At 38.2% G+C, this 206,370-nt stretch overlaps 4 protein-coding genes, 2 long non-coding RNA genes and 1 pseudogene across 22 annotated transcripts; 5 read left to right on the forward strand and 2 right to left on the reverse strand.

The window, feature by feature from the left end:
* The first annotated feature begins 762 nt into the window (after positions 1 to 762).
* On the forward strand, positions 763 to 28,525 carry LOC309668114 (guanylate-binding protein 3-like). Its single transcript, XM_082477459.1, has 11 exons — positions 763 to 10,525; positions 13,938 to 14,133; positions 17,341 to 17,468; positions 19,940 to 20,049; positions 20,254 to 20,450; positions 21,857 to 22,102; positions 22,984 to 23,264; positions 24,503 to 24,715; positions 26,590 to 26,692; positions 27,020 to 27,213; positions 28,166 to 28,525. The coding sequence occupies exons 2-11, from the start codon at positions 13,944 to 13,946 to the stop codon at positions 28,403 to 28,405; spliced, it is 1,902 nt and encodes a 633-aa protein (XP_082333585.1). The 5' UTR covers positions 763 to 10,525; positions 13,938 to 13,943; the 3' UTR covers positions 28,406 to 28,525.
* Positions 28,526 to 30,481: 1,956 nt separating this feature from the next.
* On the reverse strand, positions 30,482 to 94,673 carry LOC309636551. Its single transcript, XR_014250069.1, has 5 exons — positions 94,503 to 94,673; positions 93,395 to 93,437; positions 46,450 to 46,551; positions 37,773 to 46,133; positions 30,482 to 37,474 (listed from the first exon to the last, which is right to left on the reverse strand). It is a non-coding gene; the product is annotated as an uncharacterized lncRNA (long non-coding RNA).
* LOC309636461 (guanylate-binding protein 2-like) lies at positions 48,673 to 68,145 on the reverse strand (annotated as a pseudogene). The gene is made up of 4 exons (XR_014268751.1): positions 68,126 to 68,145; positions 54,233 to 54,287; positions 53,206 to 53,395; positions 48,673 to 50,766 (listed from the first exon to the last, which is right to left on the reverse strand). The product of XR_014268751.1 is annotated as a guanylate-binding protein 2-like (transcript).
* Positions 62,106 to 74,564, forward strand: LOC309668159 (guanylate-binding protein 1-like). Its single transcript, XM_082477558.1, has 11 exons — positions 62,106 to 64,058; positions 65,965 to 66,164; positions 66,687 to 66,814; positions 67,708 to 67,817; positions 68,082 to 68,278; positions 68,883 to 69,125; positions 69,988 to 70,268; positions 70,908 to 71,120; positions 71,754 to 71,856; positions 72,101 to 72,294; positions 73,382 to 74,564. Exons 2-11 carry the CDS (start codon positions 65,975 to 65,977, stop codon positions 73,496 to 73,498), a joined length of 1,776 nt encoding a protein of 591 aa, XP_082333684.1. The 5' UTR covers positions 62,106 to 64,058; positions 65,965 to 65,974; the 3' UTR covers positions 73,499 to 74,564.
* Positions 94,674 to 94,750: 77 nt separating the features above from the next.
* KYAT3 (kynurenine aminotransferase 3) lies at positions 94,751 to 148,228 on the forward strand. 16 transcript variants are annotated; one of them, XM_082477744.1, is made up of 16 exons: positions 94,751 to 94,839; positions 100,670 to 100,749; positions 100,854 to 101,078; positions 102,019 to 102,118; positions 117,354 to 117,412; positions 118,006 to 118,150; positions 118,794 to 118,943; positions 122,785 to 122,871; positions 123,660 to 123,785; positions 123,882 to 124,002; positions 129,880 to 129,956; positions 131,268 to 131,357; positions 135,366 to 135,552; positions 140,168 to 140,244; positions 140,668 to 140,754; positions 147,858 to 148,228. In XM_082477744.1, exons 4-16 carry the CDS (start codon positions 102,020 to 102,022, stop codon positions 147,918 to 147,920), a joined length of 1,368 nt encoding a protein of 455 aa, XP_082333870.1. In that variant the 5' UTR covers positions 94,751 to 94,839; positions 100,670 to 100,749; positions 100,854 to 101,078; position 102,019; the 3' UTR covers positions 147,921 to 148,228. The 16 variants fall into 16 exon arrangements, 15 of the variants coding, with proteins under 15 accessions (XP_082333870.1, XP_082333869.1, XP_082333863.1 ...); XM_082477743.1 differs by having other exon boundaries at positions 100,896 to 101,078; XM_082477742.1 differs by lacking the exon at positions 94,751 to 94,839 and adding an exon at positions 94,948 to 95,155.
* Positions 135,565 to 138,491, forward strand: LOC309636627. Its single transcript, XR_014250108.1, has 2 exons — positions 135,565 to 135,934; positions 135,975 to 138,491. It is a non-coding gene; the product is annotated as an uncharacterized lncRNA (long non-coding RNA).
* A 15,706-nt stretch (positions 148,229 to 163,934) lies between the features above and the next one.
* GTF2B (general transcription factor IIB) lies at positions 163,935 to 189,057 on the forward strand. The gene is made up of 7 exons (XM_082478145.1): positions 163,935 to 164,078; positions 168,112 to 168,218; positions 182,485 to 182,618; positions 184,588 to 184,734; positions 184,860 to 184,989; positions 186,172 to 186,453; positions 188,635 to 189,057. Exons 1-7 carry the CDS (start codon positions 164,062 to 164,064, stop codon positions 188,766 to 188,768), a joined length of 951 nt encoding a protein of 316 aa, XP_082334271.1. The 5' UTR covers positions 163,935 to 164,061; the 3' UTR covers positions 188,769 to 189,057.
* Positions 189,058 to 206,370: the final 17,313 nt, after the last annotated feature.

The raw sequence follows: 206,370 nt of genomic DNA on the forward strand, positions 1-206,370 counted from the left end.
TAAAAAAAATGAAATGTAGAATAGGTGTTATGGACTGAACTGTGTCCCTCCCCTGAAAATTCATATGCTGAAGCCCTAACCCCCAATGTCACTCCCGTTGGAAATAAGGCCTTTAGGGAGATAAGGTTAAATAAGGTCATAGCCTAGGGCTGCAGTCTGACAGGGGTAGTGTCCTTATAAGAGAAAAAGAGAGCCTGAAGCCCTCTCTTTCTCTCTCTCTCTCTCTCTCTCTCTCTCAATCTCTCAGCAGACCCAGAAGAAAGGTTATATGAAGACACAGCAAGAAAACAACCATCTTCAAGCCAGGAAGAGAGACCCCATCAGAAACCAACTCTGACAGCACCTTGATCTTGGGCTTCTAGCCTCCAGAATTGTGAGAAATAGATGTCTTTGTTGGTTAAGCCAACCAGTATGTGAAACTTTGCTATGGTAACTCAAGCAGACTAATACATAAGATACAAACAATAAATGCTGGAGAGGGTGTGGAGAAAAGGGAACCCTCATGCATTGTTGGTGGGGAGTGTAAATTGATACAGCCACTATGGAAAACAGTATGGAGGTTCCTTAAAAAACTAAAAATAGAGCTACCATGTGACCCAGCAGTCCCACTACTGGGCATATACTCAGAGAAAACCATAATTCAAAAAGATGCTTGCACCCCAATGTTCATTGCAGCACTATTTACAATAGCCAGGACATGGAAGCAACTTAAATGTCCATTAACAGAAGAATGGATAAAGAAGATGTGGTACATATATAAAAAGGAACGAAACTGGGTCATTTGTAGAGACGTGGATGGACCTAGGGACTGTCAGACAGAGTGAAGTAAGTCAGAAAGAAAAACAAATATCGTGTATTGACGCATATATGTGGAATCTAGAAAAATGGTATAGATCATCCTATTTGCAAAGCAGAAATAATGACACAGACATAGAGAACAAATGTATGGATACCAAGGGGGAAAGAGAGGGTGAGAGGAATTGGGAGATTGAGATTGACACATATACACTATTGATACTATATATAAAATAGATAACAAATGACTGCATACCGTATAGCACAGGGAACTCTACTTAAGGCACTGTGGTGAACTCAATGGGAAGGAAGCCCAAAAGGGAGGGGATATAGGTATATGTATGGCTGATTCATTTTGCTGTACAATAGAAACTAACACAACGTTGTAAAGCAGCTATACTCCAATAAAATTAATTTATAAAAAAAGATAAGCAGGAAATTTGGTTACTTCATACATAAAAATTGTGAGGTTCAATTGTCCCTGGAACTAATTTTGGTTCCCTGATAATAACTGGATTTTCTTGGTCAGAGAAAAAGCAGCTGACTCTGAACTTTAGTCCTATTTCAAAGTAGCCTTGCTCTACTTTTACTTTTAATTTCACTTATATTAATAGGAAATAAAGTTTCCAGTATTTTTCCAAAATGGACACCAGAATTTTACATTCATAAACAAGGTGAAGATAAAATTTAAATCTTATCATTTACAAAAATTAATCAGAGAGACTGAGATAGTTAGAGAAGGCAGGAGGAGAGAATTCTTGAGTCCTTGCCCAACTTGTCTCAATTCAGAGTTGAATATGGTCCCACGTTCTATTTACACACTGACTGGTCATTTTAGGATCTAAGCCTTTATTCCTGATAGCTTGGATAATACTCTAATTTTAGAGCAGACTTTAAATTGTCCAGTGACCCCTTATAAGAAATCAAATGCTATTTGCTGGCAAAGAAAGATGAGTAATGGCCATACCATTACTGTGAGGTGAGTGTAAATTCCCACTTCAGCCTCTCTGGATGCCTTGGATGGAGGGGTTCCTTGTTACTGCTGGGTGGGGGTGGGTCCCATTAGTCCTCCACTGATAACAACTTGTCTATAAAGTGTGGTAGTGCCTAGTTACTTTGACCCACGTGCCCGCCCCTGACTCCAGTGGGAGATGATCTATTTACTACCAGGTGGTGGTGGCGTTGCCTCTTCTGATACCATGCCAGTGAAGAGAGGAAGGCCAACTTGTTACTATGCAGTATTTATTTCTCCTTCATTTTGAAGAATAATTTCAGTAGATACAGAACTCTAATTTGGTGCTGCTTTTTCTTTCAAGATTTTAAATATTTCACTCCATTCTCCTCTTTCTTGTGTGCTTTCAAGCAAGAAGAAAAGTCAGAAAAGTCTGATGTAATTCTTACCTAGTGCCTCTATGAGCAACGCATTCTATCCCTCTGGCTCCTCTGGCTCCTTTCAAGATTTTCTCTTTGTCTTTCATTTTCTGCAATTTGAATACGATGTGCTTTTCAACTTGAGAAGTTTCTACTGACACACCTCCAAACTCACTGAGTCCTTCCCAACCATGTCCAGTCTATTGATAAACCCAACAAAGTCATTGTTCATTATGTCACCATGTTTTTGGTTCCTAGTATTTCCTTATGATTCTGAGAGTTTCCACTTCTCTCCTTATATTACTCATTTGTTCTTTCATGTTATCCTCTTTTTCCATCAGAGCTCTTAACATATTAATCATAGTTATTTTAAATTTCTTGTCTGACAATTCCAAAATTTCTGCCATGTCTGAGTCTGGTTCCGATACTTGATTCGTCTCCTTAGACTATGTTTTTTGCCTCGTAATTTTTTCTTGAAAGCTGGTGTGATTTAATGGGTTTAAAGGAACTGAGGTAAATATGCCTTTAGTGTGAGGTTTTATGTTATCTGTCTAGAGGTTAGGTTGTGTTTACCACTTGTTGTGGGTGTGGTGTCAGGAACTAAAATTTCCTTACTGTTTTTGTTTTTGTCTCCCTGTTGTCTTTTGGTTTCCCTAGAGAACTTTTCTACTACCATCTAAATGTGTATGTCTCCCCAAAATTCATACGTTGACAACCTAATGCTCAATGTGCTGGTTTTTGGAGGTGAGGCCTTTGGGAAGTGATTAGTTCATGAATGCGGAACAATCATGAATGAGTTTAATGCCCTTATAATGAGGCCCAAGAGAACTCCCTTGCTCTGGTAGTTATATTTTTAGTCTTCTGAGGAACTTTCATACTCTTTTCCATAGTGGCTGCATCAATTCCCATTCCCACCAACAGTGTACAAGGGTTCGAAAGCTATACTTTAAAAGTTTTTATTTTGCATTCACTTCAAAAACATTGTGACTGTGTAAATAATTCTGGTGGACATTTTTCATTCAATACTTTAGAGATGTTATTCCACTTTCCCTTAGCTTATATAATTTCTAGCAATGTTTGTTTCCAATCCTAGTTTTTGTTCCTCTGTAATATTTCTTTTTTTTTCACCAGTTGTTTCAAGATTTTCTCTTTATGCTTGGTTTTTATTGCTAGTCTGTGAGGTGCATGGCCATATTTATCTTATATTTGTTTTCCTTAGGGTTCTATGAGCTTTTGATCTGCCATTTTTTGTCTTTTATTAATTTTGGAAAATTCTGGGACATTTTCTCCTCAAACATTTTTTTCTGCTTCTTTCTTTACTTCTTCTACTTTTATTTTTTTCAATTATGTGCACAATAAACCTCTTGGCATTGTCCTGTGAGGTGTCTTCAGCTATTGAACACTCAGTTATAATTTTTTTTCTCTTTATTTCTGTGTTTCCATGTGGTTAATTTTTATCAATCTATCTCAGTTTCTTTAATTCTTTCCACCAATTTGTCCACATCTTTTCTGTTAATTCCATTAAAATAAGTCTTGATCACTGATACTGTGCTTTACTCTTATAGGATTTCCACTTAACTCTATTAATAGTGTCCATTCTTTAAAAAATTTTACATATGTTCATGTGTGTTATTCACCTTTCCACTGGATCCTTCAACATAATAATAATAGCGATTTCAAAGGCCCTGTCTGATTGTTTCAACATTAGGTTTATCCCTGATTTTGGTTCTGCTCCTTGTCTTATCTCATTATAATGCATAGTTTTAACTGGTATTTTTTTTTGTTTGTTTTGTTTTTTGCTTGACTCCATATTTATTGTATGCTTGGCATTGTAAAAGAAATTGGATATCGAGATAATAATATCTATGTTTGAAAAATGGCACACCTCTTTTTCAGTTAGGATGATTGTGGGGGGCATTGATTCCATGTAGTAATTCATCTGCTCTGGGTATTGTTGTTGCTATATCTACATCAAGTACACTACAAGCTTCACACTCCTCCAGTGGAATTCTACCATTACGCTGTTTGTAGTGGAAGGCCTGAAGCACCAAAAGATTTTCTTAGTATTCCTGTTCCACCCTCAACTTTTAGCAGACCCTGCATACTTGTCTTGTAAGCAGTCTCTCTCTATGCTCTTGACATATTCCAGTGGTAGACTACTGTTTTTGTTTTTTGGTTTTGTTTTTGTTTTGTTTGTTTGTTTGTTTACTCAATGCAAGGCTTTGTTGAATGCCTGCATACTCCTAGGTTCTCCAGGTATTCCTGCTGCACCTCAAACCTCGAAAACCCAGTCAGCCTCCCCAACCAAGGGTATCCATATCTCCTGCCCTACATCTACTATTTCTTATGAACACCTGACGGAGGTCAGTGGAAATTTTTTATGAGTATGTGTGGATTCCTCTCATGCCAAGGTTTCTCAGGGATTCTAGCCCTCATTAAATCTTCAAGAAATCCATTAAAATTTTATTAATTTATTCTAATCTCTATAATCAGATAAAGGTTAAAAAAGTTTATGTGGCTTCTCTTCTCAAAGGAGATTGCGACCCTTTGGAATTCAGTTTATCTTCTTGCCTTGTGACCTCACCTGTGATAGATTTTAAAAACCATGATTTTATAGATTATTTGGTCCTTTCTTGTTTTTCAGATTGGAGCAATATTATCTTGAGGCACTTGCATTCTTAGCAATTTGGAACATGGATCTCATTTCTCTTGATTAGTCATTCTAGCTTTACCAGTTTTATAAAGAAACAACATTTTGGATGCTTTGATTCTCTTATTGTATATTGGTTTTCTATTTCATTAAGTGTGCTTTCATTTTTATTTTGGTTTCTTCTACTTTCTCTGCATTTGTATCACTTGTAGAGATTGATATTTAGCTTGTTTTCTACTTTAATTCTTTACTAGCTCATGGCTTTAAGGCTATGAATTTCACTGATATTAGTGATTTAACTGCATCCTGAAGGTTTGATATATAGTATTATCAGTATTGCTCATTTAAAAATATTTTATGTTTTTCAAAATAAAATTTTCTTTGACCTATAGGTTATTTAGAATTATAATTTTTAATTTATATATATAAGACTCTCCAGTTATCTTTTTGTCATTGTTTTTTAACATTGCATTATTGTAAATTGGTAAACTCTGCTTGACTTTAATTCTTTAAGTTGAAAAAATATGTTTTATACAGTGTTTGATCACAGTTATTAACATACAAAATATCCATTTGTTCAATTTATTAATTATCCCCTTCAAATCTTCAATATGATTACTGATTTTGTGTGTTTGTTCTATCAATTAATCACAGAGGTGGGATAAGTGTGTCCTTAAACTTGTGATCTTGCCTATTCTTTTAGTTCTGCCCATTTCCTCTTAATTTATTGGAAGCTATATTATAAGGTACATAAAAATATAACAATATTATGTCTTTCTGTAAAACTGAAACTTTCATCAATTTTCTGTATGACTACAGACAGGCTCTTTTGCCCTTAAAGTCTATTTTTATATGCTGCTATATATTACATGCACACACTATAATATGTTTTCATGTAACACTTGTAAATACTTTTGTTTTTATATTATACTAAATTTTTTGTTTTCTATAATATTTTTTTATTATTTGTATAGTGTACAAATCCCCTTTCTTTATGTTTAACCTTTCCATAGGCTTATATTTTAGATGTGTCTCATAAATAACATATGCTTTAATTGATATTATGTACTTAGTATGCATTATACCTGTTGCATTAATTTCATTTCTATTTACTACATTACTGCTTCATTTGGTTTTGTATGTTATATTGTTTTACACTTTCCTTGTGTTCCCCCTATTATGTATTTCTTTTTCTCTCATCTCTATCTTCTTTCAGATAGACTGAATATATTTTATTCCTCCATTTGTCTTCTATTTGTTTCGAAGTTGTTAATTGAATTGAGTCTATTGTTTAACTCAGAAATTAAAACATGCATTCCTAACATATCATGATTTAAAATCATCAATGCCTTTATTCTGCTTCCAAAGAAAACAAGGTCTGCAAAGCTGCATGTATGCCCTTAGGACTTGTATGTTATTACTTTAGCCAAAATATTCCTCCCTGCTCCCATAATGTGGCAGTAATCCCACCTCTTCATGATGATCAAAGCCAATTATCATGATAAACTACTAGTATGTTTACTATTTCCTGTGCCTGCTGCTCTATTGGCACAAGATGCCCAGAGAAAACAGGCAGCAGCTATAGCTTTAGGTTTAGTGGTGCCCTTAGTGTGTCCCCTGGAGGAAACATACCCTCTCTAGGAACCAGGACCTCTAGAACCACAAGCCTAGATTTGCAAGGTCAAGGAGCACAAATTCCCCCAAAGAAGTCACAATGAATGATACTGAGGGCCATTGGCCTCCAAACCCATGTATTATGCCTATTGGGTACACAGCACCCTGTAATGACTTTGGGCTTAAGTTATTTACCACATCCAGACAATGGTGCCCATCCTCTCAGAGTCATGGTCAAACTGGACTCTTAACTGCCTCTATAAGAGTGTTCCACAGCTCTACTAGGAAAACAAATTCTGAATTAATTGTGCGATTTGTGGTACAACAAGTGTAACTCATGTCACATGATTTTAAGCTCATTCTGTATTGTGTAAGTGGCCAAACTCATCCCCAGGAATTGAAAAAAAGCTCGTCTTGGGAGGGATGTGTTGACGTCCTGCTATGGTCTTAGTCAGCACAGAAAAGGAGCCAGCTGAAAAGCTACAGCTTTAAAAAGAGATTTACACGTTTTCTTCCAAATGTGGCTTCATTAGCAAGCAGACTTTCCTTTGTTTTCTTATCATTATAGCGTACTGGGTATATGCAAAGGGCACAAAATAGGGAGTAGAATTCAGCTGAGTATATTGAAGAGTTGGGAATGCTTTGAAAGAGAGAAAGTTTGTGCCTAACCAGAGTAGCTCCTTGTCAAGTAACGGCTGCAGTTTCTATTCCCCTCACATCCAAGTAAGAACCAAGACAAAAGAAGGTAGCAGTTTAATTGATAGACATCTAACCACTTCTCATGCAGGAATTAGGTGGGCCAGTATTATATAGTTTAAGATTTGCACTTTACTCCTACAATTGTGATATGACTATTAGGCTCCAATATTCTTAAAAAGTAGTGGAGGTGAGTGAGAAGGTAAATACTCCTGGTGAAGTATGTGTAAATCCAAAAAAATTAGAGGAACGGACAACATTGAATGAGACCTCCATTACAGTGGATGAACGCACAGACACTTGGGGCTTTCAGTTTGTATTAGATCCTGCTTTCTCTTTTCAGGTAGCTCTAATGGACACCTTCCCCCCAACCCCTACCCAACAGTATTAAAGTCTGTGAACTTTGATCATGTGAACTCTCTGACACTCCAAAAATAATAAAAGGAAACATTAAACCAGAAATAACTTTTTTCCTTTTATAAATGGGATCTAAAGAGAGTTTAGCTTGAACACTATCAGTTCAGCAGTGAAACCTGACACCCTAGTGACAAATTAAACATTCCTCAACATTAAATTGACCATCCCTGACAAGTGTTGGAGATGTGTAAAGGAGGTATACACATACATATGTCTTCACCACACCAAACCAGATGCAGAAAACTGGAATTTCAGTATTCCCTTTACCTCATGTTCCAGATACACTAAGGCTGAATTTCCTCAGGTGATACACTTCCACTCCAGCTTGTGAGTAAATTGACATATTTATTATAGCCAAATAAGCATCAAGGTCTACTGCCTTACATTTTGTATAGTCCTGAATGCCTATTCTTTTATCTTGTTTATTTCTGTTCTCTGCAATATCCAAGGTGCTTTTAGTTTTGCCTTGTTTTTACAAACATTTTGTCACAGTGGCTACTCTCTCCAATTCTAGACTCCCCAAGCCTAAGAATCATATCCCCAAAGGACTATTTTTCCTTTGTACCGACGTTTTCCTCACCTGATGAACTGCACTCATATTTCTGAACTGAAAGCGCTTCAAGTTTGAGCTGTTTAGAACTCTGGTCCATCCACAGCTGTGGTCTTTCACTAAACTCTGAGTAGCAGTATGTGAAAATGAGACTCTTCCTCTCAGAATTTTCACTAGACCCAAAGCTGAGTACACTAAGTGACAAATAAGCACAATTTCTAAAACAAGATGCTAGACCACTTTTTCTGGAGTTAAATTAATAGAAACTGAAGAAAACTTCATTTCAGTTAAATCAAGTCTCATTGACTGCCTTCAGTTTAGGAACCCATTTTAATCATTCTTCCTTTTCCAATATTATTGGATTTTTCCTGAAGCAATTACAACCATGGAAGCTGGAAGTGAGACTCCAAATGTATTCTACCCCTTTGTAAGTAATGATATATATCATGTTTCAGAACCAAACATACCTAAGTGGCCTTACAGTCTTCATCTTGAAACACACATCTTTATACCCTCATTGATAACAACAAAAAGTTAATGAAAACAGAAGACAGGAGATCAAGAGAGTCAGAAGAAGACCAAGAGTGATACAGAAAAAGAGAGAAATGTCTTGGATCCAGGTAACTGAGAAAGGATTAACTTTATCTGGCCTTAGGTCATGTGCTCAATCTCCCCCTAAATCAATCTCGGTGGCTCAGGAATTATGGGGTCACGGTAATTTTTCCAGCTTGGGTTCAAGTCTTGAATCTGCCAAGTTTCAACTCAGGAGTCTAGAAAAATCTGTCAATATTGTGCATATACTTTTAGAATTATAACATGCTTTGCACCTTCAAATATGGTATCATTCTATTTTACAGAATAAGCTTAGGGCAATCTGGCTAAGGATTATTATACTTTTCTAGCTGCTTTTGAAGCTAGATAAGTCTGCATATGGAATATGTGTCAAAGCACTTGCTCTTGGGGAGTCTTGGCCATAGAACTTTGAGACTATACTCTCCCTGTCCTTGCTTTCCCTCACTACAGTCTGAAATACAGGTGTGGTAGTGAAACCCTGCTCCATAGGGTTAAAAACCGGTAACAGAAACTGGTGACTAACAGAAATTCTTGAGCTCATCTTACAGAACAGCAGATAAGGGAACAGATCGAAAATCCCTCCTCTTGTAATACAACAAAACTGGCTGAAACAAGGTGAAACCAATATGGCTGATCAGAGTCTGCACAGAATATACTTGCTTGTCCCATAGGTGAATTTTGTCATCACAGCCCCAAATTCTCCGACCTGTTTCAAACCAAATCTCCCTGAATTTGCACAGGCGTCCCATGAAGAAGCATGCAACTCAGATAAGCCTGCACAGAACTCCAATTACCTCACCTTTTCCCCACCTCCGATCACCTTTCCCCAAGGTCTAAGACCACCTTGCTTCTTTGTCCCCTAAATATTCCAACCACCTCTCCTTCTGGGAGGCAGACCTGAGACTTGTTCTCCTGCCTCTTCACTGGGTTGCCTCACAAATAAAATTTTTCTCTGTTGCAAACCTCAGCGTCTCAGTGTTTTGGCTTGCAGCCCCTCGAGCAAAAGAACCTTGTTCCCTAACAGCAGCAGTCAAGTTTTTAACCTGTAGGTAAGTACAATGCCTTAAAGGATACAGAACAGGATGGAAGGAATCTGAATTAACTCTCAACCCCCAAATTTGCATCCACCCTCAAATTATAAACAGTCCTCCCCCCAACCCCCAACCCCTAAATCTGGATGCACCCTAGTAAAAGAAAGGAAAAGAAAAGAAGAGAAAAGAAAAGCTGTAACAAAATAATAGTGAGTATGTCTGGGCTATAAAATCATGGATTTTATACACACACGTATTTTTCTTGCTAAGGAAAAAAAACCACCGCGGTAAAAAAAAAACAAAAAAACCCCCGCTGTTTTAAAAAGGAAAGAGAAAGGAAATGAACAAATGAAACACTTTTCAAGTGAAGAAAAATTAATATAGAAACCCCTTCTCTCACAAAGACGCCCCTGAGAGACAGGCTGTTGAACTCTCTCATCCTACCATTACTTGGGCCACGTTCACCATGGGGTCAAGGGCACCTAAGCCACCTGTGGAGAAGGGACAAAGTTGGGTTTACCCAGCCAGGTGTGGAGGAACCCCTCCCTGTCTCCCTGTCTTTCCCCGACTTCATTCGGGTTCCTGCTTCCATTAAAAGAAGGAAAAGAAAAAAAAAGCCGTGTCCTTATGATGTCCTTTCGATTTCGGTTTTGTTTCTCATAAACCCGACCCATAACGGGATGGCTTTTGATAATCGGCTGGCTTTTCAGCTTCTAAATAAGAGTCGGTTTCCGGAGGAGCCAGATGCAGAAGGAGCTAGACGCAGGAGGAGCCCTAGGGGCGAGCCGGAGCAGCTAACTTGACCCCGGCCGGCCGCAACCGCGCCACGTAAGTTTGCTGCTAATCTTTATACCTTCCAAGCACATTTCCGTTAAATAACAACAATAAATCCCCCCGCGCAGGTTCCACACTGCAGGAGGGGAGGCCGCGGACGCCTGCGCGGCGCGGAGGGTGTGCGGCCCGGCGGGCGCGTTGCTTGGGTAGCGCAGCGTTTCCTTTTGGATCCGGGGCGGCTGCCAGGCGTGTCGCCGGGATTGCACTCTCCTCCTCGAGCATCTACGCAGGACTGCAGCAAGAAGCCCTGCATGGGAGAGGGAGGAGTGCATGCTATATCTTCTGAGGAAAGGGGGCTGAAGTCCTTTTCAGAATTGAAGGCCCAAACCCCCGGCCCCTTGCAGGGGCGCTGGGTGCGGTCTCTTCCTCTAGCCCCCTCCTCCCCTCCTCGGACACATCCTGACTGCGCCTCGCTGGGCACTGGAGAAACAGGGAAAAGATGGTCCTTGACATAGAGACAATTTAAATCCTAAATTGACCCTGCATTATTTTTGACTTAACATTTGATTTTCCGAATACTACAGAACTGTATTATACGGAATAATTCAATCTCACTCTCACTAAAAAAAACTATTAATAATAACTGTTAAGGTCTAATCATGTTTGTTTATCATACATTGTTTTTCATGTGTGGCCCAAACATTAATTGCATCAGAATAATTTCTGGTACTTGCTGAAAATACAGGGATTGGGGTATGTTAACTATTCTCCTGAACAGTAACCTTTGGAAACTGTTGATTGCCTTCTGCCATCTAGTAGCACTATTCTTTTCCACTTGTTTAGTTTTGAAGTTAAAAGCTTCTGGTTTTGGTACCTCAGTATACTTTGAATTAAAAAAGAATCTTTGTAGACACATTGACTTACACAAAGCTTTATCAGTATTCAATCTAAGAAATAAGCTCTACAATTTCTCTTGCTTACAGCTATTCAGCTTAAAAATAAAACAGTTATTTTACCAGCAAAAGTGAGTTTATTTGGGAATAGCAGAGGAATTGCAACTTGGGACAAGCAAGCTATAGAAAAAGCCACAGGCAAGTCCAACAAAGAAGAACCTTATTTTATAGAGAAAAGGAAGGGGCTGGGAAGGGTGGTTTGTAAAGAAAAGTCAGAGTTCAGGGTGATGACAGATTCTCATTGACTGAGTTGCCGGGTAGTCAATTCTTGTAGGAGATGCAATGTACACCTTTTCCTATAGGGGACTGTCGTTGATGACTCCTTCCTGTTGAAGATTTTTCCCCTGTGGTCTGTAATTGACAATTCTTCTTGTAACTGACCTCCAGGCAGTAGTTCTGCATGAGAGCTCCCCCTTCTGGCCTGCCGACTCCATGTGAGTGAGGTTTCCTTGTGATGGGGATGGGTTGGGGGCACGGCGCGAGCTTGTGGGATCTTAGTTCCCTGACCAGGGATGGAACCAGCGCCCTCCTCAGTGAGAGCTCGGAGTCTCAACCCCTGGACCACCAGGGAATTCCCCAGGTTTCCCTTTATTAATTTTCACATAACACAGCAGTAAAAGGTCATGTTTTACTCCCCCATCTCTGCTCCCAATCCACTATAGAAAAAGAAAAGAAATTGTACAGAGGAAGGCTGTTAAATAAATTCATGTTTTTCTCTAATAAAAAGGTTTTAGATACAGTACCTTATATTTCTTGGCAATTTGCAGCTTACAGAATTCATTGACACATTATAACGCAATGTCTAATTGCTGATTATTGAAATAGTACATGAATCCAGGAAATTTTTTTTTCCATAATTGATAGCCTATCTGTTACCAGCTATACAGTAATGAATCAGGCAAGAATTGTTGCTTTACCTATAAACTGATAAGAAAATGCAGGCTGTGGAGGTAACTTCCTTTTTCAAGGTCTCAACAGACAATAAGTGACTTAAACCCTTGGGTTTGAACCCTGGCAGCCGGACTCCAGAACCTGTACTTTGACATCCCAGGGCAGCTCTGAGTTCCTCCAGCCTGACTCCTCCTTCTCAGCTGTTATCACTGGTCCTCCCCTACCTGCTCATCTTCCTCATGGGCTGTGTCCTCCCACTTGCTTGCAACCAGGGAAGGAAGTGTCACTGTTTCAGGCCAAAGCTAATCCTCCACTTTCATTCAGAAATTACCCTCTCTGTCTTCAGAGACACTTAATTTTAAAACAATACTTATATAGGATTTACTATGTACCAGCATAATTTTAAGAGCATTGTAAGCATTATGAGATATTTAACCCTCCTAATGACCCTAATGACAGACTGAATTTTACTTTTAGGGTTACCATTTTACAGAAGAGAAATCTGAGGCACAGAGAAATTAATCTTTCCAGTCGTCACACAGCTAGTAAAGTATGGGCACATGTGGATGTTGCTTAGTATTGTCTGAGAAAATAAAGGGACAGTTAAAACTCTCTGACTGCTGTCTGTCTCTTGAGATCATGAGACACCCAATCATTGTGACGAAATCATTTAAAGTAGAGCCTGGCCCAGATGTGAGACTGTGACATAGGTAGGCAGACCTTAAAACACCCTGGTTGCTTGCCTCTCTTCCCTGTCAGCTTAAATAATAAGAAATGTCCTGTAATTTCAGTTAATAAATTAATTCTTGCATGCACAACTTTATTAGGTACCTTTAAGGTCTGTCCTATTGTGTTTGAGGGAGAGCTACATTCTTTGTGTCTCCTTTCTCTCGCACTAACTCCTCTTCCAGCCTGCTCCCAATGATTCAGTGCATCTGTCCTCATCAAGGTTACCAATCACATTCATTTTTCCTTTGTTGGCAAGTTTTTCCCTGATTCAACTCTATGTGAGTTCAACCCCCAACACTCTAAACACCATTCCCTCTCATTTCCTTCTGATCATTTACTATCCTCTGATATACATACATGTATTTTGCTTTTCCACTTTCTATATTATCTGTCTTCTCCACTAGAATAGATCTCCATGAAGCAGGGATTTGTACCCATTTTGTTCACTCTTTGATACTGAGCCCCTAGAACAATCTCCAGCACATGGTAGGTTCTCAATAAATATTTGTGCAATTAATGAGTGACCCAATCATTCTGGAACTCCAGAAATCGTCTCTGGTCACTCCTCATCTCCTTCATGTCCCATTCTGCCTCTACGTACCCCCAAAATGTTAGTGTTCTCATGGCTCCATCATCAATGCTTTGTTTTCTCATTCTATTTGCTGTATGCATCACATGGATAAGGTTACTTTAGGGTTCATGTAAGGATCAATAAGATGATGTACATAATGTATCTGTATAGACCTTGGCACATTAGGCTAAATACTCACCTTTTAGAAGCATACAAAACATAGAAAATTGATGTATAAGTTCCACATGCAGAAGCCTGATGTGCATCGTGAGAGATAACTTGTGGATCTTGTGTTTTACTGAGTCGTTCCTCTGGGTTACAGCTTCCCATGGAGTCTGGATCCACCATAATGGACCCCATCTGTCTGGTGGAAAACCAGAACAATCAGCTGACAGTAAATCCAAAAGCACTGAAGATTCTTGACCAGATTTCTCAGCCTGTGGTGGTGGTGGCCATTGCAGGGCTGTATCGGACGGGAAAATCCTTCCTGATGAACCGCCTGGCAGGGCAGAACCACGGTGAGTGTCGTTCAGTGTTGTTCAGGACCATTTGCTTGGAAGCAGTGATAACACAGGCTGTGGACCATCCTCCTCTAGTGTCATGTTAAGAAAGAGCCTAACCCCTCCCGCTGAAGAAAACTTCTAATTCTCACCACCAAATTTATAACTTCAAACCCGTCTCCCCACAATGTTCAGTAATTTTGTCCAGTAATCAAGTGTTCCCAACCCCATGGAAACATCCACCTCATTCGTCCTGGTCCCATCCACTGTCATCTGCTCAGGGGCTCATCTTCAACAGTTTTTCCCTTCCTTCCTCCTTCCTCACTTTGGCTTTAAACCAAAGTCATTCCAAGCAGCACACAAATATTGTTCAACATGTCTTATTTTCAAAAAGGGATGGAAGGAAGAACAGACAGTAAAATCCCTATATCCCATATCTCAGTGGGGCTACCATGCATTCTTTTTGGCTTAATTTCACAGCAAAACTTTGATAAACTGCACCCCTTCTCTTTCTCTAACTAGTCTTTTGTAATACGTGAACTCTAAAACATATGGAAGAGTGCATAAAAATATATATACATGTAATCAAGTTGATCAATATGAAATGATCATCTGTTCAATCACCGCCCAGATCAAAAAATAAAACATCACCAATACCCAAAAGCCCAAATCACACCCTCTCACACCCTCACTAGAGCTCACCAATGTTTTGATTTTCATGGTGCATTCTTTCCCTCTTCCTATTTAAACATGGTTTTACAATCTATGTAAACATTTCTTAAAAATAGCTTAAAGTTTATAGAGGGAATTTCATTCTGATATTCACTGGGATCTTGCTTCATATTCTCAATAAGAAGTTTGTGAGGTTCATCTAGTTTGTCATATGTGTCTGCAATTATTTTCACTCTTTTGTACTTTGCAGCTGACAGAGGATACCACAATTTATTCATCCATTTGTTGCTGATGAACAACAAATGGTGTTCTCATGATTATTCTTCCATCTATATCCTGGTGCACGTGTACACTAACTTCCTTATGTTAGACCCAGAAGTGGAATTGCTGAATCAACAAGTATTTATGTCTTCAGCCTTTCTAGATAATATCAAACCTTTTAAGCTTTTTAAACCTTTTAAGCTTTATCAAACCTTTTAAAGCCTTTTATGCTTTATGTCAGTTTATATGCTTATTAGCAGTAATTTAGAATTATCCACATCCTTACAAAATTTTGGTAAAAACACTTCTTAACTTTTGCTGATCTGGTGTCTGTGTAGTTGCATGTTATTTGCCTCACTACAGATAAGCTTAAGCACCTTATCACATATTTGCTATTTGCATTTCCTATTGCAAAAGGGGTTTTTTTTCCTACCAAGTTGCCTGACTTGTTTCTTATTGATTTTTAGGACAATCCGCCTATGTCCTGTTGGGCAGTTCTAAGAAGACCACACACCATTTCTTTCTTAATGCCTTCCTCTGTGGCCCAGCAGCTCAGCACAATTAGGGAGTAGAACCTCAGTCCACTAAACTCTAAGGATCCTTGGGAATATCTCATTGTCTCTCTCCCTCAAACTATCTCTGTCTCTGTATCTCTCTCTCCCCCATCTCTCTTTTTTCTTCCTTTCTCCCTCTCTCTTTTTTGCTTTGCAATCTCTTATTGGCTTCAAACAAAACATTTTATGTTTGTCTTTCTTTGAGAGGAACTTGATCACCAATCAGGGGAGGACACTTTTCCTTGACAGCCTAAATTAATAAATAAGTCATTTTTGGAGGGATTAAAGATTGGAGAACTCTAAGAAAAAGATACATACAAGGAGTTTCAACAACAATCTTGTTTTTCTACTTGAGATTACATCAGGTAACAAGGAGGTGATTTCCCTTACTGAGGAAATACCTAACCTGGTTTTGTTTTAAAACACCTGAATTGTGACTCACCACCCCAGTCATATCACAGGAAGAACAAAAACAAACAAACAAACAAACAAAATTAACACCCAAAGTCGGCTAGCAGAACCAAGTCACTACTCTTTCTCCTTGTGATGACTTCTTTGTCTGTTCTTTACCTCACATAACTTGCACTGATGAACTCCAGTTACACCTTGTCTTTTCTACCTGGGGAAGTTCAGATTTTTCTGTATTAATCAGCAAGCAGTCAAATACCATCACGATGTAGAAGAGTGCAGATCATCTCAGGTCTTATACCTTCTCTGAGCAGAACGTACAGGATGTGGCAATGGAGGGGCCTGAGCCATGCTGAACAATGCTCCCCTAGGTATTTCATCATATCCATTTCCATTCTCAGTTAAAGGGAGCATTGGCATATGGCATATGGTCAATATCTTGGACTGTTGGACGAGATACATTACCTGCAGCTTCCAAAGCATATATCTCATATCCTCTTCCCCTGTGGGCTTAAGCCTTTGGAAAGAAAAGCAAGCAATTCTCACAGGTCTTTTCTGCTTTCCCTTCTATTATATCACCACATGAGTCAGTGAACAAAGAATTCATCATTTTTTGAAGAGGAGAACAGAAATGAGGACAATACAAGGAGGAAGTGAGGAAAAAAAAACTAAAAAAGCTGATCTATCAGTCCATGTCCTGAAAGGACACAGATAACCCATTTAAAGGATAACTGAAGATGTTTAACGGAGGCACAATTACAAGGGCACAAGCAGGGCAAAGGGAACCAATGAAGGTACAGAGTAGCCAGAGAGTGGCAGGAACAATGGCCAGGTAGCCTTTATAACTCCTGTAGTGTGAAGAGGCAATGTGTAGATTCCAGAATGTGGCAGAGACCAGAGTTACTGGTTGGAGCTAAATGAAAGGAGATGTGACCAAAGTAGAGGAACAGAGACACTTGGGCCACTGTGGCTCACCAGGGTGGACGCCAGGGGAACAGGAGGCTGACTTCTGATCTCCTGCTGGTACCTCTCACTGGCAGAAGTCCATCAGAAAGTGGAGGAGAAATATAGAAAGGTTATTAGAGCTAACATTATTTCTGAACTGTGACACAGTTTGAGCCATTAATATGAGGAGGTGAATAGGGGACACAAAGTGCTTCTTGAGAAGGTTCTGACTGTGTACAGAGGTTGGATTTTCTGTACTTGTTGAAATGGAAGCACCTTCCTCTGAGATAGGCACTCACCTTCAGACAAGTTTACCCAAAGTAACCACTGGGCAGCCTGGACTATCTGCTCTTACTGTGTGCTGCTTTCTCCTCTTTCTTTGCAGGTTTCTGTCTGGGCTCCACAGTGAGGTCTGAAACTAAGGGCATCTGGATGTGGTGTGTGCCCCACCCCTCCAAGGAGAGCCACACCCTGGTCCTTCTGGACACCGAGGGCCTGGGTGATGTGGAAAAGGTAAGGCGGGGAATCCTCTATGCTCTTTTTTTTTTTTTTTTTTTTTTAAAGAATTTCACTTATTTATTTATTTATTTATGGCTGTGTTGGGTCTTCGTTTCTGTGCGAGGGCTTTCTCCAGTTGCGGCAAGTGGGGGCCACTCTTCATCGCGGTGCGCGGGCCTCTCCCTACTGTGGCCTCTCTTGTTGCGGAGCACAGGCTCCAGACGCACAGGCTCAGTAGTTGTGGCTCACGGGCCTAGCTGCTCCGGGGCATGGGGGATCTTCCCAGACCAGGGCTCGAACCCGTGTCCACTGCATTGGCAGGCAGATTCTCAACCACTGCGCCACCAGGGAAGCCCCAACCCTCTATGCTCTTGATACTCCACTTACACCTCAATTTCCCACCTCAATTCAACTTTTATAACATGTTCCTATAAACTGCAAATCCAATTATGAATAATGAGGCTAAATTCTCTTACCTTGAATTTATTGTTTAGTAAGATCAATACTTTCGTTATTGGGGATAGATCGCCTTATTTTTTTATTTTATTTTATTTATTTATTTATTTTTATTTATTTATGGCTGTGTTGGGTCTTCGTTTCTGCGCGAGGGCTTTCTCTAGTTGTGGCAAGTGGGGGCCACTCTTCATCGCGGTGCGCAGGCCTCTCACTATCGCGGCCTCTCTTGTTGCGGAGCACAGGCTCCAGACGCGCAGGCTCAGCCATTGTGGCTCACGGGCCCAGTTGCTCCGCGGCATGTGGGATCTTCCCAGACCAGGGCTCGAACCCGTGTCCCCTGCATTGGCAGGCAGATTCTCAACCACTGTGCCACCAGGGAAGCCCGATCGCCTTATTTTTAACACTGGGGTGAAAGATACAAGTTAACAAATATTTATTGGGCATCTGAATTCCAGGGCTTTTCTATCACAGTGAGTGAGGTATGGGCCCAGAGCTGAGTTGGGAAGATAAGAAATATGCAGTCTTATCAGTACAGGGAGCCATGGACAAAAAAAGTGAGACCTTACCCCAGTTGTTCAGGTTCAGGAAGACATCCTGGTGGAAGCTATAATCCATGGAATCCACTGGCTCTACAGGTTAAGGTATATGGGGTTAGAGGTAGGAATCATGAAAATATGTTTTCAGTGAATAAACTATTTTTAAAATCTCCAGAAAAGCTTCCACTATACCAGGAACATTTTATTCTGAGTTTCGGGGCTCTGAAGATGAATCCTTCAATGAATTCTATAAAAAAAATGAGCTAGACCCACCATAAAAATGTAAATGGGATAATATTAGGTATTTTGTCTTCACAGTGTTACTTGCAATCAGTCTTTTCTCCTTATTTATATTAATCTGCATCTAAATTAAAGTAGTAGCAGTGAATCTTTGGCTTTCATCACTGCAGGCAAGGGTTGGGGCATGAATTAAGAAATTGTGAATTTAAAAATCCAGATTTAAAGTATTCAGTAATTACCTCAGTGTCAGCCCAAGATGGTCTACTGATTCCTACTAGATTTTAGTTTGTATAATCTTCTTGTTTTTATCTAACTGCATTTGTCAAGGAACTAAAGCACACCATATTGCAAACTGATAGAGCAGAACTACTTGCTGTCCTTACTACATGTAGTGTATTTTGGTAGTATATATAATCTATTCCAAAGTCACTCATGACTTGTCCTGAATCTCATTTTCAGCCTCATCGTCTATTACCACATGGGTAACCACTACTTCAGTCAAATAAAGTAACCTTGTAATACCTCTATATGACCACACTTTCTGGCAATTGTGATCGGCTTCTGTGGGTCCTTCTACCTACATGATCCCCAAAGCTCCACAAATCCACATTCTGTCAATTCTTTAAAGCCCAGCTATTTTCATCTTAATGCCATCGTATCACTGTCAGGCATAATCACTTCTTGCTCTGAATGCACAGAGTACTTTTTCTGTTTTTTTGGAATTGCCTCTTTGTCTTTTACATGATAATATTTGGTTCCATGCCTGGCGGTTTATCATCTTGAATGTATTTATAGGTTCCCAGGTATATCTGCCCCTCCATCTCTCTAGGGCAGGGACTCTCATATGAAACTCTATATCCACACAAGCAGATGCAGTATCTGCTGTTTTCTAAATGCACAATGAATAGATGATGAATTTAATTGAATAGCACTAGTCCCTAATATAGCCCATGATCAAGAAAAAAAGTGCAAAGGAATCATGGCCCACTTATTACTGCATAACTTCTGTGTTCCAGGCACTGTATTAAACAGTTGACACATTTCACGTCGCTCACTTCTGTTAACAGCTAATGAAACTGAGGCCCTGAGAGGTGTCAGTGTCAACACCAGAAAGGTTTGCGTTTAGCACTGTCTTGAAAATTTATGTTATTTGCCTTACTGTTGAGTTACAGGACAGCTGTTATAGTCAATGAACAACTGAATGAGAGAATGAGGAGGAGCGTCCTCAGTCCCCTGCTGCAATGTGCTTTCTAGGGTGACTCCAGGAATGACTCGTGGATCTTTGCCCTGGCCGTGCTTCTGAGCAGCATCTTTGTCTACAACAGCATGAACACCATCAACCACCAGGCCCTGGAGCAGCTGCAGTATCCTTCCAGGAACTGAACCACCATGTTTCATTGAGTTTATGGGAATAGCAACTGACATTGTTTCTTCTTTCCCATGACTCCTTTCTCGTGGCTTATGAGAAGGGAAAATGGGGCAAATGGGAATGTTGATAAAACTTGTTCTGGGGTGAGATCTGGAAATTGTGTTGGAGGGCACTTCTCATTCCTTAGCTAAGATCCCAGCTACGTGACTGAACTAACAGAGCTAATCAGGACAACATCCTCTGCCAGCTCTGATGAAGTACAGGACTCAGCCGAGTTTGTGAGTTTCTTTCCAGACTTTGTTTGGGCTGTACGGGATTTCATGCTGGAGCTGGAGTTAGATGGATACCCCATCACTGAAGATGAGTATCTGGAGAATGCCTTGAAGTTGATTCCAGGTATCACAGCAGGGCCAGGGTGGTGGAAGGTTCAGTAGGAGGTGGGGTCAACAGAGGTCTGACATTCAGCACTTGATGTCAATCTTGATTTGGGGTTGGATTGAGGCCATGCTAACGTGCTTGGTGAATGGCAGGTGGGTGTGGCTTCAGTCATTATTGTTACTGGGAAAACCTCAGTGACCAGAGCTTAAACTCACAGAGGAAATTTATAATCCAATATTAGACCAAATGATTTTAGAAAAATGGACACCATGGGAAAAAAAGGCTCACATACTTATATTACATATTAAGTCTAAGTGCTTCTCCTTTCCTATTTGAGAAATATAATCCATCAAATTGGAAACACAGAATCACAAGATAAACAAAAGAACTAATTTTTTTTTTTTTTAAGAACTAATTTTTGAAATACCTTTAACACAGTGTATCTTACCAGCATACGTAGCTACATCCTTCATATTGATAGATAGGCTATTTATACAATAAAGAGTTCAGAAAAAAAAGCATTGCAATGTCCTTCCAGTAAGACTGTCAGATCCTTAATATGTTCTTCCTCATAGTATCACACTCTTCATTCTAGAACCTAACACCACATATGTCATGTTAATATAATAAATTAGTTACTCAGATTATTATAGCAGAGAGGATAATGGGTGGTACCTAGAAGCAATATTCATTTTTTAATTTAATCATTTATTCATTGTTTCAATAAATATTTGTTGAACTACTGATATATGCCCAGAATCCCTTTGTATGATAGTCACGTCCAATGTAAAATGATGCAGAGGATGGATGAGGTCTCCTAGTTTCATTTAGGCTAATCTTACCATGAGATGGTGTACGCTAAAGTAATCTCCAAACATATTTATAGTATGTGTACGTTTTTACTCTGATATATAAATCTTCTCTTTACTGTCCTGAGTATCATTTGTCTTCCACGGGTTATTTTCTCAGCAATATCATAAATATCTTTGTGTCTACCATTACATTACTGACATTACATTACATTACATGCCATTTCTGACATAGGGACTATAATGTCAGAAAAATATTTCTGACAATTTCTTGGATGAATCTATCATTCAAGAAACATCTAATAAATAGTCGATCCACTGCCCGCCATGGAAGGGTAAGGAAAATAATCAGTAGTTTCTTCACTTGGAATGGATTCCTCCCCTGCCTCCTCAGAAGTACTTCCTTCACTCTTAGCTCTGTACAAAAATAAGGCGGGGGGGGGTGGATTTTCCATGTCCTGAATAGATTAGCATAAGGTTGATTTGCGTGATTCAATAATAGGAGATACACAGGCACAGTAGTTACAGTGATGCAAAGATCCACAGAAATGAAAGTCCTCAGCCCCCTCACCTGAAGGCTGTTCTTCAGTGATTGCTCTCTTTCCACTCCTGCAGGCAAGAATTCCAAAATCCGAAATTCCAACATGCCCAGAGAATGTATCAGGAAGTTTTTTCCAAAAAGAAAGTGCTTTGTCTTTGACCGGCCTACAAGTGACAAAAAATTATTACTCCATATTGAGGAAGTGCCAGATAACCAACTGGATGAGAATTTCCAGAAGCAATCAAAAAATTTCTGCTCATATATCTTTACCCATGCAAAGTCCAAGACCCTAAGAGAAGGAATCACTGTCACAGGGGGAAGTGAGTCTCCTTTGCTACAGCATGTCTCTCTGTGGTTCAGTGTGTGTGATGAAGTTGTGATTGCACTCTGGGTTTGTCAGCAATTGTGATTTCTTCTCTGTGTAACTTGGAAAGATGTATGTTCATGCAACACATGTAAATGCATGTTTCTTCATTAAAAGAAGCCTATGTAAGGCTACCAAATCTCATGAAAGTATTACACTAATGATGTAAGTTAAAAATTGAAATCTTCATGGTGATGAGGTGTCTGACGGGATAAGTGTTTCGAGTGAGGATATGCAAGATATTTTGTGAATTTACATGAATCGGAAAATAAATAGTAGTCCATGAATCCATGTAAGCTCATTGAGAGTCTGAGAAACAAATGTAAATACAATCTTATGTACAGGGCTGGCTTCACGGACATGCAACCTGGACAGTCACAGTGTAATGTGCTGAGATGGGCCCTGCTTGGTTTAATGTTGGTGTCACTGTCCTGAAATTCTTGATGACATTTTCATCAAGACATTTTCATTTACAAATAGTGCCCACAAGTAATGTAATTTACTTACAGGTTTATTTTATAAAAATGGGAAAAGTGTTCTGGGAGACCCTTGAGCATATCGTTTGAAATCATTCGGCTAATATTGTAATGGGATGAATTTGAGAACCATAAAAGGTAGAGTGAATAGGAGACACAGTGATGTTATTATAAAGAAGTGGATTCATAGAACAAAAAGGAGGAGGCTACAAGAATGAAGAAAATGAGGAGAAGAATCGATAGAAGAAAAGAAAACTTCAAATTCAATAAAATGTTAGTGATTTTTAGAATGCTAATCTCTAAAGCTATTAAAACAGGTGAGAATTCTCTCTCCATTTCATAAATATCATGTCTCATTCAGGGCTGGGGACTCTGGTGGTGGCCTACATAGATGCCATCAACAGTGGAGGAGTTCCTTGTTTGGAGAACGCAGTGATAACTCTGGCCGAGCGTGAGAACTCAGCAGCTGTGCAGAAGGCAGCCGACCACTACAGTGAGCAGATGGCCCAGCGACTGAGGCTCCCCACGGACACGCTCCAGGAGCTTCTGGAGGTGCACGCAGCCTGTGAGATGGAAGCCATTGCAATCTTCTTAGGGCACTCCTTCAAGGATGACAAGCAGACGTTCCAGAAGAAGCTGGTGGTAATGTGCCCTAGAATATATCCTTCCTGATTCCTTTCTTCTGGAATGATACCTAGACTCCCCCTTTTGACACCATGGTTCATGTGCTTCTCATCATATAAGGAGTTTAGATTCTAGTGAGTGATAGGGCTCTACAGGCTACAGTCCATCTCTTTTCTAAAAGTTGGGCTTTTAGTTTCTGTTGTGGCAAAACAAATTACACTGTGCTTAGCAGCTTGAAACAACACACATCTATTAGCTTATAGTTCTTCAGGTCAGATACCAGCCCAGGGTCTATGGGTATTCTGCTCCGTGTACCATAGCTGAAAACAAGGTTCAAGTGGCCTTGGTACTCACATGGAGGCTCTGGGGAACCCCCCTCCATCTTCAATCCAGCAGTGGTGCACTGTTTCCTTCTTCTGTTTCTAATCTCTCCGACTACCTCTTCTGCCACCAACTGGAGAAAACATCTTTTAAGGGGCTTGTGATTAGGTAAGGCCCACCTAGGTAATCTCCATTTCTTAGAGTCAACCTGTTCCATGTAATATAATCTAAACACAGAATAATTGTTCATCATCTTCACAAGTCTAGGAACTATGCGGAGTGTGGACACCAGCAGAGAGAACTCTTGGAGATCATAATTCTGCTTACCATTGGCACCTTCACTGAAAGTTTGACTTTCAGTCTCCCTTGACCATCCTATAATTTACAAAGATCTTTTAGTACATACAGAGTAAAACCAGCTCAATTGTAATTTATAAGTACAAGCAAAAAATTTCTGTTCCTATAATTTCACACACTCAAATCCTCAATGAAACAAGAATTCAAAAAGAGTTCAAAACTCTGTTCAGTGTATACTTAATTCATTAGTAGGAAGTTGATTTGCTATGTACATATTTTTATCCATAGCACCCAAGTTTGAAGAGGAAACCCTACTTCCATTCATAATTGTACTTTCATTGTTCATTGTCGATGGATGGATCACTATTAATGCTACTACTGTTAAAGTAGTAGTTTGCCTCTGCCAACCCCATCATTGCACAGATGTTGAGACTGAGCCCAGGGGATTTAAGGGACTTCATACAAATCACACAAAGAGTTTGTCAGAACTGGAACTAAAACTAGACTCCTGACTCCACATCTATTATTCTGTGTCTCATGTACCTGATGCTGTCAGACTACTTCTTCCAAGAGGATCACAGTTGGACCTTCCCTCTAACAGCTTCTTTCTATTGGATTTCCCCATATTTCCCTGGCAGGACATCATGGAGAAAAAGAAGGATGTTTTCATGATCCAAAATGAAGAGGCCTCTGTCAAAAATTGTCAGGCTGAGCTTAAGAAGCTTTCAGAATCCTTGATGAAAAGTATTTCAGGAGGAACTTTCTTTGTCCCTGGAGGACACAGTCTCTACTTAGAAGCAAGGAGCAAGTTTGAACAGGACTATAAACTGGTTCCCAGGAAAGGAGTTAAGGTGAGGAGTAATGGGAGTGGGAAAGAACAGAAGATTGGAGTCAGAGGGTCTTTGTTGGTTCATTTGGTTGCCAGGTCCTGCTTTGTGCAGAGGCTGCTGGTCACAAGGAGGCTGACTGTGGAACCCCGGGGGGTTCTGGGTCTAGTGCTGCATTTCTGGTGAGCAGAGTAAGTGTCCAGGAGACCCCAGGACTGTTGCCTGCCCACTGGTGGGTGAGGCCAGGTCCTAGGGCTAGTGCCAGATTTCTGGAGGACAGAGCCAGATCCTGGAGTCCGGTTGCAGGGCCCAGGAGTCCCAGAGCATGTGTTGGATCACTGTTGGGTACAGCCAGTTGGGCTGCTGGATCTGGGGTGTCTTGAAGCTTCTGTTGGCCTCATGTTGGTCCAGGCCTGAGCCCAGCTGGTCCCAAGGCAGGATATAGCCTGCTAGTGGGTGGGCTGGCCCTGCAGACGGCGAAACTGAGGTTTTATTGCAACTGGTATCTTCCCCCTGGTGTGTAGAGTTGGGTCCCAGGGTCTCTGGCTAAAGGGCCCTGGGGGTTTCTGGTCTAGTGCCTGTGCCCTGGTGAGTGAGACCAGGTCCCTGGCCCTCCGCTGGGCAAAGCCATGTCCAGAGGCGATGGTGGGCTCAGGAGGTCTGCTGGTGGGTGCGGCTCTGTCCATGCCCAGTTAGTTGCTTAGTCTGAAGCATCCCAGCACTGGCGCCTGCAGACCACTGGACCAGGGCAGGGCTGGGTCTTGGGGCTAATAAGCTAGGGGGAATATTCCAAAATGGCGAATGCCAGCACCAATGTCCATGTGGTAGAAGGAGCTCCCAAAAATGGCTGCTGCCAGTGTCTATGTCTCTGGGGTGAGCTGCAGTTGCCTCCTGCCTCTCTAGGAGACTCTCCAGGGTCAGCAGGTAGGTCTGACCCAGGCTCCTGTCAAATGACTGCTTCTTCTCTGGGTCCCGGAGCATGTGAGATTTAGAGTGCACCCTTTGAGGGTGAAGACTTTATTTCCCCAGGCCCTCTGGGACTCCCGAAAGTTAACCCCACTGACTTTCAAAGCCAAATGCTCTGGAGGATTGTCTTCCTGGTGCTGGATCCCTGGCTGTGGCACCCAGTATGGAGCTCGGACCTCTCACTTCTCTGGGAGAACCTCTGAGGTTGTAATCATTTTCTTGATTGTGAATAACCCACCCGGGGGTATGGAATTTGACTATATTGAGACTCCACCCCTCCTACCCATCTCACTGTGGTTCCTTCTTTATATCTTCAGCTGTAGGAGACCTTTTCTGATAGGTTCCATCTTTTTCACCAATGGTTGTTCTGCAAATAGTTGTGACTTCAGTGTGCCTGTGAGAAGAGGAGAGCTCAGGATCTTTCTGCTCTACCATATTGCCGAGATAATCAATTTAGCCCTCAAAAAAATGAATTAGGTACTGCTGTCATCTCCACTATAAAACTGAGAAATATGAGGTGTGGAAAAGTTACTAAGTTGCCTAAGATCACACAGTCATCAAGTGGTAGTGTTGATAGGGCAAATGTAATGTCTTGGCAGTCACTCAAAACTCAGAATAAAGCTTAGGAAAGCTTCCTGGAAGAGGAGATAGAAGCTACAAGTTGAAGTATCCATAAATGAAATCGTAATAAAGAAAGAGTAGATGAGCATTAGTCGGAAGAAAAACAATGTGCAGATATAGGAGTCGCACAAAATGGAGGGTGGATGTTTGCAGAATTGCACATAATTCTGGGGTCTGTAACCATTTGGGGATCCTACAAAGGATGGAGAACTTAAAGGGTCCAATCTGTAGGTTTATTGAACAATAATTTCCTCAGCAAGACACTACATCTTTGCTGCCTGACAAGTCTTTGCTCCTTGTTGTGTCCTCAGGCAAATGAGGTCTTCCAGAGCTTCCTGCAGTCCCAGGCAGGAGTAGAGGAAGCCATCCTGAAGGCAGACAAAGCCCTCACTGATGGGGACAAGGCCATGGCAGGTACAGGCGAGGGCTGAGCTCACAAAGGGAAAGGTGGCTCTTGTGCTTCCCTTTGGCAGGTGTGAAAACAAACACTTCCTGACACGGGAGCTTCCTCTTCTTCTGTGGAACCTCTCTGCTGCATGTGACAATAACCAGGGGGGTTTGGGTTGCATGTACATCCAATCAGTGCCTTTGCATCACATGCTGAAGCGTGTTTTCTGATGTGGTAGTAAGAATATTCAGATTCCTTCCCACCATTTTAAAGTCATTTTATCTCTGAGCTAAGGAGGTGACAGCTCGGCGTAACTGTTATGTTCTTCCCTCTTTAAAACTCTTGTGAAACAGTTGAGTGTGCCAAGAAGCATGCAGCTGAGAGGGAACAGCAGCTGCTAAGAGAGAAACAGAATGAAGAGGAGCAAAAAATGGCGGCACAAGAGAGAAGCTTCAAGGAAAATATGACCCAGCTGGAAGAGAAGATGGATAGGGAAAGAGAAAACCTTCTAAGAGAGCAGGAAGCAATGCTGAAGCACAAGCTGAAGGTAAGTCTGGATGGGCCTGGGCAAGGCCTGATGGACAAAACGTTAGCCTCTCAGGAATAAAGGAACAGAAATTTGACCTTAAGTCAGATCCCAGAGGGAAATCCAAAGACATGTGATTCTCTGTAACGTCAAAGAGATGTGGATCGTGCTGAAGACTTACCTCTGTAAGACTCAGCACCTTGTGTAGTGTTAGGGTTTGGAGCACCTTGTGTAGTGTTAGGGTTTGGAGCACCTTGTGTAGTGTTAGGGTTTGGAGCACCTTGTGTAGTGTTAGGGTTTGGAGCGTACAAATAACATGGCCCAGGTTCCTGGACTGCTGTTTGTGGTGATGATAGGGTAGCATTTGCCCCCAAGGAACAGGACCTCAGTCCTAGAGTCCTTAGGATTTTGGTACAGCCATCAGAGACCTGGAATAGTTCCATCTACTCTTGAAAGTATCAGATTGTGCCTGGTATGAACTACTGGATTCTGAAAGCTCTAAAATTTGCTGCATTCATTTCCAGGTCTGCCTGATTCATTTTAAATACCTAGAGTAAATGCATTCTTTGTCCCAACCTGGAGTTTGATAGACAGTGTCCTAAGGAGTCAGCAGTGCCATTTTTGTGACATATGTGTGGTCATCCTCCCTCAATGAAACTGACAAATATTTAGAATTCACCTACATTCCCTCCCAAAGTGCATTATTAGGGCTGGAACACAGTCCTGGGGTAGTTTTCAGGCCTGACCTAGGCCCATCTTTTCTGTGCCCAGGGAGATGGTGTTGAGGGAACATGGGAAGCTCTAAACCCTGGATGCTCTCACTACCCAGGTCCAAACATTTGCAAATATTAGACAAATGTCAAAAAGCATCTAAGGTATTATAGACATAGACACACATACTTACCTGCTGTAGTTGTTTGATACAAAATCTTGATTTGGGCTATTTTCAAAAGGGACTCTCTCCTTTTTACAGATGCAAGAAGAACTACTTACAGAAGGATTTAAAAAGGAAGCTGAAGAGTTAAATAAAGAGATAGATCAACTAAAAGAAGACATTGAAATGACTAAAAATAATACGTCCATAAAGATTTCAGAGGTCCTTGATATGGCTAGCATGGCATTAGTTGCAGTACTACCTGGGGGGTATAAAGTACTTGGTATGGGAGTGAAACTTCTCAGTGATGCTATGAAAAGGGCTGAGAATCCCTATTAAGTATATCTTGAAAGGCTTCTTATGTTTTAATAGTGTAACACTGTAGCTCATTTTTTAAATATGTTGTCACGACAGTTTTGTTGAAGAGGAGTTTAAAAATAAAAACTGATTACCAAAGAATTACCAAAGTGATTACCAGGGCCTGAAATGCAAAAAAACAAACAATTCTGAGAATTAGTTAATTTAAAGAAATGGAAAACAAGTTGGAGGATAATGATTAATTATAGAAAAGTGTTAAGAAAAGCAAAAAAACAAATGGTAAGAGGAAGAACACTCGCAATCTATGATACAGTCATGGAGATCAATTCATTAAGTTATAAGGAGCCCTTATAAATCAGTGAGGAAAGAGCAACAAACACAATTTTTTAAATGTGCAAAAATATACCAAGAGAATAAATGTGTTTAACTTTACTGATTATAAATGATGTACAAGGTAAAATTAGGAGGTACCTGTGTCACCTCTCAGATGGGCCAGGAAGTACAGTTTGGACAGGGCACTAGCTAGCAAGAGTTCCAGGAATTTGGCAGTCTCTGATATTTGCTAGGGAGAGTGCAAACTGATGCAAATATATACCAAAAATTTAAATGCAAATACTGCTGATACAGAAGTCCACATTTAGGAATTTATCTTACAGATTTATTTACCCAAGTTGAAAATGGCTTATGTAGTAGTATATTTGTTGAAGGATTGTTGTAATTCCAGAAGACTGGAAACAACTTTCAAGTCTCTCTGTCACATACTGGTGAAGTAAATCCTGAGACACACTTACAAAGGAATACTCTACAGTCACTGAAATGGAAAGGGAAACTCTTATTTGTGCTAACATGAGAAAATCTCAAGATGCAGAAAGTGTGTATAGTTGTATTACCAATTTAAAAAAATAATGAGTATATGCATATATTATCATCTATCTTTGGAAAATACAAAAGAAATTGGTATCCTTGAACACAACAGGAATGGACCTGCATATTTGAGGTAAGACATGAGAGGATAACTAACTTTGCATGACACATTCTTCTGTGCCTTTTATATTTTGTATGAATTCTTGCTTATTGAAACATAAATAAATACAGTTATTAAAATTAAAATCAGAAATAATAATACATGGAATGGAAAAGTGCCCATGACAGGGTGAAAGGTTTTTTTTTACATTTATTTTATTATTTATTTATTTTGCCTGCACCAGGTCTTAGTTGCAGCATGCAGGATATTTATTTATTTTTGGCTGTGTTGGGTCTTCGTTGCCGCGCGCGAGCTTTCTCTAGTTGTGGTGAGTGGGGACTACTCTTAGTTGTGGTGTGTGTGCTTCTCATTGCGGTGGCTTCTCTTGTTGCGGAGCACGGGCTCTAGGCGCACAGGCTTCAGTAGTTGTGGCACATGGGCTCAGTAGTTTTGGCTCCAAGGCTCTAGAGTGCAGGCTCAGTAGTTGTGGTACACGGGCTTAGTTGCTCCTGGGCATGTGGGATCTTCGCAGACCGGGGCTTGAACCAGTGTCCCCTGCATTGGCAGGTGGATTCTTAAGCACTGTGCCACAAGGGAAGTCCCAGGATGAAAGTATTAAACACTACTAGAAATAACATGCCAGCTCAACAGGAAAAATCTACTTATTACAGCCAGAAACAAAAAGTATAAGATGTGCATCCTAATTTTCTTGTCATTTGGGGCTCTTGGTAAGGCCTGGAAATTCTAGTCCCTAATTTATTTGCAGATAAAACGTCCCCTGGGATGTTGGCTAAAATGTTCTCTAAATACTCAGGTTTATAAAGATGGTGATTTCAAAGGAAAATTTCTCTTCAAGTTCAACTCAGCATTTTAGGAATTCTTCTCAGTTGTCTAATGCTTAACCCTTGTACTTAGAATAAACTGCTTCTAATTCCACAATTGGACAAATTCTCTTGATTCAGGGATATTGCACACAGGACACAGACTTCACTACACACCCTGGCTTCCTCCCCCTGTACCCCTTATTTGCTAACATCTGTTACTCCTTAACGGTCTCCGATTTCCTGATTTCCTGAGACTGGGTGTGGTATCCCTCCTCTGTGCTGCCATTGTACCATGTTTCCCTCCGACCACAGGACTTTTTAGATAACTGAAATGACCGATTTACATTCTGTTTCCCCTACCACATGATGATCTCATCTACTTGATGATCCTCACTGTGTATTTAGCTCCCACCACAAAACCCACCACACAAGCCCCAGGTGTTCAAACAATGCATGTGAATAAATACATGAGCTTCCACCCATCAGGGCCCCAAATTGCCATTTCTTTACTCTGTTAACTGCTGCCTAGTGTTCTTAAGATGAAGTGCACAGTTTTAGGAACTAGTACTGAAAGGCGTCGGGAAGAAAGCGCATGCACGCCTGTCTGAACCTGCTGCTCTTCTCTGTGAGAGATGGACACTCCATGTGCTCTGAGTTCCTTGAGTTTTTCTCCCAGGAAACTTAGCCAGCAATGAAGCCACCACCTTTGGCTCACAGAACAAGGATATTGTTTAAAATAGTAAAGAAAGAGCCAGTAATTGGCAAAGCTCTCATTGTCACCACAATTGTCACCTGTTCAAGGAGCTTCCGTTGAAATAAACCTATGCTTTTGGTACGAGGATCAATTTCTCAATGAACATGACACCCACAGGCTGACAGACTGTGGAATCTATAGGATGGCTCTGCTTTCGTAAGGGTTGTGAGTTTATGCTCAGTTGCCATTTCTCTGATCAAAGCCACTGGAATAAGTCCTGCAGCTGGTCCAGTCCCCAAAGGCCCTCTGGTGTCACCGAAGGAATGCCCTGAATACCGAATGTCTGGATGGTCTGGAAAAGGGGGTGAGGGGGCAGTGATGAGTTCTGCTTCCCCATCAAATCTCCCCAACACACATGACATGACAAGCAATGTAAATAAGAAACAGGCACACAAGTTGGTGCCATGAAGTGATCATGGTTTAGAGAAAGGAAGGGATCAGGAGTGAGGGAAAGGACAATTATAGCAGAGTGAAAGGAATCTTCACTACTTTGATGTTCAGTCATAAGTGGGCATCTGTTGGAATGAAGTTATACACATCTCAAGATAAGGCTCCAGGTGAAAGGTGTCTTCCATACTTGATAATTAATAAATAATTGTTAAATTACTGAGGGAATCAAAGATCTATACAAGCACTTGTTCAACAATTTTGTAGGAAGGCAGCATCACAACCATTCTTTCACACAGTATTTTGGAGCAGGAAGAAGTGAGCTACTCTGGACATTTCTACTTTCCTTTCCCCTTCTCCTCAAATTTGTGTATAGCCTGTCTCACAAGTGCTCTCTCACCAGTTAGCTGGGTATTGTATAGTCCTCACAGAATGTATTTATTAAGGAGATTCTTCAGTGTTACAGATGGGTTACAGGAACTCATTAGAAATGCAAAAAAAAATAGAAGAGACTTCTCTTCAAGAATACAGGAAGTAGCTTCTTAAGGAAGCAAGACTGACAAGGCAGTGTCAGGTGGTCTCCTTTGGTCTCTTCGGGCTTAGGTTAAATTCTGCTCGTTGTGTACATTGAGTGTAACACAGGCAAGAACATTTAAACAACCAGTCTGCAGCCTCGGGAAGTCCTTCTGTTTGAAGCCAAGGCACAGTCCATGGTGGATGCCGCGAGCAGCTGTGGCAGGTCCTCTGGGCTTGAAGTTCTATCAGGGCCTGGGTCCTCTCTGGAGTGGGGAGAAGCAGGGCAGCAGGAGCAAACCCAGGAACATGCACACTTGGCAGGAGCCACTGCCCCTGCCCTACCTTATGTCCTGTTCATACAAGGGGGTTGGGACCTGTTCAATTCTCTCTTTTAAGCCACACTGACTTCATTATTATTATTGACTGTTATGCCGGCTAGCAAACTCTTTTTGTTAATTCAGAAAAGAAGACATCCTGTACAAAAATCACCTTATCTTAAGACGTTTTATTCTAGATTTGGTAAATTCACATTCTATAAACCACCCTATGGGTATAAATTGGAGTCAGCATGTAAAACTACACAGCACACTTATATTTCTGAAATATTTTAATGTTAATTACCACATGGAAAAAAGTAATTATTTCCAGTTCCAAGCTGCTATTGTCTTGAATCTTTGTCTCCTACTTGGTCACTAGAATAAAACACCTTTATTGTACCCTCCAACTTCATCAATTGCCTCTGGTTTCCCTGGTTTCTGTCCAAACCAAGAGGACTAGTAAAATCTCTCATTGTGGTCACATTTCCTATGTAACCTACTTGATTAAGATAATTCATCTGTGCACATTGAACACTATATATGATCGACTTTGTACAGTGTCATTGCTTAGTAAATACTCATCTAATAAATGAATGAAAGATGGATTTCAATACCAAACACCTAGCAGAAATTTTTTCTTGAAGCAAAAGATTTTTGTTTTTCAAAAGATAAGTAATTTACCACTGTGTATGTGTTCTATGACTATAAAATAATTCAAAATCATTTTAAAAATTCACTAGTCACAGAAAGAATAAAAATAGTAAACTAAAATCCCAACCATGAGCTAGATGCTGTTACTAATGAAACATATAATGATCAAGGTTTTTTTATTAGCTTATAAATTTTTTCATAAATAGAATAATTTTGTACCTATTATGAATTGAATTATTCACAACCAACATGCCAAAATTTATCTATAGACAATAACTTTGGTCATCTGGAAATGTATGTGCACTGTAGCCAGGAAATTCATTCTTGCGTATTATCGGTGAATTAAAAGTCTTAACAAAGAAAATCCTCTCCATAACAATATAAATAGAAGGAAATTTGTTATATTATTGAATAAGCAGTACCTAGTACATACATATAGGTAGATTGAAATGACTAGAAAGAATAAAATAATGTTACTTATATATGCAAGCATATAGAATCCTTTTACATTGCACAATTTTTAGCCAGTATAAAACATGTTTTCTTAGAATCAATTGTATCCTGTTTTCCCATAAGTAGACTGGACAACACAGTTTGCTCTTATATGATGAACTTTTTGTACCTACCTTCATAGACTTCAATCTATGCTAACTTGGGAACTGAGGTATCCATTGTTTGGTTAATTGCCCTCACCATTGTTTGGTTAATTGCCCTCACCTAAAAGAATAATCTAACTCCTCTTATCTCCCTGAGAAGAAATGGTTACAGCCAGGATTGAGCGTAGGTTAAGCTCCCAAGGTGTCAGGCAGCCTGGAGCTCTAACTTTCTAGGTGTTCACACTTCAAGAAGGATGGAGCCCAAACACTTGGAGACCTCTCTGGGTTGTTAAGCTGCCAATGGTTTTAATTAGTTCCTGGGAAGTTTTATTGGCATTCAGAATTTTAGAGAAAGTAGATTGGTCCAGCAACTATGGAAAACAGTATGGAGTTTCCTCCAAAAACTGAAACTAGAACTACCATGTGACCCAGCTATCCCAATTCTGGGTATTTACCCAAAGAACACGAAAACACTAGTTCAAAATGATATATGCACCCCTATGATCTTTGCAGCATTATTTGCAATAGCCAAGATATGGAAACAACCTAAGTGCCTGTCAATGGATGAGTGGATAAAGAAGATGAATAGTTTATATATAAAATAAGTGCTACTCAGCCATAAAAAAGCATGAAATTCTGCCGTATGCAACAACAAGGATGGACCTTGGAGGTATTATGCTAAGTGAAATATCGATAGCTCAAACAGAAAAAGACAAATACCATACTATTTCACTCATATGTGGAATCTAAAAAAAGCAAATGAGCAAATAAAATAAAACAAAACACTCATACATACAGCAGACAATCTGTGGTTACCAGAGGGAAAGGGGGTCAGGGGTAAACAAAACTGGTGAGGGGGTCAACTGTAGGATGATGGATGGCAACTAGACTTGTGGTGGTGATCACTTTGTTGGGTATACAAATGTCAAATTATAATGCTGTACACATGAAAGTTATATTAAAAGAAGTGGGGAAAGGACTCTTGCCCAATTGTGTCCAAAGAAACACTCTAAAAAGGAGATGGGTAAATTGCCCTTTTTTCAGGTTACAAACATAAAGAATTCACCATTATTTACCTTTATGTCAGACACAGTTCACAAAAAGTTTTAATTGTCCCTAGAATAAATTTTTGTTTCCCTGATATAAAAAGCAGATTTTATTGTTCAGGAGAATAAGCAGCTAATCTCTTAGCATTAGTCTTATTTCAAGTAGTCCTGCCTGATTTTCATTTTCAATCTCACCTTCTTTAACCATAAATCGGGTTTCAAATTTTGTCCTGAAATTGACACCAGAACTTTACATTCTTGAAGAAAGGTGGGGATGAACTTTAGACCTTATTAACAAAATGTTAATCAGACAAAAGAAAGGAAAGGCAAAGAGAGAGACAGGCAGAATTCATGCATTCTTGCCCAATTTTTCTCAGATTAGAGTTGAATAGAGTCTTAAATTCTGTCAAAACAATGTCTTGTCATTTGAGGATCTGACATTATTTTCTTGAAAGCTTTGGCAAGAGATTAACTTTAGATCAGGTTGATATTGTCCAGTGACTAAAAAGAGTCTAAACTTTTGACCTGACTGTGACATAGAAGAAGCAGCAGTTCAGGGCATGTTTTAATTGTTCTCTGTTTTTGAGAAAAAGTATTGATAATTGGAGGCCTCAACTGGCCTTTCTATTAGTGTAAGTTTTCTCCCAAAAGATCTTTAAATTTTTAAATTAATACATGACAAAGGAACACAAAAATGCTCAGTTCAAAAGTGTACAATAGGTGAAATATCACAAAATGAACACATGCCAGTAATTATTACCCAGGTCAAAAATAAGAACACTCCCAAACGCAGTTTTCTTATACCCCTTTAAAACATTAACTCCTCACTTTAGCTTGTAGATAGTTACTACCTGACTTTTAACATCAGAGATCAGATTTTCTTGTTTGTGAACTTTACATAAATGGAATCAAACAATATGCATTCTACTGTGTCTGGTTCCTTTCACTCAACATTACCACTAGGAGATTCATTCATGTTGTTGGATATAACTGTAATTTTGTAATTTTCATACTGTAAGTCTTTTATAGGGATTATAAGGAGTTATAAGTTATACTGTGCAAATATACTACAATGTACTTATCTATTTACTGTTGGATAACAATTTGGCTATTTTCACTGTTGAAGTATTATAAATATTGATGATATGATCATTATATGTATCTCTTTGGTGTGCATGTGCATACATTTCTGATAGCAATATATTTAAGAGTGAAATGGCCAAGTCCTTGGGTGCTTATGTTAAACTTTAGCATTAATATATAATGCCAAACAGTTTTCCCAACTGGTGGACTCTACTGTCTGTTGCTGCATAACAAACACCCAAAACCTACTGGATTAAAGCAACAATTATTTTATTTCTCACAATGTTGTGAGTTGTGTGGGTAGTTCTTTACCTGGTCACATTCACATGGCTGGTGGGATCAGTTCTTACCACCTGGTATCACTCATGTGGCTGCATTCCACTAGCCAATCAGTAGGAGGTGGAGGACCCTGCATTGGCCTCATCCACATGTCTGTGGCCTTAGTGAGATGGCCTGAAGACTGGGACCTCTCTCTTCACATGGACTTTCATCATCAAGTCATCTAATCCATATTTTCTGAGTCAGCCATTGATTGATTCCCATTTTATCATGGTATGCTTCATGCTATAAAGTTGAACAGACTATCACCTTGTCCAACAAATCTTGTAGGCCTGTTGTAAGAGGAAATGGGTCCTGATCATAGGGGAAAAAATGGCTCTTTTACCGCTTTCCTCTGAAGAGTTGGGAAACTAAATAGGGGACAGGATTGGCATCCTTTTAGAAATAAGCCCTCAGTGTGAGCAGGTCAGAAATAATCAACTCTACACTGGAAGCAAATCATTCTTCATTATAGGGTAAGACTGAAAACCAGGGTGCTGTGTTTTGCATTTATTTGTATCTCAAAGAGCTGACAAATACTGGATCATGATCACCTCAAGTTATCAAGATCGAGACACTGAAATTAAAAACACACAGAAAAGACTACTAACAGAAGTCTTTCACTGTTTTTAGCTCTACAAAAGCATCAAAATTATCGAATCACCTAGCCCTGGTTAAAGATGCCATGCCTACAGTTGTGTAAATAAATACACTATGTAGACTAGATTCAGAGAAAAAAATAAACCATGATTCATCAGAGAATGTTTCATGATGGTAGCTTCATTACCTGAATGAATTTAAAGCAATATGCAAGCTAATACATATGGAAGTGATAAAGAATAAAATTTAAAAATGCGGAGAGATCAAAATCTGAAAACATGATTGAGTAAAAAATCAACAGAGTAAGAGTCAAACTGAGGTATCAGGCCTGGGTGAAAAACATGTGAATGCAGACACAGAGCAAAGATTAAGGACCAATGAGTTGGAAGACAAGATGGGCCTTGGCAGCTCCAGGGGACATCCTGTACGGTAAGAGGAGGAAGCCACTGGGGTGTCTGACTTCCTCCATCTGACCCAGACCCTGCCCAGGGACAGACTTAAGAGAAACCAGGACCAAGGCTGGGTTAGGACAGTGTATGTGTTTCAAAGTACAGAGATATATTTGACACATTTCTCCAGATGAAGACTACCTATTATTGGAATCTAAGGAAAAAAAAAAAAAAGTTCATGAAGAACCCAGTGGTAAGACGGGAATAAAGACACAGACCTACTAGAGAATGGACTTGAGGATATGAGGAAGGGGAAGGGTAAGCTGTGACAAAGTGAGAGAGTGGCATGGACATATATACACTACCAAACGTAAAATAGATAGCTAGTGGGAAGCAACCGCATAGCACAGGGAGATCAGCTCGGTGCTTTGTGACCACCTAGAGGGGTGGGATAGGGAGGGTGGGAGGGAGGGAGATGCAAGAAGGAAGAGATATGGGAACATATGTATATGTATAACTGATTCACTTTGTTATAAAGCAGAAACTAACACACCATTGTAAAGCAATTATACTCCAATAAAGATGTTAAAAAAAAAATCTAGAAACAATAAATGTCCCTCTTAAAAAAAGAAAACGAGGGCTTCCCTGGTGGCGCAGTGGGTGGGAATCTGCCTGCCAATGCAGGGGACACGGGTTCGATCCCTGGCCCGGGAAGATTCCCACATGCCGCGGAGCAACTAGGCCCGTGTGCCACAACTACTGAGCCTGCGCTCTAGAGCCCGTGCTCTGCAACAGGAGAGGCCACGACAGTGAGAAGCCTGTGCACCACTCGCTGCAACTAGAGAAAGCCCGCGCACAGAACAAAGACCCAACACCGCCAAAAATAAAAACAAATAAATAAATTTATAAAAAAAAAAAAAAGAAAAAGAAGACGAGTCTTGACTCCATTGATCTTTTCTAGTGCTGTTGTTTTTTTTTTTTTTTTTCTGATCTCTATTTCTTCTCTATTCTTTATATTTTCCACCTTCTACTGACCTTGAGCTTTGTTTGTTCTTCTTTTTCTAATTCCTTTAGGTGGTAGGTTAGGTTGTTTATTTGAAATTTTTCATGTTTCTTGAGGAAGACCTGTATCGCTATAAACTTCCCTCTCAGAAGTCCTTTTGTTGCATTTCATAGATTTTGGAAAGTTGTGTTTTCATTTTCATTTGTCTCAAAATATTTTCTGATTTCCTCCTTGATTTCTTCATTGCCTCATTGATTTTTCAGTAGTGTGTTGTTTAATGTCCACATGTTTAATCTTTTCACATTTTTCTCTATGTAATTGATATCTATGGGTTGGACAAAATATTTGTTTGGCTTTTTCTGTGAGATGGCTCTAGTAGCACTTAGTTGTCTTTAACTTCATTTGAAACAATTTTGTTAAATTGTATTGTGACAGCTGTCATATCAATGTTCATTTAAAAAAAGACATCAAAATTGGTGAATTTTTGTGTAGCCACTTTAATATTGAAGATGGAAGAAAAAAAGCAACATTTTTGGCATATTATGCTTTATTATTTCAAGAAAGGTAAAAACACAACTGAAATGCAAGAAAAGGTTTGTGCAGTATATGGAGAAGGTGCTGTGACTGATCGAATGTGTCAAAGGTGGCTTGTGAAGTTTTGTGCTGGAGATTTCTTGCTGGACAATGCTCCACCGTAGGGTAGACCAGTTGAGTTGATGGCAATCACATCAAAACAATAATTGAAAACAATCAACATTATACCACATGGGAGATAGCCGACATACTCAAAATACCCAAATCAAGCACTGAAAATCATTTGCACCAGCTTGGTTATGTGAATTGCTTTGATGTTTGGGTTTCCCATAAGTTAAGCGAAGAAAACGTTCTTGACCGTATTTCCTCATGAAATTATCTACTTAAATGTAATGAAAGTGTTCCGTGTTTAAAACAAATTGTGATGGGCGATGAAAAGTGGATATGTACACTAACGTGGAACAGAAGAGATCATGGGGCAAGCAAAATGGACCACCACCAACCACACCAAAGGCCGGTCTTCATCCAGAGAAGGTGATGTTGTGTATATGGTGGGATTGGAATGGAGTCCTCTATTATGAGCTCCTTCTGGAAAACCAAATGATTAATTCTAACAGATACTGCTCCCAATTAGACCAACTGAAAGCAGCACTCAATGAAAAGCATCCAGAATTAGTCAACAGAAAACGCATAATCTTCCATCAGGATAACACAAGACTGCATGTTTCTTTGATGACCAGGCAAAACCTGTTACAGCTTGGCTGTGAAGTTCTGATTCATCCACCATGTTCACCAAACATTGCACCTTTGGATTCCCATTTATTCTGGTCTTTACAAAATTTTCTTAATGCAAAAAATTTCAATTCCCTGGAAGACTGTAAAAGGCACCTGGAACAGTTCTTTGCTCAAAAAGGTAAAAAGTATTGGGAAGATTCAATTATGGAGTTGCCTGAAAAACAGCAGAAGGTAGTGGAATAAAAGGGTGAATACGTTGTTCAATAAAGTTCTTGGTGAAAATGAAAAATGTGTCTTTTATCTTTACTTAAAAACCAAAGGCACTTTTTGGCCCACCCAATAGTTTCATACCACTGTGGTTGGAAAAACTGCTTGATATAATTTCCATCCTCTTAAATTCGTTGAGACTTGTTTTGTGGTCTAGGATGTGATCTGTCCTGGAGAATTCCAGGTGCACTTGAAAAGAATGTGTATTCTATTTTTGGATTTAATGTCCAGTGAATATCTATTAAGTCCAATGGGTCTATGGTGTCATTTAAGACCACTGTTGCCTTATTGACTTTCTGTCTGGATGATTTGTCCATTGATATAAGTGGGGTGGTAAAGTTTCCTAATATTATTGTATTATTTTCAGTTTTTCCTTTTACATCTCTTAGTATTTGTTTTATATATTTAGGTGCTCCTGTATTGGGTGTATATATGTTAATGAGTATAATAGCCTCTTCTTGTTTTGATCCCTTTATCATTATATAATTCCCTTTCTGTCTTTTGCTATAGCCTTTGATATAAAGTCTATTCTGTCTGATATGAATATTGCTACCCCCACATTTTTGCCATTTCTGTTTCATGAAATATCTTTTTTCATCCTCTCCCTTTCAGTCTGTGTGTCTTTAACTCTGAAGTGAATGTCTTATAGGTAGCATATAGAAGAGTTTTATTTTTTTATCTAATCAACCACCCTATGTCTTTGGGTTGGAGCATTTAGTCTATTCATATTTAAATTTATTATTGGTAGATATGTATTTATTGCCATCTTGTTACTTGATTTCAGGGAGTTTTTGCAGTTCTCTGTTCATTTCTTCTTTTTGTTTCTTGCCTTTTGTGTTGATGTTTTTCTTTAGTAGTATGCTCTGTTCCTTTCATTTTAGTTTTTGTGTAACTACTATAGATTTTAAAATTGTGGTTACCATGGGATTCATATATGTTGACCTGTAACTGTATCTATTTGTTTTAAATTACTAGTCATTTAAGTTTACACACATTCTAAATCATCTACCTTTTTTACTCCCCTCCCCACATTTTGTTTTTGATTTCATATTTTACATCTTCATGTTTATCCTTTAAGTATTTATTGTAGTTATAGTTGCTCTTATAATTTTTTTATTTTTAATCTTTGTATTGAATTATTTAAGTGGTTGTTCCTCAGTCTTCACTATATATTTGCCTTTCTTAGTGGGATTTTTCATTTCCTGTTGATTCTTCTTTTCCACTTAGAGAAGATCCATCAACAATTTATTTTAGGGTAGGTTTAGTATTGATTAACTCTTTTAGTTTTTACAGTGAAGAGTGTTGCTTTCTCACTTCCTCGACAAGTTAAATAGTGTTAGGTACTTCAAAGATCCTATCGGAAGCTGACATCTGCTCCCTGGAGTATGGAAACACTAACATTGGTGCCCAACACATACCTAAAATCTTCTAATAGTTAAAGGTTGACCGGAGTAGTTTGCAGCAACAGAGAGAAGAGAGAGGGCTGCTGGGAGCAGCCTGCCCTTCTAGTGGTCAATTAAGCAGGCACATATGAGTTTTTATCCTGAGTGTACTGACTGGTGGGGAGGTGTCTCTGGACTTGGATGATCTTGAAATAAACCCTGCACAAGATCACAAGATGTCTAAATGGCAGGTGTTTGACTTCAATACAGAAAGAAGATTATATGAATGAATAAATCTCTAGAAGAGAGTATTTGAAGAAAGGAATCAAAAGTGGACCACAGGAGGAAACTGCCAATGGGAGGGCCCAAGAAGGGGATCAGCAAATAACTCAAATCATTTTTATAGGAAAAAGATCTAAGTCACATACACAAGGCAAAAAAGCCAGATTACTAGTGTATCATGTAAGATGATTTCCTTTTCCTTAATTCCCTGGACTTCAAGGTCACAACTTCAAGGTATTATAAACATGAGTTGGTGTGTCCAGGGGAAGGTAGAGCTGGGAAATGAGAAGGAAAAAGACATACTTCTCCTGTGCTGTGTGCTTACAAGGCTGATCAGACCTGGGTATGTAAGTGGGGTCTGAATGCGAGGTGAAAAAAAGAGGAGAAACTTTGAATCAAATTTGAGAGGGAGATTTTAAAATTTATATCAAGTTGAACTTTTTATTTACTTTGAAAAAAAGATTATTCATTAATCTGAGAGTGATTAATGAACTAACGGCAGGAAAGAATGCTCCAATAAAGTAGTTTAAATGGATACTTTTGAGACAGAATAAAGTTGTTTTCTGCTTACACAGAACTAGGTACAAAATGTTAACTGTTCAAATGTAAGAACAATATCTAATTTAAGGAGTAAAAATAAGATAAGCTTAAATACAAACAAAATAATATGTTAGATGCTATGTGTGGGGAGTAAGGTAGGTATTTGTTCTGTAGTACTTTTAAGGCTTTGTTAAGTATGACTGTTAAAAGATAAGAGTAACTGAAGAATGTTAACAAACTGAAGTGTATGACTTACAAAACAATAGAGGAAGAGTTAAAAAGAATATTGAGATATCATCGTAAAAATAATGAATGTTGTATGTGATGTACATGATACTATTGAGCTTTTATTATTATTATTATTTCTAACATGAGGTATATCTCCAGAGAGGTACCTAGAAGAATTGGTTGACTCTAACATGGATGGAAATTGCTCACATTATGAGACGCTAATCACCAAAGTGCAAGATAGACAACTCTCATTCCCAGACGTTCCAATGGGGAGGCATGTGATTTATATTCTGTCAAGCAGATACACCTATGTGAGACTGATATGGAGACATGAGCAACCCAATATGCAACTTGTTTACTGCAGATATGAAGGCAGAGGCATCCATACATTCAGAGCTGACATTGGTGGAGCTTCTGACATGAGACCATTATGCCAGGTGGTAATGGATGTGCTGTTTTCTCTTGAGATGTCTTCACTGTGTGGTTGGTATTGTTCTTGGCGAAACAGCAGTAGAGTTTGGCCACCCTGCCATCCTAGAGAATCTGTCTACTGCCCATCAGACTTAAAAATCAATTTCCTTTTTTATTTAAGTTACTGAGGCGATTCCATTTGTTGCAAAAAAGATCCTCGAACGTTACATGTGCTGAAACAATTTTGGTAGGTTAATATTTTTGTATTAATAAATTGTTTTTTACTTTTCCTATGTTTCTTGTCCTTCCATGCTAGACATTTTCCCTGAGTGGCTCCCAGGGTGTAATGTCACAGCAGAGGGGGAGAAAGAAAAAATGGAGTCAAGTTTTCGGTTTTGTTGGATTATAGTTATGATTCTCAGAGGAATGGAAGGGAATGTATTTTGAGCTAGAGTTCCATTTTTGTGATTGTAGAAATTATACTTGGAACTGTGGGAATAGGGTAAAACTAAGAAAAGAGGGGAAGAGAGAGATGTTGGGTGACCTGGAAATGAGACAGTAATTATCTAGAGGGATTTTATAGACAGACAAGTTGAACATCCATTCATAAATCTATTTTGCACAGGCGTAAGCACTTCCCTTAATAGTGTCCAGGAGTCCCATCAGTGACCACAGCAATGCAGCCTCCACCCAATGGAGAATTGTACACTGTCTGCACCCTGAAGTTAATTGTCCCACACCTCCCTTATTGGAAGTCGTCATGTGACCCAATGACCACTTGGCAGGAGTGATGCTTAACTGTGCTCCATGGTTTGTTCACTCCCATCAGATTTTTCCTGTGTACACAACACTCCAACTCTATCCCAGGTCCAAAGTAAACCCTTGAGTAAGAGCATGGAGCTGAGAAAATCTAGAAGGGTGGTGTATGAGTGGGGAAAATGTCTACCCTGAACAGAACCTGTCTGATATCGTTCCATTGTAAAATGCACCCCAATTTAAAGTCTCTCTAGAGTCAATATGCATGATTTAAAATATAGGATCCAGTTAGGGATCATACTAATCACTATAATTGAGGATGAATTGAAGTACTCTCTAGGTTAACACATTGCCTTCACATTTTGTTTCATCTTTGCAAACTTTATGGCTCAACAAAAATTCAAGTCTCATGTTTTTGAGTTTAGTTTAGTGGCAATTGTTTGACTTCTTGAAGTTGCTTGTTTAACTTTTTCCTAGCAGACAGGAGTGGGTTAGGAAATTACATTCCTTGGATTTTTAGAGAATGTTACATATTGGGAATGATTCTCTGTATCTCATCTGGATAGCATTAATCTCTTTAAGAAGTTTCCCACTCTCCTTCTTGAATCCTTGTTCAAGAAGACGTTCTTTTTCCTAAAAGGGAAAGTGGAGACTGTAGTCACACAACCTAAAACATTTCCCACATTTGCTAAATAATTTCCCCTGTCCATACCTACATTAATCCCTCATAAATTTTTGAAACTTGTTTTTGAAATCTCTTCCTCCCTTAACTTCCATTATATCACTCTTCCTTGAGTCTCCTATGCCTGTCAATAATTTTTCTGGGCTTGCTTTAGTTGCAGAAATGTTCTTCGCTTTATAGTTTCTAAAATATTAGTGACCCAGAATTAATTTTGTGGCCCTCTTCAGCCACAGGCAACACAGTCTTTCTGGAAAAACTCTTTTACCCCCTCAACTCTGATCTATGTAGTGTGGACTCTTAAATACACATCTAAGGTAAGGAGGTAAGGAAGATGGATGAAATCCAATAGGAAGGTTACTACATGATTCAGAATCACAGCAGATGTTTGATCAGGAAATTTAATAACAGTCTCCAAAATTTGGTGGCAGAGGTAATAGAAAACAGTTGACATCAAGTCTGCACTGGTCCTTACTGTATCTCTGGGAGGACAACCCAAATCAATATAGACTTGGAGTAGGGCATGGAGTACTAGCAGCCTGGGTATTTAATTATGTAGTTAATTGTGTAGATGGTCATGAAGCCTTCCTACTCATTAGGGTGCCTCCAGAGATAAAGTCACCAAGTATGGCAGAAACAGTCACTGTGGAATCCACTCAGTAGGTGAGACAGGCCAGATATTTTCCCACAAGGAAGGACTCAGATAAGTTACTTATCTCTCATGAAATTACAATTTCCTCTTTTGAAACATGACAATATAACATGTACCTGTAACATAACATGAGGATTTGATCACAGAATATCTGTAAAGTCACTGTGCAGTGCCTGGTAATGAATAGTTATGGTTTATTAGTAATTTAGTAATGAAGGGCTCCATGAGATTTGATCCTGCAAGTAAATAGCCTTTAGTAACCAGAGATGGTCAGGGGTAGAAGCAGTAAGAGAATGAAATGTCTACTAGTGTTTGGGCTAGAAAAGTTCTTAAATTAACCTAGTGCTCTAATTTCTAACAAGTGTTTTTTTTTTTTTTTTTATAATATCTTTACTGGAGTATAATTTCTTTACAATGTTGTGTTAGTTTCTGCTGTAAAACAAAGTAAATCAGTTGTATGTATACATATATCCCCATATCTCCTCCCTCTTGCGTCTCCCTCCCACCCTCCATATCCCACCCCTCTAGGTGGTCACAAAGCATCAAGCTGATCTCCTTGTGCTATGCAGCAGCTTCCCACTAGCCATCCATTTTACATTTGGTAGTGTATATATGTCAATGCTACTCTCTCACTTCATCCCAGCTTCCCCTTCACCCTGTGTCCTCAAGTCCGTTCTCTATGTCTGTGTCTTTATTCCTGCCCTGCCGCTAGGTTCATCAGTACCGTTTTTTAAGATTCCATATATATTCATTAGCATATGGTATTTGTTTTTCTCTTTCTGACTTACTTCACTCTGTATGACAGTCTCTAGATCCATCCACGTCTCTACAAATGACTCAATTTTTTTCCTTTTTATGGCTGAGTAATATTCCATTGTATATATGTGCCACATCTTCTTTATCCATTCATCTGTCCATGGACATTTAGGTTGCTTCCATGTCCTGGCTATTGTATATAGTGCTGCAATGAACATTGTGGTACATGAGTCTTTTTGAATTATGGTTTTTTCAGGGTATATGCCTAGTAGTGGGATTCCTGGATCAGAGGAAAACACAGGCAGAACACTCTATGACATAAATCACAGCAAGATCCTTTTTGACCTACCTCCTAGAGTAATGGAAATAAACAAATGGGATCTAATGAAACTTAAAAGCTTTTGCACAGCAAAGGAAACCATAAACAAGAAGAAAAGACAACCCTCAGAATGGGAGAAAATATTTGCAAACAAAACAACTGACAAAGGATTAATCTCCAAAATATACAAGCAGCTCATGCAGCTCAATATTAAAAAAACCAAACAACCCAATCCAAAAATGGGTGGAAGACCTAAATAGACACTTCTCCATAGCAGACATACAGATTGCCATCAAACACATGAAAAGATGCTCAACATCACTCATCAGAGAAATGCAACTCAAAACCACAATGAGGTATCACCTCATACCGGTCAGAATGGCCGTCATCAAAAAATCTACAAACAATAAATGCTGGTGAAGATGTGGAGAAAAGGGAACTCTCCTGCACTGTTGGTGAGAATGTAAATTGATACAGCCACTATGGAGAACAGTATGGACGTTCTTTCAAAAACTAAGCAGTGTTTTTGATTCAGCACAGAATGGAGATAACACAATCGAATACCTGAAATTTAAGCATTAGAACCCTCCCTTGCTCTGCCATTAACTGGGCCCTCTCCTCTTCCATTTTCTCAGCCAACTGTTTCATATGTTCATGACAACTCTTTTCTATTTCTTGCATTATCTGCCCATTCTTCTTTTACATTTCCTCCAAAATTTTGTTTGCAGCTTCTACAGATTCAGACTTCTCCACTCCACTGAAGAAGAAAAATAAGCAGAGAAATATGAGGATTAAATTGTTATAGCTTTGTTTTGCCGTTCACCCCTTTTTGCTTGTTTGTTTTATTCTTATTTCATATAGAAAACTTCTTTGGGTAATTTTTGCACTGAGTAATCAGAAGAGTAATCAGAAGACAGATTAACATAAATATTGGTTAAGAAAAGAATCCCCTAAAGCTATGATCTATACTTGATATTTTTTGCTCTATAGTAATATTCCAGGTGGACTACTGTGGCTAACATTAACATTTCTAGGGCTTTCCAGCTATCTAGAGTGTTTTCAGCTGTTCTCACCTTCAATCTCTTTTTCCTTTTTTGTAAGTGACTGATCAGTCTGTAGAAGTGCATAGCCACATCCTCCTTGGAATCCAAATATTTCTTCAGTATCTCTTCTGCCTATTGCTAACAGAGGAAATTAGAATTAGGAAATAGAAACTATGGGTCAAAGTAAAACCTAGCAGTATGTCTCTTAATTCAATTTCATTTTAGCACCCATTTTAGAATTTAAATACCATTTCAACCTAAACTGGCTTAAAACCCAATTCTGGATCCATCCTCAAATTTGCTTTATTCTCAGTCACCAAAATTTTAGTAATTTAATTAGTAAATCTTGTCTTCTAATTGTATGGGTTAAAAACCTTATGGTTATCCTTTATGTCTTTTTTTTCTCCCAAGTCCCAGGTACCATCATCAGCTAATGGTGTTTGCTCTGACTTCAAGATAAAACCAACCAGGGCCTATCAATTGTCACCTGTTCCTCCCGACAACCTGGTCCAAGACATCATCACTTCTTACCTGGACCATGACATTAGCTTCATAATTGGTCTCCCTACCTCCTTCCACTCTTGCTTCCCTATAGTCTGTTTTCCTCAGATCAGCTAGTGTTGTGTTATATTACTTTAAGAAAGATCACTTCACTTTGATGCACCAAATCCTCTGCTGATTTTCCAACTCTTCCCAAGTAAAATTGAAACGTCTCTCAGTGGCCTCCAGGATACTACTTTGTTTAGCATTTGGCCTCTGAGCATCTCTCTGACCTCACCTCCTGCCCCCTCTTCCCTTGCTCACTGCCCTCTTGCCACATTTCCTGGTATTCCTAGAACATAAACCAATTTATCCTTCTGGGATTTTCTGTTGTTTGAAATTTTCTTCTTCTAGATGCCCAGTTGGCTCACTCCTTGACTTCTTTGAGGATTCTTCTGAAACAGTACCTCACGAGAGAGGCCTACTCTAAAAACCTACATATAAAATAGTACCACATTTCCTTCCTCTCCTATGCCTGTACCCTACATTGTTTTTCTTCAGGGCACTTTTTGTCACTGTGATAGTGACTTCTGGAGTCACCAAATATTATTCTCCCCATTGCCTTAGAAACAGAACTCATTTTTTTCCACCAGGGCACATTGTGGACCATGATAAAATGTTGCATTTTCTAGTCAACCTCCTTGGTGGCTGAGGTGACCATACGATTAAAGTCTGGCCAATACCACTTACACAGAGGTGTTATATGGTACTTTTTGCAGAACACCTTAAAGACAGTTGACCCAGAGACATTTACTCTTCTGTTTTTCCCTTTTCTTTCCATCTATAATGTGGAAGTAATAGATGAAACTCTAGCAGACATCTTAGACCATAAACTGACCTTGAAGATGGAAGCTGGGCGCTAAAGTGCTGGAGCAGAACAAGGAAAGGGCCTGGGAACAGGATGATTGTGGAGTTGTCATGGCAGCCTGGACTCCCTCTGCCTTACTTCTTATATGTAAGAGAGAAAGAAACTTTTGCCGTTTTAGGCCACTCTTGTTTTGTTTTATTTTGTTTTGTTTTTGAGTAATATGTGCCCAAACTTAATTCTAACTGATATCACCTGAGTATACCAGCATAGAAGTATAGTTAAGAGCACAGAGTTGCTATAAGCATTTCCAGTCCAGCTGTACACTTATTACCTGTACATTCTCAGGTGAGTTATTTTACTTCTCTGTGTCTCAATTTTCTTATTAATAAAATGGGGATATTAACAATATGTATTTCCTGACGTTGTTATAAGGATTGAATGAGTTAAGCCCATTCATTTGTCTGAAACAAAATATGCTCTATATGTATTAGCTGTTATTATTATTAGTTTTTTCTGTAAGCTATAATTTGTTGATTGCTTGATGAATACTTTGAGAGAACTAGTTTGTTCTTATTTAATTGCCCTAACCCCAGAAATTTGATAATATCTGGCATATCATTAGGCCTGAATAGACAATAGTTGGATGATTGAATGACTAAATTATTGAATAAATTCTACAAACACTTTTGGGGGCTCCATCTGTGCTTCCAAGAAGGAATCTGCTATTCATCCCATGGTAGTCTCTCCTACTGAATAAATCAATGAATGGATCAATGAAAGGTAGAGGCACTGTTTACCAATCACATTTTGGTTGTTCCCACTGTAGTTTGAAAGAGTCACTTCAGCAAGGCCCAAGAAATGGTGTTCAGTAGGTAGTTTACCAGTATCCCCTTTCTGGGGGTCTGGTAGTACTTATTCTTTAGCTCTTGCTTCTTCCAAACAAAAAACCGATAACCTCCTGGTTTAGAAAATGTTCCTTGCTTCACATCTTCATATAGATGGCCAAAAGTATCCTGAAGTAAAGCCATGCAGTAATTTGAGGATGCTTTCATATTCTGCTTACAAAAGTCATCTTGGGGCTTCCCTGGTGGCGCAGTGGTTGAGAATCTGCCTGCTAATGCAGGGGACACGGGTTCGCGCCCTGGTCTGGGAAGATCCCATATGCCGCGGAGCAACTAGGCCCGTGAGCCACAACTACTGAGCCTGCGGTCTGGGGCCTGTGCTCCGCAACAAGAGAGGCCGCGATAGTGAGAGGCCCGCGCACCGCGATGAAGGGTGGCCCCCCGCTTGCGGCAACTAGAGAAAGCCCTCGCACAGAAACGAAGACCCAACATAGCAATCAATCAATCAATAAATAAATCTTTAAAAAAAAAAAAAGTCATCTTGCTTTGCTTCTAACCGTTCCTGTGAAGGGAAAAAAATTGCACAGATGGTACAGTAAGACATGACTAGGATGTTAACCACACATAAATTACTGGGAAATGCTTCTCCTGCAAAGATTGTGGTGTATAAACATAACACACCCCTCACAAAGCTGGGAGATTCTAGAATACCTCTAAACAGAGTGCTGGTTTAAAAACTACATCTGTGTGATTATCTGAAGCTTCTTTTCCATACTTCTCTTGCTTCAGAGAATGATTCTCAAAGCACAGACGCTGTTCCATATGAAACTTCTTTTTTCAAGTCTCTAATTTCAGAAATAGTTTAGAGCACAAATATCCAGTAGGACAGGCCTGCAGGGAGTTCCTGGTTTCACCACTTTGTGATTTAGTGACACTCAACCTTATTAAAATGAGGTTTCCTTGTTGGTAAAACAGGGGAAATTATATCTATGTCACAGATATCTTGTCAGGATTATACGTGGTGATGTAAAGTGCTAAGTTCAGCGACTTTTCCATAAATGTTCATTAATGTGTCAATGTCAGTGGTACATTTAAAATTATAATATTTTTGCATATTTTCTCAGTATAAGGTTAATGAAGGTAATGGAGATTTTACCCCAGGTATTTTCTGTATTACGAAAGTCTAATATAACATTTACCTACATTAAAACATTAAAGAGAACTTATACATTAAGCTTTTTCTTTAGTCTAGAAAAATGTCCATTGTCTACTGACCTTCACTATTTAGTTTCATTAAAATTCTGAATGCAGCAAGGTATGATTTGTAAAATCCTGCCCTACAAGCCAGGGAAGAGATGGTGAACCATCAAGTGATTGAGTATTTGTCATGCAACAATCCTTCCTTAATTTGGAAGGACTCATGTCTTCAAATAGCATTTTTATGATTGATTTCTCTTTCCTGGCTTTCTGAATGTTTTACTGTTGCCTTACATTAAACAAAATACATTTTTAGTGTTTCCAGAAAGAAGTGAATCCTCCCAGATTATTAGCAGGGAACATGAAAGTACTGTGTCTTTGACTAACTTTAAATGAAAAAAATAAAATAATCTCATATAAATACAGTTTTACAGTTTACTTGTTTGCTTAAAATATGGCATCCAGAGGGCGGAAATTAACAGAAGAAGATATTTGTAATCATCAGTCAGTCATTGTACCATAGTCTCTTGGAATAAGGTCAGGAGCAGTCTATTCTTTTAGTAAAGACTGCAAGCGAGTACACATAACTGAGTGCGGCTGTCTTTGAGTCTGGGAGGACTACTCAGATCAAGATATTTTTTCTGCCCCTCATGAACCAGAATAGCAAATATCTCATTTTAATTTATTCTGGAAAACTTGGTCCACATCTTTGAAAGAGTTAGTTCTTCATGAAGACTCCAATGGCCTCTTTCTCACTGGCCCTGTGCAGGTCCAGCAGCTCCTGGAGGGTTTCCGTGGGCAGCTGCAGCTTCTGGTCCATCTGCATTTCATAATGGGTAATGATGTTTTGCACTGCGACTGTGTTCTCGATCTCGGCCAATGCCAGGACTGCATTCTCCATGCAGGGCAGATCCCCACTGCTGATGGCATTGACAAAGGTCAGCACCAGGGTCTCTAGACCTAAGAAAGGGGATTTTAAGAAATAGTAGTTATCAGTTGTTGAGAGAGGAACAAACTGTATTCTATTTTTTTTAATTTTTTTTTTAAGTGAATGATGGTTTTTATTTATTTTTTATTTTTTTTTGCTGCGTTGGGTCTTCGTTGCTGTGCATGGCTTTCTCTAGTTGCGGTGAGTGGGGGCTACTCTACACTGCGGTGAGCAGGCTTCTCATTGTAGTGGCTTCTCTTGCTGCGGAGCATGGGCCCTAGAGCATGCAGGCTTCAGCAGTTACGGCGTGCAGGCTCTAGAGCACAGGCTCAGTAGTTGTGGCACATGGGCTTAGTTGCTACACAGCATGTGGGATCTTCCTGGACCAGGGATCGAACCCGTGTCCCCTGCATTGGCAGGCAGATTCTTAACCACTGCACCACCAGGGAAGTCCCAAAAATGTATTCTATTTAGTCTTGAGAATGTAAATTTAATTATTTTGAATCAACTGCTATAGTATTTTGTATGCTTTTCAAGTGTCACAAACAGTAGTTTTAAAGACTTTTTGAGAAAGAATTGTGATGGAATATTTTGTTAACCTCTTAGTTCAGAGGAGTTTAAAGCTGCTCTTTCTTTCTCCTTCCCTCAACCAAAAGGAAGATGTTGGAATGAATGGATTAGAATAAGGATATTTGGGTGACGAGATATTAGGTCTTGATCTTTTCTTAGCCTTCCTGTATCTCCCTTTTGTCTGCCTTCTTTCTATTTCCCTCCTAACTTCTAATTTATGAAAAAGGTCAAGGAGACAGTTTAGTGCACAAGTGTACAAGAGCACGTGTATGTGTGTGAGTGTATGCGTACATGTGGTGCAGGCCATTAGTCCTGTGTCTGGCCTAAATAACAGGGTCTTCCTAGATATTCTCTCATCAGAGCTCCATGCAATGTGACCATTTCATACAGCTTTGCCAGGGATTTGCTGGTTTTAGCATTGAAAATCTCACATATCAGGAAATTACAGCCTCAGGCAAACTGGAGTGGTTGGGTCACCCTACAACTATCAGTGTTGGGGACTCAATCCTGGGCCTTCTCTTTCTATAGTTTTAAGTACCACATATATTTTAATTTCCTGCTTTGGCTTGATTTTTAAGCTTTAGATTTGTGTATTTAAATATCTGGATGGTATTCCTTCTTGTACACATCAGAGGAAAATACTAAATAATCCAAAACTAAACACCTTCATCCACTCTGGAAAACAATTCTTCCTCCAGGTATTTCTCTTAGTAAATAACATCCGTTCAAGCAGTTGCTTAAGCTCAGAACCCTGGAGTCAGGCTTGACACTTCCGTTTAATTCCTTCCACACACCCATATGCCCTCCATCATCAAAACTTATGAATTTGACATTCAAAATATGTGTGGATTCTATCTATTTTGACAATCTCAGTTGCCACTGTCTTAGCCTAGCATAATCCCTATTTATTATTAAAATATTGCAAATATCATTCATCTTATTGTTTCATGTACATCCCTCCAAAACATTATCTACAAAATACTCAGAAGGATTGTTTTAAACATAAATTATATAACATTACCTCTGTGCCTATAATTCTTCAAGATCCTCTCACTGGGCTCAAACTCTAATCTCCTTGAAGTCATCCACTAGTCCTTTCAGGTATGGTTCCCTGCACACTTCTCCAACCATGACACCACTCTTATTCACTCTACTCTTGTTCAAATCACACTATCTTGCCTTTACATTCTTGACATTGCAGAGATCTTTTCTGTCTCAGGCCTTCTCACATGATATTATCTCTGTCTGAAAACTACTCTGACTGTTCTTCTGATTAACTCCTACCCATTTTTAAGTTCTCATGTTACATGTCACTTGCAGAGACAAATATTCTCTGCCTTCAAATGCAAATTTTCTCCCACCTGCCTACACCCCTTCCTTTCTCATAGCAGTGTATTATTTTGATTTATTGTACTTATCACTGCTTGTCATTATGGTTAAATAAATTGTTTAAATACCTTTTGCTCCCATCATGCTCGAATGAGGATTATGCCTAGTGGTTGGTGCATTGCAGGCACTCCTAATCAATTCACATATTTTTGAATTGATAAACAAGAGAATTGTGCTAAGGTTAACGGCAAAGCCTCACATACATGGTGTATTTGCCTTTTCCTGACTTTGTCAATCTATAGCTCTCCTGGAAGGAAATTTCATAAATAGGGAGCTGAGAAGGCTGGATTCTAGTTCTTTTCCTTTATTCACCTTGCTCATGTGAATATTAGATAACACTAGAAATAGTTTTAGTTCCCATGTAAAATTCACAATGTGATCCTTGTGGTATGTTTTCCTTGGCATCATTAGACTCTGTATTTGTCAGAAGTAACCCTCATGGTTCCCACTTCCATTGTCTACAATGGGCAATAGGAAAGTCCACGTAAGGAGGGGCAGTGAGAGGGACTCACAAGGCCCATTGACTGTGATGCCCCCTGAGAGAGTCTTGGCCTTGGAACGGCTGAGGATGTAGAAGCAGAAGTCTTCAAACTGTTCTCTGAATTCAGGGTTCATATCTTCCTCCTGTAGCTGCTCCAGGAGGGTGAGGTACTTCCTCTGAGCAGGGCGGTCAAAGATGAAGCACTTCTTCTCTGGGAAGAGCTTTTGGATACATAACTGAGGTTCATTAAAGTTTTTAGTTTTTTTATCAGTACCTGGAGGAATGAAAATTAGAGGTAGTACAACTTCAGGCTGATTGCTTCAAATATATGACCCTTCAACTTAGTAATTTGCACAAATCCTATATTAAGAGGTAAATATTAACTAATCATGGATCAGACCAAAAAATTAAATTAAATGAAATTTCTTTTCTTCTCCAAGAAGGAGGTAACTTAAAATTAGACCCAAATGATTCATCTAAAGAATGTTTCATTTCCTCTAACAGAACAGTCAGGATAACAAAGTTATGAAATTATAATTTTCAGCACCTACATAGAAATGGTCATTGTGATATTGTTTTCTCTTTTTATGTTAGCCAATCATCAGGCCCAGTAACCTTGCTTTAGCTTCAATGAAACTCCAGGTACTCATCAGCAGTGATGGGTTGTCCATTTGCTTCCAGCTCCAGGGTTAAATCTCTCAGAGTCCACACAAAGTCTGGAAAGAAGCTCACAAACTCAGCTGACTTTTGACCTCATGTTCACCAAGTGAGGATTTTGCCCTGATTCGATCTGTCAGTTTTGTCACATAACTGAGATGCTAACATAGGAAAACTGCAGAAAATGAGTAGCACCTTTTATGCTGTATTTTCTCCCATAGCTTATATAAAATAATTTTTCTTAATTAGTTTATTCATTCATTCATTCCACAAACATTTATTGAAAACTTACTATGGGAGACCTTCAAGATGGCAGAGGAGTAAGACATGGAGATCACCTTCCTCCACACAAATACATCAAAAAAAATCTACATGTGGAACAACTCCTACAGAACACTTACTGAATGCTGGCAGAAGACCTCAGACTTCCAAAAGGGCATTAAAATCCCCATGTACCTGGGTCGGGCAAAAGAAAAAAGAAAAAACAGAGAAAAAAGAATAGGGACGGACCTGTGCTTCTGGGAGGGACCTGTGAAGGAGGAAAAGTTTCCACATGCTAGGAAGCCCCTTCACTTGCGGGGACAGGGAGGGGGAAGCTTCAGAGCCACAGAGGAGAGTGCAGCAACAGGGGTGCAGAGGGCAAAGCGGAGAGATTCCCACACAGAGGATTGGTGCCAACCAGCATTCACCAGCCTGAGATGCTTGTCTGCTCACCCACCGGGGCGGGTGGGGGCTGGGAGCTGAGGCTTGGGCTTCAGAGGTCAGACCCCAAGATGACTGGGGTTGGCTGCATGAAGACAGCCTGAAGGGGGCTAGTGTGCCACAGTTAGCCAGGAGGGAGTCCAGGAAAAAGTCTGGACCTGCCGGAGAGGCAAGAGACCATTGTTTCAGGGTGCGCGAGAAGAGGGGCTTCCTGTTCTGTGTGCCCAAAGATGGCAGAGCAGCACCTAAGCAAGCTCCAGAGATGGGCACGAGCCGCGGCTATCATCTTGGACCCCAGAGACGGGCGTGGACCACTACCACTGCCACTGCTGCCACCAAGAATCCTGTGTGCAAGCACAGGTCACTATCCACACCTCCCCTCTTGGGAGCCTGTGCAGCCCGCCACTGCCAGGGTCCCGTGATCCAGGGCCAACTTCCCTGGGAGAACACACGGCATGCCTCAGGCTGTTGCAATGTCATGCTTGCCTCTTTCACTGCAGGCACACCCTGCATTCCAATTATGACTACCATACCCCTCCCTCTCCCCAGCCTGAGTGAGCAAGAGACACCTGATCAGCCGCTGCTTTAACGCCTTCCTGTCTGGGTGGGGAAAAGACGCCTGAGGGCAGCCTACATGCAGAGACGGGGCCAGAACCAAAGCTGAACCCTAGGAGCTGTGCAAACAAACAAGAGAAAGGGACATTTCTGCGTGCAGCCTCAGGAGCAGTGGATTAAATCCTGCAATCAGCTTGATAAATCCTGCATCTGTGAAATACCTGAATAGAAAATGAATGTTCCCAAAACTGAGGCAGTGGTCTCTAGGAGCAACTATAGACTTGGGGTTTGCTTTGTGTGTTTGATTTGTTTTTGGTGTTATGTTTATCTTAGTTTTTAGGGCTTGTTTTCATTGGTGGGTTTCTTTATTTCTTGGGTTGCTCTCTTCCTTTTTTTTTTCTTTTTCCTTTTGTGTGTGTGTGTGTGTGTGTGTGTGTGTGTGTGTGTATGTTTCTTTGCATGATTTTGTCTGTTTAGATTTCTTTTACCATTTTTCCTGGGGTTCTGTCTGTTCATTTCTTTCTTTTTTTTTTTTTATGAGTGTGTGTGTTTCTTTGTGTGATTTTGTTTGTTTAGTTTTGCTTTTACTATTTGTTTTGGGGTGCTGTCTATATTTTTCTTCTTCTTCTTTCTTTCTTTCTTTTCTTCCATGTCATGTGGCTGGCAGGGTCTTGGTGCTCCAGCCAGGTGTTGGGCCTGAGCCTCCAAGGTGGGAGAGCTAAGTTCAGGACATTGGACCACCAGAGACCTCCCAGCCCCACTTAATATCAATTGGCGAGAGCTCTCCCAGAGATCTCCATCTCAATGCTAAGACCCAGCTCCACCAAACAACCAGCCAAGCTCCAGTGCTGGACGTCCCATGCCAAACAACTAGCAAGACAGGAACACAAACTCACCCATTAGCAGAGAGGCTGCCTAAAATCATACTATGTTCACAGACACCTCAAAACACACAATCAGATGCAGCCCTGCCCACCAGAAAGACAAGATCCAGCTACACCCACCAAAACACAGGCAGCAGTCCCCCCCACCAGGAAGCTTACACAAGTCACTGAACCAACCTCACCCACTGGGGGCAGACACTAAAAACAACGGGAACTACAAACCCATAGCCTGCGAAAAGGAGACCCCAAACACAGTAAGTTAAACAAAATGAGAAGACAGAGAATTATGCAGCAGATGAAAAAGCAAGGTAAAAATCCACCAGACCAAACAAATGAAGAGGAAATAGGCAGTCTACCTGAAAAAGAATTCAGAGTAATGATAGTAAAGATGACCCAAAATCTCAGAAATAGAATGGAAAAAATACAAGAAACGTTTAACAAGGACCTAGAAGAACTAAAGAGCAAACAAAGAATGATGAACAACACAATAAATGAAATTAAAAATTCTCTAGAAGGAATCAATAGCAGAATAACTGAGACAGAAGAATGGTTAAGTAACCTGGAAGATAAAATAGTGAAAATAACTACCACAGAGCAGAATAAAGAAAAAAGAATGAAAAGAATTGAGGACAGTCTCAGAGACACCTGGGGCAACATTAAATGCACCAACATTCGGATTACAGGGGTCCCAGAATTAGAAGAGAAAAAGAAAGGGTCTAAGAAAATATTTGAAGGATTATAATTGAAAATTTCCCTAACATGGGAAAGGAAATAGTAAATCAAGCCCAGGAAGCACAGAGAGTATACAGGATAAATCCAAGGAGAAACATGCCAAGACACATATTAATCAAACTATCAAAAATTAAATACAAAGAAAAAATATTAAAAGCAGCAAGGGAAAAGCAACAAACAACACACAAGGGAATCCCCATAAGCTTAACAGCTGATCTTTCAGCAAAAACTCTGCAAGCCAGAAGGGAGTGGCAGGACATATTTAAAGTGATGAAAAGGAAAAATCTACAACCGAGATTACTCTACCCAGCAAGGATCTCATTCAGATTCGTTGGAGAAATTAAAACCTTTACAGACAAGCAAAAGTTAAGAGAATTCAGCATCACCAAACCAGCTTTACAACAAATGCTAAAGGAACTTCTCTAGGCAGGAAACACAAGAGAAGGAAAACACCTACAATAACAAATCCAAAACTATTAAGAAAATGGTAATAGGAACATACATATCGATAGTTACCTTAAATGTAAATGGATTAAATGTTCCAACCAAAAGACACAGACTCGCTGAATGGATACAAAAACAAGACCCGTATATATGCTGTCTACAAGAGACCCACTTCAGACCCAGGGACACATACAGACTGAAAGTGAGGGGATGGAAAAAGATATTCCATGCAAATGGAAATCAGAAGAAAGCTGGAGTAGCAATTCTCATATCAGACAAAATAGACTTTAAAATAAAGACTATTACAAGAGACAAAGAAGGACACTACATAATGATCAAGGGATCAATCCAAGAAGAAGATATAACAATTGTAAATATTTATGCACCCAACATAGGAGCACCTCAATACATAAGGCAAATGCTAACAGCCATAAAGGGGAAATCGACAGTAACACAGTAATAGTAGGGGACTTTGACACCTCACTTCCACCAATGGACAGATCATCCAAAATGAAAATAAATAAGGAAACACAAGCTTTAAATGGCACATTAGACAAGATGGACTTAATTGATATTTATAGGACATTCCATCCAAAAACAACAGAATAAACTTTCTTCTCAAGTGCACATGGAACATTCTCCAGGATAAATCATATCTTGGGTCACAAATAAAGCCTTGGTAAATTTAAGAAAATCGAAATTGTATCAAGTGTCCTTTCGACCACACACCCAAGAGACTAGATATTAATTACAGGAAAAAACTGTAAAAAAATACAAAAACATGGAGGCTAAACAATACGCTACTAAATAACCAAGAGATCACTGAAGAAATCAAAGAGGAAATCAAAAAATACCTAGAACCAAATGACAATGAAAACACGACGACCCAAAACCTATGGGATGCAGCAAAAACAGTTCTAAGAGGGAAGTTTATAGTCATACAGTCCTACCTCAAAAACAAGAAAATTCCAAATAAACAACCTAACCTTACCTCTTAAGCAATTAGAGAAAGAGGAACAAAAAACCCTCAAAGTTAGCAGAAGGAAAGAAATCAGATCAGAAATAAATGAAAAAGAAATGACGGAAATAATAGCAAAGATCAATAAAACTAAAAGTTGGTTCTCTGAGAAAATAAACAGAATTGATAAACCATTAGCCAGACTCATCAGGGATAAAAGGGAGAAGACTCAAATCAACAGATTTAGAAATGAAAAAGGAGAAATAACAACTGGCACAGCAGAAATACAAAGGATCATGAGAGACTACTACAAGCAACTCTATGCCAATAAAATGGACAGCCTGGAAGAAATGGACAAATTCTTAGAAAAGTACAACCGTCCAAGACTGAACCAGGAAGAAATAGAAAATATGAACAGACCAATCACAAGCACTGAAATTGAAATTGTGACTAAAAATCTCTCAACAAACAAAAGCCCAGGATCAGATGTCTATACTGGTGAATTCTATCAAACATTTAGAGAAGAGCTAACATCTATCCTTCTCAAAATCTTCCAAAATATAACAGAGGGAGGAACACTCCCAAACTCATTCTATGAGGCACCATCACCCTGATACCAAAACCAGACAAAGATGTCACAAAAAAAGAAAATTACAGACCAATATCACTGAACATAGATGCAAAATCCTCAACCAAAGACTAGCAAACAGAATACAACAGCACATTAAGAGGACCATGATCAATTGGGGTTTATCCCAGGAATGCAAGGATTCTTCAATATACACAAATCAATCAATGTGATACAACATATTAACAAATTGAAGCATAAAACCATATGATAATCTCAATAGATGCAGAAAAATCTTTTGACAAAATTCAACACCCATTTATGATAAAAACTCTCCAGAAAGTAGGCATAGAGCAAACCTACCTCAACATAATAAAGGCCATATATGACAAACCCACAGCAAACATCATTCTCAATGGTGAAAAACTGAAAGCATTTCCTCCAAGATCAGGAACAAGACAAGGGTGCCCACTCTCACCACTATTATTCAACATAGTCTTGGAAGTTTTAGCCACAGCAGTCAAAGAAGAAAAAGAAATAAAAGGAATCCAAATTCGAAAAGAAGAAGTAAAACTGTCACTGCTTGCAGATGACATGATACTATACATAGAGAATCCTAAAGATGCTGCCAGAAAACTACTAGAGCTATCAATGAATTTGGTAAAGTAGCAGGATACAAAATTAATGCCCAGAAATCTCTTGCATTCCTATACATTAACAATGAGAAATCAGAAAGAGAAATTAAGGAAACACTCCCATTTACCACTGCAACAAAAAGAATAAAATACCTAAGAATAAACCTATCTAAGGAGACAAAAGACCTGTATGCAGAAAACTATAAGACACTGATGAAATAAATTAAAGACAATACAAACAGAAGGAGAGATATACCATGTTCTTGGATTGGAAGATTCAACATTGTGAGAATGACTATACTACCCCAAAAAATCTACAGATTCAATGCAATCCCTATCAAAGTACCACCTGCACTTTTCACAGAACTAGAACAAAAAATTTCACAATTTGTATGGAAACACAAAAGACCCTAAATAGCCAAATCAATCTTGGGAAAGAAAAACGGAGCTGGCAGAATCAGGTTCCCTGACTTCAGACTATACTACAAAGCTACAGTAATCAAGACAGTATGGTACTGACACAAAAACAGAAATATAGATCAGTGGAACAGGATATAAAGCCTAGAGTTAAACCCACGCACATATGGTCAACTTATGTTTGACAAAGGAGGCAAGGATGTTCAATGGAGAAAAGACAGTCTCTTCAATAACTTGTGCTGAGAATACTGGACAGCTACATGTAAAAGAATGAAATTAGAACACTTCCTAACACCATACACAAAAACAAACTCAAAATGGATTAAATACCTAAATATAAGACCGAACACTATACAACTCTTAGAGGAAAACAGGCAGAACACTCTATGGCATACATCACAGCAAGATCCTTTTTGACTGACCTCCTAGAGAAATTGAAATGAAAACAAAAATAAACAAATGGGACCTATTGAAACTTAAAAGATTTTGCACAGCAAAGGACACCATAAACAACACTAAAAGACAAACTTCAAATGGTAGAAAATATTTGCAAAGGAAACAACTGACAAAGGATTCATCTCCAACATATATAAGCATGCCATTTAGCTCAATATCAAAAAAACAAACAACCCAATCCAAAAATGGGCAGAGGACCTAAATAGATATTTCTGCAAAGAAGATATACAGATTGCCAACAAACACGTGAAAGGATGCTCACCATCACTCATCATTAGAGAAATCCAAATCAAAACTACAATGAGGTATCACCTCACACCAGTTAGAATGGTCATCATCAGAAAATTTACAAGCAACAAATGCTGGAGATGGCTTGGAGAAAAGGGAACCCTCTTGCACTGTTTGTGGGAATGTAAATTGATAGAGCCACTATGCAGAACAGTATGGAGATTCCTTAAAAAACTAAAAATAGAATTACCATATGACCCAGCAATCCCACTACTGGGCATATACCCAGAGAAAACCATAATTCAAAAAGACACATGCACCCCAATGTTCACTGCAGCACTATTTACAATAGCCAGGTCATGGAAGCAACCTAAATGCCCATCAACAGATGAATGGATAAAGAAGATGTGGTATATTTATATAATGGAATATTAGCCATAAAAAGGAATGAAATTGGGTCATTTTTAGAGATGTGGATGGACCTAGAGTCTGTCATACAGAGTGAAGTAAGTCAAAAAGAGAAAAGTAATTATCGTATATTAACACATATATGTGGAATCTAGAAAAATGGTACAGATGAAACAGTTTGCAAGGCAGAGATAGAGACACAGATGTAGAGAACAAACGTGTGGACACCAAGGGGGGAAAGAGAGGGTGTGGGATGAGTTGGGAGATTGGGATTGACATATATACACTAATATGTATAAAACAGATAACTAGTAAGAACCTGCTGTATAAAAAATAAATTAATTAAAATTTAAAAAAATGTTAGCCTTAGAAAAGGAAAATCTTGTCACATGTTACAACATGGGTTAAGTATGAAGATGTTATTTTAAAAAAATAACCCAGTTAGAAAAAGATCAGTACCTTCTGATTCCACTTATATGAGGTATGTAAGGTAGTCAAACTCATAGAAACATAAAGTAGAATGCTGGTTGTCAAGGGCTAGGGTGAAAGGTTAAGGGGGAGTTGTTCAATGGGTACAGAGTTTCAGTTTTGCAGGATGAAGAAGCTCTGGAGATCTGTTCCACAATGATGGAATATAATTAACATGTAAGTATAGTTAATCTGTACACTTAAAATAGAATGGTAAAATTTATGTTGTTTTTTAACCACAATTAAAAAGGAAACATAATAATGTAAGAATATGCATAACAATTTGAACTGAAATATAGAAAACTGCACAATAATACTGAAAGACTAAAAAAGAGTTTTAAATAAATAAAGGAACAATCCATACTCCAAAGTGAAAGCAATTAACTAAAAATAGTATCTATGAGTCAGTTTCTCTTTCCTGTACCAATCAGGAAGGAGCTGGTTTCCTAACATCCAGTCAATTTCTGAGAAACTAAGTTTATACCTGCTTTTGCTTTCCATTGGCATGTGTTCAATAAAATAGTTGCAAGTTGGCTTTAATTGACATAAGAAAACCTTTTCTCATGAGAAAAAGTAGAGGAGAGCCAGAGGCTTTTAATTTATAAAATGACTAATCAGAATGTTAGTATAGTTAATAAGGCTACAGCACCAGAGTGTTTCAGTCCACTTTTGCAAATACAGAGCCATGGTGGGCAAAAGGGTGAAGGGGATTAAGAGGTACATACCTCTAGTTATATAATGCATAAACCACAGGGATGTAATATACAGCATAAGGAATATGGTCAGTGATATTTTAATAACTTTGTATAATATACAGCATAAGGAATATGGTCAGATGATATTTTAAAACTTTGTATGATATTTTAATAACTTTGTATGAGGACAGATGGTTACAGACTTATTGTGGTGATCATTTGATAATGTATGCACATGTCAAATTATTATGTAGTACACCTGACACTAATATAATATTGTATGTCAACTATATTTCAATTTAAAAGTTATTTTATAAAATGTAAGAAAAAACCAACATATCAATATTATATATACATAAAATATATAATTTTAAAAGTATAACTAAATTGACAAACAAAATACTTTACATAGGCATTTTACTATTTCTTCTACACTTCAAATTGGAAAAATGTGGGGTTACCTTCATATTTGGAGCCATTTTATATTTAGTCACACATAATATCCATTGAGTTTATACTCTCTTCCAAACTCTGTTTTAATTGCTGGAGACACACACATCTGTGAACACATGAGGTCCCTGTTTTTATGAACTTGAATTTCAGGTAGTCATAGGGAAAAGTAAAAAAAAATAAGCAAGGTGATGGGTTGGAGATTAACTTTCATGGAAGACCTCAGTGAGAAGATGCCATTTAGCTGAGACCAGTAGATTAAGAAGGAACCAATCTTGCCAAGATCAGGGGTAAGAAAGTTTCAGATGCAGAAAATTGCTGTACATAGATCGCTAAGGCAGGAAGAAACTAGGTGTGTTCCAGCAACTGAAAGACCAGATAAATCACATTTTTCAAAGCAAGTTAAAGTGCTACTTACTCAGAGATTTAAAAGATAATGGCAAAGAAGGAAAGAAAGGAGTGTACTTTATTTGTTAAATTTCAGACACTGGCTTCCAGGTGTGGAGAAATATGTTTATACTATGAGATCAGGAGAGAAACTTACAGATATCTCCCTTTCTCCTCACGTCCCTATTCCTTCCTTCAGAAACATTGTTCAGGGGGAGAAAAAACATAGTTTAAGGGTAAACAGAGTTTCAAATTTGCATCCCACCTCTATAACTTGCTTAATGAATCTGAACAGGAATATTATTTTACCCTCCCTCAAGCCTCCTGCAAGATGGAGACAATACCGCTTATTTTGCATGACTGTATTCAGGACTGAATTAGACATGTAACATGTGTACCTCTTAGAAAGCAATCAAGAAATAAAACTGTTACTTCTGCTATTCATTTAGCAAACATGGAAAGGCAGTATAACGAAGTGGCTTAACAAGAGGGTTTGGAATCAAGAATGATTCGGTTCAGATTATTTACAGTGCTGTGATTTGGGACAAGACATTAAATCTTTCTGTGCCTCAGTTTCTATAAAATGGTGGGGAAATGTTTGTTATGAGATATCAGTTATTTAACCCATGTAGAACGGACAGCACTGAGCCTGCAACACATGTGCAACACATGGAGACCCTTCCAGCCTGTGCACTGGGTATTAAGTTCCAGGGGCTGCATGTTCACGAATGTGTAAGATGTGTCCTTTTCCTCACTTACGGCATGCACAAATGAGGAGCCAGGTCCACTGTAAGTGTGTCCATTATTTAAAGAAATTAAACCTAAAAATATGCTTCCTCATTCTAGGTTTCCCAAACTGACCCCCAATCCCGGGATACATTCCATTATATTTAAGCATCTAATAGACACTTTTTTAAACACCAAATTGTTTCTAAGATGTCTTTCAAAAAAAATTAATGTGAAGGTTCTAGTTGAGAAGTAGTGTCAAACCCGTGTTCCCTCCAAAGAGGATAGCTTCCAAAAATTCCTTTTACAGTTATTGAGTCACTGTTCTGTTTTCAGTGCTTTCAGTTTCATATTACTCTAAATCTGTTACAGAGGTTGCTTCACTTCTTCTGTCTGGTCTCTACAGGCAATCAGGCAAGCCCCATGACATTGGATGGGTGAAATAAAAGTCGAACCATCTAGTGAGAGACAGAGAAGTTACAGAACCACTCCACCTAAACTGAGAAGAAAACAGGTAAGAACTCTACTTTTTCCTCAAAGCAGCTTTGTCTCCAGTGCTAAAGCAGCCTTGCTCTGGGAAAAGGAGCCCATGTTAAGATTAGTGCAGGGGTGGGAAGGGATTTTTAAGGGTTAGTTAGTTTTCTAAAAAATGACCAGCATTAAAATAGGCTGCAGCTGAGCCTAATGTGGGACACGAGGTCAGATGAAATCCTGGTGTTATCAGGTGGCAGCACATCCCTGGGTCATTACTGTGCTTGTGTAGAATTAGGCACCAGGGACATGGAGCTAAACTAAGATCTTGAAATGCATTAGGATTGTCTTTCTCTTTGCTGATGTTGTCTGTGTTGACTGGGGACACAATTAAATTACCATTGTCTTTGATACAACTTGCTCAATACTGATGTGACTGCAGCTAAGAAACTGAAAGGGCGACAAATATGTTATTTTCATGAGAAGGAAAGAATAGTAAATGAGATGCAGTGGAAACAGCTACATGACACTGTTAAAGACAAAGAAAATAACTGAAACCCAAAGTGAAAGATGTAGATTCATGAAAATACCATACTCTTCAGTCCTACATTTGAACTTTGTTTCAAAGTGGACTTCTTCTTCTAGAAATAGCACAAGTTCACTAGATCCAATTTCTTGGTGTCAACTCACTCCTTACCCCTTAGGAGCAGAATTCAGCCCCATTACTTTACTAAAAAGCTTCCTCTTTAAAGAATCTACTGTGGTGCAGCACTGAAGGCACCACCTTTGTTTACTTTGCCCTCTCTGTGCTCTCAAGAAGCTTTGATCTTGCCTTTTGGAAACTCTTCCTCTGAATTCCTTGGCTTGGCATTAGCTTATTCATCACCTACCTTGTCTGACACCTCTCTCTTCTTTTCAGCTTCCCCTCCCCTTTTCCATCCCCATCCCCTCCTCTTTACCCCTACTCCTCTTCCTACTCTTCCTTTTTCTACTTCTCCTCTACAAAATGGAAAAAAAGAAGAAAACAGAAAACCTGGAAGTGCATGGCTGGAAATATAGATATTTTCTTTCAACAACTTTCTTCTTTAGTTCTCCTGATCCGTCTCCTGAGCTTTTAATCTTTATTTCATTGTCTTTTGTTCCCTTACACACACACACACACACACACACACACATATACACACACACACGTACAAATACGATTTTTAGCAACATGCAGTATTTGCAGATGTGCACTTTACCCCCACTTAGTTGGAGGCTAATTTATTTTGAAGCTAATAAATTTTAAGTTTCAGAGCCCCTTGCTTCCACAAGCCCATACCAAGGGTCCCTAGCCATGTGTTTCACAAGGTCACATATTTTTATAAAATTTGCCAAAGTAAGTTCCACTTCTAGAATAGCAGTGTGAGAAGTTCTGTGGACCCTTATCCCAGTAAAAATAAGGATAACTAGTGAGAAAAAACACATTTCAAATCACTGGAAATTGTTCAGAGACATATATCAAGTGACGAACATTTATTCATGAAATTCTTTATTCATAGTAAGAATTAGTGAATAAATAAATAACTATTGCATTTCTCACACATAGCCAGGATGTACAACGAATCTCTCTGAATCTTATTCTATTTTACATTTAATGTCCAGTATAAATTTTTAAATGAAAGTCCAAAATAAAAGTTTTCCATGGTAAACTAAATGGAAGATTTTGTTCATGAGGGTGGTTGAATGTTGATAAATCACTGTCATATCAATATTTTTTAATGGACTACTTTGATAATACTTATGTAACTTTCTAAAATGTCTTTCCCTCATCTATCTCACTGTTGACACAAAACTAGGTCATGTTGGGGGATTTTATGATTCCTCCTTCTGAATGCAAAATAACCTTGTGAAAGCTCTTGATCTGCTTAGACCAGAAATTCTAATTCATCCCATCTCTTCCCCTGCAGACAAGGGAACATGGCCTCAGAGATCCACATGTCAGGCCCAGAGTGCCTCATCGAGAACACTAATGGGCGACTGTTGGTTAATCCGAGAGCTCTGAAGATCCTGTCTGCCATTCAGCAGCCCGTTGTTGTGGTGGCTATCGTGGGCCTCTACCGCACCGGCAAATCCTACCTGATGAACAAGCTGGCTGGGAAGAACAAGGGTGAGTGGCACTAGCAAAGCCCAGCCGAGTCCCTTCTGCCCACCCACACTCCCAGCGTGCAGAACAGTGATGTGAGGAGAGGAAGTTAGAGACCTGGGAGGAATACTGAAAGCTAACTTTCAATACGGTGATGGGCTTCTTACACTTACTCTGTGCTGGAAGATAAGAGTCAACTCTTTCTCACCACTTTGCCTTAATTTTTTCTTTAAAGTATAAATATGCCTTTCTGGAAGGAGTAAGGTAGTAATAAAGAAAATTAATGCAGATAATAATAAACAATAAAACATTTACTAAAATGTATGTGGATTAACATCAAGCTTATACTGATCTTTAAGGTAAAATAAATATTTCAGTTTGTACTGAATGTTCTAATTTCTCTCTTTTTCTGGTTGCAATTAAGATCAATACTGATTATGTTTTCATTTGTCTCTTTAAACCTTGATTTTGTTAACTATTATCTCAATTTCAAGATCCATCTGCTACTAAAACTCCACCCTTTCTTAACCCCATGCCCCCTTGCAGGTTTTTCTCTGGGCTCCACGGTACAATCTCACACGAAGGGCATCTGGATGTGGTGTGTGCCTCATCCCAAGAAGCCAGACCATACTCTAGTTCTGCTTGACACTGAGGGCCTGGGGGATGTGGAGAAGGTAAGGACTGAGGATTCAAATTTGGACTAAGCCCCTCATGTCTGAATATTCTCTACACTATTTAATTTTTCTTTAAATAAGACCTTGCACTTAACCACGTTTTTTCATTTCTGTTTACATGCCATGAGACCCAGTTTAGCAATGAGGGGTCAGGAAAATATTCATAAGGCAGAATCCTAGAAGAAGAGCCTAGTGGTCAGTTGACAGTATTCTAATTATTAAAAGGCTGTAAGCTAAGCCAGTTAACCCAGATGCATAAAGGGAATACAAATAAATTCAACATAATGAATCTTATCCTGCAAAGAACTTTAGTTAAGGATTTAGGTTCTGAAGTCCCATACCCTTGGCTTTAAATTTAAAGTCTGTCAGTAATTCAATGATCTTAGCAAATTATTTGATCTCTTTTAACCTCAGCTTTCTGATCTGTAAAACAGATGTAATAGATCTACATTTGCCTCATAGTATTGTTTTGAATACTTAAAAGATAAGTAATGGAAAGTGTTAGGTGCACAACAGTTGCTCAGTGAGATAGATACATGTATTATTACCCTTATATTAAGACAATTGTTCTGTAAAAATAAAGAGAAAAGTTTACATTTAAATTATATTTAAGGCCTTAGAATGCCCACAAGCAATGACTATTTGTTTGCAATTATCTACCAATGATTATAAGACGGTCTAGTGAGAATCAGGGTAAACCAAAAACACTAATCAGAAAACTATTCAAAGTTCAAGTCCTACTAACAATCATTTTTGCTTGGATTTGGTTTCCTCTTATAGGGTGTTAGTCTAAAAAAAACTCTAATTAAATCAGCATCCTTTTACTACTGCTGATCTGAAAAGTGCCATGAGAATGAAAAATAATCCTGGTCCAAATGTACTCTGATTTCCAGGGTGACAACCAGAATGACTCCTGGATCTTTGCCCTAGCAATACTCCTGAGCAGCACTTTTGTGTACAATAGTATGGGAACCATCAACCAGCAGGCCATGGACCAACTTCAGTATCCTTTTCAGGTTCAAACCAGCATCAAAGTCAGAGGTATTAATAAAACAGCTGCCTAACTGTGAGTCCTTGTGAATCAAGCACAAAAAGGGAAACATAAAAAATAATTCAAGGGCAGGGGGAAAATCCTACGTATCAATACCTACTGAAGAATTGATACTTGGGTTAAGAACAAAGGCGAAACAAGGGTTTTGTATATGTAACTAATATAGGGTGGTGGGCACTGTTCTTTTATGCCAGTTTTCCTTAATTTGCTGCTCAGCTATGTGACGGAGCTCACAGATAGAATCAGGGCAAAAGTCTCACCTGAAGTGGATGGGGTTGAGGATTCAGCTGACTTTGTGAGCTTCTTTCCAGACTTTGTATGGACACTGAGGGATTTCTCCCTAGACTTGGAGGCAGATGGACAATCCATCACAGCAGATGAGTACCTGGAGAGTTCACTCAAGCTTAAGAAAGGTAAAGGGAACTTAGAATTGGTAAATGGGATGACAAAACACTAAAAACTATCGTTCTTTAGTTTTCTATCAACAGTTTTCTTATATTTATAGTTTCTATTTCTTTTCGGGGTGATTACTAAAAATTAACACTTGTTTACTATCTGAATTAATAGATTTGATTTTATTTACTCCCTGTTTTAAGAACAGGTTTCATTTCTTTCACGTTTCCCTGTGCTGTGATTAGACTTACATTATATCCCTGCTTAGGGCTTGTGGTGCTGTAATTAACCAAAGAATATGGAGTAGAATAGGTAATTTTTTTGAAGAAAATAAATAAAAGCATGAACAGTGCACTAGTCTAGGGGTTGGCAAAGGATGGCTCACAGGCAAATAATGTCCAATCCAGCCTGCCAGCTGATTTTGTAAATAAGGTTTTATTGGAATAATGCTATGCCCATTCATTTATAGACTGTCTATGGCTGCTTTCATGCTACAGTAGTAGAATTGGGTACTTGGAAAAGAGACCATCTGGCTTGCAAAGCCTAAAATATTTACTGTTTGGCCCTTTACATAAAAAGTTTGCAAGCCCCTATATTAGGCAAATTCTTTTTATCTTCTTCCAGGTACCAGTCAAAAAGATAAAAATTTTAATCTGCCTCGACTCTGTATCCGGAAGTTCTTCCCAAAGAAGAAATGCTTTATCTTTGATCGGCCCACTAATAGGAAGAAACTGGGCCAGCTTGAGAAACTGTGTGATGATGAGCTGGACTCCGAATTTGTGCAACAAGCTGCAGTCTTCTGTTCCTACATCTTTAGAAATTCCAAAACTAAAACCCTTTCAGGAGGCATCAAGGTCAATGGACCTCGTGAGTCCTCTTCCCAGTCTTTACTCTCACTGTTAAGACTAAAAGACGGTGTAATAACATCCACCTAGCTTCGGCTTTGAAAAATGCACATCTACTGCTATTATTGTGTTAAGTTCTAGATGGCACCAACACTTCTAACAGGTTTTATTAGTCACATTTCTTAGGTGAGGAAAGATAGAAAAGGCCAAAGGAAAATAGCTCTAAAAGCTTAAAACTGTCCTAGTAAACTGGACCTGCCCTGTCCAATATGGTTGTCACTAGATAAGTGCAGCTATCTAAATTTAAATGTAAACTAATTAAAATTAAAGAAATTTAACATTCTGGTCACACAGCTGTGTCTCAAGGGCTCACACTCCACATGTCTAGTGGCTACCACACTGGACAGCACATATAGAATACTTCCATCATCACAGAAAGTTCTTCTGGACAATGCTCTGCTAGAATAAACAAAATGGAGGACTCCTTTTGATTTGTTCCACAAATATTAATCAAATGTTTCCCACGGACCTACCAGGGCTGATGATACAGACATAAATGAGAGAGATATGGTTTCTGTCCTAACAATGCTTGGGGGTGAAGTAAATGTACTCAATTAACACAGGCCTAGGCTGTCTAGAACAGAGGTTCTCAACCTTTGATGTGCATATGTACCACCTGAGGCTCTTGCCAAAGATGAGGGTCTAAGTCAGTTGAACTGGGGCAGAGGCTGAGAGTCTGCACTTTTAGCCAGTTTTCAGGTGATACTGAGGACACTGATGCTGTAAGGCAAATGGTTGGTAATAGACATCATCAGAATTGCATGGAATAGAAAGTTTCCTCACTCCTCCTACAATAAACATCATCATTTGTTCTCTATTTGTAGGTCTAGAGACCCTGGTGCAGACCTATGTCAATGCCATCAATAGCGGGGATCTGCCCTGCATGGAGAATGCAGTCCTGGCCTTGGCCGAGATCGAGAACGCAGCTGCAGTGAAAAAGGCCATTGCCCACTATGACCAGCAGATGGGCCAGAAGATGCAGCTGCCCACGGAAACCCTCCAGGAGCTGCTGGACCTGCACAGGACTATTGAGAAGGAGGCCATTGAAGTCTTCATGAGGAGGTCCTTGAAAGATATAGACCATTTATTTCAAAAGGAATTAGCGGTAATTTTTTTCTTAAGTTTATACAGATTAGGCTCTAGAAAATGAAATGGGTGCTTATTTTGAGAAAAGCAATTTTTACTAGACTTTTAAATGGTGACAAACACTATTTGTTATTATCATAAGAGGAAACAATTTTATCATGATATACTTTATTATGGTGCATTGAAACTTTTTTCTTTCATGAATAAACTAATATTCTTCCCTATAATTTCATTACGTACATATAAGTAACAATTAGAGCTTCTAATCAAATTACATGCTCATTGTTATCAGGCTGATTGGATATTTTGGCCAAAAGCAAAGAAAATTTTAGCCTTAGTTATCATGAGCAGGCTTATGCTGAACCACATTTATTGCATATGCAATCACTGGTCCAGTTTGAAAAGCAGGAGTTTATCTCCAAAGGTGTAGTATATAGCTAGTAATCTCTGCTCTGAAGGTCACCCCCATGGTGAAAGGGACCTTTGTAGAAAGTCAGGATCAGCAGGAAGGATATGGTGTTGCTGAGTGCCTGTAAGTTCTTCTAGGGGGTCACAGACCTTTTATATTCTTATTTTTTTGAGAAGACTTTCCAGAAATTCTGTGGTCAATTTAACATCTTTTCACTATTCTTTTTACTTCCTATTTTTTACATTAAAGGCCCAGCTAGACAAAAAGCGAGATGACTTTTGTAACAAGAATCTTAAAGCATCATCAGATCATTGCTCAGCTTTACTGAAGGATATTTTCAGTCCTCTAGAAGAAGGTGTGAAAGCGGGGATTTATTCTAAACCAGGAGGCTATCGCCTCTTCATTGAAAAGATACAAGAGCTGAAGAAAAAGTATCTTCAGGAGCCCAGGAAGGGAATACAGGTAACCAAAATTGATTGTGGGAAGCTGCTGACGTGTTCCTTGAAACAACATGACCAAGCATATTGCACACAGATGCGCAATTACAGGACCGACAGCATTCATGCTCTCATCTAATAAACACATACAGGGAGCCTGTTATACCAGATATATCCTATGTGCTCATCCAAAAGAGTGCACTCAATTAACAACTGAGTTACAAATTGGATTATCAGATGTATCCAAAATTTCAAATAATGTCATCATTTATCTCTCTGCATGGTCCTCCCCTCAACCTCACACTTCCCTCCCTCCATCCCTTTTTCTGATCTGCTTTCTCAATGATGGCTTCATTCTCCAACAAGTTCACCCCATATGAGACCACAGTACCAACAGCTCCAAAATTAGAGCCCTCAGTCTAAAAGAACAGAGAATCACTATTTATATCTATATCAATCCCTTATAAAGGATTCTGCTCAAGAAGCTGTCATGCTTGGCCAGCCTGGAGCATGTGCTCACCCCAGTGACAGGGAATCTTGACCACCAGGCATGCCAGGACCAAGAGGAGCAATTCCTAGAGGGAAAGATGGTGGGCAAATAGGAATAAGTGCTTACAGCCATTTCCTATTACTAACCCCATTTTTTTCTGGGTCCTAGGCTGAAGAAATTCTTCAGGAATATTTGAAGTCCAAGGAGTCTGTGAGTGGTGCAATTCTACAGACAGACCAGACTCTCTCAGAGAAGGAAAAGTTGATTGAAGGTGAGGAGCGAGTCAAGAGACTAGACAGCCTTGAAAGCGCTTAAAAGTTCTAATTAATTCGGCTGGGTGAACCTAGGATCCTTAAACTATAGCAAGATGAGAAAAGATGCCTCTTACTCACTAAAGTCATTTTTGAGTAGGGCATACACAGTCAGTAGCAACAGTGACAGGTTAAGTGTACATGGAAGAAAGAAGCAACATGGTCACCCACATTCATTTTTCTTTTTCCTTTTCCTCCTGACAGTGGAACGTGTGAAAGCTGAATCTGCACAGGCTGCAGCAAAAATGCTGGAGGAAATGCAAATAAAGAATCAGCAGATGATGGAACAGAAAGAAAAGAGTTATCAGGAACATGTGCAACAACTGACTAAGAAGATGGAGAGGGATAGGGCCCAGTTGCTGGAAGAGCAAGAGAGAACTCTCTCTCTCAAACTTCAGGTATTTAATTGCATCACCTTGAGGCTCCTGTTATTCTGTTTTCTCTCCACACTCCCTGTTCACAAACTTGGCATGGCAGTGAAAACATGAAGCCCAGAAAAGGACCTTGCTTGCCCACTTGTACTTTTCAATCCCTATCTGCCAGCCTGAACTGGCCCCTACAATGTCTGGTTGTTAAAAGATTTTATTTGCAGTTATGCCACACCCAGTCCATTATCACTATATCTGCCAATCATGGTAGCTATTATCTGCTAGACATTATAAAAATGTCTTATCCATATCTCTTGCTTAGTACTATACAAAGCAAGAGCTGCTATGTCCGTATTACTTAGGAGACGAAACAGAGGTTCAGACAAGACTAAATAATTTTTATAGGGCCACAATGCTTGGGAAGATATCTGAACAGTCTTCACCAGTTAGAGGAATCCATGAATTTTTCTTCTGTCACAGCTTTTAGCTCTAAGAGAACCTTCATAAGCAGAAGGACTCAACTCTCACACCATTGTGTCAGTCTATCACTCCTACCTGTTTTCTTTGTCCTGCTCCTAGTATGTGTTGAGTTGGGAATTATGTGCAGAAATCCAGTATGGTCTGTCTGGGGCCCTGATTCCCTTACCTGTATTTTGCTCCCCCTGCCACCAAGCTGTGGAAGCTTAGATCAAATTCCCTGATCTGAGATTCAGATACTGCATCAGATTTTGAAAATTCTTCATTTATTGTGTGTGTGTTGTGTGTGTGTGCATAAAAAAATCATAATGCATAGATAAGATCTGAAGCCAAACATTTCATTAAGATTGCCGACAAAGGTTGTGTACAATTAATGGAACAAAAAAATTAATACTGGTAATTTAGGTTCATCAACATATTGGGAGATATAAGTCCCAAATCTTTCTTGACTCAAGGAGACTCAGAAAAAGTAATCACAGAGCTAGAAGGCCCAAGAGAAAGTATAATGAAATTAATGGTAGAGAAAATTTCAAGAAGAAATTAAATATTTTTAAAAAAATCTATGAATGTGGAAACTAGATAGAAGTTAGGGATTTACTTAATGTGACACGTTATTCAGTCTCCATTTGTACTTTTTCAGGAACAGGCCCGACTACTACAGGAAGGATTCCAAGAAGAGAACAGACGACTTCATAATGAAATACAGAATCTCCAGAAGAAGATGAACAAACCAAGGCAGCAATGTTGCCTAAGCTAAAGAACTAAAAAATAGAGCTTTCCTGGTCACTCTTATCAGAGGCATTACTCAAGCAGTTTAAAATTAAGAAAAATGTCACCACACTTGATAATATTTAGATTTCACAGTTTTATTATACTAAATATTCGCAAAGACATGCAGTACTATAATTGAAATCATGTCCATCTTCCTCACAATATTGTAAACTGTGTAACAAGATGCATTTTACCTCTGTGCCAACCCAGGAGGTATCATAACCTGGTACCACCCAGGAGCTTCTTCTTCCAGATGACTATGAGTTAGACAAGTGGATACTGAGCAAAGTCTTAGGTTAAAGTCTTGGGACATAGTTGGTCATGGGTTTGGCCAAGTGCACCACAAGTTCCAATATCAGGGACAACCATTCTAGCTTCTTAGTGAAGACAGTATACAGTGTCCCATTGTTTCAAGACTGCATATTCTGTCAGCAATGATGTGATTCCTGGACACTGGGAATGGGCAATGCTTACTGGTGAATTCCAAGCTAAAGCAAATCACCTTATATAGTGATCTAGAAGCTCTACAGAATTTCCATAGGAAGATGGAAGAAACCATTAGCATGAGTATGAGTTGGATCATAAATAAATGGGCTAAAGAAGGAAACTTTCCCTTCTTGCTCAGTTCAACCAGATTATAACTTTAATGGGACTCTTTAGAACTTTAGGTAAGTGACCCTGGACTAAACATAGTAACATGATGACAATTATACATTGTGTGTTTGTAGCAATGTATAATTTGCAAAGATGAACTTGAAATGATGACTGATAATGTGTTAGAAAACTGAGCTAAATTAATTATTAGATCATTTATAACCCTAGAGTTTAGGCTATCTTTTCCCAATTCTTAAGAGTCATACTTGAAAGCCTGCTTATTTTCCCCCAAGAGAATATGGGTTGTTTTTTACTTTTTTTGACCAGTAAAGTAATGCTCTTGATATCACTTAGTATAGACTTTATCACAATTGTCAAAAGCCCTAGGTATGTGGTTGAAGTTTCTTAAAGCAATTGAGAATTATTTTCAATCTGGAAATAAATTATGCATCACTGAACTTTACATTTCTGATTTCTTAAAGTTTTTCACCAAAAAAATAAGGTTCTAGTTTATATAGCCAAGGTTGGCTAACTTTTCTGTACAAGATGGGATAGTAACTATTCATGGCTTTGTGAGTCGTATGGTCTCTGACTCAACTACTCAACTCTGCCATAAAGCAGCCATTGATGATACATAAATGGGTGGGCATGGCTATGTTCCCAGAATACACTGTTTTCAAAAACAGGTGGCACTCGGAAGCCATAGTTTGCAGACCCTTGCTTTATATAATAGAAACAGCTCTCAGAATGGAAGAAAATATTTGCAAACGAAGCAACTGACAAAAGATTAATCTCCAAAATATACAAGCAGCTCATGCAGCTCAATATCAAAAAAACAAACTACCCAATCCAAAAATGGGCAGAAGACCTAAATAGACATTTCTGCAAAGAAGATATACAGATGGCCTACAGACACATGAAAGGATGCTCAACATCACTAACCATTAGAGAAATGCAAATGAAAACCACAGTGAGGTATCACCTCACACCAGTCAGAATGGCCATCATCAAAAAATCTACAAACAAGAAATGCTGGAGAGGGTGTGGAGAAAAGGGAACCCTCCTGCAGTGTTGGTGGGAATGTAAATTGATACAGCCACTATGGAGAACAGTATGGAAATTCCTTAAAAAACTAAAAATAGAACCACCATATGACCCAGCAATCTCACTACTGGGCATTATACCCTGAGAAAACCATAATTCAAAAAGAGACATGTGCTACAATGCTCATTATTAATAGTTCATTATAAATAGTTCAAGGCACTATTTACAATAGCCAGGACATGGAAGCAACCTAAATGTCCATCAACAGATGAATGGATAAAGAAAATTTGCCATATATATATATATATATATATATATATATATATATATATATACATACACATACACAATGGAATATTACTCAGCCATAAAAAGGGATGAAACTGAGTCATTTGTAGTGAGGTGGATGGACCTAGAGTCTGTCATACAGAGTGAAGTTAGTCAGAAAGAGAAAAACAAATACCATATATTAATGCATATATATGGAATCTAGGAAAATGGTACTGATGAACCTAGTGGCAGGGCAGGAATAGAGATACAGATGTAGGTAATGGACTTGAGGACACATGGGGGGAAGGGGAGGCTGGAAGAAGTGAGAGAGTAACATTGACATGTATACACTACCATGTGTAAAATAGATAGCTAGTGGGAAGCTGCTGCATAGCACAGGAAGATCAGCTCAGTGCTTTGTGACGACCTAGATGGGTGGGATGGGGAGGGTGGGAGGGAGGGGATATATGTATACATATAGCTGATTCACTTTGTTATACAGCAGAAAATAACACAACATTTTAAAGCAATTATAATCCAATAAAGATGTAAATAAATAAATAAGTAAGATTTTAAAAGTACAATGAGATATCATTTCTTACCTATTAGATGGTTACTATTTTTTAAAAACCTGACAAGATTACAAGTGTTGGCAAGGATGTGGTGAAATTTTAACCCTCAAACACTGTTAGTAGGAATGTAAAATGGTGCATCAGCTATGGAGATAGTGTGGGCGTTCCTCACAAAAATTAAAAATAGAACTACTGTATGTTCCAACAATCCCACTTCTGGGTATATATGCAAAAGAGTTTAAATCAGGATCTCAAAGAGATATCTGCATTCTCACTTTCATTGTAGTATTATTCACAACAGCCAAGATATAGAAACAACCTAAGTGTCCATCAACAGATTATTGGATAAAGAAAATGTGATAGATACATACAAGGAATATTATTCAGCCTTAATTAGGAAGGAAAGTTTGCCATTTGCAACGTGAATAAACCTGGAGGACATTATGCTAAGTGAAATAAACCAGTTACAAAAGGACAAATACTTTATGACTTCACTTATATGAGGTATCTAAAATCATCAAACTCATAGAAACAGAGAATATAATAGTGGTAGGCAGGGAGTTGGGGAAGGGGTGAGAATGGGAACTTATTGTCCAAAGGGTATAAAGTTTCAGTTATGCTAGATGAATAAGTTCTTGAGATCTGCTGTGCAACATAATGCCTATAGTTAAAAGTATGCTATTGTGCATTTTAAATGTGTTAAGAGAGTAGAACACATTTTTAGTGTTCTTACGGCAAACAAAAAGGGAGGTGGGGGGAGGTTATGGGAGGTGTTGGAAATGTCAACTACCTGGATTGTAGAGATGGTATCATGTGTGTTTGCATATGTGCAAACTCATCAAATTTTACATTAAATGTATGTAGCTCTTTGTATGTCCATTATACCTCAATAAAACCATTTAAAAACTTTTGGAAAACAATTCTACAAGCCAGATGGTCCCTTATGAATGGTGAATTTTATCAAGCATTTAAAGAAAAAAATGACACCAAGTCAAAATGGAAGAGGAAAGATTTCCTGACTCATTCTACAAGGGAAGCATTATTCTGATACCACAATCAGACAAAAACAGTACAAAAAACAGAAAACTACAGACCATTATCCTCATGAAAATATATGCAAAAATCCTCAACAAAATATTAGCAAGTCAAATCCAGCAATATATAAACATAATGCATCTCGACCAAGTGGGGTTCCTTCTGTGAATGCAAGAGTAGTTAAAAAATCAATTAATGCAATTCGCCCTACTAAAAGTCTGAAGAAAGAAAACCACTTAATTATATAAATAGATGCAGAAAAACCTTGACAAAACACCTATCATGATAAAACTCCCAGCAAACTAGAGTAAAAATGAACTTCTTCAAGCTGATAAAAGGCATCTATAAAAAACCTATAGCTAACATCATATTTAATGATCAAAAACTGAGTGCTTGGCCCCTACTAAAGGAAAAAGCAAGGATGTCTGCTCTCACCAGTCTAGTTCAAAGTTATACTGAAAGTCTTAGCATAATATAGCAAGAAAAAGAAATAAAAGGCATATAGATCAGAAAGGATAAAATAAAATGTCCTTATTTTCAGACAACAAGATCATCCATATAGAAAGTCCCAGGAAATCTACCTCTTAGAACTAATAAGTGAGTTTAACAAGGTTGTAACCCACAAGATCAACACACAAAAATCTACCTTCAATTGTATTTCTATATACAAGCAATGAACCACAGTAGACCAAAACTGAACAATTAATACCATTTACAATAGCTACCAAAAATGAATACTTAAGGCGTAAACCTAACAAAACATGTATAAATGTTGAAAACCAATCTAAGGCCAAGAGATTATAGGATAGATTCCATCTCCCTAGTGGTTTTCACAATGACCCTTCCACTCTCTAAAGAGTAGAAGGTTTAAGATGCTTTTTCTAGAGTTAACCCTGACAAAAGCATGTGCCTAACATTGGTTAAGTTCAAATGAGCTTAACCAATGGGCTAGAAATACATCCATTGTTGCATTGGGCTTTTATTCAAACAGAAAGAGGAAAAAATATGGGCAGAAACTCAGAATGCCAAATAATTTGCCTATCATATACAAACACACATATCCCACTCTTCCCATCCACTGGGAGGTCCTTGACAGAGAGGCAGTCATAGAACACAAGACAGGCAAACTCACCCAGTTTTTATTGTGGAGATTTTTTTCCAACCTAACTCCAGAACGATCCCCCTATTAAGTTAAATGAGACTACCTGGAAATCAGGAATTGCTCAGACTAAAGGGATTCATCTATTCAAAAGATTTGTACTCTGCCAAGGACTGAGAAACACAGTTGAAGTCTCTCTCTTAAGGAGCTAACAGTCTAATGGTGAATACAGATATTAAACAGATAAATGCAGGAAGTTAAATACCCAGGAAACTGAGGGGAGAGGATTTCTATGATTTAGGAAGGAGTTGATCTAATCCACCTATACCAAGATATCTTGAGACGATGCCTTAATACGTCTTAACCATGTTTCCCCTTATCAATCAATTGGTAGGAAAAAAAATCCAAATTGGGAGGGAGAAATAGGAAGAGAGACAAACTGAGGAAACAAAGGGTCTATCACCTGGCCCCAAAACATAACATGATAATAGTGTATCATGCACTCAGCTTCTCTTTTTCAGGCGATTGGTGAAAGAAATGAAGAGAGCAATGAGCTCCATCTAGTGGCCAATACAAGTATTTTAATTTTTCTTCACAGTATTTTATCACTACCTGATATCACCTAAATTTGTTCATATTTATTGCCTGTCTCCCTCAGTAGAATATAAGCTCCACGTGGGCAGAAACATTCTCTGTTTTGTTCATCATGGAATCAGCAGGATCTAGAAGGCCGTCAGGCACATAGTAAACCCTCCATACAATAAGTATTTTTAAACACATGAATGACTATCTTATATACAGCATTTATCATCCCAACCTCATTCCTGATGCTTTTCCCTGAAAGTTTACCATTTGATTATCTAAAGTCATATTGAATGTTTCTAGAATTTGATAGTTATTTGTATTCTTGTACTATTTAGAAAGGCATCTTCTCCTTTCTCCCCACAAAGGATTTCGTCATTATCCCTTCTTTAGAGACCTAGAGAACCTGGTGTCAATTTATGTTCCTGCCACTGCTTTGGGGATCTACCTGGCATAAAGCATGCAGTACTGACTTTGGACCAGCAGCAGTGCCAAAAGGACACTGCACACCACAACAAATTGAGGGAGCAAAGGTCAGTAGCCATAGAGATCCTCCAGGAGCTGAGAACCTGCCTAGAGGGCTCTGAAAGCTGAAAAGCTCCAGTGTGAGCCACAAATTCCAGAGGTACGAATTCCAGAGGTAAAGTCAGAATGATAAAGGAACACAACACCTTCCTGAGAAGAGCAATTTCTACCAGGTTCTAAGGCAGTGATACTTACTTGTGTAGCAGCATTTTTTAACACACATTAGCCAGAAGCCACAACCTAATCCATGTTTTGGAGGGCATAGTACTTGTCAGTGTTTCCACAGCACAATTTTTATTGTTATATGTTACATAGGGAACCCATGTTTTGAATGAATTTTTTCTAACCAACTGATTTGTAAAGTCAAAATTCATTTTCTCTTTTAAAAAATTGTTCAAAGACTGTGAAGCCTTTCTCATATTGAGTAACCAATACTAACAGTTGAATTGGTATAAATCCAGCCAAATGTGTATGTGAAAAGATACACAGGCAGGCGAACAGATAGATAAATAGATACACAGTTACGCTGGGCAACCTTTCTGTGGGCAAATGAACAATTTCTACTACAGTTTTTGAAATATTTAAGCTAAGGTTTGTACAGCTATAATTACCTGGCTGAAAAGCATTAATTTACAGTAATAATACATATGCATACTCAAAATATTCCATTTTAAATAGCTACATGAGGCTGAAAACTAAACATAACTTTTTTTTTTATACAGCAGGTTCTTATTAGTTACCTATTTTATACATATTAGTGTATATATGTCAATCCCAATCTCCCAATTCATCCCACCACCACCACCCCCAGCCCCACTTTCCCCCCTTGGTGTCCATATGTTTGTTCTCTACATCTGTGTCTCTATTTCCACTTTGCAAACCAGTTCATCTGTGCCATTTTTCTACATTCCACATATATGTGTTACTATATGATATTTGTTTTTCTCTTTCTGACCTACTTCACTCTGTATGACAGTCTCTAGGTCCATCCACGTCTCTACAAAAGACTCAATTTTGTTCCTTTTTATGGCTGAGTAATATGCCATTGTATATAGGTACCACATCTTCTTTATCCATTCGTCTGTTGATGGGGATTTAGGTTGATTCCATGACCTGGCTATTGTAAATAGTGCTGCAATGAACATTGGGGTGCATGTGTCTTTTTGAATTATGGTTTTCTCAGGGTATATGCCCAGTAGTGGGATTGCTGGGTCATATGGTAATTCTACTTTTAGCTTTCTAAGGAAGCTCCATATTGTTCTCCATAGTAGCTGTATCAATTTACATTCCCACCAACAGTACAAGAGGGTTCCCCTTCCGCCAGACTCTCTCCAGCATTTGTTGTTTGTAGATTTTCTGATGATGACCATTCTAACTGGTGTGAGGCAATACCTCATTGTAGTTTTGATTTGCATTTCTCTAATAATTAGTGATGCTGAGCAGCTTTTCATGTGTCTCTTGGCCATATGTATGTCTTCTTTGGAGAGAAGTCTATTTAGGTCTTCTGCCCATTTTTTGATTGGATTTTTTTTTTAATATTGAGCTGCATGAGCTGTTTATATATTTGGGAGATTAATCCTTTGTCCATTGATTTGTTTCCAAATATTTTCTCCCATTCTGAGGGTTGTCTTTTCATTTTGTTTATAGTTTCCTTTGCTGTGCAAAAGCTTTTAAGTTTCATTAGGTCCCATTTGTTTATTTTTGTTTTCATTTCCATTACTCTAGGAGGTGGGTCAAAAACGATCTTGCTGTGATTTATGCCAAAGAGTGTTCTTCCTAAGTTTTCCTCTAAGAGTTTTATAGTGTCCGGTCTTATATTTAGGTCTTTAATCCATTTTGAGTTTATTTTTGTGTATGGTATTAGGGAGTGTTCGAATTTCATTCTTTTACATGTAGCAGTCCAGTTTTCCCAGCACCACTTATTGAAGACACTGTCTTTTCTCCATCGTATATCCTTGCCTCTTTGTCATAGATTAGTTGACCATAGGTGTGTGGGTTTATCTCTGGGCTTTCTATCCTGTTCCATTGATCTATATTTCTGTTTTTGTGCAAGTACCATGTTGTCTTTTTTTTTTTGTCAAATATGTTTATTTAATAATTCTTTTGTTTTTTTTAAACATCTTTATTGAAGTATAATTGCCTTACAATGGTGTGTTAGCTTCTGCTTTATAACAAAGTGAATCAGTTATACACATACAATATGTTCCCATATCTCTTCCCTCTTGCATCTCCCTCCCTCCCACCCTCCCCATCCCACCCCTCTAGGTGGTCACAAAGCACCGAGCTGATCTCCCTGTGCTATGTGGCTGCTTCCCACTAGCTATCTATTTTACATTTGGTAGTGTATATATGTCCATGACACTCTCTTACCCTGTCACATCTCACCCCTCCCCCTCCCCATATCCTCAAGTCCATTCTCTAGTAGGTCTGTGTCTTTATTCCCGTCTTGCCACTAGGTTCTTCATGGCCTTTTTTTTTTTTTTCCTTAGATTCCGTATATATGTGTTAGCATACTGTATTTGTTTTTCTCTTTCTGACTTACTTCACTCTGTATGACAAACTCTAACTCCATCCACCTCATTACAAATACCTCCATTTCATTTCTTTTTATGGCTGAGTAATATTCCATTGTATATATGTGCCACATCTTCTTTATCCATTCATCTGTTGATGGACATTTAGGTTGCTTCCATGTCCTGGCTATTGTAAATAGAGCTGCAATGAACATTTTGGTACATGACTCTTTTTGAACTATCGTTTTCTCAGGGTATATGCCCAGGAGTGGGATTGCTGGGTTGTATGGTAGTTCTATTTGTAGTTTTATAAGGAACCTCCATACTGTTCTCCATAGTGGCTGTATCAATTTACATTCCCACCAACAGTGCAAGAGTGTTCCCTTTCCTCCACACCCTCTCCAGCATTTATTGTTTCTAGATTTTTTGATGATGGCCATTCTGACCGGTGTGAGATGATATCTCATTGTAGTTTTGATTTGCATTTCTCTAATGATTAATGATGTTGAGCATTCTATCACGTGTCTGTTGGCAATCTGTATATCTTCTTTGGAGAAATGTCTATTTAGGTCTTCTGCCCATTTTTGGATTGGGTTGTTCGTTTTTTTGTTGTTGAGCTGCATGAGCTGCTTGTAAATCTTGGAGATTAATCCTTTGTCAGTTTCTTCATTTGCAAATATTTTCTCCCATTCTGATGGTTGTCTTTTGGTCTTGTTTATGGTTTCCTTTGCTGTGCAAAAGCTTTTAAGTTTCATTAGGCCCCATTTGTTTATTTGTGTTCTTATTTCCATTTCTCTGGGAGCTGGGTCAAAAAGAATCTTGCTGTGATGTATGTCATAGAGTGTTCTGCCTATGTTTTCCTCTAAGAGTTTGATAGTGTCTGCCCTTACACTTAGGTCTTTAATCCATTTTGAGTTTATTTTTGTGCATGGTGTCAGGGAGTGTTCTAATTTCATACTTTTACATGTATCTGTCCAATTTTCCCAGCACCACTTATTGAAGAGGCTGTCTTTTCTCCACTGTATATGCTTGCCTCCTTTATCAAAGATAAGGTGACCATATGTGCATGGGTTTACCTCTGGGCTTTCTATCCTGTTCCATTGATCTATATTTCTGTTTTTGTGCCAGTACCAAACTGTCTTGATTACTGTAGCTTTGTAATATAGTCTGAAGTCAGGGAGCCTGATTCCCCCAGCTCCATTTTTCCATCTCAAGATTGCTTTGGCTATTCGGGGTCTTTTGTGTTTCCATACAAATTGTGAAATTTTTTGTTCTAGTTCTGTGAAAAGTGCAGGTGGTACTTTGATAGGGATTGCATTGAATCTGTAGATTGCTTTGGGTAGTAGAGTCATTTTCACAATGTTGATTCTTCCAATCCAGGAACATGGTATATCTCTCCATCTATTTGTATCGTCTTTAATTTCTTTCATCAGTGTCTTATAATTTTCTGCATACAGGTCTTTTGTCTCCTTAGGTAGGTTTATTCCTAGATATTTTATTCTTTTTGTTGCAAGGGTAAACAGGAGTGTTTTCTTAATTTCACTTTCAGATTTTTCATCATTAGTGTATAGAAATGCAAGAGATTTCTGTGCATTAATTTTGTATCCTGCTACTTTACCAAATTCATTGATTAGCTCTAGGAGTTTTCTGGTAGCATCTTTAGGATTCTCTATGTATAGTATCATGTCATCTGCAAATAGTGACAGCTTTACTTCTTCTTTTCCGATTTGGATTCCTTTTATTTCTTTGTCTTCTCTGATTGCTGTGGCTAACACTTCCAAAACTATGTTGAATAATAGTGGTGAGAGTGGGCAACCTTGTCTTGTTCCTGATCTTAGTGGAAATGGTTTCAGTTTTTCACCACTGAGGACGATGTTGGCTGTGGGTTTGTCATATATGGCCTTTATTATGTTGAGGAAAGTTCCCTCTATGCCTACTTTCTGCAGGGCTTTTATCATAAATGGGTGTTGAATTTTGTCGAAAGCTTTCTCTGCATCTATTGAGATGATCATATGGTTTTTCTCCTTCAATTTCTTAATATGGCGTATCACATTGATTGATTTGTGTATATTGAAGAATCCTTGCATTCCTGGGATAAACCCCACTTGATCATGGTGTATGATCCTTTTAATGTGCTGTTGGATTCTGTTTGCTGGTATTTTGTTGAGGATTTTTGCATCCATGTTCTTCAGTGATATTGGCCTGTAGTTTTCTTTCTTTGTGACATCTTTGTCTGGTTTTGGTATCAGGGTGATGGTGGCCTCATAGAATGAGTTGTGGAGTGTTCCTCCCTCTGCAATATATTGGAAGAGTTTGAGAAGGATAGGTGTTAGCTCTTCTCTAAATGTTTGATAGAATTCGCCTGTGAAGCCATCTGGTCCTGGGCTTTTGTTTGTTGGAAGATTTTTAATCACAGTTTCAATTTCAGTGCTTGTGATTGGTCTGTTCATGTTTTCTATTTCTTCCTGGTTCAGTCTTGGCAGGTTGTGCATTTCTAAGAATCTGTCCATTTCTTCCAGGTTGTCCATTTTATTGGCATAGAGTTGCTTGTAGTAATCTCTCATGATCGTTTGTATTTCTGCAGTGTCAGTGGCTACTTCTCCTTTTTCATTTCTAATTCTATTGATTTGAGTCTTCTCCCTTTTTCTCTTGATGAGTCTGGCTAATGGTTTATCAATTTTGTTTATCTTCTCAAAGAACCAGCTTTTAGTTTCATTGATTTTTGCTATTGTTTCCTTCATTTCTTTTTCATTTATTTCTGACCTGATCTTTATGATTTCTTTCCTTCTGCTGGCTTTGGGGTTTTTTTGTTCTTCTTTCTCTAATTGCTTTAGGTGCAAGGTTAGGTTGTTTATTCGAGATGTTTCCTGTTTCTTGAGGTAGGCTTGTATTGCTATAAACTGCCCTCTTAGCACTGCTTTTGCTGCGTCCCATAGGTTTTGGGTGGTCATATCTCCATTGTCATTTGTTTCTAGGTATTTTTTGATTTCCCCTTTGATTTCTTCAGTGATCACTTCGTTATTAAGTAGTGTATTGTGTAGCCTCCATGTGTTTGTATTTTTTACAGATCTTTTCCTGTAATTGATATCTAGTCTCATAGCGTTGTGGTCGGAAAAGATACTTGATACGATTTCAATTTTCTTAAATTTACCAAGGCTTGATTTGTGACCCAAGATATGATCTATCCTGGAGAATGTTCCATGAGCACTTGAGAAGAAAGTGTATTCTGTTGTTTTTAGAATGTCCTATATGTATCAATTAAGTCCATCTTGTTTAATGTATCATTTAAAGCTTGTGTTTCCTTATTTATTTTCATTTTGGATGATCTGTCCATTGGTGAAAGTGGGGTGTTAAAGTCCCCTACTATGATTGTGTTACTGTCGATTTCCCCTTTTATGGCTGTTAGTATTTGCTTTATGTATTGAGGTGCTCCTATGTTGGGTGCATAAATATTTACAATTGTTATACCTTCCTCTTGGATCGATCGCTTGATCATTATATAGTGTCCTTCTTTGTCTCTTGTAATAGTCTTTATTTTAAAGTCTATTTTGTCTGATATGAGAATTGCTACTCCAGCTTTCTTTTGATTTCCATTTGCATGGAATATCTTTTTCCATCCCCTCACTTTCAGTTTGTATGTGTCTCTAGGTCTGAAGTGGGTCTCTTGTAGACAGCATATATATGGGTCTTGTTTTTGTATCCATTCAGCCAGCCTGTGTCTTTTGATGGGAGCATTTAATCCATTTACATTCAAGGTAATTATTGATATGTATGTTCCTATTCCCATTTTCTTAACTGTTTTGGGTTTGTTATTGTAGGTGTTTTCCTTCTCTTGTGTTTCTTGCCTAGAGAAGTTCCTTTAGCATTTGTTGTAAAGCTGGTTTGGTGGTGCTGAACTCTCTCAGCTTTTGCTTGTCTGTAAAGGTTTTAATTTCTCCATCACATCTGAATGAGATCCTTGCTGGGTAGGGTAATCTTGGTTGTAGGTTTTTCTCCTTCATCACTTTAAGTGTATCCTGGCACTCCCTTCTGGCTTGCAGAGTTTCTGCTGAAAGATCAGATGTTAACCTTATGGGGATTCCCTTGTGTGTTATTTGTTGTTTTTCCCTTGCTGCTTTTAATATGTTTTCCTTATATTTAATTTTTGACAGTTTGATTAATATGTGTCTTGGCGTGTTTCTCCTTGGATTTATCCTGTATGGGACTCTCTGTGCTTCCAGGACTTGATTAACTATTTCCGTTCCCATATTAGGGAAGTTTTCAACTATAATCTCTTCAAATATTTTCTCAGTCCCTTTCTTTTTCTCTTCTTCTTCTGGGACCCCTATAATTTGAATGTTGGTGCATTTAATGTTGTCCCAGAGGTCTCTGAGACTGTCCTCAGTTCTTTTCATTCTTTTTTCTTTATCCTGCTCTGCAGTAGTTATTTCCACCATTTTATCTTCCAGGTCACTTATCCTTTCTTCTGCCTCAGTTATTCTGCTATTGATCCCATCTAGAGTATTTTTAATTTCATTTATTGTGTTTTTCATCGTTGCTTGGTTCCTCTTTAGTTCTCCTACGTCCTTGTTAAATGTTTCTTGCATTTTGTCTATTCTATTTGCAAGATTTTGGATCATCCTTACTATCATTATTCTGAATTCTTTTTCAGGTAGACTACCTATTTCCTCTTCATTTGTTAAGTCTGGTGTGTTTTGACCCTGCTCCTTCATCTGCTATGTGTTTTTCTGTCGTCTCATTTTGCTTATCTTACTGTGTTTGGGGTCTCCTTTTCACAGGCTGCAGGTTCATAGTTCTCGTTGTTTTTGGTATCTGTCCCCAGTGGCTAAGGTTGGTTCAGTGGGTTGTGTAGGCTTCCTGGTGGAGGGAACTAGTGCCTGAGTTCTGGTGGATGAGGCTGGATCTTGTCTTTCTGGTGGGCACGTCCATGTCTGGTGGTGTATTTGGGGGTGTCTGTGGCCTTATTATGATTTTAGGCAGCCTCTCTGCTAATGGATGGGGCTATGTTCCTGTCTTGCTAGTTGTTTGGCATATGGTGTCCAGCACTGTAGCTTGCTCGTCGTTGAGTGAAGCTGGGTCTTGATGTTGAGATGGAGATCTCTGAGAGATTTTTGCTGTTTGGTATTACGTGGAGCTGGGAGGTCTCTTGTGGACCAGTGTCCTGAAGTTGGCTCTCCCACCTCAGAGGCACGGCCCTGATGCCTGGCTGGAGCACCAAGAGCCTTTCGTTCACACGGCTCAGAGTAAAAGGGAGAAAAAATAGAAAGAAAGAAAGAAAGAGGCTATAATATAGTGAAGTAAAATAAAGCTATTATAAAGCAAAGCTATACAGACAAAATCTCACCCAGAAGCATATACATATACACTCACAAAAAAAGGAAAAGGGGAAAAATTAATATATCCTGTTCCCAAACTCCACCTCCTGAATTTGGGATGATTCGTTGTCTATTCAGGTATTCAAAAGATGCAGGCACATCAAGTTGTTTGTGGAGTTTTAATCCGCTGCTTCTGAGGCTGCTGGGAGAGATTTCCCTTTCTCTTCTTTGTTCGCACAGCTCCCGGGGTTCAGCTTTGGATTTGGACCCGCCTCTGCGTGTAGGTTGCCTGAGGGCGTCTGTTCCCCGCCCAGACAGGACGGGGTTAAAGGAGCAGCTGCTTCGGGGGCTCTGGTTCACTCACGCCGCGGGGAGGGAGGGGTACAGAGGAGGCGGGTCGAGCCTGCGGCGGCAGAGGGCCAGCGTGACGTTGCACTAGCCTGAGGTGCGCAGTGTGTTCTCCCGGGGAAGTTGTCCCCGGATCACGGGACCCTGGCAGTGGCGGGCTGCACAGGCTACCAGGAGGGGTGGTGTGGAGAGTGACCTGTGCTCGCACACAGGCTTTTTGGAGGCGGCAGCAGCGGCCTTAGCATCTCACGCCCGTCTCTGGGGCCCGCGCTGATCGCCGCGGCTCACGCCCGTCTCTGGAGTTCTTTTAGGCGGCGCTCTGAATCCCCTCTCCTTGCGCGCCGAGAAACAAAGAGGCAAGAAAAAGTCTCTTGCCTCTTCGGCAGCTGCAGACTTTTTCCCGGTCTCCCTCCCAGCCAGCTGTGGTGTGCTAACCCCTTCAAGCTGTGTTCATGCCACCAACCCCAGTCCTCTCCCTGCGATCTGCCCGAAGCCCGAGCCTCAGCTCCCAGCCCCGCCCGCCCTGGCGGGGGAGCAGAGAAGCCTCTCGGGCTGGTGAGTGCTGCTCGGCACTGAGCCTCTGTGCGGGAGTCTCTCCGCTTTGCCCTCCGCACCCCTGTGGCTGTGCTCTCCTCCATGGCTCCGAAGCTTCCCCCCTCTGCCACCCGCAGTCTCTGCCCGTGGAGGGGCTTCCTAGTGCGTGGAAGTCTTTCCTCTTCCATGGCTCCCTCCCACTGGTGCAGGTCCCGTCCCTATTCTTTTGTCTCTGTTATTTCTTTTTTCTTTTGCCCTACCCAAGTACGGGGGGAGTTTCTTGCCTTTTGAGGGGTCTGACATTTTCTGCCAGCATTCAGTGGGTGTTCTGTAGGAGCAGTTCCACGTGTAGATGTATTTCTACTGTATCTGTGGGAAGGAAGGTGATCTCCGCGTCTTACTCTTCCGCCATCTTCTCTCCTCCCCTCTAGGTATTTTTTGATTTCCTCTTTGAATTCTTCAGTGATCTCTTGGTTATTTAGTAACTTATTGTTTAGCCTCCATGTGTTTGTGTTTTTTACATTTTTCTTCCCAGTAATTGATTTCTAATCTCATAGCGTTGTGGTCCAAAAAGACACTTGATATGATTCAATTTTCTTAAATTTACCAAGGCTTGATTTGTGACCCAAGATGTGATCTATTCTGGAGACTGTTCCGTGTGCACTTGAGAAGAAAGTGTAATCTGCTGTTTTCGGGTGGAATGTCCTATAAATATCAATTAAATCTATCTGGTCTATTATGTCATTTAAAGCTTGTGTTTCCTTATTAATTTTCTGTCTGTATGATCTGTCCATTGGTGTAAGTGAGGTGTTAAAGTCCCCCACTATTATTGTGTTACCGTCGATTTCCTCTTTTATAGCTGTTAGCAGTTGCCTTATGTACTAAGGTGCTATGTTGTGTGCATCTATATTTATGATTGTTATATATTCTTCTTGGATTGATCCCTTGATCATTATGTAGTGTCCTTCCTTGTATCTTGTAACATTCTTTATTTTAAAGTCTGTTTTATCTGATATGAGTATTGCTACTCCAGCTCTCTTTTGATTTCCATTTGCATGGAATATCTTTTTCCATCCCCTCACTTTCAGTCTGTATGTGGCCCTAGATCTTAAGTGGGTTTCTTGTAGACAGCATATATATGGGTCTTGTTTTTGTATCCATTCAACAAGCCTGTGTCTTTTGGTTGGAGCATTTAATCCATTCATGTTTAAGGTAATTATCAAGATGTATGTTCCTATTATCATTTTCTTAATTGTTATGGGTTTGTTTTTGTAGGTCCTTTTCTTCTCTTGTGTTTCCCACTTAGAGAAATTTTTTTAGCATTTGTTGTAGAGCTGGTTTGGTGGTGCTGAATTCTCTTAGCTTTTGCTTGTCTGTAAAGCTTTTGATTTCTCCATTGAATCTGAATGAGATCCTTGCTGGGTAGAGTAATCTTGGTTGTAGGTTCCTCCCTTTCATCATTTTATATATATTGTGCCACTCCCTTCTGGTTTGTAGAGTTTCTGCTGAGAAATCATCTGTTAACCTTATGGGGATTCCTTTGTATGATATTTGTCCTTTTTCCCTTGTTGCTTTCAATAATTTTTCTTTGTCTTTAATTTTTTGTCAGTTTGATAACTATGTGTCTTGGCGTGTTTCTCCTTGGGTTTATCCTCCCTGGGACTCTCTGTGCTTCCTGGACTTGGGTGGTTATTTCTTTTCCCATGTTAGAGAAGTTTTCAACTATAATCTCTTCAAATATTTTCTCGGGTCCTTTCTCTCTCTCCTGTCCTTCTGGATCCCTATTATGTGAATGTTGTTGTGTTTCATGTTGTTCCAGAGGTCTCTTAGGCTGTCTTCATTTCTTTTCATTCTTTTCTCTTTATTCTGTTCCACAGCAGTGAATTCCACCATTCCATCTTCTAGGTCACTTATCCATTCTTCTGCCTCAGTTATTCTGCTACTGATTCCTTCTAGTGTATTTTTCATTTCAGTTATTGTATTGTTCATTTCTGTGTGTTTGTTGTTTAATTTTTCTATGTGTTTGTTCTTCAATTCTTCTAGGTCTTTGTTAAACATTTCTTGCATCTTCTCGATCTTTGCCTCCATTCTTTTTCTGAGGTCCTGGGTCATCTTCACTATCATTATTCTGAATTCTTTTTCTGGAAGGTTGCCTATCTCCACTTCATTTAGTTGTTTTTCTGGGATTTTATCTTGTTCCTTCATCTGGTATATAGCCCTCTGCCTTTTCATTTTGTCTATCTTTCTGTGAATGCGATTTTCGTTCCACAGGCTGCAGAATTGTAGTTTTTCTTGTTTCTGCTGTCTGTCCTCTAAACATAACTCTTTTTGACAGATATAATCGTATATATTTGAAGTAGACAACACGGTAATTCCATATATATATACATTTTAGAATGATTACAAAGATCAAGATAATTAACACATACATCCCCTCACACAGTTAACATAGTTAACTCTTTTCTGTGTGTATATGTCTCTGTGTGTGTGTGTGTATGTTGAAAACACTTAAGATTTACTCTCAGCAACTTTCAAGAACATAACTATAGCAGGAGTGTCAGATGGAAAACGGTTTAGGAACTTACAGACCCAGACTTAATTGTCATTTTTTCCTGGAGCAGGTCCTTCCTAGTACTGCTTGAGTATTATGAGTAAAGGAAGAATGTAGTTCTACCTGCCTGACCCTTAATACCTACAAGGGACAGATGCTGCTTGAGAAGTGGCCTTATTATTCCAGATAATAAGGCATTGCTTATATCTTCCACTTTGTTCTCCTCTCTGCCATTCTATTGTCACCTGCAAGGTCCATGTAAAGTAAAGTGAGATGCCTTTGGTAAGCAAATGAGAGGAGTCAGTAAACCATCACAGCAGTACTATGACTGCATATCAGGAAACCTATACAAAAGATTTAAACAAAATTGAGGTTGATTTCTCTCTTATGTCAATACAGTAGGTCTGGAGCTAGAGTGGTAGCGTCATGATATCAGGGCTCAGGCTCCTTGTCTCCCATACTATTGTTCTACCATCTTCAACTTGAAGATTCTACCTGGTGGTGCAAGAGGGTGGTAGCCAACTTGTCTGTACTCAAACTGTCAGGGAAACCACAAACAGAGGGAGCAATAAGGGCATATGATCCTTCAAGACATTTCCTGGAAGCAGCACATACAGCCTCCACTTATATCCCATTGGCTAGAATTTAGTCATATGGCTCCCACCCAGCTAAAACAGAGACTGGAAATCCAGTCTTTATACCAAGCACTCATATACTCTGCTGAAATTTGGGGGTTGTATTGCTATAGAAGAAAAGAATACTAAATACTGCGGCATAACTAGCAGCCCCATCCTAAAGATTCTCTTTCCCTTTTTCTTAAGGAAAAATTGTATAGTACTTAGTAAGAACCAAGCACAGTTCTAAGGTTTTCTTTCTGTTTTTTTTTTTTTTGGTCTATGAAGTCATTTAATCCTTAAAATAGCACTATAAGTAAGGTTCTATTACACACATTTTACAGATAAGGAAATTGAAACACAGAGAAATGAAGTAACTTGCCCAAGTTTACACAGCTAGAAAATTGCAGAGTTGAGATCTGAACCAGACAGGTTGGCTTGCCAACTAAGCTATACTGCCTTCTCTCTGCTGTATTTCAGAATATTTTTAGCCCTCTGTATGAGAAAGTGGAAAAGACTTTAAAAGGGAGATACTGTCTTTTTATTCAGAAAACAAATGAGCACAAGATATAAGAAAAGCACAGCCTTTAGCTATTAATTCCAAGGAGTCACTTACATTTCTGTTTTAAAAGCCAACATGAGTATAAAGAATAACACAAAGCTTGGCATATGAACAAAGTATTTGAATGCCCAGCATTTGGTCTTCCAATCATTGAATGAATGTGCATGTAAACCAATAACAACAACAAGAGATGGCAAATCAAACATATTTATACTCTCTCTCTCTACTTAAACCACACTGAAATAACAGTGAGGGGGTTCTTTCAAGCCATAAGCCTGTGAGAAAAAGAACAAGGGGAAAGACAGTGACAACAAGTTTATAGACCTTAGAAAGCAAACAGGCAGGTAGAAACTGACAGCAGATTCAAAAAAGCTGCATCCCGGGCTTCCCTGGTGGCGCAGTGGTTGAGAATCTGCCTGCCAATGCAGGGGACACGGGTTCGAGCCCTGGTCTGGGAAGATCCCACATGCCGCGGAGCAACTAGGCCCGTGAGCCACAATTACTGAGCCTGCGCATCTGGAGCCTGTGCTCCGCAACAAGAGAGGCCGCGATAGTGAGAGGCCCGTGCACCGCGATGAAGTGGCCCCCACTTGCTGCAACTAGAGAAAGCCCTCGCACAGAAACGAAGACCCAACACAGCCATAAATAAATAAATAAATAAATTTATTAAAAAAAAAAAAAAAAAGCTGAATCCCAGATTCATCACAAAGAAAGCCAAAAAAGCAACTAGATCTACCTCCACAGAACTCTCCAAAGGTTCAGGACTAAAAACACGAGGGTCATTTAAAGGCCTTTCTAAGAAACAGCTAGATCCTCAGATCCACACTGCAAATTCACACATCCCCACCAAATTTCCTCCTTCACCTCAGCAAGAGATTGGCAGTTTATACTCTGAAGAGGGTAAACAGAGAGTGTCTGAATTAGGAGAAACTAGGCAGAGGTGGCTGTGGAGTGGTAGAGCTGAAAAAGAGGAATAAGTGAATGCCAGCAGAATGAACGTTGTGACCCTAGCCCCCTTTTCTTCCTCTGCCACCGCCCTAGCCCAGACAACATCATATCTCCCACTAACAGCCTCCTAACCTCCTCCTTCCTGCTTCTACTCTCGCCTACCTGCAAGTCTCTTCTCCAAAGCAACTAGAGTGTCTTTTTAAAATGTAATTAAGATTATATTATTCCTCTGCTTAAGATCTTCCAATGGCTACTTCAATATAAAATCGAAACTATCTGTGGTCTTCAAGGTTCTGCATGATCTGGTCCCTGCTTTCCTCTCCACCCTAATCTGGAAGCACTTTTCCCTGGATTACAGTGCTTTAGACACACTGGCCTCTTTCTTATTCCTTGCATGCCAAGTTTATTCTCATATCAGAGCCTTTTCAACTGCTATATTCCTATCCAGAATCATTTTTTGCAAAGTTGTGTCTTTATCATTCAATTCTGGTTCAAATGTTACCTTCTCAAAAAAAGCCTATCTTGACTATCGTATTTAAACTATCTGCAGTCTCCACCCCTCATTGCTTCTTTCCATAGCGCTTATCACCATCTGAAGTCATTGTATATCCTTACTTGCCTGTTGCCTGTTTCTTCCTCTTTAAGGTTTGAGGCACTCACTTTCTCTGCCTCATTTCCCCCAGAAGCCTCCAAACCTCTGTTTTCAATTCATGTATTTGTTAAATATGAGAAAAAGATAAGCAGTACCTGGCATCAGGAACTGAACTGACACTTACCCTTAAGGCTTTGGTATTGTTAGGAACTAGACCTGGTGTTCCCCTGTAAAATATGAAAATCCAACAGAACACTAACATCAGTCACTCTCTGATTATGATGAAATGAGACAACAGATAAGATCACTCAATAAACTTGCCTAAACTCAAATAAAAACAAGGTCACTGCAAACTACAAAAATAGCAAACCTCCTCTTCTCCCGGCTAGCAAAACCATTGCTTCTTTACCAACTACAGACTTAGCCTTGAAACTTTCCTCCCTTCTTCTACATAAGATGTATTATGATGCCCAATCTAATAATCACCCCCACTTCCAGACAGCACCCAAAACAGCATGAATCTCCATTTCCTTGAACCCTCCCCTCCGAATCACCCAATACAAGCTCAAATACTTGTCCCTATTGTACACAAGCATCTCTCCATTCACTTAATCATCTTCTGAATCTCGCAGTACCTAGTTGCAGAGTAGATTCCTTCAACCAGAGAGTATCTTTGTTCTTTCCTCTGCAGTTGAATAACAAGCTACTGCCCACCAACTCCTTCTATCCTCTCATTTTCTTAAATTAGGAGATAAGGAAAATCTAGTTATGAAACCTAATTCTTACCAGAACCTCTCCTTTTGCTAACACTGCCCTCAATAAAGGAGTAATTTCTGGTGTTCCTTTTTCTCTTAGCTGATTCTTCTTCTTCACGTTTAAAGTGTCACTTATTTTCCTTCTCAGTTTCATACCCTATTCCATTCTCAGTTCTCTGATCGAATTCGTTTTACTGTTCAGGAAAGTAAAGTTCCTTTTTTTTCCCCCTCTCCACCATCATAGGTGATAAATACATCTACAAAACTTTTCGCACACTCTCTTTAGCCTTGCCCTCTCTGGCACCTTCTAACATCATTCAAACTACAGCCTTCCGCTCACCTAAGCCCTGTGACCTCACAGCTTGCCTTTTCTTCCAAATCAATCCTTTGTCCTATGACCCACCCCAAATCAATAGGTCACATACATCCAATTAGACCTCAATTTCATATCCAATCCCGACCATATACAAGCCTCCGCCCCATTCCACCCCTTACCCAGACCCGCGTCTATTGCACGGCCCTGATCCGGCTCCGCACCTCCACCTGCCAAGTCCAGTCCGGATTCCCGGCTGTCCTCACAGCACATCGCGCCCGAGTCTAGACCCCACAGCCAATCCCCGGCCACATCCCCGCGCACCTCCATCCCGCCCCCTTACTCTCCTGTGCCCGGCGCCTTTCACCGCCCCCATCTCCACGCCCGCCCAGTTGCGTCCAGTCCGCTACCCCGGCCTACCCCTCAGCCAATCGGCGTTTGGAATTCCGACCCCACAGTCAATCCCGTCCAGGCTCCGCCCCCACGTCCGAGTCCCGCCCCATCAGGCTCTCGAGACCTCGCGGGACTGGAACTCAGGGAAGCGAGCTGTTCGCGCGAGGGGTGTGAGTGGGGCGCAAGGCGGGCACTTGGTGGTGGTGACGGCAGTGGTCTCGGGTGCGGAGCCGCGCGGAGGGAGGCTGGGAGGGAGGGAGAGAGGCCTAGCTGGGGTGCGCTCGCCGTGCCGCGCGCCTGGCGGGCTGGGAGGAAGAGCCAGGGCTGGATTTCCTTCAGCATTCGGACTCGCCTTCCGGAGCTGAGGCGGGAGCGCGGGCCTGGGCCGCTGACCCCCGGGCCCTGGCGGACCACAGGGCTGGTAGCAGAGGGTCAGCGCTGGAATTTCAGAGTTTGCTTGCTCCGGAGAGGGGATGGCCCTGAGGTGACTGGTCTTCTAGGGTGGGGTCCCTTGGACCCCGGTCCTCGTCTGCTCCTTTTGCGCTTCATTTTTGCAATTTGGGCATTTTGTAAACGGTGTGGGAAGCTGACACCGACTCCAGTTTATCCGTAATCGGGATTCTCAATTAAAAAAAGGGAACAAAGGCTGCTCACTTGCCACATAAGTGACTCTTAGTGGAACCCATAGTTTTTAGATAAAAGAGAAAAGAGGCCCAATCTGTTGCTTTTGGAGCCCCCCACCCAGTACGGACATTCTTCCGTCTTGCTGGCGCGCGGCTCCTCCGCTGCTACTTGAGGGCGCAGCCGGGCAGCTGGCTCCTTCCACACCGGGCTGCACACCCACCATTACAAAGTTTTAACTCACGTGGGGCTGAAACCAAACTCGTGACAACTTAAACCGGACAGCCAGATTCCTTACCTCTGCAGAAATTTATAATTAATTACACGAATCCCATTTTCACAAAACAGCTTTTCAGCAATTTCAGGATCATGTCTCCTAACTTAAGTCTTGTGCCGGCTCAGTATGGCTGATTTTTTCCATTCTTGTTTCAGTGACGTGGCTTTGAGGCTTATTCCCACTGTACTTCCCCCGCCAGTACCTTGTTCACCTCCTATATGCCCTCTGTTGTATCAGTAAGCCTTATAAACATTCTAGAAGTGGACCAACAGGTAGAGCGTGAGGTGGAAATAAACTTTCCTTGGGTCAGACTCTTAACCTGGGTTGTGCATTCATTAGCACTAGGCCTTTTTGCAGTCACCTCACATTAATCTTCCTTGAGCTTGCTGTTAACCTGAACATCTGCACTTTGTGAAATTCACTAAATCTTTTCCTACCTCTCCTCCACATATGCAAAGTGGTTATGTATTGATTATCTGTGTTTAAGTCCAGAGTTTCAAACTTTTTACAATTCATCTTGACTGCTTTACTCATCTTTTAGCTCTGGATTCTCCAACAATCCATCAGCCTTCTCAGCTTCAGGTCCCCCCAAGCTGTGCCACACATATCTTCTGTATCTTCATTTTAAACAGTCTACGCCAATGATAATAAATAGTTTAATTTTCTATTGATCATGCGTATATGACTACGGAGCTTATCTTATGTATAATATGCCATAATCAGGTTTACTAGATCACCCTGATTCACAATTTCCTGATTTTCTTCACAGAACACTGGTTTTAAGTATAAATGAAACAGTGAAAATATTGTTTAAAATGAAAAGCCATATACCTTTTGATTTTGTCCAGCTTTTCAGTGACATCCCAATTTATTCATTTAGCTTCTCGGTAAATATGCATATGGAATGTTAATTGCTTTAGAAAAGTGCTGCTCAAAAAATGTTTATTTAAAGTACAGAAGAAAAAAAGCTTCAGGGGTTCTGAATCTGTATCTATCAGCCTGCTTAGATTTCTTTGGAGCCAATAATTCACTGGTGCCCTCACAGTTCCTTTTACAATGAAATTACCTAGTGAGAGAGTAATGAGTGAGAAGAAAAAAGATCTGGGCATTGAGGAATTCTGTCATTTAAGTTTGGGAAAATGAAAGATTGTCATAGGTCAAAAGCCAAGGGAAAGTGGTGTTTCTGGGAGGAGACAGGGCTTGACCAGCTGATCTAAAGCTGCAGAGAGCTCAAGGAAAGTGAGAATTGCAAAATGTCCAGTGAATTTAAGAATATGAATGTCAAAATTGACTTGCACAAGAGCTGCCTCTGGAATGATGGGTACAAAACTCAGATTGCGCTGGGTTAAGGAGTATAGATTGAGGAAAGGGGACAGTTAATAAAATGATGTGTTTTCATTGGGTTGGCCAAAAAGTTCGGTTTTTTTCAATAAGATGGCTGTAGTAGCACTTAGTTGTCTTTAACTTCATTCGAAACAATTTTATTAGATTGTATTGTGACAGCTGTCATATCAGCGTGCATTTTTTAAAAACTTATCAAAATTGGTGGATTTTTGTATAGCCATTTTAATATTGACGATGGAAGAAAAAAGCAATATTTTCTGCATATTATGCTTTATTGTTTCAAGAAAGGTAAAAACGCAACCTAAGTGCAAAAAAAATTTCTGCAGTGTATGGAGAAGGTGCTGTGACTGACTGAACGTGTCAAAAGTGTCTTGTGAAGTTTTGTGCTGGAGATTTCTCGCTGGACGATGCTCCATGGTCGGGTAGACCAGTTGAAGTTGATAGTGATCAAATCGAGACATTGATTGAGGACAATCAACGTTATACCATGCGGGAGATAGCCGACATACTCAAAATATCCAAATCAAGCATTGAAAATCATTTGCATCAGCTTGGTTATGTGAATCACTTTGATGTTTGGGTTCCACATAAGTTAAGGGAAGAAAACCTTCTTGACCATACTTCCGCATGCAATTCTCTACTTAAACGTAATGAAAACGTTACGTTTTTAAAACAAATTGGGACAGGCAATGAAAAGTGGATACTGTACAATAATGTGGAACGGAAGAGATCGTGGGGCAAGGGAAATGAACCACCAGCAACCACATCAAAGGCCGGTCTTCACCTAGAGAAGGTGATGTTGTGTATATGGTGGGATTGGAAGGGAGTCCTCTATTATGAGGTCCTTCCAGAAAACCAAACGATTAATTCCAGCAAGTACTGCTCCCAATTAGACCAACTGAAAGCAGCAGTTGACAAAAAGCGTCCGGAATTAGTCAACAGAAAACGCATGATCTTCCATCAGGGTAATGCAAGACCACATGTTTCTTTGATGACCAGACAAAAACAGCTTGGCTGGGAAGTTCTGATTCATCTGCCGTATTTACCAGACATTGTACCTTTGGCTTTCCATTTATTTTGGTCTTTACAAAATTCTCTTAATGGAAAAAATTTTAATTCCCTCGAAGACTGTAAAAGGCACCTGGAACAGTTCTTTGCTCAAAAAGATAAAAAGTTTTGGGAAGATGGAATTATGAAGTTGCCTGTAAAATGGCAGAAGGTTGTGGAACAAAACAGTGAATATGTTGTTCAATGAAGTTCTTGGTGAAAATGAATAATGTGTCTTTTATTTTTACCTTAAACTTTTTGGCCAACCCAATAACTAGAAGGGACTTGAGCAAGGAAAGCTGAATATGCCGAGGAGAGGGGTAATAATCAATGGAGCAAAGTCTCTGTGGAGGGGAGAGGAATGACATCTAAGTCATGGGAGGAGGGACTGTCCTTTTGTAGCAGGGTCACTTCCTTTATTATAGTAGGAAGAAAAAAGGAATATTTTTAGGTTTGATTTTTTAGATGTGGGTAGGTTGAAAGAGTTCGCATCTGATGGCTTCTATTTTCTCTGTGATAGAGAGCAAGGTCATCTGCTTAGACTAAAGAGGGTTTTATGTTAGAGGTGTGTGGGAAAAATTTAAATAATCATTTTGTACTATGGGAGAGAAATACTGCCTATTCTCTTCTGGCTTTTGGGTGGGCCCAAGAATTAAACTGACATAACACAGATTAACAGGAGAAAAGCACACATTTGATAAAAGTTCTATGTGACACAGGAGCTTTCACAAGGAAATGAAGACCCAAAGAAGTAGCAAAACCAAGTGCTTTTGTGCTAGATTGAACAAAGAGAGGCCATTGTGGAAAAGTAACCCAAAAATATGGGGAGACTAAAGGAAGATAAGAATTATTTTAACAAGGTCTGTTTGCACAGAATTCTCTCAGCTTTAACTCCCTGTCTAAGAGTGTTTCTTTTTTCCCAGTATAGGGCAGGTATCTTTCACATGGGAATTTTATCTCCTGTTTTCAGGAAGAAAGGGGGAGATCAGATCACTCTTCTTGCCTCGGCTGTTTTTCCAGTGCCTTTAGCTCCCAATAATCCTTAGGCCAAAGTGGCAATTTGGTGGGGGGGGGGGGGTATATTCTGCCATCCTCTACCTATAGAATATAGTAGAAATGCTGGAGAGTGTTGGGGGTCAATTTGAGATTAATGACCATAATTTGTGGTGAAACCAATCCTATCCTTTGTGATTTTCTCCAGCAGTCCGCAGCTTCATGGGCCATAGGAAAAACAGACACTGTAATTGAGTTCATCCAGGGCCAGGGTTTTATAGATGCCTATCTATAAAAGACAGACAGGGGGAGCTAGGGCATTGTAAAGAACATTATTGAAGCAGTGGAACTGGTGTCTAAATTGGAAGATAAAGGAAGGTGAGGGCTGATTGAGAAAAGGAGAGGCAGCCTCCTAGAGATCTTGATGATATTTAAGAATAGTAATCATTGGAATAAGTAAGCAAATTGGAAGGATAGGTAGTTTATGGTCAAAGATCAGAATACTTCAACTAATTGTTTTGGAATTAGACCAGATTGAGGTAATGGCAAGGTGCAGGGTGTGACTATAGGAGAGAGTGCCTAGGGTGGGATGGAAGAGAAGAGCGATGGGCACAGGGTTGTCAGTTGTTGGATGGGCCATCTCTGAAGACATGGGAATTACCTGGGATGATCACAGTATTTAGAGTTGAGAAGAAAACTGTGTGCCTAATGACAAAATCTCTAATGAATGACAAGGAGTTATCAGCAGGCCAGAAGATAATATCATTGAGGCAGATGAGGGAAGTAGTAGTCTGGTGATGGTAAAATAGATGGTAAGAAAGAGATAAGTGGGGCATATACAAGCAAAAGCTGACACTGAGGCATATAGGAGTGGTATCTTCAGGGAGCAATAAGGTTTCAGTTCAAGCTAGGAGGTACAAGGAACACTCTGAAAACAAAGATGTAATGGGATTTGCTGAGAATGGTGCAGCTGTTCCAAAAGACACAGTAGAAAGTTTGGAAAGTGGAAGAGAAATGAAGGGCTGGGTCAGTTTCCAGGCAATACATTGCATTATGGCGGTAATGTGCTGCAGAAAACAGGGAAGAAGAGGTGGGAATTAGGCTTTGGGATTTCCAGATGAAAACAGGTAGATTTAGTGTCAACTTTCAAAGGGGAATGGGTATTGAGGTGTGGTGGCCAGAGGGTGTGGCTCACCCAACCTGGGGGGAATCTCCCAAGACCTGCAGTCTGAGGTCACACACAACCAGCCACTGACTTACAGTACTTTCTGAGATTACCTTGAAACCAAGGATTCATTTATTCATCTGTTTTGAAATATGGGGAAACTAAGGCCCACCAAGGGTCAGGGAATTGTCCAAGGATAGAAACCTTTTTTTAGTATCAAAAATAAGGGTTAGAATCCAGGTATCCTGACTCCTAGTCCTGTTTGCTCCCCTCCCAGCTCCCCAACCCCATTTATCTGAAGAAGGTAGAAGACGTTTCTCTCACTTTTCTACTTGCAAGAAAGAATTTTACTTATACTTTCCTTAATACCAAATAAATTAGGTTGAATTTAAATAAATGGGCATTTATTTTCTGAAAAATACATTGTCCTAAATCAAGTAACTCTATGATACTGAATGAAGATTGTTCAACATAGTCACTGTTGTTTGGTAATACCTTTCCTCAGAACTAGCCCTACTGCCTAATCCAATTAATATTTTATTCCTGAACAGAACTATTAATGACCAAAGAATAGGCATTTCTTGATTTAAGAAAACCTGGTCTTTCACTTGAAAGGCGTAAAACATAAGAGGTAATTATTTACTTTACAAAGGAATCAGTATTTCATAAAAGGACTCATCATAAATAGTTCACTTAAATCATTAATTTATAATGTGATTTTATGTATTCATTCAGTCATTTGACACATTTATTTATCACGTGCCTCCTATGTGCCAGAGAAGACAGTGGTGAACTAAACGCACCAGGTCCCCCTGTTCATGGCGCTTACATTAAATTATCGAATGAATGAGTGAGTGGTCAGCCAAACAAACAGAAAGTGCTTTGCAGAGAATTATCCTAGGCTGATGTGGTGTAGAATGGCTAAGAGGCTGCCATTTAAGCTGAGATTTTATTGACAAGGTAAGGATTTTCTATTTCACTTTTTAAGAAACATCCAATATATTATTTTTCACATCTGTACACTTCACATTTTGGTAACTTAAAGAGATTCATAGCTATTGATAGTTTCAGTGGTCCCTTTGAATCCATAAATTATGTCTTTTTTTTCTAAAAGTTTGATTATTAGAGATGAAGGAAATGCCATCCACTGATAGAACATTGTCAGAGTAAAACCTTATGGGAAGTTTCTGCTTTCCTGAATGCTTTCACTTCTAAATGGCAGTATAATAAGAATTCCATTTTGCTTTGATCTCCCTACTTTGACCCATGATTGATAATGATTTCCTTACAAGTAGAGAAGTAATCCAGATTCATGCCTCTTAGCAAGCCATTTCAAGATTCCAGCTACCTAGCTATCTTCTGGAATTGTTGAGGGCAGTACCACCTGAGAAAATAAGGGAAGATTCATTCATATATTCTTCATATTTATCAAGGACCTACTATAATCCTTTTCAAACAGCTTTCTAAGTAACCTGTTTCTAACAACTTTAATTTACTGTCGCAAATTGCGTTTTTACTACTGACTTCTCCAGATGATTCCGAAATTTAAGTAGTTCTTAGACTGAAATATTCTGGATTTTATGCCTACTAGGAATGGAACTTTTACTTCCTGTAGTTTAATGCTCTTGACTAAATTAGAACTTTGTTTTTTAAATTCACCATATCCTTACAGATCTCTACTTTAAAACGACACATGCATAAATTTGTATAAGGAGGATTCTATTAGAATGATTAGAATGATTCTAGTGATGAGAGATTATATCATAGAAAGAAAACTCAGCTATCAATAAATTTTATTTCTATTTTATACAAGTTTATGGTCTATCACCTAGCTATAAATGTTTAATAGTGATATAAGTATATACTTACTCCCTTTAAATTTTTTTCTTTTGTCCTGTAGCATGTTTTTGGCCCGGGGGAGACTGTGCACCCTTAGCAGTAGACCTAAATTGCTGAAGACAATTTGTGCTTCAAAAATCCTTGGACTCTCTACTTCTGCTGTAAGTATTGCTTAATCACTTACAGAAATAATATTGCACATATTCTGCAATGTCCAAAAAACATAATTTTTTAGCTACTTTATAATTATTTTATTAGAATGGGTATTTCTGTTACATAAACTGAAATTATCCCTTGTCATCAGCTAGACCTGACCTTCACTGGGCAGCTGCTTGCCTGTCTATGTATCAGGCATATTGCTGGGCATTTTATTCAATATCTCACTTTATTTTTTATTTTTTTAAATTGAAGTATAGTTAATTTACAATATTATGTTAGTTTCAGGTGTATAGCATAGTGATTCAGTTTTTTTGCAGATTATATTTCATTATAGGTTACTATAAGATATTGGGTATAGTTCCATGTGTTATACAGTAAATCTTTGTTGCTTATCTATTTTATGTATAGTAGTTTGTATCTGTTAATCACATACTCCTAATTCCCTCCCCCTGCACACTCTTTGATAATCATAAGTTTGTTTTCTATGTCTGTAAGCCTGTTTTTGTTTTGTATATACATTCATTTGTATTTTTAGATTCACATATAAGTGCTGTCATATAGTATTTGTTTTTCTCTGTATGACCTACTTTACTAAGCATAATATTCTCTAGGTCCATCCACATTGCTGCAAATGGCAATATTTCATTCTTTTTTATGGCTGAGTAATATTCCATTGTATATATACTGTATCTTCTTATGCCAGTCATCTGTTGATGCTTGGGTTCCTTCCATTGTAAATGGAATTTTCTCCCATTCTGTAGGTTGTCTTTATGTTTCATTGATGGTTTCCTTTGCTGTGCAAAAACTTAAGTTTGATTAGGTCCCATTTGCTTATTTTTTCCTTTATTTCTTTTGCCTTGGGAGGCTAATTAAGAAAATATTGCTACAATTTATGTCAAAGACTGTTTCACATATGTTCTCTTCTAGGTGTTTTATGATGTTATATGTTACATTTAGGTCTTTAAGCTGTTTTGAGTTTATTTTTGTATATGGTGTGAGGGAATGTTCTAACCTTACTGTTTTACATGTGTCTGTCCAGTTCTCCCAGCACCACTTATTGAAGAGATTATCTTTTCTCCATGTATATTCTTGCCTACTTTGTCATAGATTAGTTGACCATAGCTGGGTGGGTTTATTCCTGGCCTCTCTAGTCTGTTCCATTAATGTGGGTGTCTGTTTTTGTGCCAATACCATGCTATTTAGATTACTGTAGGTTTGTAGTATTGTCTGAAGTCTGGGAGGGTTATGCCTACTGCTTTGTTCTTTTTCATCAGGATTGCTTTGGCAATTCTGGATCTCTTATGGCTCCTATAAATTTTTTTTTTAACATCTTTATTGGAGTATAATTGCTTTACAATGGTGTGTTAGTTTCTGCTGTATAACAAAGTGAATCAGCTATATGTATACATATATCCCCATATCCCCTCCCTCTTGCGTCTCCCTCCCACCCTCCCTATCCCTATAAATTTTAGGATTATTTATCCTAGTTCTGTGAAAAATTTCATGGGCAATTTGATAGAGATCACATTAAATTTGTAGGTTGCTTTGGGTAGTATGGCCATTTTAACAATATTAATTCTTCCAACTCAAGAGCACAGGATATCTTTTCATTTCATTGAATCATCTTCAATTTCCTGTATCAGTGTTTTATAGTTTTCAGTGTATAAATCTTTCCCCTCCTTAGTTAAGTTTCTTCCTAAGTTTTTTGTTTTGTTTTGTTTTGTTTTTATGTGATTTTAAATGGGATTTTTTTTTTTACTTTCACTTTCTGATATTTTATTGGGAATAGAAAAGCAATAGATTTCTGTATATTAATCTTGTATTCTGCAACTTTGCTGAATTAATTTATTGGTTCTAATGGGTTTTGTGTGAGACTTTATGGTTCTCTACATAGAGTATCATGTCATCTGCAAATAGTGACAGTTTGACCTCTTCCCTTCCAATTTGGATACCTTTTATTTCTTTTTCTTGTCTGATTGCTGTGTCTAGGACTTCCAATACTATGTTAAATAAAAGCAGCGAAAGTGGGCATCCTTGTCTTGTTCCTGAATTTAGTGGGAAGGCTTTCAGCTTTTCACCATTGAATATTATGTTAGCTGTGGGTTTGTCATAAGTGGCCTTTATTATGTTGAAATATGTTCCCTCTATACTCACTTTGACAAGAGTTTTTACCATGAATGGATATTGAATTCTGTCAAATGCTTTTTCTGCATCTATTGAGAATACATGTAGTTTTTGCGTTTCCTTTTGTTGATATGGTGTATCACATTGAATGATTTGTGTATGTTGAACCATTCATGTGACACTGGAATAAATCCAACTTGATCATAGTATATGATTCTCTTTAAGTATTGTTGGATTCGGTTTGCTAATCTTTTGTTGAGGATTTTTGCCTCTATATTCATCAAAGATATTGGCCTGTAATAATTTTCTTTTTTTGTAGTGTCCTTGTCTGGTTTTGTATCAGGGTAATGGTGGCCTTGTAGAGTGAATTTGGGAGTTTTCCCTCTTCTTCAGTTTTTTGGAATACTTTGAGAAAAATAAGTTCTTTTTTTGTTTGTTTGGTAGAATTCCCCATTGAAGCCATTGAGTCCTGATCTTTTGTTTGCGAGGAGTTTTTTAAATTACAGATTCTGTTTTGCTTCTAGTGATTGGTCTGTTTAAATTGTTTCTTCTTGACTCATTCTTGGCAAGCTGTATGTGTAGAAATTTGTCCATTTTTCCTAGGTTGTCCAGTTTGTTGGCACATAATTGTTCACAGTATTCTTTTTTTTTTTTTTTTTTAATCTCTGTGGTATTGCAATTACCCCTCTTTCATTTTGTGTTTTGTTTTTCTGGGTCCTCTACCAGTTGATAGTCTCATGGGTGTTCCCTTGTAAATGATTCTTTGGTTTTCCCTTGCTGCCTTTTGAATTCTCTCTTTTACTTTTGCTATTTTAATTATGTCTTACTGTAGGTCTGTTTGAGTTCCTCTTGTTGGGGACTCTCTGTGATTCCTATACCTGGATATCTGTTACCTTCTTTAGATTTGGGAATTTTTCAGCCATAATTTCTTTAAATACATTTTCAATCCCTTCTCTCTCTTCACCTTCTGGAACCCCTATTATACATAGATTGGCACACTTTATATTATCCCATTGATCTCATATGTTGCTTTCTTTTTTTTCTTTTTTTTTTTTTTCATTTGTTTTTCTGTCTGTTGTTCTGATTGGGTGATTTATTTTATCTTCCAGATTATTTCTTGTGTCATTAAGATGGCTATTCATTATTCCTAGAGTGCTTTTTATCTCAGAAATTCAATTATCTGTTTTCAATTGGGTCTTTATAGTTTCTAGTTCCTTGTTGAAATAATCTGTGTTTAGATCAATTCTCTTTCTTAATTCAGTCAGCATTTTTATTAATAACTCTTTGAACTCAGTGTCTGGTAGACTGATTATGTTTCATTATTTAGTTTTTTCAGGGGCTTTCTCTTGCTCTTTTAATTGGGAGAATCTCCTCTGCCTTTTCATTTGACTTAACTTTCTCTTTCTCTATGAACTGGGGAGAAATGGTTATCTATTGTGGTCTTGTAGGGGTGCTTTCATGTTGGAGCATCCCTGTGCAGACTGTGCATATCCTTCAAAGACACAAACCAGTGTCTTTGGTGCGAAGGCTGATTTTGATATGAATGCCAGCCAGCTCTTCCCTTAGGGTGTGCTGACTGCTATCACCTTGTTAGGGGTTGTGGTTGATGTTGGAGGATCTAGAGCCTGTGCAGGGTATGAAGCAGGACTTCCTGTCTGCTCTGTGGCTGTCGCCACCCTGTCAGTGGTAGGGTCTGCTCACCAGTTTTTGGAGCAGAAGCACTGAGGTTCTGGATTGATCAGGCTTCATTCTGCTTGAGTGTTTGGCTCGTGCACTCACAGAGGTCTGATGCACCACCTGAGTAGGTGTCTGTGGCTCCACTCAGACCCAACCCAGTCACATCCCTAACCCTGTTGTGGTTATCCCTGATCTAGTGCAAGGCTGTGGTGTGGAGTAGGCAGACCAAGCACTCACCAGGCTGGGGCTGGGGCCAGGACATTGTGGCTGTAAGAAATGAGACGACTGTGCTGCTGCCAGAGATCTGGGCTGCCTCTGTGGCAGTCTTCTCCCAGGACCTGTCTGCCCAAGATCCAGTGCCAAGTTCTGGCGTGGAGTGGGTGGAGCTGGTACACTCATGTGTCTGTGAAAGGGACCTCATCATGTTGGTCACGGTGGTTCCCAGGCACTGCAGGAGTAAGCGCTAACAACGGCCACCACTCCAGCTGGACCACAACCCAGGCCCCTAGGCCATCTCTGTGTCCCTAGATCGAGTCTTCTCCCAGGACGTGTCTGCCCCAGATCTAGTGCCAAGCTGTGATGTGGAGTGGGTGGGGCTGGGGTGTTCTTTCTGCTCGGATTGGGAAATGTAGCGAGCCAGCAGCCACCAGTGCAGAGCTCTGTCTGCCCTGTTTATTGGCAGGCCAGCCCCCGTGTACTCTTCACAGGTAAAGTCTAGGCTTCTCCAGTTCTCTCTGTTCCAGCAATTGTCCCAGCAGCCAGGGGGCTTGTCTCCTCCATGTAGGACCCTGGGACTAGGACACCCCATCTGTGGCTCAACCCGCTTGCTCCCCAGGGTGAGGGTTTTCTCAGACCTTTCAGATCCCTCACTGTGGCGGACCTCCCTACCCTAAGCCTTTTTTCCATTCTACCCAGTTACGTGGAAATCTTTTCTTGCAGCTTTGGTTGTATAGGCGTTCTTCTGTCAGTTTCCAGTTAGTCTTCCATGAGAATCATTCCACATGTAGATGTATTTTTTTTTTAAACATCTTACTATGCTATATTCAGTCTGTGCATTCTTTTTTTTTTGTAAATTTATTTACTTATTTTTATTTATCTATTTTTTTTGGCTGCATTGGGTCTTTGTTGTTGCGCGTGGGCTTTCTCTAGCTGTGGTGAGCGGGGGCTACTCTTTTTTGCTGTGCACAGGCTTCTCATTGCGGTGGCTTCTGTTGTTGTGGAGCACGGGCTCTAGGCACACGGGCTTCAGTAGTTGTGGCACGTGGGCTCAGTAGTTGTGGCTCACGGGCTCTAGGGCTCAGGCTCAGTAGTCATGGCACACGGGCTTAGTTGCACCACGGCATGTGGGATCTTCCCAGACCAAGGCTCGAACCCATGTCCCTGCATTGGCAGGTGGATTCTTAACCACTGCGCCACCAGGGAAGTCCCCTGTAGATGTATTTTTGATGTGTTTGTTAGGGGAGGTGATCTCCATGTCCTCCTACTCTGCCATCTTGATCTAATCCCCTTATTATGTCACTTTATATTTACAAAATTCTTCAAGTTATGATTTGTTATAATCCTGTTTTACAAATGAAACAGTGGAGGCTTAAATAGGTTTAGTAACTTGCCCAAGGTCACACAGCTTATAAGTGGCATAACTAAAATACCATTCTCACCTGTGTCTAGCTCTGGTATTCTAAAAGTCTGGCTTTGTCTACTCAAGAAAGGATACTATATAGTGACTGTTAAGTGCAGACCAGTTATAGGAGATATGGTAGATTGAGGACCAAGTTATGTAACGAATTGGAAAAGCAAACAAATCCAGAATGTGGGTCATAACCACAGGATAGATTCCTGACTTGGTTTCTTCAACAAGTCAGCACAGGGGAAAAGTGGTGGTGGGTAGTGTTTCAGAGGGACTGCTCTGGGGTGGAAAGAGGCTTAACCACCAGTATGATATATGGACCTTGTTTAGGAACTTGACCCAATCAACAGAAATGTAAAGAGATATTTTTAAAGACACTCAGAGTAATATGACTGTAGCTTGGGTATTAGATGATATCAAGGAATCATTGTTAGTAAGCTGTGATGATGACATTGAAGTTATATAAGAGAATATCAATGTTTTTTAGAGATATGTGCCAAGTATATAGTGGCAAAATGACTTAAGTTCTAGGATTTGCTTTAAAATTACTCAGCAATTAAAAAAGGAAAGAAAGAAAGAAAAGGAAAAGCAGGAGAGATGAAGCAAATGAGGCAAAATCTTGATATCATTATTGAATCTGGGTAACATGTATATGAGTGTTTTATATTTTGTTGAGTCTTTTAAGTCTACATCCCTACTTTGCATTTCCACTTTCAGTTTTTTCATTACAGGAACATTCTGTTATTTTCCTGTGCCATCTAGTGGCAAAAGAATGTAATTTGTCTGCTTTTTTGAATGGAGAGCCATACCTTACAAAACATCTAATACCTGTGAGATAATTCTATTAGTGTCTGCTTGCTTGAGTAGCATTTTGTCCAAAGGGAGAAAGAGAACATGATTTCACAATACCCTGGCAGCTCTTTTTTTTTTTTTAAGTTTTTAAAATTTTAATAAACTTTTTTTTTAAAGAACATTATAGCTTCAGAGCAAAATTGAGCAGAACCTACAGAGTTCCCATGTATCCCCTGGCCCTCACATGCATAGCCTCTCTCATTATCAACATCCCTCACCTGAGTGGTGTATCTGTTACAAACATTGAACCTACCTTGATGCATCATTGTCACCCAGAGTCCCCCCCAGAGGCTCTAGAGAGAATCCAGTCCAGCCTCTTCCAGCTTCTGACGGCTGCTGGTATTCTTTGGCTTATGGCCACATCACTCTAATCTTCATTGCCAGCATCTTCAAATCACTGTCTGCTCCATCTTCACATGGCCTTCTCTGTGTGTATATAATCTCTCTCTCTCTGCCTCCCTCTTATATGGATACCTGTGATTAAATTTAGGGCCCACCTGGATAATCCAAAATTATCTCCTCATCTCAAGATCCTTAATTTAATCACATCTGCAAGGATATAAGGCTATATATTGCCCTATAAGGTAACATTCACAGGTTTCAGGGATAAGATGCAGATGTTTTTTGGGGAGGTCATTTCTGAGCCAACCACAGTGGGGATTATGGAGAAGATCATCTCAAACAGAGGGAAGAACTTGAATAAAAGCATCGGAAACAGAAACGCACTGAAGGTAATTAGAGAGTGGCAAGTGGTCCTATGCTGTTGAGTCACTGTATATGAGGCAGCAGCACAGAGCGAGAGAAGGCTGAAAGGAGATTAAGAGCCTTGAGTGCCAGGTTCGAATTTGAGTTACATTTCGTGGACTGAGGAGAGTCTCTGGAGATTTTAGAGCAAGCTAATAGCATCCCCCAGTCTGTGTTTTAAGTGTCTAGCTCTGGAGCACTGCAAAGGATGGATTAGAAGCAGAATGCCATTGAAATAATTCAACATGAGGATAATTAAAGAGGTAGGATTTCATTCATATGTTCAAAAAATACTTTTGAACACATTACCTTTCATACATGATTTTAGATACCGGAGATAACAGCAATGAGCAGCACAAGTCTTGTTTTCTGAGGTTTTCATTTTAGTGAGAGACAGATCATTTACAAGTTAAAATAATTTTAGGTAGTTGTGAATGTCCTAAGAAAATGAAATAGAGAAAACTGCTAAAACCATTGGTGGTACTAGTGGGAGAGAGGGGGTGAGTAACGTGAGGGCATATAGTTTTGGCAGCCCTCTCTGAGGAGGTTCTATTTGAATAGAGAGCATATCGAATAGAAGGACATAAGGAACCAGCCACATGAAGACCTAAGAGAGGGCATTCTAGGCAGAGGACACAGCAATTGCAGAAGCTTTTATATCAGTCAGCTCTGCTGCTGTAACAAAAGCCACCAAATCTTACCTTCTTATAACAGTAACCTTCCCATTCTCACTCAGGTTTTATGTAGGCTATAAGTCAGCTGTGGCTTTGCTGCAGGTTGCAGCTACACTTTGTGTGTCTTTTTAAATTTCAGGATCTAAGGTAAAAATGTAACCCCTACCTGAGACATGGTCTTCGCACAGTAGAGGAGAGAAGAACCAGAGGCTGAGCCAAACCATGCAACAGCTTTTAAAGTTTCTCCTGGACCATATGTCACATTCACTCACATTCCACTGACCAGAGTAAATCACACGTCCAATCTCAAAGTCACTCCTTCCGAAAAAGAGGGGTGAATAATTATACAGAGTAATATAATCCATGACAGATGGGAACAAACCTGGAGTGTCTAAGGCATAGAAAGAAGAAAGGCTCAATGAGAATAGAGAATTTTAGTCTGTTTTGCTCACTGATGTATCCCAAGAAGAAAAGTGCCTTGTATAAAATAAGTATTCAATAAATATTTGTTCCATGAGTGAATGAAAGCCAATGTGGTTCGAATATAAGGGAGATACTGCAATCAATGCATTGGTATATAGGAGGAAACTTAATTTCACCCCTGCCTTAGAATTTGGTTCTCCATTCACCTCTTCCCTGGCTCTCTGTTCCAGACATAGAAATTTACACTGCATACCTTCAGCTCTGCCATAGAAGTAGGGTGTCTACACCCCTCTCCCTATCAGCCTTCCCATTTAGATGGACTTTCATAGTCTGCTGTGACCTGGGACCCCCTCCCTTTTTCTAAGGACAGCAGTTCCTCCTATCTTTCTGGAAAATGCTCTTTTCCCCATTCCAAACATATGTTTTGTTAGGCGCTGGTATATTTGTAAAGATACTTCCAGGGGCAGTGACAGGTTCTAGCTCAGGGAGCACATCTAGAGGGGCTGGAGATTGTGGAGTCAGGTCTATACTGTTTTTTGATTGGGTAGTAAGTACATTTGAAAAAAAAAAAGCATCAAAAAAAATGGCATCCTTGGTTGACTACATCTCTATTTCTCTCATGATCTTGCTTCACACTGCTCTAATATCTTTTCATTATAGTCTTAACAGGCATATTAATATAGTACTTTTTAAATTGGGGAGGGGGGGAGGAGCCATTCAGAGCCCTTCCCTACAATTTTTGAAATTGGCACCAGAGAAGGCAGCTCTCAGGCCCTCTATGGTGGTGAAATTAGGAGGTATAACTGTGTTTTGTCTCATGTGGAGAAAAGCAGACAGAGATTGCATAGAAAAGTAGATGAAGCAGAGCCCTGATGAGGTTTAAGTTTCTGGTTTCAGTGTTACCCTTGATGCTGGCTGCACCTTTTACCTTCTCATGGTGACATGAGCTTTCTAATAAATTCCTCTTTTTCCCTAAGCTGTTGAGATTGAGTTTCTGCCTGTGCAACGAAGAGATCTGATTCATATAGTTTTGGAGCTTCAAAGGCATCTATGCACTGGTCTGTTTCTCTCTCTCCAAGCTAGGAAAGAGTATAACAAAGTTTCCTTTTAGTCAGGTTGGGGAACTATCAAATTTCTAGCAGACTCTCAAACTGGTAATGTGTCAATACATCACCTTTCCAAAGGGAAAGAGGCACAACGTTTCTTTTTGAAACAGATCTGTTTAAACATTCACTTTCCACATCAAACTAAAACTGAAGGAAGCAAAGCAGGGACCACACAATATACAGAAGAAACATACTACCTAAAACTGCCAAACACTTGAATAATAAATGCACAAACTAGGGGAATGAAGGAGTAAGGTGTGATTCATAACCTGAAATATTACCTACTAATTAAAAGTGAAAATTTTATGATGACTAAGAAAATTCATAAAATGTTTAAGATACTCCGTCAAGAGAAAAGGCAAAAGTTTTTTTTAAAATCACATGTGATTACAACTATAAATACCTAATTCATAGATCTAAAAGATAATATATGTTTAGGCTACCCCAGCAGCCTGGCACCACATTAAAGGCATGCCCATTACATGGGCGCTCCCTTTCTGCTCCAGCCTAGTCTTGAAGTACTTCAGTCCATCTGCTTCTCATGCCTGGTTATTGTCTTCATCTCTCAAAAAATTAGCTTTGTAAGTTCTGTTTCTGGCCTTTTCTTGCATTCTTTATCTTTTTTATACTTGACTCATACCCTGTGATTCACAGATATTGACAGCCTTGATTTCCCCAGCTTCAGCTCACCATTTGGGTTTTTTCTACACTTGTCCTATCCCATCTAGATGCATCAGGTCAATCAGGTAGGGCCCTCAAATTATATACAACTGAAACTTGAGGATGTTTGAGTCTTAGGATAATGGGTAACATTTTTTTCTTCTTTCCAGACTTTCCTGTTCCAGTACCATTGCAGTAAACATTTTTTTTTAAGTCGAAATGTATTTGACATACAATATTATGTTAGTTTCAAGTGTATTACATAACGATTTGACGTTTGTATACATTATGAAATTATCACAACAATAAGTCTAGTAACCGTCTGTCCCCATACAAAGTTATTACAATATTGTTGACCATATTCCTTATGCTGTACATTACATCCTTATGATTTATTTTTTACATAACTGGAGGTTTGTTCCTCTTAATCCCCGTTCAGCTATTTCACGCCCCCTCCCTTCTGGCAACCACTCATTTGTTCTCTGTATCTGTGAATCTGTTTTCATTTTGTTTTGTTTGTTTGTTTTGTTTTTTGGAGTCCACATATAAGTGAGATCATACAGTATTTGTCTTTCTCTGTCTGACTTATGTCATTTAGCATAAGGCCCTCTAGATCCATCCATGTTATTAAAAATGGTAAGTTTTTTTTTTTTATGGCTGAGTATATTCTATGTATGTGTATGTGTGTGTATATATATATATATATATACACACACACACACACACACACACACACACACACACACATCACATCTTCTTTATCCATTTGTCTATCCATGGGCACTTATCTTGGCTGTTTGTAAATAATGAGGCAGTGAACATTGGAGTGTATATATCTTTTCAAATTAGTGTCTTTGTTTTCTTCGGGTAAATACTCAGAGGTGAAATTACTCGATCATATGGTGGTTCTATTTTTAATTTTTTTAAAGAACCTCCATACTATTTTCCATAGTGGCTGCACCAATTTACAATCCCACCAATAGTGCACGAAGGTTCCTGATGATAGCTATTCTGACAGGTACAGTAAACATTTTAAAGACAATAACAATAAGCTTTTTCTCATCTCTGCCAAGAGTGGCACTTAATGGTGATTCTGTAGAACTGTATTTTTTCAGCTTCACATTAACAACAAAAGGTGCTGCTTATTAGTACATGAGCAGTTTTGCATTTATAACATAGCAGTTCAGTATATGTATGCCAGGTGTTAATCTACCTGGGAACAGAAGCTACCTCATGGAGTTAGCTGCCCAGAAATTATACAGGCCCTACAGATGTTCCATTGTACACTTGGGGCTCATGTTTAATTCCCCATAGGATTTTAGGTTTATTTTCTTTTCCTAATACCGGATCTACTCTGGACAATAATTCTTAGACAGTGAGCATTTGCAGCTACTGCTGAATCTTGATGTCTTTGGGCATTATAGCATGTCTTATACATTTCACTGCTATCTTCGTTTCCTTGGGCTGCCTTAACAAAGTAGCACAAATTGAGTGGTTTCAACAACAAAAATGTATTACCGCACAGTTTAGGAGGCTAGAAGTCCAGGATCAAGGTGTTGGCAGGATTGGTTCCTTCTGACGGCTGTGAGGAGGAATCTGTCCCATGCGTGTCTCCCAGCTTCCGACAAACTTTGGTGTTTCTTGACTTCTAGAAGCATCACCCTGATTTTGGCCTTCATCTTCATATGACATTCTCCCTGTATGCCAGTCTGTCTCCAAATTTCCCTTTTTCATATGAACACCATTCACATTGGATTAGGGCCCACCCTAATGACCTCAACTTAACTAATTACATCTGCAATGAACCTATTTCCAAATAAGGTCGCATTCTGAAGTACTGGATGTTAAGACTTCAACATAAGAATGTGCGGGGGGGCACAATTGAACCCATAATAACCACGCATCTCATTATAACTCCAGACTTCATTTCTGCCATGTTGGTGTCAGGCTTAGTCATGAAGTTGCTTTGGCCAATAAAATGTGAGTAGAAGTGATGTGTCTGCATCTAAGCAGAAACTTTTTAAGAATTTTTTCCTTCTGCCATGAAACTAGCCATATTCCAGATAGAGGCTATTTCATCAGCCTGTGTCTCAAGAGTTAGAGTGACATGGAACAGAGCAACAGCTAACTTTCAGTGAATATGTAGCACGAGAAGCAAATAACCCCTTATGATTTTAAGCAACCAAGACTTTGGGGTCATGTGTTACTGAAGCATTAACTTAAGGTAGCTGACGCCATAAGTTCACTCCTAATGTGTGCGTTTTTTTCATTCATTCATCAGATATTTATTAAAAGCTTGCTATGTGCTAGGCATAGTACTGTGTGTTGGACACTCTGATGGTTAATTTTATCTGTCAATTTGCCTAGGCCACACTACCCAGATGTTTGGTCAAACACCAGTCTAGATTGTTTCTGTGAAGATATTTTTCAGGTGAGATTAACGTTTCAATCAGTAGACTTTAAGTAAAGCAGATTACCCTCCATAATGTGGGTGGCCTTGATTCAGTCAGCTAAAGGCTGTAAGAGAAAAAAAAGACGGAGGTTCCCCCAGGAAGAGGGAATTCTGCCTCCACACTGCCTTCAGACTCGAGCTGCAACATGAGCTCTTCCTTGGGTCTCCAGCCTGCTGGAGCTCTGCAGATTTTGAACTTGCCAGCTGCCACAAATCTCATGAGCCAATTCCTAGAAATAAATCCCTCTCTCTCTCTCTCTCTCTCTCTCTCTCTCTCTCTCTGTATATATATATATATATATATATATATATATATATATATATATATATATGCACATCCGATTGGTTCAGTTTCTCTGGAGAAATCCGATTAATACACAGTCAGTGAACAGTAAACAACCTAGAAATAGTCCTCATAGAGCTTATAGTCTAAGGTAGAATACAGACAAATAAACAGAAAAAAAGACGATGTTATGTAGTAAATGCTGGAAATGCTTCATGTCATAGGAACACATAGGAGGAGCATCTAACCATGACTTGGGGAATCAGAGAAGGCTCTCTGGAGGAAATGAAGTCTAACTTGAGAACTGAAGGTGGCAGGTGGAATAGGAGTTAGCCAAGTGAAGGGACGAGGTTGTGGAGACCAGGGCTTAGATCGAATGCAGAACATGCATTCTTAACAAGGGCATTATTGCCCCCAAGAGGGAGAAACTGGTGCTTGGCAGGTGAAATAAATCTTGGTTATTACAATGTTTTGTGATCATCCAAAGCTCAACTCTATCCGACAAAATCTTATTCCTTAATATTTAATGAGGGAGCGGGGGAGACATGATTAGAAAAAATGTCTGGAAAGTCTCCATGGTTGGGAGAGGGGGTGCACGGTGGTGACAAAAAGAAAAGGCTGAGGAACATTGGTGTAGAAAGACCTTTTGGGTAAGGGAAGGATCACATACGGAGCTTGTGAGAGAAGACTTATAGCATATTTAACAGGTCAGAATGGTTGAGGCATACAGTGGGAAGGAACAGAGGCACAGAGAGTCGTGGGAGAAGAGGCTCATCTAACATTCTTTCACAAATGTTAAAGAAAATTAAATCTGAAAAATGCATTTTGACCACAATTATCTAAATATTTTAGGTGAAATTGGACTTTGTGTCTAAATTATCTACTGTAGACTATGCTCACTTTTATATATGAATTTCTACTTTGTGTTTGTAGTCATAGATTAAATGAATCATTAACTTTAAATATGTTTTAGAGATGACAAAGAACAACTGTTAGAATAACTTTTCTATCTTTCTCAGACTTTTAGTTTTATAATTGTAGTCTCTATAACAGCATCATGTTCAGGTGGGCATTTAATCATTAGGCTGTTCTGGAAGGCACATTAACCTCTGGAGAATTTGCGTGTGATTTACTTCACTGGAGTTTCAAAGATTAAAAATATGAGAGTAAAAAGATATTTTTCTTGGTTCCATTATTGGGAATAGAGTGAGAACAATGGTCTGTTTAATAATAACCATTATCATTATCTCCCTCCCAGATGGAATTAAAATTACTTTAATTTTCTATTAGGAAAATCTTTGCAAAAATGCTGCCAATCTTTTTTTTTTTTTTAATTTCCAGCAGCTTGGCAACAATGAACCCAAAACTAATTCAGTGCTTTTGAGAGATAATATAAACTTAATTTTAGGCTCTAAAGAACTAAAAAATTGCATGCTCTTCCATAATTTTAGCTTTTAATATTTTTATACCCCAGCCCTAACTTGCTTGATGTGAGTAGACCTGACCTAAATGTCTAATATACTTTTTTAAGAGACAGCATTCTAGTAATCAAAGGTCTTGTTAAGTAAAAAACAGTATGCGGAAACAGTACTGAATATGTGTTCTGAAGTCACACTACCTGGGTTCACATCCTGAGTTGAATCTGTTTGGGTTTAAATGCTACTAGCTTTCGTGAATTGGGCAGATGTAAAGTTACATGATCTTATCCTCTGTGTACCTCACTTTCCTCATGTGTAAATTATGGCTCATAATAGAACCACTACATAGAGTTGTTGTAAATATTAAATGAGTTAATTATTTAAGACACTTAGAACAGTGCCTGGTACATACTTAGTACCCAATAATGTTACCTACTATTATTATTATTTAGAACTCCTTATTAAGTAGTTTTAAAACCATTTGTTTTGGTGCTTCCTGTATGCCATACAAGGAACTTAATTGTGAAACTGTTAGTACACCTGACCTCAAATGATCTTCACAGCATGAGTCAAGATTATTTATTTATTTATTTATTTATTTATTCATTTATTTATTTATTTATATGTTTTGTTGCACCGGGTCTTAGTTGCGGCTCACAGGCTCCTTAGTTGCAGCTCGCTGGCTCCTTAATTGTGGTACGTGGGCTCCTTAGTTGTGGCATGCAAACTCTTAGCTGCGGTATGCGGGATTTTTAGTTGCAACATGCATGTGGGATCTAGTTCCCCAACCAGGATCAAACCCGGGCCCCCTGCATTGGGAGTGCAGAGTCTTATCCACTGCACCACCAGGGAAGTCCCCTCAAGATATTTCTTTAAACTGACATTTTTTAGTATCATTATTGTTCTCTTCAGTATATTACAGGCCTTTAAATTGATTTATTTTTTAGGCTAGGGTGATATTTTTGTTCTTATGTGAGAAGATAAACATCTAAGGTTCATAAGGAAGAACACTCCTTAGAGCAGTAGGTGGGAGATGAATTCCTCTTCGGAACTTTTTATTGGCGTCTAGAATTTATCTCTACAGTGCTGCTTTTTCCATGGTGCCCATAGGGAAAAGCAAGAGTTACCCATGATTTTCTGGCATTTTTGTTTTGATTAAAGAAATTTTAAAACCCTTTCAATATTTATATCTTTCAGAAAATGTCTTTGAAATTCAAAAATGCAAAACGAATTGAAGGCCTTGATAGCAATGTGTGGTGAGTAACTTAGAATAAACAATAATCATTGGGTGAAGTTTTTTTCCTCCACATGTTTATATCCTTATTTGGGAATTTTTAGCTTTATCTATAGTCTATAAATAAAACCACTTATTTTAATTCATCCATTCAGTGGAAATGGAAGGAAATAATGATTCATACACTGATTTATTCACTTAGCAAATGTGCCAGGTCCTGAGCTAGGCACTGGAAATGGACAGAGAAAATGACAGATTGGGTGGATGCCCTTGTGGAACTTACCTTCTAATCCATCAACTTTTCCTATTAGCGCTCCTTTCTAATGGTTGATAAGAGAACCTAGCAGCAGATGGTTGAGAAAAATATATATATGATTAAAATATGGGTATCATGGAACTGAGATTTGTAAGAAACGTTAAGTTCATCAGTTCAGCCATCATTTTTCCAGGTAAAGTCATTTTGTAGATGGTAAAATTCTTGTCGTGAATTCATTAATTTTTTTTTGATCTGTAAGACTAAACTAAGTCTTATTTTTCAGTTTTCAAAGACTATGAGGTATAAAAAGCTAACTTTGTAATTTTAATACTTACTAATATTAGTATTTTTTATCTTAGGATTGAATTTACCAAGTTGGCTGCAGACCCCTCTGTTGTGAATCTTGGCCAAGGCCTTCCAGATATATCCCCTCCTGTATATGTAAAGGAAGAATTATCAAAGATTGCAGCAATTGATAGTCTGAATCAGTACACACGGGGTTTTGTAAGTATATGAGGACTATGTGGGGTGTGAGCTTGTATTTTATATTGTATTGTGCGTGAATGTACTTCTATCACTTCTCCGTAATTGGCTTTCTGGAACCAACTGTCCCAACTTGGTAACCAGAGGAACACCCACCCTTACCCTTATCTCCTAGGGTGAGCTGTCCCCTACTTCCAGCTTCTCCACAGTCCTGTCTTGGCCCTTCCTTTACCGTTGTTCCAGGATGGGGTCCTACGACAAGCAGGGAAGGAGAATATTCACTTTAGACGTGTTTTCTCTCCCTTTCAAACTTATGCAGCCTCAGCACTGGTTTCTTACTTAATATTCTCTATTTCCAACTAGTTACTTTCTTTCTCTCTACCTCAGCACAACCTCCATCTTTCTGTGGCGGAATGCCTAGGATATCCAGAGATTTCATAGATTCTACTAAAAAAAAAACTCACCACAAGTCTTCACGACCATTCATGCAGGAACCCTCTGAAAATGGGAAAAAAATTTTTTTAATTTATTGCCATTTAAAAATAAAAATTGGAAAATTATTAAACCCAGATGTTAAAAATTCTTACATTTTAGAGCCAAACTATCTCAGAGAAGTAGGTCCCATAATTAAGTTCAAGGTTTTGTTCTTCTTTTTACTCAACAGGGTCATCCATCACTTGTGAAAGCTCTGTCCTGCCTATATGAAAAGTTTTATCAAAATCAAATAAATCCAAATAAAGAAATCCTTGTGACAGTAGGAGCATATGGATCTCTTTTTAATGCCATTCAAGGATTAATTGATGAGGGAGATGAAGTAAGTATATTAACATTATCATGTTGCCTATATTAATCACTATCATTTGTCCTGCTTTTATTTTTACTTATTTTACGCTCTTTTTTTTTTTTTTTTTTAAAGAAATTCACGTTCTTTTTTATTTATTTATTTATTTATTTTTGGCTGTGTTGGGTCCTCATCCCCGTGCGAGGGCCTTCCCTAGCTGCGGCAAGTGGGGACCACTCTTCATCGCGGTGCGCGGGCCTCTCACCATCGCGGCCTCTCCTGTTGCGGAGCACAGGCTCCAGACGCGCAGGCTCAGCAATTGTGGCTCACGGGCCCAGCCGCTCCGCGGCACGTGGGATCCTCCCAGACCAGGGCTCGAACCCGCGTCCCCCGCACTGGCAGGCAGACTCTCAACCACTACGCCACCAGGGAAGCCCTACGCTCTTTTTTATTTGAATTATTTTTGAAGTATAATGTATGTGCAGTCAAGTTCACAAATGTTAAGTACAACTTAGTAAATGTTTACATGTATATATATGTATGTCTCCATGTAACCACAAACCAGATGAAGATGTAGTACATTTCCAGCAACCGAGAAGGTTCCCTTTTGCCCCTTCGTAGTCTATATTCTTCCAGAGGTAACCACTCTTCTGTGTTCTGTCACCATAGGTTCATTTTGTCAGCTCTTTAACTTGATATAATACAATCATGCAGTATGTACTCTTGAGTCTGGCTTCTCTCATTTATCATTTTGTCTGTGAGAGTCATCCATTTTGTTGCATGTCATTTATTCTTATATTTACAGTCTATTTAGATAAGGGAAGGTAAAAGGGGCTAGCAGTGATGTGGGAAAATGAATCTTAGTTTTCACTGCTAAAATAACCTTTAATCTGAACTCAGTCAATAAGTATTTGGTCCCTGTCTTTTTGTACCCTGTGTTGTTAGCAGCACCGTGTGAGAGATGTATAACAAGAAGGCTGAGTGATTTCTTCATTTAGTGATGTGATATAAAACCCACTTTGGCACTGACCTCAGTCAGCTCTGCCCCTAATTCCCCCTTATCATTCCAATACCCCTGCTTCAGTATTTCCTCACCTCTTTCATCTATTCAGAATTTATTGAGAATACGCTAGACATTGTGGGAGAGATTTTTAAAAGACTGTTTCTGCGTGGAAGGGGTTCCCTGTTTAGTAGAGGATATAGACTTGTAAACAGATGAGGAGGAATGCAATGCTATAGGCGGTGGTGGGGAATGTATAAGTTACCATGGTGACAAGAGGAAGAAGTGATCAACTCTGCTAATATAGGTCTGGAAAGCTCTAGAGAGGTGTTGGTTAAGCTGGGTGTGAAGAATGAATATTTGCTGTGATCTGTATTGTTAATTCCTTTCTTTGAACTCTCCCCGCACTTTATCTGTATCTCCTTTATGAAAGGTACCTGTTACTTTGTGTTACATTATCCTTTTACATCTCAATTCACTCTACTACGCCAAACAATAAGCTACTTAAGGAGACATGGTAAGGAAGTACAGTCATACTTTCATATACGTAATCTCCTTTATTCCTATAAAATAGTTGGAAGTTTTATCTGAGACTTTGGTGTTGTTACTCCTTTGTTGCTTCCTCCTTCTCTGCACTTTGTTGGTGTGTCCCAAGGCTCAGCTCTTGACCCTCTTTCCTCTATTCTTTCTTCCCTGATCATCTTATCTAATATTTTGAAACCTCACACACCACTTTCCATCATATTGACCTATTATTTTCCTTATAGTATTTATTACTATCTGAAATTAGCTGATTTACTTCCTTGTTTTCTTATTTATTATAAATGTCTTGCAGGAGAATGTAAGTTCCAGGAGAACTAGTTTATCGCTATAGAGCTAGCACCTGAAATAGTGAGTGCTCAGTAAATATTCCTCAAAAAGAGAGGGGAATTATTTCCATTGTAAAAATAAGGATATTTCAGGGAAGAGTGTTAAGTATATTCTTCATTTCCACCTCACTGCCTTCCCAATTTACTTTCCTTCATTGAGCTCTCACTTCATACCAGGCACTGTTTCTCACCAGGGCTACAAAGATGGGTCATCTTAGTCCCTAAGAATTTCATAGTCTAATTAAGAACTTGAGGAAAAGATTCATTCCTGGCTCATTTCTTTGTCCTGCACAGTACCCAACAACTAACATAGCACATTGTATAGGAACTACTCAGTGTGAGTTGGATGACTAGTACAAACAAAGGGGCTTTAGAATGTAAGGACCTCCTATGACTCCAATGAGAAAGACCTTGAAAAAGAAGTACAAGCAGTAAAAAGTGCAAATTTAAGGTGATAATTAGGTACCATGAATTTAACCAACACAAACTTAAATGTGGCAGTTTAGTGTAGACTTGTAAAATTATGAATTGTTGCCAGATTTTTCACAAGCAGTTTGACTATATATATAAAGTACCATAAAACATGTTTATACCCTTTAGTCTAGCAGTAGCAATCATGTGAATTTATTCAGCAAATGATTTTAAAATGGAGATACTATGCATAGTCACAAGTGAACATTGCACTGTTATTTATACAAGCAAACTATAACAAAATTATTCTAGAATTCAATAGACTCTCAAATAGCCTTTAAAATAATAAGTGTTAAAACTAAATAATATTAAAATTTTTGTGAAATATTTCTAAGTTTAAAAAGGATAGAAAAATCAAATGTGTACAATGGATATAAATTATGTGTTCAAACTCTCCTTATAGAAAAGCAAAAAGTTAGGGATGCTAGGTCCAGGCTGGCATACTGCTGAAGGAATACCGACGGGACAGGTTAGTCTGGCCCACTGACCTGAAAGCCAGGCCATGAGTGATTGAGAGAGAGCCTGTAGGAGCAAAGGAACAGGGAGTATATCCTAAGGGGCTAGGAAAAAAGGATCCAGATGTAAGTCATCTGGAGGGAAATTGTGGTTATCAGACATTAGCAGTAGCATCCTAACTGTCTACCTGCATACGCTCTTTGTTTGGGGATGCTTTTGAGAAGCGACAAACGTCTTTACTCTCAGGATAATACTTATAAATTAGTACTCCACAGCGGAGAGCATCAGTTGCAGTGCTTTCTTTCCTTATGGTCTTGCTCTGCCACTGATCATTTATTTTCTAATTTGAAATTTAAACTCAATGTTTTTGGCTGGAACATCCCTTTGAGAATGTGATGAGAGCTGTGACCCCAGAAAAAATATACCTATGCATGTAGAAAATTTTATATAGGTATATTTAAATAGGTATATTTAAATTCAGTATATTTAAATTAAATTAAATATATTTAAATTAAATATAAATATATTTAATTTAAATATATTAAATTATTATATATTATATTCTATTATATTAATATTTAAATTATATTTAATAATTATATTATTAATATAATTATTAATTATACTAATTAATATAAATATTAAACAATTATGTTTAATATTTAAATTATATTTAATATAAAATATATTTTATATAATATTATATATTATTAATATTTAAATTATATTTAATTTAAATATATTAAATTAAATTAAATATATTTAAATTAAATATACCTATTAAATAGGTATATTTTCCCCAGAAAAATATACCTATGCATGTAGAAAATTTTACATACAATTCCAAGGGTCCCACTGCAAGCCTATCCACAGATCTCCCTAAGAGATCAAGGGCTCCAGTTAAGGATCCCGACAAGTTTATCCCCAAGGTCTTTTTCACTCAGATGTGTGAAGACATAGCCTGCTTTCTACACTACTGCATCTCAGCATATAGTATAGTGCCTTGCACATAGTAGGTACACAATATTTGTTAAATGGATTAATGATTGATATGTTGTGTTATTTGGTTTTATTCCAGGTCATAGTGATAGTGCCTTTCTATGACTGCTATGAGCCCATGGTGAGAATGGCTGGAGCAATACCTATTTTTATTCCCCTGAGATCTGTAAGTTTGCCCCTATGACTCACATGTTTTAAGAAGTTTTGTAAATACCATTACTTTGTTGCCAATAAAGTTCCTACTTTGATAACACTTTGGGATTTACTATATATCTCTACTATGACTGAAGGTAACAATTTTAAGGGGGGATCTTTTATTACTTTATCTTGTGTTTGCGCGTCTGTCTGTTGTATCAGCGTCTACATTGTATGTAATACTATTTTTTGTGGTTATGTGTCTCCCCTACTGACTGAGCACCACCAGGTCAGAAACCATTTCTGACTCACTTTTACAGCTCTGGTCCCCAGTGACTAACAGTGCAGGGTATATGCTGGGTGCTCAATAAATGCTTATTGAATTCTGAATGAAGTAATTTTTTTTTAATTCTGCTTTTATCTTTAGGAATACAGTATAGTACCATTGTCTTTTTAAAATTTTCATCAAAATAAGTGATACAAGGTGAATCACAGAATCTTCTATTAGCCTTATAGTACCAGATGTGTTAACCATAGTTACAGCTGGCTCCTTTGAAGGAATATAGGCACTTTCACAGCCGTTAATGTTGACAGAGTTCATGTTTCCAATTAACAGGTATGAGCATGGAACTCACATCCTGTTGGGCTCTTAAGGCAGAGTAAAGCTTAGTTACTTCTATTTCTTTTCTTTGTTTGTCATCTCTTCAGTTACCTTTGCCATGCCTTTCTCTACTTTTTTTTCCTTGTTAGGTTATTTATTTGTAGGACAGCAAACATGAATTAACTGAATTAAATCACATCTTCATTCTTCATGCTTAGAAACCTCTTGATGGGAAAAAATGGTCTAGTTCTGACTGGACATTAGATCCTCAAGAACTGGCAAGCAAATTTAATTCCAAAACTAAAGCTATAATACTAAATACTCCACATAACCCCCTTGGCAAGGTGAGTCTTTGATCTCTTTATACAGTCTTCTGGTCCATCATTTTCTCACATGTTGAATAATTGGCTCTGCTCCTTTGTTTCCTTTCATATGTGTAGGTGTATACCAAAGAGGAACTCCAAGTAATCGCTGACCTTTGCATCAAATATGACACACTCTGCATCAGTGATGAGGTTTATGAATGGCTTGTATATACTGGAAATAAGCATTTTAAAATAGGTATCGATTATTACATAGAGTCACAAATCTAAATGTGTTTGGGCATGTGTGGAACATCTGATTGGAAAGGATCCCAGAAGAGCTTTAAAGTAGTCTTTGTAATGGGTAAATGTCTGTGAGCGCTTAAAAATGGGCCTTGAATGAATGATGCTTGAGTGAATTTATGAGCAGATTGAAGGACAAGCAGTACAAACTTAGGAGACGAGATTTTGGATCACACTATAAAACTATGAAACCAGAGAAGTAGTACTTTTGCCTTTATTCTTAGCTTTCTTCAAGAATCCAGCTATTACTTGGCATATAAGACACAGGGAACTTAATTGTTCCTGAACTGGTCTGTCCCTGCTGAGCAGGTTGCCAAAATGCCAGGTCAACAGGAAAAGATTTTCATGACAGTAAGGTGTTGCTGCATGGCCCTTGCCTGGGATTTCGCCATTACTACTGGGCCATCTCACAAAAGCCACAGTGTCTTCTGAGGTAATCCAAACTTATATCAACTGTAGGATTATAAACTGGGCTGCAACCTTTCGGTCTTTGCACTTGCCCTACCTATACCTGGAAACACTTTTCCCCAGATATCCAAACGGCTCAGTCTGTCACCTCCCTGAGGTCTTTATTCAGATGTCAAATTTGATGACCACAATGTTTAAGATAGATACACCTCTCCTTCCAGCATTTTCTTTGTACTTTTTCTGTTCTGTTTTGTTTTTTCCTCTATAACAAATATCAAGATCTATATATTTTACTTCTAACCTGCAAGAAGGTAGGAATTTTTAAATGTTTTGGTCTCTTCTGACTCCCTAGTTCCCAGAAAGGGTCTTGTGCATGGTAGACAGTCAGAAAGTAATTGTTGAATAAAATGAATAGGAAGTATGAAAAGGGTGAGGGAAGGATAACTAAAATCACTGGCAGGAACCAATAAATTTTAAAATTAGTGCACTTATATATAAATAGTTGTTGCACATATCATAATTATCCGTGGCAAATTACAAATTGTTGTAGAGACACAGAGGAGAAGGCAACTGCTTCAGGTGATCAACAAAGCAGTGGGCAAAAGACGGGACTTAGGCAGCGAAATAGAAAGAAAATTCCTATCAGATAAACTTTTATGTACTGAGGCAAGGAGGCCTGAAAGATCAAGATATACTTAAGTGGTAGAAGGGTGTGTTGCAGTAACTGGCACAGATGAGAGTGGAAAAGTAGGGTGATTCTGAAGGACTATATATATGAGGATAAAGAGTTTAAACTTCATTGAGGGGGTCAGTGGTTCTGAAACTTACTTTAGTGATTAGAGCATCTTAAAGTCATGATGTTCACATCATGAAATAGTGACAATACGTACTTATTTCATCATGAAACTAGAGGCAATTTTCTTAACAGAAATTCAGTAATTAGAACTCAGTGTAAAAACCACAAGTCTGTGTGTATTTACCTGTAACAAAGTGCTATTGAAATCAATACATCTGAGTTTTTCTGATTTTTGCCATTAATGTTCATTTTCTAATGCTCATTTGTTTCACTGTTGGTAGCATTCACTATCAGATAAGTGGTAGCACTTACCTTAAGTGCTTAAGAAAATTTTGTGGAAAACTGAAAATTAATTTTTTTAAGTTCTATTTAAAAACTCAATAATTAATTTGATCATCAGGGTACCAGTGAGCATACTTTGAGAACTACTGCAACAGGTAGTGACGAGGCAGGGTAATTAGTTCCATATTGGATTTGTTTTATAAAGGTAAGAACCAGCTACAGGTGAGGATCTTAAGTCAGATGCCCTGGCAGTGGAGATGATACATGAGGGCTACTTAGAAGTAGAAACTATAGGGCACAGAATATAGCATTTGAAGGTGGGAAAGCAAGCAAGTGTGATTCTGAGATCTCTAGCCTGGACCACTAGGTAGTGATGAGGCCCTCACCCAGGGACGGAGATGTGGGAGGAGGAACAGATCTGTGGGGAAGAGCTGAGCAAAGGAAATTCCTGCTTCTCATGCTCTAGTCTTGCTAAGTTTCAGTGTCTTTGAGACATAGAGGAGGAGATGTCTAGAAACAAGTAGAATTATAGGCCTGATCGTCAGGATCAAATTGTGAAGGGATTTATTTTTAGCAGTCATCAAAATTTTGTTGATAGTGGAACCCATAGAAGAGAATGAATCTTCTAAGGAAAAATGTATAAACAGAGAAGAGGGTCAGAGATTTGCAAGGTATGGTGCCTTAGCATAGCAGACTTTTGTTATTTGTCAAAATTGCATTACAGTTCACCTTCTCACATCTTGTTGATGATCTCTGTCTCAGGTCACTAACTTCTCCCCAGTTGAAAATCAGACCAACATGGACAATTAAATGTTTTGGTAATTTTTTTAGATTAAGCAGAGAGAGGAAGAGGTATCTATCTAATGAATAAATATAATTTTATACTTAACATTTTACATGTTTTACAAATGTTCATGCCTATGCAATGACTCAAAGCTTTAAAAAATTTAGTTAACTCAGTTTAGCAGTATTCTTTCCAAAATATTACTTTAAATGATCTTGAAATTTATTGTTTAAACCTTATATTATAAGCCCTTCATGGTAAAAGTATAAATGATGATGTTATTTCCTAAAGATATCATATATTTTTAACTCAGATTTTTTAGTTGTTTTAACAACTCATAAAAGTAAAACAAGAAAAAAATGAATTCACTATTTCATTATTTAGAGAGTGCAAATGTGTGAAAACTTATTCTATTAAATACAGTGGCCTTTGTTACATGAAAGATGCTAAATGGCTCTTCCATCAATTTACAGAGTGCAATAGTAGCTCTTTAATATAATACAGTAAGGCTTGCTGGCCATACATCATGAAATTCGCATCATCTTCATGTTGTCACAGAGGCAGTTTTTCCTGGTGTAGTTTTCACTCTTCATCATGTCTCTCATTTTATCTGACTTCTAATGAAACCTAAGTCACCTGTGAATAACTGTTATAGCTGCTGTGGCTGATTTAAGGATCATGGGTCATAAATGAGAAGTACAAAGACCAGCTGCCTTTCAGGTATAACTGCAAACTAAACTTACCAATACTGGAACTGGATATGTTTTTTTAAAATCATCAGACCTGCAAAGATTTTTTTATTTCTTTAGGTTACTGTATTCACATGCAGTGCTGTGGTCATCTGCTCTGCCTATCTGTTTACATTAACTTCTGTAGCTCCCCAAATCTCTGAGATGGAGAGGACATGGACCTTCAGATGTTTTAAATTACTTAGGGCCCTTTTTATTGAAATAGTAGAACTTGTTCTTACTGAATCAGATTCTTGACTCAAATGATTTCTCCAGGTTTCAGTAAAATGACATTACAGTCGACAAATGAAACCTCTCTTCTGGAAGAGATTATACTAATACACTGATATTTATGTACTAATCCATTGATATTTGGAAAATTAGTATAAAATTCCTTGTAAATTATTTAGCTGATCAGCTGACTCCTTGAAAAAAAGACATCCACTTTTATATGGCCAAAACAGCCATCAAGAAATTACTTAGCTCTCCTTTTAAATTTATGCTATAGTTAGATTTGATATTTTGTGAATGAAACCTACATTTGATGTGTGCATAGTTTTTATTTCCTTCATGTATAACTTATTTTTAAAACATATTAGTATTATATTAGTTTGGGTAATTTTTATTTTCAAAGAATTTATTTCTAAATATTGTTTTTACTAATAGGCCTTCCTGATTTTGGATATATATTATTACTTTAAAGGAAGTGATAATCTGCATTATACATAGTTTGGATTTTTCTGTGATCAAATAGGAAAGTGGGACATCTGTCGTGTCCTTTGGAATATTTTAGAAGACTAGAAATGTCTCAAAACTTGAAAGGATATGGTTATTTACATCAAATGTTAGAATATTCCTTCTTCGAATGGACCCTCTAAATATTTTCTTCATTTATCTTTTTGGGTTTTCTTATACTTCACAGAGAATACAGTGGTAACTTTTCTGATTTATTTGGTTTTCCTGCCTTTACAAATGTTGACAGGTATTTCATGATAGGCTAAAATTGAATATGCATCTATTTTGGAACTTTCTTTAGCTATCTTACATTTTAGTAGGCACTTTACTTGCTTATGAGAAGATTACTTCAAGAAGACAGTAACTTAGCCCCGCAGAAATGGGTATTTATTTTCCCTCTGTGCATACCAACACTCTTAGAACAATATAAGAGCATCTATTGTACCTCTAAAAAAACAGGTGAAAAACTTGTGGAATTGCACGTGAAGAATTTCACAACTAAATTACTTGAGGAATCCAAAAAGCAGTTTTGTAGGTAGCAGTCTCAGAAGATTAACAGAGGAATAGTTTACCAGTGTCCAACAGAATTCACCAACTCTTGTATTTTATACCTCCATGACTTTGATACCTGCATGTCCTTTGCCCAAAACACCTTTTTTCCCCTTCTCTACCCAGTAAAGCCCTATGTGGTCATCCAAGTCTCACCCTCAAGCATTACTGACTGCAGAGAACTACCCCTAACACCGTCTCCTATCCTTGCAGAATATTCCATGCCTGTTGCTATTATAGCACTTATCACACTGTAATACAATTGTTCTTCTTGTCTCCTACACCCACTAGACATTAAACTCCTTGAAGATAGGAACTGCATCTTTCTTGTCATTGTTTCCTCTAGACCTAGCTTAGTCCCTGGCACCTGATCATTGCTAATAAATGTTTGATGAGTGTATGAATAAGTGAATGAATGATTTTACTAAAGGTATCAATCAACTTGAAAACTTTTATATAGTCATTTGCCATTTTCATGAAATCTGTATTCGTGAATTCATCTACTCACTAAAATACATTTGTAACCCCCAAATCACTAGAGTGCTTCATTCGCAGACATGTGTATAGGGGTGAAAAATTTGAGTTGCCTGACATGCATGTTTCCAGTTAAGGTCAACAAGGCAACACTCTGCCTTCTTATTACAGCTTGTTCTATAAGCAAGTGTTCTTTTCACAGTCATTTTGCTATTTTAAATGGCCCCCAAACATAGTGCTGAAGTGCTGTCTAATGCTGCTAAGAGCAGGAAAGCTGTGTTGTGCATTACAGAGAAAATACATGTGTTAGATAAGCTCCATTCAGGCAGAAGTTCTAAAATTATTGGCCATGGGAATATTAGTGGTTGATACCTAATAGGTATAGGGCTTCTTTTGGGGTGAAAAAAAAATGTTCTAAAATTGATTGTAGTAATTGTTGCTCAACTTTGTGGATATGGTACACTTAAATGAGTGAACTATATGTCATGGGATTTATATCTCAGTAAGTTATTTATAAAACACATACACACACTCATGCACATGCATGCAGATTGTTGGCCCTTCCCCAGAGTTTCTGAGGATCCAAGAATTTGCCTTTCTTACAAGTTCCCCAGTGATACTGCTGTTGCTGTGTGGGGACCGTATTTTAAGAACCATTGCCCTAGGAATCCTGTAGAAATAGACTCAGAAAATGGGCAGAGTAGAGGTGAGCTAAACACTAGCCAGAACCACAAGCAAAACTGTGCCACAGAATGATTATGCTGGGCACGCAGCTACTACTAACACTGAGCACTGAGCGCTGTTGCTCCTGTGACCACAGCACTGAACCGGCATGGAGCGCTGCCTGCTGGCACCTCTGCCATTCCTGCCCTGGGAGATAATTTTGCCACTTAAATGTTTTCAAGCATGGTAACATTTTCAACTGTGTTTGGGTTAAAGTTAAATTATCTCTAAAAAACCTATTGAAATAACTATACTGACTATATTATAAGGCATTTATGTTTTTAGATTATACTGAGTGTAGACTGGTTATAAAGCAATTATCTAACCTTTTTTTTTTTTCTTTTTTCTGTTCAGCCACTTTTCCAGGTATGTGGGAGAGAACAATAACGATAGGAAGTGCTGGAAAGACTTTCAGTGTAACTGGCTGGAAGGTAAGATGAAGAAGAATTTAACTGTTTGAAAACAGGCCTGTATTTTACTTCTTGTAGAATTTTTTGTGTTTTAAATGCATAGATATTCAGTTTACACAGGGTTTTATACTTACTGATCTGCTTATTTACTCATTCAGTTTTCATATTGGCCTTTATCCTTTTTGAGACTTAATCGTTCCTTTAAAAGTAAGAAAAATTAGGTAATTTTTTAATTTTATAAGTAACCAACTAATGGTACTCTTTTCTTTGCAAAGAATGTTCAGATTACTGTATATTAATATTAAAGGAGAAAAAATAATAGCTAACGTTTTGGCAATAACTATGTGTCAGGTTCTAAGAGCTTTCCACATACTGATTCCTTTCATTCTCATAACCACATTATGAGGTGGGTATAATTTATTATTCCCATTTACAGACAATAAAACTAAAGTACAGAGAAGCTAAGTAACTTGCCTAAGGTTACCTTGCTAATGAATTTGAATTCCAGCCAGGGCAGGAAGTCTAGGTTCAGAATCCACTCACTTAACCACTGCACTATGTAGTACAGTCACAACTGATCCAATTGAAACTTGGTTATCTTCCAACTTCACCTCTTCTAAACTTGGCTTAGAAGCAGAGAGTATCAAAAATGAGGGCTGGAGAACCAAATTATGGAAGACTCCCTTACAGCCCTCATTCAGAGTTACTTTTACCTATATTGAATTCAAACAAGCTTTTTACTGGTTATTAGACCTCCAGAATATCAGAAGTAGCAAATCAAAGAGGGGGGAAGATAATAATGATTGCAGGCACTGTTTACCTTCTGAAGGCAGAATTTAGTGACTCCAGTTGGAAACTATTCCATAAAAAGATCAGGGTTGAAATGTTTCTAACTACTAAGACTACACTACTTTCATAGTGTGAGCATTTTAGAAATGCATATATTTAATAATTACATTAAGCTTAGCTACTCTATCAGATTTGGTACTTACAATTAGATTCTTTTTTTTTTTTTAATAAATTTATTTATTTACTTTTGGCTACTTTGGGTCTTTGTTGCTGTGCGCGGGCTTTCTGTGGTTGCGGCGAGCAGTGTCTACTCTTTGTTGCCGTGTGGGGGCTTCTCATTGCGGTGGCTTCTCTTTGTTGCGGAACACGGGCTCTAGGTGCATGGGCTTCAGTAGTTGTGGCATTTAGTTGCTCCACAGCATGTGGGATCATCCCAGACCAGGGCTCGAATCCGTGTGCCCTGCATTGGCAGGCGGATTCTTAACCACTGCGCCACCAGGGAAATCCCTAGATTCATTTTTTAAATCTACTTTTCTTTTCCAGCTTGGCTGGTCCATTGGTCCTAAACATTTGATAAAACATTTACAGACAGTTCAACAAAACACCGTTTATACTTGTGCGACTCCTTTACAGGTAGGCGTTATGGTAATTTGGGGCTGATGCATGGTCTTTGGGTGGAGGTGTTATTTTTATGTTGTGTACTTGAATTGGCTTCGTTCTTCCCTTCATGTCCTTTTTGAGCAGGGCTTCTAGTATACTTTGGAAATTTAGGAGCAAACACAAACTCATTGCTATCAAGAATAGTTTTGTTTTTAATACATGAAGTTTTAACTTTAAACACTCATACATTGCTGGTGGGATTACAAAGTACTGCAAACTCTCTGGAGGACAGTGACAGCCCCAAGCAAAATTAGAGATATATGTACTCTGTGAAGCAGCAATGTGTCCTCTGGGAATTTACCTTATAGCTATTATCTGCACACTTAAGAAGCTTTATGTATATGACCATTCATTGTGGAAGATAGGGGATGGTCCATCTATAGACAATTGGTTAAATAAACTATGTCTAAACGTTTAAATATTATATGACTGTATTAGTTTCTTATTTCTTGGTGCCAAAAATTACCACAAAATTAGTGGCTTAAAACAACACAAATTTTTTATCTTACAGTTCTGGAGGTCCGAAGTCCAAAAGGATCTTATGGGGCTAAAAGCAAGGTGTTGGCCTTGCTGTGTTCCCTCTAGCGGCTCTAAGGGAGAATCTGCTCCTTGTCTTTTGCAGCTTCTTGGGGCTGCTCACATTCCTTGGCTTGTGGTTACATCACTGCAACCTCTGCCTCTGTCAATACATGTCCCCCTGTGACACTAACTCTCTTGCCACCTTCTTTCCCTTATAAGGATCCTTGTGATTACATTAGGCCCACAGATAATCCAAGATAACCTCTCCATCTCAATATCTTAACTTAAATCACATTTGCAAAGTTAATTTTACCATGCAAGGTGAAATATTTACAGGTTCTGGATTTTAAGACATGGACATCTTTGGGGACCATTACTCTATCACCATGGCTGTTTAAAAGTGAAAAGAAAAGAAAGGAAAGGGAAAGAAAGAAAGAAAAAAAAAAAAGAATGAGGAAGCTCTATAATTACTGACATGGAAAGATTTCCAGGATATATTATAAAGTAAAAAAAGCAAGATACAGAGCAGTATATATTTATGCTGTATTCTATATAAGAAAGGGGGGAAACGATTTGCTTATATTTTCTTAAAGGCTCTCTGGAATAATCCGTAAGAAACTAGTAAATGTGGCTATTTGTAGGGGTAAGGGGGGAATAGATGAAATTAGTAGATAGGGTCAGGGGTGGGTTGCAAGACTTTTTATATTTTCTATTTTTTTAATACCTGTAAAACAGGGATCTGTGTACTATTACTTTGTGGATAATCAGAACACTGAGAAAAAATTTATTTTTTTGGAAGGCAGTTAAAAGGCCAAAACAGTAAAATATGTTGGCTACAATAAACTTTTTTGCCTCCTGTCAAAAATACCTACTGAAGGAGAAAAAGAATCCTAATTTAAAATTCTTTTTCCAGTGACTCTCTAAAGTGATATGATGATAAAGGCTAGTCGGACATTAGTTTTATTATATTTTAAACTCATTTCATCCTCTCAAAATAGATCCATTCACCTATTCAGTAAATATTTACTGAGCATTGGAGATACAGCAGTCAAAAATTCCTGCCCTTCTGGAGCTTATAGCCTTGTGGGGGAGTGCAGATCAAAAACAAGTAAATGTCCTAATAACATAATATGTCGGGTGTTGATAGAAGCAATGGAGAAAAATAAAATACAGATGAGGAAGAATATAAAGTGCTAATGGGGAAAATACACAATGTTAAAAGGAGTAGTCTTTGAAAGCCTCACTGAGAAGGTGGCATTTGAGCTGAGAACTGAAGGAGGTTAAGCAGTCACGTGGTTAACTAGAGAAGAGCCTTCCAGACTGAGAAAACCAGTACAAGGCCCTAGGGCAGGCAGTTTCTACCAGTGAAAAGCACAAAGGCTGGGACGGGATGATCAAGGGAGAAGAATAGGAGGGAATAAATCAGAGAGGTAGCTGGGAGCCAGATCGAGTAGGAATATGTTTGTCACTGTAAAGCCTGGGTGAGATAGGAAGCCACTGGAGAGTTTTGAGCACAGGAGTGACATGATCTAACTTGTGTTATCAAAGGGACTCTAGCCGCTTTGTTGAGTTAGCAGACTATTGAAATGATCCAGGAGAGAGACAGCAATGGACTGAACCCATACGGAGATGGTAGGAGTGGTAGGTAGTGATTGGGTTCTGCATATATTTTGAAGGTAGAGCTGACAGTATTGGCCAGTGGATCACATGTGGGGTGTGAGACAAAGAGAGGAGTCCGGTATAATTTTATGGTGAGGACAGATATTTATGTCTCCTGGGCTTTGAATTTTCTAGGCAATATCTTTTACTATAGCGAATGATAAGTTACTGAGGAAAAGAAAGATTCATCTAAGAACCTAGAACATGTTTTTCTGAACCATCTTATTCTCCATTTCAGCTAAGTGCCTGTTTCTTTCCCATGCCCTCAGACGACCATGTTTGGAAACTGGAACCATAGATTCCAATGGTGAACCACAGATTCTGAGGCTGAAGCAACTGATCCTTATTTATCCAAGATTTTTTTTTTAGTTCTGGGGAGTTATTATTATTGCTGTTTTCCTGCTGAATGTTTTTGGCATGCAGTCTTCTCTGTTATTTTGCCCTTCTCCATCTCAGTGTCTTCTCTTGCCATGCTATCTCTCTTGCTACCCTTCAACCACACCAGACTTCTCAGTTCTTCCAGCAGAACAAGTTATATCCCGACCTTTTCATCTCTTTGTTTTCTTTCTCATTCCTCTCACATGTACCTGCCAATACACACTAATTGGAATCTCCATAAAGGCAAGGACCATGTTTATCTTGTTTATCATTATATCCCCAGTATTTATCACAATGCCAGGTTTAACATAGGTACTCAATATATATTGACTGAGTGAATGAATTTATCCTTTAGTTCTTGCTGTCTCTTGGTTCTGATCAATTTCCTTAAAATTTGGCAATTTTGTTCTGCCCCTCTGTCTTTTAACTGTCCCGGGTTCTTGATTATTTGTTTGGATCTCCTTGTTTGCTCTGAGAACCGGTATTTCTAAGTTCACCTACCAAATTTCTGCCCTCCTGCTTGTACACATCCTTGTTTTCTGATTTGGACTGATTTGGACTTCTTTATCTGTTCTGATTTGGACTGGGACTTCTTTATCTGTTCCTGACCTGTTGCCTTCTAAGATACCTGCCTGATCTAAACAACACAGGCTTTTTTGTTTGGCCCTTTCTCTTCTGACTTTCCTGAAGAATGGTAGAGAAGTAACTCCACATACCCCCAGAAACTCATTTCTAACCCCTGTGGGACTTAGACCTCCTTCCTGGGATGTGAATGATTAGAGCAGGGATATGCACACTTATGAGGAATGACACAGTGGATCAGCTTTCATTTATGCTACCTCGTCCTGCAAGGTAATGGGAAAATGCTGGCTGGTTCATCATTTCTCTGGTCATCTTTCAGACTTAGATCTAGCAAGTAACTCTAAAGCTAACCTCAATAGAAAACAACGATGTCTTTTCATTGCCAAGTAAGCCATCTTTATATACTACAGTCAGCCCTCCCTATCCATGGGTTCTATATCCATGGATTCAACCAAAGATTGTGGATCCACAGTTGGTTGAAATTCACAGATGCAGAACCCAGGGATACAGAGAGCTAAGTGTATTATGGATACTTGAGCATCCATGGATTTTGGTATCTGCAGGAATCCTGGAACAAATCCCCCGTGAATACCAAGGGACAACTGTACCTCTATTTCAGTTTGGATATTCATGGTTCATTCTCAGCTCTTCACATTAGATTTAATCATTTCCATGTAACTGATTCCTCCATTAATCTGTAGAAATTCACATAGGTTCACAGGAATTCAACTGTAATTCCCTGAATGACTTTTTGCCAACAATCTTTATTTATTATACCAATAAACTCTGCAGTAAATAACATTACCATATTTCCTTTCCACATTTTTCAATCTTAATATACAGGAAGCTTTGGCTCAAGCTCTTTGGATTGACATCAAGCGCATGGATGACCCAGAATGCTACTTTAATTCTTTGCCAAAAGAGTTAGAAGTAAAAAGAAATCGGATGGTGCATTTACTTGAAAGTGTTGGCCTAAAACCCATAGTTCCTGATGGGGGATACTTCATCATTGCTGATGTGTCTTTGCTAGGTTTGTAAAGGTTTTTATTATTTCAAACACGCAGAAACTTAAGAGTGAAATTATATCAGAATTATGAAGAAAAGATTGGTGTCAAAACCATATCAGCATTTCATTTATGGAAAAATGGATTTCCACAGTGTCAGTCATCTACAATCATCTTGGTGATTAGGTTCTTAACTTTAAATATGACTGTTGTTACATGGTTTGGAGTCATTTGTTCTAGATATTCTATTAAGCATAGAATTTGCTGTCATCTTGTTCTGGTATGTAATTTAAAACACAGGTACATGAAATAATATATGTTCCTTGTGTTCCTTTTAGTATAATTTTAGTTTCCTTTTTACTTAAAAAAATATGATTTCTAGAATATTGATGCTATTGAGGAATACCTGTCATTTTAGAGTTTGCTGAAATGAAGTTACGAAGGAAAGTAATATTTAGAGTATGCTGAAATGAAGTTACGAAGGAAAGTAATATTTATTGAAGGTCTACTGCATGCCAAGCACTTTCAGACACTCTTTTGAAAAAAAGCATTGTTTGCTCCATTTTTAAGGACATGAAGATTTAGAAAATATTAAATAACTTGCCTGAAGTCACACAGCTAGATTCCAAATAGTTCTGTCTCCAAAAAGCAATGGCCTTTATATTACCTGAAGCTGTTATATGTAATTCTGACATGCCACACAAATCTAAAGTTAGAAGCATGATAATGTTTTATGTCTAACATCTTTCTTCCCGAAAACTGTAGTGTTAGTCATAGTAAATTTAAGAGCATAATTTATTTTGACAGAAATGATAGAAATTACAGCCATTCTGAACAGTTTTAAATGTTTTAAGGTTTTATTACAATGAAGTGATATGCCACCAAACTTGAAAAGTCTTTTAAATATACCAAATTTTATAAATTTTATAAAGCTAGAAACTTTCAATTTTATAACAAAACAGTGATTGTTATTTCCTCATTTGTCGTGAGAGAAGCAGAGGCCATGGTGACCAGAGGTTCTTGTTCTGCTGTTGCCGGAGAGCTGTATTTGTCAGGCTCCCAAGCTCCATTCTTATATAAAACCCTTTATAATGTTCTATATTCTAAGATTTGGAAATCACCTTTCCTGTACTGGGCCTAAATGTGCAGCTCATTTCATGCAGTGATAAAAAGAAATAGCACAGTTTTCATCTGTTTAGGAGAAAATTATTTTATCTGCTTCCAACAAGAATTTGAGTTAATTCATATTTAAAGTCTTCCATGCAATAATATGTAAGTAGAAATATTCATATATCAATGTAACATGGAGTGGGGGAAGCAAATAGTTTAGTCACCTAGGTTCATATGGTAGTTGACCCTAGAATAATGCAGGGTTAGTGGTGCCAACTCTCTGTACAGTTGAAAATCCGTGTATAACTTACAGTTGGCCCTCCGTATCTGAGGTCCCTCTGTACATGCAGTCCCTCCTTATCCAAGGTTCTACATAAGTGGATTTAACCAACTCTGGATTGTATAGTACCATGATATTTACTATTGAAAAAAAAATCTGTGTATAAGTGGATTTATGCAGTTCAAACCTGTGTTGTTCAAGGGTCAGCTGTATTGTAATTAGCATTAACTTGAGTCCAAACTTCATGGCAGCAAAGGCAAATAGAAAAATGGAATTAGTTACATAATTCTTGGATAAAAGTAAACTTAACAGCTTTTTAGATAAGAATAAGTCTCTTCTAGAACCAAACTAAAAGGCACTTATCACATTTTGACATTAAACATCAAAAGGACAGTAATGCAACTTTTGCTTGCATTAAGCCCTTAAACAGTTTCTCATTCTATCCTCAGTTGATCCAGCCTGCATGTAATATTGGTTTACGTCCTAGATCTTGGACTAGTATGGTTGTAATAGGAGCAGAAAGGATTTGGGCTAGAAAACCTTTAATGATGATGGGGAAAAAAGATGTGTGTTATTTATGGTCCTCCTTCACCTGTGTGAGAAAAATGTTAGTATCTATAAGACCCTTCTACATATGAAGACAAGTTCATTTTATTTTACTCCTTCATCTTCTCAGATTGATTTGAGTGTAGAAATTCTTCCATATACTAGAGGTTGGTCCCACAATTTGCTAAAGACAGAAGCAAGAAACAACGCTTTCACTTGATGGTAGCTTAAAAATAAAAATGAGCCATAAAATTCATGGACATAGTAATTCTCTTTAAAACTCATAGCAATGGCTAACTGGTTAATATTTTTTGAGCATTTATGATCTAGTAGGTATTATGCTAAGAGCTTTACAAATATCACAATTCTCACAAAAGCCCTATGAGATTGGTGCTATTATATCCCCATTGATAGTTGAGAAAGATGAGATAGAAAATCAAGAAATTTACTGAAGTTAATCAACTGATAAGTAGCAGAGCTAGGCTCTGAATCCAGAGATGCATATCCTAACCAGTGAACTTATCTTTTTTCTGCTATACTAAGCAACTTTCCTGACCAATGAGCATCATCCTAGAACTAAAAAGGGAAACATTTGATTAGAAGACAAGATTACAAATAAGAAGATTATTACAGTTGTTCTAGTGAGATAAGTTCCAAAATTAGGGAGGAGATAGTAGGAATGCAACAACCAATTTTGATTCTCATAGGTTACTTAAATAAGCTAGTGCTATTATAATATGGTTCAAACTCCTACCTTCAATAAAGAAATATTTTGTTTAGTTTTTTTGAGAGTCTCTGACTCAAGCATTCAAAAGAAGTAGATTCCAACTTTCTCCTAACTATAAAGTCTTTAGAATTGTATTTATTCCCTTATTTTTCTTTGAGCACCATGGCAATAAATTTCTCTTTTCTAAGCGTTACAAGAATAAATGAGTAGTTGAGTGAAGTAAGTCAGACAGAGAAAGACAAATATATGATATCGCTCATATGTGGAATCTAAAGAATGGTACAAATGAACTTATTTACAAACAGAAATAGAGTCACAGATGTAGAAAACAAACTTACGGTTACCAAGGGGGAAAGCAGGCGTGGAGGGGGCGGTTAAGTTGGAAGAATTGGGATTGACATATACACACTACTATATATAAAATAGATAACTAATAAGGACCTGTTGTATAGCACAGGCAACTCTTCTCAATATTCTGTAATGACCTATATGGGAAAAGAACCTAAAAAAGAGTGGATATATGTATACATATAACTGATTCACTTTGCTATACAGCAGAAAGTAATACAACGTTGTAAATCAACTATACCCCAATAAAAATTAAAAAAAAAAAGAATAAATAAGTAGTATAGCCTGTGTCAATTACAGTTAGTCAGTACCCTCCTGTTCTTTCTTCTACTGCTGTAATTACTCCTTTCTCCAGGTTACCTTTGAGTATGCTACTATTGTGTACTTCTCACTTGGAGTTTTCACATAATTTACAGTTAGACTCTATTTTAAGTTGTCATTTTGTTAGAGCCAAATCTGAATTAAACACACATACATACATATGACTTGAAATAGTAATTTAACTTCTTCATTTGTAAAATGAGGATTGTTGCTTCTCTCAGAATTGTAGGACAAATAAATGAGAGAATCATGTAACATGCTTAACAAATAGTAATAAATGGTAGAGTATTATTAGCATTATTATATGGAAATTTTACATTCTTAAAGCACAGGAGAAAATTGAAATACAATCATTAAGGAAAACCGTATTAAGTCATTTAAAAAAAATACAGGTGAAACTTTCTTCAGTGTCAAAGTTTTTACACTGTTAATTTGAAGGGACCCAGTAGTATTTAGTGAATAAAAGAAAAAAGGTAAAGGTAACTGCCTCAATTTATTTTGAGCAATAAATTGTAAAATTTCATTTATTACAGTAACCATCAATGTTTGTTGCTTTGGGGCATTCAAAAAGATCTTGAGTACAAGTCAATAAAATCGAAACAATATGAAATGTAGATTGCTGAATCTGAATGCCAGAGAAATATCTTGCCTAGACCTTAAAGCAAGATTGGAACAAGAGATAAGTATAAGAATACATATTTGAAGTTTTTCACCAAATTTAAAAAAAAAATTTTTTTAAGCATAATGTTTGGAAGAGGAAACAATAAAGATATCACTTGGGAGAACTACATAGACATTTTCCCTTCATAAATAATGAATAATATTAACTTATTCATTCTACAAATATGCTTTTCATTACTTATATACTAGACTCTGACCTAGGAGATGGGGATAGTGATAGATTGCAATACCCCTGTGGAGCTTACAATCTAATAATGAATTACCATTTGGAGACATAATTATTACAGATGAGTACTCTAAATTTAGGTGTTATTTCCTGAATAATGATCATAGAGACTTATATTATTTTTAAACAGAAAACAACACTCCTCTTTGTCCTTCCCCTTTCCTACTCTCTTCCAGTGCTAAAAGCTGTATACACAAGCATGATCAATCAGATGTATATGTGAGTACTGCCTTAGAGTATCAGTAAAGCTTCTCTGTGAATTCCTTACTTCCCACCACACCATGCAGTATGAATCCAGCATGAGAACATTTTGAGAGAAAATTTTGAATCTTGATAGACAAATGAAATACACGTTGCCTCAGATGTAATACATAGGCCATCCAATTTTTATTGTTGTTTTAGATACAGACCTTTCTGATATGAAGAACAGCAACGAACCTTATGACTATAAATTTGTAAAATGGATGACTAAAAATAAGGTAATGTTTATTGGCCTTTGCAATATTGTGCTGCATGTTATAATTTATGAAGGAAACCTGCTGACATGCTTTGAAAAATGTTAACTGTAGTTTTGTTACATGATATTCTACTCATAGCTATTTGGAAGATTTTATTTTATTTTATTTTATTTTATTTTATTTTTGGCTGCGCTGTATGGCTTACGGGATCTTAGTTCCCTTACTAGGGATTGAACCCGGGCTCTCGGCAGTGAAAGTGTGGAGTCCTAACCACTGGACCACTAGGGAATTCCCTGGAGGATTTTTAAAACATCTTTCTTTTGGAAATTATTGTGAATATTTAGAAGTATCTATTTGTTTTTAATGTTTATGCTCAAAAATTGATATTTAAAGTGTAAGTAGTTTTCCTGTTTTTCCTATTTTATATTCCTATTTGTTTTTCAGAAATTGTCAGCCATCCCAGTTTCAGCATTCTGTAATGCAGAGACCAAATTACAGTTTGAGAAATTTGTGCGATTTTGCTTCATTAAAGTAAGTTCCCTGTTCTACTCAAAAACACATTTATAATGTCCTTCCTTCTGATTTATAAAACACCATTTTTTTCTGTTGCTAGACATGATGTGCTCATATGCAGTTTTTAATTTTTGGCTTGCTGCCATAAAATTAACTACCAGAACAAAACTCAGCACTTTTTGAAGTTGAGCTTACTGGATTACAATGTAATCAGACTCCTTACCTGTAACATTACAATGTCCAGCGTGCAACCAAACATTAATACACATGTGAAGACACAAGAAAATGTGACCCTTAATGAAAAAACATGTGACTTCTATGCAGTCAATAGAAATAGATCTTAAGGTGATCCAGATGTAGGAATTAGCAGACAAGGACTTTAAAGCAGATATTATAAATGTGTTCAAGAAATTAAAGGAAAATATGGTCATAATGAGTGACTAGATTAATTTTAAATTCTTAAAAAAGAACCAAATGGAACTTTAAGAATTTTAAAAAGTAATATCTGATACGAAAAATATATGGGGCTTAACACAGAGGATTGAGGTTGTGAAAAAAAAAAATGGGTCCACCTGAATACAGATCCACAGAAATCATCCAATCTGAAAAAAGAGGGAAAAATTATTTTTGAAAAATAAGCAGAGTCTCAGATCTATGAGTCAGTGTCAAGTAATAATATACATGTAACTGGAGTATCAAAAAAAAAGAGAGAGAATGTGGCAAAAAAAATATTTTAAGAAATAATGGCCAAAATTTCCCCATATTTGGTGAAAAGCCACTTAGAGATCTAAAAATTCAGTGAACCACACAGGATACAAATAAAAATCACATCTTGACACATCATAATCAAACTGTTGAAAACCAAAGATAATGGTAAGATCTTGAAAGCAGCCAGAGAAAAACTACACCTCACATGCATGGGAGCAAAGGTACGAATGTTAATTTACTTCTTACCAGAAACAGCGGAGACCAGATTACAATGAAATGACACCTTTAAAATGCTGAAATAAAAATTATGTCAGCCTAGAATTCTATATCCAGGAAAATATCCTTTAAAACTGAAAACAGTATACATCCCTGGTAAATGAAAGCTAAGAGAATTCAGTACCATCAGATCTGTGCTAAAAATAATCTGAATGTATTATTGCTATTTTTAACAATTTAGTGATAAGATGTTATCACTACTGAAAACAGTCTTATGAAGATTAAGGCACTCTTTATACCTGCACACTCATGTATAAGTATAGACAGAATGATGTAAACACTGTTTTCAACTTTTAGAGCCATCCTATAGACAAACTATAGGAGACTTATCCAGAATAGAATATAAATCTTACCAACATAACAATGTCAACATTTAATTGTCTGAAATGTAGAAGAAAGAGTAAGGCCATTAACACTCGCATCTTATAGTGGATCTAGAAACAGAGGTATATTATTTGAAGTTATAAACAGAACTAACAGAAGAAAAAAGTAGCATAAGACTTCCAGTTTTAGAATGGTAAACACGGCCCTTCCCCATTCTCTTCTTGGAAATTATTAAAGAAACAACTAGGAGAATGGAAAACAAATTCACAAATCCCCCAGGAAGTGAGAAGGAGTTGCCAAATCAGTGAAGGTAATGGTAGAGGGAAGACACGAAGAAAGGCTTCTGCTTCTACATCTTCAAATTATAGACAGAGCTAACAGGTAGCCTACTCATTATCCAGAACAGCAGGAACAGTAAGTGCACTGGTAGTGGGAACTTCTCCAGAGCCATTTGGCCCCATGGAAGAGGCAGAGTAGAAACATACAGTCATGTCATCTAGCACCTGTGCAAACCAGGTGGAAAGAAAGGGCTGTATAGATTTGCTCTTCACCTCTGTCATTTTTGCTAAAGCTGCGTTGAGGCAGTGTGGATACATTAAATTGGAGGGAGCCAATTAAATTAGTTGGAAAGAAATAAAGTCTAAAAGAACTCCCTCTCTCTGAACTCTACATTAATCATATTTAACCTTGTGAGCCAGAGATAATTTCTACTCCCTTCTAGTGGTTCCCTGGATCTTCCTTTATACAAACTTGCAAATATGTCTTCAGATCATAGACAGAGCCAGCAGGTAGCTTACTCATTACCCAGAGCAATAGGAGCCAGCCGTACGTAGGTGTGCTGGCAGTGGGAGCTTACAAAGAGAATTCAATCAAAGATGAGTAATTAAAAGGAACCAGCTATGAATCTAAAAAGATACAATAAGGGGAAAAGGAGAAAGGTACAGTGAAAAACAAGTATCAGACAGAGAATATTCAACCAAAAAAAGAAAAAACCTGTTTCCATAGAGCAAACCAAAAATGTGATATTTCAAATTCAAAACATGTAAAACGAGTTGCAGCAGAGATTTTTTAAAAGTTCGGGGAAGATAGAGTAAGATAATGTAAGAAGATGAAATGGCAGCTGTCAGAGCTCAGGTAAGAAATTGAAGGGAAAAAATAAAGCTATTGGTAGTTGTAGTGACATTGGAAACAGCGCAGAGAAGACTAAATACTTCTGTAAGCACACTGAGGCTTGAGAAGAGTGAGCAAAAAGAAGTAGAAAGGAACAAAGAATTTTTATTTTTGGCAGCACCGTGTGGCTTGTGGGATCTTAATTTCCCAACCAGGGATTGAATCCAGGCCACGGCAGTGAAAGCGCAGAGTCTTAACCACTGGACCACCAGGGAACTCCCAGGAACAAAGAATTTTAAAATGTTAGAAAAATTAGACGTGGAAGACAAATGAAATACCTAGAGTTCCTGGAGGGAGTGGTGCGGGGAGGCAGACCAGTGGAACTGGGAAAGAATTGTATAGCTTTATTTTGAGAATGCTTTCCACTGAAAACAAACAAATAAATCTAAAAATGGGAAGGGAATGGCTTGTCTCAGGGAATTGTCACAGAATAACACTGAGATATGCCTTGTTTTAATCTATTGGACTTTATAAGTGATCCTTTGGCATCTAGACAAGATGATCAAGGCCTCCGTGGAGACAGGAGAGGAGGATCAGTGTGGACCCACCTCCTTTGCATCAGCATTCAATATTGGAAGATAGCGGAGCAACACCGAGAAGTCCCTAGGGAAAGCTGACACACCTCATCCAACCTCTTGGAAAAGCAAAAAATAAAAGGGTGGCAAAACGTGCCAAGAAAGTGGAAATTGAAAGAAAGCAGGTTGGATTTAGGGCAAAACAAGCCAAAAGCAGCAGCACTTTACAATGATTATGGGTAAAGTCCTCAGTAGCTGTCAAATATATGAAAGGATGCTATACCACACTCATAATAAGAGAAAAGAAAAATAAAACTGCAGTGAAATTTTGTTTTATCTGATAATTTGGAAACAACCAAAACAACTGAAAAGTTTCATAAGATACTCTCATGCATTGATTGAGAGTACGAGTATAATGTGTAAAATCTCTGCAGTGGTTAGTATGAAAATGTATCATCCAAATATAAATGCACATGTCTTCTGACCCAGCAGTTCTGCTTGTAGGATTTTTTCCTGTGGATTTACTTGTACATTGAACGTCTTGTGTTCTAGGATTTTCAGTGAAACACTGTTTATAATATCAAAGGATTATAAACAAAATATTCACTAGTGAAGGCTGCTTGAATAAATTATGGTACATTCACATCCATAAAAGTGTGAAGCAGCTCCATGGAGTGATAGAGCATAAGGTAAAAGCAAGGAGCAGACCAGTTTGTGAGGAACACTATCATCTATATAAAAAGAAAAAGGGAGGGAGGGAGATGGAAGCTTTTAAGTGCCTAGACTGTCCCTGGAAGGAGACGTAATAAAATCCCAGTGTTGCCTCTGGCGAGGAGAACTGAGTGGTTGAGGGAGGTGAGTGGGAGGCTGGGTTACTTTAAAAAAATATTTTGAAATATTCTTAATAAATAAGTTTCAAGAACTGTTTTTCCAAACAATTTTTTATAAGTTCCTAACTGAATTATTGATGCCTCTATCACTCCCAAATACCTTATTATGTATTCCCCATTATACAACATTCTTCTACAGTATAACTATCAAAATCATGAACTTAACATTGCTATATCATTCTATCTAATCTCAGATCCAATTAAAGTTTCACTAATTGCCCCAATAATGTCCTTTTTATAACAAACAAGCAGGTAAATAAATGAATCCAGGCCATAATCGTGTCAGTCAGCCAGTCATCAATCAGTCAATCCAGGCCAGAATTGTGCATTGTATTTAGCTGTCATGTCTCCTTCAAGCTAGAATGGTTCCTCAGTTTTCCTTGACATTCATGACCTTGATACTTCTGAAAATTATTGACCAATTATTTTGAAGAAGGTCCCTCAACATTTGTTTGACATTTACTCGTGAATAGACTCAGATTATACACCTTTGGCAGGAAACCATGGAAGTGATGCTTTATTCACTGTTTTACATCCTATCAGCACATGATTTTAGTTTTTCCTACTGCTGGTAATGTTAAATTTAATTACTTTATTGAGGTGGTGTCTGCCAGGCTTCTCTACTGTAAAGTTTCACTTTTTCCCTTGACAAATAATGAATGTTTTGCGGTGAGGTACTTTGAAACTATGAAAATATTCCATCTCTCATCAAGCAATTTATTTATCCATTCATATATGTAAGGACTCATGGATTCCTGTTTCATTCAGTGGGTTATAATTTATCATTATTATTACTTATTTTGATGCTCAAATTTCCCCAGATTTGGCCATTAGGAGCCCCTTTAAGTTGGCCTCTGTTTCCTTTGACATGTCCCCATCATTTTTTGAGCATTTCCTTACTTTCTGGCATAGCAAGATGCACCAGGTTCATTTTGTCATTATCTAGCCCAACTTGGAATCACCTTTTAGTGGAGAATGGTATTAAGAAACCAAGATCTGGGCATTAGGAGTGCTCATTGCTGTTGGGGTATTAGTATTCCCAGGCCCTCCCAGGGGACAGACGTAGGGAATATGTAAATGTATATACATACATTCTATGTATGTCTATTCTACTTATTTCTATGTCTATCTAAATATATTGAAACCACCACAGAGTTTATTCTAGCTTTCTCCCTCTCCATATTTGTCCCTCCCTTCTTTGACAGTAAAACACCTGGCTCATCACGTAACCACTTCTTTAATCAGTACTTCTGTATGTGACCAGTCTCCTGTCAGTGCCATTGCCCCTCCACCCAGCACCCCTGACAGGCAGCTTTTACCCTTCTCAGGCTTTGACACCTCTACCAGGTTGCTGCCCCTGTGCCCTGTATGGCCACCATCCTCACCTCACCTGAGCTTCAACACCCTGTGCTGACCTGCTGCTGTCACTCTCCTGCAGAGATACCCTCCTCTAAGTCTCCTAGGCCACCACTGTCACCCACTGCATAGAAGCCCTCCTCTTCCCTTACGGGCTCTGACACTCCATGCCTGTCTGCGTTGGCAGATACCTGCTTCATCCCCTCCAGGCTCCAAGCTGCCTGGAACCACCCTGCCATACAGATGCCTTGCTTACTTACCCCCCTCGACTCTGACACCCTGTTCCTGGTCAGTGCCACCACTGCCATCACCACCACGTCATGCCACCAACATTGGAAAGTCTCCTCACTCCACTCTGGCTGCAGCACCCTGCACCAGGCTGCCAAGGCTCCCCCTGCCCCCATACATGATCTCCTATTTCACTCAGCCCCACATAATGACTTTTGGACTAAATCACTCTGTAGAGATGGAACAGAAAGGAAAAGGAGAAATAGAGAAAGCGGAAGAGGAAGTTTATCCATCAATTTAATGTTTTACCATATGTAGATATTACCTATTCAAAAAACAAATGAATTTTATCAATACAGTTGACCCTCAAACAGTGTGGGAGTTAGGGGCTTATAACTGTGAAACTTAGATGGGAGGGGGCAGAATAGTGTGAATGAACCAATTTTTCCTCATTCAGAGCAGAGAATGGTGAACATTGTCTGAAGTTGATAAATAAAAAATGAGAAACACATTATTTAGATTTTAGTGGCAACCACTAGAACTAAAACCAGAAATTGCCATAAATTGTTGTGTTGGGGGATGCTGGGAGTAGTAGGAAGGGGTGGGGAGGGAAGAAGCAGATGATTATTTTTCAATGTAAACTCTTCTGTACTCTTGGACTCTTTTCTGTAATTGTGTATTAATTTATTCCTCCATTCTTGCTCCGCCTGGCATCCTCTGTGTGTTGGGAGCTAAGGGAGGGATTTTCTTCTGTTGTCTAGAAGCCTCTTTGAAAGAGGTCTGTGATTTTGTATACTTCCTACCCAGATGGACGAAACAGTGAATATGGACCCCATCAGCACATCCTTCAGACTCTCCTCCTGCATCAGTGTTAATTTACGAGTCTGGGTCTTTGGTGCTGCAGGCCCCTTGGGCTGCCACAGGTGGTTATGAGTGAGGGTGTTCACACTGACGGACATGGTTTTGGCTGGGATCAGGTTAAACTGTTTTCAGTCTGAGCTGTATATACAGTTTGTCAGTCATTTTTTTTTTGGTGATGCTCTTTGGCCCTCTACTGGTTAATTTGTAGATTTCTTTGGTGTCAGGAAAGTAGTAATAAAGTGCCCTGAATTGGCAGCCAGCATCACAAAACAGTATGATGTAGTGATTGCCGTGATGCTTCTCTAGCTCCCCTAACATTGAATTCTTGTGAGGTTCATTCACTTTTCTAGCCTGACGGCAATGGCATATAGCATTATAAATAATTGGTTTGTTTGATTTGCTACGGGGCTCCTTAAAGCGCTTGGGACTTGTGTATTTGGCCACCAAGGTAAGGCATGATGCTGTGGGTGCCATTTCCCAGTCTCTGTGTTCCTGCTGAGACGAAGTGGCTTAACATGGGGCAGAGCTTCCAGTGACGCAACTCAAGGTGTCCCCCACCCCTGCCCCCACCCCATGAATGCTCTTGGGCTCTGTCTTAGCTGCAGAGGCCAAGGACTGGCTGGAGCCCGTCTGGGCCCAGCTCACGTTATCAAGGGTTGAGAAGCACTAGGTTCCCAAATCACTACATGACTGTTACAGATGGACTGATTTTGGTATATTTTTTATATTTAAATCTTTATTTCATCTTGAATTTATTTTGATATGTAATGATGATTATTTCATTAATTTACAGAAAGACAGTACACTGGATGCTGCTGAAGAAATCATCAAGGCATGGAGTAGACAGAAGTTTTGATACATGCAGACTGCATTGTTTCTGTTAAATGACTTAGTATGGAATTATTTAGTACTGCTAGTTGCTGGGTATTGAAAAAAAATTCAGTACAAATGAAATTTAAAGGAATATTTCCATTGTTAATCCCACTCCTGACAATATTCAGGAGATCTGATTTTTTTTTCAGCTGAAATGTATTAAAACACCTTTTAGACCATTTTATGAGTCAGTATAGTGCAGTGGTAAGAACTGTGAGATGCTGGTTGATGCTTAACGTCTCTGTGCTTCAGTTTCCTCATAAAAGGGGAATAAAAATAGCACCTACTTTATATGAAGTTTGTGAGTTGTTGTTTGTGAGGATGAAATGGACTGATGTATGTAAACCCTGGCAAACAATAAGCACTCAACTACTCCTGGCCAGTTTCACTTCTCTGCCATTGCGTGAAAACCCTTAACCAGTTACATCCCCTCAACTCTGTATCTTTGCTTTGTCTCTACCCACCTGTAGTTCTCTCCCCTTCACTTACTAACGGCTTTGAACTTTGCTCATAGTTTTGCCTCTCTGTTGCAAGTACTGCCATCATCTGGGGTGGCTTCAAGGTCCCCATGGATTACCTAGGCTTTTGGTACTTTGACTTCCTCACCTCTGGTGATATTCATCTCCACTCCACTTTCCACTTCAGCCACCCACTCCCTTGGGCATACCCTAAACCTTTCATCATTTCAGGCTGTTCCATCTTTGAGATAATAAGTTGGTCATTTCACACTGTAACCACCGATTCTTACACTAAGTATCCCCCCTGGCCAATATTTCCCTCTCTCTCCCTCTCTCTCTCTCTCTGTCTCTCTCTGTCTCACTCAGCTCCTCTCAAAATATTACTTTAAACTATCATTTCGAATCCACTATTTCTCAAAAATTGGTCCATGGCCCTCTTACATCAGAATCGACTAGGATCTTTGTTGAAAATAGATTTTGGTCTTCACCCCATACTTACTGAATAATAATTTCAGAATCTGGCCCTTTCCCGGTGATTCTTATTCCCACTAAAGTTTGAAAATCATTGCTGTAGTCTGTAGAACCTTCTATCAATCTCTTTGTATCTTCACTCCCTTCCATATCCAGGTTAGATTTCATCATCCATAACTTCAGCCAAGATACTTTTGCTGCCTTGAATAACTTGCTCATTGTTCTATCTCACCTACCTGGTCAAAATAAATAAATAAATAAACAGCAACTTATCCCTGGGGTTGAAGTTCCATGCTTGCATCTGGGCTGCTGAGTGCTGCTGTAGCAAAATGCATAGTTGGGCAGGTTCTAACAACCATGAATGCACGTCATTGACCTTAACTTGACTTAATTCTTCTGTGTTCCCCTAGTGAGCTTTCTCTACATTTTACCACAACAGCAATTCCTAATGTTCTTCCATTCTCCATAGTAAAAATATCCAGCCTTCTCCATTCTCCTACACCTCAAAGCCCACCCCTGCCAGTACTATTAAATGACCTAATCTCCAGCTTCTGTGAAAAACAAAATTAAAAAAAAATGAAAAAGTAGGAACCACCAGACCAGCACTCCCAGCTGGGATTCTACCGATAAGTGAGTCTGTGACATCTACATCAGCATCCATCCTTTCTTTATTGCCCCCAGGGCCTGGGGACGGTGGGGAGGATTGGTGGTTAAACAGTACTAGGCCCAGCCATCCAGAAGGAGGCCAGGGCCTCAAGAGCCAACTGTTGCAGCAAAACAAATTCCATGTGAAAATTGTGCCTGTCCACTCATGTAGGGGACTTGATAAAATTTTCACCAGGGTTTAAATCCGCTCTGTGCAGCCTTGGACTTGTCCAGTGCTAATCCCACCACCTGTACTCTGGATCCCATGTCTTCTCACATTCTCAGGGACTTGGTTCAGCCTATTCTCTTAGATCTTCAGCCTCTACTGGAACCCTTCCTCAACAGTAAGATACTTTCAAATCTCTCCCATCTTAGAAAATCCTTTCCCTGATTCTGTCTACAACCCTATTATCTCTTCCTCTTCAGGGCAAAATTTCTTCCTTCCATTTTTTTCTCTCTCCCTACTGGCCTCCCTCCATCCTTCATTTTTTCCTTTAACAGATATTCATTGAACTCCTCATATGTGCCAGGCACTGTCCTAAGATATTCAGGCACTTAGGGTATATCAGTGAACAAATGAACCAAAGATCCCTGCCTTCTAGGGCTTTCCTTCTAGATAGGGGAGAGACAATAACTAAATCATAAACATAATGAAATATATTGTAAAACTTATACATGGCAATTGTATGAAGAAAAGAAGTAAGGCAGGGTAGAGGTTGGAATGAGAGTGTTAGGGAAGCAAATTGGAATTTTAAACAGTGTGGTCAGGTGGGTCTCATGGAGGGGACATAGAAGCAGACTTAGGAGAAGAGAGGGAGAGAGCCTTGTGAAGATCTTAGGGAGGAACATCCCAGGCAGAAGGGATAGCCAGTGCAAAGGCTCTACAGCAGGAGGGTGTTTTATGTTTGATGAATACCAAAGGTCTGCTGTGGCTGGATGGAATAACCAGGGATGGAGTAGCAGGTATTAGGCCAGAGAAGTAACATAGGACCTCAAGGACTGGAGTGAGGATAATGGTTTTGTGCCATCCTATCCATACCTTTTTTTTTTTTTGATATGTAAAATAATGTTTATTGCAGCATGGTTTATAATTCCTCCAAACTAGGAACAACCAAAAAGACATGAGACTGGGTACGAGCACCAAATGTGTCAGTATTAGTGACTAAAGGGGACTGATGACCTAGCTCTGGAGTTTTGAGAAATTCTACTGCGAAATGGAGTAACTTGAAAAAGTTTTCCTCATTTGATGATTCCACTTTCTCGCACACAAACACACACTCCTACTTACCCTCAACCCACTACAGTCTGGATTCCATACCCATTATTGTTCTAAGTTCTCTAATGACCTCCATGTTCTTAGGTTTAAAGGAAACTTCTCAGTTCCATCTGGCTTTACCTCTTAGTATTTACCACTGCAGGCCACTTGGGCCTTCCTAAACCCTAATTTTTAATTTTTCTTTTTAGATCCTGTGCTGCTGCATGTTCATCAGTTGCCTTTTCCACTCTGCCCTTCTTCCTTCATCTTCTTTGCCTGTTTCTTAGATATTGGTATTTTGTCTTTCTCACTAAATAACTTCATTTACTCTGTATATGCTAGTGACTCCTAAATCTGTAACAGCCTAGTTCTATCTGTTGAATTTCAGACCCATACATCCAGTATCCCATTCGTCATCTCACATGGACATTTTATAGGCAAACCCTATTCAATCTGGGCTCCTCACCTCAGTGAATGGTGCCACCAATCCAGTTGCTCAAGTCAGAAAACCTACAAGTCATTTTTAACTTTTCTCCCCACATCCAAATCCTCTATATAGTACCCCACCTCTCTTCAATCCATCACTTCTCTCTGCTCCAGTTGCTTGCACTCTGGCACCAACCAATGTCATTTCTCAACTAGATTACTAGTCAACTCTTAACAGTTCTCCCTGTCTTGCTCCTTGCAACTTATCCCTGTAGCCCAAACAAGCTTTATAAAATGCAAATGTGATCATGTTACATACATTAGTTAAGATTATTCCTGTTGCAAGTGACAGAAAGCCTAACCTGTACAGGTTTAAATCAAATAAAAAGGAATTGTCTGCCTCAACATTTTAGGAGTAGTCTAGTTTCAGTTACAGCTTGATCCAAGACTCATATTGTAATATATCACCAAGCTCCCTTTCGTAGTTCTGTCTTCTCTGTGTCAGCTTTATCTCCAGGCTGTACCTCCTGGATAGAAACATGGCTACAGCAGTTTCTGAGCATCATATGGTGACACTAGCAAATGCAGCAAAAGAGGACACTTTCTCTGAAGCTCCAGCAAATGATACATTGTGTCGTATTGGCTCATTCCTGAGCTATCCGCTGAGGCCAAGGGGATTGGACATGCTAACTAACATAGGCCAATCCAAGGTCAACTCCACGTGGACTACATTGGTTGAAAGAAGGGACAGAATGACGAAGGGAGGAAATGGATGAGAAAATGTCTTAAGTGACTTAAAATCTTTTACTCTCCATTGCTCTTAACATAAATGAGTTTTGTTGCTGTTGTTTTAGGGTTTTGTTTTGGGTTATTTTGGTGTTTGGGGTTTTTAGACAATCATTCTCTGATGCAAACCATTTATTTATTTATTTACTTATGGATGGCTGCGTTGGGTCTTTGTTGCTGCGCGCAGGCTTTCTCTAGTTGTGGCGAGCGGGGGCTACTCTTCATTGCAGCGCGAGGGCTTCTCATTGCGGTGGCTTCTCTTGTTGTGGAGCACGGGCTCTAGGCACGCGGGCTTCAGTAGTTGTGGAGCACGGGCTTAGTTGCTCTGCGGCATGTGGGATCTTCCCGGACCAGGGCTTGAACCCGTGTCCCCTGCCTTGGCAGGCAGATTCTCAACCACTGCACCACCAGGGAAGTCCTGCAAACTTTTTTTTTTTTTTTTTTTTTAACATCTTTATTGGAGTATAATTGCTTTACAATGGTGTGTTAGTTTCTGCTTTATAACAAAGTGAATCAGTTATACATATACATACATCCCCATGTCTTTTCGGTCTTGCGTCTCCCTCCCTCCCACCCTCCCTATCCCACCCCTCTAGGTGGTCACAAAGCACCGAGCTGATCTCCCTGCCGCAAACCCTTCTTGACTGAGGAAAGAATGAGTTCATTGCTTAGTCAGGTAAGGGAATCACCCTTGAAGGTCATTCCTCTGCAGTCGCTCAGACTCCCCTCATCAGGGCTTACAGTGCCCTGTGTGATGTGGTCTCCCTCTTACTCCTTCAGTCCATCTGTCCCATCTTTTCCTGCTCAAATATCTAGTCTTACTGAGCTCATTTCAATTTCTAAATGAGCCCTATGCTCTCTACCTTTTAGCAGATGTTATTTCCTGACATCAAGCATGGTTAATGTAGGTGGTATATTGGTGGTGCTTAATTTTATGTGTCAACTTAGCTGCACCGTGGTGCCCAGATATGTGGTCAAACATTATTCTGGATGTTTCTGTAAGGGTGTTTTTGGAAGAGATTAACATTTAAATCAGTAGACTTTGAGTAAAGCAATTTGCTCTCCAGAATGTGGGTGGGCCTCATCCAATCAGTTGAAGGCCTTAACAGAACAAAAGGCTGACACACCTCCCCCACCTCCCCTGCCCAACCTCACTACCCCCCCCACCCCTGGGGCAAGAGGAAATCCTTCCAGCAGAGGGCCTTCAGACTTGAACTACAATATGGTCTCTTCCTGGGTCTACAGCCTGCAGGCCCACTCTGCAGATTTTGGACTTGCCAGCCTCCATAATCATGTAAGTCAGTTTCTTAAAATGAATCTCTTTCTATATATATATACATACACACACACACCTTACTGGTTCTGTTTCTCTGAAGAATTCTAATACAAGTAGATTAGCAAAAATGACGATAAGTTGTCTACAAATTCCCAAAGTTATGTAAGAACTCATTTTATGACATTATACTGTATTATAATAATGAGATATGGACTTCACACAGTAATTAACTTTTAAAGATTTTATTTGGAAGATAGGTTTGCCTATGCAAAAGCCAAGAATAATCCACCTTCTCCTTTGACTACTTCTACTATGGAGGCTAAAAGCCAAAATATCCAATTTCTCAGCTTCCCTTGCAACTAGTCAAAAGTGCCTGAGAAGAGCTTCCCTTCATGGAAAAAGATGAGGCAAAGTTATCCTGAGACTTCTTCGTCTTTTTTGTGCTCTTCATCCTTCTTCTTTCTTCCTACCTGGAATGTAGTATAGAAGTAAGGGCTGGAGGTGCAGCAACCATCTTGCATTCAGGCAGCAACTGGCATCAGAGTGAAAGCCTACATAATAAGGGTGGCAGAGCAGAAAGATAGAAGAGACAGACCCTGGAAGCAATTTGGAGCTACTGTAACCCCAGAATTTGTAATGCATGAGACAAATAAACCCCTATTTTTTAAGCCACCAGAATAGAGTTTTATTTATTATTTACAGATGAATGAATTACTACCTGATATAGAAGATATGGTACGCAGATCAAATTTTTCTTCTAGAAGATAAACTGACCTGATGAAAAGGCCTGGAGGTAGTGAGAGAGACCAATCAGAAGGCTCCTGCAGGAGCCCAGGAAGGAGATGGTGAGGTCCTGAAGGATTTAGTATGAGAGAAAGGTAAATCATCACAAATATTTGTCAAACTCATACATTTTTCCCATCATTCTTATGATAAAAACAATTATATAACTACACAATTACCAATATTTTAAATCAAAAATTGTCTCCAGATAAAACAAGAAGTCTTCTTGGTCTCAGTTGGTTAAACCCAAGGATAAAACAAAATAAAACAAAAACCTCAACCACATTCCTGAGACATGAGAATTTCATTTTATTGCTGCTCTGAGAATACATCTAATTACTGTCATGCCAATTAAATAGTAATTTCACCTGCTGACAAACAGCTGTATTGGGATAGATCAAAATAAATTGTAGAAATAATTAGATTTTCTAATCAATATTAACTTCATCATATCATACAGCTGCTACTTTCTTTGACATTTAATACAGCATCTTTTTTCTTATATTATGTAAAACTTGTCATTTGTAGCAAAATCTCATAGTAAAAAAGATGAATAATAATTTTGTCCTTTTGTCAATGAGAATGGTTATCCTGAACTATTACTTTTAAAAATCTTTACCCCTCTCATTAATTATCCATTGAAAGTATAAACGTCATATTTTAGTTGAAACCTTAGAGCTATAGCCTCTAATACCATAACCTCATTTTCTGTGTAAATTACTGAGACGACTTTTTTTTTTTTTTTTTTGCCACACTGCACGGCTTGCGGGATCTTAGTTCCCTGACCAGGGATTGAACCCGTACCCTCGGCAGTGAAAGTGCCAAGTCCTAACCACTGGACTGCCAGGGAATTCCCCCAGATGACTTATTATAACACCACTTTTATAATTATTCTTTTTAATTTTTAAAAAATTTATTTTTTTATTTTATTTTATTTATTTTTAAATAATTTATTTATGTTTAAATTTTATTTATATTTTGGCAGCATCGGGTCTTAGTTGCAGCACGCGGGACCTTCCTTGAGGCATGCGGGACCTTTCGTTGTGGCACACGGGCTTCTCTCTAGCTGTGGCATGCGAGTTTTCTCTTCTCTAGTTGTGGCGCATGGGCTCCAGGGTGCATGGGCTCTGTAGTTTGCGGCACGCGGGCTCTCTAGTTGAGGTACACGAGCTCAGCAGTTGGGGCACGGAGGCTTAGTTACCCCACAGCACGTGGGATCTTAGTTCCCTGACCAGGGATCGAAGGCGCATCCCCTGCATTGTAAGGCGGATTCTTTACCACTGGACCACCAGGGAAGTCCCTATAATTATTCTTGAAGCATTCTGCTGACCAATATATATACAAAAGGGTACAAAACTTATGAAAACCATTCAGTTTTCTAAAGATTTTTCTTTCTCTGGAATACCCTGGTAAAACACTAGTCTGCCTGCTCTACCCTGGGAAATGACCACTTTTGAAGGAAAATCTGTGCATGACACTTCGCTGGTGAAAGCCCTTCAATGCCACTCAGTCTCACTCAGAGTAAAAGCCAAAATCGTCTCTCTGACCTTGGAGCCCTGCATGACCTGACCCTGCTCTTCTCTAACCTTATCTCCTACTACTCCGCCCTTCCCTCCATGCACTGCTTGCTGATCACCAGGGCTGCTACAGATTAGGGCCGCTGTACCTGAGGGTCCCTCTGCCTAGATACTTTCCACCCAGTGTCCACCTGGCTACCTCCAATCTTTATTCAAATGTCATCTCAGGTGAACTTATCTGACCTCCCATGTAAAATTGTAAATCCTGGCTCTCCTCATCTCCTTTCCCTGCCTTATTTTTCTCCTTAGCACTTACTACCATTGAACTTAAAAATGTTTCTCTCATTCTATTTATCATTTTTATCCCCTCCTAACATATGTTCCATGAGACCAAGGATTTTTATTGTTTTGTTCATGGCTGTTTCCACAACACCTAAAGCAGAGTCTGGCATAAAGTAGCACTGAATAAATGAATTTCTGCAAATGGAATTTGGCCCTCAGAACAACACTGGTTTTTTGATGTTGTTTTGTTTTTAACCTTGGGTCTCTGTTTGGCCCATGTCTTTCACTTATTAATAGTTTCCTGAAGTGCCAAATATTGTTCTTAAAACTGCAGATATGGTTAGCCAGGCTTCTGAATCACCTGTGCTGAAGGCTTCAGCTAATCAATAATGTGGGACTCTATCTGACCTCTGGAAACCCAATCCCAGGATACAGGACTCAAAGTTGCACTTGGCTCCTGGCTCCAAAACAATTAGATTTAATAGAGTAGTGGTCTGCAAGCATTTTTAAGCCAGGGAGTGCATATGTTCATATGCATATGTACACACATGTACACACACACACACACACACACGCTTGGAATTACATCTATCTCCCTTTTGCCTGGCAAATAAATATTTCTAATCAGGGCCTGGTTCTCAGTCTGAAATGATGCTGATAATGCTATCTCAGGCCCTGCCTTCCAAACCTGGGGAAATGGACACTTGAATTGGTGCAACATCTCTGGAGGGCAATTTCACAATATCTATCAAAATGTTGTATGAGCATGTCTTTTGATGCCCTGATTCTGTTGTTAGGTATTTACAGTTTGAACATGCAAACCTTCACCCACAAATATGAACAAGAATGTTCATGACAGCATTGTTTATAATATCACAAAACTGGAAACAACCAATTCCTCCATTATTGGTGTAATAGTTCAATAAATTATGGTATCTAGTCAAAGAATGCAGTTCATCTCTGTTACTTGAAAAAAAATGAATAGACTATTGAACGTGATCTGCTTGTGCAAATAAAACAAAAATACATTAATAGATGATTATCCCTGGGCACGATATGGATGTATCTTACATGAATTTGAATCATGCAAATTAGGTGTTAGACCATATCAAAATATTAATACAATCTTTCTTATGCTCAGAATTTTAAATAATTTTCATTTCCTCAAATAAAAAATTTGTTTGAAAAAATACATAACTTCAAGACTGGCAGGCCTCTTGCTTATACAATTGCAACATGGCAGTGTCACCTGAGCTGTAAACAGTGCCATCTTTTGGCCAAAATGCTGAGGTTGAAGGAGCTTGGGAAGTCAGAGGAACTGAATGACTGCCAGTGTGGTGTGACACCCCCATGCATAGCCTTTTGTTCAGGAAATTGAAGTAGCTGTCTACAGCACTCGACAAATTATCTTAAGAAGTCACATAGTCTTTCTCTATTTCGTAATCAATTAAATGGAAAAGTGTATTTCCATATGAATACACACAAATACTTTTGAGTTCCAAATAAAAGTACTCAAATAAAAGGAATGATCTATCACAGAGTATGTAGTTGTTTGAAAGCAAGCCATAACTAAATTCTCATTAACTTAAAGTGTAGCTCATATCATTTTACTCTGGAACAATTTTTTGAAAATTTGAAAGACTCAAGCAAGTTTAGTTATTTTAAATGTAGAAAGTTGTGACCATTTAGTTTAGTGGGAAATTCTTAGGATCTCTATTGTAAAATCGAACTACTGACCTTGGGTTTATGGGGAATATTTTTTTTAACATTAACTTCCACATAACAGAAAAGAAAGCAGAAAGATATACCAATCCCTCATTTGCAAAATAGGCAATCATGTCAAACTACAGCCAGAGTTTAACCTAACTGAAAAAAGTAAAGATGATAGTCCAAAGACATATTAGGAGTGAGCATTTTGATGCAAATGCTACACAATTAGCTTGAAAGGTTCCAAACACTGGGTGGGAACAGATGAATGCAAAGAGTGGCAGGGGCTTCCTATGCAGCTTTTATACTGCATTTGGTTGCAAATGCCATAAAGTCATTAAACAGTGGAAGATTGCTAAACCGTTGTGGGTTTTGTGGTTTTAATAGAAAAACTACATTCAAGTTAACTTTCATTTTTTTTTTAACTTGAAAAAACCCATCCCAATAAAAGTATTCTAAGTAACTGATGGTGTACTGAATACCACCTCTATTAAGCTATATATGGGAACTGCTTATCTTACTGCCATTTAAAACACTCAAGAGTGGGCATGTTGTTAATACTCAGAAAATAATACTAGTGGTGATAACGTGGACTCTTGTGATGTCTGAACATGAGACACTGACTAGAGATTACCCATTTTGGCTAAGATCAGTGGCAGGACAGTGGGTGGCAAATGTTTTATTTCACAAGTGTGGGGCGGGTCCTTTCATCTCGTTAATACGAAAGAGCAAAATCCTAGGTAGGAAAGGTCAGAAAATAGTGAGACTGAGCAGCTATAATGGACAATTTTGTAGAGGAGAGAAAACACTAGGGTAAAAAAAAAGGAAAAGCTAGCCTTAATGGAAAAACCCTCTTTGTAAACCTCACTAATTTGGTTTAATTACTGTGAAGAACGGTCAGAATAATGATATTTTAAAATACATTCTTTCATTCAATCAATCAATAACTCACACAAACCACAGTTATTGGATGTCTTCTCTATGCAGAAGATTAGTCACAAAGGTCCAAAGGAAAAATTTGGATGCTTCAGCCCTCAGTGAGCACCACCATTTATTTTCAAGCACCTGTAGTAGTAGAATCAACCATGGTAAAGCGTTGCTTAGAAAAGGGTCTTGGTACCCGAATTGGTTTTTACCACCTAAATTGCACTAAGACCTTAGGGACTGTCTGTATATCATTTTCCTATTTCAAAGGTAAATGTTGCCTCTGTTTCATAATGTTATAACCAAAATTACAATTTTCCTATTTTTAGCATTTATCTTGCTTCCAATGTTATTATAAAAAACACTGCAATGGACATCTTCATGAATATAGTATCCCATATTTTAGGTTATTTCCTTACTCCAGTTCTCAGAAGTGGGATTACTGGATCAAGAGGTTTTCACATCTAAATCATTCTGGAGTATTGCTGAATTGCTTTCTAAAAGGGTTGTATCAATTTATAATACTGTGAGCAATATGTGGCCATCATGAGAGACAGTAATGAGAGCAATTTTATATTCTCATCACATGGTCATACTTTATAATTAACATGGAGTTTTAATTTAATACACAAATAATATGAGATTACTTGAAAATAGGTAGTTATTTTACACAATAAGATTTTTAGCGTGTGATTTTCATGGAAACAGTAATGTTAAAATTCTCTCTTTAAGAAAGTGTCAAGTAACGGGTCACATGAATGTTTCATGTTCTCATTTTCCCCCAATAGTTCATTACTTGAAAACCATTAATAGGACTTTAAAGACAAATTCTATTTACACTAAAATAAATATACTTAAAAAACATTTTTAGGAAATTATACTCTCATATATCATTCAATCTCCCCATGTTTTTTATTATAAAATGAGAACGTTGTTATTTTGGGAAAAAATATTAGCTTCAACACATTTAATCAAACAACACTAAATAGCGTAGCATAACTTTTGAAGTCATACTTAATGCCAAATGATATCTTTTTGGAAAAAATACTGATTTTAAAAGTCACAAGCTACTAGCGTGAACCCTTTAGAGTTATTTTGTTTTGTTTTGTTTTTAGCAGAGTAATTTAGAAGTTTAAAAGAAAACTATTGCCCACTGAACATTGAATTAAAAAGTGAGTTAATTTCTAGCACTCTTCTTCCTTGATTCTGTAAGGGGATAATGACAATTAATATTTTCTATTTATAGATTATTAATGTTTTAAGCCTATATTATACTTTCTAACACTTGGAGAAGCTGCTGCCTTTTCTCAGTGAAAAAGTAGATTTATTCTCAAATGGACAACAAGCTGCCAGTACTGGAGAATCAAAGATTTCAAATAAATCAACAAACAAATGGAAAAGTTCAATTCAGGATCACATATGCAAGTACATTTAGCAATGGGATATGAGCCAGGCACATTTCAGTTTAGGTAGCACATGAACTGACAAACACAAGTGTCCTTAGGCAGACAGCTGGCCAGAATATTTTAGAGTACAGCTGCCCCACAAAATCAGCCCACATGATAGCTGCAGGTGCGCTGCTTGTTGAATCCATTTCCTGATCTTAAGGTCTATAAGGTGAATTTCTGTATATTGAGTTTCTAATAGGAGGCATACTGCATGGACTCTGGAGCCAAATTGCCAGGGTCTAAATCCCAGTTCTACCATTTACTAGCTGTGTGATTTCAGGCTAGTTACTTAACCATTCTGTGCCTCAATTTCTCCATCCATAAAGTTGGGACAATAATAGTATCCAACTCATAGAGTTGTTGGGAAGATTAAATGAGTTAATATATGCAAAGCCTTAAAATAGTACCTGGCACATAGTAAGCACTATATGAGTGTTTACTGATACTATTAATATCATGATTATTGTTTATTACTACTTCTACCTGTATTCAAGTAAAGCTTTATGCCTTTATTAAAGACTAAAAGAATAATAAATGCTCCTACAAATATAATCTGTATTTCCCAGGGCACAGTAATTTGGGCTTAAAAATATAGCCTTGCAATAACAGTTACACAGTAGGCATGCATAGAAGTGGGACAATTTTAGAGTCAGTCATTCCTGGCTTTGAATTCTATCACCACCACTAACTTATGTGTAACACTGGGCAATTTATCTATTCAACCTCTCTAAGACTTTAAAAGGAGAATAATAATACTTGCCTGACAAGATAACGAAGAACTAGATAAGATAATGAATGTGAGGTGCCTGACGAATGGCCTCATGCAAAAGGACCAAAGGCCTACTTTCAAGAACTCACCTAGTTCTTGCAGCTCCATGTGGGGCCCTCCCTTTCCCTCTCTGCCACCTTCAGCAGGGTTTTACCTTTCTGCCCAGTGAAGCCAAACCAGCAAGAAGCAGGCCCAGGACAATCACCAACTTAGTAAAAATATCTTTGGTAATTTTGGAAGTATTATAATGCTTTATAAAAAAGGTTTAAAAGTCCATGTTTTTTAGAAATGTAGACTAAAGTATGTAAGGGTCAAAGTGATATATGGGATTTATTTTTAAAATACTTTAGTAAAGGGACAAAAAAGGAAAGAAAAGTATACACAAAAAAATTTGGCAAAATCATGATAATTGTTTAATCAGGATGATAGGTATATGAGGATCATAATATTATTGTCTCTAATTTTTAGTGTTTGAAAATCTTCATACATAAAAAACCATTTGAAAAATTAAAATACAAACTGCTCACATTTCTAGAAGTAATACATATGGCCCCTCAGCCACCAGTTAAATGAGGTTTGTCTAATATTCTAGACAATTCATCTCATTTCCAAAAGAGTCCCAGTCAGAGCTGGTCATACATTTCAGTGAATCCTCTATTCTTCCTAGTCCAGCAGAATATGTCATATGACATATTTCAAATATTCCATAATTTCCAATCAAGTATTTGTCAAACCTTGCTTAAGTTAGGAAATTGTCATCTTCTGCAATATCACCATACAGACACTTTTATAGCAGACATTTATATATCAATGTTTCCACAAGCAAGGCCACAGGTAAATCTAATGAACCTCCATAACATTACACCAAGAGGAAGAAGCCAGATGTAAAAGACAACATATCATATGATTCCATTTACATGAAAAGTCCAGAAAAGGCAAATCTATAGAGACAGAAAGTAGATGAGTGATTCTTGGCGCTGGAAGTGGAATGGGCATTAACTGTACATGGGCATGAGTGATCTTATTGGGATGATGGAAATGTGCTAAAACTGGGTTATGGGGATGGTTGCACAACTCGGTAAAATTAATAAAATTCACTGACTTCTAAACAGGTAAATTCTATGGTATGTAATTATACCTCAATAAATTTAAAAAATATATATCTAGTTGGGTCACAAACTTTAAAAAATCATTTATTAGGTATGTAAAGCATTTTATACTTGGGAAGAACTATAACCTATCAAGTTGTGATTTCACAGTAGCGACATAAACTTAAAATTTTATTTTAAAAGTTTAAAAAAGATGAGTTCGCTTAAATAATTGATTTAAATAAATAATTTTATTTAATTCATATGGTTAAATTAAATAAAAATGATGATATTAACAAGCCGGAAGTTTTGGTAAATGATAGTCTGGGTGTCACCATTCCTAGGTGACACAACCCCAACTCTGTGTGTGTGTTTCAATCTCAGGATCAGATACAAAGATTAAGTGGGATTATGTTGATGAAAATGCTTTATAAATTGCCAATGCTGTACTAACAACAAAAAGAGGAATGGCCTACCTAAGCTGCTTCTATTTTAATACAAAAGAAATCTTAACTAGGTTATGACAGACAGAGCTTCTCGGGGGCGGGGGCAGGAGTAATTAACCAGTTGCCCAGCTTCCGTCCTCTGGGGTTTCAATTTCTCTGATGGTTTCTTCCTTCCACAAACATTATTGAATGCCTACCATAAACCATTAGGTGGTAGGTCCTTATCTTGATTCTCAAGAGGTACCCAGTTCCCTTCCTCCTCCTCACCCTCTTCTCCCAAGCCAAGATGCTCTACTATGAAAACTTCCTGCTGGATAGGGGTGCAGCACCCCCAAGCTCTTTCGTGGTTGCACTTGGCACAGCTGAAATAAATTGGCATTTTGAAACTTTACCAGATATTGAGGGAGAAAACCCCCCACAAAAGTACAAAAGTACAGTCAAATTTTTAAATTACAGCACGGAAGACAAAAAAAAAAAAAAAAAGCTCTCCCATCCCCATCTGGATTTCAGTTCCTAAACTTCTGCCTCTCGTTCTTTCTAAGGAAGCGAGTCTTTCCCACCTTTCAAGAAAACAATGGGTGCTCAGTGGCATTTAAGTCCCATGCCCAAAAGAATAAAGCAGCCACTATATCCTAAGTTCTCATCCCCAAAGAAACCCTTTTTCCTCCGATTCCCACAGGGCCAAGGGTGGTTTGTTTTCAGCCAAGTAGTGATAGTGTTGCTGTTATTTTTAGTACTATTCTGACATTAGTTTTGCTAATTAATAAATCTAGGGAGCTTTTGCAGTATCTAACCATTTTTGCTAAGTTCTCTATATTTCAGCTATGCCAAATTTGCAAAGACCATGAAAACAACAGTCAGGTTAGGGCCCACATCTCCCTGCCTCACGGTGTAGTGCTCCTACATGGTTTCGTTTCATCTCCTGCCAATTCTAAAAGGGTTTGCAAGGCAGATACTATTACCCCTTGCACCAAAGCGCGAAGGGACGTGCCTAAGAAGACACAGCTTGCTAGCTGATGACAGAGGCTGAATTGACACCTGTTCAGGCTGACCCAAGTGAATTCCTCTTTATTCCAGGTACCTTGGTGGAATCACCCTCTGGGCAAGTAAAAATGCGCTCAAACTCGAGTAGCTGACTCCGGGCGGGGGAAAGGGTGGTTAGCCATTGGGGATGCGGGCTTTGCCCTCTCCACGAAGCCCGGGTTATCTTTGTGTTTTTTTAAAAATTATTTATTTATTTATTTATGGCTGCGTTGGGTCTTCGTTTCTATGTGAGGGCCTTCTCTAGTTGTGGCAAGCGGGAGCCACTCTTTATCGCGGTGCGTGGGCCTCTCACTACCGCGGCCTCTCTCGTTGCGGAGCGCAGGCTCCAGACGCGCAGGCTCAGCAATTGTGGCGTCACGGGCCCAGCCGCTCCGCGGCATGTGGGATCCTCCCAGACCAGGGCTCGAACCCGTGTTCCCTGCACCGGCAGGCAGATTCTCAACCACTGCGCCACCAGGGAAGCCCTATCTTTGTGTTTTAACTCAGTCAAGTTGAGGGTACCTCTGGTGTAGCTCGTTGGCAGGGTGCCCTTGTGAATTTTCCTAGGTAGTTTCCTCGATTGGTTCAGCCACCTTAGCGAATGACCGAAACTGAATAGGAAAATAAGAAAACGCAAAGCACGTGGCGTACAGGAGCTCACTTTTCTTGGCCTTTCTCCCGACCCGTAGCCGCACCCTATTACGACTGCGTGGGCGATTCGCCTATAAAAGCCAGTTTCGCAGCATTTCGTCGCCACAGTCTCTTCCTGTTTGCGGTACGTGTGTAGTCCCTGGTGCCTGGAATCGCAGTGGCCGTGAAGATGGCGTCTACCAGCCGGTTAGTACGTCCAGCCGAGCTTGGGCAGCTGAGGGGCGGGCGGCGAGTGCGGGGGCTTGCAAGGTGGCCGCCGGCACTTCCGCGTCGGGCAGAACGCCGCGGAGTTGCGGGGAGAGGCGGCAGGACAGGCTGGCCGCCCCGGACAAAGGCACTCCCAGACGCAGGGCTGACAGGGGTGTCGCAGGGGGTACCGAACCGCCGGCGTTTCTCCGCCAGCGTCCTGGGTCCTTTTCTCACCCAGGCACCACCGTGTGAGGGCTCATGTGTCCCCAGCCCCTGGCCTCGCGTCTTTTGCGGATATTTCACCCGTCCTTTTTTTCTTGTTAATTTTTTCTACGCTTGGTTTTCCATCTGTGGCTCAACCAGCCCGAGGGTCCGTGAATCCTCCTCTCTAAAGGGAAAGGGTTAATTTTAGGCCCCTGTTGACCCGGCAAGCCAGAAAGTTAGGGACGTCAGCATTGGTAAGGCTGAGGGAAACTGATTGCCATCCCCGAGGCCTTTTGAAGTGGAAGCTACGGCATTTCTGAAGAGTTGATAAGTTCTCTTCTAAGAGATTTCTTTACAGATGTCGTCTGCATACTCTTGAAGAAAATCTTGCCTGCAGAAAATTACGTATGCTGGGAAGTCACTCTTTAATATTATATTTTAAAAATGTGATGTACCCATATCTACAGGAAGTGCATACAGTGCCATTAGAAGACAGTTTTTAATCCTGTGACATGAAAAATGTTTGCAGACCCTAATTATATCTCTCATGACCACTATGAGGTATATATTAGCATTTTTAAGTAAGTGTAAACTGAGTCATGCCAATGTTGACTTATCCAAGGTTAGTGTTAGAAGAGTGTCTCAGATGTCTATTTCCTGTTGTCACACTTGGCTTCTAGTTAACTCATGTATTACAAGTATCAAATTAACTTCTGTAGCTCCTGGAAGGCAAGGTAGCTCTGGCATAATTTTTCTGAGCTTGTTATCACCTCTGTAATTGAATTCGCGATGAAAGCCATTACCACAAAATAGTAAGCTGGAGAAATCCAGGCCCTTTCTGGTAAACTACCAAGGCTTACTGCTGTATGTTACTGTATTTTTAAAAGGTTGGGGGAGGAGGCAGCCTTAGCGAAAACTACTTGGACACAGCTCTTAAAGCCAGGGACACTTGTTCACTTGTTACTGAATTAGTAAACACTTGTTTACTAATTCTATGTTTGAATGCTCAGTCATTCCAACTGGGTGTGGCTCTGTCAGGTAAGGCTTCCTTGTAGGTAAATGGAGAAATAGCTTCCCACACCACTTATCTATGACTTGTATTCTCTCATGGCAGTAGATCTGAAAGGTAAGCGTGGTCATATTTGGGCTCAGCTTTTGTATATAATAGAACAGGAAATGGTATTTGTAAGAAATGTTGTAATAGTTAAATATAGTAAATTCTCTTGATAGATTCTTTACGGAAAGAATACATTTCCTTTGTGTGCCTTTATTCTCTTCATTTAAAAAATCTTTGAAATATTTCTTTGAAGTAAATTTTTTCTAGGCATGTCCGGCTCTTAAGTGTATGTCATTGCTGTCCATCTGTTGAGTTTTTCTACCAGTGAGAACAAAGGTGAATGTTAGTATTACTGTTTTTAGCTTTTTTCCCCCTGAGGAAGATGTACAGTTACTAGGCTATGAAACTGCTTGGTGTTTTCACAGAGAAGAACACAAATGTTGTGACTTAAAATCTAAACTCCACCACTTATTAGTTCTGTGATTTTAGGAAAATCATTCTCTGAGCATAATCTTTAAAATGGAGGTAATACTTAATTTGCAGAGTTGCTAATGAAGATTAATAGTATATGTATAGTACTAGACACATAGTAGGCACCTAATACATGATAGCTATAAAGTGAAGTTTGGGATTATGTGGCTTCTTAGGCCGCCTGAGTTATTTTAATCTCTGTGGTGGTGGTTTACTCCATTCCTTCCCTCTTGTTTCTCTCCCTTACTTCCCCACCACCCCCCTCTTGTGCTTCCTCTTTTCTTTACCCTTGTGGGTAATTTCATTAAAGGTTCACTGCTTGAGCACAGTTTCATTTTATTTTGGATAGGTAACACATGCAAATCATACAAAAGCAGGAAGAAAAGTGAAAAGCAGTTTCCTTCTTTCCCTAGCTCCTAGCCATCTAATTCTCCAAAGCAGTCATTGTAACCAGTTTCTTGGTATTTTCATAGTGATTCTGTGGTTTAACAAACATATGCATGTGGTCCTAATCTCTCTTCTTCCAAAAAGTAGTCTAATATAAACAATGTGTGCTACCTTGCTTTCTACCTTTTTTTTGTGAAGTTAGCACACACATTTTAAGTGTACAGTTCAATTACAAAGTGAGTACATACACATAGCTACCACCCAGGTCTAGAAATCAAATACCACTAGCACCCTGGAAGCCTCCTTTATGCCCTCAATCATTACCCCTTCCCAAACATAACCACGTCCTGATTTCTAACACCATAGGTTTGTTTTGCCCGATTTAAACTTTATATATAAATGTATATGTATTCCTCTGTGTCTGGTTTCTTTTATCAGCATTTTGAGATTTATTCATGTTACTGCATATAAATGTAGTTCATACTTCTTTCAGTTTTCTATAAAATCCCTACCTTACTCTTTTCACTTAGGATATCTTTGAGATGTTTCCATATCAGTTTTATATACGTATGCACGCACACAATATTATGTCTACTTTTTAATAGTATGAAATATATCAGTCCTTGGTATGCTGTGTGCCACATGGCTGCCCATTTTATGCATTTGTAATTACTGTTACTTTACTAACATTTTCCTTTATTTTTACATAGTTTTCTTTAATAATTTATACTAATTTCTTAATGTTTTATTTGTCATAATTTATTAAAATATTTTTCTAGTAGAAATTTATGGAATAAATGTGAATATAAAGCAAACCTCCATTCCCTATTTCCGCAATGAAAAGATCCAAGATGTGTTTTGGTTAACCTGAATATATAAATTTTGGGAATATGGATTACTTTATCAGTTTTTCTGTGGGTATCACCTATGTTGAAAGTTAACATTCTGAACTGTTTGCTACTTTGAGAAACTTTATCCAAAACCACAGATACCTATTTACATACTTTAAGAATGCTTGATGTTGTCTTTTATATGTATATTTGTGATGGTCATAACATAACCTTGTTCTATATTACTTCAGGTGAACTTTTAAAAAGGGCTTATTTTCAGTGATACCAGACATTTGTGATTGTAAGGCCACACCCACAGAAATAATTACTAAATCTATGTTAAATATCTTTGATGCTTTTTAGAACTCATTCTGTTAGGTCATTTAAGGCTGATGTGTCTTCCCCAGACTGCCTTATTTTCAAAATAAATTAATCGAACAAATTGTTAATATCACAGATAGATTAAAAAGTAGATTTTGAAACAGTTTCTTGAGGCCTAACAAACTTAGTTCTGGACTAAATGAAATCATCAGGTCCTAAGTTAAGCAGAGCCACCTCTACCACCCTTGTTTGTATACCTTTTAGGTTCAGTGTACTATTCTAAGTGTATTACTAAGGTATGCAGCAAGTAGAAAACAAAGACTTGAAATTTATTCTCTGACCATAGAAATAAGTGGCAAGGGTCATAAACCCAGACGGTTATGTGTAAATGTTGCACGTTATTATGGTAGCTAGTCATTTCTGTGTTAATCAAGGTTTATAAACATTTTAGTAGCCTACATGTCAAAAGAAAAAAACACTTGTTTTCCATTTAAGTTTTTAAAGCCTTCCATTCTGCAAACCAATAACTGTCCTTACAAAAAACAATTCCAGTCGTATCTGTTAATACTAGGTAGGATTTAAAGTAAACTAACCTAGGATTTTTACTTTGAGAATTTAGCTTAAATGTATTATAAATGTAAATGTATTATAAATTTATTGGAAAAATGTTCAAAATTCTCCTCTTTTTCCCCCCAAAAGATTAGTACTTTGTTGCATGTTGGTTAGGAGGATATTAACAAAAAAATTTTTTTTCTTTTAGTTTGGATGCTCTTCCAAGAGTCACATGTCCAAACCATCCAGATGCGATCTTAGTGGAGGACTACAGAGCTGGTGATATGATCTGTCCTGAATGTGGCTTGGTTGTAGGTGAGCAGTTACTATGGTTTTAACTGAAATCACTATTTGGAGCATTTTGTTTTTGTGTATTTTCCAAACTCTTTTAATGAATACATTCTGACTTTTTTCCCCTACAGGTAATTCATATTTATTGTAAAACAAAAAGAATTAGAAAAAAGGAAATAAGTAAGAGTGAAATCAGAGACACCATATTTTATTGTCTGTACAAACGCATATATTTCATAATGTGGGGTAGGAGGGAGCATCTAAAATTGAGATAGCTGATCCAGAAAAAAAGGCCCTTAGTCCTTCGTCTCCTGCGTCCTTAGTCTTAAACATTTGATGCACTCTTGTGCATATGAGATAATGAATAAATGTAATCTAACTTTTGTGACTTTGGTATATTTCAACATGATTTACTTCAGAGTAATAAAGGTAGATAGGCATGATTTATTTTGGAGTAATAAAGGTATATCTTTATAAAGGTACTGAGTCTCATCCAAGGCCTTTTAGTCATCAAAAATGATTTAATTTTCATTTGCTCATACAGAATGATTTATTTATGAATTTCTAGTGTGAAATTGTTAGTGTCAAAATAATGCTTCTTAAAATAACACTTTTATTTCTATTTTCTCACTAATCTAGATATGTAGCATAACTTTAGGATAGAGATAGTCTGTTCAAAAAATGTTCTTATGGTGGGGTTGCTGCCAGCACCTGAGAAAAGGAGTACTACTTCGAAGTTTGAAATAAGAATGAAACTGCTAGTAGGATTGTGGGAAGTATGACAGAAACACGGGTGGTGATATACTGTGGAAGTGTCTTGCTTGGAGGACATCTGTAATATTCATGCAAATAGGCTGCTTGCCACAGACTTCCAGTGGGAGTTTTAAATCATACAGAGTTGTTAATAGGAATCGGAATCCATTTGCAATTATATTCTGCTCAGTAAGCAGTATTAACAGTTAATATACTTATATGCTAGGCACTGTTCTAAGTGACTTACATATTCACTCAGTTTATCCTTGGAGACACTTGTGAAGTGTCTTCATTTTAGAGATGCAGAAACTGAAGTTTAAGTAGTCTGGCAGTCTAGCTCCACTGCCTGCATGAAAGCCAAATTTCTATCCTGCCGTTGTCTTGTAATAAAATGAGTTCAATCTGAGATTGGCAAACTATGACCTATCACCTGTTGTTATATGGTGTGTGTGCTGAGAATGACTTTTATGTTTTTTAATTGTGAAAAAAATCAGAATAATTTTGGGGACACATGAAAATACTATCAAATTCAAACTTCAGTACCCATAAATAAAGTTTTATTGGAACATAGCCACACTCACGTGTTTATATATTGTCTATGGCTGCTTTCATGTTACAATAGCGGAATTTAGTGGTTGCAACAGAAACCATATGTGGTGCTCTCGTCACATAATACTGCTGCTCAGTGCACTACAAATCCCAGTGAAGCAGTTATAAACCCACAGCATTTTTGAGTGCCAGGCATATCTCCATACTGCAACACTTTATTTATTTATTTTGTTACCATTGCATACCCATGTCAAAATGAGAAAAAAAGCTGAACTCTGAATGTCATGCTTTTAAGGCACAGTGGAGCATAGGTTATTTGTTACTGAATTAGATGGCAAAGCATTGTGTTCATTATGCAGTGATACTATAGATGTGCCAGAAGAATACAACAGACGTTGACATTACCAGACTAAGCACTTATCACAATACTACTAACTCAGGAAAACAATGGTCAGAAAATTTAGAAAATGTATAGTGGAATATCTCATCCCAGCAGAATTTCTTCACAAAGATAAAAGAATAAAAATAAGTCAATTTGGCCTCTTGACCCACAAAGCCTAAAATATTTACTTTGCCCTTTAAAGAAAAGGTTTGCTGACCCCTAAGTTAAATGAGAGCATTCTGATTCTTCCAAAGTATTAAGATCGAACTGATAATATGTAAGAGTGAGACAGAGACAGAAGACTGAAGATAATTTCAGATTCTTGGCTTTCCTAACTTCTGTAGCCACTTAAAAAGAAGTAGTGCAAAAATATTGCATTATATTTCCAGTCTTTCCATCAGCTTCACTTCCAGTTTGACTAGCAAGATAGTTGGGTAAATAAAATTAAGCAACTGGAGAAGGAAGATACAATTCTCAAGGCTTACATGCGTTTTTGTGCTTGGAATCCTTAATTTTTAGTTGCATTTTTCTGTTATATCAAACCAAGGGAAGTTAATTTTCTTTTAGTTTTGCTTTATTATTAGTCTTGAACAGCATCAAAACTACTATTTTTCATTCTAACTAAACCTACTAGGCTAAATTTAAAACCTGAAAACTTAAAAATATAATATGATTAAACTTCTCTATATATAGAAATACCTGTTTATGATACTGGTTTTTTTGATGTAAAATATAACAAACACTTGCTTTAAAATATACAGTAGCCTTATTCACAGATATTGTGGTTAAATGTGTAATATGATGTCCTGCAAGTGAAGAATCTATTCCATGACTAGACAAGGGGAGGCAGGTAAGAGTCTGCTAAAAAAGTTCTGTTTTGCTAAGGATATCATCAATCAAATTATGTTGAGAATAGTTTAATTGATCATGACATTCCATGGGTCTAAATTTTAAAAATAACATAGACATACGTACATATACACACAAACGTATATCATTGTCATGTATCAATAATAAATTTAGATTTGCATCATCTTGCTGGTTTAAAGGCATATGCTTTGTTGCCAGCTCAATTCAACCTTTATTTCTGATACTATGGAAATAGGGAAGAAATTAAGCTGGACAAATATTCTGCAGTCCATTGAGGGCATAAAATTTGTGGCTTTTTTCATATTTGAGATGTTGATGTTCATAGAGATTTATATCTAGACAGCATCATCATGTGCTTCCTAATAATCTTGTTGTACATAGTTTGATTGTACTTGCCATGAAATTTTACATTGTCTGAAAGTTTTTAGATTATAACATATTTATTGAATAAGCATTTTGAATAGCTTTCTGTTTAATCACCAGACAACGTTAGAAACAAACTCTTTTAGAATTGTTTTTGGACCACTCTGTACTTAATATTTAATATGTTCTTGAAACTTAGGGCAGCCTGTTGTCACTAACTCCCTTTAATTTTAAACCCAAGACTAGATACTGCTCAACTGTTAATCTTCAGAGCCATATATTATCCCTCTCAACTGAGTTATCAAGTAGGAGAGCCCATTACTATTATCTTTTTAAATGAAATTCATAATACAAAAAATATGTTTTATATAATATACCTTTTCTCTAGTCTCTAATAACACCTTTCTCACTGTCCTTCAAACCTTCATTGGCAGACTCCTTAAGGCCCACCACTCAGTCTTAAAACCAGTGCCACGTGTTTTAGGACTTTCTTAAAGCAACATCGTACTTTGAGGAACCAATTTCTGTTTCAGTAACATGACAGATCACCTCAAAATCAGTGGCTTTTAACAACCATTTCATTTTGCTCATAACTTTATTGGTCATTAATTTGGGAAGGATTCATCTGGGCCATTGTTTCAGCACCAGCTAGACCTGGAGGATCCACTTCCCGAACGGCATCTTCACCTGCATTTTGATGCCTTTCTGCTCCTTGACCTCCCCACAGAGATTTGTCATCCTCTAAAGCTTCTCCATAGTTGTGTTAGAGTAGTCATATTTCATACGTGGTGGTTGGTTTCTACGAGAAATATCCCAGGAGCAAGTGTTTTCAGAGAGAACGGAAGCTGGACTCAAGTAGTTAAGGGCTATGCCTTGGAACAGGGTCACTTCTGCATTCTATTAGTCAAAGCAGCCCTAGGACCCACCTAGATTGGAAGGGGAGGAGAAATAGCCCCACCTCAATGTGAGGGTGACAAGGTCATGTTGCAGAAGAACATGTGGATGGGAGATATTATTGCTGCCATCTTTGGAAAATACAATTTGTTACGTGTTTGATGTCCTGTTTAATTTTTCCCCAGTATTTAAATGGTTGTGTAGTATTTAGTCTCTCAGGTAATTTAGGTTGTTTCCAATTTTTTGTAGCTGTTTGTAGTACTACTTATAACATGTAATAGTTTAATTGACTTTCCTCTTGTATTTGAATTATAAGATTGTTATTTTAGATGTATGAAGTATTATGATTTGTCATTGGCTGTCTCATCAGTGACCCTTAAGATATTGGTAGTGATCTCTAAAATAGGGCCGATTTTTAAAGCAAAGCTTTGTCATTTCTGCCATGTTGGCTGTAACAGCACTGTTGGTGGGTTTTTTCCCCCAAATCCTGTGTGATTATGACACTTTAAAAGTTGAGCACTAGGTGGCAGTATAATCATATTTAGATTATCACTTTGTTCATAAGTTTGACCTTGTATATTGTTTGTGCATGATTTATAGGCTGCAAAGTGTGAAGTTAGTAAGCTGTCGTGACAGCTATTAAAACATGAAATTGGTTATCAAGACTTTTACAAATTAGGATTTCACAATGAGGTGTTGTATAGAACTAGTGGTATCGTTTCTACTTAAAGCCACTTTTTGTGTAGCATTTAAAATGGAATTCTTCCATTGTTCTTAAAAGTAATATAAGGAAAATACCGGAAAATAGTTTAGATGACTTTGAAAGAGAAAAATGAGTCGATTTGACCTTCCCCTCCTAAACTCATTCTGGATATTGTTTATACCAGTGAATCTGAGACATGAACGTGAATGTGCATTAAGAATCAGCTGAGAAATATGTTTAAAAAGATTCCAGGCCCCACTTCCAGACACCCTAGCTCAGGTCATACATTGCTAACATGTTAAGAAACACAGGTCTATCCTGTAAACTTTATAATTTGGCACATTCTTTGAGATCTCTGTACTTTTAGGCTTCTCATCTTTGCTTTCATATTTCCCATGTCTCCAGACCTAGACTGCAAATTCCTATAAGACAGATATCTATGTGTGTCCATAGCTCCTAGGGTAACTAGGAGTCAATGGCCCTGGAGTCTAGACTTGGCTCTACTACTTAATAAGTTATGTAAGTAAGGTCAAGTTACATAATTTCTCCAAGCTTAACTTTCTTTATGTGTAAAATAAGTACATCACCCCCAAAAGGACATGTACCATACATCTCAGATTTGTTAGGGATTATTAAGAATAAGATGAGATAATGTATAAAATATATAGTATAATTTTAGTATGAGATTTCAGTGATACATATTTTAGGGATATAAGTACTCCTTTTTTCTTAACCTTGTAGAAAAAAAGGGTGATTCCAAATCTGAGATGCCATTCTTCCTAGCAAGTCAGTTGCAAAATGTGTTTGAGTGATTGTTATGGGTCCGGCATATTTAATGCTGCAATTGTAGTATTTTAAATATTATCGGATTACCATCTTTAAATTTGCATTAGCAGTGTTTCCTAAAGGAAAATATTCAGCTTTAGTTTACTATAGCCAAGTTATATTTTAAAATTAAGGAATATTTGTATTCACTTTCAAATTCTTGCTTTGTCATCTCTTGTAAGCCCTCAGACACAGCCTTTTTACCTAATTCAGAAATTTCTAATTTAGATGCTGCTTTCTCTTAAGCATCAGAGAACCACTAATTTTACTTGGGTAACACAACCACTCTTTGAGGTAGTTTTTTGATTTTACAGAAAGGGAAACTGAGGCTTGGGGTGTTTGGGTAATTAGCTCAAGATTCTACACCTAGTAAGTGACACAGCCACTTAAATCCAGATTTGTTGGACTTGAAAAGCCTTTGGTCTTTGTACTACATGTTTCCATTAAACACTGTGCTGGTCAAGGAGAGTGATAGAAAGATGAGATGCTATAAGCAAGCTCTGGACCAACTCTTTGTCTACTGTGTGGAAAGGAGGAAGGTAAATTAAAACAACAAAAAGTGGTAAAAGTTCTATTACAGATCTTCCAAGTTTGGTGAGAACACGTAGGAAGGAAGTGGTGACTTCCTAGGGGAATTACTGTTGAATTTACATTGAAAACATGATCATTAAGAATGAGTAAGGGTTTATGGAGGGAAAGTCATTCCAGGTAGAGGGGAAAAGAAACATGTGCCATAAGATGGAGGCCTGAAAGTATCAATATTAGTATGTGAAGGACTAAATGTATTGTGACTAAGTTAAGATGCATCTTCTACCAGAGCCACAGCTCCTTAGCTTAGATGCTGCTGCTGCTTGCTGCAGACCTGCCCGTATTTCAGGAAAAGCAAGGTCTGTTCACATATTCAAGGATGGAACTTATAACGTATTTTCCTTTACAAACTGTTTTCCTAATGGTAATTACACTCTTGACTTGTACAGGTTTTTGTTTGTTTGTTTGTTTTTTAATGGTCTAAACATGGATAAAATAGGCTTTTATGGGCTGGTCTGGGAAATTAACCATGATACGGTTTTTTTCTAGTGGATAATTCATTTTGGGTTGGTACCCAGTTTACATTGTGAACATAAACTGATTTAGAGACTGACTTAATAGTATTTCTTTATAAAATATCTCTTGATCAAAGTTCCCTTCAAAATTATCTTTAATGCAAGATTTCTGATAAGAATGTATAGTAACCCTAGACTAAAGATCAGGATTCTTTGAAATGTGAGAAGGAATGGTAGGAAGGGTTAGGTGACTGAGGAAGGTGTGGAAACTAATGATGCATTTCATTTTCAGCATTAGATTTAACAAATACAGTGTGTTGGCTTAAACAGTTTTCCAGAGCACCTTGATTTTTTTTAATTAAAAAATTCAGTGCTTTGGATTTATCCATCTTGAATAATAATACATTTTGATTATTGAAGTTTTTGACTTAGCACATTTTGAAAACTTTTGTAGTTTTAAACTAAATGGTTTTAGATAAATCTAGCCTATGAAAACAAGTAGCTTGGGGAATATTGTTCTAAGACTCTTACTTCTGAATTCTCTACCAAAGGTGGTATGCCAAAATGCTTACAAGATGGCAGAAAAAATTGAAATTCTGGGCAGTTCCTCTTAATATTCCCTTTTAAAAAATTCCTTTATTGGGACTTCCCTGGTGGCATGGTGGATAAGACTCCGTGCTCCCAATGCAGGGGGCCTGGGTTCGATCCCTGGTCAGGGAACTAGATCCCACATGCATGTCACAACTTAAGAGTTCAAATCACAACTAAGGAGCCTGCCTGCTGCAACTAAGACCCCACGCAACCAAATAAATAAATAAATATTTTTAAAAAAAATTTCTTTATTAATTTACAATAAGAAACAGAAAACAAAAATATCCTCGGTCTAGGTCAGGTTGGAAAGTCAGACTATCTTCAGTATTGGCTTCCTGGCTGCTTTTGATATGTTGCAGTTTTCCCCTTTGTTAAAATTGCTACCTTAAGCCATTATGATTTTAATATTGTACTACAGAATATCTTTGGTTGTAGTTACCATTTATAGCTTGCCTGGTAAGAAGGTTAAATGTCTGTTTAATTTGTCATTGTGTACTGTTTCCTTTATACTATCAGGCAAAGTACCTTGACATCCTTTCTTATCTCTCTCCCCCCTCCACCCCGCTACCGCATTATTCCTTGTAGCAGAAGATGCTGGTTGTTTCCCAGTATCTGTTACCCAGCTCTTTCTTTAATAATAAGAATCCACTGGGCCTGTGGCTGCTCAGCTAGACTGTATTTATTTCCCAGCTTCCCTTCCAGTTAGTTATGGCCACCTGATTAAGTTCTAAGAGTGCACTGTAAAGTAGAAGAGATTTGTGCAGTTCTAGATTCTGCCCTAAGGGATGTGCTCTCCCTTTTTCTCCTTCCCATTGGCTAGAATGCAGACATGATGGAGGGAACTACCAGCAGCCATCATACACTACAAAATGCAAGTCATGATGAAGATGGCTTATCAGAAAAGATAGGAGGAGCCTGGGAGTCACAGTAATCCAAACTATTAACTATGGACTGGTAACCTGAGAAGGTTCTATCTCGTTGAAGTTACTATTGTTTTTGCTTTGATTACAAACCTACCTGTATCCTTCCTAATACATTTTTGGAATCATACTGGGAGTTTATTTTTGTTTGGATTCTCTATTGTCTGCCAGGGATTTGTGAGTACCCAGAGAGGCTGGGAGTACTTATGGTGGTGGATTGGAAGGTTTTCCAACATCACTGCCACCACTGGACTTGGATTGATAATTCTTTATTACAGGATGAATAAGCATAAACATCAACCTGAGGTTTATGAATACAAACTATAGTAAAGAGGAACAGTCGTCCTATGGACTTAACAGAAAATTCTGCTTCTGATACAGTTTACTAGAAAAAAGTTATAGAAAATAACTGCTTTTTTGTGATCAGTGAAATAAAGCTTCCTTAATGTTTCTATTAAAAGTGGTCAGAAATAAAGAAGATAGCACAAGGAGACAAACACAGTACAACTTTTAGATAGCAATGAGCTGACTTAACATTCTAGAAAATTGAATCAGTAAAGCAGAAAACAAACCTGAGAATATAAAGAGTGAATTTTGGAAAGTGGTAAAGACAAGATAGCCACTATGGTACTACTTGAAGATCCAGCTGAATATGATAAAATATTAAAGGTGCAATAGAAGAAAACTTTACATTCCTCACAGAAGACCCTTAGGGTTGCAGATCAAGATTCCCACGCACCACTGGGGAATGTATCCTTTTAACATTTAAAAAGTTTTATTAATAAAAATTTGCAAGCAACCAACCAGTAAAAACATTACTTTGAAGGGACCTAAAATTTTGTTGATGGAATACAATGAAGTTAAGTCTGATTCCTGTTTGTCTTGTGACACAGAAAGAAGGTCATAGAACAATCTTTTTAAAATAAATTTTTACATAAATCCACAAAAATACAAAGCTGAGTTTTATTTGCTACTTGTCATGTGGAACAGTACTGATGACTATTCCCTGATATTTCTGGTTCTTCTTTTTTGGGCCACATGGTACAATTGTATTTCCCCACTCCCTTTGAAGTTAAACATCACCCCTTGACTGGCTTTGGCCAATGGCATGTGAGTAGAAATGTTACTATTAGAAACCTATTTCCCTAGCATGGTGACTGGCATGTCTCAAGTGGTAGGAATTCCATCATCTTGAATAAGGACTGCATAGAAAGAAGTCCTGGGCTTTCTATTTATACCATCCTGGGCCAGCTTTTTTTTTTTTTTTCCCTAATCCAACTTGTCTTTTTTGAGGCAGTACAAAGCGAGCACTAAAAGAAACTCATGCTAAGTTACTTTTGGGCCAAAAGGAAAATGTTATGAAATGAAGCATGTTGGCTAACTAATACTTTATCTTTAGAGTTCTAGAGAGACTTAAGAGATGTGGGTTAGTAAAGATAAAGTATTCTCTGTTTTTTTTAATTAATTTATTTTTGGTTGTGTTGGGCTTTTGTTGCCACGTGCGGGCTTTCTCTAGTTGCGGCGAGCAGGGGCTACTCTTCGTTGCAGTGCACGGGCTTCTCGTTGCGGTGGGTTCTCGTTGCAGAGCACGGGCTCTAGGCGCCTGGGCTTCAGTAGTTGTGGCACTTGGGCTCAGTAATTGTGGCTCGTGGGCTCTAGAGTGCAGGCTCAGTAGTTGTGGCACATGGGCTTAGTTGCTCCGGACCAGGGCTTGAACACGTGTCCATTGGCCGGTAGATTCTTTTTTTTTTTTTTTTTTTTAATTTTTAAAATTTGTTTATTTATTTTTTTGGCTGTGTTGGGTCTTCGTTTCTGTGCAAGGGCTTTCTCTAGTTGCGGTGAGCGGGGGCCACTCTTCATCGCGGTGCACGGGCCTCTCACTGTCGCGGCCTCTCTTGTTGCAGAGCACAGGCTCCAGATGCGCAGGCTCAGTAGTTGTGGCTCACAGGCTCAGTTGCTCCGCGGCATGTGGGATCTTCCCAGACCAGGGCTCGAACCCGTGTGCCCTGCATTGGCAGGCAGATTCTCAACCACTGCGCCACCAGGGAAGTCCCTATTCAGATCAATTTTTTTAAAATTAATAGACTATAAAAGTGGTTGAATATAAGCATATAAAAGTGGTTGAATTAAAATCACTGGTTAAAAGTGGTTGAATATAAGCATATAAAATACTATAGCAATTACTAGTTAGAAAATGAGATTCTTAACAACACAAAAAGGTCTAAATGTGACATACATGTAATCTGAAAGAAGACCTTGAGACAGAGTATATTCCCTTGTCCAAGAAGATTGATAAAAATTGTTCTGTCACTCCCCCCAAAGCGTATAGGTTTGATACAGTTTAATTCAAATTCAACAGTATTTTGGTGGGGGTGAATTTTAATTTTTAGTTTATTAAGGTATAATTGCAGGCAATAAAATTCAAAGATCCCAAATGTATGGTTTAAATTTTGACATTGCATATACTAGTGTAACCAACACACGAATCAAGATGTTTAGGGATTTCCCTGGCAGTCCAGTGATTAAGACTCTGGGCTTCCACTGCAGGGGGCACGGGTTCTTTCCCTGGTCAGGGAACTAAGATCCTGCAAGCCTCACGATGCAGCCAAAAAAACCAAACAGACAAACAAACAGAACATGTTTAGACCATTTCCCTCATCTCAGAAGTTCCCTTATGCCTTTTTCTAGTCAGCCACCTCTACCCCCCCCACCTCCAACCCAACCCAGCAATCACTGTACTGATTTCTATCCTCAGAAATTGTTTTGCCTGTTTTTGAACTTCCTACAAATAGAATCATATAGTATGGTTGGTTTTTCTTGTGTGTGTGTGACTTTTTTTTTTGACTCAAAATAGTGTTTTCGAAATGCACTTGTTACCGCATTATTAGTAGTTTACTTGCTGAGTTTTCCATTGTCTACATTTTCCCATTGATGGACATTTGGGTTGTTTCCACTTTTTAGCTAATATGAATAATGCTACTGTGCACATTCTTGTATGAGACTTTTTAAAAATAAATTTATTTTATTATTTCATTTTATTTATTTATTGTTTTTGGCTGTGTTGGGTCTTCGTTGCTGTGTGCGGGGTTTTCTCTGATTGCGGTGAGCGGGGACTACTCTTCGTTGCAGTGTGCGGGGGCTTCTCATTGTGGTGGCTTCTCTTGTTGCGGAGCACGGGCTCTAGGCGTGTGGGCTTCAGTAGTTGTGGCTCGGGGGCTCCAGAGCGCAGGCTCAGTAGTTGTGGTGCACGGGCTTAGTTGCTCCGCAGCATGTGGGATCTTCCCGGACCAGGGATCGAACCTGTGTCCCCTGCATTGGCAGGCGGATTCTTAACCACTGCGCCACCAGGGAAGCCCTGTATGAGACTTTCTAAAAAATATTTATTTATTTTATTTGGCCGTGTCAGGTCTTGGTTGCGGCGTGCGGGCTCTTCGTTGTGGCGCGTGGGCTTCTCTCTAGTTGTGGTGCTCGGGCTCCAGAGCGTGCGGGCTCTCTAGTTGTGGTGCTCAGGCTCAGTAGTTGAGGTTCATGGTCTTAGTTGCCCAACCAGGGATTGAACCCGCACCACCCCCTGCATTGGAAGGCAGATTCTTAACCCCTGGACCAGCAGGGAAGTCCCATATTCTTGTGTGAGATTTTTGTAGGCAAATACTTAGGAGTGGAATTGCCAGATCATAAGGTGGGTAGGTGCCAAAGTAGTTGAACAGTTTTAAACTGGTGTGAATGATTTTGGCAATTATTCTCAATTTCTTCTTGAAAAAATAAAGAGATGAAACTCGTTGTAGAATATAGTATAATATCTTAGTTAATACTCTTTAGACACCACTGATACGTGGATTGAGAACTGTGCATGTGTGTAATACCTAAATGTACATATTGAATCTGTTTACCTTTTTGGATGGGGAACTTGATCAGAGTGTTAGAGATCATACTCTATAGAAGGATGGAGGAGTAGTGCTATTATGTACATACAGTCCTGCTCTGATTTTGGCTATTAAAAATCTTTATATATAGACTTTCTGTCTGGTGTTAATTTTACAAAAATCAGTGTGTGGTTAAGAAAGGAACTGGTGAAAGTTGGCATGTTTCTCTGTTTCTAGAACGTGAAAGGCTGTGTGAGGTTGTGTGTTATGTGCACGTGTGCTAATTGGCAGGCAGCTTCTTGTCAAAGGTTGATTATGCCCAAACAGTGTGGCTGCCTTGTACACTTACTCCTTGAAAAATTCTGTAATGCAGTTTCCTTCCAGAGCAACTTTTAAAAATGCTACCATTTAGATGTTCTCCAAGAAAATCCTTTATGTATTCTGACTTTTTTTCTGAATGATCTGCCCTATTTCTTGTTACTCATGCACTTAATCTGGTGGTCTAGTTGTAGTTTCATGATGTGCTATTTGAGTTATTTTGGAAATTTTATTTTTTACAAATGCTGTGTTTTGAGCAGTAACGTATAAAAAGAGGGAATGGCTCTTAGCACAAACCACAGATTGTTGAATGAGTCATGTAGATCATTCCCACGTATGTGGAAAAATTACATCACTACCCAGTTCTGGGCTTTCTATTTATACTATCCCAGGCCAGCTTTTTAAAAAATTTTTTTTCTCCCTAATCCAGCTTATCTTTTTTGAGGCAGTACAAAGCAAGCACTAAAAGAAACTCATGCTAAGTTACTTTTGGACCAAAAGGAAAATGCTGTGAAATGAAGCATGTTGGCTAACTAATACTTTATCTTTAGAGTCCCAGAGAGACTTAAAAGATGTGAGTTAATAAAGATAAAGTATTCTTTTTTAAATTAATTAATTAAAAATTTTTTAGACATCTTTATTGGTGTATAATTGCTTTGCAATGGTGTGTTAGTTTCTGCTTGGCTGCATTGGGTTTTTGTTGCTGCGTGCGGGCTTTCTCTAGTTGCAGCGAGCAGGGGGCTGCTCTTCCTTGTGGTGCATGGGCTTCTCATTGCGGTGGCTTCTCTTTGTTGCATAGCATGGGCTCTAGGCGCGCGGGCTTCGGTAGTTGTGGCTTAGTGGGCTCTAGAGCGCAAGTTCAGTAGTTGTGGCACACAGGCTTAGTTGCTCCGCAGCATGTGAGATCTTCCCGGACCAGGGCTCGAACCCGTGTCCCCTGCATTGGCAGGCAGATTCTCAACCACTACGCCACCAGGGGAGTCCCCCTTATTTATTTTTTTATTGGAGTATAGTTGCTTTACACTGCTGTGTCAGTTTCTGCTGTACAGCAAAGTGAATCAGCCATGTGTATACATATATGCCCTCTTTTTTGGATTTCCTTCCCATTTAGGTCATCACAGAACACCAAGTAGACTTCCCTGTGCTATATAGTAGGTTCTCATCATTTATCTGTTTTATACATAGTAGTGTATATAAATCAATCCCAGTCTCCCAATTCACCGCCCCCCCTTGGTATCCCTACTTTTGTTCTCTACGAATACCAGACTTCTTTTAACTACTGAGGTAACTTGCTTCTGCCATTTTTTTCTCCTTTCTGTTTGTTGTGTATAGGCACAGATGAAAATGATCTGGTTCCTGCTTTCAGTTTTATCACAGCTGGTGGAAAAGCTCATGTTTTATGAATGCAGTATAGAACAGATTTTGTAATCCCATTCGCGTTTCAGTTTTAGCTGTGTGATCTTCGGCAAATTAGTTTTATTTCTAGTGTAGCAATAAAAGTGGTACCTACCTTTATAAAGCTTTCAGGATTGAAAGAGAACATTTACAAAGGGCACAATCACTAGCATATGCATGTGTTCGTGTTAACTCTTGTCTATGGTTGGAGGTGTTACCAGCCATTGAGCATTCCCCCCAAAGCAGTAATCTACACCAGATCTACCCATGTCTGGCTTCTTGCTTACTGATTTCTAGGCTTAAAGTTTATTCTGTATGAATTATTTGGCCCAAAATATTTTTTCATCAAATAGTTACTAAAACATACCCTTAGGCTTAGTTCTTTGCAGAGCATTGCCCATGAAAACTTTGTAATTTTTTAAATGTTAAACTATGTGTATTAATACCATTGTGAATAGTGTTTTCTGTTTTTTTCCATGCCTGTTGCACATTTTGTGCAAATTTTGGTTCTTCATGGTTATATTACTTTATCTTTGCATCACATATGAATAGCTTTATTTTGCTATTTGTTCTTATTTTGACTAATTCTTTGTTCCAGGAGTTAGAATATGATTAATCATAGCATAATGTTTAAAGAGGGTTATTATTGGACTGGCACAATAGGAGTGCTTTAGGACAAATGCCTGAAACAAGATACTTAAGCTGAAACCTGATGTTTGTGTTGAGATTTTCTGGGAGTAAGAGGGCTGAGTTGGGCATTAAGCAGCATTAAATAAATCCCATCTTGACAAAACAATTTAGACTTGCACTTATATTCTCAGGTGACCGGGTTATCGATGTAGGATCTGAGTGGAGAACTTTCAGCAATGATAAAGCAACAAAAGATCCATCTCGAGTTGGAGATTCTCAGAATCCTCTTCTGAGTGATGGAGATTTGTCTACTATGATTGGCAAGGTAATAAATCCATTCGGCAGGAAGTACCAGGTGCAGACTGACTAAAGACCTGTTTGGAAACTTTGCAAAAGTATCAGTCACTGCCCCAATGAGTAATCTTGATCTGAGAGTAAGATTTGCCAGTAATACTATTGTGAATGATGGTTGCCTTATGCATTTCTTCCATCTTAAATGGGAGACCAATAGATTGAAGTTACAGACTCTTTGTATCTCAGGCCCTTGTTTTCATGAAGCAATTTTGCACAAAAAATTGAGTGTAGTATGTTCTTTGAGTTCATATTGACATGTTCCTTGAATATTAGGAGTGTTTTCTCTTTTCCCTCGATACCACCTAAGATAAATTGGATATCAGTATAGACTATTTTCTTATATTGGTGAATTTATGACTTGCCTAAGCTTTACTTTCCTCATCAGTAAAGTGAGAATAATACTACTTTATAGAGATATTGAGGGTTATATGGGAAAGTATGTAAAGTATCTATAACACATGTAGTGTGTAGAATGTGTTCAATAAATGGTACCTGCTGCTATTATATGAAGCAGGAGCATAATCCTGCTCCTTAGTTGCTTAAGATTGCAACTAATTAATGCTGTGACTTTTTTTAATGTTTAATTTTTTTCAATAGGAAATACATGATTCAAAAAGAAAAATGTAAAAAAACCACAGTGGTTTTTCCTCACCCTTGACCCCTAAACTCTGTTTCTATTGCAGCCCCCTTTCCCTGTCAGAACAGGTAACCACTAATATTAGGTTCTCCTATTTCCTTTGAAAGTTGTTTATGCCTATATGGCAAAGAAATTTTTTAAGATGGTACATTTGTCATATGTTAAATTTCTGAATGTATTTGGGGATATTTCTGGACTTTGCATCCTTTCTCTAACCTGGTCTAGTTAGTCCAGTGCCACACCACACTGTTCTGATATCTGGCTTTATTGCCCTTTTTCAGCATTTTCTTCACTTGTCTTTTCCATTTAAAGTTAGGATAACTGTGTTTAGTTTAAAAAACAAAAAAAAAAAAACCACAAAACTTGGGTATTATTTTCACTGAGTTTTGTTAGATTTATTTGCAAATTGCCTTAGGGAAAATTGACTTCTTAAGGAAAAAATCTTGTTATCCAGAAATATAGTATGCATTTCCATTTCCTTGGGTCATATGTGTCCTTCAGTGGATGTTTTAAAGTTTTCTTCATCAAGGTCTTGCATGTTTCTTAAGTTGATCCCTAGATATTTTATCTTTTTTGTTCCTGTTGTAATTGCAGCTTTTTCTTTCATTGTCTTCTAACTGGTTGATTACACATATGTAGGCTATTGATTTCTATTTGTTAATTTTGAACTTGCCCCTCTAATGAATTCTCTTATTTATAGCAGTTTGAGTGATTTTCTTGAATATTCTAGGTAAATACAAAGGTAGTATCTGCAAATAGTTTATCACTTCTGTCTCAAATTTGTACTTCTGATCTTTCTCTTGCTGAATTTTAATATAATTATACTAATGTAATTAATATAATTGTTATATAATAACATTATATAATTAAAATTACATCATATTGGCTACTTTTTCTAGTACAGTGTTAGAAAGTGGTAGTGGTAGGTGTTTTTGTCTTCTGACTTCAGTGGTAATGCTGCTAATGTTTCTTCATTAATCATTGTGCTGGCTGTGGACTTGGGAGTTTTGTTTGCTTAATTTTTTAAGCACCTTTGGAGATAATCATGTGACTTTTCTCCTAGGTCTATTAATATGATGGTTTATATTATTAGATTTTCTAATAATATATTTACATTTAAAGTATTTGCTAGAAAACCTCTTTAAAACCATCTTAACCTGGTACTTTTGAGGAATAGAGAGGTTGCTCAGGGTAGATTTCTTGGGTAATATGGAGTCAGATTGTATTAGTTAAGTTTTCTTAGAAATTGTTCATTCAGGTTTTCAAAGTTTTTTGCATAAAGTTATAAAACTTTGTTTTATAGGGTACAGGAGCTGCAAGTTTTGATGAATTTGGTAATTCTAAGTACCAGAATAGGAGAACCATGAGTAGTTCTGATCGGGCAATGATGAATGCATTCAAAGAAATCACTACCATGGCAGACAGAATCAACCTCCCTCGAAATATAGTTGTAAGTTCTTGTCTTTAAGCCATGCTGGCTTTGACTTAGCATAATTTAGTGAAAACATGAAATATTGCTGTTGTGGCTAATTAAATGGCCTAGAATTAATTAAACTTAGTTTCTCTGCTTTGAAGGATCGAACAAATAATCTATTCAAGCAAGTGTATGAACAGAAGAGCCTGAAGGGAAGGGCTAATGATGCCATAGCTTCTGCTTGTCTCTATATTGCCTGCAGACAGGAAGGAGTTCCTAGGACATTTAAAGGTAAGTTTTTAGTTGCTTAGATAATAAATGTTACCTATTTCATATTAAAGTGACAGGCCAAAGTCAAGCAGCTTTGACAGTAGGTAGATAAGTCATGTCTTCCTGGTTACATACTTTAATCCACCTAAGTATCTTTCTAAACCGCCTTATTTTATTCCTTGACAAAAATTCTGTGATCATACTGATCATGTTCTTTTCAGGCTATTTCCCATGTAAAGTCATGTTAGTCCATGTAAGCCCTCTGTTCTTTGCTAGTAGGATCTTCTGACTATATCTTGTGCGCTTTGAGGCCTGGCATCAGAAGCCTTTGTAGTAAGTCTGTACACTGGATGCACAGAAAAGTTTCTGCTCCCAGCACAGGTCTCTACAGGTGAGGGAGTCAAGCCTTAGAAAGCATGAATGAAACTTTTTCTCTTGAGTTAGACAGTTTGTATTTTCACACTTAGGTTGGAGGCTTTGCGAGAACCAGTGTTTTTCATCTAATTTGTAGTTTACCCATGAAAACATTACAACTTATTCACAGTGTTGCTGTGATACTTACACATTTTAGCTTAAGACTTTAATTACCCTTCATTCATCCATGAATATTTTTTACATTTTCTTGTGTCAGAGTGAAGAGGCAGTGACCATTATCATTACCATCTTTTGGGTTATTACAGCTAAAACTAAGGCTTTTGTTAAATTTATTCTGAAAGTGGTAGTTGAATTTTTAGAATAACAGGGTCAAATATTTGATCTTATTTTTCTATAGCCTGTAATCTCATGGATTGCATGTACGTATGACATTGTGTAACTTGAGAAGCCTTCTTTAGTTTGAGTATTTTCTTTCATCTTCTTGACATACTCCTTACAACAGATTAATACATAAATATCAAAGAAGTTTTTGATTGGTTGAAGAAACTTACTTGCATGAATTGAAACTTAAGAGAAGTTAATATTTTGAAATATTAAGACCTACATTTAACTTTTTAAAAACTTCTTTTAAGTGTAATAAACATTTAAATTAACTGAGAAATTTTAAATTAGCTCTATGAGAAGTATCACTGAGAGGATTAGAGATTGATCTTTAAGGCATGATTGAATTTTGCAATTAGAATATATTACTTTTATAATCAGAAATAATAGATTTTAAAATGAACTACATGGCCTATGTGGATTTATTTAATTTTTTTTTCTTTTTAGAAATATGTGCCGTATCACGAATTTCTAAGAAAGAAATCGGTCGATGTTTTAAACTTATCTTGAAAGCTTTAGAAACCAGTGTGGATCTGATTACAACTGGGGACTTCATGTCCAGGTTTTGTTCCAACCTTTGTCTTCCTAAACAAGTACAGATGGCAGCTACACATATAGCCCGTAAAGCTGTGGAGTTGGACTTGGTTCCTGGAAGGAGCCCAATATCTGTGGCAGCAGCCGCCATTTACATGGCCTCACAGGCATCAGCTGAGAAAAGGACCCAAAAAGGTAGGATTGTTCATCAGGAAGGGTAGTGATGAAATTAATGAAGGCTGTAGTATGTGATTGTATTTCCATTTTAAGTACGAAGCAGGTACAGGCCTACCTAGCTCTGTTGCACTTTGCAGATACTGCATTTTATTTATTTATTTATTTATTTATTTATTTACAAATGGAAGGTTTATGGCAATTCTGAATTGTCAGATGATGGTTAGCTTTTTTTTAGTAATAAAGTATTTTTTAATTGAGGTATATGCATTGTCTTTTTAGACATAATTCTTTTGCACATTTAATAGACTACAGTATAGTGTAAATATAAATTTTATATGTACTGGGAAACCAAAAAATCCCTGTGATTTGCTTTACTGCAGTATTGGCTTTATTTCAGTGGTCTGGAACTGAACCTGCAGTATCTCTGAGGGATGCCACTAAATACCCAGAGCCCATGTTTCAGAGGTAGCTCCTTAGCATCAAAGCTCAAGGAAATACAGCATTTTAGGTGTCTCATAAATAAAAATATTTGGGGGCATAACCCTGTGTACAGACTTAACTTTTTTTTCCATTTGAATTAAGTAATTAATTTTAGTTTGTACATTTTTTTCATTTTTAGAAGTTTTTATTTGTTCCTCCTAAATTCTCCTGTTATTTTGAATAGTCTCTGTTTTTCCCCTCAAAACTTAACTTTTTAAATCTTGAGAGGAGGTGGCCATGCTTTGTTTCTCATTGGCTGGCATGGTACCCTACAGAGAGGCACACTATAAATATGTGTTGACCATCAAGTTTTAACTTTCTGTGAAACCTGTTCTCTTTCTTCTTTTGTATGCTATTCAGTTTCTTCATGAAAATGCTAACATAAGTAGTTCAACCTTCTGCAGCTATTTTTGAATTTACTGTTGTAGAACTTTCAAGCATAAGTATTAAGTGAATTTCTTTACAAGCATGCATTCATTAATTAGTTCCATGATCCTCAAAAAGATTTATAAAGAAAAAGGAGCAGTCAATTCTAAATTTAAAAGTGAGGTAGTGAAATTACTTGCTGCCCAGCAGCCAGTTGACATTCACATAGTTGACATTGATTGGTATTTATGTCTAGAAAAATATAATGCAACATAAGATAAGGAAATTTAAAATTAGCTAATTGTGCACTGATGGCAGCATCCACACTGAAAAGCTGTAAAATCTCACCGATTTGAACTGGCTCTGAAAAGATGGTAAAATGAGTTTGTATTAAAGGGTGTGTTTAAAAAATCTATTTTGATTAAGTATAACTAACCAAATAATTGTCAAGTGGCAGTCCTTTGGGACTTGGTTTAAAAAATGGAAGGAAAATATGACACTGACTTTGGTAAAAGTGGATCCTTGGATTCTGTAATAGACTGTAGAAATAACTCATGTGAGCTCAATATATATGCTCAAGTATGTGTTTATAATAGTGAAAAACATCTATATCATGCTATAATATACAGCTGTTTGACCTCAGATATGTTAAGTAGAAAAAAGAGGTTGTAGAAAAATACTTATAGGGACTTCCCTGGTGGTCCAGTGGTTAAGACTCCACACTCCCAATGTAGGGGGCCTGGGTTCGATCCCTAGTCAGGGAACTAGATCATCACACATATCGCAACTAAAGATCCTGCACGCGGCAACGAAGATCCCACGTGCTGCAACTAAGACCCAGAGCAGCCAAATAAATAAATATTTTTTTTAAAAAAGAAAAATACCAACATGATCCCATTTTGGTTTTAACCTAACAAGAACCTCTTAATAGAGCTTTAGCTAGGGGAGACGTTGCAGGGGAACTTTTAAACACAGAACTAATAAAGTGAATTTCTTTACAGGAATGTATTCATGGATTACTTCTGTGATCCTCAAAAAAATTTATTGGGAAGAAGTCAGTTCTAAATACAATGAGCAATATAATAGCTATCACACATAGTGCTATGCCTTGAGCACTGTTTGTGTTTTCCATATAGTAAACCTTTTAAATTAATTCAACAGTGCTTTGCGAAAAGTACTAATACCATTATTATTGTTGTTACTGTAGCCCTGCTTTCTACTTTTTAGTTTTTGAAAATATTTTTGTTTTCTTTTTCACTTAGATGTTTTATAGTACCATGTCCCACAAATGCAGGTAGTAGAAGGGGAGGTAGGATGGAAGTTAAACTTAATATTTTGATTTTTGTCTTTTAGAAATTGGAGATATTGCTGGTGTTGCTGATGTTACAATCAGACAGTCCTACAGGCTAATCTATCCTCGGGCCCCAGATCTGTTTCCTACAGACTTCAAATTTGACACCCCTGTGGACAAACTACCACAGCTATAAATTGAGGCAGCTAATGTGAAACTCCTATGAACACTGAACTTTGCCTGTTGTACATAGCCTATACAAAGTGCTGGATTGAGCCTTTAATAAGGAAAAACGAAAGACGTGGTACGCATTCCAGGGCTAAATATTAATTGCTTGGCATTCATATTGTATATACTAGTGAAACATATTTAATGATTTAAATTTCTTATTCAATTTGCTTTCTTTTGTAGCAATCTAGGAAACTGTATTTTGGAAGATATTTGAAATTATGTAATTCTTGAATAAAACGTTTTTCAAAACTAAAGTTTTTGTTACAATTATGTTACATGTAATTTATAATTTATATAATTTATAATTACAAATAATGCATATTGCAGCTAATAAAGCTGATAGAGGTCCTTGTTTTCCATTATTTTTTCATATATATTTAATTTTCTTATTTTAATAAAGTTATGGAAATAACAGGCTTTTGAGGAACCACTGTTGAACATATTTAGTTTGCAGTTTAAAAGGAGGTGTGTGTGTGATTTCTTAATATATGTATATTAAAAAGCAAGAAGTGATGAACAGGGCCTTGAAAGGCACTGGCTTTAGAGATATAAGAATGTTTAAGTAGGTGTTTTTTCTCAGTGAGCTTACTGAGCAGAAGATGATGCTAGTAAATAATTAGTAACAGAGACAGATTTCAATTTCCAGATGTTTACATTTCACTGTATAGAATCTGCGTATCTATCTACAGTTCTTTGTTATTTTTACTAATTGGGATACTCATAGTCTAAAGAATATTTAAAATGGAGATTATTGGGCCTGAGGATGTCCAGGAATTTTTTTAACAAGCACCTTCCCCCTGGGTGATTGTGATGTGTAGATGTTTTGCATCTCACCCTTTGAGGAACACTGATTTAAGGTCTCTTGACTGCTAGGCAATGTAAGTGAAGACCAACAACATTTTGCCCTTTTGCCAGCTGGGTAGTTTGTACAGGGGACTTGAATCCACGCTAAACAAACATCCCCACTGCTGTAAAACAGATGTCATGGTTCTTACACATTTGTAAAAGGTTAGCACTAGATTAAAAGGACAATCAATCATCTCCTATTGTGGCCTTGGTGGGCAGATTGCAACTCTGGTCCAGAGAGGAACTTTCCCCTCTATAAGATCAGACTTCCACTGTCATTTCTGTTGACCATGGAAGGGGGATAGGTATTGGACCACGAAGACAAATGGTATTTCTCCCTTACACTAAATGTAGGACACTCAAACACTACTACTCAAAGCTGTGGAAGAACACTATAACCCAAATACAGGATTGCAAGGATAGTGATGAAATGTATATGCCAGGCACGTAGAACCCATCTTACCCAGAGTGAGACCGAAGAAGAAAAGAAATCGTAGGTTAATGTCCCTTTCTGGCACCATGTTTTGGCCCCCAGCACCACACATCATCTCCATCTGTCCAAGTATGGACTGAGAGCAGTAGCCTCCCTCCTCTAATGCTCCCCAGTTTCTAGTGATGGACCACAGAAGTCCCATTCAGTAATGACGACTCTGCAAGCTGCAGCCAGTTAAGTAAATCTTCTTAAAATAGTTATTTTTGCAATTATCGAAGGTTAGTGCATGTACACTATAGAACATTTGGAAAATGCATAATGAAAACATCCATGAGCCACCCAGAAATAGCCACCAGCATTTTGGTATTTTTTTTCTTTCGAGCTGTTTGCTATGCTTTATTTTTAAAACATAGCTGCAGTTCAGGTATAGTAATGTGATTTGTTTAGTTTTTTTCATTTTCCTGGCTACGAAAATGTATTAGATAACTAGAAAAATGCAGCTAAGCATAAAGGGAAGGGAGGGACCTAGCTTCTGCCACTCAACTATGTGAACATTTTGGTCTATTTTTTAGAATACATTTTAAAAACATGGATCAATAAAACTGATTTTAAAGAGTAATCTGTGGGCAGAGGGTGTATTTGCTTTTTTAGATAACGGAGCTTACAGCCTTACCTCAAGGTATGGAAAACTCCCCCTACACAGGTGGGCGGCCACCTCACTGAGAGCTGATCATGTGTAGAATTTGAAGCCTGTTTCTGTTTGGGGCCTATATTTTTAGCAAGTTAGGAATATTAGCGATGCAAGGCCATTTCTATGAAGATAAAGTAGATCCATCCTGTTCATGCTAGCATCTTAAACAGCTGAAAACTTGGTTACTGTGGCCCCTTCCATTCGGGTATTTAAAACGAAGACTTGCTGGAAGCCACTTTTGTGGACAATTTCTATTACTCTAGTTCAAGGATTTGATTATAAGTTTCATGGAATCTGAGTTTGCTCCGGTCTGATCTCCCCATTTTGTAGTTCAGAGAAGCCTAGAGAAACCAAAAGCTCTGTCCAAGTTCACTTAGCAGAGATGGGACTAACTCAGGTCTCGATCACTCAAACCACTGCTCCTTTCCACTGAACCATACTGTTGAAGCTTATTTCATAGGAAGCTGCTTCAGGCCTGACTTTAGTTGTAGCTTTCAAATAGACTTCAGTTTATAAATGAACAGAATTATTCAATGCAATACTTGTATCTGGCTCTTTGGGGAAAGCTCTTCAGAGTTGAGTTTTTGAATTATTTTTAAATCAGCTCAGGTAACAAGGAGTTAATAGCTAGAAATTGTTCTTTTAGCTCTTCCTCCAAATGAAATGCTTCTTAAACTAAATGTCTCTTGATAGTAAGCCTCTGTGTTCAAAGCAACAAATGTACTTTACCCAGGGTTGTCTTTGGTTTCTGAGCTAATTTTGTATCACAGGTGCAAGATTTACTTTGATTATCAAGATGAACAGCTGGGAGGGGTCAGCCTATTACCCATCTGGTCCTAATCCAGCCAAGAGGCCTCTGTGCCCCATGCCAATATTTCCAGTTGTCAGTGGCCCTGACTTTTCCTGTTGCTGGAGTTTTAATCTCATTTGCAAACTGTGGAGCTACTGAGAGATTTTTGGCCCCCTGAACACCTCACTCTCTCCCTCCCAGGTATTACACATACATACTTCTTACATCAGGATCTCAAGGTCTTAAGGTGTCACTGCAAAACCACTATTTATTTGGCTGATCTCTAGGCCATAGGGATTGCCAGCATCTCTCAAGAGCACAAACTTCCATTCATAATCCTTACTGGCATTTCTCTGGCTGGGGGGACTTTTAACTGCCATTCTAGGGCGCTCAAGCTCATACTTGGTGAAAGAGGAGCAGGGAAAAGGTGACCATGAAACTTTTCTTTTGCAGAGTATCACAACCTCATGGTCCTCTGATTTGCAACAGCCTATGGCTGCTATAGCCGTTTTTTGGGGTTTTTTTAGGTCACCATTCCTCTTAAGTAAAGTTGATTTACAATGTTGTGTTAATTTCTGCTGTACAGCAAAGTGATTCTGTTATATATACTTTTTTTAAAGATTCTTTTCCATTATGGTTTATCATAGGATATTGAATCTGTGCTGTACAGTAGGACCTTGTTGTTTATCCATTCTGTATATAATAGCTGCTAACCCCAACCTCCCACTCCATTCCTCCACCAGCCCCCTCCTCCTTGGCAACCACAAGTCTGCTCTCTATGTCCATGAGTCTGTTTCTGTTTCGTAGATAGGAGCATTTGTGCCATATTTTAGATTCCACATATAAGTGATATCATATGGTATTTGTCTTTCTGACTTACTTCACTGAGTGTAATAATCTCTGGTGGCATCCATGTTGCTGCAAATTGCATTATTTCATTCTTTTTTATGGCTGAGTAGTATTCCATTGTATATCCATTCATCTGTCAATGGACATTTAGGTTGCTTCCATGTCTTGGCTATTGTGACTAGTGCTGCTCTGAACACAGGGGTGCGTGTATCTTTTTGAATTAGTTTTGTCTGGATATATGCCCAGGAATGGGATTGCTGGATCATATGGTAGTTCTAGTCTTAGTTTTCTGAGGAACCTCCATACTGTTTTCCATAGTGACTATACCAACTTACATTCCCACCAACAGTGTAGGAGGGTTCCCTTTTCTCCATATCCTCTCCAGAATTTGTTATTTGTAGAGTTTTTAGTAATGGCCATTCTGACCAGTGTGAGGTGGTACCTCGTTGTAGTTTTGATTTGCATTTCTCTAATAATTAGTGATGTTGAGCATCTTTTCATGTGCTTTTTGACCATCCATATGTCTTCTTTGGAGAAATGTCTGTTTAGGTCTTCTGCCCATTTTTTGACTGGGTTTTTTGTTTTCTTGTTGAGTTGTATGAGCTGTTTGTGTATTTTGGAGATTAATCCTTTGTCAGTTGCATCGTTTGCAAATATTTCCTCCCATTCTGTAGGTTGTCTTTTCATTTTGTTTATGGTTTCCTTTGCTCTGCAAAAGCTTGTAAGTTTGATTAGGTCCCATTTGTTTATTTTTGTTTTTTATTTCTATTGCCTTGGGAGACTGGCCTAAGAAAACATTGGTACAATTTATGTCAAAGAATGTTTTGCCTATGATCTCTTCTAGGAGTTTTACGGTGTCATGTCTTATGTTTAAGTCTTTAAGCCATTTTGAGTTGATTTTTGTGTATGGTGAGAGTGTTCTAACTTCACTGATTACATGCGGCTGTCCAGCTTTCCCAACACCACTTGAAGACATAACAACCGACACTGCAGAAATATAAAAAAACCATAAGGGAATACTATGAACAATTAGGCCAACAAATTTGACAACCTAGAATAAATGCACAAGTTTCTAGAAACACACAGCCAACCAAAATTGAATCAAGAAGAAATAGATAATTTGAACAGACTGATCACTAGAAGTGAAATAGAATCTGTAATTTAAAAACTCCCTACAAAGCAAAAGTCCCCTCCAAACAAAAGTCCAAAACCAGATTGCTTCACAGGCAAATTCTACCAAACATACAAAGAAGAACTTATACCAATCCTTCTCAAACTCTTCCAAATATTGAAGAGGAGGGAATACTCCCAAAGACATTCTATGAAGCCACCATCACCCTGATACCAAAGCCAGACAAAGACACCACCAAAAAAGAAAATTATAGGCCAATATCTTTGATGAATACAGATGCAAAAATTCTCAACAAAATATTAGCAAACCAATCCAACAACATATAAAAAAGATCATATGCCACAACTAAGTGGGATTCACCCCAAGTTCACAAGGATGATTCAATATACACAAATCAATCAATGTGATACACCACATAAACAAAAAACAAGTGATCATCTCAGTAGACACAGAAAAAGCATTTGACAAAATTCGACACCCATTCATGATAAAAACTCTTACCAAAGTGGGTATAGAGGGAACATATCTCAACATAATAAAAGATATTTATGACAAACCCACAGCCAATATAATGCTCAATGGTGAAAAGCTGAAAGCCTTCCTGCTAAAATCTGGAACAAGACAAGGATGCCCACTCTCACTTCTTATATTCAACATAGTTTTGGAAGTCCTAGCCACAGCAATCAGACAAGAAAAAGGAATAAAAGGTATCCAAATTGGAAGGGAAGAGGTAAAACTGTCATTATATGCAGATGACATGATACTATATATAGAAAACCCTAAAGACTTCACACAAAAACTACTAGCACCGATAAACAAATTCAGCAAGGTAGCAGGATACAAGATTAACATGCAGAAATCAGTTGCATACTTGGGAATAAACCTGACCAAGGAGGTGAAAGACTTATATTCTGAGAACTATAAAACATTAATAAAGGAAACAGAAGATGATTCAAAGAAATGGAAAGATATCCTATGCTCTTGGCTTGGAAGAATTAATATTGTTAAAATGGCCATACTACCCAAAGCAATCTACAAATTTAATGTGATTCCTATCAAATTACCCATGAAAATTTTCACAGAACTAGAACAAATAATCCTAAAATTTATAGGAACCATAAAAGATCCAGAATTGCCAAAGCAACCCTGAAGAAAAAGAACAAAGCAGGAGGCATAACCCTCCCAGACTTCAGACAATACCACAAAGCTACAGTAATTAATCAAAACAGCATGGTATTGGCACAAAAACAGACACGTGGATCAATGGAACAGAATAGAGAGCCCAGAAATAAACCCACACACCTACGGTCAATTAATCTTTGACGAAAGAGGCAAGAATATACAATGGGAAAAAGACAGCCATTATTTGAAATATATGTTTTGAGACATCTGGGAAAGAAGATCATTGGTATGTAAAGTACTTAACAAGAGTAATAAAAACAAGCAAAGAGTGATACTATGTTGAATTTAAGATTCTGCCAAAAGATATTTTGTTTTAAATTGACATAGCTGAGAGAGTTAAAACCACAAAAGAATTGGGTTTAGTGCTCTTAAAGACGTTAGAAAGGCTACTTTGTTCTATACTGTTCTGAAAGACAGGTCTAGGATGCAAAAGTTACATGGAGCTCCCAGACGACCATGTGGTCAGGTTGAAGACTTCACTGAAGGTATTTAAGCAGAGACTTAGCTGATCTGTAAGAGATTTCTCTGGAAAGACCTTACTGCCTCTGTGGTTCCTTCTAGCTCTACGGCTATGAGACACCAGAAAACTTAATGATGGACTCAGAACTTTCAACATCTTCCTGCATTGCTGTGGCCCAACAAATATTATCTGGTATTTGAACAACTCCTTTCACTGTCCTAATTTGTCCTTGTGAGCAGAGGTCTGCTCTTCAGTACAAAAGAGGGGCCTGGATTTTGGCCCTTATACCACAGTTTAGCTCTGTGACTTTGAGTCGACCATCATATTGGAGATGGTCAATGACAGCTCTAAGGCATTTTATTAAGGGTCTTCTAGTAGCATGGACATCCAACTGTGTAGGCTAGGGGCTTTGACGGAAGACCTCAGAATTAGCTCCAGTGAGTGACAAACTGGGCCCCCAGCCTGCTTCTGCTCTGACTTTGTTATGTGCTGGAGTAATACTGAAGATTTTGTTTGAAAAGGAAGGTTAAAAAATCAATGACCTACTATAACTCCATCATTTTACAGATGAGAACATTAGGGTGAAATGTTCACATATCACTAGTAAGGTGAAATCACTTGTCCAAGGTCACACTAATAGTAGCAAAATAAGGGCTAGTCCTAGGTCTCTTTGCTACCTCCATGTGATGATTTTCCAAGTGGCTATAAGTTTTAAGTGACAGCTTATATGTGGAATTTTTCTACAGATTAGGAAGAACTAAACTTAAATAAGGGATGACTCTTGTGGTGGTTGTCAGAGGGACACTTTTATTATGTTGGAGCCCAACTACAATTCATATCAACAACTAATCGTAGGTTGAATCTCAATCACTCATAGAAACTTCCTAATATTTTATATTATTCTAAATGTCTTTGTATAGAGCAAAGCAGGCCATCCCTTCATCCTCCACTATGAAGACTCTGGAGATACAAGATACAAGAGGTGAATAAGGCATGCCCTGTACTGATGCTATGAGCGAGTATAAGATGGAGGTGTGTACAAAGCCCAAGGGAGTCAGAGAGAAGGAGACATTCATTCTACCTGTGTGGAAAGAGCAGGGCACAAAGAGGAAAAAAGTACTTAATTGGAAAAGGCCCTTAAAGGATAAGTGGAAATCACATTGATTGGGGAGACATTTCTGTGATGTGGTTGGTATATGGCCCCAATGGGCTACCTGTAGTCAGTCCTAGTCCTTTGTTTCTACTACCTGAAGAATCCTTATTCATCCACTTTTCTCTCTGCTGTCTTATCCTAGTTTAGGCCTTTATCATCTCCCACAGTTGCTGAGGTGGCTCCAAGCTACTGCTCCAGGCTTCAGACTTGAACCCTCTGATCCATTCTCCCCATGCAAATCTAACCACATTTCTCCCAGCTGAAGATGCTTCAGTGGCTCTGAGGCATAGGTGATTTATCAGAAAGCTAATGAAGCTTAAGGTGCACTTGCACAGACCCCTACCAAGGCTCTGAACTTAATCCCATAGCTATAAATACAAAATCATGGATTTCTTAAAGAGGGCCCCCCAAATTGTATATACTTTTGGCCCCGCAAAATTTAGATCTGCCCCTATGACAAATAACCCTTTCTGATGTGGAGAAAAGGGAACCCTCCTACACTGTCGGTGGGAACGTAAATTGGTACAGCTACTATGGAGAACAGTATGGAGGGTCCTTAAAAAACTAAAAATAGAGCTACCATATGATCCAGCAATCCCACTCCTGGGCATATATCTGAAGAAAACCATAATTTGAAAAGATACATGCACCCCAATGTTCATAGCAGCACTATTTACAATATAGCCAAGACATGGAAGCAACCTAAGTGTCCATCAACAGATGAATGGATAAAGAAGATGTGGTACATATATACAATGGAATATTGCTCAGCCATAAAAAAGAATGAAATAATGCCATTTGCAGCAACATGGATAGCCCTAGAGATTATCATGCTAAATAAAGTAAGTCAGACAGAGAAAGACGAATATCATATGATATCACTTATATGTGGAATCTAAAAAAAATGGTACAAAGGAACTCATTTACAAAACAGAAACAGACTCACAGACTTCAAAAACAAACTTATGGATACCAAAGGGGAAAGGTTGGGAGAGGGCTAAATTAGGAGTTTGGGATTAACATATACACGCTGCTATATATAAAATAGACAACCAACAGGACCTACTATATAGCACAGGGGCCTCTACTCAATATTCTGTAATAACCTATGTGGGAAAAGAATCTGAGAAAGAATAGCTATATGTACATGTATAAGTGAATCCCTTTGCTGTACACCTGAAATACAACATTGTAAATCAACTATACTCCAATATAAAATAAAAATTAAAAACAAACGAGCAAAAAAAACCACTTTTCTGAACAGAGCCCACAATGCCTGCATAATATGACCCTTTCTTTCCTAGTCTTTACTCACCTACTCCATTGCAGTTTTTACATATACTCCAGCTACAGTGAAGTTTCATTTCCTCAAAAGTGCCATGTTCTTTCATCTGTATCATTAAGCTCTTGGAGCAAGGGGTACACAGATGAACAAAGAGAGGATGGATGTTAATCCTTTTTGTCTTCTAGAAAGGAAGAATAAGGAAGAAGGCTCCAGTGGTTAACAGTCTGGAAGTTTACACGTCAGTTTTGCAACTGTTCCATTTTTTTCCCCAACAAAAAGCATTTATTGAGCAACTAGACACTCTCAGTATGTGTCATGTTTTTAACAAATGGTGTGGTAGTTCATTTGTGGGAATTTTGTCCTTTTGAATTCCTTGATACCCATCCATTCATTCATTTATTCAATCATGCATTGACTACAGTGAGCTTAAGAGCATGAATCTTGCTAACAGACTGGGTTTGAGTCCTGCCTCTTCCACTTACTATGTGACTTTGCACAAGTTACTTAGCTCTCTTAAGTCTCAGGTTTCTTATTTATAAAGTGAGAATATTACAGTGCTTTTTTCACAGAGTTGTTGTGAAGATCCAATATGGTAACACAAAATACCTGATTTTTAAAAATGAAGGTTATTGCTTTATAAAAGGCTATTACTATTTATTGAACACTACAGTGTATCAGCGACAGAGCTGTGCACTTGGCATCTAAGATGAATAAAACACAACTTTTGGAGAGAAGAGACATGTAAACAAATAAATGCAATAAAGCATGGAGAGTATTTTGCAGGTTATGGTGGGGACACAAGAGGATTTGACTAATTCTGTGTTGGGAGAGAGTGGTCAGAGAAAGATTGTTTTACTTTAGCAGAATCCGGAAGATGATTAGCACTTAAGTTCACTGGGTTTAGCCCCATCTCTGGGAAGAGTGAAGATGATCACCATGAATTAAACAAGGAGGCCTCATACTGCATGGTTCCTGTGGGGATTACAAGCAGTTTGGCTGGCTTGCTCCCCTCCCATCAACATGTAAACACATTCCAATCTCTTCTGTGTCCTAAACTCCTTGATCCCTGGCACTTTCTTGATCTTCATAGCCAAACTTCTTGAAAGATTCCCCCTCATTCCCACTGTAAAGCATTGCAGGCTAGTTTCGGCCCTGGGCACACCAGTAAAACTATTCTCATCATGGTCTCAAAAATATCCATGTTGCTAAAGCAGGTGGAACATCTCAGACCTCATCTTCACCAATTAACACTTCACATTGTTGTCCATTTTCAATCCTCTTTGAAACTCTCTTTCCCTAGGCTTCCATAATACTAATTCTCTCATTTCCTTCCTACCTCTGGTTACTGCTTTTAGGTCTCTGTTGAGTCTTCCTCTTCTACTCATCCCTTAGACTTTTGTCCTTGGTTGACCCTTTTATCTTCTTGCTCTCCACACTCAACCTTAAGTGATCTCATCTACTCCTGTGACTTCAGTTACCATCCAACGACCCTCATATCTCCAGCCCAGTCCTCTTCCTGAATCCTATGCTTGGACATCTCAACATGGATAAGTATAAGACATACTACAGAAAAAAAAAAATATATATGCATTCTGTTTTATTTAATTTATATAGGTTTTATTAACTAAACTAGAGGTAATTTCCAGTTCAAAACAGTTATGCACACTTCAATTCAGACTGCTCTTTTCTTCAAAGGCCTCATTTCAAAGGTCTCCAATTTGGAGTGTTAGCTTCAAATGACAACATTTAAAAGGCCATTTTGGCATTTATTTTCTACCTATTCTAATTAGACTATAACACAAACAACTTGAGGGAGTAGTAAAGCAGTAGTATCAGTGTGTAAAGATAAAGCAGGTACCAAGGAGGCATCAGGGGTTCTTTAGAAATCGAATTGCAATTTATTTACTTTATACAAAAGATCCTGGGCTTTGATGAGTCCAGGATGGTGGATTAGAAAAAGCTACAACTCTTTTTTACAGTGTTTAGATGCTAGAAATCCCTGGACGTCTACTAAGTGGTTTACATGCAGTTTGGAGGTCAGAGATAAAATTACTGGGATTAAGGTTTTTTCACACAATTTCAAATTTGTAAAAGATAGAAGTAGTTACTATTTCCATAGAAACCTAACTCTTTTGTTAATACTTACATTCTTAAATATTTCATGCATACTACACAGACTGCGTTAATCAGATAAGGCAATAAGGTATTTGTCATTTGCATATTGTTTAGTTTCGGTTAGTTTGCATTTTTCATTATTTTTATTGTATTGCATTATGTCCATATTTCAAGAAGTAAACCGACAACTCAAAAGTAGCTCACTGAAATATAAAAGCATGAAGAAGCAAATGCTACAATTCAGCATAATGCTGTAAATGTCAAAAATACTGAACTGGATTCCATTGAGAATCTAAAATGGGAATCTGTACACTTGGAGGAGTTAATTTGTGAGTGTGATGACTTTGTATAAACAGCTAAAAAGAAAATAGAAATTAGGAACTATAAAAACAATCACCTGAAAACTGGATTTTTTTTCTTTAGGACCACTGATCTGCTTGCCTGTTTCCTACTGAGGCATTGAAAGTAGTGACATGAGGTTTTTAAGCTTTCATATTATTTTTTTTTTTTTTTGGCCGTGCCGCACAGCATGCGGGGGATCTTAGTTCCCCAAACAGGGATCGAACCTGTGCCCCCTGCAATGGAAGTGCGGAGTCTTAACCACTGGACTGCCAGGGAAGTCCCTCCTATTAATTTTCAAATAAAGTATACTGGTCTCTTTGGTAAACTGAACAAATTTTTCTAAAACAAGTAAAAATAATGCTTTCTAGTATGAAATTGAATCACCATATAGACTCTTAAAAATGAGGGTCTATAATGGCAGGAGAGATGAAAATATGAAATGAGGGTAAGTTGAAAAAGAATCCTGTGATGCTCCATTTAAATTAGCATGAACTCATGATTTTGAAAAAGGTTTATTTTCTTTGTCTATCAGCTGAAAGGGTCTAGATATCATGACTTCACAATAGCAATCAGATTTTAGTTCCTATTCTTTCTCAAAAAAAAAAAAAAGGCTAATTCCATGTTTGCAGGGAACACAAAAAGTGGGCCTGGAACATCTTATAGTGCAAGAAAGCAAGGAGGTACTCAAATGGGCTCAAATCTGGGAACAATTTAAGCATCCAAGAAAAAAGCAGTAATAGTAATGGATTATAACACAATGATTTTTAAAAGTCCTTGCATCCATAGTGATACTCAAATTAAAAAAAAAAAAAAAGTGAGGTTACGAGGAAAAAGGGAAAGCTTAAAAAAAACAAAAACAAGAATGGCAGCTAATGCCTGTAGATGAAATACTAGAGTTGGAAAATTATTTTTCAACTCCCAGTGTAATAATTTACTCAGATGAGTATTGCGAGGAAGGTTGTTTGGAAATAAAATGATCTCAAGTATTACCTCAGATTGTCTCTTAGTTATAAGGGTAAAACTGTATCTTCAGAAAGAGAGATCTGATGATCACCACCTTAACCAAGTGATCAAACTTAGTGGAAAAATTTGAGATTACTATCTCCCGATGTGATGCAGTAAGATGTAATACCACTGATTGTAGTTAGTATTCCTGGGGGAAGGGAGAGGGGAGTTTTAACTTTATTCTGTCTTCATCTTATTTTCAGGGGGAGTTAACTATTGACTGGTCTAATTTAAAACCAACTTAAACAAAAAGTTTGTAGTGTAACAGAAAAGGCACTGGGCAAGGAAAGGGTCATAGTTCTGGCTCTGGCACTTAGCAGCTGTGTGAGCTGGAGCAACTTACTTCACTCCACCAACTTCATAGGGTAGTCTTGGGGATTAAATGAGACCATATATGGAAGACTAAAGTTTTAAAATATACTATTTTACTTCTAAAAATAGAAAAAGATGGTAATACTAATGTCACAAGCACTCAATGGTTTCAAGTCAGAGACCTGATTAATATAGGATGACAAGCAAGTGAATAAAGTAGATCTGAGTAGAAAGGGGAAAAAAAAAGGCAAGGTCTAAAAAGTCAGTGAAAATAGGAACCCTTAAACTGCCCTAGAAAATCCAGTGCCAAGATGGTGATCTTCATATCTTGGATTTCTGGCTTTCTGTTTATGTGTGTTCATGCCTAGGAGATACACAGTGCTGATTATTTGAAGAGAGGAGGGGTATTTTACAAATTACTCTACATAATTATATTTCCTTGACAACACCAAATAGGTATTTAATTTATACAAATACCTACTTGGCATGCACACACACACAAGAAAGAAAGAAAAATAAATTTTGTAACTAGTCTTGTCTCTCATTCTACTCCATCTCTTACAACATAGTTCCTAGATGTTAGCCCATCAGTTAAACCTATTCTCAATTTAAGAATAGCAATGTGTTTTGATGCTGGAGGACAAACTTATTCCTTTGACATAAAGACAGTATTTCTGTCTCCAATGTAAAGGAAAATAAAGCTACAACAAAATCAGCATGCAATCAAAATTGGAATGAGAAAACTGTCAAGCAAGAAATAAAAAGGCATCCAAATTGGAAAGGAGGAAGTAAAATTGTTGTTCGAAGATTATACGATCTTAAGAAAACCCTAAAGACTGAAACAAAAAACTATTAGAACTAATGATCAAGTTCAGTAAAGTTGCAGGATGTGAAATCAACATATAGAAATCAGTTGTGTTTCTATACACAATATCTGTATCACCCAAAGCCATCTATAAATTCAATGCAGTCCCTATCAAAATTCAAATGACATTTTCCACAGGAAAAAAAAAATCCTAAAAATTTGTTTGGAGCCACAAAAGACCTCGAATAGCCAAAGCAAACCTGAGAAAGAACAACAAAACCAAAGGCATTCACACATCCTCATCTCAAACAGTACTACACAGCTATAGTAATTAAAACAGCACAGTACTTGCCTAAAAATTGACATAGAACAGTATAGAGAGCCCAGAAATAACCACCCCCTGCATTTATAGTCAATTAATATTTGACAAGCGATCCAAGAACACTCAATGGGGAAAGGATAGCCCCTTCAATAAATGGTGTTAGGAAAACTGGACAACCACATGCAGAAAAATGAAACTGGACCTCTCTCACACCACTCACAAAAGTTAACTCAAAATGGATTAAAGACTTAAAACATAAGACCTAATACCATAAAACTCCAAGAAGAAAACATAGGAAAAAAGCTCTTTGACACTGGTCTCGGCAATGATTTTTTAGATATGACACCAAAAGCACAAGCTACAAAAGCAAAAATAAGTAAGCAGGATTACATCAAACTAAAAAGCTACTGCACAGCAAGAGACAACTAACATAATGAAAAGGCACCCTACAGAATGGGAGAAAATGTTTGCAAACCGTGTATCAGATAAGGGGTTAACATCCAAAATATATAAAGAACTCATACAACTCAATACCAAAACAAACAAACAATCTGCTTGATGAGGCCCATGTACAAATCCTTCCAGTGATTCTGATACACCCTGAAGTTTGAGAACCACTAGACTAAGGAAATTTAGTACTGACGCACTTCATGGTAGTGAGATGAGTCGGCATGGCTGTTCAGATGCAGAGATAGATTTAACAGGGATTTGGGTGGGAGTTTAACAGGGCTGTACAAAGAAGCAGGAAAGGAGCAGGGAGCTGAGGATCACATACGTGGGAGAGTATGATGGATACGGCAATTTAAGGTGGAAAAGGAGAAAAGTGAGGACTCAAGATGGTGACAAGTAGATGATTTATTAATACACTGAACTGATTAAATCACCACCCAAACTGAAGACCTAAAGTACTACCAGCAACTTCTACCTGTCAGGGTATTCCCCACCACTATCATATTCTTCCGTCTCATCAGATAACCCCTATCTTAATTTTCGTTCAACAATTACTTGCTTTAAAAAAAAAAAAAAAAGCAAAGTTTTATCACATTTATGTTTAGTTTGGCTTAGTTTTTTAAGTTTTAAAAAATACCAGGCTATATACATACAGTCTTTAATTAGCTTCTTTCACACATTTTGCTCTTTTGTACTGTTCACTATAATGGCAGTTGATTTTCATTGCCCTATAATATTTCATGGTGTAATTATACTATATTTTATTAAACCGTTCTCTTCCACTGATGAGCATTTGGGTTGTTTCCAGTTTTTGCTTACAAATAATGCTAGGAAAATTCTTGTTCATGACTCTTGGTGCATATGTAAAAAGTTTCTTCAGGATACAGTACTCAAGTGGAATTGCTGGGTATCATGTCCAGCTTTACAAGACAATACCAAATTGTTTTTCCAGAGTGGGTATTTCTTTATACTCCTCACAGCAATTTACATGAGATCTCATTGTTCCACTCCATCTACACGACTTGATATGGTGAGAATTTAAAATTTTTGCCAATTGAATGTGTGCAACTGGTCTTGATTTTGTAGTTTCTAACTACAGTTGAGATTGGGCATGTTTACTGTCCATGTGAAATATCCGTTCATATCTTTTGAAATTTGCCATTGTTTTCCTTACTGAGTTTCAGGAATTTTTAATCTATGTTAGCTATCATTCTTTCTCTTTTACATGTGATGGAAATAAATCTACTTTCAGTTTTTGACTTGCCTTTTTACTTTATGATGTCTTTTGATAAACAGAAATTTTGAATTTTATTAGTTGAATTTATGAATGTTCCTTACATTTTAATGCTTTCTTCTCCTAGATATATTTTAAAAGTTTTAAGTCTTACTTTTGACATTTTATTTAATTCATTTGAAATTTTTATGATGGTGTGACACAGAAATTCTTTTTCCCTTTCCATATGGATAAACAATTTTCCTAGCTCTACCTATGGAACATTTTCTTTTTTCTCCACTAAATTAACATATTGCTTCTTTTATATATCAGTTTCATATATGTGTAGTTCTACCCCTTGGCTCTCTTTCTCCATTTGTAATATGTACCAATTCTACAATAATTGCTACATTTTCACAATTCTTGATATGTGGTAGGGCAAATTCCCTCTCCTCCTCTTTGTTCTTCAGGAATTTCTTAAACTGTTCTTTACTATTATTGCCCTTTTGCTCTTCTATATAAATTTTAGAGTGGGCTTGTAAAGTTCTATAAAAAAATGTTGAGATTCTGATTGGAGTTGCATTAAATCTACAGAGCAATTTGAGGAGCACCTAACATCACATCATAAGATGGGATATTTCTACATTCACTTAGGTCTTCTTTAATGTCTCCCAGTGAAGAATTAGAAGCAAAACAAAACAAAACCAGTCTTGCACATCTTTTGTTAAATTTATTTCTAGGTAACTTAGTTTTGTTGCTATGTAAAAGTTGTGTTTTATAAATATTATGTATTCTAATTATTTGGTGATGGTCCACAGACATGTCACTGACTTTTGTATCTTCATCTTATAACCAGAATCTTGGATAAACTATGATTGCTAGCAAATTGTAGTCTTTTGAGTTTTGTAGGTTGATAATCATATCATCTGCAAATAATAACCATTTTATATCCTCCTTTTAACCCTTATATTAAAGGAGTTCAATGTTGAAAAGAAGTAGTAATGACAGGCATCCTAGTCCTATTCCCCAGTTTTAAAGAGAATGTTTCCTCATATGGGATGATGCTATTGATTTTAGTTACTTGTGTTGTTTTACTATAGATACCACTTGTCAGTTTAACCAACTCTGTCCCACCCCATTAAAGCAAGAATGTGATCAGCTCTTTCTAAATCTATTACTTTTTCTCCTTTAATCTGTTACTATGGTAAATGACAATTATAGATTTTCTAATATTAAGCCATCCTTACATTACCAGGATAAGCCAAATTTGCTAAAAAAGTGTCTTTTGCATACATCACTGAATCTGACTTGGTAATATTTTGTTTAGTATTTTTATATCCATATTCATGAGTGAAATTTGCTAGTAACATACTCTTCTTGTATATTTTGTTATCTAGATTATACTGACTTCATAGAATGAGCTAGAAAATATAATTTTTCCCCATTATCTCAAAAACTTTCTATGTGGTTAAAATAATTTCTTCCTTGAAATTTGGAAGGATTCACTTGTAAAGCAATCCAGACCCAGTGTTTTCTTTGTGGAAAGACTTTTAACTTCTGCTTTTAATTTTTTAATTGTTATGAGATTATTCAGTCTTTAACTTCGTTCTAGGTTAGTATTCTTATCATTTTCAAAGATTATCTCCACTATTTTAAGTTCCCAAATTTATTTGTGTTATGTTGAAGTATTTTCTTTCAATTTAAAAAACTCTTTCTCGCACTTGCATTTTCATTTACAGTAGGTAGTATTTTTTATGCCTTCTCTCGTTTTATCTTTTCAGAGCTGTGTCTACTTTGTTAGCATTTTAAAGGAACAAGCTTTTGGCTTTTGTTTCTATTATACTGACTATTTTTACTATTTACTTTGTTTATTGGTTTTTTTTTTCCTCTCCTATCTTCTTAAACTGAACAATTTGATCCATTTTTAACCTTCCTTTTTCTAATAAGTAGTTAGTTTATAAAGTTCCCTGGAAGAACCACTTTTGCTGCATCTCAAGTTTTGGTATGTAATGCAATGTTTTTACTATTACTCAGTTGTAAGTATTTAATGATTACTATTATTTCTTCATTTTCTCCATTATTGAAAGGGTAAATTTTTTTCTCAAATACTTTATATATATACACACACACATACATATACATATATGTAATTTTTTTGTTCTAACCAGATAGAAAATATAAT

This window comes from Balaenoptera physalus (assembly GCF_965194825.1).
Source record: "Balaenoptera physalus genome assembly, chromosome: 1".
In the NCBI taxonomy this organism is placed as follows: domain Eukaryota; kingdom Metazoa; phylum Chordata; class Mammalia; order Artiodactyla; family Balaenopteridae; genus Balaenoptera; species Balaenoptera physalus.

What these genes read in the sequence shown, in the direction of transcription:
- LOC309668159 (XM_082477558.1), top strand. Translation starts at nt 65,975, where the DNA reads ATGGCCTCAGAGATCCACATGTCAGGCCCAGAGTGCCTCATCGAGAAC. An exon ending in CAGGCCATGGACCAACTTCA is followed by an intron (nt 67,818 to 68,081) that starts GTATCCTTTTCA and finishes TTTGCTGCTCAG; the next exon opens with CTATGTGACGGAGCTCACAG. An exon ending in AGCCCAGGAAGGGAATACAG is followed by an intron (nt 71,121 to 71,753) that starts GTAACCAAAATT and finishes TCTGGGTCCTAG; the next exon opens with GCTGAAGAAATTCTTCAGGA.
- KYAT3 (XM_082477734.1), top strand. An exon ending in ATCAGTACACACGGGGTTTT is followed by an intron (nt 118,151 to 118,793) that starts GTAAGTATATGA and finishes TTTACTCAACAG; the next exon opens with GGTCATCCATCACTTGTGAA. An exon ending in CTTGTGCGACTCCTTTACAG is followed by an intron (nt 131,358 to 135,365) that starts GTAGGCGTTATG and finishes CTTAATATACAG; the next exon opens with GAAGCTTTGGCTCAAGCTCT.
- LOC309668114 (XM_082477459.1), top strand. Translation starts at nt 13,944, where the DNA reads ATGGAGTCTGGATCCACCATAATGGACCCCATCTGTCTGGTGGAAAAC. An exon ending in AATCACTGTCACAGGGGGAA is followed by an intron (nt 22,103 to 22,983) that starts GTGAGTCTCCTT and finishes TGTCTCATTCAG; the next exon opens with GGCTGGGGACTCTGGTGGTG. An exon ending in TGCTGAAGCACAAGCTGAAG is followed by an intron (nt 27,214 to 28,165) that starts GTAAGTCTGGAT and finishes TCCTTTTTACAG; the next exon opens with ATGCAAGAAGAACTACTTAC.
- GTF2B (XM_082478145.1), top strand. An exon ending in TGAATGTGGCTTGGTTGTAG is followed by an intron (nt 168,219 to 182,484) that starts GTGAGCAGTTAC and finishes TTATATTCTCAG; the next exon opens with GTGACCGGGTTATCGATGTA. An exon ending in ACCTCCCTCGAAATATAGTT is followed by an intron (nt 184,735 to 184,859) that starts GTAAGTTCTTGT and finishes TCTGCTTTGAAG; the next exon opens with GATCGAACAAATAATCTATT.